This window comes from Mytilus galloprovincialis, chromosome 2 (genome assembly GCF_965363235.1).
Source record: "Mytilus galloprovincialis chromosome 2, xbMytGall1.hap1.1, whole genome shotgun sequence".
Lineage (NCBI taxonomy): Eukaryota > Metazoa > Mollusca > Bivalvia > Mytilida > Mytilidae > Mytilus > Mytilus galloprovincialis.
The window spans coordinates 26,027,598-26,305,234 of record NC_134839.1 but is presented as its reverse complement, the minus strand read 5'-3'; the positions used below and the strand labels follow the sequence as shown (position 1 = coordinate 26,305,234).

Genomic DNA, 277,637 nt, shown 5'->3' with positions numbered 1-277,637 from the left:
AATTTTGAAACAAAAAGGTAACATAATGATGCAAAAATGCGTGATATTTAAAGATAATATTTATTAATAAATAACAAATAAAGTTTTGTTGGATAATGGAAAAATGCACACAAGTTCAAGAGAATATTTATCCTTTAATTGTAAATTTTTCTGTATATTTTTCTTAATTGTATATCTTTCTTTCATTTCATTGTATAATTAAATGACAGAAAAATATACGTAAATAAAACAAATTAAAGAAAGTTTAACTTGTTTATAAAACAATTTCCTAAAAATATAAAAGTAAGTGTTTAATCTTTTAAGCATATTTGATAACGTTGTCTCAAAAATGTCCCCCAGCTAATTGATAAATATGTCAGCTTCGAAGGCATAAAGATAATTGTATATACTTTTAAGATTAATAGACTTGAACAATCAAGATTAAGTAATTCTGCCTTTATCCGATATAGTCCATTGTTTATCAAAAGAGAACAAAGAAAGCTATTGTATTGAGTAACAAAATATTACGTGTCAAATTAAGTCCAGTTCTGCTTTATGAAGTCGTGCAAAACTATTTGGTTCATTAGACTGTGAACCAGAATAAAATGTAGTTAGCAGACTGGATTGTCTTTTAAGGTTGGTAAACATGTCGGTGTTGTTTAATAGTTGTTTTATAAGTTTTAAAGAAACCAATTTAAAGATTTAAAAGATGTTTACCAAAGTAAATTTTATTCATAATCACACGCAAAATCGTGGTACGGTTTAAATAGATTATAGGCAAAGTTTGAAATAGTATTAAGGTAAATGATTTGAATAAAATTTTCTTGACTTATAAAATAGGTATTTAACTTTCAGTATAAATAACTTTTGAAAATACCATTCTTATTTTGATATTTGATTTAATATTAAAAGTAAAGAAATTAAGGGGAGATAACAGATGACACGACTGTTCATTTATGACGCGTATACTATTGTCGGGTTTTGTATTATTGTTCGATTTGTTTATATCGCGAATTATTTGATGTATAACTATGATAGAAAAGTAATGTAATCTGTATTATAACTGTTGTAAATATTATGATTAGACTGTGAACCAGATTAAAATGTAGTTAGCAGACTGGATTGTCTTTTAAGGTTCCGTTGTCATGCCGAGACCAAGCTAGTTCCCAAATAATGCAACATCAATGTGAGCAGTTCCCAGCAAAAAGAATTGATAAAACCATGAAAGAAAGACCACAACACAAATTTCAAAGTCGGGACCAAGTTCCCGCATAATATATACACACTCAGTGCATTCTGATGTAAACTGTTGTTACTGATTTATATTTATGTTTGTTTGTTTGTCTCTGCAGTTGCCAGTATATTTTTATTTCTACATAGGTCAGATACAAAGGCTATCAATTTGTATTGTTACATAGTACAGAGAATATGTAAGTAAGGGACGAAAATATTGCATATCAACAGGTACATACATCTACCTCGTAAAGGTTTATCGAGGGCACTTATTGTTTGGCAATTTCCTTCCAAATCCCGTCGAATTTATTTGACGTGACTTTGTAATCAGTAAAACGAGAGCCCAACTGGACTACGCTTGTCTTATTGACAAACGGGAGAAGTCTTGATTATTTACTAGTTATCAATTTGAATTCCTAAGTTACCCCTGTGGGGGTCAAGATAATATAAGTCACGTTTACATAAGAAATATTTCTATTTCTTATCTTAACATGACCTTAATGTATAATATAAATATAGAATGGCTAACTTTATAAGTTTTTATTTTATTCTTCTAATTTTTGGTAAGTTTTTAAAATTGTTATTTTAGTTATCCTTTTCAAGAAACTTTTTTCGTTAGAAAAGTTGTAAAACCTTGAAGCAATAGAATAAACGAACAACTTCAGTATAAATTTAGCCAAATATTAACTTAATATATATCGTTTCCTTATCAATAGATATAGTTCGTTATGTTTGTGTATCTTTGTAATTATGATAGGTTAGAAAAAATAAGTAATACGATACTATAGGATTGTCATTCACGTAACTATAATTTAGTCGTACGAAAACTTGACAATATTGCGTTTGGTGCATTTTTATATTGATTTATTGTTAACATGTAAGTTTTGTTATTCTTTACTGGCACTAACGAAATTACGGAATGTATGAATAGTAAACAAAACAAGTTTTGCAAGTAAATTTGCATATCTTCGGGGAGATGTTGTCCTTCACAATATGTACTTACTTTATTCGCAACAAAAACCAGTATTTTGTTCTGATACAGTTGGTAAAGGTTTGATTATGTAATCGATGTGTTGCACAGTTGTAACTCTTTAACAACAACCATTATCAATATTTGTATCAACCCAAATTTTCAAGACCTATGAAGGATATTCATTATAAAACCTGGGTGTAAAATACTATTTATCAAATTAATGCGTAGGTTAAAGTATTCTACAACAATATTTTTAAAAAATGCTCGATACTTGTATTTCAGTGCCAACGGTCATATCCTTCAATTGTTTCAAAGAACTATGTCGTGGGGCAGAGGTAAATTAACTTTTTCATATATGTATTGATACAATGATTCCAATATACATGCATAGAATTTGGTGTAGTTTCCACTGTATTCGTGATCAATTAGGATTAAATAATATTGTGGTTACAAATTTTTAAATGTTAATTTTAGTAAATGCTTTAGTTTAATTTCATGGTTTCCTATTTGTCCCTTTTACTCAGATTTGTTATATTTATTTTTAAAAAAAGCAAATAAGAAATTATGGTTTTAATCGAATTTGCCAGAATTCACACAGAGAGTAACGGTTTTGTAAGAGTATTTTCTACAGGATAATTGACCATGGTTCCTGCTGCTTCTAAGATATCATAGGTTCAATAAAATTGACAATGGAAATGAGGAATATGTAAAAGAGACAACAACCCGACCATAGAGCAGATAAGGCCACCAAAACCATTAACTTATATAACAATCGAAAAATAACTGAATAATTTTGATGTTTTATATTTATGCATTTTTCAAACATTGTTAATTTTGATGAATTTGAAACTTTTTCTGTTTTCAATTTCAATATAAACTTCGATCAACACGTACCCGGAGTTAACGATGGTGTGTGCGTGAGTATAGTTTTTTTACAGTAGTCTTTTATAAAATAATTTATAGCACATGTTGAAATGTTTTAGGTTTGCAAACTTGAGTTTAGAGATTCGTATATAGCAAACAGTAGTTGTGAGGAACCTCATCGTGTAAGTACTATATATAAAGCAAAATAGACTGTTTATTTCCCTGCAATATTGTAAATCCTTGATTCCATTCGTTTGACGCGGATTGCAAAAAAAAAATAATGGCTAATAAGATTTATTGCAGTTACTTGTCTCTGTCGTTAGTGTTCTTTGCAACAACTGGGTTAATAGAATTATTGCTATGATAATGTGTTTTAAAAAGGAATGACTTACCAAGTTATGGCAAAATATCATCTATCATTACTATCCCTAGAAATATGTACATTGTATAACTGTTTATATGGGTTATCTGGTTATTCCAAAAACTTAGTTTAGAAAGTTTTTAACAAAGAAGATGTGGTATGATTTTCCATTGAAACAACTTTCCCCAACCGACCAAATGGAAAGGATGTATATTACTTGCCACAATTTCGAATGCAATTTGTGGAAACTGAAGTGAAATGGTCTTTTTCCGGATAGTTTCTAGCATTTCATAATCCTTTCCATTTATCATTTAGATATAACGTTCTTAACCTTGAACTGCTAATATTGTTATAATATGGACTTATTATTTTTCAATGTATGTACAAATAAACATTACCCTGACTTACCGACAAGACAAAATTTTGGTAAGGAGTCGAAGGTCTAATGAAAGTATTTGTCACGTGACAGGCGATACATTAAATGAATTGGTTTACAACCGTTGATGGACAAACTTAACCTGAAGGTTTAACAAGTGATCAAGCGAAACTGAGTTGTATTTCAAAAACTTTAATTTGAAACGTTAATGTTGTTTTAACGAATAGAAAAAAATAAACCAGATAAAACGTTATCATCATGTTTCCTTATCATTTCAGCAAGGACATTCGGTTGATTCTAAATGTGGATTTTATTTCCCTACTAGTGGTAAATGTTTCTGTGAAGATCCAGCCTGTATGCAAAGGCTATGTAAGTGTTTATGGACATACTCAGACTGATGTTTATGTTTAGAATTTTCTTTTAAATCAATAAATGCGAATATGAAGATATGATTGACTTGATTTTACTCATATTCAGAAAGCACCAAATGTCATTCTCTTTAGTATTTACGTTTTGCATAATCTCAATTTTAATTTGTGTTTTGAATTTTTAGATTCCTTGACCACCACTCTTCGGACGAGCACTCCAACCACTGAATTAACAACAACTTTTTCAGGTAATATGAAAGAAGCTAAATAATTTCACAGGTGTCTTTTACTCAAACTCTTTAATAGATAAACCATTTTTCCTAGTGTTTTTACAAAATTTATTGAGTGAAAAACTCTAACATACTTTCAAAATGTTTTTTACCTCAATATTTTTATACCCTTTGCATTGGTATATTCAGATTTTAATGCACCGTAATAACTTATTATCATTCGAGCCTAATTATATCCAATTCCATATGCGAGCAAAAAATAAGGGAATGGTATGTTCTTTTTCTCGCCGACTTGTTCATTTATTCGTAGTATGCAGATTTTATGCTCGAGCACAAGGGGAAGAATGAAAAATAAGGATACAATAGTTCTTTAGTTTTATAAATATGTCTTCTCACTGAACAAATACAAATTTTATGACTATATTAATTGCATCTATCAAAAACTTGAAATATTGGATTGCACACATACAATTTTACATGAAGACTCGCATTCGTGGAAATCAAGACGGTTTCGCGCTAAACTACATAACGATTGAAGTTATTTTTTTTTTCATTGGAAATTTTCTGTTTTTATCAAGCAGCATATGTCTATAAAGTGTTCTTACATACTTCATTGCTTGCAGGATAAGACAAGGCAGGATACTTTTCCATTTTTAAATCTGTTGAATTTACAATCCCATTTACTTCTTTGTACGTTTTGAAAGCAACACAATATACTAGAAAATACATTTCTTGAAATTTTAATCCTTAAATTCAGCTGTCTTGGACTTTCTCATTTGCCATAAAAACTAATCTGAACACATTACACAGTACCTTGACTTCGTATATTGATTTTCAGTATTGTGGTTTTTTTTGTATTTTAAGAAAAGCCTACACAGCCAGTATGTGTTGACATTGATGTAAGATGTAACAGCAGTATTTACCAACAAATATTATGTGCTTCAAAGGATCCTTCAAGTATATCACTAGCCATTTCTAAATGTCCAAAAACCTGTAACCGTTGTGATGAATATTTTGGTAGGTAAATAACAAAACTAATTGAGAATTGGATGGTTTATTTTGTATGGTATGTTTTGGTTCTTTTTTTATTTTTTAATGTGTTTGTTTGATTATTGTTTTGTTATTGTTTCTAGGTGGTAAACTTGTAGACCAAAGCCCATTTAGTATATTAGCAGTTCCTTCGAAGAATGTGCTCGGGATAAAACAATAAAAGAATGTATCAATGTGGTGGGATTTCAAAGTAAAACAGGTGGAAGAGTGCGAAATACTTCAAGCTTCTTTGTGTTTTCTTCCATCAAATATACTCCTCCCATTTTCGTATCGTTGTTACTGTCATGCTTTCAATGATACATTTTGGCTGTAAACGTATAGTTTATCAATCAGGCAACTGTATAGAAACTATGGATGCAGCTTCCTTAGAATTGTTAGCTTTAACCGGTTTGGCATGACTTTGTGGGTTATTTTGGTTTTGCTGCTCATCAGCGTAATACTATTTTTGACTTCTCAATGGTTTGATCTACAGTGTACTTGATGAAGGTTGGTGTAGAAAACACTAATGCCAAACGTTTATATGACAAATCGAAGAATTTGCTTTTATTTTGTTTTAAACTTTGTGCAAAAAATTAATATGTCATGTGGAGTATTAACATTTCCTAAATGAAATAGAGAATGAAAATGGGGAATATGTCAAAGAGACAACCCGACCAAAGAGTGGATAAAAGCCGATTATGCTTATTTATCAAAGAAGATTCAGCATGTTTTTCTAAATACCCATTTGAATATGAAACAGTTCAAAAATAATTCAATGTTTTCCTTACTTTTTTTCGGCACAGCTAACTTTAGCTCCACAAACTGTCGTTGTTTTTACAACAAAAGGTAAAAATAAACTTAGTTCGTGTATTATTTTGTGTCATCGATCATGGATAACACATATCCTTTATTTTTCTAATTTAATTTGGTATTCAGTGAAGATATTTGCCACTTTTCTTCATCAGATTTAGACCGGTATATTCATGCAACAACCATTGCTGATTGAAATAAAGCGTAAAAATAATATATTAAATTTTATGTCAACAACAAAAAAATTATTAAAACACAGAGAAAATATATGTGCCTGTATGACAGTTGTTTTTTTCGCAGCAGTAAGGGCTTTTGAGGTTTTACGATTCCATTATATTTATGGGACGAAAGATACCAGAGCGACAGTCAAACTCATAAATTGAAAATAAACTGACAACGCCATGGCTAAAAATGAAAAGGACGAACAGACAAACAATAGTACACATGACACAACATATAAACATAAGGAATAAACAACACGAACCCCACCAAAAACTAGGGGTGATCTTATGTGCTCCGGATGGGTAAGCAGATCCTGATCCACATGTGGCATCCGTCGTGTTGCTTTTGAGATAACAAATCCGGTAAATAGTCTAATTCGGTAGGACACATTTATGAAAGGGAAGGGGGTTGTAGTTACGACGTAAGGAACATATCCGATACCATTGGTGAAACGGTTATTCCATAACGGTCAACCATATCGTGATGGCGTCCGTAAAATTGACGAAGAGATGATTTCAACTTCACTATTTGAAACTCTTGATTTAATAGCTTCCTTGTGAGTAACAACCCTCTATCAAGAAAATCATGATAGGAAATGCAAGCACGGGAATATCGTATCAATTGGGAGATATATGTGTTACAGGGAATTTGTAAAATCACTGGATTAATCAGTGATTGTGTAAAATCACGAACAGTTTCAGTGATTTTGTAAAATTGTTAGGGATTTTACAAAACCACTGAAAATAGAGCTAGGAATTTTGAAAATTCCTGATTACAATAAAGTATAACATACTATTAGAAATGTGTTTTTCTTAATATAAAAATAGACCAGATGAATGATCACTAATGATTTGGAAATATATTTGTTTAATAAACACTGTCAGCTAGAACTAGTGTATACTGATAATGACTAAAAGGCATATAAACGGATATTTAAACCTCTCTGAATTTGCTTATTTTTGCATGACAAGTTTGGGTGACATCACTACCACTATAAGCTAATGATAGGTGAATTTTCTTAACTATGCTGTACATGTCTTCAAGACATACATTATATGTTTAAAACAACTTCATCTGATGAATACCGTTTTTAACAATTTTTTGAAATCTCCACATTGAAGAACTTCATACCTTCATTTATCAACAAAATATTTACTTTATTTGGATTAAAAGAGTTGAGAAAGTTTAGAAACTTATTCAAAGTTATACCACTTTGTGATAGTATACATGTGTCTGATATATGACCAAAGTAGGTAAAACTTTGTTTATTTTTGCTTGGTTAGAACCTATTCATAATCATGCAAGTACAAAACAAAGTATTATTACCAATATTTTCTGTTGTCTTTTTTAATTATTTTTTGTGAATATAAATGTTATTTTGAAGGCAGCAAATTAATAATACAACACTAATTTGCTTTTTATACATCTATTTTCATGCAACAATAAGATGATCTTGCTGTGATATGCATGTAATATTTGCCACTGCATCACATACCCTATCCCACTCAATTTCTTATACCTTACATATGTTTTTTCTTCTCTAATGACAGCAATCAATCTAATGTTCCGTTTTTACATTTGATTTTAAAAATTTGATATAATTGGTTTTATTTTCTACAGTAATCATACAGAAAAACTATAATAAATAGTAACTTTCTTTCAAACAAGGTAGTGATAAGAGCTTGTTTTGTCTTCTTTCTGTGGCTCATTGACAAAATATTCCAAAATGTTTATCATATTTTCCCTGGTTTCATATGTTGCATTTGAATTTTACCTCAATTATTTGAAGTAACTTTTGTGTGTATGTTTGCTCTTGATTTCAAGACATTTGTGCCTTAGCCATTGTTCTACAGTATGTCCGTTGTTTTGTGCATGAAAATCGTTCACTTAATATTAAAATATATTTAATAATCTAGATTAACCGTAAACTTATTGAGTGTTACTGTTGTAGTCTTTTTTCATTTTTTTTAATAAAAATGTATGAATGTATTTTACAAATTCCCTGAATTTAATCAGTGAATCTGTAAAAAAGATCTTAATTATTTTAGGGATTTTGTAAAATCACTAGTCAAAATCTGGGAATTTATAAAATCACTAATCAGTTCAGTGATTTTACAAATTCCCTGTAGCATATACACCGTATGCAGGTGCTGCTGGAATGTTGCTACTTAAAAATGGAAAGTTCACAATTTGTCGTAAAGTTTTGTTTTCAATCGACCCTCATTGTCAATTTCTAAATGAAAGCCAAGATATGAGGCCAACTTAACTGTATCTGTTGTATCCTTAATCTCTAGTTCAATAGGATAGATGCGTTCGACATAGTCATCAAATTTTGAATTATTTAGTGAAAGAACATCATCCATATAGCGGAAAGTAAAGTTAAAGGATATTACTAACTTCTTATCTTTCTTCCTAAGAAGTTCCTGTATGAGGTTTGCTCGATTGCGACTGAATTTATGGTACTTGACCATACATCTGTATACTTTTTCATAGTATATATCAACATAATGTTTAAAATCAGAAATGTGAACGATAAAAATAAAAACAATAGATACCTGCGATGGATGTTTAAAATGAATTTGATTTTTTTAGAAATGCTTACTACGCCGGCTAAAACAGCTACAACTACTGCGACAACAACAAATTCACCAACCATCACAATGCCAACCACAGCAACTACAGCAACCAAAACGAGTTCACCGACGACAACAAATTTACCTCCGATTACAACTACTCCGACAACGACAACTACACCGACAACAACAACTACTCCTACGACAACTACTACTCCAACGCCGACGACAACAACTCCAACCACTACAACATCACCAACTTCAACTACTTCACCTACCACAACAACTTCCCCGACTACAACAACTACAATGACTAAAACAACTTTACCAACCCCTGCTTCAACAAAATTGTCAAATACTCAAGGTATTTATATATTAGAAAATTCAATGAACGAATCGTAAAATACGCAATGACAAAATAAAAAGGTATGACAATTGAATTTAGTTAAACGTTTAATAGAAAATGTGCACATCATTAATAAGCGTCATCATTTAACTGGAAAATTATTGTCCAAAACCTAATTTAAATAATAAATATTGAGTTCAAATGATGTTTGATGAACAGAAAATAAAGAATTCATAAAAAAAAATGGTTATTTATTATAACGTAGTTGACGTGTCTTCATTTCACCAAAGAAAGAATCAAAGAGATAATGCTTAACATCCTTGTAATTTGGTCTTTGTCCTTTTTGGCAACTATTTTCCATCTATCTCATTTTAAATAGATATAGGACATTAACATTTTTTTTAATTTTCTTTCATACTTCAGTAACAACAGCACAGCTTACATGTTCTGACCAGAGCGCCAAATGTATAGATCAGCTCTACACAAGTTTTCTTTGTGCAAACTCAGACCCTAAATCTTTAGAATATGCCATTGCTACATGTCCGAAGTCCTGTAATCGGTGTGTTGAATATTATGGTAAGTACTAAGGAATGCAATTATTGATACCATTAACAAGCTTGTGGAACACTTGATCTTGGATTTTACTAAAATGTCTTTTTAAAGACTTTCAGGTGCCACACTCAAACATTCTTAAATTGACTTTTTTGTAGGTCCATATAGTTATATATAAAGTCTCTAGATAGATATATATATAGATAGATATAATGATTTTAGCCCTATCTTATTAAAATGTGTAATCCGATGTAGAATGTCTAAACGTATATAAGAAAATTAATATTTGATGTGGTGGTATGATAAGTAACATTAATCCCCAAGCATAGCTGATGGAGGATAGAGGACACCAGTAGTAGGGGAAGTGGGGGTTCTGGCGACCTTTTGCTAATTTAAAACCTATGGGAGAGGATCCCTATGAGGATATTCAGTGAGGATACCCTCTGATGTAATCATTAATGTATTACGACACTTATTAATTAATTTCTTTAGATAAGGCCATTATAAAGTGTTACTTATTACGTTTTGTTTTTATTATGGATAAGTGAATATTCATTTTTTTCTCTTAATTTAATTGATGAAAATTCCCAATCTCTTAACTTCCATGCCGCATTAAGAAATTTACACAACTGTTTAGTTAGACTCTTTGAGCTAGCCTGTAAAAGATTTACAAGCTTTCTATTAGTTGGCCATGAACAATAAAATTATATATTATAGTATTATATATCTTAATATTTATGGGATGAAATGTTTTAAAGTATTTTATCTTGAATTTATAATATAATTGCTAAATCACTGAAAGCGTGCGTTAACTTGTCATTTTGGTAGATATTGTTTAATAGAAAAGTTTCCTCAGCTAGTTTTGAAAATTCTAGATTGTTTAAAATAGAATAAAGTTTCTTTTTCCGGGGGTTCTTTTTTTCAGCTAACAGAAAAACGTTGGACACAAGTGTGTTTGCAGACTTTAAAATATGATAAAAAAAACTTATTACAAGAAAATGATATTTTTTACCACAACGGTTGCCTGCATGATCATCCCCCCATGTTCTTAATCCAACCAGGTTATTGAGGTCAACAGAAAGTGTTGAAATGTCTTGTTTATCAGTTTGGTATTTTATAGTTTTAAATTGAATATGATCGAGGAAATAATAAAATAAGTTTTCAATTTATACTATATATTATATGATTAACGGAGGGATGATAGTTGGATATTAAACAAAATACAATTGTATTATAACAGTATGTATCATCGATCACATTAACATTAAGAACTTGATAAATCTCATATTTATTTATATGTTATACTATTAAATTCAACTAATATTATGATTTTCTTCTTTTAAAAGACTGCATAACGCGACAATGTTTATGATATTTTCAACATGCCGACGACTAATTTAAATCCGATTTTTGACAAGTCTAAACAAGATATTATATAGGACGACAAAGACAAGTTAACGCACGCTTTCGGTGATTTAGCAATTATATTATAAATTCACGATAAAATACTTTAAAACATTTCATTTCATAAATATTAAGATATATAATACTCTAATATATAATATTATTGTTCATGGCCAACTAATAGAAAGCTAGTATTTCTTTCACAGGCTAGCTCAAAGAGTCTAACTAAACAGTTGTGTAAATTTCTTAATACGGCATGAAAGTTAAGATCACAAATAATCATTGCATAGCAGTTGTAATTATGTGCTTATTATGACCATATGGTGTTGTTCTCTGTTTGTTTACTGTCATTATTGTAATTGTATATTATGGTATTTTGCTATAGCATTTTGTTTGCCTCTGCAATAAAATATATTCATTCAATACTAATTAGTGCCAATAATATAACGATTTAATTATTTCAAAAGACCGACGCGATTTTTCAATATGGCGGATTTATTGACCCTTATCAACATGTTAAAGATCATTACGTACAATAATGGAAAAGTTTAAACACCCTTTTAATATTGATTTAATAATCAATAATGAATAAATATTTTGTAATACCAGAGATATATTCTGTTAATTCACACTTAGATGGGGGTTACCTGTGTATCTGTTAATAGATTGGGAATTTTCATCAATTAAATTTAGAGAAAAAAATGTATATTCACTTATCCATAATAAAAACAAAACGTAATTAGTAACACTTTATAATGACCTTATCTAAAGAAATTAATTAATAAGTGTCGTAATTCTTAATGATTACGTCAGAGGGTATTTTCACTGGGTATCCTCATGGGTATCCTCTCCAATAGGTTTAACATTAGCAAAAGGTCGCCAGAACCCCCACTTCCCCTACTACTGACACCATAAACTTGCAACTATACATCATGTAATGTGTTACAACCTACGATTAATCAGACATAGAAAGAAAGAACTCGACTAAAAAAACTGTATCTGTAAAAAAAAACTTGTTAGTCGAATGGTCTAGTGCGCCGGATAAAGTGCATGCGCTGTTCTCATGGTGTCGCGAATCATGGGTTCGAATCCTACTAAAGAAAGAACAAGAATGTGCAGATCTATCATTGTTGAACTAAATTTTATAAAAATAGGATATAAATTGTTTGATTAGTCAGTTTAAATTATATATCAACACATGAAATAAAATGGACACTTTAAATTTAAATACAATTTTTTTTCAGCTTTTTTACAAGCTAAAAGTAAGTATTGCAATACCTTTTTTTTATAATTATATGCATATTGTTTTTGTAACTGCTTTAACCGTAAAATAGAGTAATAATGGGATCTTTCACCCTAAAATTCGATTCTTTATTTTACATTGATAAATAACGAAGAAGATAACAACATGTACAAAAAAGAAGATGTGGTATGATTGCCAATGAGACAACTATCCACAAAAGACCAAAATGACACAGACATTAACAACTATAGGTCACCGTACGGCCTTCAAAAATGAGCAAAGCCCATACCGCATAGTCAGCTATAATAGGCCCCGATAAGACAATGTAAAACAATTCAAACGAGAAAATTAACGGCCTTATTTATGTAAGAAAATGAACGAAAAACAAATATTTAACACATAAACAAACGACAACCACTGAATTACAGGCTCATGACTTGGGACAGGCACATACATAAATAATGTGGCGGGGTTAAACATGTTAGCGGGATCCCAACCCTCTCCCTAACCTGGGACAGTGGTATAACAGTAAAACATAAGAACGAACTATAAAAATCAGTTGAAAAAGGCTTAACTCATCAGATGGACAAAAATACAAGTGGACTTGGCCGGGTACTTATACATCCCGACACAAAAAAACACAATGAACAGATCTGAGAGTACTCGCAGTTATCCGTTATCTGACAGCTAGTTCAAAGCCACTAACAACTAATAAAAAAATCATGCATCTAAGACTAAACTATCAATCCGTACACATCCAACATCCAATGGATTTAGTGTAAAGACGTCATAAACAGAGAAAAACATGACCTTGTGCAATGCCAAGTTACAGGTATCCACAGATTGCAGATCCATGAATATGTATATGTATGTAACATACTAGTAATATTTAGTTAGCTTTTAATTTACTGATAACAAAATCAATATTTATACCAATAAAAACAATATTCAATGTTCTTATTACAGTGTGGAATAGGTAACCTTTTAGAATATCTGTATATCTGTTTTATCTTCCAAAGGATATATGAACGGCGCTTTTCATATTATTTTTATTTCTATAAGATATATTTTATTCATGGATTCAGGTCCTCCTAGTCTCATTATATAAATACTGTAGTACATAGGAAAATTGGAGAGGACATGCACAGTCCAGTGGTGAAGGAAAAAGAGCGCAAAAATCACGAAATTAAAATTTAAACCAAAGGTTAAAATCATGATTGACGACACGAACTACAATTGAATATGAATACTCGGCACAGTTAATGGCCATCGTTAAAGTTGATTTTTTTATGACCCCGCAACGAAGTTGTTGGTGCCATATAGTTTTATCCTTGTCCGTCATTCCGCCATTCCGTCATTCCGCAACAAACCATTATACGGAGTTTTATTCTAAACTCCTTCAGATATTGGGCTGTTTTTTTTTGTATGTAAGTTAACCATGATAAGTTACAGATCAAGTTTAAGTTTCGTTCCGTTCCGCTAATTTTTGCCGAAATTACGGGCTATGGACTTTGATAAATTGTTGAAAATCACAGTTATACAGACTTTTTTTTCTAAACACCTTTATATATTGGGCTGATGTTTGATATATGAGTTAACCACGATGAGATACAGGTCAAGTTTAAGTTAAGTTCCGCTCCGCTGATTTTTGCCAAAATTAAGAGTTTACGACTTTGAAAATTGTTAAAAATCACAGTTATAAAGACTTTTTTCTATACGCCTTCAGATTTTGAGCTGATTTTTGAAATGTGAGACTACCATCATGTTTGTGTCCACATGTGTTATTTAAATTGCAGATTTTTCTACTTTTTGAGACGGGGTCATTCGTGTCGTTTTGACACATCTAGTTTCAAAATGAAATAATTACGTGTTTAATGTAAAATGGTCGAGCGAATACATTTTTGTTTTATCTTAACTCTTGAACTTTTACAGCTCTTTGTAAGAACCAGGCAGATTGCGATACATGATGGTTTCAGATTTTATCTATAATTGGCCTAGTAGAAGCATTTAATGAATACTGCTAAAAAAATAATTTTAAGTGGGAAAATATGAGTGGTTGCCATGGTAACGGACACTCTATTTTTTGGTTGTTAAGCGTGGTAAAATCTTTCAAAATTCAGTTAAATCACCACAATTCAGAGCCTAATTATGAATAGAATCATGCATTTTTCATTAATGTTCATATGTAACATTGATACAACTTGGTTTAAGCTTCATTTTAGTGAAGATAGCATGTCAACCAAATTTGTAAATTCTTTGAAAAATTTTGCGAAAAAATGCATATTTTCAACTTTTCTGAAATTGGGATTTTTGCGAAATTATCAAATTTTCTCTGGTGTTTTTTCAGAAAAGTGCAAATGTGTACAGAATAGTTAGCACTGAAGTTATGAAGTTTGGATGCTACTTTACCAAATTAAATTGAAAAATGCGTTGGATGTTTTTTAGTTTTATCACCATAGCAACCGATTCTTTCCTTTGAAACGGAGTTTTTATTTGCAGAATATTGCAGTTAAAGAGCTTAAATGCTAACTATTCTGTACACATTTGCACTTTTCTGAAAAACACCAGAGAAAATTTGATAATTTCGCAAAAATCCCAATTTCAGAAAAGTTGAAAATATGCATTTTTTCGCAAACTATTTAAAAAAATATACAAATTTGGTTGACATGCCATCTTCACTAATAATGAAGCGTAAACCAAATTGTATCAATGTTACATATAAACATTAATGAAAAATGCATGATTCTATTCATAAGCAGGCTCTGAATTGTGGTGATTTAGCTGATTTTTAAAAGATTTTACCACGCTTAACAACCAAATAATAGTGTGTCCGTTACCATGACAACCACTCATATTTTCCCACTCAAAGTTTTTTAGCAGTATTCATTTATTGCTTCTATTATGCCAATTATAGATAAAAGAAAAAACCTTTTCCTTATCACGTCCATAGGAATGATCATTGTTTTAACAATTTTCAAACATTTTTTTAAAAGTTTCCTGAACTCTTATTATTTTATTTCAGCAACAACACCAGTACCTCTAACAACGACAACAGGTAATTATACAATTATTCAAAAAATTAATTGCGTTGCAAATATTACCACAATCCTATTCAATTAATAATTTGGTCACAGGAAAAAAACCACACCTGACACCTCTGACCATTTTTGTTAATGGAAGCCAACAGGGGATGAATTGTATGCTAGATCTGAAAGTTAGAAATTATGATCAGTTTGTTTTTCATTAATGAAAACTACAGTTTAAACAGATCAAGTTGATGTTGTGACACGTTCTTTTATATCAACAAGCTGAGAATAAAATCCAATATTTTTGTTCTGCTAGTGCTAAACCACTTAATGCATTGCCAAGAAGAAAAATCAGGAGATTGACAAAGCTTTTTAAAAATTTCCAAAAAAAAAAAGAAAAAAAAACATCTTTACAAAATAATTGTGTTTCTTTCAAGTACAGATGTACTAAATTGTCTATTCTTCTTACTAGCACATTTGGTACAATTAAAAACCTGATAATAAATTGTTCAAATAAGGCCTTCGAAAATAGTGGAATAAATTACTTTTGGAGTGTCAAGAACTCGTTGGAAGTACTTGATAAATTGCATGCTTATATTGGTCATTTTGAATCTGTTCAAAGTTTTGATTTTTCTACCCTGTATACCACATTGCCTCACATTTTCATTAAGAAAAAATTCACACACCTAATTAAATGGGCATTCAAAAAATCAGAATGTGAATATATATGTTCAAACTCTTTTAGGTCATTTTTTAGTAGCAATAACAAAAAAAACTATGTTAATTGGACATGCTTTGATACTATATATGCCCTTGAATTTTTACTAGATAACATTTTTGTTCGCTTTGGGGATTCCGTATATCGTCAGATTATCGGAATTCCAATGGGGACTAACTGTGCACCACTTATTGCGGACCTGTTTTTGTATTGTTATGAGTTACAATTTATGACAAAAATAAGCAAAGACCCATCGAAACAACATCTGATAAACAAATTTAATAATACTTTTATATATATATTTGGATGATATTTTGGCTCTCAATAATGACGACTTCAGTATGTATATTAATGAAATTTATCCTGTTGAACTTACTTTAAATAAAGCTAATACTAACAATGACCACTGCCCTTTTCTCGATCTTGATATCTATATCACTAATGGAAAGCTGAATACTAAAATTTATGATAAAAGGGATGATTTTTCATTTCCTATCGTTAATTATCCGTTTTTAGATGGTGACGTTCCCTTGTCACCATCTTACGGTGTTTATATATCTCAACTTGTACGATTCGCTCGTGTATGTAATAATGTTTTAGATTTTAACGAGAGAAATTTATGTATTACTGAAAAATTATTACACCAGGGTTTTCGATATCACAAACTAGTCAAAACATTTACTAAATTTTATCATCGGTATAAAGACATCATTCGTAAATATAGCTCAACATGCAGACTTCTAATACGTTCAGGTATTTCACATCCAATTTTTTATGGAAATATTCTTTATAAAGCACAAAGGTGTCAGTATTCACCTCAGAAACTTACAAAACCTTTGAATAGACTTATTAAGAAGGGATATAATTACGATACTGTTGTCAAGTCATTAAAGATTGCATATTTTGGCGTTAATATTGAGTCACTGATAAGGTCTTTGCATCGGAACTAAACACATTTATTCTAAACACAGTTGTTGGCATGACACGGGTTATGTTCTTCTCATATATGTTATGATGGTATGATACTATACTAAACCCCTAACGGGAAGGATTGTGCCTGATGTTCATATGATGAAATCATAATCTTTCAGTCAGTTTAATTGAAGTCTGGAGCTGGCATGTCAGTTAACTGCTAGTAGTCTGTTGTTATTTATGTATTATTGTCATTTTCTTTATTTTCTTTGGTTACATCTTATGACATCAGACTCGGACTTCTATTGAACTGAATTTTAATGTGCGTATTGTTATGCGTTTACTTTTCTACATTGGTTAGAGGTATAGGGGGAGGGTTGAGATCTCACAAACATGTTTAACCCCGCCGCATTTTTGCGCCTGTCCCAAGTCAGGAGCCTCTGGCCTTTGTTAATCTTGTATTATTTTAATTTTAGTTTCTTGTGTACAATTTGGAAATTAGTATGGCGTTCATTATCACTGGACTAGTATATATTTGTTTAGGGGCCAGCTGAGGGACGCCTCCAGGTGCGGGAATTTCTCGCTACATTGAAGACCTGTTGGTGACCCTCTGCTGTTGTTTTTTATTTGGTCGGGTTGTTGTCTCTTTGACACATTCCCCATTTCCATTCTCAATTTTATTGGTTGAGTGATATATATTGTTTGTCGTTTTGTGTATAATACTTGTTGAATTAATGTACCTTTTGTAATACAGTTGCCGGCACAACAACACAACTACAGTGCATAGATCGTGAACCGAAGTGCAGTGATACATTTTATCAGTCGATCCTTTGTAAAGCGACAGACAAGGTTCAAAAAGAGTATGCCTTGCAGACATGTCCTAAGGCTTGTAACTTATGCGATGAGCTACTAGGTACGTTTTATATCAAAAGTTATTCAATTGACAAATGCATAATTTTATCTAATGGCCTGTATTTTAGTGATTGTCTGTTGTTATTGTCTGTCATATTTGTTTAATTGGCTATCGTTATCACAAAAAAAGCTCTGTCCTGTACCAAGTCAGAAATATGACAGTCGTTATCAAATAGTCCGTTCTTATGAATGTTGACGCTTGTTTTTGTTGCTAGTCTGTGTTGCTGTCGTTTTCCTTTTACAGTTGATATGTTTCCCTCGGTTTTGGTTTGTAACCCATATACTACTGATGCCTTTTTGGGGGTTTTTACTTCTATATTGTTTAACATTTTTTTTATGTCGAGCGTATTCTATCTTGACATACGGTATGGATTCAAATCATTGCTGAAGGCCGTGCGATAACCTATAGTTGCTTACTTGTACGTAACATGTACTCTTGTAGATAGATATCTAATTGGCAATATTATTAAATTTTCTTATTCCTTTAAAGCAGAACATATAAGAAAACAATAAGATATTGAGATATGACGATATTACAACGATACATTTTTGAAAATTAACCAAACGTGATTTCGGAAAAATATTTCAAAAAAGTCAAAAGATATATTGGTAGTTTTCTAAAAAAAATCAAACTCGCAGTTTTCAACAAAGTTAAGAATTCATTAAATAACGTTTAATTATTTACCAGAAACTTTATCTTTTGCAGGATCAATAGGTCCAGCTTTTGGGTAAGTGTATGTCGGATTGTATAAATTATTCGGATTAAGTTATAGATAATGCATATTTTAAGGATTTTCTTGTCGTAGAACACACCGAGGGGTGTCAGGATTGATCAAATGAAATACCGACCGTAGGGAGGTCTTTCTTTGAGCAATCCTGACACCCCGAGGTGTGTTCTACGACAAGAAAAACCTTAAAATATGCATTATCTGACTTATATACCGTCAAAAAAATATTATTTTTTATAAAGATTTGCAAAATTTAGTATCCTATTTTACCGACAACACTAAAGTGGGATATTCCTTTCTAATGCGTTCATGTTTTAATACGCCCTACGGCTCATTTAGAATGTGAAATAAAACTCACTAATGAATCTAGATATAAACCTTTTAAAAAATATTATCCATACACAATAAAAATATTACTGTAACTGCATGAAGTAAAACACAAATGTATTGTTACCATCCGATAACAGTGTATGACAAATACAAGACACATAGTAAGTAATTTATTGTACCACTTAGTTTATGGAAAAGGGGGAGGGGTATGTTTTTTTTCCTATTTGTAATGTCATTTCTATCGCGGAAAAGTGGTTATTTTTTTAACAATTCTAATTGAATCGAATGAAAAATTCAGAAAGATTGTCTTTTGAAAAGCAATAAATTTTATTAACAGATAATCAGGATATAATTATATACCCTCCGCACCCGACCCTTTTCTGAGTTACGTTAATGTTATTCAATAGAATATAAGATTATCTTATTAGTTGATCATTTGATAGAGTAAAAGGTATACATAAATTTTAAAAAGTTAAGAACTGACACGAAGACGAACATAAATACATGTAGGTCACAGTATAATTTCCTATTCAGCGTTTATCGTCCTGAACATACATGAAATATTTTCCACTGGACGTTGAGCAAGCAACCAAAAATCAATCAACCTATTCAGTGTGACTCAATAAGATTTTCAAAATCTAACACATGAATATGTTAAATTTGGCTTTTTATTTATGAAAGTCTATATTAAAATTCATCTCACATATATGATAATGTTTCTTTATTGTAGCGATAAATTAACAAAACTTCACGTTATTTGTTTCTAAAATTAAAATGCGGGCAATGAAGGTTTCTTAAGGAATAACAGTACTGTAGTTGATGAGTTGCCACCGTCAAATCAAAATTGACTGTGGCAACTCTTCAACTACAGTACTGTTATTCCGATTCTAATGCATTTCCAAAAGAACTAATACGATAAAACTTGAAAAAATGTCTAAATTTGACAAATAAAAAAAAATCCGCGAAACTTCATGAATGATTTTAGCGCAAAAGACGTCATGGGTAAACGTGACGTCATACAAATATAAACTTACAAACTGGAGGTTATTACGTTACTTGTACGCTTCAAATTCGGATAAAATAACTTTAAAACGGCGAATTCGAGGTAGGTGTTGTTTTATTTTGGATGATATAGTAGTAATCGAACATTTGTTGATTCAATCATTTCAAAATGGTTGTCCCTCCTTAGTTACGCCTGGTCAACTGTGGATTTGACGGCAACTTTTAGCCAATGAAAAAAATTGTTACACACAAATTGCATTAGAATTTTACATCTATCATCGATTGAACTATATAAAATAAATTTCCAAATCGGCAACAAAAAACTATCAGACGAATAAAATTTTGAAGTAAATTATAGATTGCATTTTTATCAAGGAAATTAATGACCTCACACAGGTCATTATTTTATGCCTTTGAGCATATTTCATTGAAACATGGTATCGTCGTGGTTGATTCTGAAAAAGAATGACCTGTGGTTCTGAAAGAAAATAACTCCATATAGGTATATAATAAGGAATATAAGAAACTATAACAAAAATTAACTACTTCTGTAACAACGTTATAATAGATTAACTTTTATTATGAAAACATAAAAAAATAAATACTGACTTATGACAAATTTACAATCTTTAAAAAGAAAAGACCGTACAGAGTCGTGAATAATATATATGGTTAGATATTAATGAGTTTCCTGATAAATTATTTGTAACAATTCTAGACTGAAAAATACAGTTTTAAGATACATTTATCTTTTCTGTTACTGGATTAGAATAACAGTGTTTATCCTGTTTTCAACTGTGGTCGAAACAATCCACTAAAAAATATGAGATCAAAAGAGAATGTAACTTCGGGTTGAAAAAGATTTATATTATACAAATCTTTTATTTAAAAAAAAATATGATAATCAGTTTTCAGTGCAACTTATGGAATAAAGGCAAGAGTAGTATACCGCTGTTCAATTTAATACTTACTGAATGGAAACTAATGAAACCTAAGACATTTGTAAATGAATATCTGATCTGTTAGTACCATTTCTAAAAACCTGCAAAACAAACACTCGTATAAAACCTACAACATAAAACAGGTTTTGCTGAAATTAAATTTTCAACTTTTAGAAGTAAAATTTTAACCTACTACTTTCATATGTTTCAAACATTTTCACTTTTTAGCTTTTGATAAAATTCGATTACGACAAATATTATGGTCATAAAAATATTGCTTACTGCCAAGAGTTTAAGTAAATATTATATCTCGTATTATCTCGTCCAAAATTTTCAAAAACTTTGTCTTATTTTAAAATTGATAACCCATTGCTTACTCTACACGTCTATTTATGTGCATAGCGATCGTTTTGTTATTACTTAAATTTATGCATATAACGATATCAAAAATGATTTTAAAAAAACGTTTATGGATCGTGGGGAATGAAAATTAACATAATAATGTTTTGCCACGAAAGAAAATAATTTCTTACTATTTTTCTTCTTTTCAGGCGTTAATCTAAACAGGAGTGGTGCTTGTATGTTCGTGTTCGTTGTCTGAATAAATGGTGTTGTGTCAGTTAAGTGTGCATATTTTATTAGTTATAAAAGACCAAACAAACACTTCAAAAGTCCAAGAGTCTGAAAAACCTATTTTTCTCTGAACTTGTGTTAATTTTTTACTTCACTTCTCTTTTTGTCTGATTTTGTTGAAAAAACCTTTGCAAAATTTCAACAATAAATACTTGATTTTATTCAACATATGTCTTGACAGAATTCGTATTGTCATGAAACTTTCTAGACAATCTGAAAAATGGTTTAACTAGTCTAGACCAACTCTATAATCTTAAGTTTTTCTCGATAAGTGGATTAGCGATAAAGGGCCCCAAAATTACGAGTGTAAAACCATTCAAACAGGAAAATCAACGGACTCATCTATATATAACAAGAAACGAAAATCACTTATGGACCACGTCAACCACTGAGCAATAGGTTCCTGACTTAGGACAGGTGCAAATTTAAAAATGCAACTATTTTAAACGTTTATACAGGCACCAACCTACATCCTTTCCTGAAATTATAGTGTAACATCACAACATAGAAAGGCACCCTATAAAGTATGAAACGGCTTTACTCAATCAAAAGAAATATAAATACAAACAAGTGAACATACACTAAACGAATAAATTTTATCTATGAAACAATGTAAATACAAAATTAACAAAAAAAAAGAGAGTGAGATGTCAAACAAAATAAGAAGACAATTATTACCTTAGACAAAATGCTGTTAACAAAACCGTACAAAGGTAATCAAATGGCAAACTAAAATGATAAAACACATCAAAAAGAATGAACGACAACTGTCATTAAACAGAGAACAGTGCTACTAACAGTAGAACGACTATTTGTTAACGAGGAAATAAAAGCGACACATTATTTAAATTCAAGGTACAAAAAGTACTTCTCACAACAAGAAGATAGTTAGATATCCACAGCTGAGAGATGAATTCACACCAATAAAAAACAACATCCTTAAGAGGTTTCATGAAGTTTCATCATAAACATAACTGTAACTCGAAATATTGATATTTCTAGTAGTTTGTGTACCTCCAATTTACTGGGGGGACAAGGGGTAATTAACCGACATACTTATTTTGTATATCAAATAACAGTAAAGTTGAGATGCAAAAACCTGACTATTATTACGAGTTGAAAAAAATATCTGGTCACTGATTTTCAATGTTATAATAATATGACCGCAAAATAGGCTGCTGATGGTAGTACCATTATAGACAGTGTATATGCTATATCGGTTGTCGAAGAACTTATATTAGGCAACAAGTCAGTTATAAACAATGTAAAGAGTACCGATATATATTTGATTTTTTTTACTAATGGAGCATATCAGTTTCGATTCTCGCCATAAAAAATCATTCATATTGCACCCAACCGGATCTTCTCATCCTTTTGTGGCAACTGAAATAATCCCGATGGTTTACGATGTTTATATTGCTAAGTATTGAGTATTCTATGTTTTATGTTGTAGACCTATTAGTCTTTTAGTAACGGTGATGTTCGGGTTATTTTGCCATGGCATTGTTATATGTCTCCCCTGATATAAAATAAATAGGATAATTTGTCATTGTTTGAACATTATTTTTTAACAGAATATTCGCTCAACCTCAATTGAGTTATCACGCTGAAAGTAAGAAATAATTTCGTAAAAGATGACAACACACATCATGGCAAATAGAGGTATATATGAAAATATATGCAACATTCCCGCATAAATCTAAACAGACAATACTTTAGAGGCAAAAGTTGTTTACCTCTATTCATAACTCGTTAATCCATCTAGAGTATACTAAAGCTGAGGGAATCTATATTAAGGAAAATTGACAGCTGAGCCTACATCACCTTCTTCGCAAATCAATTATCAGTCAAAATAATATCTTGTCAGTTGAGAAACAGACACGGTCTGCTTAAAGTGGGCTAAATAAATCCGTCAAACAAACGGCGTTCGTACATGAGTGAGCAGTACACGGAGAAAGCTATCAACTACGGAGTACATTGAAACAATATAATGGAGTACACGAAATATGCCATCAGACTGTAAATGGAGCATGTGTTACACCGACATGGATAACAAGGCTGACTTTTTCAAATATTACGTTTATTAAGTACATGTGTGCCATGAATAATATCGATAGTATCACCAGACCAGTAGTCAGGACTTCGGTGTTTACATGAAAAACAATTCAATGGTAATTTCATAAATTTCCTGTTAACAAAACTAAATCTACGAAAAACTTAGGCTATTCTTATCCCAGACATAGACAAACATAGCCGTTTTTGGCACAACATTTTGGAATTTGGGTCCTCAATGCTCTTCACCTTTGTACTTGTTTCGCTTTACAATTATTTTGATCTGAGAATCACTGATTAGTATTGTGTAGACGAAACGCGCGTCTGGCGTATTAAATTATAATCCTGGTACCTTTGATAAAAGAGGGACGAAAGATACCAAAGGGACAGTCAAACTCATAAATCTAAAACAAACCGACAACGCCATGGCTAAAAATAAAAAAGACAAACAGAAAAACAACAGCACACACGACACAACATAGAAAACTAAAGAATAAACAACACGAACCCCATTCATCTTGTTACCCAGTGGGTCGATGCCACCTTGGAGGACGTTTTGCCCTCGATTGTACCAACAGCCCAGTAGTTAGGATTTTGGTGTCAATATGAATATCAATTATTTGGTCAGTGTTATAAATTGCCTGTTTACAAAACTTTGAAATTTTCGAAAAACTAAGTATTTTTTTTTTATCCCAGGCATATATTACCTTAGTCGTATTTGGCACAACTTTTCGGAATTTTGGGTTGTCAATGCTCTTCAACTTTGTACCCGTTTGGTTTTATAACTATTTTGATGTGAAGTCAGTGATGAGTCTTATTATAATCTTAATACATTTAATCACTTTTTATTCCATTTCAATGATTCCATACAGTTTCAAGGAAAATTAAGATGACATTTAAGATAATCTTCTTTTATATATTGTCCAGTTATGTACACTTGTTTGAATTTTTTCTAAAGTCTTTTGAACGAGATTTTCTCCAACGCAGCAGTAACAATTCTTTTTGTGCAATGCAGTATAGTATCACGTTCAAATTTATGTCGACATTAGTTGATAAGACAAACATAAATATTTCTGAGTGTGTGAATTTCGTTTTCTTAATGTTAACAAAATCTTAGTCGCTATCATATTAATTATTCAGTTATAACTTCAATCTGTACATAACTTTAAAGAAACAAAAAGTTAAAATTAAAATAACAAAAAAATATTAAAATATATTACATGTATTCAGAAATATTCAAATAATTAATTTTAAGCTGTCAAAAAGTTTATTCACAAAAATCCCGAACTCCGAAGAAAATTCAAATCGGAAAGTTCCTATTCCAATGGCAAAATCAAACGCTAAAACACATCAATTGAATGGATTTCAACTAACATATGTCTGACTTGGAACAGGTATTTTCTTATGTAGAAAATAGTGGATTAAACTTGGTTTTATAGCTGGCTAAACCTCTCATTTGTATGACAGTCGCATACAATTTAAATATATTTTCAACGATGTAAAATTAAAAAATAGACGTAATAGGTAAAAATGTAAAAAAAAAAATGGGTACAGCAGTCAGCGTTGTGTTATAGTCTTAATCACTATAAAAACAAAAAGTATACAACAAAGAAACACAAAAAGGCATATAGACAAAGCACATTGGCAATATTGAAAGAAAAAAAATATCAAACACTTACCACAGCCTAATAACACAATGACGGGATGTGTAAATACAGAGTCACGTCATATTTAACAAAGAAATACAAAAAGGCATATAGACAAAGCGCATTAACAAAAATGAAAGACAAGAATACCAACAGGTGATCATTTGTATATTTTGAATTGACAAATTGAAATTAACATCATTATTATCATTGTTCGTCAAAAGATGAATCAATCGCTTCGACTACTTCAGTAGATGCTGTAAAACGTTTGATATATACGTTTATCATATACTTAGACTAAATAACATATAAATTTTACCGTATGATAATAGCCTTAAATTGACGTAAATTCCATATTTTTCGAATTGGTGCTTAGCGGGCTGATATGAAAAGTTTATCACATGCTTTGTTTGTTATCACATGCCTTTCCCTAACGTTATCACATGGCATTCCGGTAATACTCGGCCAATTCCGGAAAATACACCTCAACATTATTTAGAAAGTGTCTTTAAAAAGTTGACTTTTCCAAACAATGATCATTCTGTATATTGTTAAATTATTTTTTTGTCGATTCGTCCATATTAAAATGTTGTTTTTTTTCTCTCTCTCTCTGTTGAGGCATATGATAGAAAGGTAACAATTTTTGTGTCCGACGGCCGTGAACTTTTTCACTCTTTAAACTTCGGGAACCACGTAAAAGGATCAATAAATGAATCTGTTATTTTTCTCTACTGTTGAAGCATATGATAAAAAGATCATAACATGTCATTTTTCATATCGCATGAATTATCAGCCCTCGGTCAATATCAGCCCTCGAGCCATGCGGCTCTTGGGCTGATATTGAACCTAGGGCTGATAATACATGCGATATGAAAAATGCCATGTAATAATCTGATATTAAATATAGTTTTTAAGATTCAAAGTTCAGGGTCAATATTGAAAAATGGTATGTAATAATCTATTTATCACATATTTCCAGAGTTTTTGATTGACAGGTTACCGGAAGTTAAAGTCGGGGGCACGATATGGATTTTCGGGAGGCTGATATGGATTTTCAAGGGCTGATATGGATTTTCGAGTGCTGATATCGATATTGGCCCCAAGGGCAAATAACTAACCTTAACTTCAGGCTATTATGGGCCATGCAAAAACAAACATATTACCAGTACTACAAAATGTGTGATAAATATATACATATGACATGTCTTGCTAAAATGTATAGCAAATATGTGTATGCCCATTTTAGAAAAAAAACACTTGGTTTATATTTTTTTTCTACGGAAATATGTTACTTTATTGGGAAATTCTGTGCTTTTCTTAGGGCGAAAAATAAGAACGGACATCTTCTAATATCTTATTTTAGATCAACAATCATATCATTGCACTTCTTATCAGTTTGGTTGAACCCGTTCAGAAACATGGATCTGATATGCATGTACTTGTTTCTTTTTGGTAAGACGAATTCAATTTCAAGGCATAAAATCATTCATTTTTTTTCCAAATACACAAATATTTTTTGTGTTTGATAAGTGACTCAAAATGAACTATATTTCAAGTTCAAGTTTTAATAGAATGGAGAAACATTGAAAATACTGGGTATTTTGTCTCTGTCATTTTTTTTATGTTTATACATGGTCTTTATATATATTATATCAATATCGTTGAACAAATGTTCAGACTTTTATCATTTTATGTTGTTTGGTTTTTTTTGTACAGTCACCAGACTGTCCTATATGTAAAATATTTCTATAGTCGTCGGACATATGGTAATCATATTTTGGAAAATTAAATAAAAAAAAAATAAAAAATGATTGATTGATTGTTGGTTGGTTAACGACCAGGAGCAAATATTTCATGCATGTTCAGGACGAAAATAAAAGAAAGAATAAAACATAGTGTTATGAGTTGAATTATAGACCAAGCGTGCAATAAATTGATATGGTAGATAAGTTGTAGTAGTATTTAAATGATATGTTGTGTACGTGAATAAACCATAGCTTTGCAATAAGGAAAACACGGGACGGTTAGAGGTCATCTTCAATATATGTTTCCGTATGTTTGCAATATGTAAAGCTTAATATCACCCAAACATTTGTAGATTTTTTATTTATGATTTCAAATTAAAATTTAAAACTGCACCCATTATAAGGAAGGCATCTTCCAATCTATTACGAAAAGCGTGTATATTGTATCTTATTGCAAACCACTTGTCATCAGTCCACGAAAACAAAAGCTATTGGAAAATACTCAGCTTATACAATAATTTGGATAAGTCTTTACAAAATAAATACAGAGCATACAATCCATTTTATAGCAATCAGTAAAATACTATATTTTTCGGAGATTGCGCTTTCGTTTCGTAGTTTTAGGTAGTTGGATATAAAAAGGAAGTTATTTCATTTCAATTGCAGTACCTATATTGCATGGAGTACATGGTAAGTTGCTATATCATAGGGTGTTGTGTTGTTTTAAATAAGTTGTAGAAAAATCAAACAGAAGTAACGTAGTGCATGACTTGGATTGATTGAGTAGTTGGTGGTTGCTTAACGTCCAAAGGCAAACATTTCATGCATATTTGATAACATATTAATAAAATATACAAATGATAGGTTCTGTAATGCAGGCTTCCGGAATAAGGTAGGAGAAATTTAGGCTGACACGGAAATGAGGGTATACTGGACAGGGACAGAAACTTAGCCTTGTAACAGGTCACCTACGAACCACTCAAAGAGTTATTGCGATGGTTTTTAACTAGCAAAGAGCGTAACACTTTTTTACACGAAGCATCACATTTAACGTCCCAACTCTAACCGGACGTGGCTGCAAATTTGTACATCCCGCACAGCCAAACGGACGCACCACTTTAGCGAGGGTTTTACTACCGGTCTGATCTGAGCTTGTGCAATGCACTAATTAAACTATATAGATATAGATAGTATGTAGCAACAATGTCAATACCCCTAAAACAAAATTTGAAGATATGACTACAACAACATTTTTCACTGCATTATCTTTTCATATTTTCGTTAGCAATCTTATTACCATGTAAAAAGAAATAGCTGATTGAGTCCAGAAAACTCATACTTATTTTGACATGTCCGTGTTACTTAGACTATATAAGAATTTGATAGCTAGACAATTGCTGGAAGTGATTCGTCTCTGACGAATTCGGAATAAAAATAACAATGTCAAAAGATATGTTGTGTTGATTTCATTTATATGTGATTTGTCTGAATGTGTATTAATAAATGATAGATTTTATTCTCTTACCAAGGTCTACGTTGTCTTTCGTGTCAAGGTGTTATAGAACCAAGGTCATGCATCCGTAAACATTAATGTGCTGTGGGAGAAGTAAGTTATTATGTTAAGGAAAGCAATTTGACGAAAATCTCAACGTTTATTTGTTTTTTGTTTGTTTTTGTTTTTTTTCTGGGTTTTATTTGGGGGGTGGGGGTGGTGGGTATGGGGGACTTTAACTTATATATCTTAAATTGTGGAAGTTTTTTCTAATTGATTTCGTTTTCCAGTGAAACGAAGTTTTAACCTCAAAATAATTGCAACAGAAAACGTTTTAGTTCTAATCTATGTGCATTTTGCATTAAAGAAATTGCAAATTTGTGGCTTTGTGACCATTTTGAAAAATTAATGTGAAAATTTGGTGTTGTTTATATCTGTATATTATATTTTTTCAGCTTCTTACTTGTGTAAAGAAACCTTAAAACACAAAAAGAAGAATACATGCTTTATTATTTTTATTAAATTTGAGATTCTTTACCTTGACATGTTGAAAAATTCAATAAATGCTCAACTAATGAATTACAAAATCTAGATTGTAGCTTGATAAAAGATATGAAAACTATGGTGGCCGGTTCAGGCCATTTCGCGTTTTCGCGTTTTCGCCTTTCATATTCTAAAGGGCGAAAACGCAAAATCGCAAAGTCAAAAGCGCAAAATCGCGAAAAGTCGAAACGCGTTTTCGACTTCGCCTTTTCGCGTTTTCGACTTCGCCTTTTTTCGCGTTTTCGACTTCGCCTTTTAGCGATTTCGCCTTTTCACCTTTTCGCCTTTTCGCGATTTCGCCTTTTCACCTTTTCGCCTTTTCGCGATTTCGCGTTTTCGCCTTTTCACATTTTCGTGTTTTCACGATATATATGTTATCATAACATCACATTTTAAATATAATTGGAGACAAGACTACAAAATATAAGTTGTTTGTTTTACTCTATAGACGGCTAAAACATCAAGAATCAATACATTTGTGGAATAGAAGCGGTAAAGTTATAATTTTGTATCAATGTTTATAGATGTTTCTGCCTTTTTTTGCAGAGTTATCTCCCTTTTCAATGCAAATCTCCATAGGAACTTTAAATAGTGATTTTTTTATTTTCCTCAAGTAAGATTTTATGGGACTTTTTTCTGTGTACATTTGGGGTATAATGCTAAAGATTAAAACTTAAAAATCTTCTGTTGCAATTACTTTAATGTTAGGTTAAAATGTATGCTAGATAGACTGGATTATGATAGCTGATTTTGACATGTTGTAAAAGAGCATTGAAAAACTGCTCCATCGGTCCGTCCGTGTCAAAGTTATACCCGGATTACTAATGAAACAAAGACAACCCAATAAATCCATTATCAGATTGTCTGTGTATTCATATTGTAAAGAAACCTCGCCAAGCTAAGCAAGGGTTGTATTCCTAGGTATGTCAAACTTCCGGCATTAGTTTGAGTCGAACTACTGGCATCTCGAAATATTTCTCTAATTACTTCGAGTGTCTACTGTACTTCTACTAGTGTTCGGTTTATATGCTTTTCAACATACTGTTAAAGATGATTATTACCCTAGTCATAAGTTTACATAAATGTTTGAATTGTGAATATATATTGTTCTTCAGATTTGCTACACTGAACAAGTGATAGACGATAATTTAACAACATATTATAATGTTGGTTGTAGATCTAGCCTGGTGAGTTATTTACAGGTATCTTTCGGTTCAAACACAATTATTTTTTACCTTCTCTCCCATACTGATATTTATTTCTGTTGATTACGTTTTTTATTTGATTCATATTAAAAAACACACTCTTCTTTTTTTTAATAAAATCACACTTTTCATTATAGTTGATATAAGATGCCAACACGCGGTAGAGTTACATTTATAATGTTTGATTTGTGATTCTCTTTTGTCTTGGACAATATGATTATCTACTAGTTTCGATTGTCTTTGAAACAGCTTTAATAAAGCGCAAATACGTTTATTCCAGTGCGCTGTGTCTATTTTTTCTATGTTGTATTTTTTTTATATTTGTCGCGTTGTTGAAATTTTAGTGATGCCAATTAATGCAACTGCTTTGTACAGTGTATTCTTATATTGTGCCGATGCATCACTGTGCTAGATTATGGGAGGGTTGATCGCTCGCAAATATGATAAATGCCGGCAAATTCTTGATTTGCCTTCCTCAATTCAGGATCCTTGTGTGCAACAGAGGTTGTCGTTGGTTCATGTCTTACGTTTTTGTTTTTTGTTAAGAATTAGGCGGTGAGTTTCTCGTTTACTTTTAGTTTTTCTTTTTCTTGTCGTAGTCTTTTATAGCTGACTATACGGTATTGTTTTTTTTCATTACTGAAAGCCGTACGATCGCCTAAAATTGCTTTCATTTACATTTGCTTACATTAGATCAACGAAATTTATACGATATATTTGGTTTACAGTTTGAGTCAAAGAAACACCGACATAGCTAGATAATAAAATTAATTATATAATTACTACCACAATTTGATATTAATCAGTATTGTAAATTTCATTATTTATTATTAGTATATCAGTCTTACAAATCTAATCTTGAATTCTATCATATTTTTGGGGAATCTTTTAAGAAATTCAAATGTGACGTCATTTTATGCGTTGAATTGGATTCGGCTAACTCGGCAGTGCATTTTTATGTGCTTGGTCAGTTTGTTTTATGTAATGTTTCCGTTTTTATTCTGTAGTTAGTCACCACTCAGGTTTTATCATGTAAATCTATTATATGGTCATTTTATAAAATTTACTATTTGCAAAAATATGAATTATTCTGGATAATAAGAAAGTTCAACTTCATTCGTTTGTTTTATAACAGCTTGAACGTTTCGTCCCCGCGGTTATGACCAGCATAGTAATCATCCCTTTTTGTGTCGTGAATTTGAACAAGATCTCATTTCTGTAAACGTAATGTTTACCTTTGAAACATTGAGTTTAAATGCCCTTCAACTTAGGATTGTGATTTGCCCGTAAGTTGTTATGATACAGGCGTCGCTGATGAGTCTCAATCTCAATCTGGTGTATCAAATCATAAGCCTGGTATCTTTGATTTTATAATATTTTTTTAGCATATATAGTTATAATAAAAACTTTAAAAAAATGGAAATTTGAGTTATTTTACTTTTATGTGATAGTACTATCTAGATGAATAATAATGAAATTGAAGAAGTGCAAACAGGTTGAATATCATTTATAGTTATGTGATATGGCAAAGATCGCTTTTGGAAGAAGAAGAAGTGGAGAGCTACAAGTTTGTCAAAAATGTTGTAATAAAGACAACTGTAACATCCAAGCATGTCAAAATTCACAAAGTATGTATATCAATGTATATTTTTAGATAACGTATCATATTAAATCTAAAGGTTTTTAATTGCACTTCGGAGTTCCTGTTGTTACTTTGTTTTTCTCTTATACGTGACACAGTAGTATTTCCTGGCCATTAGTGATAATTATAGCCATTTTACAATATTCACCACTTTCCAACACTATCCGAAATTCTAACTGTCCAAAATTCAACATACACAGTTAACTGAAATACTGTTATTATAATATTCAGAAATTAATTTAGATATGTATCATGACCGTTATTGTTGTTGCTATCTTTCAAAACCTTAGGCCAACAGTTCTTTTAGGTCTTTTATTGTGCTATGGTAAATTTTAGTATTTATGATTTTAATGTTTGCCTATATGCTTTGTGTACATGACTTTTTGAGTTGTTTTATTACATATGACGTGACTCTGTACTTAAACATTCCCACATTGTGTTAATGTGCTATGGTAAATTCTTGTATTCTTGTCATTTTTTTTTTACTAATGTGCTTTGTCGATATGCCTATATGTCTAGTAGTGTTTTATTTGTTATATATTTCTTTGTTTTCTATTTAGTGATTGCTGTACCACAATTTTTGAAAAATTTACCAATTATAACTGTTTGTCTCGTTCACACATCGTAGTTATTATGATTGAATTTTAGGCGACTGTCATACAAGTGAGAGGTTTTGCTATCTATCAAACTAGGTTTAATACACCATTTTCTACATACGAAGATGTCTGTACCAATTCAGGAATGTGACATTTATTGTCCATTCGTTTTATTTTGCCATTTGCTTTGGGACTTTACGTTTTGAATATTCCCCGGCGTTCGGTAATTTTGTGATTTTACTTTTTATCATGCAGTAATAAACAAATTTTTAAAAATCTCAAAATTCATTTTTACCTGTATGTAAAATTCGTTCTTATTTTTAAACACCAGATTCATTCATCAGTTTGGGAAAGTATGTTCGTTTGTTCCTGTTTTTTTTATGAATAATACTGTTGATATACATTGACACAGTAGGTTACACAAAAGAGCAGCCTAAATTCCGGATTTCAAATACTACCGTGCCATCTATAGTTGATGTATTTCCCTCGGTTTTGGTTTGTAACCCGGATTTCTTTTTTTCTAAATCGATTAATGATGTTTGAACACCAATATACTACTGTTGCCTTTATTGAGTCACATTTCCATTTCAAGAATAGTGTATTGTATTAGATATTCTTCATTAGTGTAAATACATGATTATTATAGTTATAAGTAGAACCCATAAAATCGTTTACTATAACATATCCACGTCTGTTATGAGGAAAGCCTATATTAATGAGGGTAGAAAGCCTCATTGATTTATTTGATCTGGAAATCCGAGAAAAAATACCTACTATATACACCTTATGCTTGATCATAATTGAAACGCTCTGGTTCAATGTATTGCAGTCAACAATAGCGGGTATATATAGTAAACACTATTTAACAGTATGTCCGTCCTGTAATTGATTTAGGAATGGAAATAACGGCTAATTATATTGAAAATACCTGTAATAAGGACTGAAACCGTACATGGATATACATACTTTGTGAATTTTGACATGCTTGGTAGTTTCTGGATGTCCGTATCACAACATTTTTGACAAACTTGTGTCGGAGTGTTTCTGTTGGTTTTTTTCTTCTTATAGTTGATGTGTGTCCTTCCGTTTTGGTTTGTGACCCGATTTTTTTTCAATTGAATCAATTTATGACTATTGAACAGCGGTATACTATTATTGCCTTTATTATACAAACTATAATATATCTGCACTTTTTAAAGAAGTTATGGGATCAAAAATTTCATTTATGCACCCCATTACAACAAGAAATAATTTAAGACATCAAGATAGATAAGCAATTTCTTCAGCACTCTCACTCCAAGATGCTCACAGTAACTATTACAAGCACAGAAATCTGTCATTTTACCACTGCATGACTTCATCTGATGACAATGTGCATTCTTGATATTCCTGTCGGCTAATAAAAGAGGTACTAATTTAATTCAATCATGGACCTGAGTTGTCGCGTCGAGTTCTAGTGGTTGTCAAAGAAAATTCTTTTATATTTGATGGACTTAAAGATTTGCAAATTCTAAAAGGATTACTTAGTAGTAAGAAGTAGTAAGTTAGTAGTTGATATATTATCTCATGACGAAAAATATTTATAGATAAAATTCTATTTAAGGTGCTGCAAATATATGTTCAATTGTCGGGATGTTACCAGCCCACTAGAGTGCCGATCAAAAGTCGAATGTAGATCAGATGAGGTACATTAATTTAGAACTAAAAGCTATCTGTCTATGGTTCTATCAACTGATTTTAACATTCGAAACCGAAATATAAAGCATTTGCTGCCGTATCTATGTATGGAAATAGAATGCTTGAAAACTTGTAATGGTGGCTGCAAAAGTAAATGCCGTTACAACAATGGTGTTCGTTACTTGGACTTTTGACATCAAACTTGGAAATTTTATTGTAAGGAAACTTTACAATTGTCCTGACTGGATGAATAATGTATAAAAACTAACCGAAAGTATACACCGTTGCTGTTTAACAGACGGATAATTGTCGAAACAAAAATGTCGTCTATCCTCTTTTGTTCGTGTTGCATATATAAGTTCAGATGAATCTAGTTCTGTAAGTCACATTTGGGGTAAAAGGATTAGTTTTGATAGATCTTTATACACATTAACCAAACAAATATTTATATTTTAATCAAAATTTAATGCATAATTGAAGCTTATCTTAAAGCATTTGGTACCGCTCTATGTGATATAACAAAAAAAAGCTATATTTTTCAGACACACCACAAAATAATTAAACGAGGACAATATTTAAACGAAGACAATATTTTATTCAAGTTGTTTTTGTTAAAATGCCACAATTTATCACTTTGCTGTTTCATTTACATGTCAATTTCTAGAAGGTAAACAGTATGTGCAAACCCTTATCCAACAATCGAAAACATTTGTATGTTTTACTTTTAATAATCATCATTATTATTTATTCATATTTATTATTAATCAAATGTTATATAGTCTAAAAGATAGTACTCATTCCTGTTGTTACACTTTGCAGAGCCTTCCCATAAAATTTATTTGCGTCCTGAACATGCATAATAGTTATCAAAAGTATCAGGATTATAATTTAGTACGCCAGACGCGCGTTTCGTGTACATAAGACTCATCAGTGACGCTCAAACAAGTACAAAGTTGAAAAGCATTGAGGATCCAAAATTCCAAAAACTTGTGCCAAATACGGCCCAGGTAATCTATTCCTGGGACAAGAAAATTCTTAGTTTTCGAAAAATTTAAAGTTTTGTATCAGAAAATTTATAAAAATGACCACATAATTGATATTCATGTCAACACCGAAGTGCTGTCTACTAGGCTGGTGATACACTTTGGGACGAAACGTCCACCAGCAATGGCAACGACACAGTAGTGTAAATAGTTATCAAAAGTACCAGTATTATAATTTAGTACAACATTAATAAAATACTCGACGTGAAGAAACACAAATCAGGATTTATAAATAAAACATATTAATGTTGATCATTTATTTGCGTGTGAAATTAATTTTCCTCTTATCCTTATATATAATAAAATTTTATATCAAACTATTCGCTTGAGATAGAAAGTTATTGATAGAAACTAAGTATGCACGTGGCATTAAATTTCAAACATAAACTGACGTCTCAGGTAAAAAAAAAGCGATCATCAGATTACTAAAGATTATCAATGCTCTTATAAACTCAAATGTTGTATGGCTTCATTTTTTGGAATTTTGGATCCTCAATGCTTTTCAATTTTGTACTTGTTTGGCTTTATAAATATTTTGATATGAGCGTCATTGATGAGTCTTATGTAGACGAAACGCGCGTCTGGCGCACTAAATTATAATCCTGGTACCTTTGACTATTCAAACTATTCATATCATTTCAGGTCTGTCGCCCTTCAATTAGATTATAGCTGGTATTTACGTTCTTGTATGAAAAACAATCGACAATCTATAAATATTTGTAGTGCTGCCAATAGCTGCATACAAGCCTTTGGAAAATTAATTCTTCGTTGAACATTAAAATTTGATGTTAATTAATAAACTCATCATAAATACCAGGATTGAAATTTTATATTAACGCCAGACGCGCATTTCGTCTACAAAATACTCATCAGTGACGCTCGAAATTAAAGAGCATTGTGTACCAAAAATTCCTAAAAATTTTACCAAATACAGCCATAATAATCAATTCCTGAGGTAGAAATGATTTATCGAAAATTAGTTCCTCACGCATAATTATGTACATACAGTAGACTATTAGAGTTACAGGGCCTTGTGCACTGTGATGTGATATGCTACTTATCATAGTTCTTTGAATTAACGTTTAACCCACTGAAACAAGCTCAAAATAACTAGTTAGATTAAGAAATATTACTTTATTTTATTTTTATATAATCAAATCGGAAAGTCTCATTTAATACTAATCCAGTTACTTTTAAATGTTCAGTGGATAAAACTTTTTTGTTGAATCTGCTGGTAAGCTATAGTTTACCTTATTTGAACATTTATTCTATCTCAGGTATGTTTTACTCAGCAGTTTGTTAATGACAACTTTAAAAAGAGATACAATTTGGGATGTGAAAAGAAAAAGGTAATTAAAATAAAGGTCAAAGTTATATGACTTTGTAGCAAGTGCCACTCATGAGCAACATAACGAATTTCGATAGTTCGACAGATGCACAAATGTTAGGTGGTGTTGGTGGTGACCAGTTGTTTGGTATCAATATAACGATTAGTGCAGTTGCCAAAAGGACATGTAAATAACATTTTGTTGCATTATTTTGACCTTAGTTTCTTTTTTTAATTTATAACTAATCTTATGATATATGCATTTATAATTTTGAATAAAAGAGATGTGGATACACATAAACGAGATAACAGTTAATGTCTGCTCCTTAACATCTATTAATCAAAAGGTCTAATGGTTTAGTCATAAAACTCAATGTATTGAGACCTACATCACTCTCTGGAAAATAGTGTTATGAAATCATTTTTTTCGAAAGCTTCAAATTTACAAAAATAAAAGATAAAAATAAATGAAATACAGGGAGTTTTGTGATTATAATATTTAAATAGTACAATAAAAGAAATTGAATGCATTTTATAGTTTATTTACATTTCCACAACCCGCTATTTTTTATAAGTTTTATCGAATTTATTTTCTATCTTTTTTCTATTACAAGATCGTCCCCATTCAGGGAAAGATTGATCAATCACATTCCTTAAGGGACGACATCAAAAGTTCGATGAAGGATAAAAAACTTAATTCACATAGTTTTTTCTCTGAACCCTCCCATCCCCCTCTTAACTTAATTTTGGAAAAATTGATTGACCCATATAGATATATGTAAAAATCAATGTCGGATAACCACATCTTTCAGAAGTTCAACCCCCACCCCCAAACTATTTGAATTAAGTTTTTTTTTATCTTACATTGATCTTTATATGGTTGTCCCAAACCAGGACATTTGATCAAGTTAGAGTCGTTTTCAGCTGCCTTCAATAATTGCTTTTAGTTTTTTGTTTTATATTAATCGGTCTGATTTCCTCTTGTCATCTTCTGCTTCTTTTTTTGTCAACCTTTGTTTTGTACCACAAAATCGATCTTCATGAGGTATACGTTCTTTGCGTTTATGACAAAAATATCGATACAATATTTGATCTGTGCGATTTTAATCAGTGCGATTTTAATCAGTGATTTTTCTATTTAACATTACTATTGTTAAAAAACCCAAAACAACATTATTTTGTTAAAATTTGAGGGTTACTTCAAAGGGATGATCACGAAGATATGTGCAGTAAATTTTTCTTGTGTTTTGCTTAAAAGAAAATCTAAAATGAATGGTACTTTAATGAATAACATGTAGACGATGCCGAACAAATGAAATGATAGGATAATATAATTCCAGGCTAAATTTCATGTCAGGAGTTTAACAGTTGTTTTCCATTCTTTTGATGTGTTTGAGCTTTTGATTTTACCGTTTGATAAGGGACTTTCGGTTTTGAATTTTCTTGAAATTCTCGAAGTTATCATTATTTGTTAATTTAACTTTCTAAAGGCCAAAACAAGTTGTTACAAGTTAAAATTAACCAGAACAGAAAAACGATTTTACCCTACAATTTAAATATTTCAATTTTTCATTTACTTATATGAGTGTACGGAATTTAACTTGTCTTAATAAGTCAATGTGATTAAGCAACCTTAATCTATATTTAACCTTATATAAGTCCAACGTATAAAGTCAACGCATTCACATCATGCCAATTGTGACAAACGGTTGGAACGCTTTTTACTTTGTTACTTTTTTTTATGTAAAAACAGATGAAAAACCGAACCTTAATAAGACTTTCTGTCCTATTTATTTTCAGAGATGTGATTTGTTACGTCAATTAGCACCACATCATAGAAGTTTACAGCTGTGTAATCAGTGCTGCCAGAGTTCAGAGTGCAACAAAAAACTATGTAGTGGTGAGTCTTCATTTAGAAGAAAGATGATGATTGATATACGGTAGAAACATAATGACAACAGCACTCTTCCATATCTATATAGATATGCAAATTAATTACATATATAATTTTACCATTATTTATAGCATAAGTATGAAGAACCTATCTTCTTATCAAAATTTCTTTCATGTGGAAAGACTTTCAATTGTTCATTGGTTTTTAATTATCATTTTTTTTTATTTGTACCCACGACGGTTTTACGGGTCGCCGAATGGGACTCTTACGTTTATGTACTCGAAATTCATTTTTTTACGGACAAAAGTGAGTTTTGTTCAACAAAAATGAGTTCAGTTTAACGAAATTTGTAGCATACTACAAATTTAAATTTTGTCATACAAAATTATCTTTCAGTGGACAAATGTTAGTTTTGTCATGACAAAATTCATTTTTGTAACACAGACTTTACTTTTGTTACTTAATTTGAAAATTGGGCGACAGAAATCAATTTTGTATGCAAATTAGTTTAGTTTGGATTCTGTGAACTAATTTGCATTCAAAACTGAGATTTTGTCACAAAATTCAATTTTGTGTTTATATTTGTGGAGACAGAATTGAGTTTCGTTAAACAGTAGTGAAAATTTAACACAAAAGTCAATTTTGTGCCCCAAAAGTAAATTTTGTCACAAAAGTCAATTTTGTGTCACTAGAGTCAATTTTGTGTGCAAATAAGTTTATATTTGCATACCTATTTGACAAAAATGAAATATTTGTTTCATTTTTGAAATCCTTTAGGTTTTTCATAATGTCCATTTAAGAAAGAAATGTAAATGTCTGTGGAGGAAATGTTTTTAAATGATACCCGTTTTCCTTTTCTATCTTTAAATTTATATTCGGAGTCAATAGAACATATTTCTATCTTTACATGAGTTTGGGGCATAAAGGTTTACAAAAGTAAATATATTTTTATCAATTTCTATGTTGATTAAAATAATTTTTCCGTCTTGATCCACATATTTATCTATGGTATAATGTTTATTTTTTTCGTTGATATTAATCGAAACACCACTTGATTGTGTGCATCCAAAACTATGGATAATTCACCCGTAAATTCTTTATCTATAATTGGATTGTCTGAAAAATGTGTTTCTTATAGAAATTTTATGTCGCAATTCTTTTGTTTTATCCATTCTTTTAGTCAAATTATTTTTCCATATTTGTTTAACCTCTGACAATTTAAAGAACATATATGCAATGTGTTTAGTGACATCCTGGTTTTGTAAGTATTCAATTAATATTTCATAAATTGTATATTTTTAAAACACTTTTCAGAAATGGAGACGTTAACAGAAAAATTGCAGAAATGACGAGAGATTATCATCAAATACTTCCGCATGCTTATGATAAATGTGCAGACAGTATTCAACTGTTTTGTTTGCTAGGTTTCAAATTGACTTTACGTATACAGATATTAATCAAGACGAGAAGACAAAAATAGTTAAGGAGATGAATGTATCAAAACCGTACGGGGCGCCGAATGGGACTCAATTCTGTCATTACAAAATTATTTTTGTCTTACAAAACTATGTGATACAGACTTGTTTTATGAGAACTTCAATTTTATGATGACAAAATTCAATTTTGTAGACAAAATTCATTCAAATAAAATGATATATAACACTGAAATTTAAAAAAAAAGTGAATAAAGATACACTGTATATTTTCATCATTTTGTGACTTCGTGCAATAACTATATGTAATATTTCAGTCGAGTGTTATCACAACTGGATACCAGACGGAGACAGCTGTTATTTTGTAAGCGATGTCAGCGTGACATGGAAAGAAGCCGAGGGTCACTGTCATCGTTATGACAGTAGTCTAGTAGAAGTACCCGACACAAACAAGACATCTATAATAAAATCCTTACTGGAAAGCCAATACACGAACCATACAACAGACGATAAATACTTTTGGATTGGAGGTTATGGACACAACGGTGATTTCATTTGGAAATCTTCTGGAAAGCCTATCGGCTTTCAAAACTGGAATAAAGGGAACCCGTTACCAGTTCCTGGTGGACACTATGAACAATTGTGTTTAGAAATGGTCTAGAGTAGAGATTTTAAATGGAACTATGCTCTTTGTAAATCCACCAACCCGTTTGTGTGTGAACGCAAATCTTTGTAAATCCACCAACCCGTTTGTGTGTGAACGCAAAAAGAACTGACACCCTTGATTGAGTTATCACTGACGACAGTTAAATTCATACTTTTATTTATTCATTGAGATTAAGACTTGGTGTTCTTCATAATGAACAAGGGCAAAAAAAAACCATTTAAGACGAATGTAAAATATCTGTAAAATTTAAAAGATTTGATAATATCTGTCCCAAAACAGTAGTTGAATACATTACTCCACGTAATGTGTATTGTTTTACCAAGCCTATTGGTCCCCTAAAATGGACACTTTGTTTTCATTGTATCTTAACTGACGTTCAACAGCTACAATCCAAACACAATATTTGTAGTTTGTATGTTTTTCTATAAAGAATTATATTGTGTTTCGGGTAAATGAGTTTTTGTTATGGCGTACTATTTCACAATTGTATCTTCCAAGTGAAGGGTGTTGATTTCACAAACATGTGTCGCTCCCCTCCCCTTCCCCCACATCGTTCATGTTCTCTGGTATCTTTTCCCCCTCTATTATGTTCTTGATGCAAGTCAGAAGCCTGCAATTAAATGGAGTATTCATGTGGTGCAAATTTGTTTCACTAAATCATGCAGGTTCCCTCGGCTGGTAGAATCTTATTTTCTTTGCAGAATGTTGCACACAAATATGTTTTTTTCTAGTGTGATTAATTTAACTTACTTCACAATTAATTTTTTTCCAAAATTTTTGCCCTAAATGTATATAATAAAACCCATGAGACGATTTAGTGCTTGACATATAAGAATAAGAACCCGTCATTTTATAACGACACTGTATTGACTTGATTTTTTTTCTGCTTTTTGTCGTTTTGTTGCGGTCTTATTGATGCTAATCCATGGCCACGTCTCCATTTATTACAGAAGAAAATAGCCTACCTATCTCGATGTTTTACTTTTAGTTTGTCTTTGGTTAGCAATTTTGCGATTACAATTGACTGGATTATGAATATTTGGCCATGTATTGTTTTATTTCTTAATAATCAATACTAATAGATTTAATGAAATGAGACAAACGAGACGATCTTATTTCTGAAATTATTAATTTTCCCCACCTTAGAAGCAATATACCAACTTCATCTACATACGAGATATACATTTCCCAACTTATTTGGTATTCAAGAGTTTGCAGCTCATACTCAGACTTTGTAAAAAGTCACCAGTGTCTGAGCAGAAAGTTGATGAAGCAGGAGCATGTCAAAGAACGCTCATCGGAAGATACCAAGATCTTGAGTTGATGAATAGTCCGTATCAACTTCACAAATAATACACGATGGTCTTAAAGAATAGATCATGGGTACTGACAATGTTTATCATCTTAACAACGTGTTATCTTTGTTTTTATATGGAGAATACTTTTACTGTTTAAAATTGAGAATGGAAATGGGGAATGTGTCAAAGAGACAACAACCCGACCATAGAACAGACAACAGTCGAAGGCCACCAATGGGTCTTCAATACAGTCAGAAAGTCTGTTTTTGGTTGTATCCATATGACTTGACTCTGTACTTATTCATCCTATCATTGGATAATTTTTGTATTCTTGTCTTTCATTTTCGCTAATGTGCTTTGTGCTTTTTTGTTGCATACTTGTTTGTTTTCATTGTGATTATGATTATAACACAATGTTGCATGCTGTAACACTATTTTGACATTTTTACCTATTATGTCTATTTCTTTTGCTCACACATCGTTGTTAATATAATAGAATTTGATACGACTGTCGTACAAGTAATGGTTAAGCTAGCTTTAGACCAGGTTTAATCCATCATTTTCTACAAAAGAAAATGCATGTACTAAGTCTGGAATATGACAGTTGTTTTCCATTCGTTTGTTCTTTTGATTTTCCTATTTAATTAGGGACTCTCCGTTTTAAATTTAGGAGTCCAGTATTTTTGTGATTTAACATTTTAGATATATATTTACTACACTGACTACACTATCCACTAAACCTAGATCGAATAATGCCGTTAGTTGTCTCGTTTGAATTGTTTTACATTGTCATTTCGGGGCCTTTTATAGCTGACTATGAGGTATGGGCTTTGTTGAAGGCCGTACAGTGACCTATAGTTGTTAATTTCTGTGTCATTTTGGTCTCTTGTGGACGTTTGTCTCATTGGCAATCATACCACATCTTCTTTTTTGTATTGTAACGTGTAACCGGGCGGGGACGTTTAGATATTTTAATCCTCGGGTTCGTACCAGTTTCCTGGGATTTGAAAAGCAATTCAAAAGTTCTACAGTCAATAAAAAGTTTACACTATCACTATCAAATATGAAACAGATACTATACTACATAAAACAAATTTCAACACCTATCAACCTAACCCGAACCTGTTGAATTAAAACGTTTAAAACCGTTTCAGTCCGATACTGTTTAAACCAACTGTTTAAAACTATAGTCTGAAACCGAAATGTATAAAACTGGTTTGAAACCTAAATGTATGGAACGGGTCTGAAAACTAAATGTATGAAACTGGTCATACGGTTTGGAACTATTGTCTGAAACCTAAATGTTTGGAACTGGTCTGAAACCTAAATGTTTGAAACGGGTCAGACGGTTTGGAACTATTGCCTGAAACCTAAATTTTTGAAACGGCTCAGATGGTTTGGAACTACTATCTGAAACCTAAATGTTTGGAACTAGTTTGAAACCTAAAGGTTTGGAACTGATTTGAAACCTAAATGTTTGGAACTAGTTTGAAACCTAAATGTTTAAAACGGGACTAAACCTTACTGTATCAAACCGTGTATGTGTTGTTTGTCTTTTTTGTTGCGTTAGATATATCTAAACAGTCGATGGCATGATTTAAAGTAATAATGCAGATATATTAATGATTGAGTCAGATACTGAGATATACATTTCGAGAATAAATTGGGAATGGATGATGAAATGTTTGTTCTCATTTTTTATATTTAAAAAAATAGTATGTCCTGCTATTTTATTAATGTATCATAAATTTTTATCAGTCATCAATCCGACTCTGCTGATGTTCAATGATTGGGTCCCTATTTCACTATCAAATTTAAAGTACACGTATATTGTTAACGTTAATATTCTTTTTTTATAAATCACTTCACGTCTGGGTAGTACTGATGACTTGAATATCGAGTGTTAAATCATTATATTGACACGAAAAACACGTGATTGTTTAATCTGTGTTAATGTTAGTTTTTGTGGTCGTGCAGGTTTTCATATTATATTACTGCAGAAACATCACTTTTTAGAGCAATACATGTATTAATAGATACAAGAAGTCATGATTTTGACATATCAAAAGCAAATATGTACACACATTTAATACATCTACATGTATTAAACAACTATTTTAAAAAAAATCAGGTTTGAAAATGAAAGAGACCAAACATTGTCATCGCCCTTTCACTATTTTTTCCAACTCGCATGTATTTCAACAATAACCAATAATATATATACGTTCACATACGTCAATGTATCGGATACAGATACGATACGTCTTTAAATGTCCCACTTCTAACACAACAACTACTGCTATACCAACACCTTCAACTGAACAGTATGTTCCCAACTATTCCACAGCAAAATTGACAAATACTCAAGGTATTATTATATGAATAATTACATTATTAACAAAAAAGTATTCTTTTCAAAAAAATAACTTTTTTTTAACCTCATATATTAATATATAGAACGTATCACCAGCTTGCTAATTATTAGAAAAACTACGATGCACCTTGTAAAAATCATATATTAAGGGTGTAGACCTTATTTCAGGGAGATAACTCTTTAAATCATTGATGCGTTTGTAAAAGTCAAGTTTCATCAATATATTTTAAGGATTTACCTGAAACAGATTGGAAATAATCTATGTAACAAAGAAGCTTGATATATATGAATGAAAATGGTTGACACAAACGTAATGATAATTTTAAGAGTTATTTCCCTTAATTTTAGGTCTACCTCCTTAAATGCGGTTAAAAAATTAAAAACTCGTTTAAAGGTTTTCACAACAATAATGATCATCCATATAATTCATAAAATTGACAAATTTAAAATTCGAATTCAATTTGATATTATTTATTTCAATAACAAAATGGCCTTTTTAATCTGAAGAAGCAGAAGGAACGATGTACTAAACAAAAGAGCTGACAGTTTTTTTCTTCAACAATAATGTAAATTGCTATTATGAAATACTCATGAAAGTTCTTTTGGTGTAAATCTGAATGTTCATGTCGTGGTAATTAACTTTAAAAAAAAAACAATGACAAATGACAATGACAACAATATTTGGATATAACATTATTATATATGTCTAAGGGTAACAATGGACGAATTATAAAGACATCAAGACACTTAGTGATGAAGTTGTAAAAACATTATTTTGTATCTATCATACTGTACGTGTCAAACTTTTGAAAATGATGATACACAAGACTAAGTTTTCTTAGTAAAATCACAAATTCTAAAAGTTAGTAAAATATGATAATTTAGTTTTCGCTTCCATAAAAATATGTTTTGTTTTATTCACAACTTACAAAATGATTTAATGGTGAAGTAATCCTTTCGCAAGTTTTACAGACGCCTTCATAATTTGTTTGACCGTTGTTGAATATATGTATCACGTTGACTATGAACAGGTTCACTTTATCCAAAAAAAGTAAAATAACAAAAAAAAAAAAGAACTCCTAGGAAAATCGTTAATGGAAAGTCCAGAAGTATATGATAACCACAAAAAGCCCAAACATATCTAACGAATGAATAATAACTGTCATATTACCAACTTGGTACAGACATTTTCTTATTCGAAAATGGTGGATTAAACCTGGTTTTATAGCTAGCTAAACCTCTCACTTATATAAGTCGCAATACTCTTTTCATCGATTACGTATATTACAAAACCGAATGAAACTTATAATCGTTAGATCTGCTTACCCTGTCGTTGTTTTGGTAAAAAGACTTTTTGCAAACTTAAAAACAAATACATCGTTTAATTAGGTTGAAGTTAGAAACAAATGTGGCATTTGAACTAACAAACGATGAACAGCAAACTGCAGACGCATTTTTTGCGAGTGTATAGTTTGTCAAAGTTTATGAAAACTTTGCAAACGTATGTTGGAAACAAATGATCAAAACATGTGACCGTTTAGCCCTTTGCATTGTATGTGTTAGAAAGAAATGCAATCCAGCTAACCTCGAATATATAACATGGTCAATACAGTAACTACCAGTTAAGAACACTATATTATTGTTAAGCACATACTAGTATGCAGTTTTATGGTACTACAACATGTTGATACCTTTATTTTGGCATGGCACTAGGACTGTTCATGACAAATCTACACGAAATCCATTGAATGTTGGATGTGTACGGATTGATATTGTAGTCTTAAATACATTATTAATTTAAAGTTGGTATTTTGATTTTAAATTAGCTATCAGTAAATGCATGAAAACAAACTTCGTAACAACAAATACACTGAATCGCAACAAAACCATTTTCTTAGAGACTTTTCATTTTGAATTTTCCACCGAATTTGGTATTTTTATTATTTTACTTTTATTTTTATAACACTTCCCATATTCCTGTCTTGGTCTTTCAAGAAAAATGGTTGCCTGAACCTGGTTTTATGGCTAGAAAATCTCCTTTAGAACACATTTGTAAAGGGATTTAAAGGGACACTAGCTGTCAAATTCATGTTCACTGATTTGACTCAGATTCTTATATTTTATTTATAACATTGCAAAACATTTATCTTAACTGTTAAAAGTGTAAAAGAAACAATTTATAGGGCATGGGATCGATAATATGTAGCTTCGTGTCGTGTGTATTTTTGTATAGACACCGACTAATTTACCTCCGATGGTCATATAAGAGATTTAAACATAAATGTAGATATAAATAGATAAAGCGAACTCGTGGGATTTTATATGTCTGTTTAATTTCATATTATAGATTGAAATATCTGTTAATCATCGTTTTTACCTGTGTAAGGACGATTTTTTTGTGGATCGAATAAGTCAATCAAATGATTTACCTTTGTTTCACTTTCAATATTGACAATCTTTAAATGACTGACCACGCACAATGCATACGTTATCCATCTCCAGCTAAGGGGTTAGATTGACGTTTACATGAACACGGATTCAATGAGGTCGAATTATTCAATTGTAAGTTAATAATTCATCATCAATGTTTCTCAACTTATTTCGATAAAATGGAACCATACTGGCTTCTAAAAGCAAATGATAATTTCACTGTTTCACTTTCATTAATGATTGAACAAAATAATATCTTATTATCTACCTCGAAGCTAGTTCCCTTGTAACTCATTACATCGATAAAAAAAACAAACTAACGGTGTCTGTAGTTGTTAATGTATGTGTCATTCGGTCTCTTTTGTAGAGTTGTCTCATTGGCAATCATACCACATCTTCTTTTTATATTAACATTTAACCAAAGCACAGACAAAACCGGGAAGGGTATTTATTCATCCCTAACAATATGAAATGAATGACTCTAAGTATGCATAATATCTGAGAGTACTTGCATTTACGAATAGCTTGTTCAAAGCCAATTCCAACTGATATAATAAATCAAGTATCTTAGACTAAAATATCATTCAGTGCACATCCAACATCCAATGGATATTGATGTGTTTCTCTCTGTTGTTGTTTGAGACCCAGATTTATTATCACTTAATCTTTTGATGACTATTGAACAGAGCTATACTACCGTTGCCTTACACACATGTTTAACCCAGGCACATTATGTGTGTGTCTGGCGACCAAAAGGGACATAACAGAGCAAAGACAATAAGTATTATATCTTGTTCTTATTAAAGCTCTGTGAATATGGTGACTATTTTCAGCTATACGTGTCCACGTAGACGCAGTTATGGTGATACATCATAACTCTCAATTGTGTTTCAAAAATACCCTTCTAGTTCTGTCATACATACAGAAGCCGTTGTGTATTCGACATATTCGCACTTAGATTTATTTTCTGCCCTTATCAAAATTTCATTAACTATAAAACTTGTGTTTGGAAACCTCTGTTACGAATCATATCGGATAAAGATTTTCAAACCAGACCGGATCGCATGAAATCAGAAGAAACGATTCTTTCTAAAAAGTATCCTTTAACAAAAAAGTCTCGTTGCCATCAATTTTTGGAAGAATCCTTCATCATAAATCAATGCTCTGATAAGTCTTTTGTAGACGAAAAACGCGTCTGTTGCAAATACTATTTTTTTCTTGGTATCACGGATAAGTTCATTATTCAGTTCATTCGAAGAAGAAAAAAACTGTGAACGTTAAAGATAAGTCTGCATCCATCAAAATGAGCAACTCTGATACCTTTCCCAAAATCAATTATAAACATGCTCCAGGTACTCAATATTGATGATTCAAAGTTTAAACATCCGGGCTGCACCTAAGCTAATTCCCCATGTATATATAATCCAGCTAGTTACGTTGTAAAGGGTGATCTAAAAACAACATTACTCAGAACTGCATTATTCAAAGGTTCGAAATATTGTGAGCCTAAATCCATCAATTGGAAACAACACAAAAAACAACAAAATAGTTTGAAGCTTTGTCTACAGGAATAACAATAGGATAGATTTTACACAGCTTCTTTGTCATTTAAGACGGACTTAGGTCAAACACTCAAATTTTCAACTAATTTGGGTTATCATTCATTATCGTAAAATATGTTTAATCGATATCAATCATTATCATATGATTTGTCATTAGTTCTACTTTTTTTTCTATTTAGGTGCATTTATATAGATAAATTGCATTGCTTTTTGTTTCGTACACACACATTTTATTGTTGAAAGGGACAAAAAAATGGCATATTGTAATTGTATACTTATGGGTAATGTGTATCTGGGAAAAGGGTTATGTATTCTCTAGTTTATCCAAGGTTGAATGAATCTTGAGGATGACATCTCTGATGGTACTGTTTCCTCAAGTATGGTAAGTAAGTTGGATTTTATATATTCCCATATAACATACCGGACAACCTTATAACTGTGATATGGGAATTTAAATCCAACTTACTTACCATACTTGAGGAAACAGTACCATCAAAGATGTCATCACCAAGATTCAATCAATCTTGGATAAACTAGAAAATAAATAAACTAACAAGACAGAAAACGACAAACCAAAGGACAGACGGATACCAACGACTCAAAAGCTCAACACACAAAGAATGTAGGAAGGCTGATGTAGACTACATTAACAGAATCATCAGTAGGCAAAGGCATTCGATATTATACAATTAAACTCATCATAGATACCAGGACTAAATTTAGTATAAACGCCAAACGCGCGTTTCGTCTACAAAAGACTGATCAGTGACGCTCGAATCCAAAAGAGTTAAAAAGGCCAAATAAAGTACGAAGTTGAAGAGCATTGAGGACCAAAATTCCTAAAAGTTCGCTAAATACAGCTAAGGTAATCTAAGCCTGAGGTAGAAAAGCCTTAGTATTTCAAAAAAATTCAAAAATTTGTAAACAGTAAATCTATAAATATAACCATATCAATGACAATTTATGTCAGCACAAAAAGTGCTGACTACTGGGGTTGTGATACCCTCGGGGAAATAAATCTCCACCAGCAGTGGCATCGATCCAGTGGTTGTAAATAAACTCATCATAGATACCAGGACTAAATTTAGTATAAACGCCAGACGCGCATTTCGTCTACAAAAGACTCATCAGTGACGCTAATAGAGTATTATCTCCAATGGATCATGGACGTACTAAGATCCAGATATCAGAGAGTTGTTGTGAATGGTAAAACATCTCAGACAGCACCTTTCGAAGCAGAAGTATCACAGGGCAGTATAGTTGGACCTCTCATGTTCCTTCTGTTAATCAAAGACCTACCGGATTATGTACAGTCATCAGCAGTTCGTTAATTTGCAGATAACTGCGTATTGTACAGACAGATCCAGAATGATGCAGACTCACAACAGTTATCAAAGGTACCAGGATTATAATTTAGAACGCCTGACGCGCGTTTCGTCTTCATAAAACTCGTCAGTGACGCTCATATCAAAATATTTATAGAGCCAAACAATTACAAAGTCTAAGAGCTTTGAGGATCCAAAATTCCAAAAAGTTGTGCCAAATACGGCTAAGGTAATCTTTGCCTGGGATAAGAAAATCCTTAGTTTTTCGAAAAATTCAAAGTTTTGTAAACAGGAAATTTATAAAAATGACCACATTATTGATATTCATGTCAACACCAAGTGTTGACTACTGGGCTGGTGATACCCTCGGGGACGAAACATCCACCAGCAGTGGCATCGACCCAGTGGTGTAAATAGTTATCAAAGGTACCAGGATTATAATTTAGAACGCCAGAAGCGCGTTTCGACTCCATAGGACTCATCAGTGCAAAACTAATACAAGAAGACATAAAAAACTTACTCAGATGGGAATCGGATTGGCAAATTGAATACTATCCCATCCCAAATTCCAGCTCCTACGCGTAACCAATAACCCCATCCCACATCCCACAAGTAACAACATTCATGGGCATAATTTAGAATTGGTCGACTTAGCAAAATACTTAGGCGTAACAATCCACAAAGCCATTAATTGGAATACACACATAACGAGCATATAGCGAAAAAGGAAAATTCAACCAGGGCCTTCATCCAAAGAAATATGCAGTACTGTCACCAACAACCAAAAGCAGTATGCTACACAACGCTAGAGGACACACAACACGATTTCTCAGAACATATGCCAGAACTTCAACATAAAGGCAATCCTTCTTCGAGACAAAATACGGATATGGAACAACCTACCACAACTTTTGGTGGATTGTTCCTCACAAGATGTTTTCAAGCAGGGGGTACTGAGTTGAAGCATTACGTAATCGCACCATTAAGATTGTTTTTAACTTAAATATTTTCCTGCACCTTTGTTGTCACACCTAGCATGGGCAATAGTGTGATAATACTCCATTAGAGGACTGCATTGGAAGAAAAGAGAGAACCCTTATGATTTTTTTTTTATTAACTTTGTATTTACATTGTGTCATATATCAAATTTATTCATTCAGTCCATGTCCACTAGCTTTTGTTAATATGTCTTTTGATTGACTTAAGCCATTTCAATTGATATTTCATGGTGTGTCTTTTTATGATGAGGTGGTACACTATTGTTTCAGGTTAGGATGAAGGGTGGCTATTAAAACAATTAAACCAGCTCCATTTGTTTGCACCTGTCTTAAGTCAGGAACCTGATGTTTAGTAGTTGTCGTTTGTTGATGTGGTTCATTAGTGTTTCTGTTTCTTGTTTTTTTATTTAGATTTGACCTTTGGTTTTTCTGTTTGAATCTTTGTTCACTATGAATTTGAGACCCTTTAGACCTTGCTGTTTCGTGTGATCCAATGCTCCATATTGAAAGTCGTACTTTGACCTATAATGGTTTACTTTTACAAATTGTGACTGGAGGGTTTTCTAATCGACTCTCATACCACATCTTCTTGTATATAGTAAAATCGTATTTAATGTTGCATCAATTTTTTTAGAATTTGAAAATTAAAACCCCATGTTGAAGCTATCTCATACCGTTACTTATATCAACAATTTAAAAATGGTTACACTTAAATTCAGCAAATATCATTTTTCATCAAATCCTTAGGAATTAAGAGGACTGCTTATATTAACAATACAAATAATAAAATGAAATAAATTGAAATACAGAATAAAATGTATTGCACAACAAATAAGTCATAAGAAAACACAAATATCATTCATTACTTATATATGTATATGAGTATCACAACTATTTGGTTTTTTTAGGGTTGAAATCAAAATTTCATTGAAAAATTCAGTAAATAGCCTTGATCTGCCGGCACATGATTAGTTTCCTTACAACAGTATTTTTTCATGCTTGTGAACTTTTACTGTTCCATGTATAAACCATTCAGATTGAAGCTTACAATAGTTAATTTCATGCTAATATATGGTAACAAGTTGGCTCTATTTCTACAGGAAAATTAACAAATAGGTTTCCCCATGCATGCTTTATCCCAGTTGTACAGTTGTACAAACAACCAACCTTAATAAATACAACTAACCAGACAATGTATATATCTTGGTAATCTTAAATGGCAGTCAGCAGGGTTTAATGACATCAGTTGTTCGACCTGTTAGTCAAATGTGTTTTGTTAAAATAATACTTTTCACTTTTTTGCTCTTTTGGAAAATTTTGTTTGTGCTGTATTAAGACCACTTTACCAAGAAATTTGTTTTACATGCACATGTATACAAATTGCTGTATTTATCCAACACAATAATAGGTTTGAACATTGTTTTCAATTTAGACATGTTTATATATCTTGGTAAACATATATTTGAGTACTGTTTTAGAAACTATTTTAATATCTTCATACTTGTTTTATAATGTTTATATATATAGCACTTGTATGAATCCAATAATCATAAGAAACTATGTTCACATCAGTGATATATTTATATATAACATTTTCGGCTAAATTTTCAAAGTGTGGGCATATCCAAAAATATCATAAAACTTCTTTACACATTTATTTACAAATTAATTTATTTTTAGTAAGAATTGAGTATTTTTATGTCTCAATATGATTGAGAAAGAATGCTAGCTTGGAGTATAAAATGATAAATGTCACAATAACAAAATCACAAAACATTTGATGGACTGTCAACATTGTAGCTAACAGTCCAAATGTCAACATCACTTGTTTTAACAAGTTGTGTCTATAGGAACAGTCTTATATTGCTGTCTTTTTTTTTGCAAAAACACAGCAAAACATATCACTATATATACAACATAACTACAACATTACTGATATATTGTAAACATGCAGTTTTACTCTATAAAAAAAATGTATGAAAATCCATATTGAGGGTTCCCTTCTCCAATGGAAAGCTAGGTAGTTAACTGAAGGTAAAGGTTGCTATGCAGTTGTGTCAGGGAGAATTGTGTAAGCACCTGAAAAAAACAAACATTTTATGAGTTTCTATAAAGATGGATTTATAAAGCTTGCAGTATCAACATTGTTTCTAAAACAATATAAATTTTAGATCTAAAAATTTTATCAAAATAAATTCATTGGAATTAAAAGGATAAACAACACATAAATTAACTTATTTACAGTTAAAAAAACTGCATTGTCATCACATTTTTTGAGAGAAAGGAATGACAATTTATGTTCATTGTATATTTGTATGTGTAGTTTACTCTAAACTGCTAAAGACGTACAGTAATAAAGGCTTGCTTAGTTTTAAGTTTACCCTGAAGTCTTCTTACTTTTTGTTTGAATACACTGCTTACCATCAATTTCTATCTAATGACCAATATAAAGATAGCTGCAACTTACATATTGTTCAAATTATTGCCTTCTAAACTGGTGTCATTAGGGGTTGATTAAGACAAAAAGCATCCATTGAGCTATCGGTACTTGTCAAAATATGGTACATTTCACAATATAAAAATTCCTAAATCATTCAAGCATGACTTAAGTAGTAGGCCTCATGTTTACTATCAATGAAATGAAATTGGTGTTAATCCTTTGACATATCAGAAATCGCTAATCAATTATAATCTTCAAGTAACCTGAATTATTTTTAATTGATGTTGTTGCTGTTTTAGTTAAATTGTAAGTCTCATCTACTAAGGCAAGAAAACTGGTGAGGTTTCCCTTTTTCTCATCATTTTTCCAATGACTTACAGTGGTTCATGTGAAGTTACAACATAAAAACCAAAAGATGAAAATATTAGTATATATTTAATCTGAATAATATTTCCTAACTAAAGTTGTCCCTGAGGAAATGAAGGATGTGTAATTGTCACCAAAAAATGTATGCATCATCATTGATGATAAATGGCTAGTAAAGAATGAAAATGAAAATGAAATAGCAAATTGCAAGTCACAAATCACAATCCATTGAAAAATTGATTGTTCATAAAAGTAAGTTGTTAGTCTCAGTAGTAATATTAGTAGTTGTAGAAGTATAAATGGATGGTTGTGGTGGTATATAATGGTGAACTTAGTAGTGGTCATAGTGACGACTGATGGTGGTGGTAGTGGTGGCTGATGGCAAAGCTAGAATGGTCCAGTGGCAAATATTTCATGCAGGATGGAGGATGAAGTCATGCTGTTAATGATGGTAGATGTGACTGGTGAGGTAGTTGTAAGCAATGGTTGTTAGTGATGGTAGTTAGTTATGGAAGTAGTATTAGTGGTTGGTCGTAGGATGGGTAGTGGAAGTGGTCTTTGGTTAGTTCTCATGACAGTTGGTTATGGTGGTTTAGTACTAGTCCACCAAAGCCCCAGGGCACCAAATAATAAATATTGATCATCTAGTCTGTAAAACAAAAAAAACATGGCAACTCACATTCCAAAACAGTTTAGGACCTAATATCTGCTTATGCAAAAAGTATGCAATGCAAATGTTTCAAATAAACATAACTAAAATTTCTCAATAGTGTTCCATTGGCATACATACATTAAGTCAGTTCTGACCACAACAAGAAGTTTATCAACAGATTTAAACACATATACCACTGTGAACCAATTTAAGGTGGTACCTAACACTACAGGGAGATATCTCTGTAATATCAGCTAAACGTTTTAATAACACTGTATTGTTAAGGGAATATTAAGCTTATCAATGATCCAAACTATTGTTTGTCAAACTGCTATGTAACCAATGTAATTTTTCTGATAAAATGGTTGGTACAAATTTTTTGAAATTTTTCTATTTTGTCAAAGGGTCAAAGTAAATACTTTGTCAAAATTTTATGAAAATTAAATGAGCCAAATTGATTTTAGTGAAGGTGTTGGGTACCACCTAAACAAAAATTCTCAATCAAGACATTTAATCTATCTTCATATTTTGGCAAGTAAAAAACCTAATTGGAGTATCAAAAAATCAAAAATAGAGTTATGGCATTTTTGGTTGTTTTTTTCCTGAAAACAATTTGAAAGGCAAAGACTAATATGCATTAAAATTTCGGCATCTATTTTCTTTTAAACAGTTTCCAAATAAGTGCCAAACACTTAACAGTGACTTATATCAAATAGCACAAATTTATATTAAAGAAATTTTTCAATCTGTTGATAAAATATATCTAAATTGAAACAAAATATTTTGCATCAAAAGCCTCTGTATTTCATGTGCTTGCACACTGTTTAGGACAACATAATGAGTACTGAATGTTTACTTCTAACTCATTAGTTAATTCAAAATAGATTATGATGAGGTAGCACTACGATTAAAATAACATAATGTTCAATTTGTAAATCAGTGACTGCTCAACAAAATCCTTGAAAAAAATTAATTGGAAATAAAATATTATACACCGTTTGAAGTACAACAAAACTTTCTTTGGAAATGCTGCCTTAAAATAAAATATATAGAATGCATTTTTTCTTGTTTTTTTTTGTATTTTTCTGAAAACTTCCATTCTTGGATTACCCAGACACCAATTAAATCCACCAAAATTATTACATTTGTGTATTCAACAAAAAATACAAATTCACAGAATTATTAAAGGAAGGAGACATGATTCTTACAGAGCTTTTAAATGAGGTAATAATCTAATAGTTCTAAAAATATATTAAATATGTCAATAGAATAATTAATATAACTTCTACATGTAAACATATATCTAATTTTGTACAGAATCTTTCATTGGTACATAATTACTTTGTTCAGCTTTTCTTTGGTCTCTTCTCATCAAGAACATCACAAATACAAATATAAATGCTGCATACAGATATGGCCCTGGGTACAGTATGTATAGAGCAGCTGTAAAAAAACAAAATCATCTTATACCACATAATCATCCATACAGATATGGCCCTGGGTACAGTATGTATAGAGCAGCTGTAAAAAACAAAATCATCTTTATACCACATAATCATCCATACAGATATGGCCCTGGGTACAGAATGTATAGAGCAGCTGTAAAAAACAAAATCATCTTTATACCACATAATCATCCATACAGATATGGCCCTGGGTACAGTATGTATAGAGCAGCTGTAAAAAACAACATCATCTTATACCACATAATCATCCATACAGATATGTTTTATCGCACTTTGATGGGGAAATTTTACAATGGCAAACATTTTGGGATTCCTATGAATCAACTATTCATTTCAACAGTACTTTGACCGAGATACAGAAATTTAGTTACTTGAAGGCCCAACTCCATGGCCATGCCGCCCAAACTATTGAAGGTTTCGCACTGACAAATGCCAATTACACCACTGCCGTTAATTTGCTCAAAGAGCGTTTTGGATCGCCTCAAAAGATTATTCATGCCTACATGAAAGCTTTAATGGATCTTCCTTCACTGTCAAATGATTTAAACAGCCTAAGGAGGTACGGAGACCACCTAGAAACGTACGTAAGAGGTCTTGAATGTTTGGGTCAAACACAAGAAATGTATGGCGCGCTATTAGTACCTATAATTATTAGTAAACTACCAGTAGAAACGAGAAAAAGTATTGCCCGTGAATATGATAGCGATCATATAACTCTAAACAACCTCAGAAAAGTCATCACAAAAGAAGCGAGAATTCTTGAAGCGGGACAATTTACCGACCGCGAAGGTTTACATACTACCGCAACATTTCTGACCGAAGCTCGCACATCCGACAAATAACGCTGATAGCTTTGAAATTTCACTCTTGATAGGAGCCGATTACTATTGGGATATAGTTCAAGATCACGTGATAAGAGGGAATGGACCTACAGCCGTAGCATCAAAAATTGGTTACTTGTTATCTGGACCGGTAATAAGAAACGGAGAGAAATCCTTAACTTCATCAATTCTTTTGAATGTTACTTCACACCATGCAGAGGAAAGCGAGATCGAAAAATTCTGGAATCTAGAATCGTTAGGAATACGTTTACCACAACAGGACGATGAGGAGAGTTTTGTAAAGACTTATCAACAGGACTGTATCAAATTTGAAAACGAACGTTATTCTGCCAAGTTGCCATGGAAACTGGATCATCCGGACTTACCTTCCAACATCATGATCGCTAAAGCAAGGACCAAGAGCACAATTAGAAGACTAAGTCGTGAACCACATTTACTTAGAAAATATTCAGAAATTATTGAAGACCAAATGAAGAGAGGGTTCATAGAGAAGGTAAACGATGAAAACGACAATGGTAAAAGCACTCACTATATACCACACCATGCCGTAAAAAAGGATTCGACAACAACACCAATTCGTATAGTGTACGACTGTAGCTGTAAAAAATCGCCAGATCACGCAAGTTTGAATGACTGCCTAATGTCAACCCCGCCAGATTTGAACGACTTGACAAAAATATTAATGGGATTTAGAACCAAGAAGTACGCAATAAGCACGGACATTGAAAAGGCTTTCTTACATATCGGATTAGATGAGGAAGATCGAGATTTTACACGCTTTTTTTGGTTGAGCGACACAGATAATCCCAGCAGTATTCTTACAACATATCGATTTAAATCTATTCTGTTTGGTGCAACAAGTTCACCGTTCATCCTTAATGCAACACTACTTAAACACTTGGATGCATGCAACACAAATGTATCAGCAATGATGAAGAATGACCTTTACGTGGATAATATTTTGTCCAGTTTGGAAAATGAAGATGACGCCGCAAAGTATTTTGTACAAGCCAGATCATTGATGTCGGAGGCTGGATTCAACCTTCGTTCATGGAGTTCAAATTGCTCAAAACTTACAGATTTAGCCAAACAACATGACGTATGCGAAAAAGAAACTTTTGTCAAAATACTTGGACTGAAATGGGATACAGTTAAAGATACGATCACTTTTCAAAAAGTCGACTTATTTGATATTGAACTACCAAATATTACGAAACGTGAAATTCTTAAACAGTCGTCACGTATTTACGATTCGCTAGGATTACTTAGCCCTGTATCCGTACGAGCAAAGATTTTAATGCAGACATTATGGGAACAGAAGTACGAATGGGATGAGCCACTACCATTAGAAATACAGACAACAATTTACCAGATCAGAAAACCCAACTTCACGTTTTTGTAGACGCTAGTACAACTGCATACGGAGCAACTGTTAACATATGTAACCATCATGAGTCATCATTAGTTATTGCAAAGAATAGAGTAGCACCGCTTAAACAACTGACACTACCACAGCTGGAATTAATGGCCGCATTGATTGGAGCACGACTAGCCGATCACGTAAAATCAGTTCTACACATAGAAAACATAACGTTTTGGTCAGACAGTCAGATAATACTACAGTGGTTATCAACTTCAAAGCAATTAAAAAGGTTCATACGAAATAGAGTAACGGAAATACGCAAATTGACCAATACACAAGAATGGAGATATTGCCCAACGAAAGATAATCCAGCTGACCTTCTTACTAGAGGACTCAGCGCGTCACAGTTTGAACAGAATACACTATGGTTCAAGGGACCCGAATGGATCTCTGATGCATCAAAATGGCCGTCATGGAAACCAAATGACACAACAGTACTACTTACCAGTACAGATATAGAAGATTCAAGTACAGCGGACAAAGAAATAGATAATCAACAAGGAATACACCAAATTGTGCAAATTACTAGATATAGTACATTATCAAAATTACTACGAATAACAGCTTATCTATTAAGATTTATACGAAATTGCCGTTCGCCAATATTACAGAGAAATAAGGAGAAATACGTTTCAAGAGAGGAATTGCAGGATGCAACAGAGTGTTGGATACTAAATTGCCAAAGAACTTCATTTAAGGACGAAATGTTAAACTTGAAATTAAAGGATACTAAACCTACTGTTTTAGTTAGACAACTAAGATTGTACCTGAATAACAAAGACGCAATTTGCTGTGGAGGGAGAATTCATAACGCACCTGTTTGTGAAAATACGAAATTTCCTTATTTATTACCTAGAAGTCATCATTTTACGAAATTAGTTGTTCTTGATATACACAAGTACATGAAACACTCAGGAGTTTTATCAACAGTGACTCAGATACGACAAACTTACTGGATACCCCGAATTCGCCAATACGTAAGAGGAATTTTGCGAAATTGCGTAATTTGTCGAAAAATCAACAGTAAACCATATACAGCACCCGATCCTCCGCCACTGCCAAAAGTTCGATTACTTGAAGAACCGCCTTTTACAATTACCGGCGTAGACTTTACCGGAGCGCTGTACATTAGAGATACACATGATACTGAACACAAGGTTTTTATATGCCTATTTACTTGTGCTTCAACCAGAGCCGTACACCTGGAAGTTGTACCGGACTTATCAGAAAAATCATTTTTACAAGCCTTTAGAAGATTCGCTAGTCGTAAATCTAGACCACACACCATGATATCGGATAACGCCTCGACATATTTAGCCGCCTCGGAAACATTAAAGAAATTAACCCAATCACCATCGCTAAACGATACGTTGTCAACATATGGAACAACTTGGAGATTCATACCAAAAAGAGCGCCCTGGTATGGTGGATGGTGGGAACGCTTTATAGGAATTACAAAAACTTGTTTGAAGAAAACATTAGGCAGATCTTACGTTACCATGGATACACTTCAAACAATTCTGACAGAAATAGAAGCGATCATTAATGATAGACCATTGACCTACGTATCACCGGATATTGAGGACGAGGAGCCGTTAACTCCGTCACACTTGCTGTACGGAAGAAGAATAACTTTAACGCCGTATCCACAACCGAATATTGAATACATTGCCGTGAATAGTGGAAAACAAGAACTGCATAAACATTTGAATAAACAGTCGAGTTTAATGGAGCATTTTTGGAACCGGTGGAAATCCGAGTACATAACGACTCTTAGAGAGTTTCATCGCCAAACAGGAAACAACTTACAAACTATACAAGTTGGAGATGTAGTGCAAGTCCAAGATGATAAATTACCGAAAAACCGATGGAACATTGCCGTTGTTGATGAATTGATCACCGGAAACGATGGTTTTACACGAGCAGCTATAATACGAACTAGTGCAGGACGTACTTCGCGTCCTATAGTAAAACTGTACCCGCTCGAAATCCGAACAAACATTAACAACTTAGATGACAACAATGACGATTCTTCAACAGAGAGATTGACAAGAGTTCTACCAAAACGAGAGGCATCTGTCCGAGCTCGAGAGAACATCAAGAAATGGACTACCCAAAAGTGATAGACTTCGTTAAAAGTGAATTTAATAAGTGAATTATTTGAATTTGTTTTAGAAAGACATTTTAATTATTTAATTTTCAGAAATATCTATTCGATTGACATTTAAAGTAATTAATAATTTCATATTTTAACTTTTGCCGGCCCCGAGAATGTTGGGAATTTAGCGCGAATATATACATGTTAACGTTGCTACTTGACTTATGTAATTATGACGTTACTTATATAGCAATGGCTAGACGTTACAATAAACACGATCTATACACAACGCATTTTATCTACTTTACACAACACTGGGTACAGTATGTATAGAGCAGCTGTAAAAAACAAAATCACCTTTATACCACATAATCATCCATACAGTTATGGCCCTGGGTACAGTATGCATAGAGCAGCTGTAAAAAACACATAATCATCCATACAGATATGGCCCTGGGTACAGTATGTATAGAGCATCTGTAAAAAACAACATCATCTTATACCACATAATCATCCATACAGATATGGCCCTGGGTACAGTATGTACAGAGCAGCTGTAAAAAATAAAATCATCTTTATACCACATAATCATCCATACAGATATGGCCCTGGGTACAGAATGTATAGAGCAGCTGTAAAAAACAAAATCACTTTATACCACATAATCATCCATACAGATATGGCCCTGGATACAGAATGTATAGAGCAGCTGTAAAAAACAACATCATCTTATACCACATAATCATCCATACAGATATGGCCCTGGGTACAGTATGTACAGAGCAGCTGTAAAAAATAAAATCATCTTTATACCACATAATCATCCATACAGATATGGCCCTGGGTACAGTATGTATAGAGCATCTGTAAAAAACAAAATCATCTTATACCACATAATCATCCATACAGATATGGCCCTGGGTACAGTATGTACAGAGCAGCTGTAAAAAATAAAATCATCTTTATACCACATAATCATCCATACAGATATGGCCCTGGGTACAGTATGTATAGAGCAGCTGTAAAAAACAAAATCATCTTTATAATATATATACCAACTTCTTTGTTTCTAATGTCTCTACCACCATCTTATTCCTGCACAGCCAATTTTGCTCACGTGAAATTCATGTGAATTTTAATGTGAACTTAACGTGAATTTCACAAGAACAAAATTTGCCTGTGTAGGAATATATTCCATTACTTTAAAAGATAAACAATACTTTCTCTCTCAATCTTCTTTCTTTTTCATAACTTTGCTTCTTTTTTATTGTTGTTTCATTTCTTTCATATGTTTATGAGTGTTGTTTGTTTTTGATTTTAAATTTCAAAAGGGGGTCATTTTTTTATTTTATTTAGGTCCCTTTAAGTGAGTGTTCATGATGAAGGTAAATCCAGAAATAAGTCCAGACACATAACATTTTAGCATTACTTTCATATATCTAAAAACAGAAAGTTCTTCTAAACCTTAAAATGCATTTCATCCATCACTATGCCATCTATATGTAACAGGGCCAGGTGAGCTAAAAAGTGATGATAAAACTTACTTCTAAGTGCATTTACATCTGGATATTTAGGAATGTCATGTTTATGCATTTCTTTTATATAATTCTTAATGACTGGTACAAGTAGCTGTATATTTCCACCAATGTTTGTAATTATAAATAAATAAACTGCTATTCCTGTGGTTCTTATATCAGAGGGTACCAGTTCCACCAACACTGCTATGGTGATGCCAATCCACATCTCACCTGTAAACAACAAACAACTGTCCTTAATAATTTATGTCTTAGGTAGGAACCTGATGTTCAGTGGTTGTCATTTGTTGATGTGGTTCATAAGTGTTTCTCGTTTTTATCCTGTTTGAATGGTTTTACACTTGTCATTTTTGAGGCCCTTTATAGCTTGCTGTTTGATGTGAACCAAGGCTCCGTGTTGAAGACCCTACTTTGGCCAATAATGGTTTACTTTACAAATTATGACTTGGATGAAGAGTTTTCTCATTGGCATCAATACCACATCTTCATATATCTATCTATATTAGTTCTCTCTGTACTTTCTATTATTATAATACAAATATACAAGGGGGGAGTCAAGAAGTTTGAACACAGTGACCCTTGTCCTTTGTCAAAGTGTCCATCACTTATCAGTTATTGTTTTTCCTTGCACTTTTTGTTTGGCTTCTAGAATCAAAAATCTTCATATTATCGACACTGTGATATTAGGCAGTTGTTATTGAGATATGCCATTGTGAAGGGACATCTGGATTGGGCCTTTGTTTTTTGCAGAAATTGGTGATTTACATTGTCACAACTCAGGAATTAATGAATATTTTTCTTGATCTAGAAAAAAATGCTTTTTCAGGAACTCTGGAGTCAAAGTTTTTAAATTTAGGGATGACAATCCCGCCAAACACCCTCATGTCGCTCCTGTATCTAATTGATATTTAAATTAAAAATTATAGAAATAAATAAAGTAATCAATAACATGTTGAACTAAAAATAAACCTCATCTCAGAAAAAAGTAATATCATCATCTGTCTAATCTATGAGGGGGGATGGACCTTTATTGGCTCCAGGATCATGTGTTTTTAAGATCCGGATTTCGAGATGGATCTTTTTCGAATTTACAGATTTAAATTTTATAAATTTGGGACCTCAGAATTTCATGTTTTTAAGCCCAGGATTTCAGGATCAGGACCCACCTGACCATGGCCACCCATCATCTATGGGAGTCTAACTATACTTACCAAATAGATATGTTGGTATCTGGCATAGGTAAGCATAAGGTGGCAGAAAAAATAATGTTCCTGCAGCAAATGGTGCAGCTAATGTCTGGAAAAATATGTACAGTAAAATCAGGTTTTATTAGAACTATATACAAATAACATGTATGATGGCTAATAAAACAACTATCATATTTTTTATTAATGGACACCTTTCAATTCCTGAGATTAGCAACCAGGCAATGGTTTAGTATGAATATCTAAACATCTTAAGATTCACAAAACTTAAAAAATCTATATCAGAAATTTTTTTATTGCTTCAAAAATATATTTAAAAACAAGAATGTGTCCATAGTACATGGATGCCCTTCTTTTCCATATGTTATGATTGCATATGTATGATTTATACAGAGTTTGGTAATAAATGTTTCTATCTAAAAGTCAGGACTGTCAGAACTTTTTTAATGTTTTATTTGTTGGCCAAATCTTACATTTAAATAAATAGTGACATGCTTGATATGATATCAGAGGTTAACCTTCATTCTCTTTTTTACTTAGTAGTATTTTAAACAATCTGGACGTAAATCGTAATCGAGCTTTTATTACTGTTCTTTCTAGCTGACTTTGTGAAAATTAATTAGATTTTCATGGATTAAGGAAACTGTTCACTCTCGTGGATATTTTGATTTGTAGTTTTGCTATTAAAATACTGCATAAAAGCCTATCGAAAATTTGTAATTCATGGAACATTTAAATTTATGGTTCGCCTGTACCCACAAAATCCACGTAAATTGGTATGCAACGAAAAATAATGAATCCACAGTATCTCAATAGGATAAAACCAAAAATCAATTGGAACCAATGTAAGAATCTATATTTTCAGAATTTTATTTTGTATCATTTTATAAGAAAATCTAAGTTTGACATACATGTAGTTGTGTCTATTGATTTATTTTCTTCCTTGCATATACATGTAGTTAAATCAAAAACAACTTTGCTACAGATACAATTGCTATTCTAACACCAAGAAATAAGATATACTTACCAAACTAATTATAATAACAATAACTCGAGAATATAGTCCTAATCTTTTGACAATAACATCGGACAGGAGTCCGCCAACAGTGACACTTAATATACCTCCTACAATAGGTATCCATGACATATAGTCACCTATTTGTTCTTTAGTCTGATGTAAGTCTGTAAAGTACTGTTGTGTGTTGTAGGATATTACATAGCCCGCTGAAATAGAAAATATCAATATTAAACAAAAGTAAAATCACAAAAATACTAAACTCCAAAGAATATTCAAAACTGATAGTCCCTAAATAAATGGCAAAATCAAAAGCTCAAATCACATCAAATGAATGGACAACTGTCATGTTCCTGACTTGGTACAGGCATTTTCTTATGTAAAAAATGGTGGATTAAATTTGTTTTAAAAGCTAGCTTTACTTCTCACTTGTATGACAGTTGCATAAAATTCCATTATATTGACAACAATGTGTGAACAAAACAAACAGACATAATAATATGTAAAAATGTCAAAAATATGGGAGCAGCAGTCAACATTGTGTTATTATATTAATATTGATTTATTAATAAAATGACAGTTGTCATTTACTGTAAACTCAGAAGTAATATTAGTGAAAAGTTTCAAAGGAGAAGGAATAAAAATCCAGCTTTTTGTTTCCTTAAGCCAAAAATCCAAAAGTATAAAATACCTATCAAGTAATAATATTCTTCAGATATTCATAAAACATTAGTCAGTGGATTCATTAATTTTCATGGGAACCAATTTTTGTGGATCTTATAGGTTAACCACATTTTTATGATTTTTACAAAGAATAAAAAGTAAAATCACAAAAATACTGAACTTAGAGGAAGATCAATTGGGAAAGTCCATAATCACATGGCAAAATCAAATAACAAAACGCATCAAAAACGAATGGACAAAAACTGTCATATTCCTGACTTGGTACAGGCATTTTCAAATGTAGAAAATGGTGGATTAAACCTGGTTCTATAGCGCTAACCCTCACACTTTAATGACAGTCTCATCAATTTCCGATATTTTTACATTGATGCGTTAAATAAACAGACACAATAAATATAATAGTCAAAATATGGGTACATCAGTCATCATCGTTTAACAATTTTAAAAGGAACAATTTAACAGAACACAAAAACATCTACTATCTACGAACACATTTATTGAGTGTCTGACGTCAGAAAATTTTATACGTCACATAAATTTGTCGTTCAATGTGCGTACAAACAATTTTAAAATTTTCATGGGAATGTTAGCATATAGGGTTAAAAAATCAAAAAGTATGTAAGAATAAATTTAAGAAATAGACCGAGATTTAAACTAGTCCAAAAGTTATATATAGAATTTATAATTCATCATACGGTTTTATGTAGACTTTTGTAAATCCATAAAATCAAAGATCAATGAACACACAATTTTTACTAAATCCACAAAAAATAAATGAATCAACATTATACATTTGTATGAATAAACTGTAAACATTATGCTTTCTATGTGGTTTGTTGAAATGCATTTCTGATCTTTATTTAAGAATTCCACTATTACATACAAAAGTCACATGTCACTGGATATTATTATTAACTTCATTAGTAGTCCAATGATCAATACTAATGTTAACCCAATGTCTGATTTGAGATCACTAATAAGACAAAAAGTAAAATCACAAAAAATACTGAACTGCAAGGAAAATTCAAGATGGAAAGTCCCTAATCAAATGGCAAAATCAAAAGCTCAAACACACCAAACTAATGGACAACTATTACCTGCTGCATTTGTTTGCACCTGTCCTAAGACAGGAAACTGATGTTCAGTGGTTGTCATTTGTTGATGTGGTTCACAAATGTTTCTCATTTTTATAAAGATTAGACAATTTGTTTACCTGTTTGAATGGTTTTACACCAGTCATTTTTTGGGGCCCTTTATAGCTTGCTGTTCAGTATAAAGGCTTCCTGTTGAGGACCCTAAGTTGGCCTATAATGGTTTACTTTTACAAATTATGATTTGAATGAAGAATTGTCTCATTGGCACTCATACCACATGTTCTTATATTTAACAACTGTCATATTCCTAATTTGGTACAGACATTTTCTTATGTAGAAAATGACATTTCTTATGTACAAACCTGCATTCCTAATTGATGAGGCTAGCAATAACAACATCACAGATGGGTTAAAAAATCTGCTAAATACTCTTTTAGCTTTATATTTGACACTCATTGTGTTCTGTTCTTTATCTGCATCCTTATCTGGTTCACTTTGTTGTCTAGGTGGGTCTTTAACTGTTAAGAACAACAAGGCTGCTATAGCTATACCTGGAATTGCTGCTAAAAAATAACTCCATCTCCATCCCTAAAACAACAAATATTACATATAAATGGCCTAGTATAACATAAACAACCCTATAAACAACAAATTTTACATATACATGGCCTAGTATAACATACAACCCTATAAACAACAAATTTTACATATACATGGCCTAGTATAACATACAACCCTATAAACAACAAATGTTACATATACATGGCATAGTATAACATACAACCCTATAAACAACAAATGTTACATATAAATGGCCTAGTATAACATAAACAACCCTATAAACAACAAATGTTACATATATATGGCCTATCATAACATAACCAACTGTTGTGATTGTTACTTTGTCTTCATGTCCGTAATGTTGCAAAACAGTGGTAACGTTGTTTCGAGTATTTTTGACGTTGTGTGATAGTGACATGCGAGGGAGAGAGATGTTGCCGGATGAACAAAATGGTCGAATGTTTGTACTGTCAAAGTGTATGCTGTGTCTTTTGTATTTTATGTAACATCTGTATAATACATGTAGTGTGAATAAATCGTGACTGTTATTTTCTACAAAGATGGTGTTAACATAAATTATGAACGCTCGGAATTCTACGTTTACAACACCAACCCTATAAACAACAAATGTTATATATGCATGGCCTAGCATAACATAAACAACCCTATACACCAAAAATAGTATAAACATGGCCTTGTATATCATATCAAAATCTTTCACAATTATAACCACTTTCATTTTGTAACTTACTTGATTGTTTATATTAGCCTTGCTGATAAAATTCCCAAAGGCATATGACATACTGTAGCCAATGTAGATACCCCAATTATATACACCTAATGCTAATCCACGACTCTGCTTAGGGAAGTAATCTGCTATCATAGAAGCTGCAAAGGGGGTACATCCAGCCTCACTGAAATAAAAGAAGATCAAGATAAATACTGTGGACTCTTTATTATTCGTTGGATACTAATTTTAGTGGGTTTCATGTGTACTAGTGAACCAGGAATTCAAATGTTCAAGGAGTTAAAAAAAAATTATAGGCTTTGTATGCAGAGTTTGGTGAAAACCAGGAAGTCAAATATCCACGTCGGAAAACTAGGAAGTCAAATATCCATGTCGGAAAACCAGGAAATCAAATATTTACGTCCGAAAACCAAAAAATCAAATATCCACGTCGGAAAACCAGGAAATCAAATATCCACACAAATAGTCATTTTTCTCAAACCACAAAAATTGAACCTACAGTACTAAGTTATTTAACCTAAGGTCTGCAAACTTTCTCAAAAGTTATAGTTTTATAAAATAAAATGCCATTGACAATTACAATTATTGAAAACTGAAGATTGCATAGTCATTCTTATATCAAGTCAAATTATGTATTTCTTCTCTCATCATGCTCATTGCTAGACTGAAATGTTTTGTAAATGAAATGTTCAATGAAAATGTAGATAAAATTAAAGCCAGATGAGTGGAGACATGCAGTCTTCAAATTCAAAAGGCGGAAATGGAGAACTTCATGTGCTGGAATGGGAAACCTTAATTATAACTTAACTATACACGTTATATGACAATCTAAAATAACTGTCTATATATACTAATACCCTAAACAAGAACTTCGTCAAAATCTAATGTACTAATAGCTGTTCATAAATTACTTACCCTATACCCAGTCCAAATCTCAGGATGACTATCTGCCAATAACTGTTTACAAATCCTGTCAATAAGGTCATGGTTGACCAGATGACCAAACAAGAGGCCAACATGACCTTACGATTATATTTGTCTGCAGCAAAACTAATGAAGATCCCAGAAAATGTGTAAATAACTATAAAAACAGGTCCAGCTACTAACTGGTACTCTAATCCCTGACCATTGTAGTCCCATTTACACACATAGCTACCATTGCCATTTCTTATATCTAAGCATCTGAAATAAACGTTAGCAAATTTTTTATTGATGTCTGTTTTTGCATGTACAATTTCAGACCATTACCGGCGGCAACTCTAACAAATCAGAAGAACTTCAAGAAAAACAGAAATTTCAATTTTGGTTTTAATAAAATTATTTTTTAAATCATTGACATTACATGTAGCATCAAATGTACTTTTATCTTCACCATTATATAATTACATTACATGTATGTTTCATTTGCACATTTTTGGAATAAATTTGTTCCACGCTTCATATAAATGTACTTCGATCAATGGTAGACATTTTTGCATAAATAAATTCATGTTTAACTTAAAATGTTTCAACAAAGATAAATACAACACTTTTTTTTTGTTTTATAGTTACATGCTTAATGTATGCTAAATGATATAACTTGGAAAAAGAAGTATTATTCTCTCAAGATTCAATGTTGTTGACCAGAGTACATGTATTTTTTATATGATTTATTATATTCAAAACTAACGGTTTACTTTTATAAATTGTGACTTGGACGGAGAGTTGTCTCATCACATCTTCCTATATTTTAGACTTACAAGTTTTCAGCTCCAGCCTCACATTTAATATCAGTGTTGTTGGAGCCTATCAGATCACTGTCTGTGAAATAAGTACTGTTAATCATACAAGCCTGGTCCCCAAAGTGAACCTCCTGGGCCATAGACTTAGCCGTGATACCAAACAGGAACCGGTCCAACTGATTCAACAGATATGTCAACAGGAACAAAAACAAAGCCCAAACATTTGTCTTGTTAAAGGTTTGAAAAAAGCCCAACTCTGCAAAAAACAATAGACAGTTATCATTGGTTCATATCTGTAATATTTGTTTTTTGTAAATTGTTTTTATATCAATCATGTCAAATAAACCTTTAGTTTTCTCAATTGAATTGTATCATTTTCATGTCAGGGATTTTTTGTCCATTATGCAGTATGGTTTTTTTTTCTCATTGTTGAAGGCTGTTGGTCGCCTATATTTGCTTACTATAATAATCCACTTCATTTGAATTTTAATGCATAGTTTTTCCCATTGATAATTATACCACATCTCTTTATTTTTATATAAAACATTGAAAGAAATGCATTCTTTAAATAACTTATATTCAACATGAAGTTAAAAATGTACTTTTACCCTCTACATGTATACCATGTAAATTTATGTATTAAACATGTTCAATAAAGAAATCATTCTTATCTTTAAAACACACTCAACATGTTTTATGCTATGAAAAATGCAAAAATAAAGGCAACCATGACTTTTGTCCAAGTACTGTCAAATAATAAAGGGTCCTGAAGGTTGATGTGTAAAATTATGATAAAAATCAACAACGGTCTAAAAAATATGTCTGACTCACATATCAGAATTGGTGTTTTTAATATTTAAGTTAAATCTAAAGTATTGTCTTTGGAAAAGCACATTATACATAAAGGTATGTGATCTATTTAAAAAAAATGGGTCCTCTAGTTTTTGGAATAGTAAATAAAAGAAACATACCAACAGTCTCCTGTTTTTCCATTGTTCTTTGATCTGTTTTTTCTGTAGTATCTGTAGTAAATTAGCATGTGAAAATGTGAGAGATATAGCAATACTTATACTGAGGAATCACTATTATTAGTGGGATAACAATTGTCATTGATTTCCTTGTGATAGGTAAACAATACAAATTACAAATTTGCTGTCTAATTATTTGCAGAATTTTGGGAAACAACAAATTCAAATATCCATGAGAAAGCAAATTTTCCTCCATGCACGAAAAATGGTACCTAGAAAATAAAAGAAACCACCATACTTTTATGTACATGTATATAATGTACAAATTCAATAACAAACTACACATGTTCTTGGAGCATAAGCTGAATTACCTTACTCAAAAGCAAAATAAACTCACTACAAAATGTTTAATGTTATTGTTTTGTCAAACATTTTATCTACATCACTATTGCAATTAGTAAATAAGGCTAATGTAAATTGAATATGTCTTACTTGGATGATCTTGTCCTATAATGAATACATCTAGGAAGTTAGAACATATATATAACAATTACTGCTAATTATATAAGTTGGTTAAGAGCTTAAAAACACACAAACAAGTATTGAGGAAAATAAATTGGTTTACAGATCTAATATGACAGCAAACTCATAATCAAAGAGCTGAAAGCTCTGAGGAAAAATGACACCACTGCATCTAATATTGGGATATTTTTAGTCAAGTCTTGATTTTCACATACCGTAATAAGTTTAACATTGCAACATGTCTCGTAAGCATATAATTGATATTCGTATATGTGTGTACGTGAAGTAAAGATGACAACTGACTGTTTTTTTTTAGTACAAATGAATAGGTCAAAAGTCAAGACTACTTGAATGATCTACAGCATCCAATTACTACTGGCTGTTGTTTTTTGTACAAATAAATAGGTCAAGACTACCTGAATGATCTACAGTATCCAATGACTACTGGCTGTTTTTTTTGTACAAATAAGTAGGTCAAGAATACTGGAATGATCTACAATATCCAATGACTACTAGCTGTTCTTTTGTACTAATAAATAGGTCAAGACTATTTAAATGATTTTCAATATTTAATGACTACATGGCTGTTCTTTTGTACATACTAAATAAAGAGTACCTGAATGATCTAAAGTATACTAAGTAATGTGTAATTTTTTTCTTGCAATTACATTTTTCTACATCAAGAATCATTGACAGACTACTAGTATCCTTTTTAAACCTAATGGTTATGAAGAGCCTGTTGTAACAAGCTCTTATACGCCGCCAGTCCTATAACTTATGACTTAGCATTCTTATTCATTTTTTAACATTTTTATACTGATATTTTTTTTTAATTTTTTGAATGCGAAGTGTGGCATATTGTCAGATAGTAAAAAAAAAATTATCAGAACAGTAAATAGAAATAGTAAATAATGCTCCCGAAGTCATATGTTATAGGACTAATTACATACATACTCGTTAAATAAGTTACTAGTGACATAGTTAAGTTATTTCTGTTACTTGAAGCAAATTCTATTTCTGTAGATTTGCACAATAGCACAATATTGTTATACTAGTTTAATTTCACCTTGAAGATTGGACAAATAGGGATACTCCTTTGATTTTGTTATTTCATGTCAGTCAGGTCGCTTTATATGAAACTAGAAACCACTTCTCTGCCATATTGATATTTTATAACAACTCTGCCCATGACCCATATGATTGATATTCATTCTTTAACCATATATCATAGTAAGCTATCTTTTTTTATTTTGCACTAATCCACAATCTTTCATGTCAAATTTCTGTCTCCATTTAAGTTTATGCTATTGAACCATCATGGTATTAAACACAATTCCAAGTAATTATGCTGTTATAGTGGGTCACCATATATTCAACTTGGGTGGCATTCCACTTATTGAAATTTGTGTCAGATTAGAACAATGAACTAGACCTTTAGGAATGGATCTCATAATTTGATATGGAGCCATAGTATGCAACCCCTGCTCGGTAACAAAAATAAAGAAGCTTGAAAGGATACATGTCAAGTGGCAAAATGTATCACCAGAGATTACAAGTCAAGAGAGGATGGATACGTCTCAAAAATGCTTGCCAAAATGAAACTACAACAAGATCTCCAGACAGGAACGAACAAGCGTGAAGCCAAAATTAGTTTTTATGTAAAAAGTTTCACGCTATTAAACCAGCAGACGAATTCCTCAAAAAAGCATGTCCGAAGAGCACTAAAACTGCTGAGAAATTCACAGAATACCACGCAACAATTATTGTGGAAAAGCAAGTGAAGAATAACTCTGACATCAACATTAACTGTGAGTGTATTGACACTCCACCAAGTAAAACACCGTACAATATTCAAACTCATTCTTTGTAAGATAGTGATCGCGTCAAATCAGCTAGACAACACTATTGTGCATGCATCAAACATAGAGAGCTTCAAATCTAGCTGTTCTCACGCCCCGCCAATAAATCGGTGGCACTCTCTCAAAGCCAGCATCAATATCGACAATTTATTCACATGTCATACAGATACAGTCTGTTACAGACTCTGCTGCTGTAACTTTGTAAACAAAGATTGAGTCGGAGTCCAGTCTGCGTTGTTAACCACTAGCCCGATGCCACAGACTAGTATTAAATTTTCAGCTCAGACTAGTAAATTTTAATTATCGCTAGCCCAACCGGACTTACGGATTAGTAAGAAATATAACATCCTTTCTATGTTATTTGAACATATTTGAAGTTTAGATTGACAAGTAATGCAGAAAAGATCGTCAAATTAATGCGTTAGAACGTAATGAAGTCTAAACTATCGAGATCGATAATTAAACATTTATTCTAAGAAAGTGAAACAGAAACGTAAACAAGTCGCAATATTTCGATCTGTCTTATAACCAGTAGAAAGTGGACCAACATGGGCACATTATATTTTCTTATAATAAAAGCAGTTGTTTGTAAAACGAAAATACTATCAAGTTTTCCCCCCATTAATTATATATCTTTATTGTTCTAACAATCTTTTAATTTTACTTCACATAATCAATAAAGTTATAAAAATAGATTTATGAGTATCTTAAGGTAGATAGAGTGTCTTCCTCCATCTTGGATTTTGAAATACCAGAAAACAAGGTCTAGATCGTTGATAAAATGTGCATATTTTGAGAGTAGTAGGTAATTCATGTGTAAGAATTTTCATTGTAATATAAAAAATACCATGTTTATCCTCTTTATTGTTGTATTTCACAAAAACTCAAATACTTTTACTTTATTCAATTTTTTCCAACTATGCCAAATAAGGGGAGGCAACTCAAATACAAGGGCAGATAATTCAGATAGCATTACTTTTACAATAGAATATGTTAGGAATTTACCCATTTTATTATGTATCAAGAAAACGAGTCCGGTGACCCAATTTTTTCTTTTTCTTATCTGAAAGCATAATATTGGAGCTATGTTCTCATGTTTTATCTCAAAATTCTATGGTGCAGTTTTTGTTTTATGGCGGAAAATTGGGTTTTCCATGCATAATCTATACAAAATCTGTCAATTTTGCACAACCTGTAGTGTGAAAATGAGTCTGGTGACCCATTCTTTTTATTAATGTTTTTAAACAAGCAGGATACAAACTACATTTTGGCAAATTATTAAAAAATTCTATGGATTATAGTTTAGACACCCCATCTACCTTAAGAACATTATGTTGGTACACTTCGATCTATTTGGTAAAAAGAAGGACCGGAGACCAAGTGTCATCAGACGATTCATACGCACCATGTTTACTAATTTCCGATTATTCAAAACTTCGTAAATCTGGATAAAGTCCAGTATCTATCCAAAAGATGGCAGGATAATTCCGATTAATACTTTTTTAATGGTTGTTAAGGTGAAATGGTAAGAAAGGCTGACATTATTTAGGAGAACTATTTTGTCTAGCGATTGCTGATCATTAGTGTGTGAAAAGTCCAGAACCATGTCAAAACGGATCTATTTGTTTATTACGTAGATAAAAGTGAAAGCTAGAATAAATATGAGAAATATAACAAAGTGAAAGCTCAAAATACCATTGGGGTGATACCATTTAATAACAATAAACATATGAACAGGTCAAAATGTTTTATTCTGTGAATAAAGTATGTAAACTGGTTCCCGGTTGATTACTTCACATTAATGATAATACAAACAGATTCCAGTCTGTATGTAAAATAGTAAATACGAACCCAAGCACGGTAGATGGAGAAATGTAATTGAAAGTAAATACGAACCAAGCGCGGCAGGCAGAGTAATGTAATGGAAGTTCAGGTCAGAAGTATTGGAAACATGCCGCTGAAAGCATCATTTTCCAAAAATGAAGTATATGTTACAAAATGGCTGCATGCATTACAGGTTATTTTCAGTCTTTCACTCTATCAACAATTCAAATCAGACAACTTTTATGGCAAGCCAAATTGGACAAAAAGAGCAATTTTTTTAATATTATTTTTTGTCCATTTTGGCTTGCCATAAATTAAAATTCTCTCAAAATTAACTGAAAAAAATCTGCAGAGCTAAGTTTGGACTTTGGTGTTATTCTATTCCACAGTTAACAGTGATAGTACTTTAAATCTATTGTGTACCTCTACTTCTAAATAGTAAAGAAAATAGTGACTTATCTCCCCTTCTATAGGGTTAAACTAACACTGCAATGTATATATGTTCCAGACCATATGAGTATTTGGACCGTACGCGTACGGTCCGGACCGTATACGTATACTCGTACGGTCCGACCATACACGTACGGTCGGACCGTATGAGTATACGCGTATGGTCCAGTATGAGCTGACCATACATGTTATTGGATAATATGAGTTACATCTATACAAACATTTATCAAAATCTTTATTTTTAGTTTTACAAATTGTTATTATTACATAAGATGGATAAAATGAACTACCTAACAATTTAAATTAGATATGTGTTTAATTGTATATCTAAATCCTATTTTGAAACTCTCGCCAAAGGTGACACTCGCTACCAAAAGTATATTTTTAATATTTACATTTTTTCAGTTCATGCATGTTCCTTTCGATTAGCATTTTTTTGAAAAGTTGCTAAATATTCTAAAGCAATTGTCCTCCCACATTATTCGCATTCAATTTCAGTGAGAATAATTGTCATAATTCAATTAGTGTATTATATATTACTGATCTACATTTTGTACATGCTAAATACTAGAGATTTACAGATTTAATTAGCGTGAATTTTTTAAATAGTTAAAATGTAAAGTTTTTATTTCAATTACAATTGATTTTTTTTCTATTTATTTGAGAGTTAAGTTATGTTGATCTGTTATATGTATTTGTATCTAGTACAATTGACCAACTCCTTGATATTAGTCAGACCGTACGCGTACGGTCCGACCGTATGAGTATTTCGAAAAAGTACGCATACGGTCCAGACCGTACGCATACGGTCCAAATACTCATACGGTCTGGAACATATATATTGCAAATTAAACCATATCTCATACCTAAAAAATTTAGACTGTCAGAAAATAAAAAATTCTATTGTTACTATAATTTAAAATTCTGAACATTAATGGAAACAGACTGACAGATGCACATACAACATAAAAGGAACATTACAAACCAGATGCTCCGCAGGGCGCAGCTTTATACGACCGCAGAGGTTGAACCCTGAACGGTTGGGGCAAGTATGGACACAACATTCAAGCTGGATTCAGCTCTAAATTTGGATTGTGATTAAATAGTTGATACAGCATAGGTTTCTGACACAGAATGAATGTGGTCTAATGATCTTTGAGCAATTCACTATGCTGTTGAATATTAATCCTCTCAAAAAAATGTTTGAAGAAATTTTCTTTTTATTTATGAAATCTGAAATGAAAAAAATTGACCCTCCAATTTTTTTTTTCACATCCCCCTTTCCCTTATTTCAAAACTGATCTCAATTCAAATTTCTAATGAAGTTTGCAACAATAACTACTCATTTAAATACATCATAAAATATTAAAATGTAAAAAAAGTGCTTGTTATCACTGAATGGTAAAGATTGTTTTAATCTATCAGTTGGTAGTAAAAGTAAATATACATTGTATATTGTATAAAACAATGATTTAAGTTGATTCAACTACTATTCTGGACAAAGAAAGATAACTCCAATTGAAATCCAATTGGAATTTCTTGCTATTGCACAATATTGTGCAATTAGATATTTCTTGCTATTGTGCAATACTGTGCAATTGAAAATATTTGCTATTGCACAATACTGTGCAATTGAAGATTTCTTGCTATTGCACAATACTGTGCAATTGAAGATTTCTTGCTATTGCTGAATACTGTGCAATTGAAAATTTCTTGCTATTGCACAATACTTAATATAATAATTTTGGATCCCTATTTGGACAAACTTGAAAACTGGGCCCATAATCAAAAATCTAAGTACATGTTTAGATTCAGCATATCAAAGAGGCCCAAGAATTCAATTTTTGTTAAAATCAAACTTAGTTTAATTTTGGACCCTTTGGACGTTAATGTAAACCAATTTTAAAACGGGACCAAAAATTAAGAATCTACATACACAGTTAGATTTGGCATATCAAAGAACCCCAATTATTCAATTTTTGATGAAATCAAACAACATGAACAAAGTTTAATTTTGGACCCCGATTTGGACCAACTTGAAAACTGGGCCAATAATAAAAAATCTAAGTACATTTTTAGATTCAGCATATCAAAGAACCCCAAGGATTCAATTTTTGTTAAAATCAAACTAAGTTTAATTTTGGACCCTTTGGACCTTAATGTAGACCAATTTGAAAACGGGACCAAAAATTAAGAATCTACATACACAGTTAGATTCGGCATATCAAAGAACCCCAATTATTCAATTTTTGATAAAATCAAACAAAGTTTAAATCTGGACCCTTTGGGCCCTTTATTCCTAAACTGTTGGGACCAAAACTCCCAAAATCAATACCAACTTTCCTTTTATGGTCATAAACCTTGTGTTTAAATTTCATAGATTTTTATTTACTTATACTTAAGTTATGGTGCGAAAACCAAGAAAAATGCTTATTTGGGTCCCTTTTTGGCCCCTAATTCCTAAACTGTTGGGACCAAAACTCCCAAAATCAATACCAACCTTCCTTTTATGGTCATAAACCTTGTGTTTAAATTTCATAGATTTTTATTTACTTATACTTAAGTTATGGTGCGAAAACCAAGAAAAATGCTTATTTGGGTCCCTTTTTGGCCCCTAATTCCTAAACTGTTGGGACCTAAACTCCCAAAATCAATACCAACCTTCCTTTTGTGGTCATAAACATTGTGTTTAAATTTCATTGATTTCTATTCACTTAAACTAAAGTTATTGTGCGAAAACCAAGAATAATGCTTATTTGGGCCCTTTTTTGGCCCCTAATTCCTAAACTGTTGGAACCAAAACTCCCAAAATCAATCCCAACCTTTCTTTTGTGGTCATAAACCTTATGTCAAAATTTCATAGATTACTATTTACTTAAAACTAAAGTTATAGTGCGAAAACCAAAAAAATGCTTATTTGGGCCCTTTTTGGCCCCTAATTCCTAAAATGTTGGGACTAAAACTCCCAAAATCAATCCCAACCTTCCTTTTGTGGTCATAAACCTTGTGTTAAAATTTCATAGATTTCTATTCACTTTTACTAAAGTTAGAGTGCGAAAACTAAAAGTATTCGGACGACGACGACGACGACGACGACGACGACGATGCAGACGACAACGCCAACGTGATAGCAATATACGACGAAAAATTTTTCAAATTTTGCGGTCATATAAAAATAAATGTACATGTATACAAATATTCAACAGTGAAATTTGAAACTTGAAATAATACAAAATCACCCAAAAACTTGGAACGATATCTGGTTCCATGAAATTACTAACCTATAGTCAATTCTCTTTTTCCTTTCCTAATAATAAGAATGTAGTGAGTTGAATCAGGAAAATGAATCTCGAATCAAGGTCTTTTCTAATGAATGTTTTGAATTGAATCAGGAAAAAGAACCTTGATCAAGGCCTTTTCTAAGGAGTGTTTGTGAGTTGAAATTTTGTGAGCTGAATAAGGAAAAGGAACCTCGGATCAATGTCTTTTCTAATGAAAGTTGAGTTGATCAGGAAAAAGAACCTCGGATCAAGGCCTTTTCTAATGAATGTTGTAGATTGAACAAGGACATCAAATCTCCGATAACTTTTTATAATAGTTATAATGACTTTTATAAATACTAAGCGTATAAGTCAATTGAAAACTAAAATAAACAATAACAAAAATAACATGCAAATCAGAAAAAAACAAGCAACAGACTGTTAGTAAACTAAAGCATTAAAAATGTTAAATAAAAACGAAATAAAAGATTGAGTTAGTATAATTCACAACACCATGTGTTAACAAACCTTCATTCCTGATAGAATCATATCCCCTGTGTCTAACAGCTTCTTTAATAGATGCCATTCTGTGTCAGAAAATATACAACTCACATTGAATTATATTCGTTTTCTTGGAATTTAAACAGACTGCATGACTGAACATTGTTATGTTAACTTTGAAGGGCTTTAATTCTTTAAATTTAAAGGTCTTATACAAATAGTCATTGTTGATTTTAGAGTTAAATAATTTATTAATTTAACCTTTTCTTAGCATACAGGTCAGTACTTATACAGTTTAAATAAATCCTTATGTTTATGATTCCTCATTAGTTGGTCTTCTCTAGCATTAAATCATAATTTTTTTTTACTTTAATATGCAATACACATGCTTTTCTCTCAAGATACATTATACAGATTAAACAATGTGTCCATAGTACATGGATGCCCCACTCAAACTATCATTTTCTATGTGGACTGTGAAAGTGAAGTCAAAAATCTAATTTGGCACTAAATTTAGAAAGATTATATCATATTATAAGGAACATGTGTACTAAGTTTCAAGTTGATTGGACTTCAATTCATCAAATACTACCTTGACCAAAACTTAACCAAAAACTTTAACCTGTAGCAGGACAGACAGACAAACAGATGCACAGATCAAAAAATGTAATGCCCTTAGATGGGGCATAAAAATCTGTTGATTTCACCGATTAATAATATTTTTAATTTTAAGTGTTACATGGTCAATGTTTTCTTTTTTCAATGACGTCACAAATATGTCAGAGTAATATGACATTATTCAAGATTCCCAACCTATTAAAACATATAGGCAAGCAGATTAATTCAAATCAAACAACTAGTAGAATTAGTCCATTAAAAACTAGCAAGACAAATTAGTTATTAACTGACGCAGAATTAGAGAAAAATATAGTTCTCCAAAAATTCACTCAAAGAAATCATTATTAAACAATTTTCTGAGAAGAACATGCATTACCTTAAATTATAAAGCTGAAATTCTTCTGAATATCAGGATTATCGAACTGTTATTTTCACAATGTTTCTGTATAATCTCTAAAATATATACATGTACATTCTTTAATATCATTTTCATCAAATTACTGAAATAAAATATAAATGGATATCAATATATAAGCACTGTACATAACAATCATAATATGCAGCCCAGAAAGAAGGGTTATCATGGTTACTCCTTCTCAAAACTTTGTACATTATATTCTGTTATTGTAAGTCAGAATTATGGGGAAACATGAATCAGATTTTCAAAAATGGTTTCACAAAGTTAATGAATTACTTTATCTGCATTTGGATTTATTTCCATGACTTCCACATCTTCAGATAGCAATGTTGGTGAATCTCATTGTCCAAAACCTAGGAATTCAAATCTCACCTCATGCAAGTAGTTTTTAGAAAAAAAATCAAACTTTGTGTTGGAATGAGTAGGAAATGTTTATGGCCAGAATAGCACAAAATCATACTGTTTTTGTTGTAAAATGATGTTGCTGTAGTCAACTGTAGTAATAGTAGCGTCTCATAACTAATTGAACTACTAGAGTAGATGACTAGTACAAATTGTACTGTGAGCTTTATCCCATGATCTCAGTATTTTCTCTTTTCCTGTTGTTATTTTGGTCATACTGATATTGTTGCATTTTTTAAGTGTTTTTTTTTGTTTTATTATTATCATAAAATTGAGAATGGAAATGGGGAATGTGCCAAAGAGACAACAACCCGACCATAGAGCAGACAACAGCAGAAGGTCACCAACAGGTCTTCAATGTAGCGAGAAATTCCCGCACCCGGAGGCATACATCAGCTGGCCCCTAAACAAATATATACTATTGATAATGAACGCCATACTAATTTCCAAATTGTACACAAGAAACTAAAAGTTAAAATAATACAAGAGTAACAAGGGCCAGAGGCTCCTGACTTGGGATAGGCGCAAAAATGTGGCGGGGTTAAACATGTTTGTGAGATCTCAACCCTCCCCCTATACCTCTAGCCAATGTAGAAAAGTAAACGCATAACAATACGCACATTAAAATTCAGTTCAAGAGAAGTCCGAGTCTGATGTCAGAAGATGTAACCAAAGAAAATAAACACAATGACAATAATACATAAATAACAATAGACTACTAGCAGTTAACTGACATGCCAGCTCCAGACTTCAAGTAAATTGACTGAAAGATTATGATTTCATCATATGAACATCAGGCACAATCCTCCCCGTTAGGGGTTTAGTATCATACCATCATAACATATATGAGAAGAACATAACCCGTGTCATGCCAACAACTGGTTTTTGAATAAATGTTTTTAGTTCCGATGCAAAGACCCTATAAGTGAATCAATATTAACATCAAAATATGCAATCTTTAATGACCTGACAACAGTATCGTAACTATTATAGTATATCCCTTCTTAATAAGTCTATTTAAAGGTTTTGTTACCTTCTGAGGTGAATACTGACATTTTTGTGCTTTATAAACAATATTTCTATAAAATATTGGATGTGAAATAACTAAACGTATAAGAAGTCTGCATGTTGAGCTATATTTACGAATGATGTCCTTATACCGATGATAAAATTTAGTAAATGTTTTGACTAGTTTGTGATATCGAAAACCCTGGTGTAATAATTTTTCAGTAATACATAAATTTCTCTCGTTAAAATCTAAAACATTGTTACATACATGAGCAAATCGTACAAGTTGAAATATATAAACACCGTAAGATGGTGACAAGGGAACGTCACCATCTAAAAATGGATAATTAACGATAGGAAATGAAAAATCATCTCTTTTATCATAAATTTTAGTATTCAGCTTTCTGATAGTGATATAGATATCAAGATCGAGGAAAGAGCAGTGGTCATTGTTAGTATTAGCTTTATTTAAAGTAAGTTCAACAGTATAAATTTCTTTAATATACATACTGAAGTCGTCATTATTGAGAGCCAAAATATCATCCAAATATCTAAAAGTATTATTAAATTTGTTTATCAGATGTTGTTATGATGGGTCTTTGCTAATTTTTGTCATAAATTGTAACTCATAGCAATACAAAAACAGGTCCGAAATAAGTGGTGCACAGTTAGTCCCCATTGGAATTCCGATAATCTGACGATATACGGAATCCCCAAAGCGAACAAAAATGTTATCTAGTAAAAATTCAAGGGCATATATAGTATCAAAGCATGTCCAATTGACACAGTTTTTTTTGTTTATTGCTACTAAAAAATGACCTAAAAGAGTTTGAACATATATATTCACATTCTGACTTTTTAAATACCCATTTAATTAGGTGTGTGAATTTTTTCTTAATGAGAATGTGAGGCAATGTGGTATACAGGGTAGAAAAATCAAAACTTTGAACAGATTCAAAATCACCAATATAAGCATGCAATTTATCAAGAACTTCCAACGAGTTCTTGACACTCCAAAAGTAAATAATTCCACTATTTTCGAAGGCCTTATTTGAACAATTTATTATCAGGTTTTTAATTGTACCAAGTGTGCTGGTAAGAAGAATAGACAATTTAGTAGTGGAACAATGGCTTGAAGACGAAATAAATCTATATTTATAAGGTGTTTTGTGTAGCTTCGGAAGCCAGTACATAGTTGGGACTTTCATTGAATTTGGCTCTGCTTGTAAAGCGGTAGCTAATAGTTTATGTTTGTTACAGATGTTGTTTTCTGAAAATGGAGTCAGTTGGAATGTTGGTGAATTGGTGATTTCTTTTTTCAGAACCTCAATGTAAAATTTACGTCAAATATTCAATTGCAGTGTATATTTTCAACTGGATCCCATAAATTGAACAGCTGAGCCTGTATCTTTGCTACAGGATAACTTTGTCATTCAGTTGACATTTGAACAATTTTAAACATGTATCCCCCAACATCCCCTCATTCTTCGATCTTATTATGCATGGATCAGCATAAAGTTATCAAAGTCAATTACCATAATAAGTCTTACATTTTTTTGTATATTAAGCTTTAAATCTCCTTTTTATATATATATACAAAATGTATATACATGTATATATATAGAGAGAGACAATTTGTGAAAGATTTAAACAGAAATTACTTTAGCATTATATTGGTAAGATGTGCAATCACAATCTAATGTCTTCATGGGTGCACATGTATCTATTTAATTCTTCATGTTCTTGCCATTAAGGTTTATGACCCCTTCTGTAGCCATTTTTGTACGAATTTTTCAAACTTCAATTGTATCAAAACTACAGATATAATGAATAATGGAGATAGGCCCATTAAGTACATATACCAAGGGGAAACTTGATGGAAAGCATAATTATTTACTGTTTCATTGCATTTACTAGAAAAAGAGTACTTTGTAGCAAATAAACCAAGATTTTTATAGAAAATCCACAGCCTTTAATAAAAAGATTTTTGTTATAAAATTTGAAATAAAGATTTCTCACTTGCTTTTCTATGATGTGCTAGTGTTTATTTTCTATAAAAAGTTCTAACCAACCTGCCAATACCAAAATACCTCGTGCTGAGTCACTAAAGTCAAGCGCACCGTAAAAGGTGTACTTGATTTGGTCCATATTTTTATTTGTTTTAATCAATAACTACTTTAATAAACTTGTTTTAAGGAAATCAATGCTAGCACTGCATGCAATAATCCTTTTTCTATCAGTCAACAAATTGCCAAATATAAGAGTACAAAGATAAAGGCTGTGGATTTTCTATAAAATTTCCATATGTTTAGCATTGAATCAACAAAAGGGTACATAATCCTTAAAGTGATATTACAATGCACATACAATTTTCATTTATCTTCTTTGATGTTAATAGCTCATCATGCAGAAATTGACATTCTAAATGATATTTGAACATAATATATATATGTAGGTGTACAGCCATTAGCATGATTAGGAATTATAAGATTATATGAATACTTACAGCCATCAAAGATTACTTTCACACTTTAAACAATGTTTTATTTTCTTAGTTCAATCAAGGATGTATATACAGTAAAACAAATCCTTTGTTCAATCTGATAATAGTATATATTTTGCTTGCTGAATGCTTAAAAGTCCAGTGGCAAATATTTTAAATTCATGCATTCAAGATCAGGACCACTAGTATATTAAAATATATAAAACTTTTTTTGTATATTATGCCACAGATTCAATATAGAATCTGGGACTACTGTATGTGTTATCACAAGGTTGTAGTATAGTTCATGTAGTCTCATGTACAATTCTATACAAGGATCCTTGTTCTATCCGTCTATATTTTATAGCATTTTGTGTGCATTGTTTACATTTTAAAAACATCCTGTTATCAATTTCTTTTCCAAGTTGCTTTCAATTATAGTATCTCTGCGCTGAAATTAACCAATGGATAAAAATACCTTTTCAGACAGACTTCACATCTTTAAACATCCCCAATTGCTCAATTGTCAAATTTGTATTATATAAGTCATATAACCAAATCACGTGTGGCTGGTCACATGTGTGTGTGACACGAGTTATAAAACATGAATAAACCTTTCTATTTGGAAAAGTGCTAGATCAAAGTGGCAGGATAAGTAAATTTGAAGTTTATTGCGCTCTCGAATCCAGCTTTGGCATGTAAAACAATCAAACTTCTGTGTTTCTTGTGAGCGAGTTTGTTTATATTTTAGGGCTATACTATTATTGAAATCTAGTACCGACATGGCACCTATATTCCGGAAATGTGGTACCTTTAATTTCTGACAGGTGGGATGGATGGGGAGAATTTTTTTTCTACGTATCAGAAAAGACATCATGAAAAACTACCTATCAGATCTTAGAATTAAGACCTATCAGATGTAGAGTTTCTGTCACAGTCATATTGGGTGGATGGGCTTTCATGGGAAAAAAACTGCAAGGATTGTACCCATCTCAGAATTTTAAATACCATACCAGATAATGCATGATACGTAACTGTCTACATTAAAAACCACCCCTAAGATCTGACATAGGCATTTTTATAACCCCTAAGATGTAATTATTTTAAATTATTTACTGCTGCAAGACCCTCAGAAGTTTTTTGCGTATAAGCAAGGACGTATAACTAATATACGTCCTTGGTATAAGTGTATACGTGTCAGATGAAAAAAACAAAATCTTCACCATAAGATGTATAAATTTTACACCCCTCAGAAAGGACCATCCAACCCCCTTTAGCAGATATTAACTGGAATGGCCCATTAGGTTCCGGACCATGAGTATTTGGTATATATGGTCCGTGTAATTATACGATAAATGTTGAAACTAACTTATACTGTAAAATACATGAGTATGACCATTCCAGGTGCCACTCGCAGGCACTTGCTTTGATTATTTGGAATATCTTCTAATTTTCACTTCTTCTTACTACATTTGTATAAATTTCAAGATTTACCTGTATTATTAAAACCGGGTTTTTTTTAAAGTAATTATTTTCGAAGGGTTAAATATTACGCAGTGGTGTCTTGCCATGGCTTTGTTTGGACTTGTTTGTTTGCTTTTTGGCCCTGAATGTTTGTCCCTAATATTTTATTAATAGTGCATTTGCATTCAGATATCGCAGATCAAATTTATTCGCTCATAGTGTATTAATTTACGTTTTTTTATTGAGTTAAGCCTGCCAATTGATATTTTATCGTGAGTTTTTCTATGTTGTGATGTTATGCTATTGTTTCAGAAAAAGGGAGAAGGTTTGGTACCATTAAAACGTTTAATCCCGCTGCAAATGTTTGCACCTGTCCTAAGTCAGGAATCTGATGTACAGTAGTTGTCGTTTGTTTATGTAATTTATACGTGTTTCTCGTTTCTCGTTTTTTTTTTATATAGACTAGACCGTTGGTTTTCCCGTTTGAATGGTTTTACACTAGTAATTTTAAGGCTCTTTAAAACTTGTTGTTCGGTGTGAGCCAAGGCTCCGTGTTGAAGGCCGTACATTGACCTATAATGGTTTACTTTTTTAAATTGTTATTTGGATGGAGAGTTGTCTCATTGGCACTCACACCACATCTTCCTATATCTACTTGGGACATTGAACCTACTTCCTTTTTCATTATTATTGTAGTGTATATAATTTGATTTAAGTGAAATTCAAATTTCATATTAAAAATAAAAAATAAAAAAAAGTTTCTGAGTGAAGAATAAACTAATAAATAAACGAGGTCCACAAGATATCCAACGAAGTAAAGATTGCGTGAGTACCATGCAAAGAGAGGGTACTGATGTCAAAATGACTGGCACAAGCACAGGCACTTGTCTCAGATTTTCCCCCCTATATACCTTAATATATTAAGTTTTTTTCCTATATACCTTGATATATTAAGGATTTTTTATCCCTATATACCTTAATATATTATGGTATATAAGGGAAAAAAACATGATGCCTCGTTCACAAGGACATTTAATTCGAATTGGATTCGAATCGAATGCGAATCGAATTCGCTTATAGCGTTCACACACTCTTCTTTTTTAATTCAAATTAGTCAATTCGCATTAAAAAATACGTTTTTGTTAATACGAATTAAAAGCTAACGTCGTTTGGAGAGTAAAGCGAATTTGACGCGCATTGCAATTCGAATTAAAATTGACGTTAGGACGTAAAACGTTTCGAATGCGAATTAAACTGATTCGAATTAGTTAATGCGAATCGAATTCGAATTACGTGTAAACTCAGCATGAGATGTGCCTGTGGGAACAAAACCGGGTGTTATGACGAGCTGTAGGGTAACTTGCAGTTATCGCAAGCATTAAGTTGCTTCACTTTAAATATAAAAAAAATCTACCGATTTTACTTTTATGCATATACCTTTGCATATAGGGACTAAAACATTACTTTACAAATCCTTGGTGACCCTTAAACCATGAAAAAAAAACAGATGCTCCGCAGGGCGCAGCTTTATATTATCGAACCCTGAACAGTTGGGGCAAGTATGGACACAATATTCAAGCTTGATACAGCTCTGAATTTGGATTGGGATTAAATAGTTGACACAGCATAGGTTTCTGACACAGAATGAATGTTGTATAAAAACTTATTTTTTTTTAATTATTTAGTTATTATGGTCCAATATCCAAAATCTAAATACATGGTAATGGATTGATTCAGCATATCAAAGAATCCCAAGAATTAAATTTTTGATGAAATCAAACAAAGTTTAATGTTGGACCCTTTTGACCTCAATGTGGACAAATTTGATAACAGGGTCCAACAATCAAAAATCTAAATACACGGTTTAGATTTAGTATACCAAAGAACCCCATACATTTAATTTTTGTTGAAATCAAACAAATTTAAATGTTGGACTAAATTGAAAACTGGGCCCATAAACACATGTTTAGATTCAGCATATTAATGAACCCCAAGAATTCAATTTTTGTTAAAATCTAACTAAGTTTTATTTTGGACCCTTCGGACCATAATGTAGACCAATTTGAAAATGGGACCCAAAATTAAAAAGTACAGTTAGATTTGGCATATCAAAGAACCTCAATAATTCAATTTTTGCTGAAATCAAACAAAGTTTAATTTTGGACCCTTTGAACCTCATGTGGACCAATTTAAAAAAACGAGGACCAAATTCCAAAACCTTAATACACGGTTAGATTCAGCATATTTAAGAAACCAAGAATTCAAGAATAAAACCCCATTGAAATTGGTCAAGAAATAAGCAATTTAAACAAAGTATTAGAAGTTTTTTTTTTGGCCCCTAATTCCTAAACAATTTGGGCCATTACCCCCAAAATCAATCCCAACCTTCCTCTTTTGAAATGGAAACTTATGGTTCAATTTCAGAAAGATCCATACACTTACACACAAGTTATTGTCTCGAAACTAGAAACAATACTTATTTCGACCCCTTTTGGGCCCCTTGTTCTTAAACTGTTGGGACCCCCTCCCCCCCCCCCCCCCAATCAATCCCAACCTTCCTTTAGTGGTTATAAAGCTTATGTTAAAATTTTATTGATTTCGATTCACTTATACTAAAGTTATTATCCGGAAACCATCCGTCTTTGGACGACGCTGACGACGCTGACGACGCTGACGACGACGAAGACGACACGACGTGATACCAATATACGACCAAAAACTTTTAATTTTTGCGGTCATATAAAAACTATCCCAACTTCAAAAGAAACTAATGGAAGAAAATTTATGATATTTGTCTTTCTTTTGATGAAGTTTGCTGTCGTAAATACAATCCCGTTCCCTTTTCTCGAATGAGACCTACCGAATTAGACTTATTATCGGTGTTGTACTAACACGAGAAACACGACGGGTGCAACACGTGGAGCAGGATCGGCCTTTACCCTTTGGGAGCACATGATATCCCCCTAGTTTTTGGTTCTTGTTGGTTTGTCTTTTTTTCTATGTTAAGTTTTGTGTACTATTATTTGTCTGCTTGTCTTTTTCTTTAAAAGTCATGGCGTTTTCATTTTTTTTCAATTTATGAGTTTAAATGTCCCTCTGGAATCTTTCGCCCCTCTTGTATGTGGACGTCACCACAACCTTTATTAGTTTTCGTTGATTTGATTTTTTTTTCATTTCAAAGAGAATCACACATCTCTCTAATCTTTCCACTTGTCAAGTCTATCCACCCAATATATTGCTGCTGGTCAAAATATAAGGTTTAGACAATCTCTCCGAGCAAATCCAATAGATTTGGCTAAGATTTTCTTAACACGTCTACAAGTAAAATTGTAAACTTTTAAGTTTCAAATATTATTAAATTGACACTTACCAACACTTAAGATCATCGGATATAATACTTTCCTACTAGCTTGTGATTAAGAACATCGTGTAGGGGATTCATGGCAAACAATTTAGTCAGTGTCACACAGTACTGAATAGGACATCGAAAGATAGTCCACCGTTCCTTAACAACGTTTGCCACTAAGTTGTTGCGACAGGATAAAAATTAGAACATGTTACCCGTTATCTCTGGTTTATATGTATAATGACATCGTTAAATACTTTAAATTCTGTGGACACATTTACCTATCTTAAAAATAGAAAAATAAATAAATTGAGTTATGAAAATCTAGAAAAAAAACCAATTAAGTTACGTCGATCAACACTGCTCAATACTATTCTCAGATTGAGAAGACAAATTCGCTTCATTTACTACGGAACTTAAATCTTTAAAGAACACGGCTGTTCCACAAAAGATGCAAAACGCCCTTTTAAAACACAAACTTAAATCCGGCGATGGCTTAAAAATGTGTACGTCGGGCGTGTTGAAAAATCATGAACAGTAAGATGGCTAGATGGATGGTGGCAAATTAAACGCATATTTATGACGAGAACATGTTAGTCAATTAGTGCTACGCATACTAACCTTTCTTCGTTTTTGACCGAAACCCTTATCGAGCCATATTTTTACTGTGCAAGTTTATAAGGTAACAGACGACAGGAAGACATGTCACCGTACTCTGACACATTATTCTGAAAACAAACTGACTATAGTCTTTGCTCTTACTCCGTAATGCTTAGTGCTTTGTAGAGAAGCAACAGATGCCCCTTTTTATAGTCGTTGGTTTGACCCGACCAGATTCAACCCACCACCTCAACCGTGAGACAACCGAAGCAGTTCTAATATAAAAGAACATGTTAATATTCTTATATCATAGCAAAAACCTTACGATAAAATGAAATATGCATTCTGCCAATCTATCCTCGTTGACTTTTATCGCATTTTTTACTTTTTAGTATATGGCAAGGCGTTTGACTATTTATTCGAATTTCAAGATATATCCTATAATATATAAGATATCTTATATAATATTTAAGATATCTCCTTTAATATATAAGATATCTTCTATAATTTCATTTTTATAAGATATCTCATATATTATATAAGGTATATTTAATGTTATATAAGATATCTCATAAAGTTTATATATCTTATATACTTTATAAGACATCTTCTAAAGTTTATGAGATATCTTATAAACAATTTTTATATAAGATATCTTATATAATTTATAAGATATCTAATATAGTTTATAAGATATCTTATATAGTTTATAAGATATCTCATATAGTTCATAAGATATCTTATATAGTTTATAAGATATCTTATATAGTTTATGAGATATCTTATATAGTTTATGAGATATCTTATAAAGACAATTATATAAGATATCTGATAAATTATATAAGATATCTGATAAATTATATGATGTATATCTTATAAACTTTAGGAGATATCTTGTAAACTTTAGGAGATATCACATAAACTATATAAGATGTCTTATAAACTAAATAAGATATCTCCTATAATATATAAGATATCTTATATCATTTTATTTTTATGAGATATCATATATTTTATATGAGATATCTTTAATGTTATATAAGATATCTCCTAAAATTTATAAGACATCTTATATACTTTATAAGATATCTTATATAATTTATAAGAAATCTTATAAAGTATATGAGATATCTTATAAACAATTTTTATTTAAGATATCTTATATAGTTTATGAGATATCTTATAAAGACAATTATATAAGATATCTGATAAATTGTATGATATATATCTTATAAACTTTAGGAGATATCTTGTAAACTTTAGGAGATATCATATAAACTATATAAGATATCTTATAAACTAAATAAGATATCTCCTATAATATATAAGATATCTTATATCATTTTATTTTTATGAGATATCATATATTTTATATGAGATATCTTTAATGTTATATAAGATATCTCCTAAAATTTATAAGACATCTTATATACTTTATAAGATATCTTATATAATTTATAAGAAATATTATAAAGTATATGAGATATCTTATAAACAATTTTTATTTAAGATATCTTATATAGTTTATGAGATATCTTATAAAGACAATTATATAAGATATCTGATAAACTATATGAGATATCTTATAAACTATATAAGATATCTTATAAACTATATGAGATATCTTATAAAGTTTATGAGATATCTTGAAGTAAGAATAAATAGCAAAACGGCTTGCCATATTAGTATGTTTATATACGAGTTTCCGAAAACAGATGTAATAAACAGCTGCGCCATGAGCGCATGATACGCCCGACGTCTTGTGTGGAAGTTTTATGCAATAATCATAAATTGTTTCTGAGGAAGTTTTAAGCAATAACCATTTATTGTTTTTGAAACACGGCGGGACATGTGAACCCCCCCCCCCCCCCAACCCCCACCCTGTTTTGTTTTTACAAATATCACTAAAATAAAATTTTGAATCAAACCCAAAAGTATACAGATCTTTAAATTAGTATAACAAAGAAATGTGTACAGTTTCAAGCAATAATCATAAATTGTTTTTGAGATACGGCACGACATGTAACAAACCCCTCCCCCTTTTTTACAAAATACTCAATAACTCAAAAATGAAATTATGAATCATCACCAAAAACTATACAGATCATTAGATTAATATAACAAAGAAGAGTGTAAAGTTTTAGGCAATAATCATAAATCGTTTTTGAGATACGGCGCGACATGTAAAAAAACCCTCCCCCTTTTTAACAAAATACACAAAAACTCAAAAATGAAATTTTGAATCATCACCAAAAAGTATACAGATATTAAAATTAATATAACTAAGAAGTGTGTAAAGTTTTAAGCAATAATCAAGAAACGTTTTTGAGATACGGTGCGACATGTGAAAAAAAACACACCCATGTTTTAGTTACAAAGTGCCGTAACTCAAAAAGTTTAAATCTTATTTTCACCAAAAAGTATCCGAAACATTTGACTATCAAAAGAAACAACTATATTAAGTTTCATGAAATTTGGATAAGTCGTTCTCAAGTTACGGTGCGACATGTTTACGCCGGACAGACGGACGGACGGACACCGGACATTTATATACCATAATACGTCCCGTCAAAATTTTGACGGGCGTATAAAAACTGAGGTTTTAATTTTTAAAACAGGTTCAAAGTTATATGTGAACTTAGGTTCTCCGGAAGGGTGAACAATTCCTGCTATAACAGTGGCATTCAGCATATTATGACTCCATAACGAGTAAAAATCCACTGATAACTAGCGTTCAGTGACAAATCATAAATGAGGAAATCAGAACAGACCAAGAAAAATGATCTGGGACCTTTGCCATTTTTGACAAGATAATTCGTAAGTCAATAGGATATTAAAAATATAACTTCAACTATCATAAACCCCTTACTTATAAGGAGCAATCTCTAACCAGTAAAGCCTGATGGGAAGCGTATGCTCTGTTTTAGTATGTTTATAAACGAGTTTCCAACAGGTGTAAAACTAGGGTTTTAGTTCTTAAAACACAGGTTTAAAGTTATATGACAGTGGCGGATCCAGCCATTTTAAAAAGGGGAGTCCAAACCCAGAACAAAGGGGGTTCCAACTATATGTCCCAATTCAAATGCATTGATCGGCAAAAAAGGGGGGTTCAAACCCCCGCCCCCTGGATCTGCCACTGTATGAGAACTTAGCTTCTCCAGAAGGGTAAACAATTCCTGCTACACTAGTGACATACAGTATATTGATCACGACTCCATAATGTGTTAAAATCCACTAATAAATAGATTGCATTGACAACTCCTATACAAGAGGAAAGGAGAGTGTGATCAAGAAAAATATATTGGGCCCATTGCCATCTCTGACAAGATAATCTGTTAGCCAATTAGATTCTAAAAATACGACTTCAACTATCATAAACTTCTTACTTATAATGAGTAGTATCTAACCAGTCAAGTCTGATGGGGAAACGTATGCTCTGGAATAAAATCAAGTTGGAGACAAATACTCCATTTGCACGTTCTGCATCTTTGAATTATTTGTATGTTAATGAGTAATGTCAGCTTCTTGCAATTTTTCGTAGAATTCCTTGTATGCAACAAACAAAAAAAGGACCAATCCAGGGATAATTGCAGCTTGTTCTCTTAAGAGTCTAGTTGATACACATCAGTGACATACACAATGTGTGGCTAATGTTTCCCAAAGCCAGTGTACTGCCTGACTAATAGCATTCAATATTTTACACATTCAAAATATGCTACAATTTACCAAAGCAATAACAACTGAAGGGATATGTTTTCAACTTTCTTGTACAATGCATACTGACATTGATCTCACACCCCCATGAGTAATGAATGACTTGTACAATGTATACTGACAGTAATCTCACGTCCCCATGAGTAATGAATGACTTGTACAATGTATACTGACAGTAATCTCACGTCCCCATAAGTAATGAATGACTTGTACAATGTATAGTGACAGTAATCTCACGTCCCCATGAGTAATGGATTACTTGAACAATGTATACTGACAGTAATCTCACGTCCCCATGAGTAATGGATTACTTGAACAATGTATACTGGCATTAATCTTACGTCCCCATGAGTAATAGATGACTTTTAAAATGTATACTGACAGTAATCTCACGTCCCCATGAGAAATAAATGGATTACTTGAACAATGTATACTGACATTAATCTCACGTCCCCATGAGTAATGGATGACTTGTACAATGTATACCGACATTAATCTCACGTCCCCATGAGTAATGGATTACTTGAACAATGTATACTGACATTAATCTTACGTCCCCATGAGAAATAGATGACTTTTAAAATGTATACTGACAGTAATCTCACATCCCCATGAGTAATGGATGACTTGTACAATGTATACTGACAGTAATCTCACATCCCCATGAGTAATGGATGACTTGTACAATGTATACTGACAGTAATCTCACGTCCCCATGAGTAATGGATGACTTGTACAATGTATACTGACAGTAATCTCACGTCCCCATGAGTAATAGATGACTTGTACAATGTATACTGACAGTAATCTCACGTCCACATGAGTAATGGATGACTTGTACAATGTATACTGACAGTAATCTCACGTCCCCATGAGTAATGGATGACTTTTAAAATATATACTGACAGTAATCTCACGTCCCCATGAGTAATGAATGACTTAAAATGTATAATGACAGTAATCTCACGTCCCCATGAGTAATGGATGACTTGTACAATGTATACTGACAGTAATCTCACGTCCCCATGAGTAATGGATGACTTGTACAATGTATACTGACAGTAATCTCACGTCCCCATGAGTAATGGATGACTTGTACAATGTATACTGACAGTAATCTCACGTCCCCATGAGTAATGAATGACTTAAAATGTATACTGACAGTAATCTCACGTCCCCATGAGTAATAGATGACTTTTAAAATGTATACTGACAGTAATCTCACGTCCCCATGAGTAATGGATGACTTGTACAATGTATACTGACAGTAATCTCACGTCCCCATGAGTAATGGATGACTTGTACAATGTATACTGACAGTAATCTCACGTCCCCATGAGTAATGGATGACTTGTACAATGTATACTGACAGTAATCTCACGTCCCCATGAGTAATGGATGACTTGTACAATGTATACTGACAGTAATTCCCGTCCCCATGAGTAATGGATGACTTTCAAAATGTATACTGACAGTAATCTCACGTCCCCATGAGTAATGGATGACTTTTAAAATGTATACTGACAGTAATCTCACGTCCCCATGAGTAATAGATGACTTTTAAAATGTATACTGACAGTAATCTCACGTCCCCATGAGTAATAGATGACTTTTAAAATGTATACTGACAGTAATCTCACGTCCCCATGAGTAATGGATTACTTGTACAATGTATACTGACAGTAATCTCACGTCCCCATGAGTATTGGATGACTTGTACAATGTATACTGACAGTAATCTCACGTCCCAGTGAGTAATGGATGACTTTTAAAATGTATACTGACAGTAATCTCACGTCCCCATGAGTAACGGATTACTTGAACAATGTATACTGACAGTAATCTCACGTCCCCATGAGTAATGGATTACTTGAACAATGTATAGTGACAGTAATCTCACGTCCCCATGAGTACTGGATGACTTGTACAATGTATACTGACAGTAATCTCACGTCCCCATGAGTAATGGATGACTTGTACAATATATACTGACTGTAATCTCACATCCCCATGAGTAATGGATGACTTTTAAAATGTATACTGACAGTAATCTCACGTCCCCATGAGTAATGGATGACTTTTAAAATGTATACTGACAGTAATCTCACGTCCCCATGAGTAATGAATGACTTAAAATGTATACTGACAGTAATCTCACGTCCCCATGAGTAATGGATGACTTTTAAAATATATACTGACAATAATCTCACGTCCCCATGAGTAATGGATGACTTTAAAAATGTATACTGACAGTAATCTCACGTCCCCATAGTAATGAATGACTTAAAATGTATACTGACAGTAATCTCACGTCCCCATAAGTAATAAATGACTTGTACAATGTATACTGACAGTAATCTCACGTCCCCATGAGTAATGGATGACTTGTACAATGTATACTGACAGTAATCTCACGTCCCCATGAGTAATGGATGACTTTTGAAATATATACTGACAATAATCTCACGTCCCCATGAGTAATGGATGACTTTAAAAATGTATACTGACAGTAATCTCACGTCCCCATAAGTAATGGATGACTTGTACAATGTATACCGACTAATCTCACGTCCCCATGAGTAATGGATTACTTGAACAATGTATACTGACAGTAATCTCACGTCCCCATAAGTATTGGATGACTTTACAATGTATACTGACAGTAATCTCACGTCCCCATGAGTAATGGATGACTTTTAAAATGTATACTGACAGTAATCTCACGTCCCCATGAGTAATGGATTACTTGAACAATGTATACCGACATTAATCTCACGTCCCCATGAGTAATGGATTACTTGTACAATGTATACTGACATTAATCTTACGTCCCCCTGAGAAATAGATGACTTTTAAAATGTATACTGACAGTAATCTCACGTCCCCATGAGTAATGAATGACTTAAAATGTATACTGACAGTAATCTCACGTCCGCATGAGTAATGGATTACTTGAACAATGTATACTGACATTAATCTTACGTCCCCATGAGAAATAGATGACTTTTAAAATGTATACTGACAGTAATCTCACGTCCCCATGAGTAATGAATGACTTGTACAATGTATACTGACAGTAATCTCACGTCCCCATGAGTAATGGATGACTTGTACAATGTATACCGACATTAATCTCACGTCCGCATGAGTAATGGATTACTTGAACAAGGTATACTGACATTAATCTTACGTCCCCATGAGAAATAGATGACTTTTAAAATGTATACTGACAGTAATCTCACGTCCCCATGAGTAATGAATGACTTGTACAATGTATACTGACAGTAATCTCACGTCTCCATGAGTAATGGATGACTTGTACAATGTATACTGACAGTAATCTCACGTCCCCATGAGTAATGGATGACTTTTAAAATGTATACTGACAGTAATCTCACGTCCCCATAAGTAATGGATGACTTGTACAATGTATACTGACAGTAATCTCACGTCCCATGAGTAATGGATGACTTGTACAATGTATACTGACAGTAATCTCACGTCCCATGAGTAATGGATGACTTGTACAATGTATACTGACAGTAATCTCACGTCCCCATGAGTAATGGATTACTTGAACAATGTTTACTGACATTAATCTCACGTCCCCATGAGTAATGGATTACTTGAACAATGTATACCGACATTAATCTCACGTCCCCATGAGTAATGGATGACTTGACCAATGTATACTGACATTAATCTTACGTCCCCATGAGTAATAGATGACTTTTAAAATGTATACTGACAGTAATCTCACGTCCCCATGAGTAATGAATGACTTGTTTAATGTATACTAACAGTAATCTCACGTCCCCATGAGTAATGGATGACTTGTACAATGTATACTGACAGTAATCTCACGTCGCCATGAGTAATGGATGACTTGTACAATATATACTTACAGTAATCTCACGTCCCCATGAGTAATGGATGACTTTTAAAATGTATACTGACAGTAATCTCACGTCCCCATGAGTAATGGATGACTTGTACAATATATACTGACAGTAATCTCACGTCCCCATGAGTAATGGATGACTTTTAAAATGTATACTGACAGTAATCTCACGTCCCCATGAGTAATGGATGACTTGTACAATGTATACCGACTAATCTCACGTCCCCATGAGTAATGGATTACTTGAACAATGTATACTGACAGTAATCTCACGTCCCCATGAGTATTGGATGACTTTACAATGTATACTGACAGTAATCTCACGTCCACATGAGTAATGGATGACTTTTAAAATGTATACTGACAGTAATCTCACGTCCCCATGAGTAATGGATGACTTGTACAATGTATACTGACAGTTATCTCACGTCCCCATGAGTAATGGATGACTTGTACAATGTATGCTGACATAAATCTCACGTCCCCATGAGTAATGGATGACTTGTACAATGTATACTGACATTGATCTCACGTCCCCATAAATGACTATACGGTTCTATTGATTCCCGGAATCATGTTGCGTGGTAAACTTGATTTCTTACATTTAAATAATTAAGGTGTTCCTGGTTTGCTTTATTCAGGGAGGCATTACTTACAAGTTAATGGTATAGGTACCATGGACGGAGAGTGAAGTGAAAACGAAACAGTGGTAGTGAATAAAGGAGACTTAAAATTGAGAGAAAAACTGTAGGAATGTCACTCAGAGTGGTGAACATTGAGAAAAATTAATGTTTTTTTATCGTTCAGAAAACTTCACGATGGCTGTAGTACAAAAAAGAGGTATTATCAACATATTTACCACATTCCCTCATGAAAGAATGGGAAAGTTCAGTTCTATACTGACCATGATTCTTTGTCAAGACAGGCTTATCCAAAATTGTCATAAGATATACATTTTGTACTACCATTGTATGAAGTTTCATTAAAATCCATATCCCATGTAGAAGTACTTTTCTTTATAACGTACCTCCACCCCACCACTTCTTGTAAGGACATAAAATACATCTTATATTACTATTAATTATGTAGACCAGGAATACATTCCATCAATCACATCTGCATGTTATATACTGATTCTTGTCTACTATTATTAGTCTGTTTGTCTTTCATTTTCAGCCATGGCGTTGTGAGTTTATATTTGATTTATGAGTTTGACTGTCCCTCTGGTATCTTTTCGTCCCTCTTTTATATATAACTATTGTGCACAGTTTTATTATAATTACTCCAATACTGAATTTTTATGGAGTTGTACAGTTTCTGGAAGTCAGATGGACAAGGCAATTCATAGATGGGTAAAATCAACAAAAGTCTTAAGTGAATAAGCACGATTTATTTGAAATATATACAATATAAAGATAGATTATCTTAACAAAAAAAATGAGTTTGTTATGTATAAATTATAAGAAAATTGAAAATTATTCAAAAGATAATCACAGAAAACAAACAAAAAATGTATTATTTGGTACTTCTTGAAAAAAATATATTAAATGGAATCAAAGCTGTTAACAATGTAAATACAGTAAAAATTTGGAAAACTATAAGCATTTTTAATAGATATTTCACTCTCATTCAATAAAGGAACATTTTTGAAACAAAAAAGACAATATAACCTCTAGCAATCAACCCATAAAACAGGTCTTATTAGTACATAGTTATTTAAAAATTCACAATGAACTTTCTCACATTATTTGCATTCCAGCATTTTCAGGCAGCAAAACAAAGTACATTTCCAGTAAAGGATGCTCAACAATAAAGATTTATATTATTTTGCCATCAAAGTATAACAGGGATGCATATAATTTGACAAAATTTACAAAAAGTTACATTGTATACATTAACCATGTACAAAAAATCTTCTATCAGGTTAACATGACTGTAAATAAACATAATTTTACAATTTATTTACCATGAATAAAATCATGATTGAGGCATCATGGAATGAATATAAGCTGACTTTTAACGCATTGAGTGTAAGCTGTAGAAACACTCACAATATATCATTGTCTACGGAACTGGCCAAAACTTCAATTAATAATATTATAATGTCAATCCTTATATAAAAAATAGATAAGTCATACTACATATATTTGGAATGCAACGCAAAATATTTCAGTGCCATAGCTGTTTGTAAAATGATTCGAAGAGAATGCTGAAATATTTCTTTTTATTCAGCCTTTCACAAAATCTTACTTATGTTAAAACAGCAGTGTAAAAGACAATGACTACATAGTACATTCCTAGTAGCTGAACTAATAACCTATACAAATGTATATCTATTATCATTGATTTACCAGTATTTTCATTGCAATATTTACAACAAACCTAAATGTCATATGGAGAAGTTTCTTATTAAATGAGTTCTATTTTTTCACCATAACTGTGATCTCTTAACTTTTGGAATGAGTAATAAATCATGTCTGAATTGAAAATATGTCTACATTAAACTACACATTATCAATGTAAGAAATCAATTGTGACAAAACTCCATCCTGCAAATACAAGTCAACTATTCTTTGTAATACATGTAATAGAATAAATTACTGTAAATTAACTATTTCTAACAGTCTACTTTTGAGACAGTCGGTTATCTATGAGGATTTCTATATTCCTTTTAATACTTACAAATCAAATACCTACAATAGCATTCTCTCCATGAAAAATATCTTGATTTTCCATCCCATACAATATTGTCATTTGAAAATCTTAATATGGTAAATTCTAAGAAAGGTTTCTCAATTGTACACAGAATTCTGACGTATTGATAGCTAAATAATGTGTCATTGATATGAAATCATACTAAATTCTTGTAATCAATGACAAAAATAGATTCTTTTACAAAATTTGTAAATGCATGCACTAAATTAGCAGTAACAACTAAATGTTTTCAGTGTCAGTCTTCTAGGTAATTAACCTAATTCAGATTTGGCCAACTATTCAACATTAAAACTTGTGTACTGAGTGTAGACACATGTATCATTTTAAGATTAATGAGTACCAGTTCAGATGAAAAATTCTTAATCAAAATCAAATATCTTTATCATTTTTGGAATGCAAAATAAAATTCACAATTATGTCAAGTTAAGTTACAAAATGTTTACACCTGTTATGTCAAAGGCATAAACTAATATAGTGCTAGTGAATTAATCAATTATATACAATATAATTAACTGATGGCAATGTAGTACACAAATATATTAAATGTAACACATGTATTACAATAATACACATTGTAATACACTTATAAACAATGTAATTAATTGAGGCACAATGTAGTACACTAATATAAAATGTAGCACACTGATACACAATATTGAATGTTATTTTACACTAGATTTCCACTATTGCATACTAGTAATTAAGTATTGATTGCATATATACCCTGTGTTAAATTAAATTAAATTAAATTTTCAATCATTAGTGTTTTATTCTACAAATTTAATCACATGATATAATGGAAGAAAGTAAAAAATCTTGTGACAATGTTAAAATGTATGCAGGAAGACTAGACTAATACAAATAGTATAGATCTTAGTACTGGGTTACAAGCTTTGCAAATTTTTAAAATATATTTTCAAATTTGAAGCTTTGACTCATTATGATGATAAAAATCATCATTTATTATAAACCTAATTTAATAAAATGATAAACAAATAATCCTATTTAACTTGTACAGGATTGTAATCTTTGACAATGGTTGAATATTTTTAAAAAAGACAATTGTAACCATTCAATCCTAAATGTTTTACTAACATCATCCCTGCTAGATAATCTGCATTTTAAATCTGCATTTCATGCTGAACATTATGTCTAAGACTATCTTAAACTTATTTGAATCTGTTTCTGAAGTTTGTCAATTCAAACATTCAAACTTTTAGAACTTTTTTTATCAAAGGTAAAGCTAACCTATGATACTTATAAAAACATATTTGAATTTGTCTCCCTGCATATCTTCAACATCAAACAAGCAATTCTCAAATGGAATGATATTGTACAAATGGATGTAAAAAAAAATACAATTATGCTACCTAAAATATGAATGATTTAATCTTTTACAAGTTGAATAAAAAAAGTTAAACAGTTTTTCTCATCAACTAACTCTATTCATTTTAAATTTTCTCTATCACTAAATTTTTGTTTATGTTAACAATTTGAAATTTAAGGGGGAAAACACACCATATATATGGGAAAAAAGTATGTTATTGAGGTATGAATATGAAACTGCATTGCACTAGACCTACATGCAAAGCCAAAATTTCAACATTCTCATATCTTTTATTGAATCATAGCAAAGTATGTCATCAATTTTTTTTAAATCCATAAAATTAATATAAAGTGTAATTTGTTTGTTGTATATGTTGGTTTTTTTTTGAGACAGGTTAAAATTATGAGTGATTTTAGATAAGAAGAACCTAGTTTTCATATAAATTCTATAGTAATCAATTGATAACATTCTAACTCTTTTAATGAAAATACCAAGCCGATTAGTAAATTTCTATTTTAGCAGGGATCATATCATATATGCAATAATTATTTAAAAAATTTACCAAAAACAAATGAAATTCAGCATAATATAAAATGAGCACAGCTGGTATTAAATAATGTATACAAAGGAATAGTTCTTGCCATTTTACATTTTTTATGGAATGAAAAGTCTTTCCAATAGCATACATTTTCACAATAATAATAAATCTAATTTCCTTGCAATTCACATTAAGCTTGCTTACTGAATATAAATATATCAATGTAACATTTCTAGAGTCATGGATTTTTAACAATGGAATGTAAAAGTTACAAATTATTTGGAGTTATTTCCCTTTGATAACTAACATGGAGGCCAGCTCCAATCAAACTAGTTACTACTAAATTTGGACAAAATTCAACAGCAAAAACATAAAGACTACTAAAATGATTGTTTGAATTAAAGTTTTTTTTAATTTAGGCAATACTTTGTATTTCTTTGAAAACAATTAAAAAAAATGCTGATGAGTTTGTATTAAACACTACTAAACTGTTTATGAATTAAAAGTTTTTGAAGTTGGGTAATACTTAACAGAAAATGCTGATTAGTTTGATAAAGAAGATTTCTATTTATCAGGAAACACAACATTATAGAATTTATGGTGTTCATGAATATTTCACAGTTGTATCATAATTAAATAAAATTTTAACACCAGTATTATGACATGATTATACACATAAATGTGTCTTTGGTTGTCTCTTTGTCAAATAGTCAACAAGTAAAGCTTAGAAATGGTTCATTGTAATGAACACATGTGACCTTTCAAAAATATAATAGTTCTGTTAAAAATGCGAATATCTGGAATATTAATCAGAGAGATCAATGAACGCCATTTTAAGATTTTTGCCAGATCAATTGGTAAGATCAGAATGAGACATATTCAAATAGTGGTTACTGTCAAATAAACTGTCAGTTTCTGTCCGTCACCTTCGTTTACTACACTACTTTCCACTCAAAAATGGAGAAAATTGTGCAGATAAACCTGATTTTTCAGACTGACTATCCAAAAAATCCCATTAATTTCCTTCTGACCTTATGTTTGATTTCACTAGCCTATACTTTGGATATTTCTTATTGAGACATTATAGATCATATTTAACTTTGCTAAACACTGCAGATTATAATTTTATGTATACTTATATTCTTTTAAAATAGTGATACAGTAACAATTTTTTTTTTATCAAAATAAAACAATATATTAAATTTACAAACATTTATAAACACAACAAATCTACATCTATCAAAAATATAACAAATACCATTACAACAAGCAGCCGCTTTAACAATTACCATGACAACCATCTATCATGACAACAGATACCATGACAGTAAGGAGCCATATTAATATTATGCTTCAAATCTACCTTTTCCTTAGAAATAGTGAACAAAATAAAACTTAAAATATATTTCAAATTGGAAGTAACCCAATTTATTTTTGAGCATTTCAATGTGATTTTGAAAAAAACTTTACTTATCCAAAATTCTCATGCTCTTGTAATAGCAGGAACAGTGTGAAATTGTAATTCTATGTGAGAAATCATACAATATCAATACTTCCAATGCAACCAACATTGGTAAATTTTAAAAAGGGCCTCAAAACTATATTTGTGTCATTTTAAATATTCATATATGAGGTAATTGTATAAGCTGGAAATGTTCTTATAATTCTTCAAGCTTACAGCAGCACTTTTTCTGAACAAACAAATTAAATCAATTCATTCTGGTCAGTATTATTAAATGCAATACCAACATAATATAGGAGTTTTCTGGTAGTTTTAAAATAAGATATCAAGATAAAAATAAGGTCTGATTTGTGTGGGGGGGGGGGGGGTCTTCATTTCAGTTTCCCTTAATTTACAAGATCATTTTCTCTTTTTTTTCTTTTCTATCTTTGCCTTTCATTCTCCATTCCTTATATTTCAGTATTTTTGCCATTTATTCACATTTCTTGCCCATCTGTTAACCCCATCGAGACCCTCATTGTTACAAACAAAATTTAAGTCATTGTGAAAAATACATTTTTATGTGAACTGGAAAACAAATCCAACAAAAATGGCTGCATCGTTTTATGCTCATACAATACAAAAAATAGTTGTAAAACAATAAGAAAAGTTAATCAAACAATAGCTGGAATGAACTGATTATCTGTTTTATACTTCACACAACACACAGAGACAGAAAGACGTTTAGCAATGACAATGGTAAGACAGTATGAGCTGATGAAAACAAAAGTAAATAAATAAATAAATAACTGTATGTTAAAATAACATGTCTGTTATACTAGAATCTGTATAGTTAATTGTACTGTCTTCGTCAGCTGGTTGTATATCCATGTTCTCGTAATCCTCAATTTCAACTTCTTCTTTCTTTGGTTCTGGTTCAGGTTCACTGAATGACATTCCAAACTGGAAATCTTCTGTTTGGTATTTAGATCTGTAATTCGTCAGTTCACCTGCAAATAACAATGTTAAAAAAGTTAAGGATGTATCCACATAGTCAATATAATAAATAAGGTTTGACAATAACCTATCTTCAACGAATGTAATGCTACAAAGTCAATGGTAAAGAAGAAAATCCCTTGCAGTAGTGAATACCATGCTTCCAATCCCTTAAGTTTGTTCATATTAGTGAGGGTTAAATTTCTTTGCTAGCAAAATACCCAAAAAATAACTTTAAAGCATATATACTGTGGATTAATTTATTTTCGTGGATTGTCCATTAATAAATGATGACTTTCCTTCTTTCAGCGCTAGAATTAAAATGGTTTTTCATTCATATAAAAGATGTGTCAAAAGGTTGCTGTCCACTGATACTTCATGTCATATTAATTTAAATAATTGGAAACTTTGTGTATCTTAAAAATATGTTTTTAATTAAATTTGTCATTTGATAAATCAAAGTCAAATTGAATAATTTATAATTTTGTTATTCAATCAATCGGGTCATAAATGTCATTAAATTAAATAATTGTTTTTAATACAGAACTTTATTTTGAATGTTTTCAGCCCTATTATATAATCAGAATCCTTGTGAAAGTGCGATATAAATAGATTTCAAGTCATTTCATGAATCTTAAAACATGTAGTTATAGGAAAATAGTCATAGAAATAGTTATTGCACAGTAGATCGTTATTCGTATGCTACCAATATTCTCGTCAATGAGATCCTTAGTTGAAAGGATTCCTTATTGAATATCCACAAAAACAAGATGGAAATTGTGTCATGCAGATACAAAACTCTGAAAGGAACAAGCTGTGGACTGTTGCTTAGAAAGTAATGCATCCAGACAAAAAAGTGAGCACTGATATATTATAAAGCACAATATAGTGCTGTAAAAGAAAGGACATTTATCATCATTCTGGTATAATCTGACAAGATGCTATAAGCTGTATTTGCATTATAGTTTAGTTTAAACTGTATCATTTATACAACATGCATATTCAATAGTCTTTCAGTTTTGGCCAAGTGGTATATATATATATAATTTTCAAAACCTGAACTGGTAGGTAAAATAAATGAAGCTTTATAGATATAGGAAGATGAGGTATGAGTGCCAATGAGACAACTCTATATACATGTATAAGAGACAAAGTAAGTTTTTAACATCATAACAAAGAATGTAGAATTAATTTACCCTCTTTATCTTCGCTGATCCCTTAACTAAAGATAAAATTCAAATACTATATTATATCACTGCTTATTGGATTGAGAGCACACAATTATATTCTTTTGGAGGGAGAACAATCAATATGTATACATCAAAATCCTTAATAATCAAGGAGACCTGACTTCACTGTACACTGAAAAACCCTGGGAGGAGAGCCTTAAACTGAACCCTAAATATATAAATGAGCACCTGTTTAAATTTGGGAAAATTCTTCAGTTCCAAAGAAATTCAAATGAACCTTTTCTGCTGTATATTTTAATTTATTACAAGGGAATGACACCTATACATTTCACAAACAAGAATGTGTCCATAGTACATGGATGTCCCAGTCACACTACCATTTTCTATGTTCAGTGAAAACTATAATTTGGCATTAAAATTAGAAATATCATATCATAGGGAACATGTGTACTAAGTTTCAAGTTGATTGGACTTCAACTTCATCAAAAACAAACTTGACCAAAAACTTTAACCTGAAGCTGGACAGTCACTGACGAACGAATGAACAGATGGACGAAAAGATGGAGGAACGGATGCACAGACCAGAAAACATAAATGGTAGTACACTTATCAGTAATCTTCTTTATTTTACTTCATTCTATGACCAAAGCAAATTTTAGACCTCTTTATCTTTTTATTCTGCATAGTTCAAAGTTTAATGCAGATGAAGTATTATTAAGTAATAATAGACCAAGTCTTGAAATGTGCTGTCACTGAAGTGTAGTTAATTGGTATTTATAGTATTGAGTATTGGTTCATAAACTAGCTAATTATGGACGTTTCTTGCTCCAGGCTAAAACCTATTAGATAAAACATAATTATGATCACCTAAAGATGACAAGTACATGTACCTAGACATTATAAACAATTAATTTCTCATCTATGATTTAATAATAAATGGTGGTAATACATCTTCATTAAAACACTTATTTTGTTGGATAATACAATTTTTTTAATTACAGACATAAACATGTGTGACGTTGTCCTGGTGTAAGATGATATCACAACATGTTCCAAAGGCTATCAATTTTGGTTACTCTACTTGCGAAATTCCTCTCCTTAATTTTTAAAACAAAATAAATTATCTGAATTACTAATTGTTTATTATAGCAATGTACTGAAACACCATTGTTTGAAGGAATATTTTTTGAGGAAACAGACAATCCTTCTTAAGGCAAGCTACCATATTACAACAAGTCTCCAGGAATATTATACAGAAACCATTTGAGGAATTTCTCTTGAAGGATTTATTCTCCATAATTGAACAGCGCAGATGAAGCCAAACTATTTAGAAACAACTTGTGATTACGTTCCATACTGATTAAAACTATTAATAGCATTGAGACGGGACACATAAACATATGTGACGTTGTCCTGATGTAAGATGATATCACTACATGTTCTGAAGGCTATAAATGTTGGTTACGTCACTTGCCAAATTCCTCCCATTCATTTAAACAAATTAAACTACGTGAATTCTAATATTTTATTGAAATGTACTAAAAGACCATTGTTTGATGGTATTCTTTTTAGGAAACAGACAATCCTTCATTAGACAATCTACTAAACTTCAAAATGAGTCTACACATACTGAACCCCTTCGAGGACAATATCTTTGATCTTTTTCAAATAAGAATGAACCAGGTTTTTCAGCACAGATGCCAGTGGCTGATCTAGAGAGAGGGTTCTAGGTTTGGAACCCACCCTTTTTTTTGAGAATCAATGCATTCGAATGGGTACATATGGTTGGAACCCCCCTTTGAAAATGACTGGGCACACCCCTGGATGATGCCCAAATATCTAGAAACCACTTGTGATTAAGGTCCATACCTGTAGTCAAACTATTAACACCATTGAGATATGAGTCACATGACAATAAGTTATTCCTCTAACCTATAGATAACATTTTAGGCAATATTTTATCAATGATCATTGTTATACTGTCAAATAACTTCAATCAAAACAATCAACTTCTCAAACATGATGAGTTGTATTTCACAGGGGAAATAAGAGAATAAAAAAAAAACATAAAAATTAAAAGCATATATTTATGATAGTCATTAGTTCTCAAACTATTTAATACACACATATATAACTAGACTTTTTATGACAACATATTGTAGGTTTTATCGTTTGAAAATTGAAATAGTGCATGCCAAAAAATCTTAAATTTATGAATAAGAAGATGGTTAATCTAGTTTAAAATATCTAAGTTTCATCATAACACGATAAATGTATGTTGTCATATTTTCTGGTAGCAGATGCTTTGTACATCTAACATGTATCACCTGTTTTGTTATTAACATTAAGGAATGTATTCTTAATATAGATTGAATTTTGATTATTTTTGAAACTATGTCTATATTTGTAAAATTATCTTTAAATTCTATTTCTCTTTTTGTTTATGAAATTGGTCAATATCTTTTCATGCTTACTAATACTGATTTAATTTTGTAACTTTATAAATATAACATGTATTTTCCAGTTCACAATTTACTTATTCTTAACGGAGTACATTTAACAATTGATATTTTAAGCATTGTAAAAAGTAAAAAATTAAATCCAATATCTTCAATTTATATGGTAATTTGACAGGACAGTAGAGCATATTTATCAAGGTCCAAACTAATAAACCATACATTTTTAACATACCAATAGATTTCTTATCGATGTACAGTGTACATGTCTTAATCTGATCCATTATCTTACATATTTGTAGTCACTAACTTATGTTTATCAGAAAGACTAAAATGTCACCTGCTTTCACCAAAACATATAACTTTCCAAATATGTGCTTTGCTTTATCGTCCTGTAGAACATTATATGTTACCACTACACATTCAAGTTTTTTCTTTTTTTTTTTAAATATATATAGAAATTTATGTATTACTGAAAAATTATTACACCAGGGTTTTCGATATCACAAACTAGTCAAAACATTTACTAAATTTTATCATCGGTATAAGGACATAATTCGTAAATATAGCTCAACATGCAGACTTCTTATACTTTTAGGTATTTCACATCCAATATTTTACGGAAATATACTTTATAAAGCACAAAAATGTCAGTATTCACCTTAGAAGCTAACAAAACCTTTAAATAGACTTATTAAGAAGGGATATAGTTACGATATTGTTGTCAGGTCATTAAAGATTGTATATTTTGGCGTTAATATTGATTCACTTATAGGGTCTTTGCATCGGAACTAAACACATTTATTATTAATAAACCAGTTGTTGGCATGACACGGGTTATGTTCTTCTCATATATGTTATGATGGTATGACACTAAACCCCTCATGGGGAGGATTGTGCCTGATATTCATATGATGAAGACATAATTTTTCAATCAGTTTAATTGAAGTCCGGAGCTGGCATGTCAGTTAACTGCTAGTAGTCTGATGTTATTTATGTATTATTGTCATTTTGTTTATTTTCTTTGGTTACATCTTCTGACATCAGACTCAGACTTCTCTTGAACTGAATTTTAATGTGCGTATTTATGCGTTTACTTTTCTGCATTGGCTAGAGGTACCGGTATAGGGGAAGGGTTGAGATCTCACAAACATGTTTAACCCCGCCGTAATTTTGCGCCTGTCCCAAGTCAGGAGCCTCTGGCCTTTGTTAGTCTTGTATTATTTTAACTTTTAGTTTCTTGTGAACAATTTGGAGTTTAGTATGGTGTTCATTATCACTGAACCAATATATATTTGTTTAGGGGAACGCCTGAAGGACGCCTCCGGGTGCAAGAATTTCTTGTTGCATTGAAGACCTGTTGGTGACCTTTTGCTGTTGTCTGCTCTTTGGTCGGGTTGTTGTCTCTTTAGCACATTCCCCATTTCCATTCTCAATTTTACACCTAATACATGTAATAAATGCTCAGAATTTCAAAATTATAACTAACCATACCAATGAGCTAGCTGTCTATCAAATTTCAGATTTGCGACTAACCAGGCCAATGAGCTAGCTGTGTATTAAATTTCAGAATATAACTAACCAGAACAATGCGCTAGCTGTGTATTAAATTTCAGATTTGCAACTAAGCAGCCCAATCTGGTGTGTAAGCTGTGTACATCATATACTGTGGAATTGATGCTGTACAGTTTGGTGTGTACATCATATACTGGGGGGAATTGATGCTGTACAGTTTGGTGTGTACATCACATACTGTGGAATTGATGCTGAACAGTTTGGTGTGTACATCATATACTGTGGAATTGATGCTGTACAGTTTGGTGTGTACATCATATACTGTGGAATTGATGCTGTACAGTTTTGTGTGTACATCATATACTGTGGAATTGATGCTGTACAGTTTGGTGTGTACATCATATACTGTGGATTCATTTATTTCGTCGTGTGGGTCTCAATTTTCATGGATTGATGAAAACTTGCATTTTTGTGGATATTTGATTTTTTTTTGTTTTGCCAAACTCTACATACATTACAAGGTCTACAGAAAATAAGTAATTCCTTAAACATTTAAATTAGTAGTTCACCTGTAACCACGAAACCCACCAAAATTGTTATCCAACAAATAATACTGACTCCTCAGTACTACTTAGATCAGTGTGTTCCTTGGTGTAGCAGATAAAGTTCTGCAACTATGATAATACTTTATGTAGATTAGTGTGGTAGCCGTGTGTAAGTTTGAATTCAGAATTACATGTTCTCTAGTTGTGAACAAATGTGCTGCACTCAGTTTATCAAATTAAAGTTAAGAATGAACACTAACCAGCTGAGAGTCGACCTAAGGGTGTATTAGATTTAAGTTTAGCATTAATACTAACCAGCTGAGAGTCCCCCTAAGGGTGTATTAGATTTAATGGTACTATCTTCTCTTGGAGTAGTAGGTTCATCCACATCATCAGAAGATTCATCCCCTAATGAGCCTCCCAGGGACATGGTCACGGCTGTTTCCTCGTGTTGTTTTTTAGCGTCCACCTCCTCATGGGGATTCTGAGCGAGGTAATCATGAAGGGCAGCACCCTCTGACTGATATTCATGTAGTCTAGGATCTTCATGGAATTTTATCTTTCCCTAAAAAAAAATCAGATATTGTTGTATATATAAATATCAGTAGATGGCAATAACCTTAAAACATAATGTCATTAAATGTGATAGGATATCCTCCATTTATCAACCTTTATCCTACAATAAGGTCCAAGTATGCAGTTATCGTCCTTTGATTTTCGTTGTCCACGAATGTAGTCTCTGAGTGGACAGTGTGTTACTTGCCAATTTTGTTTATACCCCTTCCAAATGTATTTCTCCATGTTTTATGCCTCAAATAGTAAGTAAAGGGATCAAATGACACTGTCAAAAAATTTGGGTAATGAATTTTAAAGTAAAGTAGTGATTTGGTCCAGTTGCAAAAGGTTAAAAATAAGCACTTCGGAAGCTGTCAAAAGATTTCAAGACCCCCTTAACATAAAATTGTCCATATTTTGAGTTAGAGCCAATGAAGTTTTCTATAATTTTGATATAATTTGTCCCAAAAGTAGTACATAACATTGTTAAATTATATTTGAGAAAGTGCAGGTGGGATTTTTTTTATTTCCATTTATTGTCTAAAAGAAATGCACTACGAAATAACTGTGTACTCGGACCATAAGAGCAAATTCTTGCACTATCATTTAGTATAAACCATAATATCTAATGTAAATTGGATATAACCTCTTGCGGATAACACCCTTATCTATTCCTTATAATCTTAGGCATCTCTAAATATGGCTGCTTAAAAAATTATGAACTAAAACAAGTATTGAACACATTAAATCATTTTGCTCAGTACATTGTGCAAAAACACATCATCTTCATATTTTACATTTTATATAATGTAGGGTTACAACTAAAGTACTCTTATTTATGTTATTTATGTTTTTCAATTATTTGTGATACTGCCAATTTTACCAACACCTCAACTTTTCTATTTTATAAACCTAAACAAGGTGACCAACCCCACCCGACTTAATATTAAATATGATCAAATTTTATCAGATCTCTAAAACACCATTAAACATGCACTTCTATGAATGCAATGCAGCAAACATAAATGCAATACTGAGTAAACAGCCATAAATTGATATGCAACTACAATATAATAACCTTATATAAAACAATTTTGCGACCTTGAGTTGTAAATATAAGCCTGTATAGGATATACAATCTCTGAACTATTCAGTGTATACACAAACTAAGTATTAAAAAGAAATCAAATATTCACAAGTGAGAATTTACAATCCTTCAATATCCATGGGCAAACATTTTAAACATATTTATGGCTTGGACTTTAGTATCCAAATCACCATCCATGTAAAAATTACTGCTTATCTTGATGTTCGCTGTTTCCTGTGTTTATATATCAATTTGCCCACAGCATAAAAAATATTTTTAATTTGTAAACAAAATTCATGTGAATGAGTGACTTAAATTATAGTATTTATAATTTCAAACTTCCCCTAATAGCATTGACATTTGTATTCTATGTATTTGTATGATGACATGCCATATTACATAATTCTCTCACTTCCTATATATTGAATTTCAAATTGTTTCTTGCAAATATTTTCCCTATACTTTTTAGGTATACAAAATTGTAGTGTTTCAGGATTGAGCACAATCACATATCTTAATATTATACCAAGCTTTTATAGGACATGTGCATAGTTCTTCTATAAATCTTTTAATATCCAATTTTGGCAATTTTTTGTTTATGATAATTGATTTTCTAATTCTTTTGTTTGTTTTTATTATAATTTTCAAACGTGAGCAAACTATATGCATACCCAGTACAACCAAAAATGGCCATTGTAACATCAAGCAAATTCAAAATGATGACAATATAAGACTGAAGTACTACAGCAACCCCCCCCCCCCCCCCCCCCAAAAAAAAAAAAAAAATTCCAATTAGAAAAAGACAGACTAGCAGATTACAATTCAATAACAAGACACATCCTTGTGTAGATAACACACACATGAAATGCTTTAAGGTCACAATGAATCAAATAAATATACTTTTGTCAACTATTTTAATGGTTCCATAAAATGCCTATAAAGTGGCGCTTCCAGAAATTTTCACAAGTGGGAGGCCGCTCCGGTCATACTTCAGTGATTCCCTAAATCAGCAACCAAATTTTTCCCAGAAAAAGGGGGGCCCCCTCTAAATCCACGTCTGCTTTAGATTATGGACATGTTGACTTTAAGACTTGTGGTTTTACAGAACATGTACAATGATTTCCAGGTTTTACAATATTTAGTGTAATCAGTTTACACTGAAAGACCACCACATTGAAATACATTTAAGGTAAACATATGTCCACCTTTTTTAAATGTTTTTCCTTGATTTATCATCTTTTAAACTATCTTCCCACATTATTTGCTGTGTCACCATTTTTGCCCCAAAATAGCTTTAAATTTTGTGATTTAAAGGTACAGTTTCTGAACTTTCACCCTTTTTAATCCAATACTTTAAACGTTCATTCACTATTTTAAGTAGTAGGGTCTTCCTTACAGCAACCCATGCTAAAGTAGAAATAATAAAACAAGATATGGATTCACAAACATTACCATAAATTTTCAAAACAGGGAGCTTAAAGCTAAATAATTTTAGATTCAACATTTTTAAAATTTATTCAGATTATTTGATACTTTAATTTGTAAACCTTGTGTATTTGGCATATATATTTCTAGAATTTGGTGTTGGCAAAACTTTCAACAGATTTCTTTATATTGATATCTCAAGTTTATCTACATCAGTTCTTTTATAAAACATAATTTGCAAAAAGAAACCCAAAAATATTAATAGTAACTAGATATCATTGAGATGGGAGCCATCTCTGTGGGCCCCGCTGTGAATAATGTGCATTAAAAAATTGTATCTTTACCATAGGACATGGGTTTGTCAACTGAAATCAAAGTTTTTGACCTTGACCTTTGACCTATGAAGTTGTAAATAAATTATGACACACCCTTTGGTGTTGGTTTATAAACATGTCAAGTATAAACTTTGAAATGATAAAGGTTCTCAAGATATAGAGCGGACACGATCTTTACCATAGGACATGGGGTTGTCAACTGAAACCAAAGTTTTTGACCTTGACCTTTGACCTAGGAAGTTGCACATAAATTATGACACACCCTTTGGTGTTGGTTTATATACATGTCAAGTATAAACTTTGAAATGATAACGGTTCTCAAGATATAGAGCGGACACAATCTTTACCATAGGACATGGGGTTGTCAACTGAAACCAAAGTTTTTGAACTATGCCCTAGGCAGTCGTTCATAAATTATTACACACCCTCTGGTGTTGGTTCATATACATGTCAAGCATAAACTTTGAAATCATAACGGATCTCAAGATATAGAGCGGACATGATCTTCACCACAGGACACAGGGTTGTCAACTGAAACCAAAGTTTTTTTACCTTGACCTTTGACCTAGGAAGTTGTACATACATCATGACACGCCCTCTGGTGGTGGTTAATAGACATGTAAAGTATAAAGTATGAAATCATAATGGTTCTCTAGATATGGAGCGGACACAAAGTGTTACGGACGGACGGACGGACAGACTGATCACTATAGGGGACCGCCTTTGGCGGGACCCTAATTATGAATCTGCCAATATATTGGATCTATATATATCACACATAAATGTATATCAAACATAGTTGTGATTTCAATCTTCTGACTTATTTGACAGTCAATTGTTTCATGATCATGACAACATGAACTTATTAAAACATACTGATCAAATTAAGTCTTTGGATTATGAACACAGGCACTTGTCTCAGAAATTTTTTTTCTGAGACAAGTGCCTGTGATTATGAATCCAGGAAAACCTCAGTATTAGTTTTAAATAAATGGAGAATGTGTCCATAGGAAACAGATGAAGTCCCCCCTTACATAAAACACTATACAGAGACATAACGAGAACTGAAAAAAGTCACAAAACCCAAATTTGAACTTGATCTGTGTTTTATAGTTATTATCATTGTATATAAGATTCATAAAATTGGTAGAGGCCAACTAAAGTAAGAGCACTGAACCAAACAATTATAAAGGTGCGCAACTCAGGAGTGGTAAAAATGATGCCACACAAATTTGAAAGTTGATCTGTGTTTAGTGCAAGCCCTGTGTATAACTTTCATAACATTTGGTTGAGGCAATTTAAAGTCAGAGAAGGGAAACCAATTTCGGGAGGTACAGACAGACATACAGAATGAAAAGGGTTAAACTTAATACCCCCTCAACTATGACAGGGGCATAAAAATAATGAATGACCTTGCGTAAATATTGGTTTACTTGATTAGAAAATTTGCTGCCATCAAAAACTTCTTTATTAAACCACATTACCATGGTCATTATAATAATAAAAAAAAAAAAGCAGAGGAAACAGTGAAATCCTTTTTGTGAAATTCTGAATTTTCCATAATTTCAATTAGGATGGATTAAAAAGGTGTTAAATAACAGGACAAAATGTACAATATAGCCTTAAGCTTTGAATGCTTCATTGGTGATAAGAAGCCAGCAACCAAAAAAATTGACCACATACTGTAGAGATGAATGGGGTTTGTTCAAGTAGACATTAATCTCTTATCAGATTACCAAAACATCTAATCAAGATTGTCTTCATATGTCCCCATTGTTTCCCAATATTACAATAGCACCCCATTTGTCACCTCTTTATAAACACCCTTGTAAACAATCACATGCAACACACTATAAAGAAGAATATATACCCACTCTTCAGACTACATGTATATAGTGACAGAGGTATTCAGATCTGAATGAGGAAGAATTTTATTATAAAACTCTGTTGTCATATATAAATTAGATCTAGGATATCGATTTATCTATCAGACTTCGCCACAAAAAATATCTACTGTTTAATCACTTAACAATAATGGCCACAACAAAAAAATCTAGTTTACCGTTAATTTATGAAAAATAACTTGTGATTCATGTCAAAGGCAAGATTATGCAGACCTTATGTATCAAAATCAATACTATATACAACTGTTATAAAACTATAACCAGTGCAATCTATCCCAGGAAAACAAATAATGTGACTAAAGCAATGTGTATAAAAACATGTTTCCTTATTTGACTTGGATTCAATTGCCAATGTGATTAGCTCTGAGCTCTATTACTTGCCTTTTTCCATATAACATTTAACTAAACCTATTTGATCATTGTGAGAATCACAAGACACCATACATCTACCAGTACATAATAAAGTCAACACCCATCCAAGGAAATATCATATTTGTTCATCAACACTGAAAGTCTGCCACCCAGGATGTGGTTACAACAACCAGTTTTCAGTAACGATCATAGCATCATAAAAAATTTGATTGGTCTTGACAGAGCAGTTCTACAGAAAAATAATATCTATCTACCCAATTGTTGAACCACTGTTTAATTCATCAGGTAGCAATCCCAACCCCAAACCCCTTTTCGTGTATTTTAAAGCTTATTCCATCAACAGAGGGGGGATTAAAAAGTAAATCTTTAGAAATTTTGTCAAATTCATATTCAAAACATATAGTTTGGCTAATTGAAGTGACAATACATGTATATCATGAATAAACATACACATGAATATCAATCACTCACTATGGGCATTATTCAGTCAGAGAGTTTATTTACCTTCTTTTTCACAGTACATGTGTAATGTTCATAAAATGATATCCTTTTTGTGATAGTTTTTTGTGTAAATCCAACAAAATAAGTCCTATTATCAACCGGTCCCATAGATTCAGACTTCCAAATTAAGTGACATTTTGGCTTCCAATACTCCATACCATCCGACTGAACACCCATACCAAACGGACGTTAAAACTCCCAAGATACTTCCGACAGGTGACAAAGAAAACTTTTAAAATTGGAGCTATCAACAGCAAGGTAGCACTTATCTCTTCAGAAAACTGATAATTTGCAGTTTCACCTGTCTGTCCCCAAACTATTTGTCACATAATTGCTAAAAACTCTTACCACTAGTTTACATAATCAATCGTTTTATCTTGTTTCGACAAATTTTGTTTGGCTGGAAGGGGAAGCGATGGGCTGACTTTGTCTTGTACTCAAAAGTAAGATATTAGATAATTTTTCCGGCTAATTAAACAAAGAACAACTTTGGTGTTTTTATGTCCAGCAGACATAGACAGACCAGTAATGGTCAGTTAATTCAGTTAATAGGTAGTCTCAACTATTTTAATTTATGTAATTTAAATACTTATCATGCATGCTATGTTTACAATTTCATAATATAAATGTTTTTACCGATTTTCTGGCAAGTGGTCATTTCAATTTTAATTTCATCAAGACTTTTTCTTTTTAATTTTTAGTTGTTGATATTGTTCAGGCAGATCATGTAAATTTTAGACAAAACAAAGATTAGGTTACCTGAGAAATATTGATATAATTATGAGGGGAGGTTGGAGGGGTCCTGATCCCGAAATCTCGGGCTTAAAAACATGAAATTCAGAGGTCGCGAAAATGGTCCTGACCCTCCTCAATTATCCAATATCAACAGTTATCTAAATAATGTTAGAATAAATTGAAATGACCATTTGTAGGCAAAAAATTAAGAACACGTCTATAAATTAATTTTAGATTTAACTTGTAATACATGCATACTTATGTAAATCTCTGTCAATCACTTCTAAAAAAATTAACCATACATATACAAAATCATACATACCATTAGAAAAATGAAATTTTAATTAAATGCACATATTTGACAAAAATGAGATAAAGAAAACAGGAAAACCTAGAAAAAGGGATGATCTGATGATTTTGAAAGCCAAATCTTGCAAAGGACCTAAGAATGGAAGTAAAGTGCAATCTACCATTATAAAAAAATCTGAATCTGAGCTGTCTTGTAAAACAGAAATGGTAATATTATCATGTTTTGAGCATCTCCATAATTGTTTTATACTTTTACCAATATCATGTAAACTATGTATATAACTTTGTTAGTCTTGTATTATTTTAATTTTAGTTTCTTGAGTACAATTTGGAAATTAGTATGGTGTTCATTATCACTGGACTAGTATATATTTGTTTAGGGGCCAGCTGAAGGACGCCTCCGGGTGCGGGAATTTCTCGCTACATTGAAGACCTGTTGGTCACCCTCTGCTGTTGTTTTTTATTTGGTCGGGTTGTTGTCTCTTTGACACATTCCCCATTTCCATTCTCAATTTTATATGAATGAATCATCCTTATGACTTACCAGATTATCCTATAGAAATACTATATCTACTTTGTCTGGATTTGAATGATTATGGTCACAATTAAAAATATATCAATCTTTTCATAATTGTGAACAGAAATTTTTATTTTCCTTTGAAAATGTATACAACTTAGTTCAATAATCCCTCTTTCAGATGGAGAAATACAAATTATTTACAAATAACTAAAGATTTAATAGAGAGGCATTCTGCTTGTCAGCATCAAAATAAATGCTTTTATTTCAATGCCACTGATAATTTTTTTTTATAAACAAATATTATGTTTTTGAAATGTGCATACATGTATGAAATTATCATTCTTGTTGGAGAACTTTTACTGGAAAAAGTTTAAAACTATGTGTTGACCCTTAAACCTATTTACAAGAATCGAGACACAGCATTTCCATAAATAGTAAGCAAAAGGCCAAACATAGACCCACTGTCCAGAAAGTTTTATTTCCCCAATATGTCACCTCTTCTAATTTATGTACATATAATAACAGTTTAATCGGGCTCATTAAAATAACAATATATACATCTATGGGTATATGTCACCTATACATATATAACATGGATCATCACACCTGTTCTTACCTGTCAGGTAAATCTACAGGACAATGCAATCAATTGACAAGACCAACCAACTTTTAGAACATAGATATCAGACATGTACCATACTGGTATCTTACAAAGTGCACTGTGTAAACTAGGGACATGATGGTCATGTCTTACAATCTAGATGCATTAGACGTAACCGTACATAGTACTTTTGACATGGAACATTTTTTTACTTATATGGAAAGACTCATCAAGATGGAAATATATAGCAACAAGCATGTTTTAAAATGTACCAGTACATCAGACATGTGACCACATAAAAGGTCAATTATAAAAAATTATAAAAATAAATTGTACAAATGTTAACTTGTTTTTTTTGGTGGCTCTCAGCTGTGCAGGTGTTTTGTTGCATTAGTTTTACTTTTATGACATTTGGTCTCCATAGGTAAAGCAGGGAAGTTTGTGAGCATCTAAATCTGGTTAAACTCACTTTACATTTTTAATCTGTACCAATTTGGGTCAGAATATTTGGAACATGAGTTGTCCCTCATTTATGTCTTTGTTTGTATGACTATTTGCTTGTAGTTGTTTGTTAAGTTCACTGTTGGTGTGAACTTTAGTACTGTCTATTTTTCTATTTACTGGTACTATTTACAGTTTTTACATGCCACATCCTATTTTGGTGTTAGGTGTTAGCATAGTTTCTTCTTTAATGTCAATGTCTGGTCCCCTTTACACCATTCATATTCATTTCTTTAGACTATCCTTTAGAAAGATGGAGTGTATGATGATCCTGTTCTTACTTTTACTTGTGGCCCCTAATAAACTTAGATACAGGTCTAAATAAAACTGGTAGACAGTCATTTTGAACACTGAGTAACTTGATGTTTAATATCTTATACTGTGACCATGACCTTCATCAAAACGTATTTCATAGATTATTCAAATTTTCCACAATGACATTAGAAATCTCTCAAGTTTGACAAATACTCTTCACTAATTTCTTTGGAAAACTCATAAAATGTATAAAGATGTAAATTTCACTTTAATATAAATTCATTTAAATTCAATCACTGGACTGAGTCAACTATGATTTGACTTTTGATATTTGACAACAATTGTATGCAACAACTATAAGTTTTCCTCATTGACGAAAGCTGTTATGATGTTATCCATGTCCTCTGGTCTCTAATGAATTATACTGTCTCATTGGCAAGCGTACCATACCTCCTTATTTTCATATCATGAGTAATATTATACAGATACACTTTTATAATGTAAATGCATTTGCTTTTTGGTCAGGTCATTGCCTCTTTGACATATTCCATACACCCTTTTTTTTTTGGTACATGTATATGATATATATACAATTTTGTACAGGAAATTAAAGCACTATTAGGAAGAGCCTATTGTAAAACAGTCAAGTAAACAATATTTTGGTCTCAGATCATGTGTACTCAATATTGTCATAATTGTTATTAATCCACTTGCCATGACTTGATTACTGTTATCAAGTTTCCTTCATAGCCTTTAAACTAATTAATATTTTTTAGCCTATATCATATCCCTATACATGTATTTATAATTCTAATGTCTCAATTACATTTTTACATATGATATAAATTTTCTTTACAAACTTTATTTTCTCCAAATATGACTAATTTTTTCAGTCGTTATTTTGTCTGAACAATTCATATAAATTTTTCTTAATTACCTTAATAATCAGAAGTAATGTTTGACAGATGATGCAGAAGAATTCAAGATCAGACAGGGAGTACAGTTGGAATAAATAAAAGGAAATAACCTGTTACCTATTATGTAACAAAAACATTTTTTTTTTTATTTCATTGCTCAATTTCATAAAAACAAATAATAACTGGTCTCCCATGTGTCCCAATGCAATCATCCAGTTCAACAAACTTTCATTAAGGGAACTTGGCTATAGAAGATTGGGAAATGGTCTCTATAATTAATAAAATGAAAGTAACTGCTAATAATCCATTTATATTCATCATGTTCATAGTTGGAAGAAATACTACAAGTTGTCCAAATATTGAAATTTCAATTTTTATTAAATGCCAAGTTCAAATGTATTATTTCAAATCATTGATTTTAATACCATGAACAAATATACAAGTCATATATCGGAATAAAAATATTTAAAATCCAGACAGGCTTTGTGAGTCACTTGCAAGAAAAATGTTGCAATTGTGTTAAAAATAACAATCCTATAAGAATAGGTGTAAGAATGTGTGTATAGGTCTGAATATCCTAAGGGATGATTTAAACAAGGGTAGGAATGTCCAGTTGAATACACAATGTGATCATTTAAAGTCAATTTAAGACCTTTAAACACATGTGTTTATGTGTACTGGGTGGTTACGTACTTATGTGTAATAGAAAAGACAAACTTACAAATTATAAAGTGATAGTTTCTTACACTTAGTCAAGATCAGTCACAAGACATCTGTCAAAATAAAACTATTTTGGGCTTTAACGAAAATATACTCTGACTTGTACTAGGACAAACACTGTCTTCTGATAGGAAAAATAATTTTAATTAAAGGGAAACTTCGCAAAAAAATGAAAATTTTATATTATGTTTATTTGATATAAATAATCATAAATTCATTAAAATGATTGTTCAATTCTTCTAGATAAGTGAGTAAAATAAAAATTAAAATCCCACTATCACTTCTCGACTTATCGCCATTTTGACGGCATCTCCGATACAAATTGTCACGTGATGAGTATATTTGAATAAAATATCTGAATACCACAAAGCAAAAAAACAAGCATGGCATATCGTATATTCAGTATCAAAATGACTTGTCAAGCGTACGGATGTTCAACTCGAAGTTCACATGGCATAAGCTTACACACTTTCCAAGATCCTGCAAAAAAGAAAGAGTTGTACCAGACGTGGATGATTAACCTTGACATAACACCAACCAACTCACAACAAGTTCAAGAAAGTGTGTGCAGACCATTTTGAAGCATCTTGTTCGATGGAAATTTGATAGTAATTATGATTTTTTTCTCATGAATGTTTTTATTGCCATTTCGTTCCAAGCCTGGTTGAAAGGAAATTGTCAGATTAATATAGTTCAGTATTTCTGCATTCATGCATTAGTAACAGATTTTGTTGTTTACAAGTAGAAGTTTAGTACACGGATAAAAAGTCACAGACAAAAAATTTGTTGAATATATACGGGAAAAACATCTTCAAATATTATATTATTTATTACATTTATTACATTTTAAGTTTATGAACTTGTTTACAAGCCTTAAAAATAAAAAAGATATTTGATGTCAATCATGCAAAGATATATATTTCTAGGGACAATGAAGCCATTTAAGGTACCTACCCACTTTGGCATTTTGATTTTATAACAATTATTTGATGTCATTGATATTTATTTAATAAATTCTGTTTAAAACTTGCTTTAAAAATAATATTTCAAGAACAAACCAAAAATGAATTAATTAATTTACGTTTTCTCGTTTAAAGAAAAATAAACTCGAAACTGAATTATGACGTTTTTTCTGTGTCTTTCTGTCGTAAATTCACAAGTTCAATGAAGTATATATTTTTTAGGTGCAAAAAAACTTATGTATACATCAAAAATTACGTAAAACATTTAAAGGGTCATTTGTTTAATATAATAATGGTTTAAAAATAAGACTTTATTTATTTACATGTAGTATAATTACAGGTGCTAATTAACCCCCCCCCCCTTCCTTTTCCGCCATATAAAAGGTTGAAGAGGTGATAGGTAGATGGGAGCATATGTCTTCCCCGATTCGTGTGGAAACTTAATAGATCTTACCGCCCCTTGTTATGCTTTATAGCTGTCTACTAGGTCAACACGCAGTTGCGTAGTCCTACAAGTTAAGGCTGAGCAGTTTCGGGATATAAAATGTCGACAGCTAGGCTAGCGAAGTTTGTATTGATTTATGGCCAATCGTAATAGGAGTATTTTTTCTTTCTAAATTTATGATAACAAGATAATAGATAGGAATACATCTAGTGGGGCGGACACTAATTTGGAAGTTGTAAAAGCATAAATATATTCTTAATGAGATTAAAAGGTATCTGTAGCGGCTTTAGACTTTTCGAAATGCTTGCCAAAAAAAACCCACCTTTTATATGTAATAGATTTTATTCATTTCGGGTACTTCTAATATGAAAACGGACGATCTTTTGAATTATTGCCAGAGGTCATGTAATAGTGTCACATTCAGGTATTCTAGTGACTTCCTGCGGGCTAATAAACTGGTGACATTACGCAATTCAGGTACATGCATCGCTTCCCAGCTGTTTGACCCAGGTGTGCACAGGTAAAAGTGCCATCGAAAATGCTGTCAGGTGTATTATACATCCTGTTTACAATGTATGTCCCTAACCTGATTGAAATACACAAAGCCGTCCAAACATGAAATTAAGAGTTTAAAATTTATATCTACAGGCTGATTAATTCTGACATGTGCAAAGACAGAAATAATAAGACCGTAAATTATTAATTTTGACTTCTGTTTCAAAATTCATGTGTAGAAGATTATCTGGTACTGTACCATGCAAAATGATTTTTTTTCTTCAAATTTCAATTTTACGAATACCACTATGTAATGGAATGCAGCAGTCTCTTGACAGATAGAACACTACTTATTGACAAGAAATACCTAACGAACTTGAATGTTTTAAAATTTAATGCTATTATGAACCAAAAACAGAAATCTAAACTTCGAAAATTGTGCCAATTTATTAGAATTATAAATGACAAACTGGATTCTCTCTGATGTTAACCTGTCGGCTATACTGATCATACCGTTGTAAAAAACTCATATTTAATGCTTCCTCAACAAATGTACATATATGCAATGTAATGTAAACTAATGTGTTTTTCTGTATACCTTTGTCCAACTTAGGTGATACCAGAATAAAATGATATATATAACTTTTCGGGGGCGGATCCAGCCATATTAAAAAAGGGGGGTTCCAACTATATGTCCCACTTCAAATGCATTGATCGGCAAAAAAAAAACGGGGTTCCAACACCCGGAACCACTCCCCCTGGATCCGCCAATGCTTTTGTACACAATAGCTAAAATATTGTTTTGTCAGTTTGTTTTATTTGCTTGAAGCAAATGTTTAATTTGCCGTATGCGGTCTAGAGTTGTGATGAATAATTTAAGAAAGAAAAAACATACTGCATCATTTTACAACATTGTTTGGAGTAAATCCTAGAGAATTTAACCGATAGATTACGGATGACTATCTTTCATACTTTCTTGTCCTATTTCCGATATGAGCGGGCGCATTAACGAAATATTTTGCCTATTAGAAAATTTGCGTTTACTTGTATGTGAAGAGACAAGCATGCGCAATTATGACACGAAGATGATACTTAGTTCGTGGCATGTCTCTAGAACGTGCGGTAATCGTTTGTCTTCCTGTACATGTACATTCAATTATTTAAAGGAGATCAGTGTCATTTTAATCAATATAAGTTTTTGAGAACACTAAAACACTCCCGCGAAATCGCTGGCAATTCAAGCTTTTAAGCTGTGGTATGATGATTTATTGTAAAAGATTTTATGTCTGGAGAAAAGGTATCAAAGCCCTCTACATTTTTGCCAAAGTCCGTTATTTGTTTCCTTTTCTGTTAAATTCCATTATTTTCGAGTATCTGACACTAGACCACAATTACTCTACCCCTTTGCTACAATGCATTTCTTGGTAAAAGTCAAATTAAATTTTAAAAAATGCACCGCTTCAAACATGAAATAAATGTAACTGCTTATAGACCATTATTATTCTCATAAAATATGCTTCTAGGACAATCCATCAGTGCTTTTTCTTTTGTAGTAGCATGATACATTTTCAATATTCAGTTTCATGGTCTTGTTTGTAAAAAGGCAGAAGGTACCAATACGGATACTCTTATTCAGTACACTGAAAACGTCATAGCAAAAAATAACCAATAAACGATCGAAAGACAAACAAAGAGATAAAAAACACATCATAGAAAACTGGTTTAGGTTGCACAACAAGAACCCCAACAACATCTCGGGAGGATCTCGGGTCAAATCATATCAACGCTCCGTGGTACTGTGGTAGACCAAACCTTCATGTTAATACAACATGCAATCTATAAAATTATACTTCAAAGTGAAATAATTCATAAATAGGTTTATTAATACACAAATAATGAAATGAATCTGAAACATTCGGTGAAAAATTGTATTGGTTAATCGTTTAAATGATTTTAGAACTATTCAGTCTGAAGTGTCACTTTCACATTCTTTGAATCATTCGTATACCCCATCCAACGATGGAAACTCTTTTCTAATTAGGTTTACTACACAAGCGGTAGGATTATTCTGTGTTTCTTGCCAAGTGGTTGACCTTTCCTGACCTAGCACACAAACTGACGATAATCCATAAGCCTGCTTTGTCTGTTAATAAGTACGTCTGGAGCTCTCCCTCCCTTCCAGTAAGACAAAGTTGACCTTTAAATTTTCTGTCAACATTTTTGATATTTTCGTTCAAATAGCTGAAGAATTAGTACGTGGTGAGAATTAAATTATTTTGATAAGGACATTACTTCCTGAATATTAAAAAAAAAAGAAGATCGCTTTGAACGACCCACTTATATAACTGCAATTGGTAATTACTATCTATTTCAAAAATTCAAGGTCACCGATTCTTATTTAGAATTTTTAATTCATTTACTCGTGTTTATAAGGACTTCATTATTCATAAATTTATTCAATTAAATTAATTCAGTATTTCTGTTTTTTTTTACAAAAAATATTCAGCGTCAATAATATATTTAATTAAACTGAGCTCATGGAAAATATTAAGATTCCCCCGTTTATCTTTCATACGAAATGTTGTTCACACCTAGAAAAGTGAACCGTGACGGCTTAAATTCACTGAGTAAAGATCAAAAGATACAAAATGCTAATCTTTTAATTAACTTGAATTTAACCACGCATTCAACAGGTAGTCACTATGTGTCAAAGTACAATACACATTGTATTTGCGGGGCCGTATTTGCACACTACAAATGTATTAGCAGCACATATTTACTAGCCTGACGTAAAAGGTAAAAAGTACAAACATACATTTTTAAAACACTACCAGTTATACATGTTAGTTCAAAATATCCGTCGGGAAAAAAAATCATAAAAAATATTTTATGATTTACTTGTATCACTATAATCATTTCAGAAAATATTAAAATATAAATCGTACATTCTACTTTCAAGCTGAGCGCTGTTCCATCTTAATTATTAGTTGGTTAATAGCTACACCAAACGTCGTCTATGCGCTTTAAATAGCGTTATAAGATGATTAACGATTAAGATTTAAAATGAGATTATTTCCACTCCCGGCATGCTTAAAGACTTAAACTACGTCACATAAGTCAGGAAGTTCGAAGAAATAAAATTATTAATTCTTAATTTTCTCCTTTATTGCTGTTCATATCCAGATAAAACTTGGTGAATATGTTTTTTATGGTATTATGGACATAATTAGCTGATAAGTAAAAATTCGCGAATTATCCCTTTAAAAGTTGATTTGAGAAATCAGAATGCAAGCTATTTTTCACCTAAAAATTGTTAAAATTACATTCTTACCAATAAATAAAACTGTATACAAAAGTGTTTAACTTGTGTTTAAAGTCTTTATTTAGATTAGGGTGTTGTTATTTTATAAATCAATTCTGTTATTTTTTCCCACTGATGTTTATCATAGAACAACATATGGTCATGTAAACTTGACAAAACATAAATTATATATATTAATTATTTCTAATATTTACTGATTTTAAATGAACCTATGTTTTTACTGACATGAATGAATACAACAAAATCAATTACTCATTTATGTAAATCTTAGTGTCTACTATGTGTTTTCATAGAAGCAGAATAAATTACATATATTTTAACTTGAATCTGAAATAATTTTTTTAAATTGATTTAATTTTTTGAAAGGAAATAGTGTGTAAAAAAAACTCTTCAAAATTGATAAATATTAAATTAAGGAATAAACAGACTACCACTCAGTGTAGGAATAAGTCAAAGCAAATTTAGACTGTTCAGAAAAAATATGACATAAAAAATATCAACTTTTCCATTAAAACTCTTTTGATAATCCTATTTCAGTAACAGATTCTTCATAAATCAGAAAATATTTCTGTAATAACGATTGAAAATGAAAACAAATATTGATTGATAAAGAATAAAACTATCAATTTTTCCTCACAAGTCATAGACTATATACCTACTTTTAAATTTATACATTCTTATGAAAATCATAGAGTTATCTCCCTTCATCAATTCTAAAATTTTATCATGTTTTTGAAAGTAGTCAAACTTATACATTTAAGAGGCTTGATAACATACTACATTTGTATGCACATTTTTATTCAATATTTCCATAAAATTTAAACACATAATTTATGACTATCCCTAAATATGAACTTCCTTTTTTCCTTTCATTTCATTTCTAAATTTAATATTTTCTTAAAAAGACATTTCAATCTTACACACTATTACTGACACTATCCTACACAGACACCCTTACTGTCACCCTCATTTGACATTGTGTTATTATTGAAGTTGTAAGTAAAATTTTCACATATCATGCATATGAAATTATTGAATTTCATAGCAATCAATGTATGGCCTTAAAAATTTGCCAACTACAGTTACAAATCAAAGGGGTTTTATCAATATTAAGTAAATACGGTAATCACGTGTATATTGAGTTAATAACTAACAGTAAAATAAGTATTATCATGGTTAGATACCCTGTACAAAGGGGACTACTTGTAAAGTCCTTCCTGTTAATTCATACATGTATATTGAGGGTGTAACCTTACATTGATAATATATCAGATATAACATGACCTCTTTTACTTAACTTTATAAAAACATTACTGTTTTGTTTTTATGATAAAGCCTGTAATGTTTTACTGAACAATAAACTTTTTAATATTGAAACAAACATTACAACTTCCAATCGACAAGAACTAATCCAACCTTAATTTCATTACTTTCCACTTTGAAACTTAAGTTTATTTGGAAACATTATTACCTTTCTTTAACTTTCCATTGTTTTCTCTATGTTAATATAATAACAGATAATATATGATTGCTGTCATCTTTTGATAACCTGATCAATATCACATCTTTGGAAATAAATTCTTTTCTACTTAATTAAAGAATTATAATCAATTAAAATATACTTTGTAAATAGGTGTCCTTAATACAATCAAAGTTTATTATGTTTCATGATTATGCTAAATCTGGATTAATCTTTAAACTTTTTTAAAGTTATAGTCCCTGAGAATTTGCTTCTCTGCTAGATATACTACTTTTAATATTTTATAGATTTAGAATAAAATATTTTCATCAAGAGAAGTCTTGTACTATTGTATAATGACAATTCTCTAAACTGACTAAATTTAAAAAATCTGATAAAATTTCTATGAGTGGTAGAACCTTTGAATTACAATGTCTACCATTTCAACCATGACCAATATTTTTGTTTTGTATTGGACTACTCAAGTGTAAAAATACAGAAATGGACAAATCAGTGGAAAAGTTTCAGTATACATGTTTCCATTGATATACTGCTTCCACAGAACATTTGGATGTTGAGCTGAATTAAAGCCATGATTGTTGTCCTTATAAGTCCAAAAAGAATGCTAACAGATGATTTTCTCCAGCTATGAAAAATCTGTGTAAAATAAAATGTTTTGATATTTCTAATTAACATTTGACAACGGTTAACTTTCTAGAATATCTTGCCATGTACAGTTCCAAATTTAAAGAAAACAAAAATTTGACATAATGAACAACTCTTGTATGTTGCTCTTGATAATTGTTTATATTAATTTCAGAAAATATTTCGCTATCAGAAATACTAAAATGCAACTTGTCAAATATAGTTCAATAGTTGTATTTAAAGAAAAACACTTGTTTGGCAATATGGAAAACACTTGTACTAACTTGCAGTATCCTTAAGTGTTCTTAGTTATTTCAGAAATGGTTTCACTATCAAAAATGCTCATTTTATTTCTGTCTTGGTTCACCTCATCTGAATCCTATACATTCTGATATGATTCAATATATATCAACCAAACAGCTTTTGGTAGTATTTTGTGACTTCAACCCAGTCATTTGGTTAACTTAGTCACTCAGAAGAATTTTGCATTTGTCCCCAGATTTGGCAAAAACAAAAATTAATGTGATTTAAATAATCACATCTTTCAAAACAAAATTGAATCAAAATTCAAAGTAATTGTTTAAAATAAACACATTTCAATTTTGTGTAGCATATTCTTGCATAAGATACTAACTCTATGCTATATATTTATATTATTCTGGCTGGTAATATGGAAATTGAAAAGTGAATAATTACCATCAATTCCGAGGTTAAAATCACATGCATTCGGAAAACCTTCCTGCATATAGATAATACACAACTTGACTTTGACCAGACTAGATTTTTGTAACTTTATGCTTATAATGAGCAAAAATAAAAAAATAAACAGTGACATTTTAATATTTAGGTATAATATTAAGAAAATGTCTCGCATTTGATTTGATATAATCATGGAATTATCATACTATATTTTACTTCCATGTACTATTCTTAGACTATTGAAAGCTATTTGCTAACTATTAATCAGTCTTTTAAATAAATTGCTTTTCCTACATTTTGCTGTTAGATTAACTGCTTCTACACTGGTGCTAAAATTTGAGAACCAATTGAAATGTATATATATTATATGTTTATATTGGTACATCATGTGTTACTCCAAAAAAAAAAAACCTCTTCTTTTTTTCTGCATCTCGTAAAGACTGACTAAATAAAAGGTTTATATAAAGAGCTGTATAATAGATAGTTTCAAATCTTGAAAACTACTTCAATTTCCTAGACCATGTCTAGCATTTTAAATAAATCCTGCATCCACAATGCTTTAAATCTTATTTATTTATTTACCAATATTTTACTAATTTTTTTACAAGATCTAAATTAATGATAATCTTGTTTCTATAAATCAGCATATTTGAGTCCTCTATACTTCAGAATTCTGAATCAATATTTAACTCTAGGAAAAACAATGTGTAGCCATTGCATAAACTGTTGGGTTCTACCAATCTCACATTAAGAATAAAAACAGACTCAATGAATGAATCCTTATAGCAGAAACTTGCCCATCTGTTGGCATTGCTTAGAAAACTTAAGATGTAAATTAAGGCATAACTTTCTATCTTAAAAAGAACATCCAAACTCCTTTTGCTTTCATGATTGGAAGATATATGTATAATTTGACAGTGATTCCCATATAGTGAGGGTAAGATAGTCTCTTAAGTCTTACGTTATCACCTCTTTTTTGTGTACTCAAAACAAAACAGAATTAGTCAGAATCAGAATCAGAATAATTTATTATAGTGTCACATACCAATATAAAACACAATGAATACATATAATTACATATTATATTTAATAAATGCATTGGCAATGTACACTCTGAATTATGTAATCAATATATAAGCCATTACCTTGAATGAGTCTTTGTGAAATGCATCATGGCATCCCCTAAACTCTTTATTCAATAGACAATCTAATGTTTACATAAAAACATATAAAAGCCTTTGTTTCCTTACTGCCGACAAAAACAAACAATTGGTTATAGCAGTTCATACTTATAATATTCATGTTCTTCTTGTCATAAGTAAACTGACCATGAAATTTAATATTAGTAAAAAGAGTTGTCACAAGCTATCAACTGTATTTAGAACAGTTCTCCATTCTTACTGTCTCCATGTCTTTTAGAGCATTGGAGAATTATTTATCAGTAAAAAAAAAAAATAATTAAATATTTACAGCAATTTGCTGTTCTGGAAAAATATTTCAGGCTTCTAGAAATACTGTCCTGATTTAAACTGGACATATTTAAAAGAAGTATGTATTGGTATGCTTAAACTACAATCACATTTGTATTGTACTAGATAACAATGTATCATTTTAGTGTCTTTAATATCTGTCTTGACTATTTCCAGACACTTGTTCAATATATTTTCAATATGAGCAAATATGTTAATTGACTAAACTGTTGGTTCATCACAAAAACAATGTGCAACCAAATATTAGCTATGCTTGTGTTGTTTTAAAATATAATAAAAGTAGACATAATGTTCCCTGGGTGGAAGGATGTCTAGAAAAGTCAGATAGACCTGGACTTAAATTCACTAGTCTGATTCTAATTTATTTTATTTGCAACAATCATCCACGTGCAATTCTATGCTCCATAAATATCAATGTGCAATCAATAAATAGTTATGATTTAATTTTATGTAAAATATCAAATCTGTATTTTATTAGAATGAATGCAACTTATAGATTCTAAATCATGCATGTTGTTCTAGTTCCTATGTTTCCTGTATGAAACATGTCAACATTAATCAAATAGACTTGGGCAAAATCCCTATTCTATTTTAAGTCTATAGTGATCCATTGAGCACGTTTTATTTTCAATAAATATGGTTTATTTTCCCTGAATGGAAGGTTAACCAAAAAAAACATCATCAGTTGTGGGCAAAATCCCTATTCTGATTGTGCTGTATTTATCAACTGTTAAAACAGTATCACTGTTGGTCTACGCTCCCTGTATGGAACGTTTTCCAAATAAAACAATCAGAAATGGGCAGATTCCCTTTTCTGATTGAAATTTATTGAACCAATTGAGGTTCTAGTCACAATAGTGGTATACGCTCCCATACAGACGTTATCCACATTAAAATAATCAGATCTGGTCAAAATACCTATTCTGATTTAATAGTTATGTGTTTACACAGTCTCGTGTACCAGGTGTACACGTAACAGACTGCAAATTGTAAACAATCGAACCAATTGAGGTTCTAGTGACAATAGTGGTATACGCTCCCATACGGACGTTTTCCACATGAAAAACAATCAGATCTGGTCAAAATACCAATTCTGATTTTAATATAGTGATGTGTTTACACAGTCTCGTGTACAGACTGCAAATTGTAAACAATCGACTTTATCCAAACTTTACACTCGACCCGTTTCGTAGCATTGCTCTAATGCAGTGAAAAATCCAGTCAGCTGAGCGTGAAAAAAGAAATAAACATCCGTTTAAAAATATATCTTTTTTAAAAACGTAGCACTCACGTAACATGTCCGATTTTGACAGCTAAATTCTGCCTTTCCTCGGACCCGATTTAATGTTTGAAAATGGCGGCTAAACAAAGGTCATTTTCTATGTCGTCGTATTTCCAGACTCGTAAGCTGTAAAAATGACGAAAACGTGCATATCAGAAACTTGGCAGAAGCGCTGTATTCTGATTCACATTAAATTAATCGTATACCGATATTCCGAAAACAAATAATGTCTTTTATAAAACATAAGGATTTTCAACAGTAAACTGTTAAAAATCCTTGCCGACGAGAAACATGCGTTCTCTTGAACGCAAAAATTAAAACTAAAGCTAGTGTATGTTACACAGGTGAACTATGACGTAGGTGAGTACATCTCATGGATGTAATTTTTAATCACCTAGTTAATTGCGATGAGAACATGTTGTGAAAGCAAACATATTCTATATAATATAAATGTAATTTCATGGTAAGTATATTTAACCAAATTCATATAAAATTACAATTCTTAGTGAAATACAAGTTACGTAAACATATGAATAATTAGAAATTTGGCGTATTTATCAACTTTAAAGAAATACCAGTTTCAATATAAATATCTTCCCCCATTTCAGTGTTGCTCTAATTAAATTATTTTTATTGACCTTTTGGTATTCAGATTGCAGAAGATCACTAAACAATAGACAACTTTCGAGTTCGGTGCATTTCCGTCAAAAACTCTGGTTTTAGTGAACGTTATTTGTGCGTTTAGGGGCGTCGTCACTTCCGTTTTAATGTTGAGCGAGTGGTTGGAAAACTATAATTCTATATTGTACGAATTATTCAGCAAATTAAATTCTCAAAACTGACAATCAGCACTTCTGTCATTAGGGAATTGTCATAAAGTACCTACAAAACAACCATTATTTCTAGTTTATCCTGTACAATGACGATCACCAAGACGCTTGATGAACGTAAATAGTGCAGGGATACAGGCGATCCCCTCTATCTGGTAAATGACGTCATAATGGCGCGCATAATTGACGAGTTTTTGCCGGTGACGGATGAACTCGAAAGTGGTCTATTAGATAATCCAGAATGCACAAAAATCTTTTCAAACTAGGTACAAATGTACAAGGGCAATACTGAGACTTAATATTCCTTAAGTGTCTAAAAGTTTAGCAAAATTTGATTTAGTCGGTAACAAATTTTAATAGTCTGGGGGTCATCAGACTTTAGTGGCCAACAGTGCCCAGTGGTGGATCCAGAAATTATTATAAGGAGGGGGAATTACTGACTGCCTAAGATGGGACTGCTCCAGTCATGCTTGAATGATTCCCTGTAAAAGCAATCGATTTTTTTCTCACAAAAAGGGGGGGGGCATGGGCGGGCCCACTGGTTCTCCCCTCTTTAATTTCCTGCTCTTGTGATGGCTGGGTATGAAATAACTATTTTTAACATGTTTAAAATTTTTAATAACTGAAATTTACTTATTGAAATGATATATCTAAACTACCGGTACATGTGCACACATTTGGATCCAGGATTTTTGAAAAGGGGAGATCAATCTTAATAGTACCCTCCTATTGGGCTTATCCATGGCAATATTCACATTTTTGTTTATCATATATCATTTATTATATTCATATTAATGGAAAAAATGCCAATGAGATAACACTAGTAAAGTGAATTTCCACTATCATAGCCCTCTTAATGAGCAAATCCATGGTTTCCTAAAAATACAATTCATATATAATCAATTTGATCTTTCAAAGTCTTAACTGACAATCTCAGTAACTATCAGATAAGTGAACTTTTATCCAGGTCACCAAACTATATGTTTACCCAGGAACAGAATATGAAACTAAAGATGACCTTGTTTTGGTACAATCATCATGTATTATATAATCTATACCAATTATATGTGATACAGTAGCTACATTGTTAGACACAACCTGAGTGTATAGTCATGATATTCCAGATCTCACCCTTTCTACATGGGCACCATATTTATGAAACATTTTTAATTCTGAACAACCACTGATACCTGCACATAGATATACAGATAAAAAAAAAGAATATGTGGTACACAAATGTATGATTGCCAATGAGACAACTCAGTTACTCTCCACACGAGAATAAATGACGTAGCAATTAACAAACTGAAATATAGGTCATGTACAGCCTTCCACAATGAGCAAAACCCATACTGCATAGTCAGCTATAAAAGAACTCAAAATGACAAATGTAAAACAATTCAAACGAGAAAAAAAATGGCCTGATTTATGTACAAAACAATGAACAAACATTACCAATATGATATACAGCAACATTTTATAATATGGTCAGCATATTACATGTACAAAATGTATGTTCAGTAATCTAATATTAGGTTTAATCAATTGATATTGAATACAATCATAAATCTTATAACATACCACTATTTACTCAATATATTTATGATGTGCAACTTAGTACAGGAAGTAACTGCATATATATACCAGTATATGCACCAAAATATTTTCCAACTACTTGTCAGAAGACAAACATACAGACATTTTCCTTATGTGTCTAAAGTTTTGCAAACATTTACTAGTCCAAATTTTTATAAAAATTTACTAGTCTGGGACATTAGACTAGTCGTTGCAGACTGGCATATTATCATGATTATAGTTTGAATTTTTTACAAATTTTTTTTTTCTCAACCTAGTCCTCCCTTTCAGAACCTTTTTAACTGAATAAAGACTCAACAAGAATGTTTGCAACTGGACATTTACAAAATGTATGGGAAAACTACTTCCAAGGTGTACAGCATTTGGACATTCTTACCAAACTCATTTGCAAAAGAGATTTTGATAATTTGGCTCATGGGAAAGCAATAAATTACATTTCAAATCATGAACATGATGACTGTAACTGATTCTCAAATGTTAGAGAAAAAAAACATGACGGAAAATATTAAAATTACTATGCTACATTATTCGTCATGATTATGACATAGATTGAGACCACATTTAATTGTCTCTCCCTAATAATTACAGCATAACAATCTTAATCATTTATCAAAAGTTTGTTTTTTCTCTCCTTTTTATAGATGATCAATAATTTCACCAATACATATGACTCATTTCCCTTTTCCTTCTTTTTGTTTCATAATTTTTGATAATTTAGGATGTACATTTGTACATATGTGATTATCTCAGTACATTTGTACATATATGATTATATCAGTACATTGAAAAACAATCTATAATATTTAACTACATTTTTTGTTTGCAAAGAACATGTACATGTAACTATAGTACACATAAATTGTACACATGTTCTCCCAGCCAATGTAAGGGTAATTTACTAAATGATTACTGTTTACATAATAAAATAATAAGCCTTCTACAACACAATAGGAGACACTTTATAGAATCTAGACATCAGGGATGGGGTAATCGTAATCTGTAATCGTAATCGATTGTAATTGATTACATTTTTTCCAGTAATTGACAGTAATCTGTAATCGAAGACATTTTCGATTACATGTAATCGTAATTTAATCGATTACAGCAAAAATTATGATGTAATCATCGATTACTTTTCGATTACATTTGATTACTTTAGTAAAATAGTTTCATGAAATATAACCTTTTTTTAATGAAAATATGTATGTATTCATCACTTTGTAGTACAGATAAAATATAATGTATTAATATGACTTAATTTCTATCTATTGTCTCGTGCTGCATTATGATCAACCAGATCCCCTACCCAATTTTACTTTTTAACTAGCTTTTGAAACAAATGGATTTATGTGCTTTTCAATAATTCAAAACCTTTTAGAATGAAATTCAAAACAGTGTGGCTGTGGTCATTGATTGACACATTAAATTCATCCATTGACTGGGACAATTTACGTGAACGTTTGTCTGTAACGACCACTGTTCACGACGTACCTACGATAGACATTTAAACTGTGGGGTCACCAAAGGTTTCTTAACGCCTTTAATTATAAAATAATTAGAAAAATTAATCAGGAATAACCTTTAGGTTTTGATTTATACAATTGATATAAATCAAAACATTGTGTTATTCCTGATTAATTTTTCGAATTACTTTATTAAGGTGTTGAGGACCTTTGGTGACCCCATAGTTTAAGTGTATTTAAAAAGTACATAGTGAGCAGTGGTCGTTACATACAAACGTTCACCTAAATTGTCCCAGTCAATGGATGAATTTAATGTGTCAATCAATGGCCACAGCCACACTGTTTTGAATTTCATTCTATATATAGAATAAGAATATAGATTTTAAGTTAAGTTCTGTTCTACATTAAAGTAGTAAGCTTGTATTAAAATTCATTAAAGCATAATTTTTAATAAGATTTCTGTACAACATTAGAGTAGTAAGTTCCATTGTATTAAAATTCCCTTAAAACACAATTTTCATTTAGAGTTTGGATTTAAGCTCAAAATAGACAAACAGTTGATTCCTTATAAAGTTATGATATATTATATATATAAATTAAGAAAGTACACAAAATCATTTTGACAATGAACCAATGGCTATCCATTGAAATTCTTTTCAGAAACAGATACATGTATCCCATTTTGACACTATAAATATATATTGTTTATAATTTGATTAAAGAATACAAAAATCTGAACAAACTTCTTGTCTTCACTAATCAGATGATCAATAAGTCTTCTAATCAATACTATACAGACTTTGTTTTCATTTCAATTATGTCTTATTAAGAAAGAGATTTACATAATTTTGCCCCAGGTTATATATTGTACTCCATTGACAGTTTTATAACCTGTAAATAGGGTGGTTATCCAAACAAAAGGATTAATTCAATATAATTATAAATTTTGATCTTTAAAATTAGCTGAACAAATTAATTATTCTACTTTTTTGTATTTTTTTTCCATAGAAAACTTCCAACATTGTAATTGCCTATGTAAATATATAACTGTTTTAATGCATGAAAACAAAAAAAGCTAATTTAAGTCAGTACGAAAGCATTTTTTTTTTATGAATAATTGATTGATGCAACGTGATGTCATCTCTCATTCATGTTGAAATTCAAAATGTCAAGATTTTTTTTAATATTTCTGATCCTCAGTAAGAGATTCCATCTACAAAACAACTGTCAACTTATAATTTGGAAACAATGCTTTAAATGCTGTATTTGGTTAAGTTCTAAATTTCCACTATACAAACGTTGAGCAACACAATTGTGTTTAAACTTACTTTATTAATTAAAAAAAAAATTTAAGCATGTAATTAACAGTAATCGAAAAGTAATGTAATTACTTTTAATAAAGTAATCGATTGCAATCGATTACATACAAAAATCAGAGTAATCAATTAATAATCGATTACACAGAAATCCTTCATGTAATCGATTATTAATCGATTACATTTGTCAGTAATCGATTATTAATCGATTACATTTGTCAGTAATCGTGCCCATCCCTGCTAGACATGAATAATTAAAAGCCCACTAACAAGAGGGATTAAATTACCCAGGAACACCAGGATGTCAATATACTATTGATGGTCAAACCATGTTTATAAATACTACTCTATTCATAAATATATACATGTTTATCCATGAAATAATAAATAATTGCTGTAAAGGACATTACAAAAGAAATATGAGTGTTAAGGTTCTATCTTTGTGAAATGAAGACCTTTTTTTAAGTTGCCTATTAATGCTATTTTACATTATAAAATTTAGTCCCACCATGCATCCATGAAAAGTATCAGTTCTATTGGTTTCAAAAATATGTTTTTTCTATAATTATAATATTATCGAGAAATTTGATTAGTTCAAGTCTCTTCAGTAGTTACATGTATGCTTTAATTTGCTGCTGGTGGATATATTGCTTGATTTTCATTTTTTAGTTTTGTTTTTATTTCATATATATAAATAATTATATAAGGACTGGTTTTTTTTCTTTATATTGTTGCCCATTGTGTCATACTGGGTCCTCTAATACATGTAATAGCTGTATAGCTAAATACAAATGAATGTCGAACATACAGCCTGGGTTTGGACATAATTGAAGGCAGTATGGTAATATTCAGGTACAATGACCTTTACCTGGTTACATCGATCCTCATCCTTTTATCTCTGTTTGATACTTGTCTTATTTGAAAATATATAATTACACATTTCTCAAGGTTCTCTTTTGAAATTTTTGAAAGCAAGTACTTGGACTCATCATTTGAGGTCATTGTAAGTTCAATAGAAAGAAGAAATGATATTGCTTAAACATTTACCTCAGCTGGCATAACATTTTCAGCTTATTGTAGACGAGTTTGAATGTCCTTTTGGTCTGGAAGTGGCACTTATCTAGAATAATCTTTACCTGAATTAACATTAACAATCTATATAGCTCACCTTATCTGTTCTTCTTTTCACCAATGGAGTTGTCTTTAACTTAACGCCAGCTCCCTCAAACACATAATTACAAGGTGCAATTTTCGTTGCAATGTATCCCTCTTGATATGGGTGACCTAATGGTTTATCGTTGACTAAATCTGACAAATTTAATGGAGGAACACCATTGGTGGCCGGTGATACAGCTATATTGCTAGAGTCGAACACAGCAGATGGCTTTTTATTCTTTCGCCCACCTATTAAATCATCAATGTTTGTTTGTGGCACTTGATTGTTTTTAGATGATTTAAGAACATTTTTAAAATTCAAAGTTTCTGAGCTGTTTTCTTCATTGTTTTTATTTGGCACATTAGGTAAAGATGATTTTGTTGAACGTAGATGACTTGGTTTTACAAGTCTTGGTTCTTCTTCTTCTTCTTCAGAACTTTCGTCTTTAGTACTAGAAAGGGGAATAATTCCTTTTCCTATATTAACATTGTTGTCTGTTTTGTTAAGTCTATTTGCTATTATTGATGGCAATCCCCTTGTTGGAGTATCATTATTTTTGCTGTCTTCATCTTTTGGTATATTTGAAATCTGTCTGGTATTTTCAACTTTAACTGATTTCTGTGAAATTTTCTGCAAATGTTTTTCTGCTTCCAACTGCTTTTGTTTATTTCGTTCGTTAATTTCTTCTACAGAAAAAACATTCCTTGAACTGACAGGCTTTTCTTGTTCATTTCCATCTTTCAGTTTTATAATGTCTGTTTGTTTTTGCGATTGTGATGAAATTGTTTTATTTTTTTCAGCATCCTCTATACTGGGTGCTTGTTTCTTTGATTTCTGACCTTTGACTCTTGGTGGAGCTACAGGTGTAGAGACAGTTTCTGTGATGAAAGATGAATCAAATATTTGTTTTCTTTTGGGGAATAATGTTGCAGAATCTTCAGGTTTTTTCTCCTCTGCATTTAGGTTTACCTCCTTACTTGATCTCTTCACTTCTTCTATTGAAGTCTGAGATGATACAATAGGCTTACTTATTTTATATGACTTCTCTTCCACAGATGATTGGGGTGATATTTTTGGTCTATTTACTCTCTCTGGTTTCTTTCTCGGATGAGTAGGCTTATCAATGGTACCCAATCTTGGAGATAAATCTTTATTATCTTCTTTTAATGATATTATTATATCGTCTTCTTTGACTCCATTTCTAACAGGAGTAATAACACTTGAATCAAATATTGCTTTCTTTTCTGGAGACCTTCTTTTTGTTTTAGGAGACTCAAATGGGCGATCAGGCTTTTGTTTAAACATCTGAGATAAGTCTTTAACAGTTTGTGCAGGTGTTGGCTCAATCATGTCTGAAGATTTCTTTATAGAAATATCTTTTTCACATTCACTTTCTATTTTTTCATCAGGAATTGTTTCCTTTTCTACTTTTGAGGATGTTTCAATAGCTGATTGAGATACCCTTCGTGGAGGGACAGCTGGTTTAGGTGGCAGTTTTCCTTTGGGTAAGTTAAATTTTGATGCATAAAAATCAGGCAGTTTTGGAGTATTTGTCACTCTTTTCTCAAACAGAGATCTGAATGTTATCACAGTATTAGGTTTCGGCAAGTCAGTTTTTGCTTTTCCGTCTTTGAGGGAATGTACACTGCCAGCTTCCGGAATATCTTTAGTTTTTTTCACCCTGGTAGGTTTATCTTTTACTTCATGCTCAATGATAACTATATCATTCCTTCCTTTCATAAAATCTGATGACACATGTTGTTCATTTTTTGTAACTACAACATCGTTTGTTGTCGATCCTGTACTTGATACCCGTGGACGATGTACTGGAGGAGGAGGAGCACTCCTCAGTTTAGTTCTAATATTATAGTCTGTTGTTTTTTTAATGTTATCATGCATATGCTGCCTTTGATTTTTATCATCAGCTTTCTCAAATGTTGATTTTACGTCATGCTTTGATTTTCCAACATCAACCAAACTCTCTAAACTGGCAAACCGTCGCGATGATTTGAAATTACTCTTCTCAGACTTCTCTTTCAATTTGGAAAATTTTAGACGCAATTTATCAACAAAACCTGAATTTGGAGCATATTCTTCATTCGTATCATTATCATCGCCTGTAATTCCATTTGTCATGTCACTTTGAACACTGTCATTATATATATGGCCGTGTGGATGATCAACTCCAAGTCTCTCAAAAAATGGATTACTATGAACGTGTTTAAGATGTGATGTTTCAATACTATTTCTTATTGGTTCATCCTTATAATCCTTTTCCTCATAAGATTTAGCATTTGTGCTCATTTTAGAGTTGGAGGAAATCACACTACTAGTACTTGTACATGTTGTATCCGATTTTACAGGATAAACATTATTAACCTTTTCCTGAAGCTTTGAAGGTTCGTGTGGGGATTTAATACCATTACTATTTGTGTCAATAACCGGCGAAATAGAAGAAGAATCAAACACACAAGTTTTCTTACTTTCTTGGATCACATTTTTAGTTTTCTTTGACATCAATTCTCGTTTCCAGGTTGGAATGTCAAGCATTTCGTTCATGTGAGTGTTGTCGGAATGATTTCTATCTATTTCATTAAAGTCCTCAAAATCCCCATTACCATTTGATAGACCGAGCTTCCATGGCGGAACGGAAGCCATTTCGACGAGGCCTGTCATTAATGTTTCTCTTCTCGGGACATAATTTAGTCATGAAGCTCTAGTGGATCACCTTTTCCGGGTACCTCCTTTGATGAACAAGTGCCCCTACGTCACTTTCACTGCGGAACTTTTATTTAGGAATCCAAGGTGAAGGTCATTTTCAAAAACGTTAAAAACATTTGTTATATGACTTTCTCCTATTTAACTGAAGACAAATTTCCAAACTACAAATAAAAAAGTATTAAGTTATCGAAACAGACATTGAGGAAATTATATACATTTATTTTTTCTTAGCTTTCAGTTACCCTCTACTGTTCCCCTTTTGATAAAATAAAGGAAACTTCGATTGTTTCTGGTAAAGGTTTCAGAAAGACCTTAAAATACTTGTATGATACATTTATCAAATTTAAGTCTATTATATTCGTTTTAAAATTCAATTTTAACGAATCAAACGCAAAATGGTTGTTCCGGAAGTCACGGAAAACCGGAAGTTGCCATGAAGTTTGTTTCCAAGAGCAACCTTTCAAAGTGGACGACGCCATAGGATTTACAACTTCACACTTTCAATCTTTGACAGTGCCTGTGGCAATTTTTTGTCGTCCATAAAGTTAGCGTATGCAACAGTCACAAATTTAACTACATAAAAATGTTAGGAACAAAAGCTGCCACAGCAATAGGACCAGAATCCTGGAGAAATTCTACATTGAAAGGAATAAAACTTTCTAACACTATTGTCAACAAAAGTGATAAATCATGTGATGTTGGAAGGTCCCTGGACCCTTTACCTCATCTTCGAGACACAGTTTCTCAGTTGAGTAATGATGAAATCCACAGGTACACTCGTGAGGTTAGAGCTGTTGTTGCTAAGCTCAGGGAAAGTCTTCTAGAGACAAATGAGGAAATCAAGTCACTAACAAGGGGGAGAGAAGCTATCGAAAAAGCACTTGAACACACCAGAAAAGACATCAGACTTAACAAAGACAGTCAAGAGGTCAGGATGTCAAGACCCCCAAGAGAAAAGGTAACACAAACAAGAACAGAAGAGAATTTTTCAGTTTATCTATGTGCATTTACATGATTTAGGGGTTATAATACTGAAATGTTAGCTAGGGTATATGATACAAATTTAGCTTAGGGTAAGTGAATGAATTGGGTATAAGTTGGGGGATGTTAAGTCTTGTTAGTATAGCTCTAAGTCTTGGACTTTCGCATCTTCTTCTTTATTGACTAAATACATTCGTGTGATGAGTCAACCGACTCTTTACGGATTACCCATGTAGATGTAGATGTAGACTAAGTTTTCCAGTTTTCCATCTGAATAAAGATGATGAAGCTACACTAAATAATATATTCCTAAACACAAACAATAAAAAAAATTTTGAGGGCCAAGCTCTAGATGAAAATTTTGAAATACAACTACTCTGTCATGTACATGTATGGTAAACTATGAGATGTTTAGTTTATGTTCTTTTTTTTTTGGAAGTGTAGTTAAACTTGATGGACAAACTTTCACATGACAAAACCAAATGTGTCATGCTCATGATGATCAAGAATATTTCATTCATCCATTTTATTGTAATGGATATTGTATAGATTGATATATTGTTTACTACTGTACATGAATATCATTATAGAATAACCAATGTTTTAATTGACTGTCCTGAAACTCTATTTTGGTCAGTTTGCTAAGACATAAAAATTGGAATCATTTTTTTTTCAAATCAGAAGTCACAAACCCATATCAACAATTTGCAGCAACAACAACAAGTCTTGTTGTACACATTTTTAGTGTTTACCCTATCACACAAAAAGGGCATGGTAACTTAATTGAAAAAAGGCATTTAGAGTGTTTAAAATATCTATAAAAAGAGCACCTAGAGTGCATGGAAAATTAACACAAAAAAAAAAAATATTATGCAAATCATTGTATTTAATTAGCTTTAAGACACTCATCATTCTGTATTGGCTCAACATGCTCAGTGGATGAGACCATTTTGAAACACTTTTATTTTGTTAAAAATGAAGAAAAGCAATATATATTGTAGATAAATAACATTAATTATGTTAAAAAGTATAAAAGTTGTTTTATTTTTTTTTTCATGTGGAATTATTTCCTATTTGAGTGAACTTTGGTACATTGTACATGTAGCTGAACTAAGTGTCCCATTTATATAAATATGCTCCTCTGTCGTCAATTTCTAACTAGGACTTTCTTACAGTGTATGTGTTGTACTTTTTTGTTTGGTAATAATTATAATCTGTATTTAGTAGACAAATTCACAATTACAAATTTAAGCACTGAAGGGCTATTAAAACTGACAAGACAAAAGAACATATCAAGTCATGAGAGTTCATGCATACATAAAACATAAAAGTTCCATTAAGTAGCTTGAAAAGTATAACAAAAGAAGATGTGGAATGATTGCCAATGAGACAACTATTCACCAGCATTCAAATGATGTGAACATAGTCATGATGGTGAATATCAGCAGTTTTAGGTCATGGTTAAACTTTCAAGAACAGACACTACCCAAAATGTTTGGTCTGCTATAACAAAAACTTAGAATAACTTTATATATTTATACGACTGTCACACAAGTGAGAGGTTTAGCTAGCTATAAAACCAGGTTCAATCCGCCATTTTCTACATTTGAAAATGCCTGTACCAAGTCAGGAATATGACAGTTCTTGTCCATTCGTTTTTGATGCGTTTTGTTATTTGATTTTGCCATGTGATTATGGACTTTCCGATTTGATTTTCCTCTGAGTTCAGTATTTTTGTGATTTTACTTTTTAGACATGAAAAGTGTCAAACGAGAAAACAAATTGTCTCATTTAATTTCAATTTTCAAAATTTATGATTTTTTTGTTGCTCTTATATCTATCTTTCATTGATAAATAAAAAAGTAATCTTATAAATTGATCAATACAATATAGCTTACCACTTCATTAATTATTGAATTGGTACCATATACAATTACAGAATCCATAGCTTTCTAGTTAGGACATATGTTGTCTTATTGACTTTCTACTTGAAGGATGAAATTAACCATTCTAGATAATGTTTAGGATTCCCTTGGCAGTTAATTTAAACCTTTAGGAAATAGTTTTTATATTTTTTTCTTAATGAGTAAAACCATGGTAAAATTTAAACATTAGATTTTTTTTCAATTAAAGCTTATAACCAACTTCACATGTTTTAAGATTAAAGTTTATATTAGGAATTGTATGCCCTAACCAGGAGTAATAAAATATTTATTGGTCACCAGGTCTTGTAGTACAACCATTGCTAAGCAAGTAATTGTTTGACTGTGGAATGTATATAACTACATGTACAGATGTTGAATTTAGAACATTAAATCCAATGCCTTAACGTGTTTGGAGGGTGCCTTTTTCTCTGCTCAAAAAAAAAGAACATTGTTTTCCGTTACAAAGAAAGTTATGACATACTGGCCATGGGTACATACATGTTTCAGCACAATGATGAACCCTGTACATTTTTGTTCAGCTATTATGTTTGATAACCAATTATAACCTAAAAATTAGCAACATAATATTATCTATTCTCTATGCTAAACCAATTTATTTACCCAAAGAGGATTGGGAATTAAACATGACCAATTATGCAGGAATCGTGCCCCTAGTCAAACTGAGTTGAACAATTTTTATGTTAAAAAGTTGATATTTAATTTGTGATGCAGGGAAAAGAGAACTTTACTACATGTAGTTTCTTAAAATTTTCTGAAAAGCATGAAAACTGCCAAAAAAACATTTAAAATTTATTGAAATTACAAAAATAACCACTTATTAGATAAAGGATGTAAAGAACCTTGTAAACTTTATTGATTATTAACAGCTCCTTGTCATCTTTGTTGTTTGAAGAAATAAAATGAGATGTGTGGTATCACTGATTTGGTCTTGTATTTGTTCCTCAGTAAATAAAATCTAATTACACAGATAACAGTTTGTATTATAAATGTAAGATTTCGAAAATCTTCATTTTAAAGAAATCATTAAACTTCTGTAAGCCTTTTTAAATGAATACACAAGCAATATTATTGAGGAGGGATTTACTTTTGATATGAGTTAAAGCAATCAGTTCCATTTTTTGATTTTGAAAATACAATTTAGCAAATTTTGGTGACATTAAAAATTGTACTTAGGTTAGAAAAAGAGAGGATCTATTTAAATTTTTTGTAAGATATCTAATCTAATTAGGATTCCCAATGTATTATGTACTCCATTAGTGGCTGATCCAGAACTTTTCATTAGGGAGGCCTGCTGACTGACGGAGGGGGGGCAGTCATGCTTCAGTGATTCCTGATATAATCAACCAGTTTTTTTCCGGGCCATGGATCCACCTATGTCCATAATTAATGATTATAGAAAAAAATAAAAAATTATGCAGTTATAAAATTATGGTAAAGTTTGAATCTTTTTGATGTCTTCAAGCAGCATCAACATTCATTTTTGCCTATTCTTTCCAATAATAAATTGCAAATATTGGGATACTTAATCAGTTACTGTATCATTCTTGGTGACACTTTTAATTTTTTTTGAATAATTATAAATCAATCAACCGGCAATAAACATGTATCCTACATATGGTTAGAAGGGGGAAGGGGGGTATCTGTATGTAAAAATGTACATGTCTTCACTACAGGTATTTTAATAATATCAATATATCAAAGACTAGATTTGAATGTACTGTTTTAGTTAACAGTGTGTTTTTAGTAATTTGATATATTTTTTTATAGCTTTAAACATGTTAAAGAAATCATGTACTGAAACGGGTGTGACTATTTAAAAATAGGAAGATGTGTTACATACAATGTAGCTCTGTTTCAGCTGTGAATGACCCACACAGATCTTTTTATTGGATAAAAGTTTGTAACAACTATATGATAGCTCTTGTGTGATAGAAATATGATAGGCTTTAAATGGAACATATATTTTTTGACTGGGTTCCAAAATGTTAAAGTTGAGAAGGGTTCTTGTTGCTATTATTTTTGTTATTCTTTTTATGTGTTTATTGATAGTAGTTGGGTAATATTAAATATCTTATGTCATTTTTGTATTTTAAGGTGGCATGTCAATATATTTTATTGCATTCTTGAGTTGTTGAACTTAGCAGGAGAATATACTTGTAGATATTTTGTAAACATTGAATCAAAATGCTTATTGGATTTTTTTTTTTAACTGGTAGTTTTTATACGATTTATTTATTTAAACAAACTGTTAAATTTGAGAAGATAAAAATCCTGATGAAGCTTGTCATTGGTGTTATATAGATCTTTAAAGACCTGTATTTTTCAGTATTTTTGTGAATATTGACAATCCGTATATTTTGAAATGAGTTTTATAACCATGTTTTGAATGTAGATCAGAAAATATGTAAATGTTCGCTCATATTTAATTTGGTTTCTCTTCCACTATATTATAAATTCAAAGCCTAATGTTCACAGCATCCTTTAAGCTGGATATTTCATGTCAGTTGTTTTGTTAAAAAGCTGCAGTGGAAGATTAAAAGAATACTATATTAGTTAGGTCTGTAATACACCATTGCTTTATTGCTATATCACATGAAGGATATGGATTTTCAGTTGTTTGTAACACTGACACCTAATTATAAAACCAATACATTATTATATTAAACGAAAGTCTTTAAACATTTCACAAGTAAAACTGGTATTAAATAGAATGTTATATAGAACTTATTGCCATTAATTAAAGAAATATTGAATTTTGACACCAAATATTTACTACCATTTTACCCTTAATTTAAATGTCTACACAACAAAGACAAGATTTGGTTACCTATTGATGAATGTACAAAGTAATCTTTATACATGACACCTTTTACCTTTTAGGAGAAATTTTAAGTTACTTTAATTCAATACACATTCCATTCAAGTTCATCTGTAACTTTCTATACAAATGCACACTTAATATGAAACTGACATATATTTTATGGTTTAATGGTAATTCAGAAGTTTTATTGTGTTATAATACTGTTAACTTCTGATAGAAATGCTGTCATGCTGAGGATAGTTTAAACTTTACCAAAAAATAAGATGTTTTGTAAACTGACACTAAAATAGTCAATTCTGAACATTTTAGTTTTGTGTCTGACAAAAAGGTTGTCTGGTAAGCTCTCTACAAATGAATTAGACTTAGGTCACTGAGTTGTTAAATACTCTTTTACAGCTGAAATAAAGTAGCTTGACAATAATTATTTGTACAGCGTTTTTTTTTCATAATACATGTATTAAACTTGAAAAACGAGGTTTGAATGAAGCTGCGTTACATATTTTTACCGTAGACTTATCTATAACCACATCATTCTTGTTTTTTTTCAGGGACATGATGGTGCAGATGATTTATTAAATGCAGAAAAAGCACATTTAATCAATTGTAAAAAGGCATTAGAAGCTCAGCTTAGATCTGTTCAGCAACAATTATTAGTAAGTAAACAAACACAATCAATCCTGCTACATGTATAAACAGTCACCTCTATTATAAAGTATCCATCTTTCTTTTCTAGTCATCCTCATCTTATCTGACTGTAAAACCTATGCATTTTGAGCCAAAATCCAAAGGTCACCATTTCTTACAAGGTCAGCTTTAATTGACCTTTATACTCAGGTTTATATTTATGTTTATATTATATTTCTAAGTAAATTATTTCTCTCTAATATTTTTAAAGGAAAACAACTGCTTCTAAGAACAAACAACTGTCCCTGTCTAAAAAAGAAAGCGGCATGAACATTGTGTGTTAATGCAAATGAGAATTATAAATGCATGCAACATTTCTGAATTTACTGCATCTTTATAATATACTGCTTTAGAAATTGTGTGTCAGTGGATTTTCATCAGAATTACAGAACTTCTTAATTATTCTTATTATAACACCTCTCTTTTGACATTTCTTGGGCTTTTTCTGGATTTGATAAGCTAAACAGAACTTCCTAATTACTCTACATAGAATATCTTTCTCCTGAAGGTAAAGTAAGAAAACTTTACAGTATCTTTATTCCATATCGATTTAGAAATTTTGTTTCCGTGGATTGATCAGAATTACAGAACTTAATTTCTCTTATCATAATACCTCTCTTTTGATATTTTCTTGAGCTTTTTCTGGATGTTGTTAGCTATACAGAACTTCTTAATTACTCTTTATCATACCTCTCTTTTGACATTTCTTGAAGCTTTTTGTGAATTTGATAACCTATACAGAACTTTATGTTATCTCTTACGTACATATAATACCTTTCTTTTGACATGTAACTAATAGAACATTACAGGAAATGTTTGTCTAAGGTAAGTCACTAATACATGGTAGAAACAAGTTCTAAAACTGAACAAGGAAATGAAGAGTTATCTCCCTTACTATATGATTATACTATCTTAGTTTCAATGAAGGACATATGGTTGATATAATGATGGAATAACAAGTAAATACATTCACTCAAGTAGTTTACTACATAATCATTCATATATTTTTTTTTCTCCACACACAAGATATTTAATTTTAACACTTTCTCAAAAATGTGAAATATCCTAAAATTGATGTCATATTACATTATCATCTTACAAAAAAACTCAAAACTAAGTAACATTGAAGGTGATATTATTTCTGAATGTACCATTTAGTTTGGTTTGAAATACTTTGACATTTTACTATATAACATAGGAAATGGCAGGTCTTTTTATACTGAAAAGATCATGTTTACTAAACACTAAGTAATGACAGAGTAATTTTACAGGTATTAGATGCTGCCAGAAAACGTTTATTTGGTGTGTTACAAGAAAGGTCCCGTGTCCTTGACCTCCTTAACCACTCATTGTCGTCTATCACAAATGTCAACAGTGCCATGTCCAACATGTCCAGCTCAGGTATGCGCCGTAGTAAGAGTGTCCAAGATGGCAGATATTCACGTATGAATTATTCCAATTTACCTGATCCATTGGGGCCATTCACTCCTGAAGCTGATCAGGCATTGGCTGATGCTGATGATGCTAGGGCTAGATCTGCCTACCTTAGAAGGGAACTTAGGGAAGCCATCGATAGAACTGATAAATTACAGAAGGCTGCACACAAGTCTGTAAACGATGGATTGACACAGAAACTATCAGAGACTGTCACACTCAAGGTACATAACTGTTATACAAGATAAACTTATAGGTCATTTGTCAAATAAAGTGAAAGGTATACAATTCACATATATACATCATATTTTGCATCTTATAATTTCGTCTTAAATGCTTTCTGAATCGGTATGGTGCCCTCTCCATTTTGTCTTGGTCAATTTTTTTGATGAGTTGCTGTTGACTCCACATCCCGCTTATTGTGTCAAAGTTGGCAATGTTAAAATGATATCACATGACATAATTGGCTGGTTTTAATAGGAAGAGTTATTGGTTGCCAAGTAATTGTTTTATACTAACAACCCTTATGACTGCAATTTCTCTTGTTTTTGTAGAAAAATTTTGTAAGGAATTATATTCATTATAAATCTTTCAACAAGGTACTTTAAAACTTGATTTTCGTCTAAAATAAATAACCACCAGCTGAATATTACATAACTCAAATAAATGTTATAAGTGTTATTTATTATCAGGTAATTTTCAATCACGAACAATAACCGCACAATATTATATAACTGTAATTTTAAGACACATTATTTATGACATAGAAAAATAATGAGATATGGTATGATTGCCAATGAAACAACTCTCCATAAAGAGCAACAAAAGGTCTCAGTACGACATTCAACAATATAAAAAGCCCATTACTAACAGTTAGCTATAAAAGGCCCTGGTATGATATAATGTGAAATAATTCTAAAGAAAATATATTCATGTTGTTAATTTAATTATTAAATGGGTGTATGCATTTTCATCTCAAAGATCAGTCATTAAATCATTTAAAAAATATTTAAAAGGCTATATGGCTGAGTGAAAAAGATCATTTATTTTATCATTTGAAATTACTCATAATTATTAGTAAATGTAATTTTTTAAACGATATAAAGTACTGCAAATTGACAATTATATGTTTTATATATAATGATTTTAACCAGTTTGTTCCTGCTCATTTTAATGTCACCACGGTTTCCTTTCTTTTTTGTTGGATTCTGTTATATTTTGATGTGTTTGATTATCAGAAAAATTAAAATTAGATATATACTATTAATTTTTTCAAGAGCACTTGTTAAAATAACTCAAATTATTTCCTGTTCCTGTATTAGCACCTACATTATATGTCAGTTCATCTTCAAATTTTTAATGGAAGGTATCCAATCAACATGGCAACAGATATGTTTTAGAATAAGAAAAGTCAGAAATGGGAAACCCTTTTTGGGGGTTGTGAACAAACAAAAATAACCCAATTTATTATCTGTGCAATCTATTTATCTTTTGACTTAAAATATTTTTCATGCAGTAAAAATTTGTTCCCGGAAAACAAATATGGATAGAAAAATATACAGTTTTGAAGTTTTCAACAGAAATTACAAAATGGTGTTTTAAAGATTGAATATATTATAAAAATGTTTAATATATATGGTAACTTTTAATTGTATATTAATATTGCAGCAACATCTTGGTGTGAGCTTTGGAGAGAATCGTCATGGTATGCACAGAGCACAGAGATGGTACGATGCTACAGATAAGGCTAGGAGTTATACATTGGTAGGTGCCATAATGAACTTTAAACTTTAGTTATTTTTTTCTTGAAAATACAAATTACCTTAGAAATGAAAATAACATTTTATGAATAAAGTGCATTAAAAGCACTTTTCTGGATTAACCTTTATCAGGAACAAGCAAATCGAAAAGTTTGAAAATTTAAGGATCTATATAACCAAAAGGGCTTATTTCACCTAACTTCAGCTATGTCTGAGGTAGTCAGAAACTTTTGTTTCTCATCTTAATAATTTCGATTTTTTTGAGAATTTTAAGAACGGATGCTAATAACCATGTCAGTACTGAGCTGACCTTTGCAATAGACAAAAAAGTTTTAAAGATTTGTTGAAAAAAAATTGTCTGCTTGATTGTAGGTATTGGTATTTCCTACTTGTCTTTTAAACATTATTATCGGAATATCCTCATGTTTTGAAAGCTGCGATAAAAACAAAAAATGCAAACATATTACCCAATATTTTATGCAAATTTTGGACCAAGGCTTCGATTTAAACAAAAAAGATTTGAAACAATTGCACTAAATACAATATTCTTAAATTAACGAATCTATAATATGTAATTTACAAGGAATGTTACTTATTTTTTAATCAACAGGAAAATAAACTCTTGATGAATATAATAAAGGTTCTTACAACTGTATTTAATTTGTTGATTTGATTATCGATCTGTTTATTTATGTTGTTAATGTTTGTAAGAGTCAGGTGGTATTTGCTATAAAAAATGATAAAAGATGAAAAACTTGTCAAAATTATGTTTTTTATAAATTTTACCTACATGACCATATATATAGTCCATCTAAGTAAAGTTAGAAAGGTGGTTTAGCCCTGTGAATGATAAAGTTACTTGAATTGGTTGGTGTTTTTTTTTTATTCATACTGTGTTTAAAAATTTAACACAGTAATTATCATTTAACTTTTAACAATATTTACTGCTTTTAAATGTGATTTTTTTTGTAAAGTTTTGTCCAGTAACTGCCTGATTCTTACAAATGTATTTCATAGTGTTTATGTAACATTATTGTTTCATTTGTAATTAACTGTTATTACATTAATAATTTACTGTTTAGAATATTTATATGATGTTAAATTGTTTAAGCAATTACTGTCTCACCAGATTTTATCAAAACTAACTTTAATATCAGAATCTTAAAATTCTGAAAGGGGATATTTGCAGTCATGGAAGAAATAATTCATCAGTAAATGTTATACTGTTATAAACTGTTTTTACTAGTTTAAGTATCTTATGTCTAATTTATAAATCAATAATTTAATTTTGGATGTAACGCATCTTCTGATTGGCTGACGTTATTTTGTTATGAGCCCATAGACATAATTTAGTAATGTGATCGTGAGGTCATCAACGTTTTTTCATGGTTTTCTTCGGTTTAAAATGGAATTTAGAATTAAATTATAAGAAATGACTGTAATATTTTTTCTGTCTATTCGAAATAACATAAAACATGTGGTGCACACTGTTTAATAACCCGCTACGCGCGTTATTCAGTGTGCACCAAATTTATGTTATTTCTTCATAGACAGAAAAATATTACAGTCATTCCTTAATTATGTTTATGATAAGGTTTACTTTGTAATGTGTTTACATTATCAATATCTGATCACTACACTAAGTGTTATCATATATATTATATGGTGAAACAGACATAATTTTCCCAATATAATGTTGGCATCATAAAGTTGCTGTCTTCCGTATCAAAAAGCTGTACTTAATTGTATGTGGTTACCTTTTAAGAAGTTTTAACATATATATCATTCCATTATTTAGGGTCCAGTTGCTAGTTCAGACTTATCAACAAGAGAAAGATTAGACCGTCCAATGGTCAAAGTATTCCAGAGACATCCTGGCACACAGCTACCAGAAGCACAGGAAATCATAAGGGTAAGTGTGCATGTAATACGCAACAAGTGTGTAACATCCTGGTTTGTCTAGATAATTCATCTACAATAGTCACTATAACCATTCCAGTTGTGAGTTTGAATCTCACTTGTTGCATGGTGTGTTTTACTTCAATCTTGGCAATGATAGCCTGATTTCTTGTGGAAGGTCGTAAATCTGCTAGGTTACTCCTTCAACCTCTACCAAAAAAATTTGTCTGCCATGATATAGCCAAGAGGACTGAAAGTGGCCAATAAACACCAAAAATCAATCAATCAAACTATTTTCTACAGGTACATATTCAGTTATTTATGTTCAAAATGCTTGCGCTTTGTTAAAAGACATGCTTTCCATTTATTAAACTGTCATAGTAACATACAGCTTCTAGTGAATAGTATGCCAGTCAAAGTCATTTACCACAGATTGCAGTTACTTATATTATCTGCCATGAATAAGTACGGGTATGTCCATATATGATTGCTGATGAGACAAACCTCCACAAGAGACCAAATGGCACAACACAAAATTAACAACTATAGGTCGCTGTACAACCTTCAACAATGAGTAAAACTAATACAGCATATAGTCAACAATGAAAAGTTATGAAATCACAAAATGTGAAACTATTCAAACAAGAAAACTAATGGCCTGGTTTATGTAAAAAAAACAATGAACAAGATATGTTAGTTTGTTTATGTTTTTCAGGGAGGTGATGGATTACTACAGTCACTCACAGCTACCAGTAGAAATATTGGTCTTTTAAGACTAACACAGCTGAAATTACGTAACGATATAAAGAGTAAGAGTGCTGCTGCTGGCATTGACGGAAGTATTATTAGAATGAGACGAAGCAAAAGTAACCATAGATGGACACTTGGAGAGGCATTCTAGTGCAAAAACTGTTTCATTTTGTTATAGAACTTTTAAATGCTAAATATTTGCTTCAAATATTATAAACACTATTTTTATGCATGATGCGTTTGTTGTTATGAAATCAAAATTTTAGTAATTGTTATTTTTTAAATGATTCCGTCCAAGTACTAATTATGATATACTGTGAGTTCATTATTGTTCAGAAGCTTCTAGTATTAAATGACATGGATGATATTGGTATGGATACAACATGAATTTTTTTTGTCAACAAAATACAAAATCGTTATAGGATTTTATGTTGAGGATATATTTCAAAGCCACCAAATTTGAGTATCCATGAAAATACAATTTTTTCATCATTCACTAAAATTGGTGACCATGAAAATTAAATGAATTGACAGTATATGGACTGATATTTTAGTTTATAAATGTGTATTTGAAGACATTTAATATTTAAAGAGTTTTGTTAAATGTTTGTTAATAAGAGCACAGTTTGAATTTTTCCCACAATATTTCATTAAAACTTACAATGTTCATTTTTTTTTTAAATCTATTAAATTATGTGTAATAAAAATACTAAAGGATACACACAATATGATAACTGTTTGTTTGTTTCAAGAAGGGTGAAGATTATGTTGACATGAGTTTTAACACGGGGATCAGGGACTTGAAGTATTATTTTTCTATCATTTGAAGCATGATAACATTTAGCACATCTATACATCAGTATTCTTCATCTTATAAAACCATTTTGCTCAAAAACTCACGCTGATAGTCTTGAAGTAAAATTTTTGTCACATGTTGGAATTTTCTTTTTAATCGTAGATTTTATTATCTGTATTATGTATTTTGTATGATCAAGTTGTAATGTAATGAACATTGTAATATATTGATTAGTGTTAACAGTATACCATTCAAGTCTTTAGAGAAGAAATTGTGGTAAATTTTACAATTTTAGTGTAAAATTGTTGGATTTTTACGAAATCTGAGAAAATGGTACAAATACATGTATAGTTAATCCAAAATTCCAAAATGTAACAAAAAAATATATAGCTTGTTGTTCGTTGTTTATTGTTGCTGTGATAAAATGTATATTTGTTACAGTATTTTATTTGTTTTGTTATTTGTTAGTTTTTACATGTTTTATGTAGATAAACTGCTGATTATTTTTTGTAATTAGCTGACTTAAGAACAGTATTCCTGAAGAAAACCATATGAATGTTAGCTGTGGTCTGTTTTACATTTCTTTATTGTATTTTTTTTTTTGGCTCTCTGTGATATTTTTTTCTTTTTTTAGATCTGTTGCACAGACATTTGGTGTCATGGTTTATATCAGCACACCTTAAAACACTATTTGTTTTCTGTTGAACAGGCATATTGTGTCATGGTTTATGTCAGCACAACAAAGAACAGTATTTTTTTCTGTTGAACAGACATTTTGTGTCATGGTTTATATTAGCACAAAGTAGAACAGTATTTATCTTTTGTTGAATAGTCCTATTTCGTCACGGTTTAAAACAACACACCTTAGGACAGTATTATACAAATGACTCAACCGGTAAATTGAAATCCACTTCAGCATTAGTCATAGACTTCAAATTTTTCCAACAAACCTAACGAATTATTAAAGCTTTTTTTTAATATTTACAAGCATTATATATATAAATGTTCATATTGAAACAAACATTATTATTGCTTTAGTACTTATGATTAGCTTTATACACGCTTTGCATACATGATTTAATACATATGCACCTTTTACATTTCATTGTCATTTAATAAAATATAACAAAACACCTTTTTATCAGTAAAAAATTAAAACATTGAAAAATTAAATCTTTCCAAAATATTATTAAAACTCAAATATATCTATTACTTTGGTATCTCATATTACTTTTTAATTCAAAGTTTTTTACTTTTTTTTTCGAATAAAGGAGGGAAATATTAACAATTTAAGTCTTGTTAGTAACTGGAGTAGATTAAGAGAGAGTTTTGAACTGTTAGTAACTGGTATTAGAGAGAATTAGAAACCCTGTTGTAAGAAATTACTGAAGATTTAGAGGGGATTTGAGTTACAGACTCCCTTAAATGAGTTTGAATAAAAAAAAATTGTTTTCAATTAAATATATATGCAAATTTTGAATTGATAACTATAAATTGATGTGCTGTGTACATATTTGAAGTACAACTAAGTGAAAAACTGATTTACACAGTTTATTATTAGAAAACAGATATGTGATCTGCTCAATTCCTTTTATTGAACAATAATGTTAGTTATGAAAGTTATAGTTTGGAAATTGTTAAGGACTTAATGTCTCTCCTTATTGATAAGCAAAAGTTAAATTGTAACATGAAGATTTAAACAGGGTAGATAACTTAATAACTGCAGCCTTTTGTCTTGCCTAATTTAATACTTGATTTTAATAGATGTTTCTATAATGATAAGTAATAATCTGGTTTCATATAAAGTAAATCAAATATTTATATAACGTTGGTTTTTTATATTGGAACAAAGTATTGAGACCTTTAAAAATATATATTTTATTATTCTTATATTTTCCCCAAGTGACCCCACTTAGAATCTCAGAAATAATCAAAAGAAATACATGTAGATTAAAGAAACAGTATTTTTGTCAGTATAGGAAATGTTATACTGGGCATTGTTTATTTAGTAGTGAAGACATGTACAGTTTTTATGGCTCAGTATATAATGTTTGACTGTAGGTTCTGATTCACAATATATTTTTATACATATACACTAAGAAATCTCTGTTTGAGTCTGTTACCATCAAGTGTCAATCTTCTGAATAAGTAATAAGGTGACATGTATGAGACAGTAGAAGTCAACAATCAGTTCATTACCAAATTAGTACTGAACTGTTGAGAATTTTGATTCCTAATCTTGAACAGTATACCATTGTTTCAGAAACTATTTCCTTCTGAATTGTTGAGTATTTTGATAGCCTAATCTTGAATATTATACATCTGTTTCAGAACCTACAGTCCATTGCTAGATTATTGATCAGTATTAGTTTGTCTTTCATTGTCTTGTATGTTCACCAGATCTGTTGTTTGAGATAGATATTTTATGCACACAAATATTGTTATCATGAGTGCTAAATAAAAAATAAAGCATCAACCACTGTTTTAATAGTGTTATAGTTTTTTTCTGCCTGTATTCACACAGCTGATAGATAGTTTTGCTCTTGGCTTCATTAATTTTCCATCTGTTGTCACTTTGCCAAATGTCATTTTCATTGTAGCCAAAACTGTAGAAGCTTTATGGTTTTTTTAACACCTACAGATCTTGTGGATTTTTTATGAAATTTCAGCAAAATTTCTTGGGTTCAACTTGTTTAAAACACAGGATTTTTTGTCTAATTGCATATGATAACAGAACTAATTAAGTCTTTTTACTTCTGCAAAGGAGTTGGTTCACTTACTGCATCCTTGCATTATTTGTCAAAATTTATGAGAGTTTTCTGCAACATTGTCTCTGGAATTGCCCTCGCTCACAAATATGTTTTGCTGGAATATTCCTTATGTACCATGTTCTTGAATTTTGAACCCAAATTTTTATTGGGGAAAGGGTTGTGCCACATATGAAATCATGATACAAGGCTGATGAGTCGAAACATGTCGTGAAAAATTGACTCACATGAAGTCTGACTATTTCAGGCTATTATGTTTTTATTTATGAAGCAGATATACAATTTATATGCCCCATTTATGGGCAATATGTTTTCTGGTTTGTATGTCCGTCTGCCCTCCTTCAGGTTAAAGTTTTGGATCAAGGTACTTTTTGATGAAGTTGAAGTCTAATAAACTTGAAACTTAGTATACATGTTCCTTATGATATTATATTTCTTATTTTAATGCCAAATTAGAGATTTTTCCCAATTTTCACGGTCCATAAAACATAGAAAATGATAGTGCGGATGGGGCATCCATGTACAAGGGACACATAAAGTCACACATTCATGTTGTTATCATATTTTCAACTATAATATGTTGAGCAATACATACATACTAGATTGACTCAAAGAACTGAAGTATGACAAGCTTGATAGTTTTTTACAAGTTGTAAATCTTTATGATTCTGTTATTATTTCAGGTTTCTTTAATATTGTTTATATGAAATATCATGACAGTGTAAACTGTTTATAATATATGAAACACACCTGTAGAAACAGTTGAATACATTTCATTTTTCATGCATGTATAAAATTATAAATACAAATCTCCTTTGAATTTAAGTACTCCCAAGTTTTAGGATTAAATCATTAATCCTAAGTAGATGGTTGTTAATAATCCTTTAATCTTGGTTAATATTAAAGTAATATGTTGTCTTACATTACTTTTTATTAAAGTTGGATAATCAGCATAGAATACGACTAATGATTTCATACCTTTTGAAAGCCACATTATAAAATGCAAAGCAACAAAATTTGTGAAAACCTACCAGACTAGAACTAATCTTCAAGACAAAAAATGTCCTTAAAATCTGTACAAAGAAATGATATAAGAATCAAAAATTTAATTATTAATCATTTAAACAGTTGAAGTTAACTGCCTGTACCTTTGGAGGAACCATTTATTGGATTGAAACAAAACTTAGTATGGTAGATGTTTTAAAAGGTTTGCAGGCTCTTTCTTTGTAACTTTTCTTTTAAGGCTAATTTTTAGTAGGAACCATTCATCCAGATGCATTAAATGCCAGTAAAACAGATTTTGATTATTAATCAACAAGTATTGCATCAGTATTAGATTGATTTTCATTATAAATGATTTAGACATTTATGGAATTAAACTTAATAGTTTTACTACCCATGCAGTGATATTTCTGGTGACAATTGTCTCCCCTGAGTCCTCTGATGGAACACTTCGAGATTTTCTTGGTAATTATTAAAAGTATACTAGTATCTAAACACATGACAACACTTATAATTTTGTGGTTTTACAAATTTTTTTTACATCCCATGCACCAAACAAGAGTGCACACGCTGAAATGTCTCGCCTTCTATACTAATCATTGATATTATGTTGATAGTCCTAAATATAAAGCTAAGCTTTATTACAACTGTCACATAAACTTAACATTAACCAAGATAACTAAACAAAGACCAATGAACTAAATGAAAATGGAGTCAAGGTCAGATGAGCCATGCCAGGCAGACATGTACAGCTAACAATTCCCCTATGCAACATATATAGTTGACCTATTACTTATAGTTTAAGAAAAAATAGACCAAAACACAAAAACTTATCACTGTGCAATGAACCGTGAAAATGAGGTCACAGTCAAATAAAACCTGCACGACTGACATAAAGATCATAAAATATTTCCATACACCAAATATAGTTGACCTGTGGCATATAGTATTAGAAAAAAGACAAAAACTCAAAAACTTAACTTTGACCACTGAACCATGATAATGAGGTCAAGGTCACATGACATCTGCCCGCTAGACATCTACACCTTACAATCATTCCATACAACAAATATAGTAGACCTATTGCATATAGTACGAGAAAAACAGACCAAAACACAAAAATTTAACTATAACCACTGAACAATGAAAATGAGGTCAGATGACACCTGCCAGTTGGACATGTACATCTTACAGTCCTTCCCTACACCGAATATACTAGCCCTATTGCTTATAGTATCTGAGATATGGACTTGACCACCAAAACTTAACCTTGTTCACTCATCCATGAAATGAGGTCGAGGTCAAGTGAAAACTGTCTGACAGACATGAGGACCTTGCAAGGTACGCACATATCAAATATAGTTATCCTATTACTTATAATAAGAGAGAATTCAACATTACAAAAAATCTGAACTTTTTTTTCAAGTGGTCACTGAACCATGAAAATGAGGTCAAGGACATTGGACATGTGAGTCGATGTGACTGACAGAAACTTCGTAACATGAGGCATCTATGTACAAAGTATGAAGCATCCAGGTCTTCCAACTTCTAAAATATATAGCTTTTAAGAAGTGAGCTAACGCCGCCGCCGCCGCCGCCACCGCCGGATCACTATCCCTATGTCGAGCTTTCTGCAACAAAAGTTGCAGGCTCGACAAAAATACAGTACATTACTGTTTATAGAACTTAAGTATATGGGAAATAGACCAAACTACACAAACTAAATATTGTCCAATGAACCATGAAATTGAGATAAACCTGCAAGTCAGATATGTACACCTTATAACCATTCCATACACAAAATAAACTTGACCTACTCAGGCTACTGTTTTAAGAATCTGTGACAAAGAGTTGACCATGTAACTTTATCCTTGATAACCGATCCATGAAATGAAGTTGAGGTCAGGTGAACCCTAACTGATGGACATGTACACCTTGCAAGGAATGCATATAATATAGTTATCCTATTTCTATTAACAAGAGAGTATTTCGCTCTTAAAAAATATAATTACTGGTACAATAAAGTAGTAGACAATGAACATATGACAAATGTAAACTTTGTAACATAAGGTACCTGCATATAAATTATACAAGGTATGAAGTATCAAAGTCTTCTTACTTCTTAAATATAAAGCTTTAAACAAAAAGTTTACTTTGTTGCCCAATGCCAGTCTCTCATTCTGGGACTTTTGTTGTAGTTGACACAAAAACACAAATGTTTTTAAAGGACTGAGGCTTTTCTGTTCAGTACTATTGAATTTTTAAAGTTTGAAAATCATTTAAAGTGAAAGTACAGTGGATGATGTAAAAACAAACTAAGGTGTCAATGAAGCAACAAATGACTGAAGAAAAATAGTGTATACTCATTCAAATTGGCCAAAATAAAAAAGAAGTTGTGGTATGAATCCCAATGAGACAACTGTCCACAAGAGACCAAAATGAAAAAGAAATAAACAACTATAGGGCATAGTACAGCCTTCAACGATGACCAAAGCCATACCGCATAGTCAGCCATAAAAGGCCCCGGTTTGACAATGCCCTGATATGTCCATGCCATATTGTATGTTTCTATTATTTTCACATCATTTGAACCTTTAAAACTTCTTTTATAAATATATACAATCTATGTTGGTACCAGTATCCTTACTCAAAGCATACTTTAGCTGTTTCTGCTTTTCAGGCAATATAAAAGCAGGTGCTCCTCAGGGGGCAGCTTTATACGACTACAGAGGTCGTACCCTGAAAAGTTAGGGCAAGTATGGACACAACATTCAAGATTGATACAGCACTGAATTTGGATTGTGATCAAATTTTTGACATAATATGGGTTTCTGACACAAAACAAATGTGAAGATCTTACAAATCTATTGCCCAATATTGTGCAATTAAAGATTTCTTCTTCAAACCACCCCCCTTTTTTGCAATTAGTTTAAAGCCTGACATTTCTTTATACATAATTTACAAGAAGTGTAGGGGAGGTTAATCCCAACATTCCCAATGTTGTATGTTAAATTTTTTTGAATCACCTCCTTTAACCTGCTTTTAAACTGTCTTTATTATTAACCAGAAAAACCTAGTTTTTCCCCTTTTTTTGCCCCTAATTACAAAACATTTTGAGCCATAACTCCTCAAAGTCAATACTAACCATTCCTTCGTGGTATGGAAACTTGTGGTATAATATCAGAGAGATTCATACACTTTAACACAAGTTATTGTTTGAAAACTACAAAAATGCTATTTTGGGCCCCTAATTCCTAAACTATGGGAACCATAACCCCCAAAATCAATCCTTTGTTTAAGTGGTATTTAACCTTCTGGTAAAAATTTATAGAGATCCATTCACTAAAACTAAAGTTATTGTTGGGACGACCACTACACGATAGCATTATACAACGCAAATTTTTTTTTTGCGGTCGTATTAAAAGAAGATGTTGTATGATTGCCGATGTGACAACTCTCCACAAGAGACCAAAATGACATAGAAATTGATAACTATAGGGGACCGTATGGCCTTCAACAATGAACAAAGACCATACCTCATTGTCAGCTATAAAAGACCCTGAAATGACAATGTAAAACAATTCAAACGAGAAAATGTATAGTTTTTCTCACATGTATCAAATGTTTTTGCTTGTGTGACCTTTTGGAAAACTAGTTAAGTTAATATTTAACTCTGTCATTCTGTATGTTTTTCAGTCTTTGCGTTCTTTCCTTGGCTTCTATGAAATGGAATTATTTTATATACAATCTGCAGCTTCATAATATTGAGTTGTAGCATGTAAGCAATCATTACATCCACAATGCAGTCACTTCCTATTTGCAGATACATGTACATGTAGTTTGAAATTTTACTGCATTCATTGCATCAAGAATTTTTTTGTAAACTCTTCTTGTCCTCTATGGAAGGGGATAATGTTATTTTTGATGTGCAGCTTGATAATGATGATCTGTAGTGTGTAAGCTATTATGATATCTGCAGCTTATAGATTCCTTTAGATTAAGAATCTGGCATATTGTTTATAACATTTAGTGTACAATATTCTGTTAGCTTCAGGTAAAAAGGTGCCAGATCCAAAAGTAATATCAGATTATACAATGCAATAAAGTACTGGATATTCTCAAAAAGATTTTCTGAAATCTAGTCATCGGTATAGAAATCCAATCATTATTAGACTAATATATAAAGGGTGGATTGACACAAAAAAACAGTCAAATGATTAAAACATACGCCTGACTCCAATAAGCAGGTAATAATATGAACTGAAGATTTTTTGTATAATTTATTTGTCAATATCATTATTTACACAGTATTCTTGACATTAAAATTTTCATATTGTGAACATATGATGATCATGATAAAGTGTATTGTATAGAATCATGATTACATGTGTATACAATCATGATTACAGTTGCTGACTACTCATTACTACAAATCATTATTCTGAGATGTTTCTACTATCAGTTTTTGCCAAAGCTAGTTTATTTCTAAGGCTCTATCATTTTAGCATAGAGAAAGCAAGTAGAAAATTAATCTAAACAATAATAAAATTTTGGGTGTAATTCTTTTTTATTTCAAGGATTAGATTTGGTTTGTCTACTAAGTAACATTAAATTATCTGCAACAACCACCAGGTTGAAGATAGTATTGTAAGGGAGACAACTAACCTAGAGTGTATGTCAGTTTTATCACATGTTGTACACATAACTGCACATGAATATCTAAGATAATGATAAAATTATATAATAAATAATGTGATACAATTAGTACACTTTATCTACATGTTGCAACAAATAATATAACAACAGAACTAGAAAACAACGAATTTATGTTAAATATAGCACTGATGCAATACATTCATTGTTCATACATACTTTAAACAAACAAGTTCCCATGTAATAATGACTTCTTGAAGCAAACCTGTCTACTGAAGCACATATAAAAATATTTCCTATATAAACATGAAGGACAGAACAAATGCTCAAAGCTTCTTATCTAGCAATAAAAATATATTACTTTATTGGTCCCTGTCGTATATTCAAATACTGTGGATTCATTTTATCTACTATATAGACATTATTCATGAGTTGAAGTGTTCCAAACTTTCTGGTCAATCCTAAATATATGTTAAATTTGTATGTTTTATTATCCGACCAACACACTAAATTGGGCATGCCTGCATTTATCTTTTTTAAGGGTGTATTAAAAGAGTACATTCTACTAATATTCACTGATTGACAAAGAGCTGCCGTTACTAAGATTATTTCTGGTTTATAATTTGTGTCTGCTTCCAGTGAGCAAATCAATTAATTTCTACAGTCAATGGAATTCATAAAATATTGGATCAACTTCAAAAAACAGATTTATAATGAGAATAATTTCATTTGAAAGATATAATCCCCAGGATAGACACCTTTCCTTTTTCTCGCCAAGTAAAAATTCTGACTGCAATAAAATATGTTTTGACTTGCTGGGTATAGGTGTTTATGAGGCATTTTTTAGAAGATATATAAATTCTTTTAGCTGACAATATTTTCTGTAGTTTCAATTATTTTGTACCATAAGGAACAATTCATGTCTATGAAATAGCAATTTTTTTATGTTCAGTCAATTTAGGTCCATTATTTTACCTTCCCTTAATGCACGAACAGTGCCAGAAAAATACAGGGAAAAGTCTAGAAAAGGAAATTTGACATAAAAAAAAAAACCTTGCATAAAAATAAATAGGCCAATAAACAGGACAGTCATCAGATAACATGACATCCTTTCAAAATTTAAAAAATCCGACAAGCAAGTAAAGAAACTAAAGAAATTGTTTTGAAAGCAGATTTTTTTTGTGTTCTCGATGGGAAGGTCATTAAATAGACAAGAGGGAACCAATTGCTAACATATTCCATCTAAATTTATGTAAAATGAAGCAAATTTCATAGATATATTGCAGAACAAAATCATGGCAGATCACATGTTATTCTGGGTAATAAAATAAAAAATAATCTCTCGACAATTCATTAATTACAAATGATTAACAAAGGAAAATATTGCTGAGCCCACAATAATTCTATATTTACCTTCTATGTCATGTGATCTCACAAACACTTGAAAAATGCAGAAATTACAACTATTCACACATCCCTATCTAGAAGATATTATACAGTGAAACCTGTCTTAAGAAACCACTTAGGAGAGAGCAAAAAGAGTGTTTTTTTTAATACAGGTTCAATCTGTATGAAATGCACTACAGAGGGACCTATAAATAATGGTCTTACAACACAGGTTTTTGCTTAAAACAGGTGGTCTCTTAAGCAGGTTTTACTGTAATTTCTTTTTCGAACTCACACAACAATAAACAATTATTTTGTGTAGGTAAGTGTACTCTTTGTGTAATTTTCAATTTAAACAGATTTTAAAGTTTCGATGTGTTTTTTAAACATAAATATATATCAGTGTCATTGTCATTATTATTTTTTAATTGCAATACAGATTTTTATTCAACAAATGCTTTTGTTTTCAGGAACTTTATAGTTTGTTCAAGTCTCAACAAATCACTTTAAAAACAAAATGGTTATCACAATGATTAAGTGTAATCCATTCACTCACACATTCACAAAAGCTCAAAAAAATACATCAGCATACCATATCATCAGACTGACATGTGACCAATACTTACTTGGTCATCACATTAGCAAAATGTTTCTCACAAACTTTATTAAATATGTTTTATTTTTTTACTTTTTTTTTTTTTTTAATAAAGACGGATTTCCAGCTCTTTTTATTTATAATAGATGTTTTATCTTAACAAGTTTATCATCCAGGGAAAATACATGAATAAATAATAGCAACCAACAGAATTCTAATATCGGATATTGTGAAAGAGGTATTAGGTATAAGGTATTTTATCAATTGCATTTATTTCAGTGTACCTTACCTGGATGAAATTTATAAAGCAATCCTTAACATTCATTTTTTAGCAATTTATTTTCTTACAAAATCATCTTTTTCAGTCCTGCTGAAACTATATTGTAATTCTTAAAACTGAATACAATACAATATTTATTATTAAACTAAAAATCTGAAAATTTGTTATAAAATTTGTGAGAAGCATTCTCTACTTCAAAATGATTACTGGTAAATCTATCAAATTATCTTAAAACTTAAATAAAACTCACATCAAGAATAGCAATAAAAGATAGGACTAATGCTGTCAAAACAAATTGTTGCTTTACAGACAACCCTCTATGGGATAGGTGCAGTTAGGGTCTTATTTGACCCCAAAAATAAATTCCATTATCTTTAGTTGATGAATAAACTTCCAAAAAAGTGATCTATGACAATTTTTGACACACTTTTATAATGAAACACCTGAATAGGCCTATATTACAGATTTGATAAAAATTTGACTAATTCCCAGGTTTCAACAAAAATTTAGGTTGGAGAAACAAAGACTACATGGTTCAACAAATTAAAAATTCAAGTCAGACACAATGTTTGTTAAACAAACATATGTTTGTTATAACAAACATATATAATGCTACCATATTATTTGTCTCCAATCCTAAAAACCAATGGATATTTCATTTAATTTGGTTTAACTAGAAACTGATGTTCATTGATATTTCCTATATTAATAAATTAACATGGATACATAAATTTGAAAAATAAAAATTTTTCTATCTTCTAAGACTTATTGTGATAATGGCATTTAAATCCAAATAAGAATTTTAACTAGAAATAGGGGCCTTATTGAACCTGCTCCTTCTGAAACATTAAAATTCCTCTTTCCAAGCAAAATACAAAGATACAAGTACCTACCCTGTTTAAATTAACAGCAATCATAAAGTCACAACTGATAAATAGTTTGAAACATCTTTAACGTACAATTCATTCTCGATTCTATATTTTATATGTTTATATAAATACAACCTTCTGGAGAATATTGGGTCTTCTGAATTACAAATATTAACAGTAGGGTCAACATTTCTTAAGAAAATATGCAAAAAGTGACAGAGATAGTTGAATGCTGTTTAGGCTTTATTACTATAAAGTTCTGCAGAGATGAAAACTAAACAGGAATAGAAATTTGATATAATTTGTAGATGGTCTAACCTAATATCCTTTCCTGTTATAAATTCTCATTACTTATCAATAAATCTTTTAACTTATTTATGGACTTGCAGATTGCAAATCAAAATATAAACATTCCTACCAAATGCAAAAATAATAAAAATAACCCTCATAAACCAATCACTTCTATGATGCAATCAATTTAGTGGGAATGTTTATGATTTTGCAATCAGTAAGAGTAGAAAGACTTTAAAGCTGATATTTTGAAAAGCAAAAAACTATTTCTGGTATTTCAGGTATGTTTTATTCAGGGGAGACAATTAAAATTAAAAACCCCTAAACTACTTTCATCTCCGTATTGTACCTTGGTTAGACAAGTAACTTACTTTGATTTTTCCAAGATAGAAGGTTTTAAAAATTATAATATTAACATGTCTACACAAATCATATCACAACTGAAATTTGTTTGATAAAGTCACAATATTTGATATTTCTGTCATGAAGTACCAGTTTAAATATTTCTCCTTCAGAACCAGTTTCTAATTCTCTCATACAGTACCAGTTTTGTAACAGTATATTTTCCATGAACATATAAACATTGATTAAGAATGACTTGTCTTGATAGATCCACCAGTAACCATAGGATTTGGAATGGATTAATATGTCCATACAATGATAAAATCTCCTCCTAGACTAGCATGCACATCCTTTATCATTAGGTGTCTGGTCCGTACTAATTGCATTCCTAGGTGTGGCTGGTTTATGTTGTACACCTGACTCCGCCGCATTCAAGTCCAAGCTGATAAAATAAAGCAAGTCAAGAATGAAATGGGATATGTCTTTTTCATATATTTTTATAGAATTGATCTTTATCAGATCTTTATAGCTTATCTTAGTAATCACGTTTGAGGTTAATGACGATGAATGTTTGAATCTTTATGTGCCTGTCACAAGTATGGACCCCAGGGTTTCCCCTGGGTCAATTATTTTTTTCGCCACCTCTTTCGCCAAAACAATATATTTTTCGCCACTTTATTATTTTTTTCGCCAAGTAACATAAATATATTTTTCATTTAAAATTTACCTTTTTTCTACACCCCCCCCCCCCCCGATTTTGCCACATTGTGTCTATGTTTATTCTCTACATTTTAATGAATAAACACTAAACATTTACTTTAAAACAACAGATTTTCTTTTAACTTAAAAGGGAAAAATATTCATTGTATTTTAAACAACTTTTCTAAATGAGGGGGCCACTATACTTTTATTAATAAAGAAGATATAAGTCCTTAAATATAACAAAATTGATGGACATGTTTTGATCATATGATACCAGTACAGTTCGTAGGGAATTCAAAGTTTCTTTAAAGAAAAATACTAATTTGCCCTTTTGTACTAAGAAGTGATTTTTACAACAAAACAAAATTTTTATCACATGAAATTGATCCCTCATTTCGTGTGTAGTCATTACATTGAAGGGTTACTCTCATTTTCGAGGGGTTGTTCCCAACCTTTTTGATAGATTTCTTCATAACAACAGTTTTCTTTTCTTGACCATCGTAAATGAAAAAATATGCTTGAAACACGTGTGTCACTCAAATGACTTTAAAGTAGGGTGTGGTCACGTTTCTCCAACATTTGGTAATTAGACTAAAACAACATTAGGGATTATGGGGTCCTCTTAAGGACTGGATCTTGATATCTACCTGTAATTCACCTGTTCTTGACCAAAATATTGTTAAAAAAGGTATACATTTTTTAACGATATATATATATTTTTAATAGTCTCCCAAAATTGTAAAAGTCCATATAGTCTAACACAGTCACTCAGTGATGTAATATTTTATTTTATATAAAAAAAAAAGATGTGCATGGTATGATAGACAATGAGACAACTCTCTACAAGAGACCAAATGAAACAGAAGTAAACAATTATACATAAAAAAGAAGATGTGGTATGATTGCCAATGAAACAACTATTCACAAGAGACCAAATGACACATACATTAACAAATATAGATCACCGTACGGCCTTCAACAATGACCAAAGTCATACCGCATAGTCAGCTTTAAAAGGACCCGAGAAAACAAATGTTTAACAATTCAAACGAGAAAACAAACGGCCTAATTTATGAACAAAAAACAAACATATTACACAGCAACGACAACCACCGAATTGCATGCTCCAACACTCCCCTTATCTTGAGACATTGGTGCAACAGAACAATAAAAAACTGTACAAAAACATACATAAACAAGCAATAAATAATCAAAGACTAAATTATCAATCACTACACATCCATTACAATGTTGCAATCTTGAATAAAAATTATCATTTTATATTTTGATAGCTATTAAGAGTTTATATATCGTGAGTCATTAATCTTATATAAAAGTACAAAACGCAGCTTATTATCACCGATACAGTTTATTCAAAATTCTTAGGCAACTTGCATTAATTGTCCAAAGCTTAAGTAACAAATCGAAAATACTAGTAGTGCACAATATTCACCAAGCCAGTTCCCAACACTATACTAAATCACGACGCAACGTGATGTACCCAATTTGTATCAGCTCCGTTTTCGTTGAAAAAGTGGACAGATATACAACTGACTATTTCATCTGCTAAGACAGCATACCACGAAAACTGGCTTCGGCTTTAGTGATATACAGACAGAATGACTAGGTAGATATATGGTTCTTCGCACTAGAAGACAATCGCTTTTCGTGACTTTTTACATAAATAAAACTTGGCTGTTTTGCATCGGTTTAGATTTTAACATCTACATGTAACACAAATACAAAAATATATCAAGTAATAGAATAAATTACTAAAATGAGGTACAGTCAGTGAACATTTCGATTTTTCATGTTACTTCTAATAAAAAAATAATTTCGAGATTATTTCTGACTTCATAATTTTTTATCAAATTTACAGTTTGATTAAAATTTCCCTTGTTTATTTAAGGATTTTTTTGTTGAATAACCTTTTTAATTTTGTTAATCAAATACTGATGAAAATAATTACGTAACCGTTTCGGGTTATACTCGACCAAAAATATATGGTTTGTTAATGTTTTGATATAAATATTTTTTTTAAAATATCCCTTTTTACAATATTTCAGTTAAGTCTGAAGACCTGATAAAGGTGAATTACAGGTAATTATCACGCTGCAAGTCCTGATGAGGATCCCCTAATCCCTTATGTTGTTTTAGTCTAATTATCAAATGTTGGAGAAACGTGACTAAACCTAAAGTAGTCTACCTAGCAATCACCTATATTGAAGTCAAAGGATAATTAAAGTTTTAAATCTGAGATTTTTCTTGCTTTTGAACATTTTTTTGTCACAACAACAGCTTTCTTCTTTCTTTGCTAAACAGTCTTTAAAAGGAGAGGAGACGTCAAAAGTTTGCTTCAAACACGTGCGTCACAAAGTGGTAAATAAATTCTGTATGTGACATTTAGCGGAATCCATTTAACCATATCATTTTGTCAAAGAATTCAATCAACACCTTTATTAATTAGTTCTTTGTTGTTGATAGCAATAAAATGCAATCAGCTGTTTATTGATTTTCTGTCCAAATCTTAATGAGGTCAAGGTGAATTCCGAGTATTGTCTGATCCGGTTAAGTCCGAGAATCTCGAAAAAAGTAAAGAAACAAGATGGAGGAAAATAAATCGTTATATATATTTCTTTCGCCAAATTCTTTCGCAAATGACGAATTTTTATCGCCACAATTATTATTTTTTCGCAAATTGCGAAAATGGCGACCGCCAGTGGAAACCCTGATGGACCCTGTAGTTCAGTGGTTGTCACTGGTTCATGTCTGTGCTACATTTATTCGTTTTTGGTTCACTTTTTTGTTTGCATTGTTTCAGGGCCTTTTATAGTTGACTATATTGTATGTGGGTTTTTTTCATTGTTGATGACTTAAAAGCCAACTTCAAATTCATTTTCAGCATCAGAAAAAAACTAAAACAAGATTAAGTAACTATGTTGATAGCAGGTCCTTGATTATGTCAGATCAAAATGATGTCTAATTTTTTATACACGTTGCAAGGTAAACTCAATTTGCGACAGTAAAATATAAGTTTTACTAAGGCCAAGCTAAAAATACAATACAGTTAGCTCCATTCTAATGCAGCTTATTAAAATAAATACTATTTAACAAATATTTTGGCGTAAAATGACATAAATGAAAAAGTTCATGAAACTTTAGCAATTAAACAATGTGACGTCATATGTATAATCACGATGTCAAACATAAAACTCTAGCCCTATTTAATCCTTTCTTACCCTTCAGAATGGTTTCAATGTTTTCAAAATGTGACTTTTGTTTTTATTTTGTGAGAAATTGCATACCAAAAAAAATTAGAATTCAAAATGGTGGTTTCGGACTGGTAGGATGTTGAATTTACCCCTTCAAACTGTTTGTCAATGTCCAATAAAAAGTATCGTTACAAACAAATTGCATTAGTATAAGGCCTTTTTGGCCCTAAAATTGAGGTATGTTGTACAACCAAATTAGGTGATTTTAGCCTACAGATAATATATATACATTTGCAAAGATTAACTGTAAAGATTCCAAATATTATGAATACTTTATGAGGTTTTGCAGTACCTAATAAATATTCACTTGAGAGACATTATTTATATAGGCAAACATTGTGGTGAATTATTAGTTAATATTTGCATGTGCATTTTCTTGTTGGTCAAAACAGTGAAAATTGACAAAAATCTATAACTTTTTCACAAAAACACATAGAAGTGCCTATTCAACATCAGATAAACCCAACTATATTTACTTGACTTCATTGGTAGTTAGCTCCAGAAATTTTATCTTATTAAATGCAGTAAAGATGAATATAGTTTTGACGTCTGATGGTGAAACACTAGATGGAATAAGGTATTCATGTTAGGCAGTTCTTTATTCACAGCTTGTTTACAGCCGATTTCAATGAGTATATAGCTAAAGGTAAAATCTTTGTTTAGCTTGCTTGCTAGCTGAACCTGGAAGTCTTAGGTTAGGTTAGGAAAAACTACCCTCTTTTAAGAGCAGACTAGTCTGACAGATAACCAATCTATCTGTCTGTAGGACTAGGCTACTGTGAAAGGAGGGTGGTATACCTTACCTATCAAAGGATTTCATGGTTCAGCTAGCAAGCATGCTAATTAAAGATATTATTTTTAGCTACATACTCATTGAAATCATCTGTAAGACTTCTCGGGCTTTAATATAGTTTAAGTATTTGCCTTTATGAAGAAAACCCTTAGTGAACCTCTAGATGCTTTTTTCATTTCACTGTAAAGTATTTTACTGGCACACAGTAATATGTACAAACCTTCCATCTTGTATATTTTGATAAATTTTCTTTGCTGTATCTAAAAATGCATCTTCTACGTTATCTCCCCTGAAAAGATTGAAGAAAAGTTGTAATATTCTATATCTAATGACAAAATGTTTAAATCATACCATGTAGTTTTAAAGATCAAAGCACATTTTATAAATTGATGTTAAAAAAACCTAGAGTGAATGTCGTAAAAATTTCCTTTTAAGTTTTTAACTTTATATACATATATAAAATGTTTTTTGTTTGTTTTTAATACTGGCTTATCAGTGTGAGGATCAATCATGTTTTTAATAATGACCAGTGTTCTCCCTAGGCCGATATGACGCTGCGGTGCCGCAGCGCCTTCATAATATTTTCGTAGATCCCGCAGCGTCTTAATTGGCCGCTGTCCCTTAATACTTGATCCCGCAGCATGTAAATTTTCACATTTTCATTATAAATGTTGGTTAAAATTGTCAAGTTGCTGATCACCGCTGAGAGGTCGGTCAGTGTTACGCAATAACTGATAATTAGTTTTACCTAAGCCACGCTTATCTCAGCCTTATCGGACTATGTTATCATGTAATAGCGTAAATGATCATCAAGAAAATCGGTATTTTCAGAAGAGAATTAAAAAAATTAAAAACTTCAGTGCAGAAATTGAAGAAATAGATCGCAAATACATTGTATTTACACATCGTGTGTGTGATTACTTGACCATAACGAATTTTTTCATTGGTCGAGAAGAAGAATCTATTTATACATGATCAATGAACGTATTGAATACACGTGATAAATTTGAATACACATTGCTAAAGATATTTACGATGAAAATTATGAATGAGAGTATTTGTAGTTGAAAAAATTAAAATAAACTTTGAATAAAGATAACGAGGAGTGATTTAAATTAAAAGAAAGTGAAAAATGTTGATTGCAAGCTCAAATCGTCTCAAACTGTCATGTTTTTAGAAATAAAATGATCATTGATCGCGAATCAATCCGTTGGGAAATATGTGACAAATTCCAATCAACATGGGTAGAATCGCCGCAGCTTCTGTTTAATGTCATAAGTAAATAATTTCAATGGTCTTAACTTTAACGAATTTGTAAAGTTTTGTTTATATCTACCTGTCAAAGATAGGTTTTAACAATAATACACACGGAAGCGTAATGTCAAACTACGGAAACTGTTCAGCTGTTCATTAAAATATTTTAATAAAGACTTTTTTATTTAAAAATTTGTATACCAAATATCTAAACCATATTCGATTTTAATAATTCTGAATAAACATGTTCTCTGCAAATAACAAAGGGTGACTTCTAAGCAAAAGGCAGATGATGGAAGTAAAAGTTTTGTTTTTCAGACCAATGATTTCTAATGAAAAGGGGAATACGTGTACATCACCGTCAGTATTATAAGCAGATGGCATTGCTTCTCCCAATTCCAACCGAGCTTAAGTTATGGCAAGTGATAACAGCAAGCACCATGTTTCTGGTTTCAGTGACAAGTGGCTCACTGAGTTTTCATGGCTTAGAAATGTTAAAGGGGGTATAAGCAAAAGTTATTATGAGAGGGGGTTTTCAACCCTAAAGAGGATAAAGACAATGTTGAGGAACAGATTCTTCAACAAAATAACACTATCTTGAACCAATATCCCTAGAAGGAGCAGAGAGTACAGAGATGAATATTTATATTTTGACTTCTTTAATTGACTGAATATAAATAACTTTTGTGTTTAAAATCAATTTATTTCATATATTCTTGTAATTCATTGGTACTCTGCATTATTAAATACATAACACAATGCATTAAAATTTATATTGCATGTCATGATTTATGACTAATTGCTTAAGATCACAAAAGTTCACTCTAAAAAAAGAGATACGTGCCCTTGAATTTTGCGCCTTAAAAAAATCCTGGGGAGAACACTGATGACTTATCAGTTTGAGGATCAGGCAAACCCTGAATGAGGTCATGTGCTATATAATTTCATTGATAAATTAATGTGAATGGACATGAACATGTGCCATTACTCCACTGTTGTGCGACGTCATTGTTTAATATTTTGGAGTATTTTGTCCTGTCTATGATATCGACAATATTAGGTAGTATAATGAAAGGGATAAATCAACTGATTTATAATTTAACTAAATATACAATGTGTACTTACTAATATACAATGTAGTAACTAAATGACTGTACTTACGTTTTGGCACTACATTCCAAAAACATTAAACCTGAAAAACAGAGTTAAATGTTTAATATTGGCCATTAATATAAGTAAACGAGAAATCCTACACCCAGAGACGTACTTCAGCTGAACATATTCGTTTTTGTTCATTTTTGTACATTATTTAAGCAGTTAGTTCCTTGTTTAAATTGTTTTACATTTGTCTTTTTGGGGTCTTTTAAAGCTGACTATGCAGTATTGGCTTTGCTCATTGTTTTAGGCCTTACAGTGACCTATAGTTTTTAATTTCTGTGTCATTTGGTCTCCTGTGGAGGGTTGTCTCATTTACAATACCACATCTTATTTTTATATTTACAACATAAATTACCCTTTTTTCAAATAAATTTCTTTAAAGAATCTTTCTTTTCATTATTTCCTCTATTTTTCCTTATACATAAACATTTTGATTTCTATAATATTTTAATCATGATCTCTTTCTGTTGTACACTTATAAATAAATGAATACTTTACCATTTTCATCAGCAAATTGTTTTGCTTCTTCATAAGTTACATCTCTCTGTGCTTCTAAATCAGATTTATTTCCAATTAAAAATATAACCTGAAAATGATAAAACATGGATCAAAGTGTCTGATTACCCCTTGTACACATACAATTGACTTTCCTTCAGAGTAATACATTCGGTTTTTCATGTCAGTTGTGTTTTACAATGTTTCTCATACCATGGTTAACAATAAAATTAGCCACTTCAAGTTGTATTATAAAGGAAAAAGGTAATTTCTAAAAGGAAAAAGGAAAATTGTTTACATAACAAAACATAAAAAAAAACACAAAAGCCACAAACAAAGGACAACCAAAGAACAAAACAAGGATCAGATAACCTGACTTGGTATAGGCATAAAATGTGGTTATTTGGAGTCAGTTGGACATGGACACAAATACTTGTGTATTTTTGTTTTTTCTTACAAAATGTCATTCTAAACATGCTAAAGTTCAAATATTTGTAATTTGAATTCATTTATTCTATTAACATACAGATTCAGTTGAAAGCAAAAAAATGCATGAATCAATGCTTGAGGATAAAATAATGTTAAAACATAAATTTTGTATGGAAGAAATAAAATATGGGAAAATGAAATTCTGCAAGTTGTATTAGAACAGGAAGCAAATATGTTGTTATCATATTTTCTTACTATTAATAATCACATATACATGTATCATAACAGGATGCAAATATGATGTTTTATCACATAAACAAAAATATGTTTCATTTTGCATTAGGTAATATATCCAGAAGTAAACATCCCATATCAGCACTCAACAGTTGATTTAAGCCTACATAAAGTTCCCCTCTTGTGATTAGAGCAGATAACCATTAATCATTGGCATTTCAGTGCCCCCTTTTAACCCAAGCTTGGTCATCTAATCAAATTGAACAAGAATGTGTCCCCAGTACACGGATGCCCCACTCGCACTATCATTTTCTATGTTCAGTGAACCGTGAAATTGGGGTCAAAACTCTTATTTGGCATTAAAGTTAGAAAGATCATATCATAAGGAACATGTGTACTAAGTTTCAAGTTGATTGGACTTCAACTTCATCAAAAACTACCTTAACCAAAAACTTTAACCCGAAGTGGGACGAACGGATGTACGGACGTACAGACCAGAAAACATAATGCCCCTCTACTATCCTAAGTGGGGCATAAAAATAATATATGCCTTTATGTTAGAATAAAATTGCTTCTGTAAAGTCTGGTATTGTAGATAACATGTTAGCACTGTTTAATTAGGCACTAAGTATAAGATTGTCCGTTGATAGTCAATAATGTGAATACTTACTGTATTTGGATTTGTTAAATTTCTGGCATCTGTTAACCAACTACTTAAATGATTATATGTACTTCTCCTGTAAAGATTAAATATAAAATGTTAATGGCTAGCATAGGATATCTCCCTCCTCAAAATACAAATCCCAATAAGAATATCTTTAAACAACATTTATATACACAAACATTGTTTCACCATTAACGATGGAAATTGAGAGCAAGAAAAAAGTTATAGAGTGGGGTGCTCATATTCGCCAGGAACACAATTTCGCTGTTTTATGATTTTGAGGTGTAAAAACTTCAAAGGATGGCTGAAATGGAAGGAATATGCTGGTTTATTATATTTTTACAACAAATATGGTTATTTTTAAAATTTAGACAAATTTCGGCACTTTCCGCAGAGGACCGAAAAACGGACTAGGATTTTCAGACAATTTCCTGAATAAAACATGATTTCAAAGAAATTTTTCTCAGTAATTCTTTGAATGATTGCCCTATAAATTTCAGTTGTTTACACCTTTGAAATGTCTGTTATCCATCTATAATGAAATTGATTTGATAAATATTGTTTAAAGCTGCATTTATTTGGTTTTAAATAGATGTGTTCAAACGGCAAATATGTGTCCCCCTTTGACAAAAAATCAGGAATTTATATACAGCCTTTGATTTAACTTTTCAAATGATTTTTTTTAAAAGAAACACGTTTTCAAGCTAAGAATATTTTGATTTTGATGTTATTTTCATATAGAAATATCAGTATACTTCAAAAACATAAAGACCTAAACATAAAGTGCAGAAAACATGGAAACTTGTGGCGAAAATGAGCACCCCACTCTATACTTACAGAAAGAGCAAACCTCAACCAGATAATTTTTTGAATCATTTTAGTAATATCTACATTTTAGTCTTATCATTTTTATCCCATGTTATGATCTAGGAGATAAGCCTAAATTTTCAAATTATTCAAAGCACAAAAGTACTTGTCACGAAGGTAGATAATTTAACATTGTCACATTCTTTATGTGCCTGTCCCTGTAATTCAGTGGTTGTAATGTTACATATTAGGTTTTTTTGTTAATTGATTTGTACACAAATTAGGCTGTTACTTTTCTCTTATGATTTTTTTAAATTTGTCATTTCAGGGCCTTTTAAAGCTGAGCATGCAGTATTGGCTTTGTTGAAGGCTGTAAGCTGACCTATAGTTTTAAATTTCTGCATCACTTAATTTGGTCTATTGTCTAGAGTTGTGGCAATCAAACAACATCTTTATTTCTATATTATACATAGTACCCAAGTTTTCTAAATATTATGACTTAAAAAGGTTTCCTTGTAGGGAAAAGGTTATAAAAATAATATCTATTTATATACAACAAACTGATATCCTTCAATGTTGACCTGAGTGGTAGGTCATTGTAATTTGATCAGAGTCCTTCAATTACACTATGTCAGATAAATGGAAAGAACCTTTAGATGATTTTTAAATATTGATCTGGCATCTCTTGAACTACCTCTTCAATAATCAACACTGAATCTGTCTTACCGTGTTATATCGTAAACCATTAATGCACCTGCAGCTCCCCTGTAATAACTTCGTGTGACAGCACGAAATCTTTCTTGGCCAGCTGTATCCCATATCTGTAATTTTATCTTTTGTCCAGAGACTTCAATTATTCTGAAATGAACATGATCAATGTGAAAAAGTCTAGCTGTAAAATTGTCATTAAAATCTGTAAAGAAATATTAGGGATTTGGGCTTTTTCATCATCATTATTTGTTTAGCATGTTTGAACATTCCATGCTAAAAATAGTCCTATTGTTTCAAAATGGTTCTACAATGTACAAACTAACAGAGATAACCCAAAATTTTAGAAGACTATTAAGACATTCTATATTGACATTATAGAATCATGTTTATCACAATTCAAATTATAATAAATAATTGATTTATCTGGTGTATCTCGCCTAACTCACATCTTCAGATCATAAGATTTATTTTAACTAAAGCATGAAAACTTTTTTCAACCCTCTGAGTCAAAGGTTAACTAACAGTGACAAGTTTGAATTCAACAAATAACTGTAGGTTGCATTTCTGTAAATATTGACAATGCATTTTCCCATAGGAACTCCTTTTTCAGCTAAAACTGTACCACTTTTACTATGAAGTTTTGAAAAAAATCTTATTCTAGAATTGAAACTTCATATGCACTACAATTTTTTTCAAGGGTCAAAATATAGGGCTGTGCGGCATATTTTCAACGTTTATATGCCCTGAGGCCTGAACTTTTCAGAGTTTAAACTAACACTAATTTTCTTAACTACCCCTACCTCGAATGAAGGGTTACCACAGATTTCAATGTAAACAATATGCACATGTATATTAACTGGTAACATTCCCAAGTTATGTCTCTGTGAGATGGAACACAGAGAGCATAACTGGGAACCAGTATGAAAACAAAATTAATAATTTTCTTTGAATATTCTAAATCTCCCCAAAAGAGGCATGGTTTGAAAAACAGCTGTATTTACAATATGCAACCTGTACTTTTGAGAAAAAAATATCACCTGTCCATTGAAAGGCAGAGTAAAATAAGAGTTTCATTCATCAAACATACACCAGGGACACATCTAGTTGCATAAAAGGAACCTTTAAGTGTTTGTCTTCATTTTTCACTCAACTATTTGTAAAATACTTTATGTAAGTAATCTTTTGTGCATTTTATTTTTCCTGAATCAGTTGCCACATTGATAACAGCAAAATCGTTTCTTGTTTATAGCTTATACTTATCAATATAAACATATCTCTATAACATCTAATACACACAAGGTGAATAAGATACAATATTTTCCTGTTAACTTATCTTCATATTAAATATCTATATTATATATTCTTCCTGTTTACATGGCTTATAGCTTTTACTTATCTCAATACATAGTACAAAGATCAACAAGAATTTCCTGTAGGCTTGATTGGAAACATTTAAAACAAAACATGAAATCAAGTATCAACAAACATACCACTTTTCTTCTATCCACTTATATTGGTATCACAAATATGAATGAATCCATAGTATCTACAGTTAACTGAGAGTCAATCAAGCACACCCATTAACACTTACTGTGTTTATTGACCTCAGGTGTAGAAATGTACATATTTCTTGTCATTCATGTTTATATATGGCTGAAATTTTTGCTTACTTAAAAGTTTTACATTTATTTTAGTTATTCTAATGCCAAAAATAAAAAGCTTACCGTGTACCAAATTCTACTCCTATAGTGTGTGGACAATCTGCCATGACTGAAAAACAATGAAAGCAAATTATTATTTTTTACACTTTTGAGGTCAATTTCAATTCTATACAAAATATTTTCAACATTGTTCAATAAGCCTTGTCATATGCAATATGTATCATTTAATTAAAGTTAAGGTTGTTTAACATTTCTCCTAACTGCTATTTCCCAAATAAGTACATTTCAATGGGAAAGTCAGTTTTCACCCTTATAACCACAAGTGCTATTTACACCATGGCTTGTAAAATTCTTCTCTACAAGTGAACAGAAACCAACCAAAATTTCAAAATCTTGGAGTTTCAGGCTTTAGGACTGAAATATTTATAGCGAAGGCCTGGAAAGTACCTTATGTGAATGACATTTGGTTAAAGACAACATTTCAACTAATTTTCACAGTGTATTCTTATGTTGTGCTGTTAAACAACTGTTGATTGCATTTTTTTAAGCTTAAAAGCATTGTTACATGTATGTGAACATAAAGCAGAGTAAAAGCTATTTTCATTGTAAATGTGAAAACCACACTCATTGGAAGGCTATATGTCACATCAACCTGGAGAAAAGAAGACTGATGTGTAGAGACTTACATCAGATATATACACAGCTACATACTGTATGTGTATTTTACTCACATTTTTTCTCTGTAAACTGATGTAATAAACATGATTTTCCAACTCCCATATCTCCTATTATGATATATTTAAATATATACGAATAATTATAAGGGCCTGCCGCCATCTTTGTACTGAAAAAAATAGTAAAACTTATTTTATTCTTTCTCATAGAACATTCAGTTTACATGTGTTAAGGGAATTGTAATTGTAAATTTGCTTGGGTTTGTGTTGCTCAGTCTTTAGTAAAATGTTTTCTATGTTGTAATTTTTGTACTATTGCTTGTCTTTTTTTTTATAGCCATGGTGCCATGGTGGTGTCTGTTTAATTTAATTTGAATTTTCCTCTGGAATCTCTTTGACTAGCTGATCAGAGTTGCAAAAAAATCATGCGAATATATTGGCATGGCTTTAGTTAATCTTATTACATGTACATGTATAACAACTGTAAGGCCTATTTATATTTTGTCCAAACAATAACTAGAATTCTGCTCTGAAGATGCAGGGACTAAACTTAACTTGTTTCCTCAAGGGAATAGCTTGGCCCCAAAAATATTTCTTTCAGGGACCAAACCAATTTTTATACTAATTTAAAATTTTCATAAACAAATATAACCCTTTTAGATAATCCTATTTGAAGCTTTTGAGTCTTGTCAAGGTTATGTGTGATAACTTGATTCTTGAATTATTGCTGCCAGAAAATATATCACAAGATAAAATGTTACAATTGTAATACATGTAAATCTCCTTTTTGTTGACATTTTGTTAATATGGCTGTTTCCATGGATCATTAAATGCTATTTCAAATTTAAATGATCCTATTATACAATGTAGTGTTGATAAAAAAATTATTCAATGACTTTTTATTGAAGATTGGATACCAATATAGACATGATAGATATTTTGATATTTATTTACAAGATATGTTTCATTTTTTCGATGGGAATTTAGTTAATAGTGATACATGGACAATTTATGCCAAATACAGGCTTGTTAAGATTCCTAGGACAAGTACAACTGGAGATCCAATGCATTAGTTTAGACGAAAACACAAAACAATAATCGTGGAAGCTTTAAAAGAGAAATAGGAATAATTGTTCAGAGAATGGGTATATTATATGTATATGCATGTCAAATCATGACTTTGCATGGAAAACTTAGTTGTTTGGCCAGATTTTTGTAATCAAAATGAAATACATGTGTATCTGGTTTCAAAAAATTCTATCTTTAATTTACTCGCTTACTCCGTTTAGGAACAGTTTTTGTTTATATCAGAAAGGAAAGGGTAGAAATGGGATTCACTACAAAATATTTTACTATAGCCAGCTGGGCAGTCAGAATAATAAAGTCATTCACCCATCCCCAAATTAAGTTGTCTTGGACCAATGCTTAGCATTTTATTTAGTCCCTGAAGTTGACAATCTGGTGCAAAAACTACTATTATGACCCATTGATGCATCTATATAATATATACCTAGATGTATAGGTTGCCTGCATGGACCCCTGTGAACATCTAAACTACAAAAGGGCTTCTACTACATTTTAGATCTTATTGTAACTGGTCTTGCTACATGAATCAGGGTGTTAAAGGGGGTACCTTCAAGACGAATAAGGATAAAAATTCTTGCCAAAAGACGTTAACAGTAATTTTTAACGATAAGATTGTATACTTTCTTTTAAAACGATAAAAGAATAAGACTGATTTTTGATTTTGATGAAACACATTTATTTTTCAAAAATGACGAATCATGATAAGAATATTTTGACCAATCATGATCAGGATATTTTCTTGAATCACAAAAAGGATAATTTGACTAATCACGATAAGCATATTATGACCAATCACTGTTAAATTTTATCCAATTTTGATGCTACATGTAACAGTAGCTGAAAATGACCGTTTGGCATCTGGCGGTAAAGGGCATTACTACCCTTATGTATTGCAGTCTTAGGCAATTTCAATTAAAATCCTGTTCCTTTAATAATTCTTTTAAAATATAAACTCTGTCAGTATATATTCCTATAGGTTAACACTGTCTTATGAAGATCAAAACTATTGTGTGCGATGAATCGATGATGCTATGCTGATTTTAATGTTTTGTTGTATTTTTACACATAGACAATCAGTAAAACCTGGAGTCTATAAATGATCTGGCACAAACTTCTTTCTTCAAAAAATATCATGACATTAACTAAACTCTTTGAGACTGAACTACTTTGACAAGTCATCAAGTAATATAGCACTTTAGCAGCCACTGGTTACCCCTTTCTACTGGTCAGCTGCACTGAAATAACGACCAGTACATTCAGATAGGAAGAACAAAATGGTGTTTGTTTTTATGTCATATGATTATTGTATCGTTTCGTTTTAGATACATCGTAATGACAGGTTGGAAGGGGAGGGGTGACTGTCAAACCGTCTGTTCTCTGTGTTTATCTGCGATTTTCGGTTCGTATCTATGTTTAACAGAAAAGAAATACAGGCTATAATAATTGAATATGTAGACTCATTCTGCCTTTCATTTTTAGACATCATTGGATGATGTTCTATACCTAAATTTGTATGAAACCCAGAAATTGTGTTTCTGAATCAGCAACAATATGGCGGAATAAATAGGCGATCCATACGCCCCCTATCTGTCAAGAGAAATTAACTCTAAATCCCACAGATCCAGAAATACTTTTCTTGTAAACTTAGAAATTCACTACAAACAATAAAAAAATAACGATCAAATATTTTTTTCACAGTATTTAAAATCTACAAAGACCTAGACAAACCACAGGTGCGCTCAGTAAATAGTCCCCCTTTTTTTTGTATGACTTTTTTCATTAGGCAGCAACCATTTGATTTTCTGGGGGGGGGAAGGGGGGGGGGCTATGTTTTTTTTTTTTCTGTGCAAACTTTTTTTTCGCCTGAGGCGAAAAACACTCTATTTTTTTCACGACAAGTCGAAAACAGTTTTTTTCTTTCAATTTTAGCATTACATCTAGTGGCAGCTGAGGGTGAAACAAACATTTTTTTTTCTCAGAATCAAAAACAAATTATTTTTTTTCTCCAAAAACTGGAAACAAACTTTTTGTTCCAATAAAAAGTTTAAACCATAGCCCCCCCCCCCACCCCGACCCCCCAGAAAATCAAATGTTTGCTGCCTTACTGTACTAAGTATTTTATATATATATTTGTTATCTTACGGAAAAAGTATTGGTGTGTCAGAGGCGGATTTAGGGGGGGCAGGGGGCCCGGGCCCCCCTTTTTGGGAAAAAAATTGGTTGCTTATATAGGGAATCACTGAAGCGTGACTGGAGCGGGCCCCCTTTTAGGTCAGTCAGTGGGCCCCCACCGTTATGAAAATTTCTGGATCCGCCACTGTGTGTGGCATCCTGGGTTAGCCACTGCAGCTCACTAAGTACGTACAACTAGCATATTTAAATACGTCCTTGGGTTCATCAAGAAAACTAGTTACCATACAGCATGATACGTTAATAATAAATGCCTCCTTGATTTCCGTGACTCTTTTTACACTATTGTAAAAAAAAACCCATTTATACGGCAGCGGTAGATGTCATTCAATTTACCAATGAAATTGAGTTTAGCCGTATGGGTACTGAGTTTGTAAGCTGTGATTCATAACCACATAGTAACACATCTTTTATTACAGTCAGAGGCGCAACTTGTGCCTATAGGAACACCAACAGTATGCCTACTAATCTTACTTTAACATTATCATTATTGTCCCTTTTCTCAGTTTATTACAAAATTATCCTTTATATGAATATCGGGCAGCAAATATATAGCTGTAATCAGATGTCTCAATATACCATTTTAAAATTCAATAAGAAAACATCTACGACTACTATGTAATATTGTAGTCTCAACGTAAACCAATGTTTTTATTTCCCCTTTCTGAGTAGTGTAAACTTATTGACAGATATGCCGAATTTTCCGCAGGGACGATCAATACGGAAGCATTAACCCGTACCATCCTATTAACTCAGTTTACAGAAAAAAAATGAACAGAGGGAAAGTACCTTAAATAAATGAAACGTGTTTTAAACACTTAATTGTTGGTGTGTTTTGTGTAGATTGTTTTTCAAATATAAAGAAGCTGACGGTATGATTGCGAAAACTCTCCACAAAAGACCAGATGACACAGAAATTCAGATATTTCAAAGTGGACTTGAAAAATACTTTACAAATATGATATTCAAATGACCCATGCAGTTCAATCTGATTATTTGATTTTATAAGGATGTATGTATGTTAGCCAGTGTAGATACAGTTATGACAAGCAAACATCGGCAAGACGATCTTTTGTCAAAATAGTCAAAGATTTGTTTTCTATATTAAAAAAAATCAAATTCACTACTGAATATTTCTGGGCATTAATTTACAGAAAAGGAACACAAAAACAATCAAGCAGCAACCGTAATATGTACATGCATGTATAAAAAGTAAAATCACAAAAATACTGAACTCCGAGGAAAATTCAAAACGGAAAGTCCGTAATAAATGACAAAATCAAATGATAAAACACATCAAACGAATGGACAGCAACTGTCATATTCCTGACTTAGTACAGGCATTTTCAAATGTAGAAACTGGTGGATTGAACCTGGTTTTGTAGCGCTAAACCTCTCACTTGTACGACAGTCGCATCACATTTAATAATATTGATAATAATGCGTGAACAAAACAAACAGACACAATACACGGTGGGTATGGTTGTCCTGCGAGAGAACGTTCTGTGCTGGTGATTCGGTCCTGACGGGTGCTGGTGATCAATGAAAAAATGTAAACAAAGACGAAAATGAGGATTTTTGACGTTTTCACTCATAAAAAATGGAAGAAAACAGTTGAGATTTTTCAATTTTGTTTCTTATTGGTTCATATGTAAACCTTTAAAAAGTTGACCCTCTAAACTGTTTCAGTAAGCGTAACACAAAAATGCTCATTTTCAGAAAATCTAGAACTTAAAAAATAAAACAAAAATGCTCATAGAGTCCGCTTTCTATACCGCAAACCACACGACAAAACTATTTTGTGAAAAAAACATTGCAATTTATTAAAATTTAGCATTTTCTCAATTTATTCATGTCCTGATACTGTGCTGGTGGGTCCTGTCATTGTGCTGGTGGGTCCTGATACGGTGCTGGTGATTTTGGATAAGAAGTTGGTCATATTTGAAACAAATGTTACAAAATCAATAAAATTGGGCAGATAATTGTTGTCAATAGGATCTATATGACTCCTATTTTAGCTCTTGTGCATCCATTTGGCTGTTTAATATGTGTTTTCAAATGATCGTAACTTGTATTACATAATTACATAAAAGGGCAACATCTTTCGTCCAATATCAGATAACAATATATAGTATCTAAAATAAGAATAGTTTTATTAAGATATTAAATGCCTCTTACATTGATGCTTCAACAATTATCAAAGCCCATGCCGCATAGACATGTTTGTTAGCGCTCCGCATACCCCTCCCACCCAACCAACCCTCCTCATTTCCTCCTTCATTGTTACAGTGGCGTACTAACACAACAACTTATCACATAAAATAATAACACAAAGACACACATTATTGAACAACGAATGCTCGCAGGTACTGAAAGCTAGTTCAAAGCCGCATTTTCAACTAATAGATAAACCATGTTCTCATACAATAATCCAAATCGTGTCGATTAAAAAAGTCTCAAAACTTAAGTTCACATTTTAATGTTTGATGAAGCAGAACTTGTGTGCAGTGAATGTTGTGCTCACAACAGTTATTGTCATAATTATGTTTACATAAGACTTATAAAGGAATTAAGAAGGTACCAAGAAATATTTTACAGTTCAATATAATGATCATGAATGGAAGGAAATGGTACGGAAGTTTACATAGGACAAAAAGAAATTGATAGTATTTTTTGGCGACAGACTTAAACGATTCTTTGCATTATATAGTACAGCTCTTCTATAAAAGCATGCAAAAAAAAAAACTTTGATTGACTTGCTTGCTATGTTTTCTTGGATGTTTTCAAACAATAGGTAGGCGGAGTTTCAATACATACTGGGATTTGATTGGACAAATATAAACTGACAGGAATTGAAGTTAATGTTTATTGTCCAAACAAATTCTAGTATATAGTAAACAGACTACTTACCTGTAGTTTACAAACATCCAAACAATCATAGCAAGCAATTTGATCAATGGTTTGCTTTGCATATATTTATAGAAGAGCTGTAAATTCTAAAAAGAAAATTCTTGTTGTCGTAGATGCTTAAATCCTCAACAAAATCTCAATAACTTTGTTGGAACAAATAAAGGTTTTAAATCAAATTTTCGTGGACTTTTTAGCTTCCACCCTGACGAGGCATGTTAGCTGTTCGTATGCTGTTGCACCTGACGCACGGAAACTTTCACATTTCCATTTTCTTTTCTGAAATATTTTACCCAGCTCATACTTGACAGGATTGTTATCCTAGTAAAAGGTGTAACCAATGAATTGAACACAAGTTAAAAATTCCACAATACTATATAATTCATTTTATGTGTCAATTTGTTAAAAAAAGTCGAAAAGAAGAGAGTATTTTTAATGTCAGGATTATCTGTTGCTTTCTAGATCTATGCTTAGCATTTATTTCAAATGACATGGACTCCTCACCCTGGTGACCCTGCTGCCTTTCATAACTTTATCCGTATACATATATTAATACATAAACAAAAGGCTGCAACTGGTATTTTTGTATTTAAAATGATTCGTTGTAACGAGAATATTTGTGGTGAATGGAAACTGTGAGGGTCAAAATCTTAAATTGCTTAAAAATGTTGCTGGACCCAGTTTCGTTATCTGATCTGAATTTTCTGAAATGTGCAAGGTAGATAGACATTGGCCTTTTGATTTTTTTTACTCGGTAAGTTTTGTCCTAATTGCTTGAACTTTTGCAATATTAAAGCCGATTTCAATGAGTGTGTAGACAAAGTGAATATCTTTGGTTATCTTGCTTGCTGAACAGAAAAGTCATTGTTAGGTTATGTAAACTACCCTACTTTAAGAGTAGACTAGACCGACAAATGACACATCTTTCTGTCTGTAGGACCAGGCTACTTCGAAAGGAGGGTAGTACACCTTACCGAACAATGACTTCACGGTTTAGCTAACAAGCAAGCTAACCAAAAATATTACCTTTGCCTACATACTCAATGGAATCGGCTGTAACTAAAAACTCGAATACATTTTAACAGACAGTGGTCATGTTTGTTGATGAATATTGTTTTTCCTAGATTCACTCTTGAAAAATCATTTGGTAACATTTGGTCAAGTAATTTTAGAAAAGATCTTTTTGTAATTGCGGACTCCAAGACAATACATGAACCTCACACGACCCTCGACACAGGTGAGCTTATATATGATCTTGCAAAATGATCGTAATCCCGAAAATCGTAAACATTATTTTCTTATCTTAAAAGGGGGCAAGAAGGGTTTCATTAACAGGCCAATAAATAAGATTACAGTTAATTTGAAAAAAAAAAAAAAAAAAATAGGGGTATTTTTTCTCTCATAATAACATTAAACAGATTCACAACAATGTCAATTTCAAGAAAGCAGACAACAGTTAATTAGTCAATAACAGTACAGCATCAATGATCTTGAATATATGCCACTTTTAACTAAAATATAAAGGTACAGAACCAGGACATAGGAGCACAGAACCAAGACCGTTTTTCTTATCACCAGCACAACGTCAGGACAATTCCGTTTAACGAACTTGCACGACTTTTGCAGTATAATATTGTTGTAATATACTTTGCATGGTACTTATGACGCATCAGAGAAAAATTAAGCAACAAAACAGTCGTTTTATTGTCGTTCTGATACAATGTAAACAAACCCACCAGCACAGAATCAGGACCCACCAGCACCTGACAGGATTAAATCACCAGCACAGAACGTTCTCTCGCAGGACAACCATACCCACCGTGCAATAGATAAAAATGTCACAAATAAAGAAAAAAGTCTAATTCGGTAGATCACGTTCGTGAAAAGGCAACGAGATTGTAGTTACGAATCAAATACACAAGCCTACAGATTTGTAGTAAACTTACAAGAGGAAGTTACAACATAAAGAAGAAAAAATATTTCGGCACAGGAAATTACCTTCGTCGATGATGATTTAAAAAAAAATATGAAAATCCCTTTTGCAATAAGTACAATTTCTTTTGGAATAAACAATGATATCATTTCATTATGATAGAAGAACAATACTGAAACATGTATTTTTTTGCAACGAAATATTCAGTCTTTTAATAGGCTTATTTTAATATTTTTCGCGGATATTTTATATTTCTTATCGACATTGTTGCATGCAGTTTTAGACTTCTATATATATGTTCCCAATTGTGTTTGGCATCGTCATTTCCAAAGCGACTTCAATTATGTTTGAAATTTGCTGATTATTTTTTGGATATACGTTGAAAGGGAGAATGTAGATACCAAAGAGATAATCAAACAGAAATGCAGAAAATAAACTGACATGAATAGAAAACGAAAAAACAAGACATAAATTTAAGCAACACTTTAACAAAACACACCATATAAAACAAAGACTTTTAAAGAAACAACACCAATCTGAATAAAATATAGATCTCTGATTTCGTTATACTACATATGTGGTATAACGAAATCAGAGATCTATATTTTGATTAGATAGTAACCCCACATAAAACAAGGGTTGAGCTCATATCTTCAGGAAGGGTTAGCATAGGCAGCTCCGCATGTCACACCCGTCATCGGATTACTCTTATAAAAAGCCGTATCAATTAAGTGAAGCGGAAAGACAACACACAATAACGGATTGATAATCAACTCTAACCCGATGGCATCAACAAAGTTGTAAATCGTCGGTAATATCATTTACCCTGAAACTTGACCGAATGTGATTTTTTTTAATTTGAAACGGTGTTTATAGTTCTCCCATATTCATGCCATTATACACCATTTACCGTTTGTTACAATCCTATGTTAATGGTCTTGGGCACTAGACGTATATTGAATAAAGTACATGCAGGTTGTGTTGTCACAGAAACATGGGATTAAATTCCGATGCAGGAAAGACTACAATACTGTTGTTTTGCTAATTTCTAGACGAAGAATACGTAACAAATAACGTAAGCCCTGGCCTTGCGGTCATAAAACTTTCAAGCACGATGTTTGTACTCAGACTCAAGAATCAACCAATCAAAATGCTGGATTTCATGTTTCGAGCATGATTTTTGTGCTCCGAGGACTGAGCAAAGTTTTATGACTTCAACCCCTGGTTTAACCATAATTCAATAGCAAATCTCTAAATAATGTTTTAGCAATTGGTCGTAAACACATGTATAAACTCTGTACGAACGTTATGTGTCGAAATATGTACTTTAATCATAGTGCTAAGGGGTCGATCTTATTGCCTTATATAATTTTCTTTAGAAAAACCATTATTCTGCAGTAGTAGAAAGCTGCCACTTTTAGCAATATTTATTTCATTTTGATACTACGTTTGTGTAATTAATTTGAGAAGGGTTAATGAGATTAATAGAACTTGCGGTAACAAAGCTATATAACTCAATGATAATTTTTATTCCTTTCTTCGTAATTCATTAACTTTTGGGATCGTAAACTCCAGTGAGTATTTATTCTTTATCTGGTGATGAACTATAAAATAAATCAAAGTAAAACTCTTGTAAAAAGGGTTTCTGTTGTAGTTCAGGTGATGACGGCAGAATATTTTTGTAAGCATTAACATATTGCTATTCAGCGATGTCTGAGAGTGTTAAAGTATAAGGTACGTTTATCATAATTTGCTTAAAACTAAAATACAAGAAACAGAACCAGACGACGTCACGATCAAAAGGTAAAATCAGAACAGACAAAATAGTAATTCACAAAACACTACAGTACACAAAAAAAGATTGGACAACATGAACCCCTACCAAAACCCGCCCGAGGCTCTATAAACGTCAGAGGTTTCTGTTTGTGACCAATCGACTATAGTCCACCAGTAAGATGTATTGAACACTTCGACAGGAACAAAACTCAAACACACTACATCACTGAAAACAAAAACAAAAAACCCTTTAAAACTAAATCTAGAAATGAATACAGATTCGAAATTAGGTAATCTGATGAGAACTCTGATCTAAGATACGAAACGAACAAGAACACAATATACAGCAGGGAAAACTGGACCCTTGGCAACACTAGCCCGCCAATAACAATGAGTTATATCAGAAGCCGTGGAAGATGACTTTTTACAAGTGCACATTTGTTTATGATTAGCGAGTCGGAGATACTCTGACGTCCGGCGGCTGCTTTGCCAGACAAGCTGGGCCCATTCGCATTCGGTGTTGTCACAATCGAGGAAAATAGTATTTTAGTGCGGCTAAGACAATTGGGACACCGTTATGGTGATTTTTTTTTAACATAGACATTCGATAAAGGGCAATCAAATCCTGATGGAGTCACTGATAAAATTTCAAAGAGATAATTTTAACTTTACCATTAAGGGCTCTTAATTGGTTAAATAAGCAGCAACACTCTATCAAGGGAATCATGATAGGAAACGCAAGATCTGGAATAGTGTATTAAATAGGGGGTGAATACTTCATATATACAGGCACTGCTTTTAATGTTTCAGCCAAAACGCGATCAAAATCAGTTTGCCAAATACTTTTTCAACCTGGTTTCTATAGGCTATATTTATGTTATTTTTTCATTCTATACTTGTCACTTAAAACTATATTTCAGACTTCTTAATCTATGCATGCAGTTTGTTTTATTTATACACCTTCGTAATCATAAAATAGTTTGTATTAAGCGCTGAAATATAGCTGTGTGATTTTCTGATTTATGCATTGTTAATCAAAGTGTAATTATAAGATAAATTTACAAACCGGACTATAGTTTGAGACATATATTTTAAAATATCGCTATTTTTAACTCATTGATGCACATTTGACTTAGTTCTATTGATATTATGGTTACATTTGCATATGCATCTATCGAAAATATTTGTATAAAAACCCGTAAATCAAGTCATTTAGTAACTAAATAATGCGGCTTTAGCATAATTTTTATCAAGCATTAATTCCATGCGAATTCTTTTGAAATATGGCTGAACTTTACTATACGTTATACATGTACTTCCAAGAATCTTTAATTTACAAACAACAGCGTGAACTTGTAGATCAGTGCCTTGATGGAAAAGCTTTTTTGTACATTTTCAAAATGCTTTTGAAAAATTCCGAAGTACATTTTGTATATGTTTCATTATAATATTTTATTCTAATTGGCTAACTGCACATCACGTGTTATTCCGTAAGCAGTTGCATTGCTCAATACAACTTTTCATTCATGATAACACGTGCTCCAACAATAAAGTGCACAGGTGAATTAAATAATAAAATATATAAAATTCATGTTTTCATAATCATAGCTAAAAAATGTAATTATAAGAATTGCATACGCCAGACGCGAGGTTCCTCTTTATGATACGCTTCAATGACGCTCGAGTCAAACTTGGGAGGCAAAACAAAATACGGAGCTGAAGAGCATAAAAAACTTAAAAACCATCAATTTCTGTCAGACAGTCAAAGTTCTGTTTAAAAGAAACAATCGCCCTAGTAACAGTATCACCCATTTTCTCCTTATGTATTATAAGTTAACTCAAATAATTACTTCAGATAGTACTAATTTTCTCATAATTTAAGCATTAAATGTGTAAATTTAATTGGAATGTGCATTAACTGTAAAGAAAAAGAAAATATGATATGGCACATTAATTCTGATGCGGATCAACGAGTTTACATCTAGTAATTCTAAGTTTGCTCATGTTTTCATTTATCATATTATTGATGAAGTATTTTATATTGAAAATATTGCATAACGTGGCGCGACACGTCAGGGTAGACAATTACATTTTTACATTGTATACTGAAAAGGGCAATTGGCTTTGAAAAAAAGATAAGTACCACTAGCTTATAAATAGATCATAAAGCTTCGTCAGGGAAGTTGACAGTTCTGTGCTAAGGGAATATTGGTGTGGAGTTCTGTTTTCAAATAGTTTTATTTATTGATTATACAGCGTCAAGCTATCTGTTGCCTTTGTTAAGCCACAATTCACAAGAGCATTATACCAAGACGTGTTCAAGAGATGTTTAATTTCAGATTGAGGGGTAAAGTATATTTCATTTATATTTATTAATTTATTAATTCGTTTATTTATTTATCAATTAATTAGATGTTACTTGAGTTTTTCCCCTTCAGCGGTGATGGATCAGAAGCTAAATTGTGTCATGTAGATATTGGAATAATGTAGTTTATGAATGGATTTTATTGTAGGTGATAAGAAAAGGAATAGATCAAATATACGAGATTCTAACAATAAGTAATTCCATATATATCACGTGGGTATGACCTTTTTAAAAGCACATGGCATTTTATCCTAATGTTTCATTAATTCAAAAGAACAAATGGCGTTATGAGGTCATCTTCGACAGCGACTGAACAATGAAACTGATTAACAAATAAAAACTAGATCACATTACTTATTTTTTTTTAGCAAAAAACTAAATTACTATATATATTGAATCGATGTACTTCTATGAAAAGGGCGTGCATTTTGTCATTATAGTACGTATTTTTGCAACTGAAACTGGAACCGACATATATATTAACTTTATTCTATAACAGTTTCAGAGGTATAAAATATCCGTGACAATATTGAATAACTACAGGATCATCATTTATTCATTAAAGTGCACACAATTTCATTAAAATCCAATTACGGGATATAAGATATAACAGATTTATTACGTTGATGCTTATTATAGTGATCAATGATGATTGCTTTGGACTAAAGCACGCAAGTACACACCCGAACATTGTGGGGAATCATTTCGTTCGTGAAGGCTCCGCTATCACCCACTGCACGTCGTTTAATTGTTCTGTTTGAACACGATCCTGTCTATCTCTAGCATTGATTAGGGTGGATAGAACAGACAAAAAAAAACTGCTTGCGACAATAACAAATTGTTTTAACAGACTTTTCTTTTTGACGACGATCATGAGTAAATAAATATCCACGATAAATTTCCACGCTGTCAGCTTTATATGCAAAATTATAAATTTCCAATCAAATTTGTATCCTCTTTATCATTCACAGAATAACAGATTTAGCATATAACCACGAAGCATACCTTAAAATATTTGTTTGAACTCGAATGTATACTTTTATATTCATGACAAAAATTTAGTAGTCATTATCACATAAATTAAAATTTTTAAATATTAAGATAAGGCATCTTTTATTATAAATAATGAAGTTTTATAAAACACTATAATTCTTCAGTCTCAATTCAAAACCTGGCAGTAACCTGGAAGGGAATCTAGACTGTAGAATTATTCATGGACAGAGAACTATTAACATACTCCCCCAGGGGAGACAACTTTACAAAAATATGTCCAATTCAGAGGGGAATATAACTACGTATGCATTGATATTAATTTCACTTTCTCTCAGGAAATTAAAGATATACATCAATTAATTGTCTATCTACTTTCAAACATGTAATTAGTATTTTCAACACACTTTGCGCACGTCTTGCGTTTATTGAGCAAGTCTTCTAATTGTAACCAATTAGGAAATCTAAGTTAGCTGATAGACTGAATTACTTTACTTATGGTGAAACATTTTCTTACCTAAAAATGAAAGCTGGTCAGGGAACTGTAATTGAAAAAGACAAATTCAATAAATGCAGATACAGACTTTGTAATTGAAAGAAATTACTGATTGACAATGTCAAGGGTATATAAATGTCAAGAATAATAACAGCCAAAAAAATTGACAAATGTAATTTTGACGCAACACTTTTTTTTAAAAGCACAACTTTCAGAGCATCAATGTTACGATTGATCGTCTGTAGTTGAGCGTGACAGCACAGATGTGATGCAAACCAGTTTTAAATGTATGTTTAAAGATGTTTTCTTTATGTTGTATTATAAATAAAATAACTGTATTGTAGTTGATCATTTGTGGACAATTTTTAATTTGAAGATTGAAAATAGAGTTTACTGACTCTGAAGACGGATAGTTTATAAACACCAATCAAACATTGCGACAGGATAGGTTTTGCAAAAAATAAATCACAGCATATCGCAATAATTAATCGCATATATGTGTCCATTGTTCAGCATTCGTAAGAGAAATTGAGTTTAATTTGCAACTAAATTTCAGTGTATAATTGAATAGATATGTAATTGTATACACATCTGACTTGTCAAATCAAACTGCTGCGGGGAAAGATATATACAGCATGAATAATTGTACGAGAATCCATGGCATTTAGACCCAGAAAATTACCTCGAAATTGTCATATTGGAGAAATATGATAGTTTTGAATGTAAAGGTATTTTAGTCATATAGTTTGTGGGTTTCTTAGAAAATCAATAAAGACAATCGGAGACATTATTTCATGTGGGCGACTTTATCGATGTCTGTGACACTTAATGAGGGAAGTAACAACATTATTGCTATATTTTTAGTTTAAGGAAAAGTACAAATCCTTGACATGATAAACAACTTTGAGATTTAATTGAAAACTGCAGAAGGGTTGTAGGTGGTTTATACGGCCACTTTTGAAAGATTAACTCACGCCATCATTCTATAATTGAATGTTATGGAATATCTGAGTCACAGATGACCTTGGATATGTTCCATTGTTCGCAACCTCGATTCCGTCCTTTTTCTTGAGTGCAGCAGTACCGAACGCGACTTGTTTGCGGATTTAACTTGCATGACCAACACGACGGGTTGCATTAGTAGAACAAGAACTGCTTACCACTACCAGAGCACATGAGTTCATCCCCAGATTTAAACGGGTTTCGGGTTTCTTCATATTTATTTTCTGTGTCATGTTTAGGTTCTGTTGTTTGTTTTTTCGTCGTTTATATATTTGGTCATGGTGGTGTCTGTTTTGGAATTGGAATTGTAAAAAGTCAAATCACAAAAATACCGAACCCCCCACAAAAATTCAAAACGGAAATTCCCTAATCAAATAGCAAAATCAAAAGCTCAAACACATCAAACGAAAGGATAACAAATGTTATATTCCTGACGTCGTACAACCAATTTCTTATGTACAAAATGGTGGATGAAACCAATGTAAGTTATGTTTGTCTTATGGTATAATTTCTCTCCATTTGCACTAATCAAGTATAAGAGTAGCAAAGTTGTACGAAAAAATAATTTAAGCCACTTTTCAGCTATCACGTTGGAATTGTGATTTCACAACTTTGCAATTATATTTAATTGATTTATTTTAGAAACATAAAACTAGATCATTTGGCACCCAGTACTTTGAATATGATCGTTTTCAAGTCCGGCACAGATATTAATCATTGCCACCATACACATTGAATTGGATGAATTTTAAATACTTAATCATTGTCACTTTGAATAGGATTATTGTGTTACATTTCAATTTTAGTTCCTTTAGGAACGAATAACTGTGTTGTATTTCAAATTTGGTCCTTTTAAGAACGGATTATTGTGTTGCATTAAATTTTGGTCCTTTTTGGAACGAATTATTGTATTGCATATCAATTTTGGTCCCTTTAGGAACGGATTATTGTGTTATGTTTTAATCTCAGTCCCTTTAGGAACATATCATTGTGGTGCATTTTAATTTTGGTCCCTAAAGGAACGGATTATTGTCGGTCTTTTAAAAACTATGTCGATGAAATAACCTACAGTACTTACAAAAATTGAAAACGATATTGGTTGTGTGGACTTTTATTTTCGTCTTTTTGTCATGGTGATGTCTGTCTTTCTTAATCTTGTGATTATGCCATTATTCCCTTGGTTTAAAAAAAAGAAGTGTTTTCGATCATTCTAGGCGATGTATTATGATTCATTTCTGTATCGAGTTTTTTGTCATCAACAATCAATTCGATACATAAATTCACTTTAAATACTAACTAACGCGTAGGTCCTTTTCATTTTTTAAATAAAGTTGACAATGATAAATGAATATTAAAAGCAAAATGGACAAGTAATAAGTTATAAAATTAAAGTTCAATTCTTCTTGAATAATTGATAGGTCTTTCCTTCCATTTTCTTTTAATTATACTGTCATAAATAAATATATCATATATATATTGATTGATAAATTTATTGATTAGTTGGTTGGTTGGTTGGTTGGTTTATTAGTTAAACACTTGATACAGGGTCTCTTGTAACAAGCGAAAAAAAGAGACCTTGGAATCCGTATTAAACACATGAAACGGAAACATGTATTGAATGATTGATTGATTGATTGGTTGGTTGGTTAAACATGTCGGTTAAATATGCTGGTTAAACACGTTGGTTGGTTAAACACGTTTAATAGGCTCATTTAAAACAAGCAAAAAAAAACCACCTTGGATCCCTTATGAAACACATTAAACGGAAACCTTGATTGATTGATTGATTGATTGATTGATTGATTGATTGATTAATTGATTGAATGATTGATTGGTTGGTTGGTTGGTTTGGATTCAAACACACATAAAACTGTTTAAATAGTGCCAAAAACCACATAATTTGATGACCTTGACCTTTGACCTTGTGACCTTCGTCAAGGTCATTGCTCCACAAGGTCATTGCAAAAGACCCTATGGGTCAAGGACCTTTTGTTTAAGAGTTTTGCCTAAAAATGGCTTTTTAAAAACCATTAGTGGGAGTTATGTCCCTTACATGATGGTAAAATCAATATAGTCATAATGTTAAAAAGTTGCCCCTTAAAGTACCAATCATTTTTCACTGCTTAAATTTTCTGTATCTATAACCGTTCAATAGTTATAGGGAAATGAAAAACTTTTGAAAATCTAAAATATGACCTTGACCTTTGACCTTGACCTATATTTTTAAGTTTTGGTCCAATGAACTCAAATCTGAAGACCCACAGTCTTTACGACTTACGGTTCATGAGATTTATATGCATATCGAAAATTAAAATATTCAAGGGGAAATAACTCCTATAATAAGTCACTGGATCGCTTCGGTTAAAATTATTTGAACTTCTATCATTTGGCAAGGAACATTTAAAAAAAAACCATTTGCCGCTAAGTCTTATAGTTCATGAGTTATAGCGATAACAGTGTTTTTTGTAATTGGGGAGATAACTCCTATAACGTAAATAGTACACTTCGGTGCCCTTAATACAAGATAGCTTTTATTGATCCGATACTTGGTACCAAAGATTATTTTGATATCTTGCGTACTTTTCTTGGGGATTGACTTTGAAAACGGCGGAAGAAAAAGAATAATAATTAAACTGTCAATTGTTCTTGAACAATTGAGAGGTCTTTCCTTTGTAATGTAAAATACATGTTCCAATACACGTAGAATGTATTGAAAGGTCAAGGTCAACTTTAAAAAGGTTAAAAACACACTAAAAATCCTTTAAATAAGGTCAAAAACACATAATTCGCTATCTGGGACATGACCTTGACCTTTGACCTTGTGACCTTTGTCAAGGTCATTAGTCCCCAATGTCATTGGTGAAGACCCCACGGGTCTAGGACCTTTGGTTATATAGTAAAAGCTGATTTTGTCTTTTCAGAAACCTAAATCAGGGGTTATGCCCCTTACAGAAAGGTCAAATCTCTTCGGTCAAAATGTAACAAAGTTGCGCCATAATGACCCAAATATTTTCCACTATTTAAAACTTCTGTAAGTATAATGGTTTCTGAGATTATCCCATAACAAGGTGTTAGGTCAAAGGTCAAGGTCAACATACAAATTTGACCTTGAGGTATTTTTCAAAGATACATGAATTGATGATGAATGGTGAAGATCCTAGGTGTCTACGACTTACGGTTTCTGAGTTTTGGTGGCCAACCGACACCAGTTAATTTTCAGAGGGGCATAACCCTACCAATGAGTCGTTGAATCTTTTCGATCCAAATGTAACGAAGAACCGGGGTCTGGTCCTGAACAAATTTCACCCTTTGTTTTTTTTCTACCTATTACGGTTACGGTGTTGGAACGATAACAAGGTTTTTGGGTTTCGGAGGGATTACTCCGAACCGACAAAATATTTCGACTCACAGGGTGAGTTCCGGATAGGTATTCATGACACCGATACAAAGTGTGAACATGAAAGCGACACGTCTTACGGTTACGGAGGGAAATTTTGTCAAAGTTTGGCGGAACAAGAAGAATAATAATAATAATCAGAAGAAATACAGTAAGGTCTTTCCCTTTAGTAAAAGGAAAGACCTTAATAAACAAACGAAATACAGTAAGGTCTTTCCATTTAAGAAAGGAAAGACCTTAATAAATAAGGAATTGGTAATGAAATAAATAAGGAATTAATAATGAAATAAATAAGGAATTAATAATGAAATAAATAAGGAATTAATAATGAAATAAATAATGAATAAGGTATTGAAGATGTATTCAACATAAAAAAAGGTCGGTACGAACATTTTGGCAACACACTAAGTATTTTTTCAAGACTAGAAAAATAAAAATTTACAGCTACTATGCAGAAAAAAATAATCATTGCGTTCAGGAGGAACTATTGTACATAACACCTGATTTTTATTGCTATTCTGAAATGGTGATATGCTAGGATTACACTCGGCTACATGTAACAATGTAATCGGGCGTCTTCATGCGGGATATCTAGTTGACGTCGACCAACTACTCAACGGTCGTAAAGAACAATTTAACGCCTTTGGCAGATATAAAATTGGCAGATATAAAATCAAACTGGATCATTTCATTTTCACATTTTCAGATGTGACTGGCAATGCATCACTATTGCAACCAACGAATGGTATATCCGAGTTTTCCAGCTACGTAATCAAACTATTAGTCTATTACAGTATCTGATGCTGTTGGTATCCCAGGTGAAAGGAAAATAATTTTTTTTCGAGGATAACCCCTTCTGGTATCTCTCGTTCCTCTTCTTTATCGAAAATCAGCAGCCGGGAAATCCTCTTTTGCAACTTATATAAACTAAGGCGTCAGGAATTTACCGCCGTTCAAATGTCGAGACTATACCCCTGCGTATTGTGTTTAAATATCTCCTAATACAGAAACTGGTCCAACAAAGTTAAGATGAGGACAGATTAAAAATGACACCATCACGAATTGGTTGATCCATACGATGTATCTTTGTCCAAACTAACTTCGGACATATTTACCACGTGTTAAATTGTGGTTTGTAATTACGTCGTCTGATCTTTTAATTACAGAACGTGACGTATTCCCGATGGTGACTGTTTTGCTGAGTGAGAATTCGCATTGCTGTAAGATGTGTCTAGGTACTCTTCTATTTCAATTCATGTATTTAGTTTTGATATTATATTTGTTACTCTCATCGAATTTTGTCAAATGTCTAATCTTTTGTAGTTGTAAATCTTATTTTTTTCTGTTGAATTCGAGTGTTATGATAGAGATAATTAATCACCTAGTTCAGTTATTAAATTGTAGTACATTCGACTTTTGAATGTTCATAATGGCTGCTGTTTTCCTGGCAATGGGGGAACGAGGGTGCCATCCGTTATTGCTAGCAATAATAATTCTAGTTTTCATTGTTATCATTAAGGTGGCACCCAATACCTTAATTAAAACTAATTTGGCTCGTTTAATTTTCTTAAAATTTTGACAAAGTATATACTTTGTCCCTTTAACAAAAATATAAAAATTTCAAAAAATTTGAACCAATCGTTTAATCAGAAAAATTACACTGGTTATACAGCAGTTTGACAAACATTTATTTTGATCATTGAAAAGCTTTATATTCTCTTAACAACACAACGTAATTAAAACGTTTTGCTGATTTTACAGAGTTATCTCCCTGTAGTGTTAGGTACCACCTTAAATGTAATATCAGTATTACAAACCTAAACTTGAATTCTATCCTTATTCTATTCTATGTTTTGGAAATTTTTAGAAATTCAAATATGACGTCAATTTGTGCATTGATCTCTTCTAACTCGGCTGTGATTTGTTATGCATGTGCTGGTTTAGATTGTATTATGTAAACGTTTTTATTCTGTAGTTAGTCACTACTTCGGTGTTATCATGTCATTTTATGCAAAAGTATAAATTATTCTAAATTATAAGGATGTTCTTATCCCAGGCAGATAACCCTACCCTATTAGGCACAACCTTTTGGAACTTTTGGTCTCAATGCTCTTCAACTTTGTATTTGTTTTGGCGTGCGAACTTTTTTATCTGAGCGTCACTGTTTAGTCTTGTGTAGACGAAACGCGCATCTGGCGTATTAAATTATAAACCTGGTACCTTTTGATAGCTATTATTTATGTGTTTCTTGGTCCTATATGTTATTTATTTTGTATTATTAACCAACTAAGTACATTATTGCCAAAAATGACTGGTTATTAAAAATAACATATTTTCTGTAATGGCCCTGTTTTTCTGTAATGGCCCTGTTTTTTCTGTAATGGCCCTGTTTTTCTGTAATGGCCCTGTATTAATGCCCGGTTTGTCTGTATAAAGCACAGTTAGGGTTTTTAATAAAGTTAATAAAATTAAGTTGTAAAGAGTATAATACTTTTTTGTATTTTATTTAATTTAGTAACCAGCAACCAACATTAAAGAACCATATATAGGGATCACTGTTCCTCCTGTTTTTCAACACATAACTTCTGTCAACTTAATATCTTGGATATTTGATATATTAACACACACACTTTTATTCAGTTGGTTAATAAATGTATTAAGAAATGGGTGTTTTTATAATGGCTCTGTTATATGTCCTCGGGTCAGTAATAATGGCCTCGGGTGTCTGTAATGGCCCTCGGCATTGCCTCGGGCCATTACAGACTTCCTCGACCATTATAACCGACCTTGGGCATATAACAGGGCCATCATAAAAACACCCATTCATTAATACTATAGTATGTTGTGTGATGTATATTGTCGTTTTAATTATATTTAACATCGCCATAAAAGCGGGAGGTTTGGCTAGCCACAAAAGCAGGTTCAACCCACCGTTTTTTCTTGAAATGTCCTGTACCAAGTCAGGAAAATTGCCATTGTTATATTATAGTTCGTTTCTGTGTGTGTTACTTTTGAGTGTTGTGTTTCTGTTATGCCGTTGTTTCCTCTTATATTTGATTATTTCCCTCAGTTTAAGTTTGTAACCCGGTTTGTTTTTTCTCAATCAATTTATGAATTTAGAAAAGCGGTATACTACTGTTGCCTTTATTCTTCCAGTATTTTAATTTGACTTCGCATATATATGTTCCAGTGCGTCTATTTGTGCGTGCTTTACAAGAAGTGTGGATATTTTTATCACTCATGTGGTTGCTCAACAAGGAAGTAAATAACAATTATTATAAATATCATTTTAATGAGAAAGTTCTACATTTTTGTATCAGTTTATCTTATATGTTTACAGAAATTTAACGTATGATGATTCAATACAGATTTCATTAATCGGAATCATTTTTAAAAACTAGATATTGAAAAATGTTCAAATAACAAACACATCTTGTTACTAAAATTAAGGGCAATAAAATTTGAAAGAAAACCCTTGACTAGTGTGGCATTTTCAATCGACATAAATATAAATGATGTTAAATTTCATTTTTTTGCTCCATTGAAACTGAAACACAATTTAAATTTCCATGGTAACAATTAAGTGCCTGAAGAACTAATTCAATAAGCGTTTAAATTTTGCGACAGTAGAAGTTTATAGAAATACAGTTTTATTGGATTATATCTGAATATCAAATTATCTATGGTTATAGTGATGATTATGTGTCATTTCTTAAGATGTACGAACTACAATTAAGATTCTTGTTAACAGCAAATAAAATTACATTTAATACTTTCATGAATTCTGTAAATTATCATGATGACTTCCTTATTCCTTCTCCCTAATGCCCAAAGCAACCTGCGCGAATGAATGTCTGATGTCTCTCTGTATAGTACAAATGATAGAATGTTTAGAATCCCGTCATATTCGAACAGTATTGAGGAATTAGTTCATTTTTTGCATTTTTCAGCTGCCAGTGCAAAATGGGGAATCGTTTTCAAGTATTTAATATTATTAAGTCCTCAATCCCTGGTGGTCGACATAGACATATTGACTTAACTATCGCCTTATTTGGCAGACAAGATCAACAGTACGTCGGCAGGTATTTCCCGCTATACATCGAGACAGGATTAAGAAAAGATAAATAAGTGTTCCCGCATTGAAAAAAAAGAACACGGCTCAGAAATGATTTATGTTAACTTATTGTTTATTGGAGAATTCAACGTTTTATGCACATCATTTGTTCCCAAGAGATGTATGGCTAATTTTTCTGAATTTATTTCGTGTCATTGTAATTTTAATTGCTTAAATAATGGTAATCAATCTAAACGGAAAAAACAACGGTTTGATGTATGACAAAACAATGATCAAAAAACAATACGAAAGACGGCAACCGGATGCAATCAATGAAAATTATGCTGCTTACTTTGGACACAGGTACATATGGAATGTAGCGAGGTTAGAAATGTATGTGAATAGTCAACCCCTAATTTATACCCAATAGGAACACATACAACCTGTCGACCAACTGTAAATTTACATCCAAATTGAAAGAACCAAGGCATGTAATTGTACCTATAAAAATATTGTACTGTAAAGTTATTTTTACATTTTTTGTTACAAATAATAACTTCCTTAATGTCAGTTAGTCAACTAGCTTTAATCAGAGAAGGTTGAGTAGTATAACACTTATTACTATTATCTGTCATGAAACGATATTTAGTATATAAGTAATCAGTACTTCGATATCGACATGAAACTTAACCAACATTTCTAAAATTCTTCGTTGAAAATTTAAGAAATAATTAAAAAACTAACGTTCCGACTCACTCATGCAGAGATGCCCTTTGATGATTTTGGCTATTTTTTAGTTTGTCATAAATGGTTCTACGTGTGTGCGTTGATGTATTGTACGTCCTTGGCTCGATAATAATTTGATTGAGCATTCATGTTGATGGTAAATTCAGAAAAGCTCTACGAACGCTTACCATTAATAAAATGCTATTTTCATTAACGGGATTCAGTGTAGTTTAGGTAGGTAGTACATAGAGGGACATTGAATTGTTCAAAGGATGACTAAAACAGAGATGAAATAATGCCATTTATATTACTTATTGACTTTCTTTGGGGGTATGACTTTGAATATAGAAAATAAAGGTAACAGTATTTTTTCGCTGTTCAATAATAAAATTTGATAATTACGAACTTCCGTGTAGTATTTTCGTCATGCCAAAGCTACAATATAAAAAAGAATATGTGGTATGATTGCCAATGAGATAACTGTCCTCAAAAGACAAAAATGACAATGTTGACTGCTTTCCGGCCGTTACGAATAACAAAAGCTTTGTCATATCTTGAATTTAATTTTTAATCCTTGATATGGGCATTTAACTTACACTTTTTATTCACTGCTGAATTATTTGTGAAATATTTTTCCGCTATACTCAGACACATTAATAATAGCATTACATAAACAAGACGAAGTAAACACGATAATATAGATATAACAATAATATACAAATATGTTTTCCAACATTTTCCAACATATATGCAATGTTTTTGGTCTTTTTTATAACGTTTTTGGATTCGAGCGTAACTGATGAGTCCTCTGTAGACAAAACGCGTGTCTGGCGTGAATACAGACTTATTAAATAAAAATTTAATCCTGGTATCTATGATAAGTTTATTTGATAAATACAGAAGGTCGTTTATACAGTTGGACATTACATTTTGAAAGAAAACCTTCCATTTCTTTTTAGATTAGGATTTACTGATTTTTGGGAAAATTTTCCTTTTACACCAATTTTTACAATAGGATGAAAGAACATATTTAATGACCTGACGACACGCGTTCAAATCTATCATTGAAATAGATCGGTCTTTTTTCCCCTTGTTTGGGAAGTTTATAACCTCTTGGTTCTAAATTATTTTGAGGTTCCCTGTAGTAACATGAACATATAGCCATAACTTTACTTCGATATGGTACCTTTGATAACTATTTACACCACTGGGTCGATGCCACTGCTGGTGGATGTTTCGTCCCCAAGGGTATCACCAGCCCAGTAGTCAACATTTCGGTGTTGACATGAATATCAATAATGTGGTCATTTTTATAAATTTCCTGTTTACAGAACTTTTAAATTTTTCGAAAAATTAAGGATTTTCTTATCCCAGGCATAAATTACCTTAGCCGTATTTGGCACAACTTTTTGGAATTTTTAATCCTCAATGCTCTTCAACTTTCTACTAGTTTGGCTTTATAAATATTTTGATATGAGCGTCACTGATGAGTCTTATGTAGACGAAACGCGTGTCTGGCGTACTAAATTATAATCCTAGTACCTTTGATAACTATTTACACCACTGGGTCGATGCCACTGCTGGTGGATGTTTCGTCCCCGAGGGTATCACCAGCCTAGTAGTCAACACTTCGGTGTTGACATGAATATCAATCATGTGGTCATTTTTATAAATTTCCTGTTTACAAAACTTTGAATTTTTCGAAAAATTAAGGATTTTCTTATCCCAGGCATAGATTACCTTACTATTAATTTTAAACCTGATGCCTTTTGTTATCTATTATTCATGTGTTTCTATGCATAATACGTTCTGCTATTTATTTGTATTGTAGTCCTGTATTATTATGTTGTCATTTTAATGTTATATTTAACAATGCCATCAAAGTGCGAGGTTTAGCATGCCAAAAAACCAGGTTCAACCCACCATTTTTTTCTTTAAAAATGTCCTGTACCAAGTCAGGAAAATGGCCATTGTTATATCATAGTTCGTTTCTGTGTGTGTAACATTTTTACGTTGTGTTTCCGTTGTGTCGTTTGTTTTCTCCTATTTTTGAGTGTGAATTCACATTACTATAAGACGTGTCACGGTACTGTTCTATCCCAAATTCATGTATTTGGTTTTGATGTTATATTGGTTATTCTCATTGGATGTTTTCTAATGCTTAGTCCGTTGCTGTGTGTGTTACATTTTAATGTTGTGTCGTTGTTCTCCTCTAATATTTAATGCGTTTACCTCAGTTTTAGTTTCTTAACCCGATTTTGTTTTTTGTCCATAGATTTATGAGTTTTGAACAGCGGTATACTACTGATGCCTGTATTTACCTTAGCCGTATTTGGCACAACTTTTTGGAATTTTGGATCCTCAATGCTCTTCAACTTTTTACTAGTTTGGCTTTATAAATATTTTGATATGAGCGTCACTGATGAGTCTTATGTAGACGAAACGAGCGTCTGGTGACTAAATTATAATCCTGGCTATTGGCTATCCTTTGTCATGTATGTACTATCATTCAAAGTTCGATAACCTTAGCAATTTAACTTTCATGGAATTTTGGGTCCTCAATGCTCTCCAACTTTGTACTTTGTTTGGCCTTTTTTTACTTTTTTTTCAAGCGTCACTAATGATTGTTTTCCTAGAAGAAACGTGCTTTTGACGTAACATCATTTAATTATGAGTTTATTCATGTTTGCTTCTCAAATCATTTTATAAAAGCATAATTTAATGTCTGCCATGCATTGAATTTAAGTATACTAAGTTATTTCATATTTGCTTCTCAGCGCAATGCATTAAAGTATCATTTTGTGTTAGAAATATATAAAACTGTTATTTCATGTTAGCTTCTGATTGTATTGCATAACAGTAGCATTCCATGTTTGATACATTGTACTGTGAATGTATCATTACCTGTTTTAAAACCATAGCAATGAATGGACCTATCATTAGAATTTAGAATGGAAACGAGAATGAGTCAAACAACCCGACCAAACAAAAGAACATATCTCATTACTAAGCAATACTAACAATAGGTCTTCAATGCAGCAGAGTCAACATGTTTTATAAAACCTACACCCCTTTTTTACCTATAGCTAATGTGGAATGAATAAACATATACTGATACGTATATTAAAAACTTAGTTAAAAAAATTCCAATGTAAGAATAGGTTACAAAAAAAATAAACAAAATGACAATTGTCATCATAAACTAATACAGGACTACTATCAGCAACAGACGACCTCAATTATATTGATCGAAAAAATATGAAAATCGTGCAAAATCCCATCCATGACGTCTTACATGTTTCATTTCCATACCAATGTATGAAGGCATCATTTCGTGTTGAATACCTTTATCAATTCGTGAACGTTTCATTCATGGTTTAACTCCGTAGCAATGTATGGACGTTTCATTCATGTTTTAACCCCATAGTAATGCACAGACGTTTCATTGATGTTTTAACCCCATAACAATGTATGGACGTTTCATTCATGTTTTAATCCCATATTAATGCATGGACGTGTCATTTATGTCTTAACCCCATAGCAATGCATGGACGTATCATTTATGTCTTAACCCCATACCAGTGTATGGACGTTTCAATCTCTTTTTTATTTTATCCCATAGCAATGTATGGACGTTTCATTCATGCTTAACCCCATAGCAATGTATGGACGTTTTATTCATGTTTAACCCCATAGCAATGCGTGGATGTTTCATTCTTTACCCCATAGCAATGCATTGACGTTTCATTGTGTTTTAACCCAACAACGACGTATGAACGTTCCATTCATGTTTTAATTGCATAGCAATGTGTAGGCGTTTCTTTACATGTTATAATTTCATAGCAATGTATGGGCGTTTCATGCATGCTTTAACCGAATAGCGATGTATGAACTTTCCGTTCATGTTTTTACCGCGTAGCAATGTGTAGACGTTTTTTACTCGTTGTAATCCCATAACAATGTAGGGGCGTTTCATTCATGTTTTCACTCAATAGCGATATATGAACTTTCCGTTCACGTTTTTACCGCATAGTAATGTGTAGACGTTTTTTACGTGTTTCAACCCCATAGCCATGTATGGACGTAACATTGCATATTTATACTCAGAGCAATGTTTGGGTGTATCATTACATGCTTTGCTACCAAAAACAATGAATGAAATAGTCGTTTTCTTTTCTACGTTTATTTTAAATATATTAAAACCACGCTTTCTTTAAATGTTAGTATTGTTGAAATGCAGAACAGTAATATTAATCCTATACTCTATGAATTAGTATGAAAGAAAGATGCTTTTGTTAGTTAAACGTCAATAAAACGCTAACCAGACAATTAAATGAAACCATACAAATATACGTAAGTCAAAATATGGTCTTAAATAAAAACAAGTGTCTACACTATATATTCTAAAAGTTACAAATAGACCGGAATCTTGGCATAATGTGAATAAATAAAAATATATTGTTGTTTCGTTATTATAATAATTCAAACACGTTTCATATGCGCAGCCATCTTATGAAATGAACATGACATGTTGAGATTTAAGACAGCCCACTATTTGTGATTATCAGTAGTTGCTCTTATTATCAATCTGATTAAAATTCTGATCCATATAAACTATCGTGCTCGTATATTTTATACGGATAAGGAAATAATAGGTCTATATTAAATAGATTGTCTTAACATTTATTATGTTCCTTCTTTGATCATCATGAAAACACAAATTCATGAACAGAGGGATTAATTGTTTCAGTTTCGATCAAAATTGGGATGAACTTCATATGGAGGGGCTAATGAATGTTGAAAAATATATGTTTACCTTGAAACGTAATGGGACGACACTAAAAATTCCAACACATATTTCAGAGAAGAATGATAATTGTCTTATATTTCTATCTTATGCACCATTTCCGAAAATAAACCGTTTTCTAAAATTTGAATTGTCGGCATTTGAGCCGAACTTTATATATGTACATTCTCAAAGGATACAAGTGGTTGGTTACACGAATGGCTGTCAAAACAAAGGAATAATTGAACTTTTTTTTTCAAAAAGTACCTGTTATGGAACTTATGCGACTGTCATACAAGTGAGTGGTTTAGCTAGCTATAGAACTAGGTTCAATCCACCATTTTCTACTTGAAATCAGGAAAATGATAGTTGCTGTCCATTCGTTTGATGTGTTTGAGCTTTTGATTTTGGACTTTCCATTTTAATTTTTCCTTGGAGTTCACTTTATTTGTGATTATACTTTTTAGATTACGGCTGTTGTGCTTTCTTTTTGTTTTTCCCCTTTTATCTATTGGTATGTTTTCTAATATCTTTTATACTGGAATATAGTCCATCTTCCCTATACCTACGTTCTGTGGTTGAGTTTTTCTTGAATGAACATGAAAATTATTAGAAAATATGCAGCCCTTATTCAAAGGAAACTCAACATTAGTAATGATTCATAATTCTTATATCATTTGCATATCTTTAAATACTTGAATTGGATTGGTCAAGTAGAGTTTTTCTCTTGGTTTACACTTCGATAAACCATGTTTCCGAAACTACTTTTGTAATCTATTCATGCGCGATACACATTCTTGCAGGGATACTTGGATTCTCTGCAAGTTGAGATTATAAAACAATTGCATAACAGTTGTTTATATTCTAATGCATATATAACCAAAAGCAAAAAATAAAATAAATGCACTAAAGCTTCGAAAATGAATAAAAATAAAATTTAAATAAAATTCCGGGAAATTTCCCGAATGATTTGACGAACTCACGTCATGGCAAAACACGACGTCATACGATTGAAAACTTTCAGACGGAAGATTATTTCGTTACTTGTACGCTTCAATTTCAAGAAGTCAAGATGGCGGCGTACTCCTTAGTTACGACATGCCATTGTTCTTCTGATGGTACATGTAGTAGCCATCAAAGTAATCATGTAAATTAATAATCGCGTATGTTTGGCCGAAGAATTATAAGGATTAAACATATTTTTTCTAGAGGTTATTGATGTGTAAACCGGGTCTCTAACTCACAAACTTGACATAAAAGTCCTTCGGACTTTTATTCAGTTTGTGAGTTAACCGCCCCGGTTTACACATCAACAACCTCTAGAAAAAATGTGTTTAATCCTATAATAACTAGTACGCAATTAAGTTCATGCTTTGGGTTCCCTATACCAAGACCATTTCAATATTTATTTTCAAATTGTTTGAATATACTTCAAAACAGTTTTTCAAATAATTCCGATATTTGACAGTTAAAATGGTATGTAAGAAAATAAACCAATTTGAATTAAACTTGGCCATGTTCAAATACAATAAGTAGCATTTAATGCATCTATAGTATTTAAGCTTTGTATCCTGTTTATCTGCCACTTGTTTCAGCTGCTTAATCTAAAAACATTGATTACTTCGTTTTTGTAGTTTTACTCTGCAGCTGCATATAAAGGTCGATGCGAAGTCTTAAAAATTATACTTTAGGGTAAAGTAATGGAAATTTATGAAGAATGATTTAGAAACCTGTAAATATCGTACAGTTGTCAGACAAAATCTAAGTGAAATATACATTAATGGTAAATAAGTAGAAAACTGCCACCAACCAATCCGTCATTAAACAATACAAAAGTATTGAAAACTTGAAAATTCTCAAAAGTGCAAAATATTGTCGACTTCATGGTAAGTGATTAATGAATTGTTTTTACGAGCCTGTTCATCCTCACACAACAGATACTTTCATTTCAGTTCAAAATATACACAGAAATCTTAGTGAGGTAACCAACATATATTTTCCGTTGTATTGATGAGTGATAAAGACTGCCATGAGCCATATAAAACTTTTATTTCAGTAATTCCTTTTTTTTACCTCTGTTTTGGTCTCATGGCTATTTTAATTACATTTTACATTTTCGACATGTCTAAGTTTATTTTCTTACATAAACGGGAGGATGCATATGGTTTTGTTTTGTTAAGACAAATAAATAAAAAAACATATCTAAACTAGCAAATTGAGCTTTATTTGGTACATATTGCCGATTGTAATATTTTCACAGAATCATTTCTTAAGATTTCCAACCTTAATCAGCATGCCATATTTAGAACACTGTGCTAAAAGCAGGAAGTTTTTTCTCTGTATTTTGACAGGTTTCTTGAAGACAATTTGATAGCTAAATCATTTGGTTACATTGAGAAAAGAATGGTATAATTGTTCTCTTATATTGGAATGTAACTTAGAAGCATACGATGTTATACAATATTTGTATTGAATTAATTGAGGTCTCACTGAGGACACGACTACAAGTATAACAGTACATCAATAGCGAACATATTGTACATGCATACATTGTTTGATATTGTATACATTAGATCTACTGTAGGGTATTTTAAACGACATCCTTTATGATTATTTTCCATTAGCGTTTGTCTGTTAGTTCTTAAATAAACGCATCATAGATACCAGGAGTAAAACTTTATATATACGCCAGACGCGCGTTTAGTCTACAAAAGACTCATCAGTGACGCTCGAATAAAAAAACTGTTTAAAATGCAAAATAAAGTACGAAGTTGAAGAACATTGAGGACAAAAAATTCCTAAAAGTTTTGCCAAATACAGCTAAGGTAATCTATTCCTGAGGTAGAAAAGCCTTAGTGTTTCAAAAATTTCAAAGTTTTGTTAACAGTTAATTTATTATTATGATAAACTTTTAACATTAAAGCATATCGGAATTTTACTAACTCTGATCATTTTAAACTGAACTGCCCGTTAATTAAGAAATAATTCATGGGGGCTTGAATATATCGTGATTTTACCACGGGTTGACCCTTTATGACAAATATTTTACCCTGAGCGATTTACTAAACACTTATCCCAGGTGTATATTTTCAATGAAATAGTGAGACGAGATATAACACAAAACAAGCAAACATTAAATAACAAAAACACTCGTATTTCTATTAGTTCTATAGTTTTCTATGTTCTAATTGTTGACTTCTGTAGTGTTTTCTGGTCTTTGGTCGGGTTGTTGTCTCTTTGACTCACCTTCCCATTCCCATTCTCAATTTTACTATTTGTCTTTTCGTATTTTATTTCGTTTTTCCATGGTTTTATCAGTTTGTCTTCAAATTAGAATATCCCATTGCTATCTCTGGCTTCTATTTTTATGCCGTGACTTGTGTCATCGCCGTTTGCCGCCCTCTTCAGATTTCAAATCCACTATGGATTCATTATTATTCGTTGGATACCAATTTTAGTGGTTTTCCTAGGTACAGATAAACCACGAATTTGAATGTTCAACGAATGAAAAATTTTGCATCAGGTTGTATGTAGATTTTGGCAAATTCACGAAATCAAATATCCACGAAAATCGGTACCCACGAAAATAAATGACAGTATATAAATAACCAGAACAGCAACGGTATTTTTATCGGATTGAATTTGTAGTTATATAAATTCCTGGTTAAACTATAAAATAAAAAGATTTTTTTAGAAATGAGTTGTTAAATTTGTTAACAGTGCTTCGTTAAAGGTTAGAAGGTATGCATTTAAGATGCCTGATCCTAGGGTTTACGGTCACGATAATAAGAATAACCAAGGAGGTTTCACAACTCCTTGATAGAAGTGATTTTATTTTCTGTTGACTTGCAAAGAAATGACTATTTGCTATTAGTTTGGCTTAAAACGAAACATTTGAGGGAAAGATCTCTGTGATAAGATATGTTTATGTGCAAAATCAACCAAGGAGTGTTTATCATTCAAGCTATGTACGTCCGGAATTATAAGTACCCATAAAAATGCCATTTTACTTTAAAGAAGGAAAGAAAGAAAGAAAAAGAAAGAAAGAAAAGCTGTAGCACCATATGTGATATGCAGGTCTATTCACACCATTTGTTTTAAAAATGCAAAATTTGACAGAATCTTTTATAGTAAAAACGCAGAACCCCAAAAGGTTATCATTGTCACCTACGTAAATAATCTAAATGCGTTTAGATTCAAAGAAAAGTAAAATTCTAAGTTGAGATTATTTCTTATTAGCGGGAGATAACTAGAATTTAACACATAGATCGATTGATATTGTCAACCTATATGTTTGTTCCTACTAAAAGCAGTATAGCTCGAAACAATGTTATATAACGAATACCATGTAATATGTCTTTCTGTTGGATAAATTGTCTATACCCTTTATTCCGTGAACTAATGTTCCACACTTTTTTCTCTGTTAGGAATCTGTATAATGAAGAAGCGTCTATTTCATGACAATATAACGTAAAAAGCGGCTATACTACACTTGCTATATTTTTATGCATGTCATATGATAAACAATATACATAAAAACAAACGAACTCTGGGTGAAATTAAAAAAGTTCCCAATCAAACGGCATAATACAAAAATCTCAAACACATCAAACGAATGGACAACAACTATTATATTTATTATATTCCAACGATGTGTGAACAAAACTCACAGATATAATAGGTAAAAATGTTAAAAAAATAATATTGGGTTATTATCTTAACACTATAAAAAAAATATGTCAACAAACATTTACCATGGCACTATAACACAATGATGGGATAAGAGCCATGTCATATGTAACAAATAAGCACAAAAAGTCATATAGACAAAGCATATTAGCAAAAATGAAATAAAAAAATACAAAAATTATCATAGAACAATAACACAATGACGGGATGTATGAGTATACAGCCACGTCAAATGGATACCAAAACAACAGACTAAAAAGTAAGAGTAATGTTCATAAAGACAAGTAAAAGAATATTATAACACGTTATTAATATGACAAACAACGAAACCAAAAGAAAACGAATTATATTACGTCATATCAAAAGAACACATGAAACTATTTAAATGTATGAACAAACGTGAGATCTGCTCACACCTTTCCGAGACACTTATGATCACCCCTTATGTAGGGTGTTGCTCAGTCTTTAGTTTCTATGTGTTTTTTGGACAGCTGTTTGTCTTGTCATTTTCTGTCTTATTGAGGTCCTGCTTTTCTGCGAGGTTTGAGTGTCTCATTGGTATCGGCAACATTTTTTTTCTAAAAGTTAACACGTTTTCAAAATAAACATTCTAATAGCTAAAATGTGTTGTCCTCCGGGAACTAATTATTGACAATGAAAAAGATACTAGCACAAGGGGTTATCCTCCGGGAACTGGTTGTTGACAATGACAAAGATACTTGCACAAGGGGTTATCCTGTGGGAACTGGTTGTTGACGATGGCAGAAATACGCAAACTATTCTATGTAGTTATCCATCGGGAACTGGTCGATGGCAGAGATACGGGAACTAGGGGTTATCCTCCGGGAACTGGTTGTTGACAATGGCAGAGATACGCGAACCATGCTATGCAGTTATCCTCCGGGAACTGGTCGATGATAGAGATATGGGAACTAGGGGTTATCCTCCTGGAACTGGTTGTTGACAATGACAGAGATACGCGAACGATGCTATGCAGTTATCCTCCGGAAACTGGTCGATGGTAGAGATATGGGAACTAGGGTTTATCCTCAGGGAACTAGTTGTTGACAATTGCAGAGATACACAAACTAGTGGTTTTCTTCATTTAACTGGTTGTTGACAATGACAAAGCAATAAACCGGTATCCCATTGATGAAACATCATATACATATAAAAACTTTATCACGTCATGCTAATATCGATACTCCTATAGTTTGTTTTGATTTCAGTGCATGCATTTTGAGCGTTATATTTCTAAGAAAATTTCAAATCTTTGTATAAATTGCAGTCGATTCATTTGCTAACCATGCAGGACTATGACATATTTCGGTTAACTTATCAATCTTAATTAACAGTGTTGGTTGTCTGTCACATAATGACATCCATAGATACAATAGTCCTGCTTAATATGCGTCACTATATGGTTTACACTGTAAGCATTCTATCAACTGACGGGTCATTATTATGTAACATGCGAGACAACCGTGCATGGAGAGTTGTCTTATTGGTAATCATACCACATCTTCTTATTTTTGTCTGCTTTTAGTACTTTAACTATAGCTGTAAATTTTTGTGTGTAATTAAAGTAAAACACAGTGAATTAAGTCCATGTTTAACCCCAAGTGTAATCTAGCAGTCTATAAATTGATTTCAGTATTTGAATGTATGCACAAACATTAGACCTGTTTATACCTTTCCAAAGTAGTCTGAGTCACTCTTTATTTTTCATTGAGTTCGTTTTGCTAAGTCGTTAATATTGATGTGTTTTGTAGACGGTTTGTTTTGTTTTTGTTTTTGTTTTTTTATTTTGGTCGGTTGAATTTTTAGTGTTTCATTGGTATCACACACCTCCTTTTCTGTAAATAAACACATTTTCATAATAACCATCCAAATTGACAAAAATATTGGTATAGAAGAAGGGTGAAGATGCGCTATTAAGTGGTTGACCTCAGGGAACTGATTATTGACAATAACAGAGATACGCAAACTATGGGTTATCATCAGGGAATTGGTTGTTGACAATGGCAGATATACGAAAACAAAGTGTATTCCTCAAGGATCTGGTTGATGACAATGACAAAGATACTCGACATAAGGGTTCTCCTCTGGATCTGGTTGTGGATAATTGCAGAGATACGCGATATATGGGTTATCCTCCAGGAAATAGTTGTTGACAATGGAAGAGATACCAAACAAGGATTTTTACATCGGGACCGGGTTGTGGACAGTAGCAGAGATACACGATCTAGAGCTTGTCCGGCGGAAACTAGTTGTTGACAATGACAGAGACAGCGAACAATGGGTTATCCTTCGGGAACTGGTTGTTGACAATGGCAGAGATGTGAGGGCCCCTCTTCTTGCCAACTTGTTTCTTTATTGATATGAGGCTGACTTCATGCAGAAACTTCTTAGGAAGAAAGATAAGAAATTTGCAATATCCTTTTATCCTCTACTTTCCGCTATATATGATGTCCTTTCACTAAATAATTCAAAATTTGGTGACTAAGTTGAACGCATCTATCCCATTGAACTAGAAATAAAGGATACAACAGATACAGTTAAGCCGCCTCATATCTTGACTTACATCTAGAAATTGACAATGAGGGTCGGTTGGAAAACAAAACTTTACGACAAAGGAGATGATTTCAGCTTTCCAATTGTGAACTTTCAATTTCTAAAAAGCAACATTCCAGCAGCACATGCATACGGTGTATACATATCTCCCAATTGATATGTATTCCCGTGCTTGCATTTCCTATCATGATTTTCTTGATATAGAGTTATTGCTCACAATGAAGCTATTAAATCAAGAGTTCCAAATGGTGAAGTTGAAATCATCACTTCGTAAATTTTACGGACGCCATCACGAGTTTGTTGACCGTTATGTAATAACCGTTTCACAAATGATTTCGGATATGTTCCTTACGTCGTAACTACAATCACCTTCCCTTTCATGAATGTGACCTACCGAATTAGACTATTTACCGGATTTGTTATCACATAAGCAACACGACGGGTACCACATGTGGAGCAGGATCTGCTTACCCTTCCGGAGCACCTGAGATCACCCCTAGTTTTGGTGGGGTTTCTGTTGTTAATTCTTTAGTTTTCTATGTTGTGATTTTGTGTACTATTGTCTGTCTGTTTGTCTTTTTCATTTTTTAGCCATGGCGTTGTCAGTTTATTTTAGATTTATGAGTTTGACTGTCCCTCTGGTATCTTTCGTCCCTCTTTTATGGATTATTCTCATGGAACTGATTGTTGACAATGGCAGAGATACACGAACAAGGGTTAAACCTCAAGAAACTTGTGGTTGACAATGGCAGAAATATGTGAACTATGGGTTATCCTCGGGAACTGGCAGATATACCGAATTAGGGGTTATCTTAAAGGAAATTGCGGTTGACAATGGTAGACATACGTGAGCTTTGGGTTATCAACGGGAACTGATTGTTAAAAACGACAAAGATACTCGATCTTAATGTTATATCATCAGGGCACTGGTTGTTGACAATGAAAGAGACAGAGATGCCGAACTAGGGGTAATCCTCAGGAAACTTCTGGTTGACAATGGCAGACATACGTGAACTAGAGGTTAACCTTAGGGAACTTGTTGTTGACAAAGACAGAGATGCCGAACTATGGTTGTACCTCAGGAAACTTGCAGTTGACTATGGCAGGCATACGTGAACTATGGGTGATCCACAGGAAACTTGTGGTTGACAAAGACAGAGATGCCGAACTAGGGGTTTACCTCAGGAAGCTTGCGGTTGACAATGACAGGCATACGTGAACTAGGGGTGATCCACAGGAAACTTGTGGTTGACAAAGACAGAGATGCCGAACTAGGGGTGATCCTGAGGAAACTTCTGGTTGACAATGGCAGACATATGTGAACTAGTGGTGATTCACAGGAAACTTGTGGTTGACAAAGACAGAGATGCTGAACTAGAGGTGATCCTAAGGAAACTTCTGGTTGACAATGGCAGATATACGTGAACTAAAGTTAACCTTAGGGAACTTGTGGTTGACAAAGACTATTGTTTTTTTTTACTCTCATTGAACTGGTTGTTGACAATGACAAAGCTATATATCACTTTGAGGAAACTACATATCATCAACATATAAATACATTTCAGACTTGAGAAGGTTAAATTATCACATGCTTAAATCGAAATGCCTTGTCTGTTTTCATTCAGGTGCACGAATTTTGTGCGCATATCTAAGAAAATTGCAAACCTCTTTATAAATTGTAGTCGAGTAATTTGCTAACCATGCAGAACTATGACATATTTCGGTTAACTTATCAAAATTAATAGTGTTAGCTGTCTGTCACATAATGACATCTCATAGATACAATCATCCTGCTTAATAAGCGTCACTATATAGTTTACACTGTAAGCATTCTATCAACTGACGGGGCATTATTATGTAATATACGAAATAACCGTGCATGGAGAGTTGTATCATTGGTAATCATACCACATCTTCTTATTTCTATTTGCTTTTAGTACTATCACTCTCGCTATGACTCTGTGTATGTAATTAAAGTAAAACATATTGAGTTAGTTAGGTCGCTGTTGATCCCGAAGTGGAATCTAGCAGTTCTATAAATTGATTTCAGTAAGTATGACACGTATTAATGGAATAGCCTTCATCGTATATACACGAAATCAAAAGATTATATAAAACCCAAACGAATGGGAACATAAACACCACGTGATCGTCTTACATGAAGTTGCTTGAATTTTTGTAACGTATCACGATACAACCATTATCCAAAAAAGGATGTTCCCCAAATACTTCTTATAAAGCGTAACATCAGATATGTTTACACAGTAAATGGTCATGAATTTACAATTATAAAATGGGAATGAAATGTAATATAATATCTTTATCTTTATTTGTTACCTTATAAATAAATAGATGATGACATTTAGCTGTGGTATTCTAAAGAAACGAGTTTATATTCGAGACACTCAATTTGATATGATTAATTCTTTAAAGTGTCAGATTTAAATATCTAATTGATATTTTTAACGTTTAATAACAAACTTCACCACACTTTTTTGGGATATCATAGGGTTTTCTATCAATAATAATTTGTTTAACAATTGCGTACGAGACCTCTGGGTTAGATTTTGGCATTTGTGTTGAATAGCGTAAAACCGGTGTATTGTAAAGAGTGTTGTATTGCCTTCTGTGGGTGAGTGAGTGCATCTCATTCGATGTATTTATATCTAAGAATGTGTACTGACTCAGCCTTACTTCGTAACATGATATAACTGTATAGAGGATTTCTCACGCTATATATCAAGCAGTTTCTTTTAAAATATCATTTTTGCGCTTCTTACCTATTAAGAATGCATGTTTTATTTCTAATCAAACAGAAACAAAGTATTAAAATGTCAACATTTATTTTTTTCTTCTCTTATTCTAATTTTTTGCTGTGATCGAAATAGAAAACAGCAAGATTCGACTTCATACAGTACTTGTACTGTTTGACCTCGAGTCAAAGCTAACCAATGAAAACATCCAGATATGTTTCTTAACTGTTTTTTTTCCTTCTGTCTATTCGGGGAATTTTCGGATGATAGTTAATACTTGAGTAGTTGTTTTATGAAACCGCAAAATAATATGGTGGCGAATTTTAAATCAACCGAGACTGAAAGTAGTTTGTATGGGTTATATATCCCCTCGATCACAGGTCAGTATCATCATTGTTAATACATATATATATTTCTTGTACTAGATACACCCTACTATTGTAGTTGCCACCAGATGTCACAGGATGGCATATTGAAATCAATTAAGTTTTTACTTTTATTCAATTTACAAAGTGAGAAACAATTTGAAATTGTTTTCAATCTCATCCAGATAAACTTTAAATTATAAGAAAAATAAAAGCCCTGACGCGTTCAAATGCAATAATATATATGTTATTTTATTGATATATTACATAGGGTATGTGGCAAGATATAGCAAGAAAACCTACTGTTGACCCAAGAATTTTTTCTCATTTTGTATGATTCTCATGTAAACTTTATTTTCAATTTTATGTCCATAAACTTAAACTGTTTTGACAATTCCAAAAGTTCATTATAGTGGGTACATGGGAAGTTCACATGTGATCTCAATAACATTGTAACTTAAGCTTTACCCGTGTAAACTGTAATAATATTTCACAGATTTCTATACTAGATAATTATAAAATAAAACTACTACTACTAATAATAATTAAAATAAAAATGAAAATGATTGACTCACTCTTCAGTCATGTTAGTTGAGTTGTTGAATCTTTGACACGTTCCCCATTTCCATTCCGAATTTTTATATTTTGACTAATTGAAAAGGGTAATAATGATAACGAAAAGAACTTAACTTTATATATTGTCTAAACATTAATTTCACAAAGATCTATGCTGGTATGTAATTATCATTTAAAATGTTGTAAAGTTTCATTAAAGGGTATATTGGTCCTAAATGCTCCCCAACTTTGTATTTCATTTGGACTTTTAATTTTTAAAGCGTTGCTGGTACGTTTCTAAGGACAAAACGAGCGTCTGGTGCATTAAATTATCAACCTCGTAATTTTGGTTGCAAGGGATTCATTGCCTCCCATTTTGCTTAAATACTGCATTTTTTTTTATTATTTATTTATTTATTTATTTATTTATTTATTTATTTACAGGTATTATCGTTTATATAAATATACAAAGTTGTTTTCAGATTCTGTTGCTTTATGGATCTGATATAACTGATTTCATTTATGTTCAAGATTAATGAAAGTCAACAATATTAAGGTGATCTACAACTTATATTATTGTTTATCAGATAGTTTCTTAAAATAATTCATGTATTCATTCATTTATTTTTATTTATTTATTTATGTTTTTAATCAAAAAAATATCATGCAATAATCATGATATTAATGTTACACATATTTAATATATTCTGATATATGTATTATATGTCTCTGATATGTTTTATACAAAATTCTAGTTGAATAATTCAATTGAAAAAAATGCCTCCGCAATACATGATTCCAATATGCTTGATATGATTGTCGCACCAAATTTTAAAAATAGAAATGCTTACAGATTAACGAGCTCACTGAAATATATCTAAAAATATATCTCGGTTAAGAGCAAGCTGATTGAATAAAGAACCGCATCATTTGTAGAAGTCATGTCGGAAGTACGTGTTTTTATTGCAGCCTCAATATACTGTAACTTGATATTTCCGTATTTTTTAATAGGCGTTTAAATTTTTTGTTCATAATTTAAAATCATGTAATGAAATAAAGTGCCAAAATTGTAGAAGAATGACCTTTCATATGGGTTTAATCTTATTGATATAAATCACTTACAAGTTATTGGAGTACTTTAATTTTGTAATATAACCTATCTGAAAATATGTTAGTTGGTGCAGTTTATAAAAAAAGAAACCAGAGTTTGGTAGTATGATGTTTAGGAGAATTTAAGATATAATATTTATAGAAACCGCTGAAGAAAAATTTTCATAGTTAAACTTTGAGATACTAATTTTATACATATTCTTTGTTACATTTATGCTATTTATTTCGATTCTATTAAACTTTAACTGTGTACAGGGTTTGAAAACGCAATATTATTACGCTCTACGCGGAGCAGATCAAATTCTTTTTTGATTATGAATAATTCAAAATGTCATTTAATTTTCAATGCAATTTATTTGTCAACTTTTGTTTTGCCTACTCCTAAAATGTGTCAGTTTGGTCTTACTTACTTTTTGCCTTGTCTTAACTAAGACCAGGTTTTCTCTGTTCAGTCTATTTGTATTGTAAGTTTTCCCATATATGCCTTATCTTTTCTACGGATCATTGATTGGCTGGGGGGTATAGAATTATGGTCATCCTTTGACACTGTAAAACTCTAGATAAAGTGATGCGTCTGTTTAGCTATGCGGGCTGTATAAATGCGCAGCCATGTCCGGTCGGAATGGGGTCGGAAAAGTATGTAAGTGTCTGGTAGTTGTCACTAAGTATCTGTTACGGGTGTACCAAGTCAGGAAAATGACAGTTAATTGTTGTCCATTCGTTTGATGTCTTTTATTATTTGATTTTGCATTTGATTAGGGACTTTCCGTTTTGAATATTTCTCGGAGCTCAGTATTTTTGTGATTTTACTTTTTTTCCAGCTGATTGTTAATGGTTGAATCAGAATGTGTCTTGGTTTCTATCATCATTTGACTCAGTTGAGTCTTGATGACGTTTGTGGGTTTGCTCAGCTGTGTCGTAGTGTCTATTGTGAGTTGACTTAGTTGTGTCTAAGTGTTATGTCTTGTAACTCCATTATCCCTCCCTATTTGTTGACGTAGCTGTGTCTTAATGTCTAATTCTTTTTGATTTAGGTGTTTGTAAATGAATATTATGGGTTGAATCCGCTGTGTCTAATAGTGTTTAGCTATATGGATAAACTAAATGAAACTTATCAAGGATACCAGACTTATATGTTTTGTTTCCGCTAGACGTGTTTTTAATTTTATAAAAGACTGGTCAGTACGACGAGCAGCTGTGATTTAATGCTTAATAGGGTTCTCCATCTGTGTGTTATTAACCAATGTCTCCTGTTCTTTGCTTAAATCATAAGAAAATTGATTCAACTACGTAGATGTCTACGTTAATTTTCTTTTCTTCATTGTCTTTCGCTGGTTGTCTCAGACTTATTGAAGTCTTGTGCCATACTTTGAATTTTCTGTGAACTTAGATGCTGAATATTTGTCTGTAATTATGATTTTATAACTTATAATCAAATTTTTAAAGATTGTATTCAAATAAACTAACATCCAATGCTTGAAATTTTGTTGGAAAAATATGTGTTATAATTGCTGGATGTTTCCTTCAGGAGAAAGTCGGTCTTACTATGGGAACCAACTGCATTTCTTCTTGTCTGTTATTTCCTTTATTCGTATCAGACAGACTTCATACAGGAGCTTCAAAAGAAAAAGAAGTTAGCGATACCCATATAGAAATATCTTTTCATCCTCTCGTTTAATATCACCGAATGCGGCTCGTCCCCTGTATTTTTCTTTCTTCTACGATTGGCAACACGACGAATGACCCAAGGGAGCAGAACCTGATAATCTTTCCATGATACCTGTATTCACTCGTCGTTTAAAATGAAAATTATCTTGTTAGTGTTAGACATGAGTCTTGTGCAAGTCTGATTTGGTGTGATTACTAACCACATGATATTTCCATCTCTTGAGTTTAGCAGTAATAACAAGTCTTGTATCACTATATAGGGCACCAAAGTCTACTCCTTGTTATTATATATATAGGATTCGTTGTGCTCATCCTCAAGTTTTATGTGAAGATATTGTGGAATATCGTTTGTCTTTTAGAATGTAGCTATGGTGTTTTTTTTTGTTTTATTTGACATAATTTTTTTATGGTCCCAATTATTTCCCCCTTTTTAAACAAACTATGAATATATGTGTGTACAGTATTAAATTCGCAGTAGATGGCTATTTTTATTTAAATTGATTCAATTAACTACATGTTTGTGTAAAAATAGCGTACAATCCAACACATATCTGAATATCTCATTCTGAACTAAATTAAGCTTTCAAACCCACTGATCAACCATGATAAATAATTCCACACCTAAAATAGAAAAATAAATTCAATTTTATAGCAATTGTATGCATTTTTTTACGCCGTGCATACAACAGCTTGTTTATATTGCATAAAAATTATATATCTTTCATTTATCAATGCGGAAATCCAAATTATTTGTTGGTACTTTATAAATATTTGTCATATTTCATAAAATGTATTGTATAATCGAGATTTAGTATGGAGTTTATAAGCCCGTGTATAATTAAAGATATGATAAGAAAAAGTAAGAACATTTATTAATAATTCTATTCTGCAAGCTTTACAAAACAAGTTATAAGGAGATTTCAATTGAATTAGAAACATTATACATTTAAGCAATAATACTAATGATAGATGCGTTGCCTTCACAAATTTCACATTCGATGGGTAAAAATTTGATTTTTAAAAATTTTAATGTATAATGAAAGTTTCTCTATCTAAATTTTTGTTATAAGCGCTTTAATGCCAAGGGTAAAAACTCATTACATTTGACCGATTGATTTTTTGTTGTGTTTAACTCACTTTGCTGGAGTAAGCCGGAGCGCTCTGAGAAAACTAGCAATTCTTGTAAATTAAGATAGAAGCTCTACGCACCTTCAAACATGCGTAGTTTCGAATTCAAAACCTCAATTGTAATAGGCTAGTGATACAGTGTGTGAACTACTTAGTCCACTTGATCTCCGAGACCCTTCATTAATGACAAAGGACTTGACTTGAAATTGGGTATACCAGATACACTTTCAGTTTGTCAACAAAATACTCATCAGTGACGCTCGAATCAAAACAGTTCAAATTAAATAAAATACGAAGTTCAAATGTATCGATTCTTTACTCATCGTCTTTCAAATATTCGGCTTTGAGCGATGCCAATAAAAGTATATCAGAAAAGCGCTCCGGACGCAACGAATTTATAAAGTGTTGGGTTTTTATTTTTTAAGAACATTAAAACCGAAAATACCAAATACTGCTAAAGCTATCTATGCCTGGGGTAGACAAATATAAATGTTTCGAATAATAAATAAAAAGCAAAAAAGTTGTTTGCCCGTTCTGTTGAATGTGTGCGATCAACGTAGCCAATCAACAAACAACTAAAATACAAAATATTATTCATTGAGAAACGACATCTATGTAGCGGAATGTAAGTGTTTTAGGAAATGCAAACATCTTTTCAAATTACGAGGGGTTTAGTCAATAATGTTGAAATGAACAAAATATCCGATGAATATTTTCTTTAGAAACACACGTTCAAAACATTTGTATATTAAGTACGAATTCTTCTTATAAATTATGTTTGCTGTTTTTTAGACTATTTGTGTTCCAGTTTTTTGTTATTTTGTGTGTGTTTTTTTAATAGTGTCGCCGAAGGTGGATAAATGTTTTGTAATCGCTCGACTCTGTCCGTCTGTCCGTCCGTCCGTCCGAAGGAACACTTTCTTGACTTCTATGAAAGGTAATGAAGTACTAATTGGTATGACGCTTGATAAAGCTGATTTGTAGCGAGAAAAGAATTTTTACATCTATTGTGTAGTCACTTCCTATTTATCGATGGTTTGAAATTTTACAGCACTAGTTGTACAAGAAAAAAAATCGTCACAGTTTTCTTGGCTTTTATGAAAGGGAATGATTTGATATTTGGTCTGCAGCTTTGACAATGTTCAATTGTAGTGAGTAAACATTTTTTCGACATCAGCCGTATAGCCATTTCCTTCTTGCCAATAGTTTGAAATTTTACGATAGTCATTGTACAAGGGAAAGTTTCGTCACATTTTCTTGGCTCCTATTGAAGTGATGGTCTGAACGTGATCAGTCTTGCTTCTTTATACATGTTACCTCATTCCAATGTATGCATCGACACAGTTTCAGACCCGGTATTTGTCTAGTTTACATGCGGGTCTTTCGGATTAAAATTAGATGGAACATATCAAGGGGTTATTCAAAACTCAAATGAGGCACTCATGGGGGGTCCTAGTAATCACATAATCACCATTTTTTTGCCAATATAATCACATAATCATTAAATATTTGCTTATCTTTAGTAATCAAATAATCATAAACTAAAAATACAGTCCTAGGTAATCAAATAATCATGAAATATTTGGCTTAATAATCAAATAATCATTAAAAAAACGGCCAAGTAATCACATAATCAAAAACCCCATGAGGGCCCTCTCAAATGCTTTTATGTGTTTTTGTGTATATTTCGTAAGTTGTGTTATGACTTACATTTGTTCGTGTGTGGGTTTTTTTTTTCTTTCCAATTAATTGTGTGCGAGAATTGTACACCTGTATAGGAAAGTTTCTTTTTGGTTAATTGTGTGTCTGTCTTTTTAAAAGAGAGGCAAAAAATACCAGAAGTATATTCAGACTCGTTGGTTGAAAACAAATTGAAAACCCAATGGTAACAGTGGTCCTGGCTCTGCAATACATAGAATTGAATTTCTCGTCAAAGAGACGTGCTTTGTCATATAATCAGTACTTTAGCTATTAACCTAATATGGTGAAATATACTTATATGGATAGATTTGATGAATGCTGCAGATTAAAAGGACAATGGCATAAGGAAACTAATTAACACCTTTTATTTTAACGTACTGTTACATGCAAACAGAATTTTAACACATATAAAACAGAAGATGTGGTATGATTGCCAATGAGACAACTCTCCACAAGAGAACAAAATGACACAGAAATTAACAGTTATAGGTCATCGTACGGCCCCAGTCAACAATGAGCAAAGCACCTACCGCATAGTCAGCTATAAAAGGCCCCGAAATGACAATGTAAAACAATTCAAACGAAAAAACTAACGGCCTTATTTTTATAAAATAATGAACATGTCTTTTTTTTTTATCTCAACTATCTGTATTTTAATAATATTTTTTATTTAAATTGTAATTTTTTTGTTACATATAATTTTTTGTTGAAATTTAAATCTTTCATTTTATTCCTATGAGTTGAGGGATTAAAATGAAGATTATATGTTGTTTCCAAAAGCTACATTCGCCTCGGTGCTCTCTTTGTAACAGGCTCGTCATGAGGACAGGGTGTCGTGGTTCTGTACCCGATCTGGACAAACCAAAGACTTGAAAATTTAAAACACTGGTTGAATTAGAGTCAGAATAACGTGTTCGGAAATCTACAGACTCGTGTTATTTTGCGAACTACTTGTATATAAAAACAAAAGGATGTAGCACGTTAAAATCCGAATCAGCTTTTCTGTAATTTCAACAGATTTTGTTATAAGATTATGTTTATTTACATGCATTTGATGTGTTATTGAATTGGGTGGCTAAAGTCATTATACATTGACCTTAACCTTTGTTAGTCATATCAATGTCATTTACAACGAAATGTCATTTCCTACCATCTTCGCACCTCATCATCAGATTTTAATAACATTAAAATTATCACATTAGCTAAATTTCATGACATATATCATTTTATGGCTATATTTGGTAAAATAGATAACGGTTATGACGTAGTTCTTACTACTGACACCTTATAGTCGTACTCATGTTATATTGTCATTACCCTAAACATGAATGTTTTTCATCGTCACGTCTTCAAAGAAAATATTCCTGTCTTGAAAAGTCCTGACAGAAAATATCAAATTCAATTCTCCAGTCGTTTAATTGCACAAGAAAGGGACGAGATGAGAAGTGTATATGGTATGTAGTATTTTTGTCATGTTCTTTCACTTGGAGAGATATGTTTTAAGAATACTGAGTTCATGTATGTACGATGTTGATGTTTCTTCCGGTCGCAATTTATGTGTATCAACTATCCCACTTTTGCTCCTTTTTAAATATTTATGATTTCTGTCCCTCTATAGTAATAATGGTTCACAAGGTTGTTTTTATTCTTTCAGTGATTATCGGTTTGTAATTATTTTGTTTTTTTTCGGTGCCTTTTGCAATGATCATTGTTCTCCCACCAATGTTGACTACGGTGTCATGGTTATATACTTGTAAGGTCAGCGGTCTTTAATGTTTGACTTCATTCATGAATATATGCTCGTTAAGGCAACGGTCTCCAATGTTTGACTACGGTCATGAGTTTGTCTGTGCCTTTATGATCAGCGGTCTCGAATGTTTGACTATGGTCATGAGTTTGTCTGTGCCTAAATGATCAACGGTCTCGAATGTTTGACTACGCTAATGAGTTTGTCTGTGCCTAGATGATCAACGGTCTCGAATGCTTGACTACGGTCATGAGTTTGGCAGTGCATAGATGATCAGCGGTCTCGAATGTTTGACTATGGTCATGAGTTTGTCTGTGTCTAAATGATCAGCTATATCTAATGTTTGACTACGGTCATGAGTTTGTCTGTGTCTATATGATCAGCGGTCTCTAATGTTCGACTATGGTCATGAGTTTTTCAGTGCCTACACGATCAGCGGTCTCGAATGTTTGACTATGGTCATGAGTTTGTCTGTGCCTGAATGATCAGCTATATCTAATATTTGACTACGGTCATGAGTGTGTCTGTGTCTAGATGATCAGCGGTCTCTAATGTTCGACTATGGTCATGAGTTTGTCAGTGCCTACACGATCAGCGGTCTCGAATGTTTAACTATGGTCATGAGTTTGTCTGTGCCTAGATGATCAGCTATATCTAATGTTTGACTACGGTCATGATTTTGTCTATATCTAGATGATCAGCGGTCTCTAATATTTGACTGGGGTAATGATTCTGTACGTGTCTAGATGATCAGCGGTCTCGAATGTTTAACTATGGTCATGATTTTGTCTGTGCCTAGATGATCAGCGGTCTCGAATGTTTGACTATGGTCATGATTTTGTCTGTGTCTAGATGATCAGCGGTCTCGAATATTTGACTACGGTCATGATTTTGTCTGTGCCTAGATGATCAGCGGTCTCGAATGTTTGACTACGGTCATGATTTTGTCTGTGTCTAGATGATCAGCGGTCTAAAATATTTGACTACGGTCATGATTTTGTCTGTGCCTAGATGATCAGCGGTCTCGAATATTTGACTACGGTCATGATTTTGTCTGTGCCTAGATGATCAGCTATATCTAATGTTTGACTACGGTCATGATTTTGTCTGTGTCTAAATGATCAGCGGTCTCTAATATTTGACTGGGGTAATGATTTTGTATGTGTCTAGATGATCAGCGGTCTCGTATGTTTGACTATGGTCATGATTTTGTCTGTGCCTAGATGATCAATGGTCTCGAATATTTGACTACGGTCATGATTTTGTCTGTGCCTAGATGATCAGCGGTCTCGAATGTTTGACTATGGTCATGATTTTGTCTGTGCCTAGGTGATCAGCGGTCTCGAATGTTTGACTACGGTCATGATTTTGTCTGTGTCTAGATGATCAGCGGTCTAAAATATTTGACTACGGTCATGATTTTGTCTGTGCCTAGATGATCAGCGGTCTCGAATATTTGACTACGGTCATGATTTTGTCTGTGCCTAGATGATCAAAGGTCTCGAATGTTTGACTATGGTCATGAGTATGTCTGTGCCTATATGATCAGCTATATCTAATGTTTGACTACGGTCATGATTTTGTCTGTGTCTAAATGATCAGCGGTCTCTAATATTTGACTGGGGTAATGATTTTGTATGTGTCTAGATGATCAGCGGTCTCGTATGTTTGACTATGGTCATGATTTTGTCTGTGCCTAGATGATCAATGGTCTCGAATATTTGACTAAAGTCATGATTTTGTCTGTGCCTAGATGATCAGCGGTCTCGAATGTTTGACTATGGTCATGATTTTGTCTGTGCCTAGGTGATCAGCGGTCTCGAATGTTTGACTACGGTCACGATTTTGTCTGTGTCTAGATGATCAGCGGTCTAAAATATTTGACTACGGTCATGATTTTGTCTGTGCCTAGATGATCAGCGGTCTCGAATATTTGACTACAATCATGATTTTGTTTGTGCCTAGATGATCAAAGGTCTCGAATATTTGACTACGGTTATGATTTTGTCTGTGCCTAGAGGATCAGCGGTCTCGAATATTTGACTACGGTCATGAGTTTGGCAGTGTCTAGATGATCAGCGGTCTCGAATGTTTGACTATGGTCATGATTTTGTCTGTGCCTAGGTGATCAGCGGTCTCGAATGTTTGACTACGGTCATGATTTTGTCTGTGTCTAGATGATCAGCGGTCTAAAATATTTGACTACGGTCATGATTTTGTCTGTGCCTAGATGATCAGCGGTCTCCAATATTTGACTACGGTCATGATTTTGTCTGTGCCTAGATGATCAAAGGTCTCGAATGTTTGACTATGGTCATGATTTTGTCTGTGCCTAGGTGATCAGCGGTCTCGAATGTTTGACTACGGTCATGATTTTGTCTGTGTCTAGATGATCAGCGGTCTAAAATATTTGACTACGGTCATGATTTTGTCCGTGCCTAGATGATCAGCGGTCTCGAATATTTGACTACGGTCATGATTTTGTCTGTGCCTAGATGATCAAAGGTCTCGAATGTTTGACTATGGTCATGAGTATGTCTGTGCCTAGATGATCAGCTATATCTAATGTTTGACTACGGTCATGATTTTGTCTGTGTCTAAATGATCAGCGGTCTCGAATATTTGACTACGGTCATGATTTTGTCTGTGCCTAGATGATCAGCGGTCTCGAATGTTTGACTATGGTCATGATTTTGTCTGTGCCTAGGTGATCAGCGGTCTCGAATGTTTGACTACGGTCATGATTTTGTCTGTGTCTAGATGATCAGCGGTCTAAAATATTTGACTACGGTCATGATTTTGTCTGTGCCTAGATGATCAGCGGTCTCGAATATTTGACTACAATCATGATTTTGTTTGTGCCTAGATGATCAAAGGTCTCGAATATTTGACTACGGTTATGATTTTGTCTGTGCCTAGAGGATCAGAGGTCTCGAATATTTGACTACGGTCATGAGTTTGGCAGTGTCTAGATGATCAGCGGTCTCGAATGTTTGACTATGGTCATGATTTTGTCTGTGCCTAGGTGATCAGCGGTCTCGAATGTTTGACTACGGTCATGATTTTGTCTGTGTCTAGATGATCAGCGGTCTAAAATATTTGACTACGGTCATGATTTTGTCTGTGCCTAGATGATCAGCGGTCTCCAATATTTGACTACGGTCATGATTTTGTCTGTGCCTAGATGATCAAAGGTCTCGAATGTTTGACTATGGTCATGAGTATGTCTGTGCCTAGATGATCAGCTATATCTAATGTTTGACTACGGTCATGATTTTGTCTGTGTCTAAATGATCAGCGGTCTCTAATATTTGACTGGGGTAATGATTTTGTATGTGTCTAGATGATCAGCGGTCTCGTATGTTTGACTATGGTCATGATTTTGTCTGTGCCTAGATGATCAATGGTCTCGAATATTTGACTACGGTCATGATTTTGTCTGTGCCTAGATGATCAGCGGTCTCGAATGTTTGACTATGGTCATGATTTTGTCTGTGCCTAGGTGATCAGCGGTCTCGAATGTTTGACTACGGTCATGATTTTGTCTGTGTCTAGATGATCAGCGGTCTAAAATATTTGATTACGGTCATGATTTTGTCTGTGCCTAGATGATCAGCGGTCTCGAATATTTGACTACGGTCATGATTTTGTCTGTGCCTAGATGATCAAAGGTCTCGAATGTTTGACTACGGTCATGATTTTGTCTGTGTCTAGATGATCAGCGGTCTAAAATATTTGACTACGGTCATGATTTTGTCTGTGCCTAGATGATCAGCGGTCTCCAATATTTGACTACGGTCATGATTTTGTCTGTGCCTAGATGATCAAAGGTCTCGAATGTTTGATTATGGTCATGAGTATGTCTGTGCCTAGATGATCAGCTATATCTAATGTTTGACTACGGTCATGATTTTGTCTGTGTCTAAATGATCAGCGGTCTCTAATATTTGACTGGGGTAATGATTTTGTATGTGTCTAGGTGATCAGCGGTCTCGTATGTTTGACTATGGTCATGATTTTGTCTGTGCCTAGATGATCAATGGTCTCGAATATTTGACTACGGTCATGATTTTGTCTGTGCCTAGATGATCAGCGGTCTCGAATGTTTGACTATGGTCATGATTTTGTCTGTGCCTAGGTGATCAGCGGTCTCGAATGTTTGACTACGGTCATGATTTTGTCTGTGTCTAGATGATCAGCGGTCTAAAATATTTGACTACGGTCATGATTTTGTCTGTGCCTAGATGATCAGCGGTCTCGAATATTTGACTACGGTCATGATTTTGTCTGTGCCTAGATGATCAAAGGTCTCGAATATTTGACTACGGTTATGATTTTGTCTGTGCCTAGAGGATCAGCGATCTCGAATATTTGACTACGGTCATGAGTTTGGCAGTGTCTAGATGATCAGCGGTCTCGAATGTTTGACTATGGTCATGAGGTTGGCAATGCCTAGATGATCAGCGGTCTCGAATATTTGACTACGGTCATGATTTTGTCTGTGCCTAGATGATCACCGGTATTGAATATTTGACTACGGTCATGCTTTTGTATGTTCCTATATGATCAGTGGTCTTTAATATTTGACTGGGGTAATGATTTTGTCTGTACCTAGATGATAAGCGATCTCTAATGTTCGACTACGGTCATGACTTTGTCTCTGCGTATATAAACAATAGTCTATCTTGTCTCTGCCTATATGACCAATGGTCTGGTTTGTCTCTGCCTAGAGGATCAGCTGTCTCCGACGTTTGTCTACGAAAATGTTTTTGTCTGTGCTTATATGATCATGTAGCCGTTTCCAATGGTTGACAATAATTGGTTATGATTTTTTTTGGATTTATGATCGATGGTATCTAATGTTTGAATACGATTTTGCTTTTGTATGTGTCAGCGGTCTCTTTTCTTTTAACGGCGGTTATAATTTTTGTATGAGCGGTCTGTGATGTTTGACTATACTCAGGATTTGGTATGTTCCTAAATGTTCAGCGATCCCTTGTATATTTAGGAGCACTTATCTCTTATGTTTGATTAAGGTTATGATATATGGCTGTGCCTATATGATCAGCGCTCTCAAATGTTTGACAACAGATATGATTTGTCTGTGTCTTTTAAAATGATCAGTGGTCTCTTATTTTTGATAATAGCCATGATTATGTTTTAGCCGATATGATTAGCGGACTCTAATGATGACTATGATCATGATTTTGACTGTCCATTTATGAAAGGTTATTTGTAATCGTGGTTGTTGTGTTTTGTCCCTGGAGTTTTTTATTAGTAATCATGATTGTGTCTTGTCCTTGTATGTATAAAAAAGAATATGTGGTATGATTGCCAATGAGACAACTTTCCACAAGAGACCAAATGACACAGAAATTAACAACCATAGGTCACCGTACGGCCTTCAACAATGTACAATTAATGAACGGTTTGTTATTGGTTATTATGATGCTTTTTTGTCCGAGTATAGTTTTTTTATTTGTAATCATAATTGTGTTTTGTCCTCGTATGATTTGTAAATTGTATTCAAGATTTTGGTTTCTTTATATATGAAAGTAGCGCTTTGTTGTGGTTCCCAATTCCACAGGCATAATTTGCTGTGTGTGATAATACGTTTATTTCATGGGTTTTGTTTATTTCTACATCTCATATTTTCTAACAGTTGTACATGTTTTTCTAAAAAAAACATTAATTTTTTTATGTTTGTCTAGTGTGTGTTATGTCATTCTGCAGATAGTGCAGATAGGAAACGGGCTTATTTCAGATTTTTCTATTTTTAGACAATAAATATATCAAAGCAGGCTTTGAGTATGAAGATATATTTTACGTTAATCTTCAACTGGAAATCAATTACATAGTTCTCTTGGTTCCCGCTTTTGGCTTTTGGACATCATCGTCTTCAAGTTTCACCTATATATTTTCAATTATGTGGTTTAAGTAAGTTCTTCAATATTCAACTGTTTAGCATGTAACCCCATTATATGCAAATTGCCTGAAAGCGCTCAAAATGCTTTTGATTGCCCCCTCCCAACAAGTACATTTGTATTTATCAAACAATTAAATGTCTAACATTTGAAATAAAAGCAGGTGAAAAAACTAGTCATGTCTCTGTTTTGCTTGACATTAATTCAGTTGTTACGCTTCTTCGTCAATGAACATAAAAATGTAATCACTTCCAAACGCATCCATCCATGTACCCGGAGGTAATCCTCTTTTGCATACCGTATTGTACTTATTGTTCGCCGTTCATTTCATATGCAACAGGTTGCAGTGATATTTCTTTAATATATGATTTTACAGATGAATAAGTATTCGTCTGTCATTACTTTAAGGTTTTTTTTTTCCTTTCTTTAAAGTTCTTAAACCAGTCTTCCGTTAACAAGGAATACATTAGTACATTTATACTCATTTTTTGCTGACAATTTCTTAACCCTAATTGGATATGTGAATATTATTCGGCTATTTTGAATTTCTACTCTCTTCACAAACTGATAGATTAGTTCATCAATTTGAGACATCATTTGAATATTATATTTGAAGTACAGATACAAACACTTAGTAGTGTATAATGGTTTGTCAATCATCTAAGGCTTGCAAACTGTGCGTCATTGTATTTTATGTACTTCGAAAATTGTATACGATATGTACGGGGCGCCGAATGGGACTCTTGTGGTTTTGTATAAAATTCAATTCTGTCATAACAAAATCATTTTTGTCTTACAAAACTATGTGCTACAGACTTGTTTTGTGATAACTTCAATTTTGTGATGACAAAATTCATTTGTGTAGACAAAATTAATTTTTGTCATGACAAAATTCATTTTTGTAGACAAAATTCATATTTGTCATGACAAAAGTCAATTTTGTCTAAAAGGTATGCAAATATAAACATATTTGCATTCAAAATTGACTGTTGTTACCTGATATGGAAATTAAATCACAAAAGTCAATTGTGTGAGGTAAGATTCAATTTTGTGAGACAAAATTGACTTTTGTGAGACAAAATTAACTTTTGTGAGACAAAATTGACTTTTGTGAGACAAAATTGATTTTTGTGAGACAAAATTCAATTTTGTCAATTTTGTTGAGACAAAAGTTAATTTTGTTAATTTTGTTGAGACAAAAGTCAATTCTGTCAATTTTGTTGAGACAAAAATCATTTTTGTTGAGACAAAAGTCAATTTTGTTAATTTTGTTGAGACAAAAGTCAATTTTGTTAATTTTGTTGAGACAAAAGTCAATTTTGTCAATTTTGTTGAGACAAAAGTCAATTTTGTGACGACAAAATTCATTTTTGTGACGACAAAATTCAATTTTGTAACAACAAAATTGACTTTTATGAGACAAAATTGACTTTCGTGAGACAAAATTGACTTTCGTGAGACAAAAATCAATTTTGTCAATTTTGTTGAGATAAAAGTCAATTTTGTCTCACAAAAATCAATTTTGTCAATTTTGTTGAGACAAAAGTCAATTTTGTCAATTTTGTCAATTCTGTTGAGACAAAATTCAATTTTGTCAATTTTGTTGAGACAAAAGTCAATTTTGTCAATTTTGTTGAGACAAAATTCATTTTTGTCAATTTTGTGTAACAAAAGTCGATTTTGTATGCAAATTAGTTTACAGAAACCAAACTAAACTAATTTGAATACAAAATTGACTTTTGTCGCCCAATTTTCAAATTAGGTAACAAAATTCAAGTCTGTGTAACAAAAATGAATTTTGTCATGACAAAAGTGACTTTTGTCCGCTGATAGATAATTTTGTATGACAAAATTTTAAATTTGTAGTATGATACAAATTTTGTTAAACTGAACTTATTTTTGTTGAACAAAAGTCACTTTTGTCCGTACAAAATTGAATTTTGAGTACAAAACCACAAGAGTCCCATTCGGCGCCCCGTAATATGTACATGTATCTCCCAAATATATTTCCTCCAAAACATATTTCCTCCAAAACAAAATTCATATCTTACAAATTTATATTTGAAATTATGTACTTCAATTGCTTTGAAACAGAGATCACTGTTGTACTAAAACAAATCAAACTTCCAAATGTGCTTTTAAAATACGTTCATATGCTTTAATTTCTATATAACAGTGATAATGTATTTACTTAAAAACAAAAATAACTTCCCACTCAATTTTTTAATTTTTTTTTAATTTCAATTGCTATATAACATGGATAAGTTTATGTTATTAAATTGAAACTAACTTCCCAAAGCGCTTATTTTCTATTAAAAGAGAACATTATATAGATTAGACCGTTGGTTTTCGCGTTTGAATGGTTTTACGCTAGTAATTTTGGGGCCCTTTATAGTTTTTTGTTCGGTGTGAGCCAAGGCTCCGTTTTGAAGGCCGTACCTTGACATATAATGGTTTTACTTTTATAAATTGTTATTTGGATGGAAAGTTGTCTAATTTGCACTCATGCCACATCTTCCTATACCTAATTACAATGGCTATACAACAGGTAACACTTTTGGACCTAAAACAGTATAATTTCCAGCCTGGCTTTTGTTTCTATAGAAGTTGAATACATTGCACGTTAATTAGTAAACGTTAGTGATCATAGTCCTAGAATTAAAACCGACTAAACTTCCCTGCCTGATTTTTTGTTTTTGTTTCTTTGGAAGTTGAATACGTTAGTTAATAAACGTTAGTGATCATAGTCCTAGATTTAAAACCGACTAAACTTCCCTGCTTGATTTTTTGTTTTTGTTTCTTTGAAAGTTGAATACGTTAGTTAATAAACGATAAGGATCATAGTCCTAGAATTAAAATCGACTAAACTTCCCTGCCTGATTTTTTGTTTTTGTTTCTTTGGAAGTTGAATACGTTAGTTGGTAAACGATAAGGATCATAGTCCTAGAATTAAAACCGACTAAACTTCCCTGCCTGATTTTTTGTTTTTGTTTCTTTGGAAGTTGAATACGTTAGTTGGTAAACGATAAGGATCATAGTCCTATAATTAAAACTGACAAAACTTCCCTGCCTGTTTTTTTGTTTTTAGCTTCTTTGGAAGTTGAATACGTTAGTTGGTAAACGATAAGGGTCATAGTCGTATACTTAAAATAAAGTTGAATACGTTAATCGGTATATGACAGAGATCATAACCGTACATTGGTGGCCTTCGGCTGTTGTCTGTTCTATGGTCGGGTTGTTGTCTCTTTGACACATTTCCCATTTCTATTCTCAATTTTATTAAAACACACTTAACTTCGAATCTTGCTTTTGTTTCTTTTGGGTTACTGAATCGCTAACGTTTACCCAATCTCGTTTAATTAAGTCATAGACATGAAAAGAATTGATGTATCAATCTCGTCGATATAAGGTCTCGAAGTTAGGAGACAAAATAAGTAGTAGGATCTTATACCAGCAGAGAAACTCACTGTTTCCAAACTGTGTTCATGTCGTCGATATAAGTTTCGAAGTAAGGAGACATACTCAATGTTTCCAAACTGTGTTCATGTCGTCGATATAATTTTCGAAGTTAGGAGACATACTCAATGTTACCAAACTGTGTTCATGTCGTCGATATAAGTTTCGAAGTTAGGAGACATACTCAATGTTACCAAACTGTGTTCATGTCGTCGATATAATTTTCGAACTTAGGAGACATACTAGTAGTAGGATCTGATACCAACAGAGAAACTCAATGTTACCAAACTGTGTTCATGACGGCGCCATGTGTCCAATCAAATAGAACTCATAAAAACTCGATACCTCCATAATGTTTTAATTTTTGTACTAACAATTGGTATACATTAATAATAAATATTCATATTTGTGACAGTTATTGTTGAGTTAAGAATTTGTGCACCCAGGTGCACCTTTAGTTTAGATGTAACACGTTGAGTTGTACTTAAAGAACATTTAATTAAAAATATGCAAATTTAAAGATTCTAATGTGATAAAACCAGGACTTACAAAGTGACAGATATTTCTTATGGATATTGAGAAACTCATGTTGCCTTATTTATAAAACAATATTTGCTTTTGCATACATTATAATACGTCACGTGTATTTAAAAAGCTTGTATCAAGTGTTAAACAAATTTCTAAATACTTTCGGATTGTATTTGATATTACTTTTTCGTCTTAACTCGTTCCCTCCCTCCCTCTTTCTTTAAAAGTATGTTTAACACTTGATACAATTAAAAATAAGTCTAAATTTAAAAACTTATACAAATTGACTATCGTTGGAACTGTTTGAAACGTAGTCTTTTATTTAGTATAATATTTAACCGCATTATGTAATATTAGCAATAAAAGCACTGTTCAAAGAAAACAGATTTGATATTTATTCATTTTATTTCTATTTATTATTTGTATTAAATGTGTGTTCTTTTTTATCGGCATTTGTCTCTTTATATGACACACATTTTGCAGTTGTATGAATGTACTCATATAATTGCATTTTAAAAGTTAAAAGTTTTTATTTTTGATTCCAGTAATAATAATGTAATGACCGTATTTTTTGCATTTGAACATTATTGTTACTGGAATCAAATAAAAACCTTACCACGTTTCAAAGTTAATGATGGGATATCCAAATAACTTTGCTTTTGGTCAGATATTATAGATGGTTGTGATTCGTAAACTATTTGTAGTATTAAATAACTTCCAGCAATGTAGACGTTTGGCAAGAGGACACTTTTTCCTGAACATTTTGTATTCTTTCAATTTCTTTTTAAGTTCATATTCTGTGTATATATTTTAAGTTATTTTCACTTATTTAATGTGTTTTCTTGCTCGGTAGGTCATAATTTTTTACCCTCTTTTATTATTGTCTCCATAATAATATTGTGTCAATTTGTTATATCGTTTGGAATATCATGATATAAATATTTCCTGTTTACAATTATCACATGTATGACTCCTTAAGCATTAACCTATTGTCCTTTAATGATGTTTTTTGGCTAATTTTCTTGTTTTCCGCATATTTTATTTTCCGAAAAACGTTATTAGGGAGCTACCATTTGATTTTTAGGGGGGGGGGGGGGGGGAGGCTAGGATGAAAATTTTGTCCTGCATTTTTTTTTAGCTGTAATCTCTGTCCTGTCTTTTTATTTTTCACTCTAATCGGTCCTGCCTTTTTTTTTTTGAGATTATCCTGACTTTTTTTTACCTAAATTGTCGTCCTGATTTTTTTGCAAGTGTCACATCCTGCCTTTTTTTTACTCAAAACTACTGTCCAGCCTATTTTTTTTTTCAAATTTCAAATTTCATTCCCCCCCCCCCCCATAAAAATCAAATGGTTGCTCCCTTAGATAGAACATGTAATGGGCAAAATTGATCGGCAATATAATTTCTACAAAAATTCCGGTAAAAACCGAAACAATTCGATGACCGTGCATCTGTGGAAACTGTATAGATTATACACAAATAAGAATAATCAGAAAACAGGATCTACAAAAATGAAAAGGGGGAGGGGGAGAAACGAATGGATGACCAATTTTAGAGTTACTTAAATGACGATTTTTTACTTATTTTTCTTGTTCATTTTTTAATATTGTTTTCAAAGATAGATCTTCTCCTCTGTACTAAACCAATTTCAACCAAAGTACGGGTTAGTGATTTATAGTGTATGTAGTATAAAGTTTGTCAGTTAACACATTTAGTTGTCATTGCTAAAATATGGCATACTGGTAACCTCCATCAGTTGTCTTATATCTCGAAAACAAAAATTGAGAAAATTTGAGCAAACACGCTCAAAATGTTAACATCAAATACTTCCTGTTTCCGTAATTAGATGATTCATGAAAGATTTTTTTGTCTTTAAAAGATGTTTTATACATCAAATTTCAAGTTTTTGTCTATCATCTCGATTACTTTAATAGAAATGTAGACACCTTAAATGACAAAAATTATCAGCAATACCAGATATCCAGTCGGATCCCATTGCCCTTAAATTACGAATTTACTTTTACTTATTTAAGTATTCTTGTCTATTATCAAAAATAATGATAGATAGTTAGAAACTGTAAACAGAAAAATAATTAGGAATACACAATCTAAGAAATGACAAACAACCAAAACCATCAGACGACTCCTTATAAGAGTTATTGTCCTAATTGGTGACTAATTGGCAATATTTTACCTTTTATCTTGAAAACTATAAAATAGGACGTAAGGCATATAAGTAGAAATTACAAACAGCTAAACAAAACGACAGTACAAGACCTTTTTCAACTAATTAGTATCCGAAAACATTAGATAACCTCAGATGTTTTGCTAATTTACACGAGTTTTTGCTTATGACCCTGAAATCTATAATAGATCAAAATGATCAACAAATCAACACCTTTTCATCCTTACATAAATTTGATGACACCAAAGGAGTTAATGTCTTAAAAGACGATGTTTCTATTACCTTGAAATTTATTATTAATGATAGAAAAGGTAAAACTGTGAACAACAAAAATAACCAGCTGCACATGATCTACAAAAATGCCAACGTGACCTTATATTCATATTGTCATAATATTGTTGTCAAACGATGCCCTGTATGGGTTCTTGATAAGATTAATCTTATCTTATCTTATCTTATCTTATCTTATCTTATCTTATCTTATCTTATCTTATCTTATCTTATTTATCTTATCTTATCTTATCTTATCTTATCTTATCTTATCTTATCTTATCTTATCTTATCTTATATGAGTCGTTACAATAACAAACGATTTTTTTAATAACTAATGTCCGATCATTTGCCTCTAATCTCGAAAAATATAAATTTTGATAGTAAAACTATTAACACAATAACGATTGACTGTAATACAAGATCTATAAGAATGCCAATATGACAGAAACCATTGGCTGGTTCTTTATAATACACATTATCGCTATTTGTCCGCCATTACTGGACATCACATGTATAAGTTACAGTAAAATGTTAAAGCCATATAAGAAAATATCTTACGCCACAGTGGAAAAGTGATTGTTGTATAACGTCAAAATTGTAAGCAGAACAGATTCTTGAGACAAGCGGAACATATTTGCAAATAGCGATAATGTATGAATATTTACGAACTTTTATGTTTGACTTGTATTTCTATTTGAAGCAAGTGAGCGATTCAGACTGTTAGTGAGGCGCTCTTGTATAGTTGTTATTCTGGTTTTTTTTATCTCCGATTCTTAGATGTTTTGGCAAATGCACTTGCCCTTCTAGTAGTAAGAAACTGATAAAGAAGTATACTATAAAATGATAAACAGAGCCAATATGTTATGTAACATTCTAAAACCAGCCTTGCATATCATAGTAAGCCAACATCGTAATATTAGTCACATAAAAAGTAAACACGTGTCACATGATAATTACAAATAAGTACATGAACTCAGTAAACTAAGTAAAAAGGGGTTTCGAGGGGGAGGGGTGTTAATTGCATGGTACAAATGTATTTTTGTTTATGATTGATTCAGCAATGATGTTTTACAAAATTCGTCCAAACAAAATGCTTTCAAAATGAATGGCGAAAGCAAACAACCATCTGTAACGCAGACAAGTGTAGTGGATAAATTGAATTTTCTGATCAATTTGCCTGTTTAAGTTGTATAAACCTTTTGAAATATATAAGAGTAAATGAACGAGCGGCAATTTAATAATTTCTATTACACATGAGTAACCTTTTTGTCAGACATTAGAATAGTTTTTATATTTAACGCCCATTAATATCTTAATATTAACAATTATTGATTTCTGAAAATAATAATAATATACGATTATTTATAAAATGGCAAGTCACGAGTATTTTATTGTGAGAGCTATAAAATAAAAGGCGAGCTAGTTCAGTTACTTTATATGAACTTTCTTTCATAAGTAGGACACACACTGAATTATTCATTCTCGTTTGAGGAAGTCTTAGCTAGTAAAATTGTCTTCCTACTACATGACTTTCCTCTGTCATGGAGTTGTGTTGTTGAAGTCGAGGAGTTTGTCTGTGTTCATAACAGAACGAACAGGGTGGTGAAAAATGAACAAAATCACCAATTTTTACCAATACTCTTACATCTACCGAATTGATAATAAAGTTTAAAAACTTCCGGTTGATTATAATGCTTAAAGGATTAAACCAGTTCCATTTTCTTTTTAAAATATCCCTCTGGTATGGCCTTCTAATGTGTGATCTTTTTTACCGACTTCCCTACAGTGAGTACTCTTCTTACTCCTGGATTGAAATATCGGTTTGTTTCAAATGTCATCTTAAAGTTTATCTTTTAGCGACAATAAATAAAGTACGACTAGGCATATAAACTGGTATCTGTACAGTCTGATTCAATCTGACAACACTAAATTCAGGAGGATAGTTGGTGCTGGTTTAAGTCAGACTGGTTGATATCTATGACTATGAGGGTTTTATGTTGTACTTCCCGGTACAAACTCGTATATGTTTACTATAGCATTTTTTATTATTTTTATTTAGATATATGTAACATTTCCAATTATGAACAAACAATGGGCATTAGCATACATTTAAAGGAAAAGGTTATCTTTATTATCATAAACACATAACAAATAAATACCTATTACATCGACAGCTAGACTGTTTCAATGGCCCAGTCATGTATGATACGTAGCCATTTACTAATCAGTTACAATGTAATCTAAGGGGTACCCAACATTTTGACAAAGAAAGTTTTTTGATATATATATATATATATATGTTGAATCTAACGATGCATTTAGATTTTGGATGTTGGATTATAATATGTAATTGTCCAATTTAAGATTTTAAATTTCTTAGACAGCATTCATTCTGTATCAACTATTAATCACAATCCAAATTCAGAGCTGTATGGAGATTGAACGTAGTATTCTTATTTGCCTCTATCTCTGAGGTCGTATCAAGGTGTGTCCTTATTTGCCTCTATCTCTGAGGTCGAATCAAGGTGTGTCCGTATTTGCCTCTATCTCTGAGGTCGTATCAAGGTGTGTCCTTATTTGCCTCTATCTCTGAGGTCGTATCAAGGTGTGTCCTTATTTGCCTCTATCTCTGAGGTCGTATCAAGGTGTGTCCTTATTTGCCTCTATCTCTGAGGTCGAATCAAGGTGTGTCCGTATTTGCCTCTATCTCTGAGGTCGTATCAAGGTGTGTCCTTATTTGCCTCTATCTCTGAGGTCGTATCAAGGTGTGTCCTTATTTGCCTCTATCTCTGAGGTCGAATCAAGGTGTGTCCGTATTTGCCTCTATCTCTGAGGTCGTATCAAGGTGTGTCCTTATTAGCCTCTATCTCTGAGGTCGTATCAAGGTGTGTCCGGAAGAGCATTTTATTAAGATAACTATAGGGTTTATGTTTTAACTTATTGTCGATTGCCGTACAGGTCCCTATAACTGGTTATATAATCGTCATTTGGTCTCCGAGGAAATTTTTCTCGTTGGCAATCATACCACATCCCCTTATGTTAATGATATATTGCAAGTCTTTCATTTTGCGCTTTAGAAAGAATCAACTATAGATAAAATCAAGATCAACTTTTTACACTACAAATATGAAATATATATAAGCGATTGTACTTAAAAGAATCATCCAAGCAAAACTTCGATGATTTTGAAGTTTATAGTTATTGTACATTAATAAAAGGAAACTTTAAATTAATAACTCGTGCAAACTTTTGATAATAATAATATACGTATTAACGTTACTTAGTTAAATTCAGATTTTTTTTATTAAATTTTGCGTTTTGGAAGCAATCACTAAAATGTAATTGGAAACCTATGGTCACGTGTTTCTTTTCCATTGTCCCACAATATTTTATATTCCAATCGTAAAATTAAGATTTTATTTCGGTAATATCAAATCGCATCAAATTTCAGTCAACTATGATATCCAACTTAGAGAACAAATATTGCAAATCTATGTAATGTGTTGATAAGTCTACAGAAAAGGTGAATGATCTCTAAAATATGGTCAATTACTGTGAGTACATAAACAGATTGTCCTAACATCAATAACTGTGAGTAATTACACAGATTGTCTTAATATCTATTACTGTGAATACTATCAGATTGTCTTAGTATCAATTACTGTGATATCTTACGCAGATTGTCTAAGTATCAATTACTGTGAGTACGTGTACAGACTGTCTTAGTATCAATTGCTATTAGTACTTACAAAGATTCTCTTAATATCAATTACTGTGAGTACTTTATCAGATTGTCTTAATATCAATTATTGTGAGCATTTATACAGCTTGTCTTAATATCAATTACTGTGAGTACTTACACAGATTGTCTTAATATCAATTACTGAGAGTACTTACACAGTTCTTAATATAAATTACTGTGAGTACTTTATCAGATTGTCTTAATATCAATTATTGTGAGCATTTATACAGCTTGTCTTAATATCAATTACTGTGAGTACTTACACAGATTGTCTTAATATCAATTACTGAGAGTACTTACACAGATTGTCTTAATATAAATTACTGTGAGTACTTAAACAGATTGTCTTAATATAAATTAATGAGAGAACTTACACAGATAGTCTTAATATCAATTAATGTAAGTACTCTCACAGATTGTCTTAATATCAAATACTGCGAGAAATTACACAGATTGTCTTAATATCAATTACTGTGAGTACTTACACAGATTGTTTAAATATAAATTACTAAGAGTACTTACACAGATAGTCTTAATATCAATTATTGTGAGTACTTACACAGATTATCTTAATATAATTTACTGTGAGTACTTACACAGATTATCTTAATGTCAATTACTGCAACTACTCTCACAGATTGTCCTAATATCAAATACTGTGAGAAATTACACAGATTGTCTTAATATCAATTACTATGAGTACTTACACAGATTGTCTTAATATAAATTACTGAGAGTACTTACACAGATAGTCTTAACATCAATTACTGTGAGTACTTAAACAGATTGTCTTAATATAAAATACTGTGAGAAATTACACAGATTGTCTTAATATAATTTACTGTGAGTACTTATACAGATTGTCTTAAAATAAATTACTATGAGTACTGACACAGATTGTCTTAATATCAATTACTGTGAATACTTACATAGATTGTCTCAATATCAATAACTGTGAGAACTTACACAGATTGTCTTAATATTATCAATTACTGTGAGTACTTAAACAGATTGTCTTAGTATCCATTACTCTGAGTACTTACACAGATTGTCTTAATATAAATTAATGTTAGTACTTATACAGATTGTCTTAATACACTTGATGAGACAATTATTTCATCTTAACACATCTATATGTAAGAGGTACGACAACAAAGTACGCCTTGTCCAATTTTCGAAATAACATGATATAATAGGTTACCTTGAGTAGTGGGAATACAATTTCACGGCCGACACTCGGCTAACCGAGAGATTGGTCGGTTAATCTATATTGAGTATGCGGCTATATCGGCGGTTGGTCTGTTAATCGGGTTGGCTAAAGTCTGTTAATCAGGTGTTATCGAGAAAATCATAGAAAGTTCAGCATGTTTCATTGTATAACTTTCTAAATATAGTTTCATCATAAAAAGTATTCATGTCTAACAAAACAATTCAATGTACTGAATTCAGTGGTGTAATTATTATTTTTCTAGCTTCGATGTACGATCTATAAAATGAAAAGGCGGGTTACTCATCAATAAATTTATACACATTGTACACACATAAAATGTACACAAAATGACACATTGGTTAGATTTACTTGCATTCAATATTTTGAACATCGAAAAAAGAAAGGCATTATGTTTGTTAACCATATTGATATCATTGTGTGAAAAATCTACACGAAAATCTGTATTTTAGTGACATAAATCAATCTTTATTTAAAACCTGGTCTGTTAATGGGTCGGATGTATAAAACCCGGTTTGTTAATTGGTCTGTTAAGAATTATGAATGGCAATAAAAGTATAATTTTATTGCTATATGGGGTGTTATCGGATCAAATGAGAAGGCTCAACACGATCGGCTAAAATATTTCGAAAACAACACATGAGCAACGAAACATAACATATACGGAAACAACACATGAAATTGAAAATTGATAAAAATGGTTTCAAAAAGTGTAATATTAAAGTAATATTAATTTCATCCAAGAATGATCGCATATATCATGTTGATTCTGTTTAATTGTCATGAATGACACAAATTTGTCATCTACATTTGAAAAGTAAAAAAAAATAATGAGTAAGATAAATAAAATGTAGAAAAAAAATGACATAACAATTTAAAAAATACAGAAATAAACAATACCCCCAATCCGGACCCTCATGGTATACACGAGAATCTGGATGGAAACTCAGAATATAGAATAATATATAAGGACAGTAGAGAGTGATACATTGCTAGATACGAGAGAAAAATAATACTTGTTAAAGAATACACACATGAAACACTGATGGCTGTTGAAACAGTAACGGATTGCAATGTACTTATATTGGTGACAAATTCTAGAAGTTTACATGCGGACAACTATGGTGGCAGGTTAATGCCATTTTGCGTTTTAGCGCTTTAGCGTTTTCGCCTTACATATTGTATATGGCGAAAATGCGAAATTGCGAAGTCGAAAACGCGAAACCGATTTCTCGTTTTAGACTTCGCGTTTTCGCGTTTTCGACTTCGCGATTTCGCCTTTTCGTGATTTCGCGTGTTTTGCCCTATATAATATGAAAGGTGAAATCGCGAAAACGCGAAATGGACTTCACCGGCCACCATAAACAACTGTAGTTCTCCTCTGCACTTAAGTAGAAAGGAACTAAACGGAATAAAATGAATTTAAACTTAAAATAACCAAATGTAGCTGCGTTCGCTCCTTTCCGTTTACTTCTTTAGAGTGATCTGTAAACAACATATGATTAAGTAATAGAAGAAAAGAACCAATTGGATGATGCTGACGAATTAGGGTTTAACGTCCAGTGACAAATATCATGTTCATACGTGAACGAGAACACGTTATATGTACCCTGTGTTGTGTTAGAAAGACACGTTCAGTCGGAATTGGGAACGTGCGACTTCGAACAGACACAAAAATTAAGGCTGATTGTAAACGTCAATAAAAAATGCATGCATATTCCAGAGGCCAATCCATATCACGCTATATCGAAGTGACACACCCTTCAATAAAATGCAAAGAAAGTCAAAATAAAAAATTTAGGATACTGTGGCACCGTATTGTCATTTTTGTTTACTCAGGAACATCTCATTCTTAAATTTTTCAAGGGGAAAATATAAAGGTAGCAAAATTATTGTCGTGGCTGATAGCTCTTAACTGACACAATTTCAATTGTCCAACCCATTAACATAATTTATTCCAATAATTTTCACTAAAACGTGGTATTGTTCACGTTATTTTACAATTATGAAATATTTACTAATGTCAATTTATTTTTTAGAACCACGGTACTATTTTTTGTCCTTTAAATGCTATCTAAATTTGTTTTTTTCGCCTTTGATTAAAAAATTGCTATGCGTATAAGCATAAATACTACATACTTGCGCGACGCCTTTTAGTTTTACTGAAAACTGCGCAGACTAAGAAATGTTTTTACAAGTGCAAAATGTTCTATGATAGATATCATTTTGTCAGACACTTTTCTTTTTTTGATTTGGTTCTTATAATATGCCAAAAATCTGTATATTTAGTAGAGTTTAACATTAAATTAAGCGTTTTACTCTTAACAGACGTATAACCAACCCGATTAACAGACCGATCGCCCATATAGCCGCATACTCAATATAGATTAACCGACCAATCTCTCGGTTAGCCGAGTGTCGGCCGTGAATTTAACGGGTTCAAAAGTCAAGGAAAGTATATAAACTACTACGTCTTGAAATTATTTATTATAGCTTACATAACTAAATATTCAATAAAAATAATGGTTAAATGAACCAATGAATCAATCAACATTTTTAGTTATATAACCTACTCTCACATGTACCACATGATGTGGTCCTCGAAACAACACAAACAAAAATATACAGACAGACCGAATTAATATTCAAATCAAACGTCATAACAATTATTTTATAATATGCATTGTCATTATACATGCACATGTATTAAATTATGTCAATTAAATCACCTTTGACGCTTGGATAATTCCAGAATAAAGGAATCTTATTTCAGAAAATTTTATTTTGATATTGGAAGTTCTAGTCATTATTTTTAAGACCGTATGTAATATTAACAATGTTTAACGTGTGTATAAAATATTCTTTTATTTATGTTAATCCACGTTTGTTTCAATTGATTTGTAAACTATAATATAGCTTTTTGTAAACCGCGCAAGATATTTTTGTCTGAATATAAGAATCACAGATACCCATTTATAGAGCCATTCCATTTTCATAGTATAACCATGCAATGTGTTTACAGCCGATTTCAATGAGTATGTAGCTAAAGGTAATATCTTTGGTTAGCTTGCTTGAAAGCTGAACCGTGAAGTCACTGTTATGTTAGCTAAACTACCCTCCTTTAAAATTGTCCGACAGATAACCGATCATCTGTCTATAGGACTAGGCTACTTCGAAAGGAGGGTAGTGTACCTTTCATAACAATGATTTCACGGTTCAGCTAGCAAGCAAGCTTACTAAAGATATTACCTTTTGATTCATACTCATTGAAATCGGCTGTAACACAAAATGCAGCTCTTCTATCCTATGTTTGTTATGGGTTCGGTGATGACGCATCTGCATACAAATCTGTATAAAAAGATTATGCTTATAGGTAAAGCATAAATAAAATAGGACCTAAAATTGAGCTTTGTTGAGCAACCTGCTCAACAATTTTATAATGAAATAATATCTTCTATTATATGCCATTGCTTTATCAGGTTTTGATTTATGAGCTAGAACGTCCCTTTGCCTTTCTTTTGCAACTTGAGTTCTGTTAATCACAAACGAGCTAAACCATTTATTTTTCGGAAAATCTTTAAATACAAATGAATATGCAGTTTAAGCACCAATATGAATATATAATCAGCAACTAAATCTAAAGCATACAAATGTATATACAAACGGGTGGAACCAGAATTTGAATTCATTGACCGGATCCTCATAGATTTGGCGAGTGGATAGAGACGAATCTTTTTTTTCACAGATCTTACGCCACATAAAATGATATTTTCATCAAATTGAAGGTGTACACTCTTTAATCTGCCATTGAATGTAACGCCCCTTAACCATTCGAATAGAGCCATGATCATATATATATAGTTCTCATTTGTGTTGTTGGAAACCCGTCTGAAGAATCTTGAAAAATACAAAAGAAAAATTGCCATCTCTAGGTATGTATTATACTTTACTTATCATTACAGCATATCCACACGCTCCATTTACCTACGAGGTATTTTTGCAAGATATGATGTCATATTTTTTTTAGAAACGATCAGAATTTTGACCCGAACACTTTATTGAATGCAATTTCAAGATGTGCCTTAAGAAATTTTATGGACATTAATTGAACATAGCAAAGCTTTTAAGTCTCGTTTCGGGTCAGTGATGATGTTATTGTTACCTTAAGGTTATTAAATAGGGTTTGTTCGTCTTTAAATTTCATTTATCGGAAGGATAGTTCAGTTTACCTTAACATGGACTATTCATGCAATTACAAGTGACTTTTTACATGACATACCAGATTATACAGAAATGTAACGGTATGAAGAAGCATGTTGACCCTGACAAACTCAAATACAAATGGCGGGTATCTTTTTTAAACACACAATCCAATTCAAAGGGACTTTTAAAAAATATAACACCCTCAAGCCTTCTTTTATATTCTTTGGAAATAATCGATCAATTGTACATCAAATACTACCCAAGAATCACAAGTGAAAGGATACTGACCTTCCGGTGTGTTTATTCGCTGGACATAGCCCACGCATACGGGTAGGTTAATGTCCGTCATCAGCAAGTGGAAACACTGAGAGACCTTCAAGTGTCAAACATGATGTAGTGTTACAAAACTAGTATAGTTATTTCATATAAGGTAGGTAAATATTTCCTGGTCTTTAATTCCGAAAGTTCTTCTGTATATCGCACCCGTCGGAATGATGATGGATCAATTTTATCACTATGGACAAAGGTTTGAAAATTGTAAGTAGTAATTAACTCGGTATATAATTTTTTTATTTCCGATAGAGGACGCATTATAGGCATAATCAGTACATAGATATTTTTATCGCACAATTGCAATAGACAATACACAAGAACAAAATAAAAAAAAATATGTAACTAGTGTTATTTCATTAACTCTTTTTCTTTATTTTTTTCTGTAATTATCTTTTTTGTGTTTTTTATGTTAAATATGGTAATCAACTGCATGTTTATTCATCTAATTTTCCGAGGCAAAAATCAGTTGCGAATGCGCTAGCTTTGATATAGTTCTTCACAATTAAATGATTTAGGTGGAAAAAATATAAATGAATATTTTTATATACGGTATGTAATACCCTTTCTTGGAGTTGTAAAGTGCCACATGATTTTGCCTTCTGTTCCTATAGAGTTGTGTTATTTTTGGAGACATTGACTACTTCCCAATTATCACACAAATATACACTTTAATTGCTGACCTTATTTATTAAATCGCCAGTCTGTTTGAACTCCCCTGTGGGCAACTGTCCATCCGAAGCACAAGTCGCTAATGACGTAGATTTCACTGTGATATATGTGTATCTATATACGGTTAGGTTTAAATCTCAGCCGTCCTGTTAAACCAGAAATTAATTCCGAGGATTCCATTGTGTCTGTTTTTGTGAAATCCGAGAAAATTGTTGCAATAAACAATATATCTCCGGATACTTGTATGCTTGTCTTTGTGAAATCCAATATACATGTTTCACTTGACTTAACATCGACGAGTGTTTGCATGCTTGCCTTTGTGAAATACCATTAACCTGTGGCACCACACTTCTTCTGCGGGTGCTGGCCTAGACCTGCTTATGTGAAATCCCATTTGCCTTGCACTAGACCATACTTCTGTGAGTGCTTACAGACCTGCCTATGTGAAATCTCATTTTACCTGTGGTACTAGACCTCACTTCTGCGGGGGCTTTCAGACCTGCCTATGTGAAATACCATTTGCATGTGGTACTAGATCTTACTTCTGCGGTTGCTTACAGACCTGCCTATGTGAAATCCCATTTACCTGTGGCACTAGACCTTACTTCTACGGGTGCTTACAGACCTGCCTATGTGAAATATCATTTACCTGTGGTTCTAGACCTTACTTCTGCGGGTGCTTACAGACCTGCCTATGTGAAATCCCATTTACCTGTAGCACTAGACCTTACTTCTGTGGTTGCTTACAGACCTGCCTATGTGAAATCCCATTTACCTGTGGCACTATACCTTACTTCTGTGGTTGCTTACAGACCTGCCTATGTCAAATCCCATTTACCTTGCACCAGACCTTACTTCTGCGGTTGTTTACAGACCTGCCTATGTGAAATCCCATTTACCTGTTGCACTAGACCTTACTTTTGCAGTTGTTTACAGACCTGCCTATGTGAAATCCCATTTACCTGTGGCACTATCCTTACTTCTGCGGTTGTTTACAGCCCAGCCTATGTGAAATACCATTTACCTGTGGCACTATCCTTACTTCTGCGGGTGCTTACAGACCTGCATATGTGAAATACCATTTACCTGTGGTACTAGACCTTACTTTTGCGGTTGCTTACAGACATGCCTATGTGAAATACCATTTACCTGCGGCATTAGCCTTTTCTTTTGCGGGTGCTTACAAACCTGGCTATGTGACAACTCATTTATCTGTAGTCTTGCCTATGTGAAATATCATTTACCTATGGCACTAGACCTTACTTCTGCGGGTGCTTATAGACCTGTCTATGTGAAATACCATTTACCTGTGGTACTAGACCTTACTTCTGCGGGTGTTTATAGAACAGCCTATGTGAAATCCTAAATTTAGCTGATGCATCATAGAGTCATCATACTGTACATCTGATTCTTTGTGCGTCTGTAAAACTGTTTGTGTGAAATCCCAATTACATATTGCATCACTTTTTTCTACTTCAGCAGGTGATTTTATGTTTACCTTTGTGAAATCCTCGTTACCTAATCCACCAGACTTTATTGCTGTAACTACTTGTGTGTTTGCCTTTAATCTGAAATCACAATTACTGTTGCACCAGACTTTACTTCTGCGGGTGCTTGTATGTCTGCCTTTGTTAAATTCCAGATATCTTCTGTACTAAATTATGTAAACATCAAATGATTTTGTTTAGACTCCAAATTATTAAACAAATCATACTCCCAGTTCTGTCATCATTTAATTTGTTGCAATCAAAAAGAAAATGAGCCTCATCTTCGACACCACTGATGAACACTTGTATATGATTTGGATATGCTTCTCAAATTTGTTACAGGCGGAACTTGAGTTTTTACATGTACTTCAATTTCCCAGTAGTACTGATTCAATCGGGCATGTTGTCAGATTTCTTTCCAAAATATTTACTACCGATATCATCATTTTCAAGTTCAAGCACCAGTGTAATTAGAACTTCATATATTGATTATGTATCAAATTAAAACACATTTAAATGAATATTAAACATAGTTTGGCAAGTAAAACCCAACCATTGAGAAGTGACAAAAAAACTCCTGCAGCGTACCGGTGAGATTTTTGAGGGGGTGGAGGTTGGGGGTTGGGGTGAAGTCACTTTTTTCTATACTACGTGCACTTTATAATTTTTACATTGGGCTTATAAGTATGATTAAATATTCGACTAGATGACCAGAACTTGCTTAATACCAACACAATTATATAAAACAAGCTGATTGTTTCTTGAACAACAAAACGCCGGAAAGAAGAAATAAAAAGAAAAATCTTTGAAAAGTTGTTACTTATTTCCCCCCGTCAATCCCCGGTAATATCAGACCCCCCTCACCCCTAAAAAGATTATAAAATTCGAGCATTCAAACAAACAACAGACACACAAACAAACAAACATAAACCATCACAAACAAACCCAATAAACGCAATCATATAAAATGAGTTGTATTAGGGCGTTTTTCAATAAAAGCGTTCCTTTCAGACCTAAAAAAAATGGAAAATCAACTAGTCTAAAATTTATTTTCAAGAGTTATTTTAAATACCTCTATTATAGACCTGTTTGAAAACAAAAAGTACAATCTTAAATACTCTTTAAAATGATATTATTTTCATAATTTGTGTACTGTTTCGTAGGGGACTTTTGTCCCCTACGAAACTGCTTCTAAACACACATATTTTTGCAATTTTAAATGTTTCCTATAGTCATTCCAGTTTGTTTACTTTATATACTAGAAAAATCTCATTTTTTTCTGAATTGGAGAACCATTTTTATCGATAAAGATTAGACAGTACTTCACATATGAAGGTTCAACTCATGTTACGTAGTGGACATTTTGATGCGTTTCGTAGTTGACAAAACCGTTTCGTAGTGGACAAAAAGTTTCGTAGTTGACATCAACACTATTCTATGTTAATAAAAACATAATAAAAATTACATGAAATGCATGGTAGTGGTAGTGTCCACTACGAAACGTTTTTCTCCCAAACTTGTTTCGTAGGTGACCGTTTCGTAGGGGACGTATTCACATGTTTTATTTTTTTCTCACAACCCCTATATTGCAATAGTAACAAGACTGACTGTATTCATCAAAGCATTATTAAGCTGTACACTGATATTTTTTTCATAATTTTAAAACCAGTTACTGAAGGAGATTTGACCCGTTTCGTAGTGGACATTTACAAAAATACGGTATCACTCTGGTCCATTTGATGTGCTCAATTTTTCTTATCAACAATTTAATTGCCGTTGAAAAAGCATCACTTCTTTTGTAAGACCCTTATGTTTATATCTCTTGCAAACAAAAAATTACATTGATTTTATAAAACTGTTTATTAGCAAGTTTTAATGACCGTTTCGTAGTGGACATTGTGTTAGGGACACACCTTCTGAAATAAGAAATCCGATGTTAAAAGCTGTTTATTAAAATATGTTGCCTCTAAACATACTTTTGAATTATTAAAGAACTTATATTAAGTAAAATTAATATTTATTTCTACATTTTTTTAACGATATTTTAGAGTATGAATGTTGAACAGGCGGTCTAGGGACATGCCATTTTGGTTGTTTTGGACCATTCAGGAATCAATATCTTATCAATCCCTCTAAAAAATAATCTGTTTCTTTGCTTAAAAATGCTATATCTAATTCAATGTACTGACTGCACAAAAATTACTTGAAAAGATCAAACACATTTTTTTAAAGTGGCTGGGACAAGAAAGTACGTTTTTATTGAAAAACGCCCATTAATGCCTTTCTAAATTAGGTGCCACATATCTAGCTATACATTATAAATATGTCATTATCAATTTGATCTTTAAAATTGCCTTTTACAGTTAATCTGTGACTTATTTGTCATCTAGACATTATTTTATAGTTTATGTATGAAATCAAATAATATGTTGTTGGATCTAATTATGCAGACCGCGTTAATTTGTCGCTTATCAAAAATTTCTATTTATTGACCTGTTACGTCATAATTCCCTACGTCAAGCAATACTAGCCGCTCGGTCCTTGATCTCAAGTCTGTGAACTTTTGACCTTTTAATTGTTGACCTCAATCTATATTTAAGAAATAAACAAAACAAACTTATATAAAAAGTAAAATTTAATTCTCTAAAAAGTCAGAATAAAATGAAAAGGATGAACACATTATGTCATATTGAATGATCGTAATCATCGTTGTACAGCTCGAAAATCATACAAGAAAAAAGATTGGCGCAAGGAATTGTGGGTAAACCTTCGTAAAGGTGAAAAAATTTGTAAGTAGGGCAACTAACCCTGTGTTTACAAATCACCTCGTTGGCACCATTTCTGGTGAAACAACCAGTATGGACCATTCGGAGATGGGTAAGGATAAAAAAATATTTTCTCATCGTCCCCCACTAATGCATATTTCGATTTTTAGTGTATGTTAATCAATGGAATGCGTACTCGAATATTCAACATGTTGTGTATTGGTCGCCATCTTGTTAGGTTGAACGTACTGAAAATTGGGTTCATTTCGGAGGAGTTACATGTACTTTCCTGATTCTGTAACAAATTGGAAGGTTTTTATAGTAATTAATAAGGACAGGTAAGGAAGTTACTTGTAAATAAAGAATATATTTTGTTTTAAACAGGAAAAATAGCTTTCATTGAATACCTAAAACATAGAACAAAATTTTTATTAGATAATCTTATAATTTCATTAATTAACAACTTAGACATTACTTTTGTTATAATTTGACATTAGATTTGTGACACAGACTGTCAACATGCAGAAGAATGGGAAGAAAATTAAGAAGACTAAATGAGTTGCACATAAGAATTGTATTATAATTAAATAGACTGTACACGTATTCATGATCAAATATATGTAATAGTGATTATAAAACATTTTTGCTGGTGCATACAAATGTATAGCTTGGATCATTACTTGATGAATTTATTTACGAATTCTGCTGGGGTCAACTATTTAACTAAAGGAGTTGCGACTTCTAAGTTCTAAGTCTACGATAAAAAGGTACACAAGCCATGGATTAACAAAGAATGCTGGAAAACAAGAAAATGTTTCCGTATCACAAAAAGAATGTATAAATCCATTAAGACAGAAAATAATCGAAAACAAATGAAAAAAATCAGAGAGAGATTATAAGAGACAACTAGATAGATCCATTAAAAAACATAAAAAAGAAATCAAACCGAAGATGAACACGTTAAAAAACAGCAAAGCAAAGGAATTTTGGAAGATCTTGAATACAAACAGGGGGGTAAAAACAGCTAATATTTCTGTTGATGTTCTTGACAAATTTTTTAAGAGTCTTATATCTTCAAGTTCTGAAGATGAAAACATACCTATTTCAGAAGAATTGCAAGAATTGAATGAAATTATTAACAGTAGTATTACTGTACTGAGGTAGAAATTTTTACATGTATAAAAAAACTAAAAAATGGAAAAGCATGTGGTGATGATTTGATTATAAATGAATATATAAAGTCTACATGTAATATTTTTATGCCTGTTTATGTTAAACTTTTTAATGTTATATTTAGTTCGGGAAATGTACCAGAATCTTGGCTTATTGGAAATACTATACCTTTTTACAAGAATAAAGGAGATCAGTGTGATCCACAAAATTATAGACCCATCACTATTTTAAGCTGCTTGGGTAAACTCTTTACTTCAGTACTCAATCTTAGAGTAAGCTCATTTTTAAAGAATTTCTTATTGCTTAGCTTAAAGAAAACCAGTTTGGATTTAGGAAAAACTATTCTACTACTGATAGCATGTTTGTACTTCATCTATTATTTGAACTGTTAAAACAGAAAAAGAAAAAACTTTATTGTGCCTTTATTGATTTTGCAAAGGCCTTTGATACTGTTTGGCATGCAGGCTTTGGTCAAAATTACTTAAATACTCTGTGAATGGTATAATGTTTAATACTATTACAAATATGTACAGTAACATAAAATCTAGAATTTGTTATAGTAATGAATTTTCCGAATTTTTCCCATGTAATGTTGGTGTTAGGCTAGGGGAAAATTTATCTCCTATACTTTTTTCTTTATATGTAAATGATTTAGAAGATTTTCTAATAGAAAAGAACATAGATGGTTTGAAAACTCTATCAGATGAATAAGAAACTGAACTAGATTGTTATCTTAAACTTTTTATTATATATTATATGCAGACGATACAGTTTTGTTATCAGAGTCACAAGTTGACTTTGGCCAAATAAAAATATATGTGTGGTTCCAGTAACCCGACCGACCCTTGTTAAAACCCCCCGACCCTAGAACTTTTTTTTCATTTCTTAAAAATAAATTTTCAAATGATTAAATTTTGAGGATTGTGAATTAAAATAAAATAAATTCACAGATTTCTGTCATCTGAATTTCCATCACAAGTATCTGTTATGACTAAAATGCAAGAATTCATAACAGAATGCAACAAAATTAACTAAAAACGTATCATGGCTGTTTATTTTACAACCACACACATGTAAAAATGTCGGACTTCCGGTTGGGGCGTGTATAATAAGGGAAACAATTTTAGTAAACACACGATTCTTTTCCGGATTTTGACATTAAAAAAAAAATTAAAAAAAAAAAAAAAAAAATTGCCGACCTACCGACCCTATTTTTTAAAAGTATGTAACTGGAACCACACATATATTTTTATTTGGCCTTACAAAACCAACTGGATACTTTACTGAATACTGTGAATTGTGGAAGCTGAAGTATAAAAAAGAAGATGTGGTATAATCAATGAGACAACTATCCACAAAAGACCAAAATGAAACAGACACTAACAACTATAGGTCACCGTACGGCCTTCAACAATGAGCAAAGCCCATACCACATAGTCAGCTATAAAAGGTCCCGATAAGACAATGTAAAACAATTCAAACCAGAAAACTAACTAACTTTGAATATTATTTTAAAAATTTAGATGATAGAAATATTATTACATTATGTAGATTGAGAACAGGAAATCATAGATTTCCTATTGAGACTGGTAGATAGCAAAATGTTGCAAGAGAAAATAGAAAATGCATACTTTGTAATTCTGGCGACATCAGAGATAAATTTCATTATATTTTTATGTGTTCTGTATTCAATGATGATCGTAAACAGTTTTTGAGAAAAAGATATATAGAAATCCACCAAATTCATTGAAATTTAATGAACTGATGAATAGTAAAAATCTTTCTGATCTTAACAACTTGTGCAAATTTATAAGACATGTAAATGTTCATTCAGGCTCTCCTGGGTAATTCATGTACTTAATATCATTTAGGCTCTCCTAGGTAATTCATGTACTTGATATCATTAATTCATGTACTTGATATCATTCAGGCTCTCCTGGGTAATTCATGTACTTGATATCATTTAGGCTCTCCTGGGTAATTCATGTACTTGATATCATTTAGGCTCTCCTGGGTAATTCATGTACTTGATATCATTTAGGCTCTCCTGGGTAATTCATGTACTTGATATCATTTAGGCTCTCCTGGGTAATTCATGTACTTGATATCATTCAGGCTCTCCTGGGTAATTCATGTACTTAATATCATTTAGTTTAATATGTACACCATAATTTATGATATGTACATTTTGTACCTCCCTCTTGCTTTCGTATAATTTTTGTATGTCTGTACATATACTCTATGTAATTATTGTGTGTATCTTTATACCATTGTAATTTGGTTTGTTGAGAAATAAAGATATATAAGTTCTAGTATAACTACCTAAAATATATTTTTCTTTTTTTTTTCTTTTAAAAATAAATCATGACAATGTAAAATTTCTAAATGTCAGTAATAAGGTCATTTCTGATGATTTCATATCATTACGAAAATTTTCTTGTTACTTTCTCTGATTAACAAGTTATTATGCTCAGGTTTGTTTTATTATGTATATATCATTTATTTATTCTAAACATGTAAAATGTCAAAATGGAAGTTTTTGAAGCAAATAACAGATGCAATTTATTTAGAATGTGTCTTTCCTGGTCCATCTAATACATTGAATTATACCTAAATTGCTTCGTTTGACATCTTTAGTTGCTAGACAAACATGTGCCTAAAAGAAGAAAATAAATTTTTGCATAAACATATAAAGACAATAAATGGACCAATTACAACAATCATCATCTGTTTCTCTCTAGGATTTTATCATTACATGTACTGTTATTGCAAGCAATGATTGAAATTAAAAGTCAATTAATTGCAAAAATATTTCAAGGATCATGTTTTGGAATACCCTTTTAGCAGTCAAAAGATGATCTTGATGATGGATAGGAATCCGCTTCAGCGTTTAGTTCAAAGAAACGATGTTCGACTGATTGGAATAAGTTGATTAGTCTCAGCAATGTCTATTATCATAATTATCCTTTGGGATTTGTAAAAATTGATTGTGGCTTTTTTCACTAGCATTTTTGACGCCACCCCCTTTACTCCATAATGACGCCTTTTGACGCCTGTATAGTACCTCAGTTGAAATGCTTTGACTACAAAATGTCTGCATCAGACTTAAAAAAAATTTGTATCCAATATGAAAAGGATATTCATGAGAATATATACCTAACTTGAATTTCATTGATGAAATATTCATTTTCACAATGCACTAATACTTAAACCTGATGATTTTTTTTTGTAAAAAAAATCCTATATGAATCAAGTAAAAAAAATCCTATATGAATCAAGTATGTGAGAAAAAAAAATCTATGGAGGAAAGAGTTAAGCATATCTACATGTACATTTTACTTCAAGTCTGTTTCTGGTTTGCATCAACCATCTTACACACATGACATATGCAGCCATACAAATTGCAACAAAAATATCAGCAAATGACAACAACAATTTGAAACCTCCAATGATCAGAGACATAAACAATTTCTTTCTTCAGAAACAAGGGTGAAATCATAAACTTAAGATTCATTGTATGTTCATGCTGGGAACAGTATATCTAACGGGAATTAGGTAGTGTCAAGTCCCGTTAATATATATGTTCCTGGTTCATGATGTTATTTCAAAGAAACAACTCTTTATGTTGCTTTTCTCCCTTTGATGACCAGTTCTTGTTACTGGAGCATTTATATTAAACATTCTAACTTCAAAAGGAATTTGTTACTTCATCATGTTAATTAGAAGGTAATAAAATTTCCTTAAGTTCTTGTTTCAATTTCAAACATTTATTACATTTAAAACATTAAATTCCTTTCCGAATTGCTTGACAGCCATTGTTTATTTTTGTGCCATTGACAACAGGTACATCTATGTCAAACCAACTATGACCAAAATCCATATTCTTAAGAATTAATTAGACTATCAAATTGCACTGCTTAATACAGCATGTTCAGCAGAAAAATGATCCCAAAAGTGAAAAAGGCATACATTCCTCATACATTAACAAACATTTGATTGGATCCCCTTAGGTCAATATGTTAATATATATTGTCAATAAAGTAAATCATTTTTATGATATCAGGCAATCAATAACTTCAGCATTTTATTTTCGTTATAGATTCACTTGACAGCAGTGTTGGGAGTTCCGTTGGAATGTCATCAGGGGGCATGGCTGGACAAATGGGGTCCATGAACTCTATGGGTGGGTTAGATTCTCCTCCTGATATTAAACCAGACATTGGACAGTTACAAATGCCTGGTCACAACTTCTTCAGTGGATTTCCTCCAGGATTACAGATGCCAATGCCTTCCACTCAGCCATCACCTGGATCTGCTCCCATGCAGTCACCAGGTTTATTGTCCCCCTCATCATCAGTTACATCCCCATCGTCTATGATGTCTGTAGGCTCACCTGGATCTATTGGATCTCCAACCAATGCATTTTCTACTAAACATATATGTGCTATATGTGGAGACAGAGCTTCTGGAAAACATTATGGAGTTTATAGGTAAGTTGTACATGCATGTGTGGCAACAAGAGCTTCTGGAAAACATTATGGAGTTTATAGGTAAGTTGTACATACATGTGTGGCAACAAGAGCTTCTGGAAAACATTATGGAGTTTATAGGTAAGTTGTACATGCATGTGTGGCAACAAGAGCTTATGGAAAACATTATGGAGTTTATAGGTAAGTTGTACATGCATGTGTGGCAACAAGAGCTTCTGGAAAACATTATGGAGTTTATAGGTAAGTTGTACATGCATGTGTGGCAACAAGAGCTTCTGGAAAACATTATGGAGTTTATAGGTAAGTTGTACATGCATGTGTGGCAACAAGAGCTTCTGGAAAACATTATGGAGTTTATAGGTAAGTTGTATATGCATGTGTGGCGACAAGAGCTTCTGGAAAACATTATGGAGTTTATAGGTAAGTTGTACATGCATGTGTGGCAACAAGAGCTTCTGGAAAACATTATGGAGTTTATAGGTAAGTTGTACATGCATGTGTGGCAACAAGAGCTTCTGGAAAACATTATGGAGTTTATAGGTAAGTTGTATATGCATGTGTGGCAACAAGAGCTTCTGGAAAACATTATGGAGTTTATAGGTAAGTTGTATATGCATGTGTGGCAACAAGAGCTTCTGGAAAACATTATGGAGTTTATAGGTAAGTTGTATATGCAAGTGTGGTGACAAGAGCTTCTGGAAAACATTATGGAGTTTATAGGTAAGTTGTATATGCAAGTGTGGTGACAAGAGCTTCTGGAAAACATTATGGAGTTTATAGGTAAGTTGTATATGCATGTGTGGCGACAAGAGCTTCTGGAAAACATTATGGAGTTTATAGGTAAGTTGTATATGCAAGTGTGACAACAAGAGCTTCTGGAAAACATTATGGAGTTTATAGGTAAGTTGTATATGCAAGTGTGGCAACAAGAGCTTCTGGAAAACATTATGGAGTTTATAGGTAAGTTGTATATGCATGTGTGGCAACAAGAGCTTCTGGAAAACATTATGGAGTTTATAGGTAAGTTGTATATGCAAGTGTGGCAACAAGAGCTTCTGGAAAACATTATGGAGTTTATAGGTAAGTTGTATATGCATGTGTGGTGACAAGAGCTTCTGGAAAACATTATGGAGTTTATAGGTAAGTTGTACATGCATGTGTGGCAACAAGAGCTTCTGGAAAACATTATGGAGTTTATAGGTAAGTTGTATATGCAAGTGTGGTGACAAGAGCTTCTGGAAAACATTATGGAGTTTATAGGTAAGTTGTATATGCATGTGTGGCAACAAGAGCTTCTGGAAAACATTATGGAGTTTATAGGTAAGTTGTATATGCAAGTGTGGTGACAAGAGCTTCTGGAAAACATTATGGAGTTTATAGGTAAGTTGTATATGCAAGTGTGACAACAAGAGCTTCTGGAAAACATTATGGAGTTTATAGGTAAGTTGTATATGCAAGTGTGGCAACAAGAGCTTCTGGAAAACATTATGGAGTTTATAGGTAAGTTGTATATGCATGTGTGGCAACAAGAGCTTCTGGAAAACATTATGGAGTTTATAGGTAAGTTGTATATGCAAGTGTGGCAACAAGAGCTTCTGGAAAACATTATGGAGTTTATAGGTAAGTTGTATATGCATGTGTGGTGACAAGAGCTTCTGGAAAACATTATGGAGTTTATAGGTAAGTTGTACATGCATGTGTGGCAACAAGAGCTTCTGGAAAACATTATGGAGTTTATAGGTAAGTTGTATATGCAAGTGTGGTGACAAGAGCTTCTGGAAAACATTATGGAGTTTATAGGTAAGTTGTATATGCATGTGTGGCAACAAGAGCTTCTGGAAAACATTATGGAGTTTATAGGTAAGTTGTATATGCAAGTGTGGTGACAAGAGCTTCTGGAAAACATTATGGAGTTTATAGGTAAGTTGTATATGCAAGTGTGGTGACAAGAGCTTCTGGAAAACATTATGGAGTTTATAGGTAAGTTGTATATGCAAGTGTGGTGACAAGAGCTTCTTAAAAATTATTATGCCTATGTATGTCTATTGTTAACAATTGAATTTGATTTATTTTTGCAATGAAACATGTGCTGTAAAATGAGATGGTTTTCAATCCTTCCTTAAGTTCCTACATTAGTCGTGGGTGATCCAGGGTAGTTTTAATGACATGTTACAAGATTGCACCCTTGGGTAGAAAGTTGTCACATATATTGCATAGCATGTACACTTAAAATCCTAAAGAACTACAAGAATCTAGCATTTATCATGTACAAGTTTAACTTTTAAGAATGGTCTAAAGTATCAGGCATATGCCTAGAAATGAGGAAGCAAGTACATGGTAAAATGACCCCTAAAAATCCCAGGGTCCAGTAAATGAAATGAAAAAAATAAATTTAGCTTGTACAAATGTTTAAACAATTTAAAAGTGTGTGTACATTGTACTGTATGGGATGACCTGTTTGAACATTTTTGTTCTGGGCTATATTTTTACACCAACACTTCTTCCTGTTCTAGTGATAGTCCGCCATTTTGATCAACTCACTTTCACCAGGTTGCACCACCAAAATGTATTTGAAGGAAAAACACAATTTTGGTATATTTCAATAGAAAGAAAACTGAAGGCCAGTAGATTTTCTTAATGGACCACCAGGGAAAAAAGATGTTGAGAAGTCTGCAATGTTTAACGAATCAATCTATTGGACTAGTTGTTAAATTGTCCTTGTCCTGGATCTGCATGAATGTATTTTCCACTTTATATCTTTTTGCAAATAACAACCAATATATCAAACCAATTTACAAGTGTTTTTTTTATAAAAATTAAGAGAATGTAATTTTATGTGAAAATACGACAAGTATCTTAACTAAATGCAGGTGTACATGTAGTGTACATACATGTACATGTTTTATTCTAGAAACAGAATAGTTTTGATTTTTACAAAATATTGAATTGCTTATGTATGCTCAACATGCTCCAGAGCAAATAAAAAAATAATTGAGTAGATATATGATTTATAATTGTATAATTAATTGTAAAATAAAAAAACATAATTCTTCTTAGAATGCCTGCCCCCTTCCAAAGTCCAACTAAGAATTTTCAGCATGGGTTTCCAAATATCTGATTTAAATGCTCTAATTATTGCAAACAATGTTAACTTCAACCAACACATATGCACTTGTGTATGTGGTGTAAAATATATGTTGAATAATCAGTTTTCCAATGAACATCTGGTTATTGATTTATGTCAATACAACATGCCTTTAGGTGGATCCAGTTGTTTCCATTCAATAAATTAGAACCTGTTCAATCATAGAATACTTTCAAATTTTTAGTATGATATTGATGATGACAAAATTGAAGTCAAATTCTAAATGGACAATTGTCACTTTTGCTTTGCAGGAGTTATGCCCCTTCATTGTGTTAACCATCATTGACCATGTTAGCAATGACACAAAATTCATTAATATTGATAAATATAATGAAAACCAGGTTTGCACGTATTATATCCTTCAGGCCTGATCTATAATCCACTTATTTAAAGAGTTTTTCAGATATAATTGTGCTGATAAGTAGCAGATACTGTTCAATTATAAATTTCTGACCTGTTGCTTTCTCACAATATGACTACAATTTAGGAAATCTCTTTTCACTCAGGTCAGTAGACTGCAGTAGTGTACATAAATTTATACCACATCTTGTTTAAACAATGGACCAATAAAATATATACATTATATGGACCTATAACACATGTCATGGACCAATAATATATGTATGGACCAATAACACATGTATGGACCAATAACACATATGTTGAGATAACCACATTTTAATTTTAATCTTCAGGAATTAGACGAATTTTAAGAAAAAGTCTTTTTTTACGTTTACAGTTGTGAAGGTTGTAAAGGATTTTTCAAGAGAACAGTGAGGAAAGATTTGACATATGCCTGTCGCGATGACAGAAATTGTATCATTGATAAACGACAGCGAAACCGATGTCAGTACTGCCGCTACATGAAATGTTTAACCATGGGAATGAAAAGAGAAGGTAAACTCATCAACACTGTAGTAATGTTATTATTTTTTATATTTGAACTCTTATTTCTTTAAAGCCAAATAAAATAATACATGTGTTTATTTTGCTTACCCTACCTACCCTAATTTTTGGTAGCTACCCTAACACTTTTTATGCCATTTTGGAACAAACACCGTCTAAGTCAGACTGATTCAATAGTAGTAACCAGCTTAAAAATGTTTGTAAAATGAAAGGATAATGTCTAACTACCTACCCTAATCTTTTTCAGCCGTTAGTAGAAACATGTATTATTTTTTTTGGTGTAAAATTAATTTTTATTAGAATTATTTGGAATTCATTTTGAACCTATACTGATATAATTTTTTTGGGACACATTTTATGGTGTTTTTCTTTTTTTTTTTTTTTTTATTATCAAATCTGACTCTTTTTAAAGTGCTTCAGGTTTTTTTTACATTTGGCAAATTCCCATAATTGTCCTTCTTCAAAGAATAAAAAGATACAATATGTTTTCCTGAGATAACTGGTTGTGTGACTATCTATATTATGTTGTGTGTTGGAACACTTTCTATTAGCTGTAAGTTTACCCACATTTAAACTCATGTTTATTGAAATAGTCTCATTTATAAAAATCTAATGTTAAGATATGCAGGGGTAAGACATAAAAGTTGGTCAGAAAACCCTTCTGATATTTTTTTCTTCAGAAGGCGTGTTAAATGTTTACATCAACTGTGAACTTGGGTTGCTGTTTCGTTAATAATCTTTGTTATCTGACTGACTGATTCTTTAACTTATTTTGGATATATAAGCAAAAGTAAAATCTGAAAATCTGGGGACAAATCATAACAGAAGAAAATAGACAAGTATAATGGTTTGATTTCATCTGAATTGATTTATTGAACATGCTGAAGAGTTGAATCTATATGGTACAAAAGATGATCAATTTTGAAACAAAGAAACGTTGATCATGTTGATTGGTTGGTTTCTACATGTACACCCGAACAATAGAATACATGGCTTCTTTGATTGGTTAGTTTCTACATGTACACCTGAACAATAGAATACATGTCTTCTTTGATTGGTTAGTTTCTACATGTACACCTGAACAATAGAATACATGTCTTCTTTGATTGGTTAGTTTCTACATGTACACCTGAACAATAGAATACATGTCTTCTTTGATTGGTTAGTTTCTACATGTACACCTGAACAATAGAATACATGTCTTCTTTGATTGGTTGGTTTCTACATGTACACCTGAACAATAGAATACATGTCTTCTTTGATTGGTTAGTTTCTACATGTACACCTGAACAATAGAATACATGTCTTCTTTGATTGGTTAGTTTCTACATGTACACCTGAACAATAGAATACATGGCTTCTTTGATTGGTTAGTTTCTACATGTACACCTGAACAATAGAATACATGTCTTCTTTGATTGGTTAGTTTCTACATGTACACCTGAACAATAGAATACATGTCTTCTTTGATTGGTTGGTTTCTACATGTACACCTGAACAATAGAATACATGGCTTCTTTGATTGGTTGGTTTTTACATGTACACCTGAACAATAGAATACATGGCTCCTTTAATTGGTTAGTTTCTACATGTACACCCGAACAATAGAATACATGTCTTCTTTGATTGGTTAGTTTCTACATGTACACCTGAACAATAGAATACATGGCTCCTTTGACATTAAAGTTAAATTTTATATAAACTTAGTTTACCCCCTATATTTTAGATTTCAGTGATGTTGTCCTGACTACACCAAGATACATTTTTATGTACCTTTTAAAACGAATCATCTCTCCATGTACAATTTTTTTACACGCAAAATATCTACTTCTTTTTAGACAAAAAATATATGCACATTTTTACGATAAACAATGATTAATTGTCCTGGCTTAACACTTCATTTCATGCCTATACTTGATATTATTCAATAAATGTTTCATTTCAGAAACTGAAAGAAACATAATTGATTTGTTTTAGTTCAGAAAAGTAGAAAATTAAATTGATTTTGAAAATCTCAGCAATGTTTTTGTTGTAAATGCCTTTGGAAAAAATCAATCTGTGACAGTTATTTGTGGTTTATAAGACGTAATTTATGTTAACTATAGTTTTTCATTGTGATTTTTTAGCGGAATTGGATATGCACTTGCATATGTCTTTTTATATGAAATTGACATTATTCTGACAGCTCAGTTTTCTTCACATTTAAATTTCCTGTCAAATCAATCAAGTTTGAATTATTGATGACATATACTTAAGAGATTTCCATGATACTGGTAGTTGATGATGTTGAACACTTCCTGGATGCTTCATTCCATCACATTCATGTTGATAGATAAGACAGTCAGTTACCAAAGGTAATGTTATTGAACTGACACATGGAAAATCCAGCTCAGCTCAATAATTGTACTTGTAGCTTGACAGTCTTCAGGTATCTTCAGGCATACCTGGTCAGAGAAAATTTAAGAACAATATCAAACAAGCAAAATTTCCAGTGCCATTTAAAAGAATGATTGCACTGATTGATTAACAAATAGTGATAAAAGAATGGGTTCCTTCTAAGGTCCTTAGGCGAGTTCATGAGTCATGTGATTCATGTCTGGGACTTGAGTCATGAGTCAAAAGATGCATCCAGATTGTAAAATATTGTATCATTTGAGCACATGTATATCTATCAAAATTTGTATTGCTTAATTTGATAATGATCATGATGATTTAAATTTATTATCTTTTTCTTACTCTACTTTGTCATGGAGCCTGAAATTTTATATTAGATAGCAATATAATTTTATCTTCATGCTGTTGGACTCCCAATGACTAAATTGGCATCTCTCTGCAACAATCCTTAGTGAGAACCCTGTACAAATTAAAATCACAACCTGAAACAAGGACTTGATGATGAAGATTAGTTTTTGAACAATTCAAGTTCACAGTGGTGCAAATGTTGTATATTGTTAGCATTCAGTATAATTGTTTATCATTTACAGATGTGAAAAGTGTAGCTCCTCCTGCAGATAACAGCGGATCATCATGGGGTGGTAAATAGGACCAATAAATCTAAATATTTCACACAAAAATGGCATGGTCTGCAAATAGTATCGAGTATTTAGTTATTCCTATACCTGCCACTGGCTTGGCTTTTAGATTGCTGTGCCTCGAAACGAAAATTGAATTACTGTGAAAATTAATATCCATGAAGTTTTATTTTAGCGCAATTTAAATTTTTCTTCAACATGTTTAGGTACATCTGTACATTATACTTTTTAACTGGCTTAAAACATGCATGTAGAATGTTTGCTATTCGTGTATTTAATTCATAGAATATTTATAAATTCAATATTTCATTTAAATGTAATTCATATACAAACTTTTAGAATTTTTTATAGAAATTAGAAAAGAAAATCAAGTCAAAAAATAATTTATAAATAGAAATACATGTATGTTAATTTTTGAAATAGAAAACTTCTCTACAAAAAAAAAAATCAATGTAGTTTTTTTAATGGAAATATCTCCTTTTTTTAAGTGATTTTATAAGGAAAAATTAAATACTCTTTACTGTTTCATATATTGTACAAAAATTGTGTATATAATAAATAGCTCATTAGAAAGCATTTGCGAGTGAAATATTTTCTATTGCTAGTTACATTAGATTTCTTGGGTAACCCTTTTAATCAGAAATCAATCCACACATATCCAGATTCAAATTACTTTGTATGTCAGCTTCATTATGAAGTTAGACTTTTTAACATTTTCTGGAGTTTTTGTTACATCTGGGAAAGGGTTACCATGACAACTCAATCAGTGTTTCCTAATTTGATTATCAAGATGGTCTTTTATTTACCTCCTCATGTGACTATTTTTGTGATTAACATTTTAATAAATAGGTCATGCTTTATTTCAGTCATTAAGTAAATTAATTATTATTTTACTGTTGTTTACATGTACGTTGATGACATACTTTTTTACTCTTTCCAAATATTTGATTGTAAAAAATAATAATTACAGCTTCTGCTTTTACTTGGTGTACGCACACTATTTTGATACATTTTATGTTATTCAGATTTATAATTCGGTAATTTTTGGGATTTTCATTTCATTTTCAGAGAATGAGTGAATGTATTTGGACTTTGTCTATCAAGGTTCCTTGTTCTCTTTGATAAGATTACCAGTGGCCAATTTTCAGTCGGGTGGGAATAAATAAATTGGTGTGACAAAGAACAAAAAAAAAAAAAAAACCTGAAGATTATAACATTTTTTCATTTGTCTATTGGAATCAAATGGTACCATATAATATCAAGGGATTTAGCAAGAGATAGGGAAGGATAAAAGCAAGATTTGAAATAAGAAGGGAAGGATAAAAGCAAGATTTGAAATAAGAATAGCAAGCTTTGATAATCAATTACAGGTTTCACTGTTTGTGAAGTCAACCTCTAGACTTTCTGTCCCTCCTGTGTATAACAATTGTGTCTCTTCTAACTTTATTGTTTATTATTACACTGTTTGACATTCAAATAAGATGGAAAAATTTGACATTTCACTAGGATGAAAATGTTCATTTCAAATCAAGTACAATCATGAGAATTTGCAAATTGGATAAAGAAATTTTAATTTTGTTTCTGTAATAAGTGAAATAAAATATTTTGGAATTGAATTTTTAAAACTTAATGATTGCATGCTAATTGATTTGAATGTAGCAATGCTTTTATAATTAGATGAACTTGGCAAGACAATGTGTACTATTCTGTAGAGATCAAAGCTTGCTATCTCTTATTGTTTACTTTAATGTTCAGTTATATGTTTCTTAGTTAAGGAACAAATTAACCAGTTTTTCCATTTTTTTTTAGTTCTGCACAAAACGATGTAATTGATCTTTAAAAGCTGTAAATTTCTTGAAGTAATGACGACGAAGCATCTCTACCAGTGTTGTGTATTGTTAATTAGGCTTTTGATTTGTATTTGTTTGTAGAAGTATTCATTCAGCTGTTATAGTCCAGTATAATCAATATCGGATAACAGAATTATTTATATTGTCAATTGTTACTATTGATTATAAATCTGAGAATACACCAACTTATTTATCATGTTTATTAGATTACTGAAATGTTATTATGAAACAAGATTTCAGAGATGTGACTGGTAGGATATATATTGTCTGACTTTCTTTTTCTATTCTTTCATGACATACAAAGTGTAAAAAAAATCTTTATGTACCATTGATAATTACATTTAAAAAAAATTCAAATTGGATTTCTTAACTTTTCGCCATGAATATTTATTAGCTCTGTTGCTTTATATTTAAAATTTTGAACTTCATCTTCAAGTTTATTCAGCATTGAAGCGTTGAATTCTTCTTTTTGAAAAGAAAGAAATGTTTCAATTTTTTAAAACTTTTATAAGGGACATTGTAAGCTTTTGTTAAAGTTTAGTCAGCATGATGAATAAATCAGAGTCTAAAATGCAAAGAAGTTAAGACTATTCAAATTACGAATCTTGTACTTACACAAAATGACAAAAAGACACTATTATTCACTCTGAATTTACTGCATGTATTTTTAATACCAAAATCAATAAGCAAGCAATATCTAGGGTCTGTAAAAAGAAAGAAGTATGAAAGGAGTATGTTCGATAAGGCTCTAAAATGGCCCAGATTTCTAGCTAAATGTCAAATTAGGATTAATTGATTGATATCACAATGAATCATTTGCTAAAAACAACAATAAAAAGATAGTTTATATGTCTATTTGTTGAAATTTTACATATTGGCTTTCTTTTTATGACAGTCAGAAATAAGACAGATTTTAATTTTCCTAGAAATTCAATAAAAACAGATAATTTCCATTGATTTTTTGGACTGAAATCATAACTGAATTTGTCTACAAATAAGATTTTATCATATAATGTTTTTTTATAACATTTTACATACTTGACTTTAATCTCTAGCTTGTGAAAGCCTGGGCTCTATGTTTCCTAGGCATGAATCTGGTTGAAATCCTTGCAATTTTGTCAAATTTAACCAAAATATCTATGTAAGGCCTATTTGGGTTGTAAATTAAAATGCCTTATAAAGAAAGATAAAAAAAAAATAGCTCTGTTTCACTTTCTTTTATGTATTTCGATCAACTTGAAATCTTTTATATTACAACAATTGACTTGATTTTGGATCCAATATGGCCCTAACCGAACCTACTCCTTTGTGTACTTTCAGAGGTTGATGCAGAACTCTATCAGTATTATGAGGACGATGAGGACTCCGAGGAAGATAGTAATAATTATTGTTGCTTTTTTTTTTACAGTTCTGTTTACTTTGTTACAATGGTTACTAGTTAAAAAATTGAAGTTTTAGTATTGGTCATTTGTCATGATTCAGAAAAAGGAGAAACAAAATATTGAAATATCTGACGAACAGTGTAACTATCTTGTTTCAGTGTAGCGTGTATGAAACACATTCATGACAGACAGTAAGGTCTAAAGAGCTGTGCAAAGAAAATTAAAAGTCCCTTACAAATTAAGCCATGAAGACATTATTCAAATCCTTTATTCTGATTGTCAAATTGGCTAATGGTTCGAATTCATTACAGTATCTGTTTCTATGGAGAGTATTCTGTCAAAATCACAATGTTTTTTTCTATTTTTGATTTATTTGAGTATGATAATGCTGCCATGCTGTATTTATGTTTTATGTTATGTTTTGAATGATTATGCACAAGTTTTATCTTTCCTTACAATTAACACAGTGTTTTTAATGAAAATACAATGTCTTTTTTCTCATTTTTAGCTCACCTGGCCCGAAGGGCCAAGTGAGCTTTTCTCATCACTTGGCGTCCGGCGTCCGTCGTCGTCGTCGTCGTCCGTCGTCCGTCGTCGTCCGTCGTCGTCCGTCGTCGTTAACTTTTACAAAAATCTTCTCCTCTGAAACTACTGGGCCAAATCAAACCAAACTTGGCCACAATCATCATTGGGGTATCTAGTTTAAAAAATGTGTGGCATGACCCGGTCAACCAACCAAGATGGCCGCCACGGCTAAAAATAGAACATAGGGGTAAAATGCAGTTTTTGGCTTATAACTCAAAAACCAAAGCATTTAGAGCAAATCTGATAAAGGGTAAAAATGTTTATCAGGTCAAGATCTATCTGCCCTGAAATTTTCAGATGAATCGGTCAATCGGTTGTTGGGTTGCTGCCCCTGAATTGGTAATTTTGAGGAAATTTTGCTGTTTTTGGTTATTATCTTGAATATTATTATAGATAGAGATAAATTGTAAACAGCAATAATGTTCAGCAAAGTAAGATCTACAAATAAGTCAACATGACCAAAATGGTCAGTTGACCCGTTTAGGAGTTATTGCCCTTTATAGTCAATTTTTAACCATTTTTCGTTAATTAAAGTAATCTTTTACAAAAATCTTCTCCTCTGAAACTACTGGGCCAAATTAATCCAAACTTGGCCACAATCATCTTTGGGGTATCTAGTTTAAAAAATGTGTGGCGTGACCTGGTCAACCAACCAAGATGGCCGCCACGGCTAAAAATAGAACAAAGGGGTAAAATGCAGTTTTTGGCTTATAACTCAAAAACCAAAGCATTTTGAGGAAATCTGACAGGGTAAAAATGTTTATCAGGTCAAGATCTGTCTGCCCTGAAATTTTCAGATGAATCGGTCAATCGGTTGTTGGGTTGCTGCCCCTGAATTGGTAATTTTGAGGAAATTTTGCTGTTTTTGGTTATTATCTTGAATATTATTATAGATTGAGATAAACTGTAAACAGCAATAATGTTCAACAAAGTAAGATCTACAAATAAGTCAACATGACCAAAATGGTCAGTTGACCCGTTTAGGAGTTATTGCCCTTTATAGTCAATTTTTAACCATTTTTCGTAAATTAAAGTAATCTTTTACAAAAATCTTCTCCTCTGAAACTACTGGGCCAAATTAATCCAAACTTGGCCACAATCATCTTTGGGGTATCTAGTTTAAAAAATGTGTGGCGTGACCTGGTCAACCAACCAAGATGGCCGCCACCGCTAAAAATAGAACATAGGGGTAAAATGCAGTTTTTGGCTTATAACTCAAAAACCAAAGCATTTTGAGGAAATCTGACATGGGATAAAAATGTTTATCAGGTCAAGATCTATCTGCCCTGAAATTTTCAGATGAATCGGTCAATCGGTTGTTGGGTTGCTGCCCCTGAATTGGTAATTTTGAGGAAATTTTGCTGTTTTTGGTTATTATCTTGAATATTATTATAGATAGAGATAAACTGTAAACAGCAATAATGTTCAGCAAAGTAAGATCTACAAATAAGTCAACATGACCAAAATGGTCAGTTGACCCCTTTAGGAGTTATTGCCCTTTATAGTCAATCTTTAACCATTTTTCATAAATCTAAGTAATCTTTTACAAAATCTCCACTGAAACTACTAGGCCACAATCATCTTTGGGGTATCTAGTTTGAAAAATGTGTCCGATGACCTGGCCATTCAACCAAGATGGCCGCCACGGCTAAAAATAGAACATAGGGGTAAAATGCAGTTTTTGGCTTATAACTATGAAACCAAAGCATCTAGAGCAAATCTGACAAGAAGTTAAATTGTTAATCAAGTCAATATCTATCTGCCCTGAAATTTTCAGATGAATTGGACAACTGGTTGTTGGGTTGCTGCCCTCCAATTGGTAATTTTTAAAGAAATTTTGCCGTTTTTGGTTATCTTGAATACTATTATAGATAGCGATAAACTGTAAACAGCAATAATGTTCAGCAAAGTAAGATCTACAAATAAGTCAACATGACCTAAATGGTCAATTGACCCCTTAAGGAGTTATTGCCCTTTATAGTCAATTTTTAACAATTTTCATTAATTTGGTAAATTTATGTAAATTTTTACCAAATATAGTTCTCTGTTACTAATGGGCAAAGTTCATTATAGATATAATTGTAAGAAGCAAAATCGTTCAGTAAAGTAAGAACTTCAAACACATCACCATCACCAAAATACAATTTTGTCATGAATCCATTTGTGTCCTTTGTTTAATATGCACATAGACCAAGGTGAGCGACACAGGCTCTTTAGAGCCTCTAGTTGCTTTATATCTTTGAAACTAAGACATTTAGGGCAAATCTTTCAAGATTTAAATGTCCATCAGAATAAGATATATCCCCTCACAAATTTTGAGTTGAATCGGACAACCTGTTGTTGGGTTGCTGCCCTAAAATTGGTGATTTTAAGGAAATTTTGCAGTTTTTGGTTATTATCTTGAATACTATTATAGATAGAGATAAACTGTAAACAGCAATAATGTTCAGCAAAGTAAGATCTACAAATAAGTCGGCATGATCAAAATTGTTAGAGGACCCCTTAAGGAGTTATTGCCCTTTATAGTCAATATTGAACAACTTTTCGTCATTTTTGTAACTTGTATAAAAATCTTTTCTAAAACGACTTGGCCAAATTTAACCAAACTTGGCCACAATCATAATACTAGGGTATCTATTTTAAAAAAAAGTGTCTAATGACCCCGCCTACCAACGAAGATGGCCGACATCAGTAAACACATTAACAGGTGAGCGACACAGGCTCTTGAGAGCCTCTAGTTTTTTTTTTTTATGAAAACTAAATCTCTATGTCTTTCATTAATTTACATGTATATATGTCTCTTTATTTGCATATAAGAGTGAAAGTGATAGCTCCCTTCAATACTGAAATATTTTAATGAAACAGAAACAAAAATGAATTCTCCCTTCATGTCTAATGTTTGATGAAGCTTGAGCAACTTAATATTTTATATTCACAGACATTGAGAATTTAGATTTAGTTTTTTTTATTTATTTGCAGATGGAAATGAGAACATTTAAAGGTGTAACCGCTTATTTATATGTTTAAAGAGTATCATTGATTAGTGGTCCTTTAAATTTAAATGTTTTATTTATTTTGCAGCTGTTCAGGAAGAAAGACAGAGGAATAAAGAGAAAGGGGAGGGAGAAGTAGAGAGTACAAGTGGGGCTAACAATGATATGCCCGTAGAGAAAATCTTAGAGGCAGAGCTAGCGGTTGATCCTAATACAGATACATATATTGATACTCAGGTGGGTAAAAAAATTGAGAATGAAAATTGGGAATTTGTCAAAGAGACACCAACCCGACCATAGAGCAGACAACATCTGAGGCCACCAATGGGTCTTCAATGCAGTAAGAAACTCTGGCACCTGGAGGTGTGCATCAGCTAGCCTCTAAACAGAAAAATGTATACTAGTTCAATGATAATTGACATCATTAATTTATATGGAAGAGGTGGGAAGTTCATATCATTAAATGATACTTGAATATTTTGAGTCAGATAAGTAAAATCATGTACTTATCAAATTGTGGAAAAAACAATCAAAGATATCTGTCTTATAATTTTAGACGCCAGACACGTGTTTTGTCTAGATCAGTGATGCTTGAATCAAAAACATTGAAAAGACCAAATAAAGTGTGAAGTTAAAGCAAACAATGTAGTCATGATAGTATGATTAGTCTTTGACATAAAAGATGGTGGAAAAAGGTATTTTTCTCTTTGACATAAGTAATGGTGGAAAAAGGTATTTTTCTCTTTGACAAAGGGCATTGAGTTTATTGTGATAACTTTTTAAAAGTTTTCTGAAAAACAAAGGTGCTAATAGACTTTGACTTAAATAGTAAATGTTTTTGAAAATGTGTGATTTCTGAATGTTGTATGTAGGCTGAAATGGGATAATGAATTTTATATTAAAACTTAGTTCATGAGTGTTAATTTATAAAAGCATATTTTTAAATGTTTCAAAGGCTACATTACTTAGATGATTTTTTTTTCTGTAAAACTGTTAATTCATATGTTTAATGATTTTTGTACTTGTCAATGATTCATAGATGTCATTGTCCTGTTGATTTTAATAGAACTCTATTATTAAGTGCTATTATGTGTTTGTGTTGTCAATAAGTTAAAAAAGATATAGATCAAGGTGGGGGGGGGGACCCATCTTACACAAGTTTGGTGTTCTGCTCTGTCCAGAGCCCCCTATCTCAGCTCAACTTTTAATCCCCTATTAGCAGAAATGTTGAATTATATATGTTAGTATCAATTGATTACACCTAACTTATCAGGTTCTCTACACATTGATATCGTAAAATATCAGCCTTAATTAAGCCTCAATATGAACCTATTGACAAGTAAGCACAGCGAATGAGCAAAAAAACCTCATGTTTTGATGAGTGGCTTATTTTTATACAACCGCAAAAATTGAAAATTTTTTGGTCATAGATTGGTATCACGTTGGCGTTGGCGTCGTCATCGTCATCGTCCGAAGACATTTGGTTTTCGCACTCCCACTTTAGTCAAAGTAAACAGAAATCTATGAAATTTACACACAAGGTTTGTCAAAATCCGGAAAAAAATCGTGTTAACCGAATTGTTTCCGGTATTATACACGTCAAAACCGGCAGTCAGCCATTTTAAAAGTTTTTGGTTGCAAAAGAAAGACAGTCATTTACCTTTTTAGTTAATTTTGTTGCATTTTGACAACAAATTGTTATGAATTCTTCCATTTATTCAATAACAGATACTTCTGATGGAAATTCAGTTGACAGAATTCTACGAATTTTATTATTTTAATTCACAATCTTCAAAATTTTATCGTTTGAAAATTTATTTTTCCGAAATGAAAAAATAGTTCTAGGGTCGGTCGGGTTACTGGAACTACACATATGTTTTTATTTGGCCTTAGTTTTTTTTATTATGGGCCCAGTTTTCAAGTAAGTCCAAATCGGGGTCCAAAATTAAACTTTGTTTGATTTCAACACAAATTCAATATATGGAGGTTCTTCAATATGCTGAATCTAACCATGTATTTAGATTTTTAATATTTAGGACCAGTTATCAGATTGGTCCACATTGAGGTCTAAAGGGTCCAAAATTGAACTTTATTTGATTTCATCAAAATTTGAATTCTTGGGGTTCTTTGATATGATGAATCTTACCATGTATTTAGATTTTGGATAATGGACCATAATAGATGTCCAATTTAAAATTTTAAAGTTTTTAAGTTTAAGTTCTTAGACCGCATTCATTCTGTGTCAGAAACCTATGTTGTGTCAACTATTTAATCACAATCCAAATTCAGAGCTGTATCAACATGATCAAGCTTAAATGCTGTGTCCATACTTGCCCCAACTGTTCAGGGTTCGACCTCTGCGGTCGTATAAAGCTGCCCCCTGCAGAGCATCTGGTTATGATATCAATACTCAGAAAACTATGTAATCTATTTAGCTTTCTATCACTGGTCTTTTCCCCTGTCCCTAAGACAAGTTTTATGCTTAACAAACATAAGTTTAATAACGTCGCTTCACTGACCACTTATCCTCAGACATTGTGACAATGCAGATAGTGTGGGCTCTTGTCTCAAAGCAGTGATACTAGAATTACGGTTTCTTAGCAGGGTGATATAGTTCAAGAAAAGTCTTTATAATGTCATTAATCAGAGGAATGATTACAAATTTTGCAAACTTCTTGACTTCTAGACTGTTTGATAATTTGTCATTTAGTTACATATTAAATATGACAACATATGGTTTATGAATTATTAAATTCCTGACAAGGCTGAATGACATCATGGAGAGTTTATGTTGAAACACCTGACACAACCTTAAAAAGACATCAAAATGTCGCCTGGTAAAAATCTCTTATTCATTGGAAAAGTGTTTTATGATTCATTTAGTGCTAAATGTAGTATGGTGTAAAATAAAAACAACTATGTGAATGACATGTCAGAGTAAAAGAGCAGAATAAATCCAATTTTTCTCCAAGACCCTAATTCAAAAATGGAAGAGTCTTTATTAGTTATGAATCCATATGAGCGTCTGTTGATAGCATCAGAATAAGAAATTAATGATTTTGAAAATTTGATTGCAGAAAGACGCAGTTACCAACATATGTCAGGCTGCAGACAAACAGCTGATTACATTAGTAGAATGGGCCAAGAGAATTCCACACTTTGTTGAACTACCATTGGAGGATCAAGTGATACTGCTGAGAGCTGGTATACCTTCTTATCAAGTGTCCACCATCAATAATGAGCAAGATAAATGGGAGGGGCAATATTTAAATAACATACGGTTTTTAATAGTAAAAAAAAAATGTCAAACTATTAAAATACTTATCTAAATGGCCAACTACAATAATGATATTCATCTGTTATTTAAGGTAGCACAATACAAAGATTTTTCATCCCCAATCAGACATCTTTAAACTGATGTAATTCCACTCATCTTTCTTCAAATTTTATAAATGAGGTATCAAAAGAAAGGAGAAGGATTAATCTTTCAAATTGTGATAATTTAATTATGACATAATTATTACATAATTACTTGTTATGTAATTATTTGCCATTCTGTGATGTCCATACTTGAATGAATTTAGCTTCTTTGTTCTTCATAGCATCCTAAAAAATTTTATAGATTCTTGCACAACACAGTTTGACCTCCAAAACTGTGTCTCAGATTTTTCCTATTGTATTTCATTCTCTCATAAATCTTCAATGAAGTTTGCAACATCAATTCATTAGAGACCACTAAGTTCAATTGGATATAAAATTTGTTCTATTGATGTTTTTGGAAATCTGAGACATAGTTTTGGAGGTCAAGCTGTGTTGTACAAGAATCTATAAAATATTTTGGGATGCTATAAAAAACAAAGACGGTAAATTCATTCAAGTGTGGACATCACAATATAGCGACTAATTACATAATAATCAATTATGTAATAATTATGTCATAATGAAATTATCACAATTTGAAAGACTAATCTTTCTTCTTTCTTTTGGTACCATATTTATAAAATATAAAGAAGGATGAAATGAATTACATCAGTTTAAAGTTGTCTGATTGGGAGTGAAAAAATCTTTGTATTGTGCTACCTTAAGAATATGTTTTATAAAAATGTATAAAAACATAAATAAATTTATGTGGGCTGCTGAATACCATCTATGTACACACTTATGGACTTTAGTGATGTAGATTGTGAGACCAACACCTGGTCAGGTCAAATTAATGACTGGTTTTTGCTGCTCCTTCTCACAGCACGTATCATTAAGTAGTAAGAGCAAAGATTGAACGGGCCAAAATGAAAATAATCAGTGACCAACAACAAAAAAAAGACTGTAAAAGGATCATCTTGGCTATAACAACTGAAGTCTAGTCAAACATAAATGCTTGAATTACGATTACAAATGTAGAAATATCTATTGTTTTGTTTATTGTGTTTTTTGTAAGATGAATCAGATTATTAATTTATTTTTAGGCAATGAAATCACTTATTTTATTATTATTTTTACCATTTGTATGGGGAAATATTTTGATGTTTATTTTGTTCGTCTCATTGTAGGCTGGAATGAATTGTTAATTGCTGCATTTTCCCACCGTTCTACTGTAGTTAAGGATGGTATATTACTAGCTACAGGTTTACATGTACATAGAAGTAGTGCTCACCAGGCTGGTGTAGGAACCATATTTGATAGAGTCCTCACAGAATTAGTGGCCAAAATGAGGGAAATGAAAATGGACAAGACAGAAGTTGGCTGTCTTAGGGCTATAGTCCTGTACAACCCAGGTATGAAACAGACTTTAAACTAAAATTATCAGGGAGTAGGTATGAAAGGGCTTACTTGACTAAAAGGTTAGTTACATTGTGGTCTTCAGGGGAATTCCCTAATAGAATTTATTAATTTTCTCTTTTAATCCAATCATAAGGATACTGTAAACAAGTTTATTTGGCTAGCAATTGATATCTGTGACTGTAAGAATAACACTAATATAAGTCTTAGAAGAGGATTTTTCCTATAAATAAACAGAAAATAAAAATATTGCGGAAAACAAGTAGCTGCCAAGTCAGCAGGGAATGGCTAAACACAAGAAAAATTATCTGTTAACAGTATTTTACTCCATATCCCCTTACGTGCCTCTGATTATTCTTACTGAAAGCCTGAAGTAAAGTGAAGCAATGTATATATACCAAGCATTTGACTAATCATATAAAGAGATATATTCTGTGCCTTATTCAATTAAAACATGTTGAAGTTGCAGCATAATGTTTTTTTTACGTGTAAAGTTATGTACACAATTTTTCAAAATTTGGTTTTAAACTAATTGCAATTTTCTTTTTGCATTAAATGATGATAAAGATTATCATTGATAGTACATACACCTTATGGCTTTTTGTCCGCCATTACAGATTTCCAAATAGTGATAAAGTGTATTGTCACTGCTTTAAGAATTAAAGGACAAGGATTATTTATATTTTCAAGCAATCAAATTCCTATAGTCACTGAATAGTCAGCTATAAGTTTCCCCTTTCTCTTAACATGTTTTGTTAGTACTAAGAACAAAAGGCAGCAAGGAAAACATTCTTTTAGTTAGAATCTATTTACATTGATATTATAGTGTATTAACTGGCTGTTTCTGTATTGGTACTGGTATAGATTCAAGGTTTGCTGTATTGGCCTCAAGACCCGTAGGGTGGAGGGCCAATACAGCTGACCTTGAATCTATACCAGTAGCAATACAGAAACAGCCAGTTTATACAGTTTTATTAAATAATCCAACTTTTTCAGTACATACATCAAATGTGAATATAGGGTCAATATTTCCAATATTTCCAATACAGACTGGCAATGATTTGAATATAGGGCCAATATTTCCAATACGGACTGGCAATGAATCCTGAATAACATGCACAATATATGTTTACATGTAATTCAGGATTTATTGCCAGTTCATATTGGAAATATTGGACTGGTCCGAAAAGCAATATAGATGACATGATTTATATGACCAGGACGACGTCACCAGTATGACACATGCCGTTTTGGTAGTATTAGGAATGTTTTAATCGTATTATTTAACAAATGCCCATATCAAGTGATTTATAAATCATATATACACATATGTTAGATTTGCTAAAATAGTATGTGTTACTATTATAGTCAAATGAAAATTATACATGTTCTGAAGTTCTTTTTCTCACTACTATTCAATGGACAAAGGGAAATAACTCAATTCACACTAACAAGAACATGTTCTTTAAAAGAAAACACCAATTTTTTTGTACAGCAATATTCTCAGACCTTCTCAGTGTCTATATTCTTTCCTATTAACTGCTGACTTAGAATTTTTATGATCCGTCATTTAAGTTATTTATATTTCCATATGTTTAACATACTTTTTTTTCTAAATGTAAAATATTTTGATTTGTTCAATAGATGCTAAAGGACTTACTGCTACCCATGAAGTGGAACAGTTGCGTGAGAAAGTTTACGCTTCATTGGAGGAATACTGTAAAACCCGATATCCAGAAGAACCAGGCCGATTCGCCAAGTTACTGCTCAGACTTCCTGCCTTACGAAGTATTGGACTAAAGTGCCTGGAACATTTGTTTTTCTTTAAATTGATTGGTGATACACCAATAGACACGTTCCTCATGGAGATGTTAGAAAGCCCAACGAATACCTGAGAACCACATATGTGTGATTTATTGGAACTGTATCGGTCACCCTTGATTGACATTAAGACTGGCTTTCACCCAGTGTGGTCACAATTTGGGCTGTATCATGATGGTCTTGTATAAAACTTTCATCATTTCCTCTCATTTTTCAGTTACAATTCTAGTTTTATTATGTCCACCTAACCTGTGTAATAAGACCACCTGTAGATTGCAGTTCAGCTGAAATTGTTTTTGTTTGTTGTTAAACTATATTGTTCTGAAATGATATGATACTTGAATCCTTGTCAGAAAATTAGTTCCTACAGATTACAAAAAATGGCCTGTATACAGATATTTTTTTCTAAATCATCGGTAATTTAAAAAAAAAATCAATCAGTTTCAAAGTTGACCTGTAGTACTAGTTACTTTGATTTTCCAGAACACCCCAATCTCCCCAAGACACTAATCTATGGATATGCCTATTGAATTTAATTTCTGCTTGACAGGATTTATCATGCTGCTGTATTTTGAATATGTTCCATTTTGTCCCAGATAAGTGATGTCTGACTTTAATTGCCAGTAATATACTCTTGATTAATCAACTGTACTTTTTTGAGAGATACTTATTATTCTGGAAAAAAGGGTAGCATTTAATCTCCCTTTATCAATCAAAACAGGATGTAAATCTGAAATTCAGTACATTTTACACTTAGTAAAAATAAAAATACAAACATGAAATTTAAAATAAAAATACAAACATGAAAAATTTCTTCAAACTAAAACATTTAATGGCAGACAACACCTACATTCAGATAAACATATGTCCTCAAGAGGTTTTGTAATGTTTATAGTTTTATATGTAATATTTGTATGTATTTGTACTCAGTTATGGCAGACAAAATGTAAGAAGTCGTGTTGAATGTTCAAGATGGCACTTCTTGTTCACATTGATATTTTTGTTTCATTATAATGTACCCTTGGTTTACATTGATAATTTTTTTCTGCATATGATATATCAGGGGGTAAAATGATTTTCCTTGTGACTAAATCCACATAATTATACTGTAGGAATAACATTGTTAATATCTACACAAGGTAAATATCTACTTTATTTGGCCTTTTTAACCTTTTTGATTCAAGTATCACTGATGAGTCTTGAAACAAAAGGCTAGTCTGGTGTACCAAATTTTTACTTAGAGTATTTATGATGAGTATTGAGAAAAAAAAAATCACTGTTTGAGAGGTGATAAATATATAGGAGGCCATCCATTAACAATAATTATGGAAATCTAACCC

General features: G+C 31.9%; 7 protein-coding genes across 22 annotated transcripts; 4 read left to right on the top strand and 3 right to left on the bottom strand.

Annotated features, from left to right (window-relative positions):
- The first annotated feature begins 1,663 nt into the window (after positions 1-1,663).
- Positions 1,664-21,756, top strand: LOC143063252 (uncharacterized). The gene is made up of 13 exons (XM_076235284.1): positions 1,664-1,775; positions 2,468-2,520; positions 3,169-3,231; positions 4,065-4,155; positions 4,340-4,402; positions 5,249-5,401; positions 9,038-9,382; positions 9,788-9,940; positions 12,565-12,582; positions 15,586-15,618; positions 17,974-18,132; positions 18,838-18,859; positions 21,684-21,756. The coding sequence occupies exons 1-13, from the start codon at positions 1,733-1,735 to the stop codon at positions 21,688-21,690; spliced, it is 1,203 nt and encodes a 400-aa protein (XP_076091399.1). The 5' UTR covers positions 1,664-1,732; the 3' UTR covers positions 21,691-21,756.
- Positions 21,757-27,405: 5,649 nt separating this feature from the next.
- On the top strand, positions 27,406-40,781 carry LOC143062185 (C-type lectin BpLec-like). Of its 2 annotated transcripts, none has more exons than XM_076233972.1 (8): positions 27,406-27,898; positions 28,738-28,814; positions 30,359-30,430; positions 31,962-32,076; positions 34,290-34,371; positions 36,684-36,755; positions 38,534-38,633; positions 39,942-40,330. In XM_076233972.1, the coding sequence occupies exons 4-8, from the start codon at positions 32,060-32,062 to the stop codon at positions 39,974-39,976; spliced, it is 306 nt and encodes a 101-aa protein (XP_076090087.1). In that variant the 5' UTR covers positions 27,406-27,898; positions 28,738-28,814; positions 30,359-30,430; positions 31,962-32,059; the 3' UTR covers positions 39,977-40,330. The 2 variants fall into 2 exon arrangements, with proteins under 2 accessions (XP_076090087.1, XP_076090086.1); XM_076233971.1 differs by lacking the exon at positions 39,942-40,330 and adding an exon at positions 40,378-40,781 and having other exon boundaries at positions 27,409-27,898.
- Positions 40,782-51,518: 10,737 nt separating this feature from the next.
- On the bottom strand, positions 51,519-87,833 carry LOC143063251 (MFS-type efflux pump MSMEG_3705-like). Of its 10 annotated transcripts, none has more exons than XM_076235275.1 (13): positions 87,711-87,731; positions 78,943-79,019; positions 77,976-78,034; positions 69,536-69,586; positions 68,583-68,820; positions 67,759-68,025; positions 66,847-67,009; positions 65,897-66,122; positions 63,769-63,965; positions 62,748-62,832; positions 61,546-61,749; positions 55,514-55,615; positions 51,519-52,793 (listed from the first exon to the last, which is right to left on the bottom strand). In XM_076235275.1, the coding sequence occupies exons 3-13, from the start codon at positions 78,031-78,033 to the stop codon at positions 52,759-52,761; spliced, it is 1,626 nt and encodes a 541-aa protein (XP_076091390.1). In that variant the 5' UTR covers position 78,034; positions 78,943-79,019; positions 87,711-87,731; the 3' UTR covers positions 51,519-52,758. The 10 variants fall into 10 exon arrangements, with proteins under 10 accessions (XP_076091390.1, XP_076091388.1, XP_076091389.1 ...); XM_076235273.1 differs by lacking the exon at positions 87,711-87,731 and adding an exon at positions 83,355-83,612; XM_076235274.1 differs by lacking the exon at positions 87,711-87,731 and adding an exon at positions 83,265-83,313.
- A 14,468-nt stretch (positions 87,834-102,301) lies between these two features.
- Positions 102,302-139,309, bottom strand: LOC143063249 (uncharacterized). 2 transcript variants are annotated; one of them, XM_076235270.1, is made up of 3 exons: positions 136,534-139,306; positions 108,940-109,189; positions 102,302-102,932 (listed from the first exon to the last, which is right to left on the bottom strand). In XM_076235270.1, the coding sequence occupies exons 1-3, from the start codon at positions 139,195-139,197 to the stop codon at positions 102,739-102,741; spliced, it is 3,108 nt and encodes a 1,035-aa protein (XP_076091385.1). In that variant the 5' UTR covers positions 139,198-139,306; the 3' UTR covers positions 102,302-102,738. The 2 variants fall into 2 exon arrangements, with proteins under 2 accessions (XP_076091385.1, XP_076091386.1); XM_076235271.1 differs by lacking the exon at positions 102,302-102,932 and adding an exon at positions 104,047-104,140 and having other exon boundaries at positions 136,534-139,309.
- Positions 139,310-139,685: 376 nt separating this feature from the next.
- Positions 139,686-151,884, top strand: LOC143063250 (tektin-like protein 1). Its single transcript, XM_076235272.1, has 6 exons — positions 139,686-140,200; positions 145,539-145,643; positions 146,946-147,332; positions 148,777-148,872; positions 150,667-150,780; positions 151,483-151,884. The coding sequence occupies exons 1-6, from the start codon at positions 139,826-139,828 to the stop codon at positions 151,666-151,668; spliced, it is 1,263 nt and encodes a 420-aa protein (XP_076091387.1). The 5' UTR covers positions 139,686-139,825; the 3' UTR covers positions 151,669-151,884.
- An 8,464-nt stretch (positions 151,885-160,348) lies between these two features.
- Positions 160,349-179,964, bottom strand: LOC143063248 (ras-related protein Rab-14). The gene is made up of 9 exons (XM_076235269.1): positions 179,943-179,964; positions 177,411-177,523; positions 176,743-176,788; positions 175,034-175,165; positions 173,507-173,573; positions 172,177-172,264; positions 171,682-171,712; positions 169,487-169,555; positions 160,349-164,941 (listed from the first exon to the last, which is right to left on the bottom strand). Exons 2-9 carry the CDS (start codon positions 177,514-177,516, stop codon positions 164,836-164,838), a joined length of 645 nt encoding a protein of 214 aa, XP_076091384.1. The 5' UTR covers positions 177,517-177,523; positions 179,943-179,964; the 3' UTR covers positions 160,349-164,835.
- A 35,336-nt stretch (positions 179,965-215,300) lies between these two features.
- Positions 215,301-276,587, top strand: LOC143063247 (retinoic acid receptor RXR-like). Of its 5 annotated transcripts, none has more exons than XM_076235263.1 (8): positions 215,306-215,457; positions 255,417-255,807; positions 259,692-259,849; positions 262,843-262,893; positions 269,789-269,937; positions 272,778-272,904; positions 274,248-274,472; positions 276,121-276,587. In XM_076235263.1, exons 1-8 carry the CDS (start codon positions 215,370-215,372, stop codon positions 276,369-276,371), a joined length of 1,440 nt encoding a protein of 479 aa, XP_076091378.1. In that variant the 5' UTR covers positions 215,306-215,369; the 3' UTR covers positions 276,372-276,587. The 5 variants fall into 5 exon arrangements, with proteins under 5 accessions (XP_076091379.1, XP_076091378.1, XP_076091380.1 ...); XM_076235265.1 differs by lacking the exon at positions 215,306-215,457 and adding an exon at positions 250,101-250,256; XM_076235268.1 differs by lacking the exon at positions 215,306-215,457 and adding an exon at positions 250,337-250,482.
- The last annotated feature ends 1,050 nt before the right edge of the window (positions 276,588-277,637 follow it).

Bases quoted from the DNA above. Each gene is read 5' to 3' on its own strand.
- LOC143063249 (XM_076235270.1), bottom strand. From the start codon at position 139,197: ATGACAGGCCTCGTCGAAATGGCTTCCGTTCCGCCATGGAAGCTCGGT. The intron at 109,190-136,533 runs GTGAGCTATATA...ATTTTTTTTTAG, and splicing joins TGAAAAGAAGAACAGATAAG to GGAAAGATAAAATTCCATGA. The intron at 102,933-108,939 runs GTTAGTATTAAT...TGTTATTTGCAG, and splicing joins CTTAGGGGGACTCTCAGCTG to GTGAACTGACGAATTACAGA.
- LOC143063251 (XM_076235275.1), bottom strand. From the start codon at position 78,033: ATGGCATCTATTAAAGAAGCTGTTAGACACAGGGGATATGATTCTATC. The intron at 69,587-77,975 runs GTTTGTTAACAC...AATTTACTACAG, and splicing joins TGATTCTATCAGGAATGAAG to ATACTACAGAAAAAACAGAT. The intron at 67,010-67,758 runs GTAAGTAATTTA...CTTTTATTTCAG, and splicing joins AGATTTGGACTGGGTATAGG to TGAGGCTGGATGTACCCCCT.
- LOC143063250 (XM_076235272.1), top strand. From the start codon at position 139,826: ATGTTAGGAACAAAAGCTGCCACAGCAATAGGACCAGAATCCTGGAGA. The intron at 145,644-146,945 runs GTAAGTAAACAA...GTAATTTTACAG, and splicing joins CTGTTCAGCAACAATTATTA to GTATTAGATGCTGCCAGAAA. The intron at 148,873-150,666 runs GTAGGTGCCATA...TCCATTATTTAG, and splicing joins AGGCTAGGAGTTATACATTG to GGTCCAGTTGCTAGTTCAGA.
- LOC143063248 (XM_076235269.1), bottom strand. From the start codon at position 177,516: ATGGCGGCAGGCCCTTATAATTATTCGTATATATTTAAATATATCATA. The intron at 171,713-172,176 runs GTAAAGTATTCA...TCTGTTTTTCAG, and splicing joins ACAATTTGCTGATGAAAATG to GTTTAATGTTTTTGGAATGT. The intron at 169,556-171,681 runs GTAAGTACAGTC...CAATCTTTTCAG, and splicing joins TTGGAATGTAGTGCCAAAAC to GGGAGATAACGTAGAAGATG.
- LOC143063252 (XM_076235284.1), top strand. From the start codon at position 1,733: ATGGCTAACTTTATAAGTTTTTATTTTATTCTTCTAATTTTTG. The intron at 1,776-2,467 runs GTAAGTTTTTAA...CTTGTATTTCAG, and splicing joins TTTTATTCTTCTAATTTTTG to TGCCAACGGTCATATCCTTC. The intron at 2,521-3,168 runs GTAAATTAACTT...GAAATGTTTTAG, and splicing joins AACTATGTCGTGGGGCAGAG to GTTTGCAAACTTGAGTTTAG.
- LOC143062185 (XM_076233971.1), top strand. The intron at 34,372-36,683 runs GTACATTAATTT...ATTCTATCTCAG, and splicing joins TCGAATGTAGATCAGATGAG to GTATGTTTTACTCAGCAGTT. The intron at 38,634-40,377 runs GTGAGTCTTCAT...GTAATATTTCAG, and splicing joins CAACAAAAAACTATGTAGTG to TCGAGTGTTATCACAACTGG.
- LOC143063247 (XM_076235263.1), top strand. From the start codon at position 215,370: ATGAAACCGCAAAATAATATGGTGGCGAATTTTAAATCAACCGAGACT. The intron at 215,458-255,416 runs GTCAGTATCATC...TTTTCGTTATAG, and splicing joins ATATATCCCCTCGATCACAG to ATTCACTTGACAGCAGTGTT. The intron at 262,894-269,788 runs GTAAATAGGACC...TTTATTTTGCAG, and splicing joins CAGCGGATCATCATGGGGTG to CTGTTCAGGAAGAAAGACAG.